At 41.3% G+C, this 221,165-nt stretch overlaps 5 protein-coding genes and 3 long non-coding RNA genes across 13 annotated transcripts; 2 read left to right on the top strand and 6 right to left on the bottom strand.

Moving 5' to 3' along the window:
- Positions 1–241: 241 nt before the first annotated feature.
- On the bottom strand, positions 242–18,623 carry TFB2M (transcription factor B2, mitochondrial). The gene is made up of 8 exons (XM_052806688.1): positions 18,284–18,623; positions 17,193–17,281; positions 16,124–16,277; positions 15,573–15,721; positions 13,884–13,973; positions 4,164–4,226; positions 2,696–2,847; positions 242–1,272 (listed from the first exon to the last, which is right to left on the bottom strand). Exons 1-8 carry the CDS (start codon positions 18,603–18,605, stop codon positions 1,086–1,088), a joined length of 1,206 nt encoding a protein of 401 aa, XP_052662648.1. The 5' UTR covers positions 18,606–18,623; the 3' UTR covers positions 242–1,085.
- Positions 18,624–18,669: 46 nt separating this feature from the next.
- On the top strand, positions 18,670–72,899 carry CNST (consortin, connexin sorting protein). Of its 6 annotated transcripts, none has more exons than XM_052806684.1 (13): positions 19,065–19,754; positions 20,753–20,849; positions 28,549–28,674; positions 33,105–33,543; positions 42,261–42,466; positions 47,021–47,051; positions 49,637–49,723; positions 50,200–50,314; positions 52,853–52,874; positions 53,056–53,152; positions 58,249–59,117; positions 66,734–66,869; positions 68,549–72,899. In XM_052806684.1, exons 4-13 carry the CDS (start codon positions 33,156–33,158, stop codon positions 68,752–68,754), a joined length of 2,157 nt encoding a protein of 718 aa, XP_052662644.1. In that variant the 5' UTR covers positions 19,065–19,754; positions 20,753–20,849; positions 28,549–28,674; positions 33,105–33,155; the 3' UTR covers positions 68,755–72,899. The 6 variants fall into 6 exon arrangements, with proteins under 6 accessions (XP_052662645.1, XP_052662642.1, XP_052662644.1 ...); XM_052806683.1 differs by lacking the exon at positions 28,549–28,674 and adding an exon at positions 22,225–22,317; XM_052806682.1 differs by lacking the exons at positions 19,065–19,754; positions 28,549–28,674 and adding an exon at positions 18,671–18,874.
- Positions 72,900–84,241: 11,342 nt separating this feature from the next.
- On the bottom strand, positions 84,242–100,303 carry LOC128150348 (uncharacterized). Its single transcript, XR_008238033.1, has 3 exons — positions 99,974–100,303; positions 99,746–99,878; positions 84,242–84,888 (listed from the first exon to the last, which is right to left on the bottom strand). It is a non-coding gene; the product is annotated as an uncharacterized LOC128150348 (long non-coding RNA).
- A 138-nt stretch (positions 100,304–100,441) lies between these two features.
- On the top strand, positions 100,442–110,407 carry SCCPDH (saccharopine dehydrogenase (putative)). Its single transcript, XM_052806457.1, has 12 exons — positions 100,442–100,712; positions 100,953–101,065; positions 102,048–102,128; positions 102,599–102,728; positions 104,271–104,320; positions 105,947–106,077; positions 106,618–106,735; positions 107,882–108,001; positions 108,098–108,154; positions 108,694–108,805; positions 109,657–109,738; positions 110,216–110,407. The coding sequence occupies exons 1-12, from the start codon at positions 100,505–100,507 to the stop codon at positions 110,319–110,321; spliced, it is 1,308 nt and encodes a 435-aa protein (XP_052662417.1). The 5' UTR covers positions 100,442–100,504; the 3' UTR covers positions 110,322–110,407.
- A 1,911-nt stretch (positions 110,408–112,318) lies between these two features.
- LOC128150339 (protein ELYS-like) lies at positions 112,319–151,678 on the bottom strand. Its single transcript, XM_052806456.1, has 33 exons — positions 151,592–151,678; positions 147,578–147,704; positions 146,081–146,334; positions 144,983–145,160; positions 144,007–144,214; positions 142,550–142,666; positions 141,526–141,610; positions 139,309–139,459; positions 136,647–136,779; positions 136,378–136,559; positions 135,856–135,917; positions 134,787–134,915; positions 133,772–133,862; positions 133,595–133,684; positions 133,292–133,432; positions 132,402–132,506; positions 131,562–131,655; positions 129,887–130,010; positions 129,718–129,774; positions 128,383–128,529; positions 127,460–127,647; positions 127,143–127,287; positions 126,917–127,048; positions 125,645–125,792; positions 125,406–125,556; positions 124,743–124,856; positions 124,117–124,312; positions 122,614–122,811; positions 120,908–121,322; positions 118,941–119,040; positions 117,927–118,033; positions 117,203–117,387; positions 112,319–114,540 (listed from the first exon to the last, which is right to left on the bottom strand). The coding sequence occupies exons 2-33, from the start codon at positions 147,696–147,698 to the stop codon at positions 112,771–112,773; spliced, it is 6,318 nt and encodes a 2,105-aa protein (XP_052662416.1). The 5' UTR covers positions 147,699–147,704; positions 151,592–151,678; the 3' UTR covers positions 112,319–112,770.
- A 2,333-nt stretch (positions 151,679–154,011) lies between these two features.
- Positions 154,012–158,304, bottom strand: LOC128150347 (uncharacterized). Its single transcript, XR_008238032.1, has 4 exons — positions 158,154–158,304; positions 157,008–157,078; positions 154,400–154,820; positions 154,012–154,252 (listed from the first exon to the last, which is right to left on the bottom strand). It is a non-coding gene; the product is annotated as an uncharacterized LOC128150347 (long non-coding RNA).
- Positions 158,305–165,212: 6,908 nt separating this feature from the next.
- LOC128150342 (protein ELYS-like) lies at positions 165,213–204,515 on the bottom strand. The gene is made up of 33 exons (XM_052806459.1): positions 204,427–204,515; positions 200,413–200,539; positions 198,916–199,169; positions 197,818–197,995; positions 196,842–197,049; positions 195,385–195,501; positions 194,361–194,445; positions 192,144–192,294; positions 189,481–189,613; positions 189,212–189,393; positions 188,690–188,751; positions 187,621–187,749; positions 186,606–186,696; positions 186,429–186,518; positions 186,126–186,266; positions 185,236–185,340; positions 184,396–184,489; positions 182,721–182,844; positions 182,552–182,608; positions 181,217–181,363; positions 180,294–180,481; positions 179,977–180,121; positions 179,751–179,882; positions 178,479–178,626; positions 178,240–178,390; positions 177,577–177,690; positions 176,951–177,146; positions 175,448–175,645; positions 173,742–174,156; positions 171,772–171,874; positions 170,758–170,864; positions 170,034–170,218; positions 165,213–167,371 (listed from the first exon to the last, which is right to left on the bottom strand). Exons 2-33 carry the CDS (start codon positions 200,531–200,533, stop codon positions 165,602–165,604), a joined length of 6,321 nt encoding a protein of 2,106 aa, XP_052662419.1. The 5' UTR covers positions 200,534–200,539; positions 204,427–204,515; the 3' UTR covers positions 165,213–165,601.
- Positions 204,516–206,720: 2,205 nt separating this feature from the next.
- LOC128150344 (uncharacterized) lies at positions 206,721–211,140 on the bottom strand. The gene is made up of 4 exons (XR_008238029.1): positions 210,990–211,140; positions 209,844–209,914; positions 207,235–207,655; positions 206,721–207,087 (listed from the first exon to the last, which is right to left on the bottom strand). It is a non-coding gene; the product is annotated as an uncharacterized LOC128150344 (long non-coding RNA).
- Between the last annotated feature and the right edge of the window lie 10,025 nt (positions 211,141–221,165).

Raw genomic sequence — 221,165 nt, 5'->3', positions numbered from 1 at the left:
CTGTGTTTGCATTGTTTCGGTCACTGCTGTTTTCCAAAGCCTGAAAATAGCTCAGCCTTTACCAAAAAGGTATTTTATTAACTCGAGCTCTGCTAAAAAACCATGGTTTTGGCCATAGCTCTTCCCAGAGGAGATAGCGTAGAACGTCAAATCAGTACAGCCTGCCAGCACTAGCAGACAACAAGAGAACAGTTACATGGTAAGACAGGAAGAGAAACTAGGAGCAGGTTGCATTATGGAGTACTATGGCTAAAAAAAAAATTTTAATAGTATATGGTTGTGAAGTAAGTTATTTTGTACATATAATACACATTAAACAATACATACTGATAAAGGTTGCAGGCAAGATTATTCCCCACACCCCCCCCAAATTGTTTATATAGCACTGAATGTTCTGGTGACTTTATTTTTAGACCTAAAATAAGATAAAGCCTATACGCTTATAGGTGTTCATGTATTATAAACTAGAACAGGCTGCCCAGTGTTCTTTTCAAATATTCAAAAGAAAGAATTTACAACTTTTTTCTCCAGAGATATAACAATCTTTAGTGAAAAAAAACCAACTCTCATTACCTTGTCTTCTATTAACCTACTGCTATTGATTTATTAATATTATGTTGACTTTAGAATGCAAGGTTTTTAGATCAGGAGAAAATATAACAGATTCAGTGGCTGTAAAGACCTATGTATTCTGGGAATCTGTGAAAGGGCATTCAAATCACTGAGCACTAAAATAAAACCACACCAATAACCATATTCGGTCTGTTATTTTTTTCAAATGTTGTAAATATACAGCAGTGTAACAAAAAGTGCCATTTAAGTGGTACATCCAAAAGCAGCAGGTCACTAATATGTTCCTGGAAAAGACGCAAGTTTGTCCATTCTAGATAAGACTGTGATCAATTAACTGTGAATCCGTTATTTTAATCCTGTGTAGAAGGGGTCTTGTTACTTGCTAAATTTATTTTCCTGTTTGGACAGGAAATCGTCTCGCTAGGAGTATCTCTGATTTTATTTAAATCATTTCTTATCAAAGTAATCTTCCAGAAGCAAAGGTGATCTTCCAAAAGACAGCAGCTTTAGATTTATAAGTTTATGTTCCTTATACTGTCCAAGACTTCATCATGGAACCAGGTTTCAGTAAACATATTAGAGTTTTGCAAGGCCTCGAAAAGACGCCTGTAGTCTTCTGGGTATAAGTTACGTGTTTCAGCATTGTCTGGAATTTCTAGCTCTCTCAGTAATTTGCCACCATTGTCCAAGCTCCATGAACTGAAACAAACACACACAAAAAAAAAAATCATGGGAGCATTTCTTTCCGTGAAAAATTAAAGAGCAAGAAACAGTATCTGAAGGTCCATTTCACTCTTTTTAGCTTCTAGAAGTTAACATCTTCCTACAACACAAGTTATTTTCAATCCATACTGCAAACAGGAAGAAACCTCTGCTAATAAGTCATATAAATACCAAATAAAGCCCCCAGCAGACATAGACAATACCAAACCACATAAGCCTCCTCACTAGAGGGTGGGTGCCCTCCCTCCTTCCTCTGCCCCAACTGCGTAAGTCAGTAACAGGCATTACAGCATACAAAGGGGTTATTCTTCAATGCCTGGGAAATTAAAGCCAAGGTCATCTTCAAGAGGATGATTCAGTATAGCATGAGTTAGTATGGCTTATACCTCCCAGGTATTTTCTTCTATATATAAACAGATGTATCCACTGTCTCCCCATCTACATCATTGCTATGAAAGCTAGACCTTTTAAAAATGTGCATGTACATTAACTATTTCCCAGACAACAGAAGGGTGTATAAATACACAGAAGATGCACATTAGAAGCCTTCAAGGTTAGCTCCACTTCCTGACTGAAGGATCGAGGGGAGATTAGGTACCACCGAGCTTTAAGAAAGAAAACCATTAAGGCTCTTTGCACTTGTCTTTGCTAAATGAGTTACTGGAAATTATTAGCTTTTTTTTCTTCTTCCTGGAAATTAAATTCTATAAACTACTACCAGCAAATGAGAAAGATACTAATTCTTTTCATTAAGAAGTTGAAGTCAATGCTTTCCAGACTGCAAACATTTCCCAAATGGAAATCTACTGATCATAAAGCAAAGTGAATAGCTCCAATGTAATACCAAAAAGAATAATTAAAGAGAGTTGCATAATTGGCAAATAAGTCTAAAGCCTAATTTTTTAATTAGATAACAGAAAGCCACTTGAGGACATCCCCACTCCACCTTTGATAATCTTCAGCTGTTTTCATTAGCATTACTTTGATGTCTGTTATAAACTGAAACTCTTTTTCAGCTTTTCATTTCTATACCTGCAAAACTCTTGGTGACTTTTTTATTATGTCTGTAAAGTGAATGAAAACTTCTTGTAGATACATGACCTCATCTCCATGGGAGGTACAGACAATTACTGCACATCTACATTCTAAATACTTGTCGACCTTCCTGTCAAACCTCAAGTTTTTATCATCTGTGAATACAGGCCAGGAACAGTCCCCAAAATGTTGTACTGTGGGTTGCAAAAATGAAATCATCTATTCTACATGTAGATTATTTATTTATTAAAAAAAAAAAAAGGCAGCTGTATTTCAGCTGCACATAAATACTGCTTTGAGAACATATTTTAATATTCTCCTATATTTCTCTGAAGTATAAAAACTATAATTCTTTCTTACTTACTTTAATCTATCAGTAAGTCTAGACCTAGGTCTAGCAAGACACTGTTTCACCATGAAAATAAAGGTAGATGAATTTGTGGGCTTCAAGCCTCCTGTAAATAGATTTTGCTGAGGAGTCAGTCGTACCAAACATAAATGGTCATTTGGCAGCCACTGCAAGAAAAACAAAACAAGTCACTGAGAAGTCATTTTTAAGACAGTGTCTGTCTTTAGCTAAGAGAAAGCATTTCATCTGTGCCACCAGTAACATTTCTTAAAGAGTTTTAGAAGTCTTAACAAGATGACTTCATTGGAAGCTGAGGCGTTAAAATTCTGTTCTATAATGAAGATGCTTTACCCCCCCCCCCCCCAAACAGGAAAGGAAATAGAAAACACAACAGACATACTATCACTTTGGGTTTATTTTTAGTTTTTAAGACTGAACTTTCTTAGCTGAAATAGACAATACAGGCTTGATGTGAGTTCTCAAGAGATTATATGGCCTACAGTATTCCTATACTATGCAAGGTATCAGATCAGATCATTTCAACTACCTGCCTTTTGTACAGAAAGATGGAATTCTTTGAGTGTAACACTAAGACAATACTGCAACTTGAGGATTTTATGAAATTGGGAGGGAGCGGAGTCTTTTAACTGAAATGAATGTGCTTCTGTATCGGCAGCAATGGATATATCATCCAATAGATCTCACATCTGTACTTCTCCTAAGGCTGTCACAATACATCTTACATAATCCACCTGATATGCCTCTCTACATGGCTTTACAGCAACACACCTAAGTGTGTAAGGCACACCCAGTCACTTACACTCACTTATAGTCATTTATATTGTGCAGTAACATTTCAAACAACACTCAATATACTACCGTAGCAGTTTCCTGAGGAAGGTAAAACCAAATATTAAGTAAACATGCTTTTATATTATTGGTATTAAATAGAAATATATTATACAAAGGAACATCATTACTTCTCTAAAAGAGAAAAGTAAAGAACTTTATACAAGGTATTTTTCCACTTCTCAAATTTAAGGTTTTGAGACTCACACTTTTCAGCAATTAACTAGCACATGGAATCTACACTGGACAAGTGAATGACCACTGTAATCAAAATGAGCAGTGTACTGATTGTACTATTAATTGTGGTAACACTTGTATTGTTCAAGCAGGTAGATGTGACCCTGTCAGTAACTTCTTTTGAAAAAGACTTTACCTGTTCACATCCCTTTATGCTGTTTATCCACTACATTTTTTCCATCATAGACAATAAAGATACTAGTTTATTTCAGTTTCTAAGCTAATAGCAATTCTTCACCCCACTTCTGATGCATCTACATGCTGCCTCTAAATTTTAATCAGAAGAACACTTCTTAAAAAATACATGTGTAAATGCTGTTATGAAGTTATTTTAACCTTTAATTAAAGTGGTTTAGCTGCATCTCCAAAAGGAGAAAAGTGCACACAATGATCTTACCGTGCTTTTTGGTACTGCCCGTCCCCCATTTTTCAAATTAGTTACAAATGATGACCAAGGTTCCTATGGGAGGGAGCAAATACATTACAGAATTAAAGTGATAGAATAGAACAGAATAAAATAGAACAGAACGGAACAGAACATTTCAGTTGGAAGGGACCTACAATGATCATCTAGTCCAACTGCTTGACCAATTCAGGGCTGACCAAAAATTAAAGCATGTTATCGAGGGCATTGTCCAGATGCCTCTTAAACACTGTCAGGCTTGGGGCACTGACCACCTCTCTAGGAAGCCTGTTCCAGTGTTTGACCACTGTCCTGGTTTCAGCTGGGATAGAGTTAACTGTCTTCCTAGTAGCTGGTACAGTGCTATGTTTTGAGTTCAGAGCGAAGAATGTTGATAACACTGATGTTTTCAGTTGTTGCTCAGTAGTGTTTAGACTAATGTCAAGGATTTTTCAGCTTCTCATGCCCAGCCAGTGAGAAAGCTGGAGGGGCACAAGAAGTTGGCACAGGACACAGCCAGGGCACCTGACCCAAACTGGCCAACGGGGTATTCCATACCATGTGACGTCCCATCCAGTACAGAAACGGGGAAGTGGGGGGGCAGGGATTCGCCGCTCGGGGGACTGGCTGGGTGTCGGTCGGCGGGTGGTGAGCAATTGCACTGCGTATCATTTGTACATTCCAATCCTTTCATTATTGCTGTTGTCATTTTATTAGTGTTATCATTATCATTATTAGTTTCTTCTTTTCTGTTCTATTAAACCGTTCTTATCTCAACCCACGGGTTTTGCTTCTTCTCCCGATTTTCTCCCCCATCCCACTGGGTGGGGGGGAGTGAGTGAGCGGCTGCGTGGTGTTTAGTTGCTGGCTGGGGTTAAACCACGACAGTCCTTTTTGGCGCCCAACGTGGGGCACGAAGGGTTGAGATAACGACAAACCTGACCAGAGCTTGTTAAAACAAATTTGTTATAAGCATTCATTATATCGGTCTAATAGTTGCTGGTCATTATGTTGATTTATGTGTTCTTAGAGTTGTTGCTCTGGTTTTTAAAGTTCTGTTATGTATCACCTCGCTTGCTGTATGTAGTCCCTCTTCTGCTGCTTATCATCCGTGGGAGGTGGATTAAGGTTTTCGCTTTGATGTATTGTATAACACTGGTTTATGGTATGATAAAGTCGTCGGCTGTGGGATTAATCCGGTACTTGCACCCAGCATTGTCACCTTTATACTGTGGAAGCCATCTGTGGGAAACTATTAATAATTATACCATTTACCTTTCCTCCTTGGAAAACCAGTCTATGGGTGGGATACCTTTCTTCCCCTCTCCTTTCTCCTTCAGTCCAGTTACAATGGTGTTTGAGAATTTTGAAAAATTTGAATACTCTTGGGATGTTGGGACCAGCACGGTCCTAGCCCTACTGCTAGGAATTAGCATGCTTCTGAATGTGGTTCAGCTCTCATTTAAGGTTAAACAACTATTTAAGAAAATCACCCAGAGATCTGCCCCAAGGCTGGATAATTATGAGTGGCAGGGTGTGTGGGGTAGTATGGGCAAGTACCTAGAAAAGTGGGCACCTCCAGTGTTTTGGAAATTCACCCCTGAACAAGTGCAGAATCCAGAAGAACTAGTAAAATATTTGGAAAAGGTATGCTGTCACCCCGGCAGCTCCAGAGAGATACAAATTACTGCAACGTGCTGGGGCCTGGCCCATGCCTATCGAGCCCTGTTCGACACCACTCAGTACCCTCAAGGGGAAGAGAAGGTCTCTGGACCTAACAACAAAACGATGAGCACTGTGGCTATCCAAACCTCAGCGACAGGCACTGCAGCCCCTCCAGCCTCGGCAATGAGCACGGCAGCTACCCAAACCTCGGCAACGGGCACTGAGGTCCCTCCAGCCCCAGCAACGAGCACAGCAGCTACCCAAACCTTGGCAACAGACACTGCGGTTATCCAAGACCCGGCGAGCGGTACTGCAACTGAACCAGTGGACCAACCTGCACCAGTATCAGTTGCCCCCGTACAGAAAAAGAAATATACAAAAAAATCAGTTCGCTTAGCGAAGGATGAAGGCGAACCAGGGTCATCACGGGAACAGGAGGAAGAGGCAGAACCAGAGGTAATAACCCGGTCCCTATCCTTGAGTGAGCTGCGGGATATGCGAAAAGATTTTGGCCGCCGTATAGGTGAGCATATTATCACCTGGCTCCTCCGATGCTGGGACAATGGGGCTAATAGCTTGGAATTAGAAGGTAGGGAAGCCAAGCAGCTGGGATCGCTTGCCAGGGAAGGTGGCATTGACAAGGCAATTGGAAAAGGGACACAAGCCATCAGCCTCTGGAGGCGACTCCTGTCAAGTGTGAAGGAAAGGTACCCCTTTAAGGAAGATGTTATATGTCAATCAAGCAAGTGGACAACCATGGAAAAAGGTATCCAATATCTGAGGGAATTAGCTGTGCTAGAGACAATTCATCATGATCCGGACAACCCACAATTACCCAAAGATCCAGACGAAGTCCAATGCACACGACCCATGTGGCGGAAGTTTGTACGGAGCGCACCATCGTCCTATGCCAACTCACTGGCAATAATGACCTGGAAAGACGAAGAGGCACCGACAGTGGATGAAGTGGCTCGCCAACTCCGTCAATACGAAGAGAATCTCTCCTCCTCCCTACAAGCCTGCATTTCGGCTGTGGAGAAGCTGTCCGAGGATTTCCAGCAATTCAAAGAGGAGATGTCCTGTTGCCCACCTGTAAGGACCAATGTCTCAGCTATTAGGAGTGAGCGCTCCTCTGCCCAAGAGAAAGAATATAGAAGGTACACACCGCGAGGTGCCCTGTGGTTTTACTTATGTGATCATGGAGAGGACATGAGGAAATGGGATGGAAAACCTACCTCGGTCCTAAATGCACGGGTACGTGAGCTGCGAGGAAAAAACACCACAAAAGGGGATTCTACCAGGAAAAATGCCGCTCCGGTTTCCAAACAGAGTAGAAGGGCTGATCTTATTTCTGATCCTCTTGAAGGGACTTCTGAGCCAATTTTACGAGAAGTGAATACTGGATACTCTGACCAGAATTAGAGGGGCCCTGCCTCCAGCCAGGTGGAGGAAAGGGATAACCGGGTCTATTGGACTGTGTGGATTCGATGGCCTGGCACGTTAGACCCACAGGAGTATAAGGCTCTAGTAGACACCGGCGCACAGTGTACTTTAATGCCATCAAGTTATGAAGGGGCAGAACCCATTTCTATTTCTGGTGTGACAGGGGGATCCCAAGAGTTAACTGTATTGGAAGCTGAAGTAAGCCTAACTGGGAATGAATGGCAGAAACACCCCATTGTGACTGGTCCAGAGGCTCCGTGCATCCTTGGCATAGACTATCTCAGGAGAGGGTATTTTAAGGACCCAAAGGGGTATCGATGGGCTTTTGGTATAGCTGCCTTGGAGACGGAGGGCACGGAACAGCTGTCTACCCTGCCTGGTCTCTCTCAAGACCCTTCGATTGTGGGGTTGCTGAGGGTTGAAGAACAACAAGTACCAATTGCTACCACGACGGTGCACCGGCGGCAATATCGCACCAACCGAGACTCTCTGATTCCCATCCACAAGTTGATTCGCCAACTGGAGAGCCAAGGAGTGATCAGCAAAACTCGCTCACCTTTTAATAGTCCCATATGGCCCGTGCGAAAGTCTAATGGGGAGTGGAGACTAACAGTTGACTATCGCGGCCTGAATGAAGTTACGCCACCGCTGAGTGCTGCCGTTCCAGATATGCTAGAACTTCAATACGAACTAGAGTCAAAGGCAGCCAAGTGGTATGCTACAATTGACATTGCTAATGCGTTTTTCTCAATCCCTCTGGCAGCAGAGTGTCGTCCACAATTTGCCTTTACTTGGAGGGGTGTCCAGTACACTTGGAATCGACTGCCCCAGGGGTGGAAACACAGCCCCACCATTTGCCATGGACTAATCCAGACTGCACTGGAAAAAGGTGAAGCTCCGGAACACCTGCAATACATTGATGACATCATCATATGGGGCAACACGGCAGAAGAAGTCTTTGAGAAAGGGAAGAAAATAATCCAAATCCTTCTGAAAGCCGGTTTTGCCATAAAAGAAGGTAAGGTCAAGGGACCTGCACGGGAGATCCAGTTTTTAGGAATAAAATGGCAAGATGGGCGTCGTCAGATCCCAATGGATGTGATTAACAAAATAGCAGCTATGTCTCCACCAACTAATAAAAAGGAAACACAGGCCTTCTTAGGTGTCGTGGGGTTTTGGAGAATGCATATTCCAAATTACAGTCTGATTGTAAGCCCTCTCTATCAAGTGACCCGAAAGAAGAATGATTTTCAATGGGGCCCTGAGCAACAACAAGCCTTTGAACAAATTAAACGGGAGATTGTTCACGCAGTAGCCCTTGGACCAGTCCGGACAGGACAAGATGTTAAAAATGTGCTCTATACTGCAGCTGGGGAGAATGGCCCTACCTGGAGCCTCTGGCAGAAAGCACCTGGGGAGACCCGAGGCCGACCCCTGGGGTTTTGGAGTCGGGGATACAGAGGATCCGAGGCTCGCTATACTCCAACTGAAAAGGAGATATTGGCAGCATATGAAGGAGTTCAAGCTGCCTCAGAAGTTGTTGGTACTGAAACACAGCTCCTCTTAGCACCCCGACTGCCAGTGCTGGGCTGGATGTTCAAAGGGAGGGTCTCCTCTACACATCACGCGACTGATGCCACGTGGAGTAAGTGGATTGCACTGATCACACAACGGGCTCGCATAGGAAACCCCAGTCGCCCAGGAATTGTGGAAGTGATCACGGACTGGCCAGAAGGCAAAGATTTTGGAATGTCGCCAGAGGAGGAGGTGGCACGTGCTGAAGAGGCCCCGCTGTATAATAAACTGCCAGAAAATGAGAGGCAATATGCCCTGTTCACTGACGGATCCTGTCGCATCGTGGGAAAGCATCGGAGGTGGAAAGCTGCCGTATGGAGTCCTACACGACAAGTTGCAGAAACTGCTGAAGGAGAAGGTGAATCGAGTCAGTTTGCAGAGGTGAAAGCCATCCAGCTAGCATTAGATATTGCTGAAAGAGAAAAGTGGCCAGTGCTCTATCTCTATACTGACTCATGGATGGTGGCAAATGCCCTGTGGGGCTGGCTACAGCAATGGAAGCAGAGCAACTGGCAGCGCAGAGGTAAACCCATCTGGGCTGCCGCACTGTGGCAAGATATTGCATCCCGGCTAGAGAATCTGGTTGTAAAAGTACGTCATGTAGATGCTCACATACCCAAGAGTCGGGCCACTGAAGAACATCAAAACAACCAACAGGTGGATCAGGCTGCCAAGATTGAAGTGGCTCAGGTGGACCTGGACTGGCAACATAAGGGTGAGCTATTTATGGCTCAGTGGGCCCATGATGCTTCAGGCCATCAGGGAAGAGATGCAACATATAGATGGGCTCGTGACCGAGGGGTGGACTTGACCATGGACACTATTGCACAGGTTATCCATGAATGTGAAACATGTGCTGCAATTAAGCAAGCCAAGCGGTTAAAGCCCCTGTGGTATGGAGGGCGATGGCTGAAATATAAATATGGAGAAGCCTGGCAGATTGACTATATCACACTCCCACAAACTCGCCAAGGCAAGCACTATGTGCTCACGATGGTGGAAGCAACCACTGGATGGCTGGAAACATATTCTGTGCCCCATGCCACCGCCCGGAACACTATCCTGGGCCTAGAAAAGCAAGTCTTGTGGCGACATGGCACCCCAGAACGAATTGAGTCAGACAACGGGACTCATTTCCGAAACAACCTCATAGACACCTGGGCCAAAGAGCATGGCATTGAGTGGGTGTATCATATCCCCTATCATGCACCAGCCTCTGGGAAAATTGAGCGATACAATGGACTGTTAAAGACTACATTGAGAGCAATGGGGGGTGGAACTTTCAAACATTGGGATACACATTTAGCAAAAGCCACCTGGTTAGTCAACACCAGAGGATCTGCCAATCGGGGTGGCCCTGCCCAGTCGGAATTTTTACATACTGTAGAAGGGGATAAAGTCCCTGTAGTGCACATAAAAAATATGTTAGGGAAGACAGTCTGGGTTACTCCTGCCTCAGGCAAAGGTAAACCCATTCGTGGGATTGCTTTTGCTCAAGGGCCTGGGTGCACTTGGTGGGTGATGCGAAAAGATGGGGAAGTCCGATGTGTGCCTCAAGGGGATTTAATTTTAGGTGAGAACAGCCAGAATTAAACTGTATATTAGTTGCTATATAACCCTGCTACTGTATATTATCCTTACTATAATTATGTGCTATATCCATAGTACTATAGTAAGAATCACTTAGATCAAGCAAGAAAAGAACTGTGATAAAACTGAGCAAAGCGCAGTAGTGATGGAACCAGAACTGACTCCAGCATGCAACAATCCAACGGTGCACACCATCCTCCTGCTGCGCCAAATGTCACCTGCTTGTCACACCGCACTGAAGCCCAATTCTGCTCTACCGACTGAGAGGACTTTGCACCATCCCTCCTGCCCAGAAAGACTGGTATGACAGATGGAGCCCAGAGTTGGAAACTAAATGAACTCAATGAACATTTTATGAACATGACCCATGAACTAAAGGAATGATATCTCTGTGTGTGTATACATATATATATATATCATTGCTCATATGTCTTAAAGGGATGGAAAAGTGATGATTGATCAGGATGTAACTAAAGGTATGGGAACTGTGCATGACGTCAATGGTATAGAATAAGGGGTGGATACTGTCCTGGTTTCAGCTGGGATAGAGTTAACTGTCTTCCTAGTAGCTGGTACAGTGCTATGTTTTGAGTTCAGAGCGAAGAATGTTGATAACACTGATGTTTTCAGTTGTTGCTCAGTAGTGTTTAGACTAATGTCAAGGATTTTTCAGCTTCTCATGCCCAGCCAGTGAGAAAGCTGGAGGGGCACAAGAAGTTGGCACAGGACACAGCCAGGGCACCTGACCCAAACTGGCCAACGGGGTATTCCATACCATGTGACGTCCCATCCAGTACAGAAACGGGGAAGTGGGGGGGCAGGGATTCGCCGCTCGGGGGACTGGCTGGGTGTCGGTCGGCGGGTGGTGAGCAATTGCACTGCGTATCATTTGTACATTCCAATCCTTTCATTATTGCTGTTGTCATTTTATTAGTGTTATCATTATCATTATTAGTTTCTTCTTTTCTGTTCTATTAAACCGTTCTTATCTCAACCCATGGGTTTTGCTTCTTCTCCCGATTTTCTCCCCCATCCCACTGGGTGGGGGGGAGTGAGTGAGCGGCTGCGTGGTGTTTAGTTGCTGGCTGGGGTTAAACCACGACAACCACCCTCTTGGTAAAGAAATGCTTCCTACTGTCCAGTTTAAGCCTCCCCTGGCGCAGCTTTGAACCGCTCCCACGCGTCCTATCACTGGATACCAGGGAGAAGACATCAGCACCTCCCTCTTCCCTTCCTCAGAAAGCTGTAGAGAGCAATGAGGTCGCACCTCAGCCTCCTTTTCTCCAAACGTGACAAGCCCAAAGTCCTCAGCTGCTCCTCATAAGACATTCCTTCCAGCCCTTTCACCAGCTTTGTTGCCCTCCTCTGGATGCATTCAAGGACCTTTACATCCTTCTTAAATTGTGGGGCCCAGAACTGCACACAGGATTCAAGGTGAGGCTGCACCAATGCTGATCACAGCAGGACGATTACCTCTTCTGACCAGCTGGTTATACTGTGTTTGATGCGCCCCCCCAGGATGTGGTTTGCTCCCTTGGCTGCCAGGGCACACTGCTGACTCCTATTGAGCCCACTGTCAACCAGCCCCCCATATCCCTTTCTGCAGGGCTGCTTGCCAGCCACTCCTCTCCCAATTTATACTTGTGCCCAGCATTACTCCATCCTAGGTGCAGAATCCAGCATTTAGACTTGTTAAATTTCATCCCATTAGTCATTGCCCAATGCTCCAATCTATCTAGATCCCTCTGCAAGGCATCTTGTTCCTCAAGAGAGTCAACAGCACCTCCCAGTTTGGTATTATCAGCAAACTTGCTAATGGTGCATTCAACTCCTGCATCCAGATGGTTGATAAATATATTGAACAGGAATGGCCCTAGAATTGAACCCTGAGGAACACCGTTGGTGACCGGTCACGAGCCAGGTGTAGCCCCATTCACCACAGCCCTTTGAGCCCTGCTGTTCAGCCAGTTCTCCACCCCGCACACCATGAACCCGCTCATCCTGCAGTTGGACAGCTTGTCCAGAAGGATGCTGTGAGGGACAGTATCAGAAGCCTTACTAAAATCCAGAAAAACTATATCCACCGCCTTCTCTTTATCCACTAGGCGGGTGACCTTATCATAGAAGGATATCAAATTAGTTAAGCAGGACTTTCCCTTTGTGAACCCATCTTGACTGTGTCTGATGATTGCATTAGCCTTTAAATGCCTTTCAGTAGTACCCAGTATAATCTTCTCCATAATTTTTCCAGGTACTGAGGTTAGACTAACAGGTCTGTAGTTCCCTGGGTCTTCCCTCACACCCTTCTTGTAGATTGGAATAACATTGGCTAGCTTCCAGTCAGCGGGGACCTCCCCAGACTCCCCAGACCTTTGGTAGGTGATTGAGGGGGGTCCTGCCATAACATCCACTAGCTCCTTCAGTACTCTGGGATGAATCCCATCAGGCCCCATGGACTTGTGAACATTCAGCCGATACAGCTTGTCCCTTACAATTTCAGTGTCCACAAATGGAAAGTCACTGTTCCCACACTCGTGTTCCTCTGACTCAGGGGACCGGGCAGCCCAAGGTCTATCAGTATTATTAAAGACTGAGGCAAAAAAGGCATTGAATGCCTCTGCTTTTTTTTCATCTCTGTTAGTCGGATGACCATCTTCAACAAGTATCATCTTATTCTTCAACTCCTTAATATTTACCTTAATATATACCTCATGGCATAAGGTATTTGGAAGAAAATAGATAGAGAAACTTTTAATTTTAGATTAGGGAAACATTTAAACTATGAAAGTAGGTTACTTGAAAGACAGAGCACAAAGATAAATCTAAAAAGCATAAAGTAAGTGAAAGTTCATGGCCACGTGCTCATGTGGAGGTGGGGGGGCAACATAAAACAACTTTCAAGAACTAAACCATAGCATGTTTGACAAGGTAGGATAGTTATTGACTAGCAGGAGAAGCAGGCCTGCTTGGAACGTAAAGGCACCAAGACTTGAAAAAAAAAAAAAAAATTTCTACTGAACACAGGTCAGGAAGTCAAAAGCATACAGGACTGCAAAATGCAGAGGACATAACAAAGAGCAGACTATGACAGATTGGAAGAGCAGCCTTCTAGCCTCACACAACCCTTAGCAAGATGGAAAAGACTTACCTGTTGCACAAACATCTCTTTTATATCTACCAGCTTCTGAGAATAAATGTTTTTGAGTACAGTGGCTTGTAATGAAAATACTGACATCATAGTTAATAACGATGCTGATTAAGTGAGTTTTACACAAAACATGAGTGCTTCAGGTTTTTACATCCAGAAGTTTTCAATAGGTCTCCAACTAATTCAAATGTCAAATTAGCTTTCAATTAGTTTACGATGGTGAAACACTATAAACCCTTTCTAAAAACATGTCCATAGCATTAGACTATGTCAGCTGGTACAAAAAAACTTACCATATGCAATAGCTGAATTTCACATCCTACTTGCCAAAGTATAGTAAGTGCTTGGTAAGCCCTCACTTCCCCAGGCTTTGCTGTTAATACCTAACAAAATGGCAAAGAAAGAGCATTTTTGTTGCAAAACTAAGATTGCTTCTTTATCTAAACAAAATCCTTATATATATAATGAGTGGTAAGAAATTCATAATTAAGTCTAAAATTCCAAGGTGAAGTTACACTAGGCCTCAAATACATACTTTGTGCTATTTTAGTACATCTTGTCAGAACACATAATTAGAAGACATTATGGCAGTCTAAGTATTTATTTGCAGCAGTTATTTGGATAACTGAACTGTGTAGGAATTTCCAGCTTATACTTTCTGGTCCTTTTTAAGGCAGGGAAGTTTCACACAGAAGAGAAACAGATCATATTTTGTATAAAAACCATAACATGGGCAGAGTTATCAGGTCATATTGATAAGATAATATTCCCAGTAAGACACACAGGCAGAGTAAGCAAAATATCAGGTGACCTCACTGAACATTAAACAGCTTGTGCAGTCATCATCCTGATCAATGTTACAGATCAGACAACTCTCGGGGCAAGAAAAAAAGAAAAACTTGTGTTTTTTCTCAAACAGGGCAAGAAGTAGTAAATAGTAGCAGGGAGATTTAACTTCTCATAACAGATTTAGAGAGCCTCGTCATATGATCAACCAAAAAAAAAAAAAAAACAAAACCCCCAAACCAAAAAGGAACCAACAGTGCCCACTAAAAGAAGGTTCCAATTGCTTTTACTTAGGTATACAACTCTCATTTAACAGGGTTCACAATAAAACCAGAAAACTTGGTGAAGAAAAACAGTGACTGCATTAAATGAATAGGCTGCCCACTATTTACTCAAAAATCTGGCCATTAAAAACATACCATTTAAGTGGATATTTCAGTGGGGGCCAACCTGTGATTTCACAGAAGAATATACTTACAACTTTTAATTTTTTTCAGTAGGGTGTTAGACACAACACAGGTTGTGTAAGCACACCTGGAAGTCTTTGCTTACTTCAAGTAATTAAAGGTTTGTGGCTCTGTATGAACCTCACAGTTTCGCAGAAAGAAAGGGTACCCTTGAACTATAAGTACAGTTCTAGAGGTTTGGGACAGCGTAAATTAGGAACGCATAACCCAGAAAGCTGCTCTGCACCTTAGTGTACAGAACCTTAATAAAAAGGTGTGTAAATCACTCATATTTTGCTTCAGTTTTTTTCAGTACTGCGTACAAAAGTGGATCAAGAGGACAATGCACCTGAGTATGGTATTTAGTAACTCTCAATCCTCTTCACAAGGCATTTTGAATTCAGTCTTCATTGACTACTACCTGCAGCTAGTAAACAATTTTGTTGCAAAAGCACATTACAGAATTTAAGCACCTCACAAGTTACAATGGAAAGCAGCTAGTCTGCTGCTGCATATCCTTCTCAAGGACCAGTCTTCACATTTGTAAGATTTATGGTTATGTGACAACAGAATGTTTCTCGACAGTGCTACTACTGCATAAAGAGAACAAGTAGGAAACAGGCAAGACTTAAAAATTCTGCCAGAAAAAAGAAATTCACTAGCAAAAACATTAACTATACAGTATAAATGTTTCTGTGTTCTGTGAACCACTACTTATTCTTTACTACCTGTAAAATCTCTTACACATACCTTGTACTCTTTTTCACTTATAAAGATGTTGAGTTCTACTCTTCCATATCTGTATATGGAACTGCATTCATACAGGGCAAAAAGAAGCCTCCAAAGTGTGTTCCTTTCCTTTTTTTGTGGTAAGATTCCAAAAATTTTCAGAGGTACATCTGTTTCAATAGTGTGTAAAAGTATCTTTAAAATTTTGCAGTATGTACTAGACAATCTCATTAATGCTAATGTCTAAACTACAAACAACTGAGAAAAGAAACTCTGTCAGCTCATGTTGTTCAATAATCTAATACAATTCAAGCTTTAGTCAAAGCTTAGCCCAGTTTGCATTAGACTAAACCTTTATTAAAGGCAAGCAAATACCTGATATTTCATACTTCCACAAGGGTTTTTTAAAGCTATCAAGAACCTAGATAAAGCTGAAATGTAGGAAATGGCATCCATTAATCCAGCATATATATTAAATAGAACATACACCTCAAGCAAATCCCAAAGATTTTGCCAAACTGCCTATGCACCCTTCAAATGTATTTGTAACATGTTTGATCATATACACATACCTGCCCTCCAAGGAACTGCTGCTACACCCATGGTTTCAAAAAGTTTGTCAGAACACACAGCAGGTGGTTTCACTGTTCCAGTCACCAAAGGATCCAATCTGAAGAAGTCACCATAAATTACCTTTAATTGTCCATCCAGGCTATTCTCTAGGGACTGAATAAAATTAGTTTCAGCTGAAGAAATCTGGATGCAGTAACCTGTCTTGCAAAACACCCAACCCAAACAAAAAAAACGTTCAAGCACTACCTAAAATTGTTACCCAGTTAACAAGAGTCAAATCTCAGAGCTGCTTCTTACAGCTGATAAAAAGAATAGCTTCCTTCATTGTGCAGGACATTTTGACATTTTTGTGCTGTTCAACTGGAGCTTTAAAACACATTCTTAAATTAGTAAAATGTTCTGCAATATTTTGCAAAAAAAGCTATACTCAACTAAGCAAACCACTGCATTTAATGATTTGCAACTGGAATTCTTCATATATGCAGACAGAATGCCTTTTATACACATTTTAAGTCAGGTGAGAGTCTTCGGTTCCAGACCTCTACTTTACAGCACTGTAACACAATCCTTCTAGTGCAACTTCTGCAGCTCTATGTCTGACCACCTTTGAATCCACGCAAAGCCAAGAAGGGGACAACATATGTAAGCGTCTTAATGTTACCAGTCAACTGCAGGACAACAGATTAAATAATACCATGAGATAATCAGAATAACCAAGACTATTTTTAAGATTTCTTAAAGCTACATACAGACATCTTGCTTAAACACACAAAACTACAATGACTCTGATTAGTATTAGCCTCAAATTTATGCATGAAACTATTCATAGGAAGACTATGAACTTGAATTCCTACATACACAAAATATCAAATCAATTGATTATAAAAGTGTGTTGCTGAACACGCAATGTAAAACCAAACAATACTATTATTAAGTGTTATTTCAGATGTTACAAGTAACGATCACTAGCTAATTCCTTTTTAATCCAATAGTTATTAAACAATTGTAAGTTAATTTCTTTTTTTCCCCTTTAAGTTTTAGAAATGTGCTACCAAATCAAAAGTGTACCTGTAAGTTTGGAAGAAAAGCTGAGTTGCTTTCCAGAGCTACCACTCTAACACCTGCATTGAGCAGAGTTCGGGTCAAGATTCCAGGACCTGAAGGGGGAAACGAAAAAAAAAAATTTAAAAAGCACTTTTTTCTAAGTGATTTCCTTTAGTGATTTTACCAACACAACACTTGGGACATACCACCTTCAACAGGAGATAACTTGTGTTTGTTTAAACACACTTCAAAACAAGAGTTAGAAAAAAGATTTACATGCAGCCTGCCTGAGATTGCTCAGTGAATTACACTAAGCACAGCATTACAGTCAGATAGGGAGGAACGTTAGATATAATGTTTCAAATACTTCTACTGCTATTTCCTCTGCCAGCTGAAATATACCTTGAAACCTTACCCATATGATCTCTACAGGTAAAATACCCTCTGCACAAATGTAAAAAAATATTAAGTAACTGCAGAGGGCTAGCTGCGTAATGACCCACAGTCTTAGGCGTGCATTTGCTGACAAGAGATAAAGTTCACCTACAAAACCAAGAATATTACCGGGACAGAAATTTACATCTTTACCACCTCTATAGCAAAGCTTTAACACCAGCGACTCAAGTCTCCAGGCTGAGCACTCACTCATTCCCCGCAAAGCTCTGTGTAAACGGACCCCCCTCGCCACCCGCCCCAGGCATACCACAGTGCCGCGGCACCCACACGGACTTGCCGGTCGCCAACGCCCGCCCAGGAGAACACTAGGGCGGCGGCCGGCGCAGCCCCCCAGCACGGATCCCGTCCCGGAGGGCCCGGGCAGCGCCGCCGCGGAACGGAGCCGCCACCCCCGCCCAAAATCCCGGGCGACGCAGGGCCCCGTTCCCCTCCCTCAGCACCACCACCTCTCCGCGGCCCCCGAAGAGCAGGGTCGGGGGCCCGATACCGCCGGTGGCGAGGGCGGCAACTGACGCTGACCCTACAAGGTCACTGGGGCGCGACGAGCAGCGCCGCGTCCCGGCGGCCCCGGGGACGGCTCAGCCCCAGAGAGGCCCACCGCCGGAGGGCAGCGGGAGGGCAGGTGGAGGAAGGACGGCCGGAGCCTCGGGGCAGCTTACCGGGCGCGCACTCGAGCAGGACGGGCCGGGGGCCGGGACTGGCTCCGCCCTGCAGGCAGCGCTGCACGGTGCGCGCTAACTGCGGGCAGGCGATGAAGCGGCGGAGCGGAGCGTTGATCCGCTGCAGCTGCTGCGCCTGCTGCACCAGCCGTTCCGCCTCCGCCGCCTCCGGCACCCGCAGGCCCGGGCTCGGCCACTGCCCTGCCGCCCGCCTCGCCGTCGCCCAGCACGGCCGCAGCCCGCACAGCAGCGGCCGCAGCCCCGCCGCCAGAGCCGCCGCCAGGAGACGGCGGCAGCCCGGCGGGGCCTGGCCTGCCAGCATCACCGCGCCGCCGCCGCCACCGACCCGCGCTAGACAGCACCGGGAGTGCGATCGCCGCGGCAACGGGAGCGTCACTTCCGCCTCTCCCCGGCCTCTCTAGCGCTCTTCCGCTCTATCGTCGGAGGTCTCTCGACCCGCCGTCTTCTCTATGGTGCCAGCCCTGCACCGCCGGGAGCCTGCGGCAACGGCGGCGCGGCAGGACCATCCCCCTCGCCTCCACGCCATGCCGGGTGGCGGGTCCCGGCCGCCTGAGCCGTAACGGAGCTAAGGTGAGCTGACGGGGGCTTATCCGCAGGAGGCGAAGGGGAGATGTTTCCCCCGGTGTCGCGCACCGCCGCCTTCCGCTCGTCCCGGCCGCGGCCGGGGGCTAAGGGGGGGGGGGGGGGTCAGGGCCGCCGGGCGGGCGGCGGGAGGGTGCCGTCCCCGCCGCCTCGCAAGCCGAGGCGGCGGGGACGGCACCCTCCCGCCGCTCGCCCGGCGGCGAAGCTCCGCCGTGAGGCGACCGAGCGAGCGCGCGCGGGCAGCTGTTAAACGGCCGCGGCGCGGGGAGGCCAGTACCGGGCAGGCAGGGCGGGCTGAGCTCTCTACCCGCCTCAGCCGGGATGGCAGGTGCCGGCGCTGCGGTTCCTTCACCCGGAGCGGTACCTCTGGGGCTAAACCGAAGGGATAAGTCGTGTGGCGGCGGTTGGTCGTTGAGGAGCGAGGGAGGCTTCGGCCGGCAAGAAATGTTTTGCCGGGCGCCGGTGGAGGGATGTCTGCTCGGTTTGTTGGTGGAAGTCCCAGGAGCTACGTATTTAGTTTGAGGTTTGCCTGGGTGTTTCTCCGGGAGTCTTTGATCTCCGCGTCTGCAGCTAAATAGTCACTTGGGGACTCGGTTCTTTGTGTCGCCCTGCTGCCTTCAGCAGGTGCAGGATCCTGCTCCGGCCCTTCTCCGACAGCGGTCCTTCTCGGCTTCTTTCTGCCCGATAGTGTCTTGCAGTTATGTTTTCGGTAAAACCAGTAATTCAATAGCAGCGACAATGTCCTTTCAACGATTTCCCTAATGCCTTAACGAGAAATAACTTTAGAGTCATCTTCAAAACGTATTCAAGTTCTGTGAAACTGAAGTTCATCCTTCAGGGATACTGTGCTAAAACCTGTCAATGGCAGGTGAGTGACCGTGCTGTGATAGAGTTCCGGCGAAGGGGAGAGAGAATCCTCCCAAACGTCTTTCCCTGCTCCCTGTCTAGTTTGTGCAGAAGGCAAGAGTGATCTGGCAATCATGGAGCAGACTGGTCTTCAAATTAACGGCTCAAAAGTAGACTTTCCATATGATTTTGTGCAAAATGCTTAATTTCTTATATCTCATTTCTCGGTTTGTAAAGTAAGAAATTAACACGTGCCTACTTACTAAACAAAGTCATTTTGTTCGACGTATCTTTATTAAACAGAACCTGGGACAGAAAACTGTGGCTTTGCTATTCTCTGGTGGATCTGCATGTGGCATGAGGAGGGGCTGGGCTGAATTTAGGAAAGATTGCAAATGCCTTGTTGAATGCAGCAGTTCTTCATATCTGCAATTTATTTTCAAATACTCTGCTCTTTTACACTGAGTGCTGTAATAGTCTTCCCTGTGCCTTAAGGGAAATGGGCAGACTGTTCAGCTGGATGATGGGATAGACCTCAACCCATTTTTAAACTGGACTTTATGTTTTTAATAGCTTTTTCCCTCTCACTAATTAGTCTGATAATTCAGAAATTCATAGGACTTTTAGAACATCAAGCAGAACTTGGTTTTCTTAAAGCAAGTGTTTAGTAATGTCCTAATTCAGCATTCCTTATCAAAGTTTATTGATAGCTATGGCCACGGAAAGGTTAGGTGTGTTGTATTCCATATATTTTTAAGGTTAATTAAAAAATTGGGGAATTTTTTGTTGTCAGTCAGAGTATTCAGGAGTGCTAGGGTCATCTTTGAATGGGCTGTTCAGAGTAATTGAGATTATTCAGAGAAGTGTTTGCTAAGTAAAGCCAAAATGCCCTGACATTCTTCATGCACTAGAAATGGTACACTTTTCTTCATATTTGTATTTACTTTAGCTTAGCACTTACCTGCATTGGACCATAGATACCTATAGGATAAATTTATGATTCTTTTTTTCTTTTCCTAGAACTGCCAGATATATACTGAATTTTGCATGCATAAAGGACTACCTCTTTCTGACCTGGTCATTATCCTTGAGAAACTGATGAAACCTTAGGAAAATGGTAAGTGGTGTACATTTTTTGTTTAGAAATTACAATGCAGAATGTAATGTTTAATACATTAAAGTGTATCTCAAGGACATTTGAACAGTTCTTTTTAAGTTAATGGCTGATTGTGTCATATATTTTCTAATTTAATCCAGGTAGTGCCACATGCAAATATTTGAATTTACAGTCTTACCTCATAAAGCCTTATGTCTTTGTAATTTAAGTGCATTGTTGGGTGCTCTGAAATTATTGTTTCCTCCTAATTATTGGTTAAATAATTGGCTAAATATATGGTTTTTTTAAATAAATCAGAGAAGGAATCAGAAGGGTTATCTGTTTGATTGGATTCCAGCCTATGCTTGAACCAAAAGAGCTCATTAGTTGTATGGGTCAAAAAGATCAGTGAAGAGATTTTTTTTTCTCAATGCTTCTATATGTCTTTTGCATTTACTTTTATTTGGTTCCATTTAAAGTGTAATTTTTAAGTTAATATTAAAGCATTAGCCTTTTAGTATTATTTTGCTATGTATTAACCACTTAGCCATAGTAAATATTGACAAGCATTTCTAAGTAAGGGGGAAAATTGCAGTAGTACATACATCCTAATGTCAGTTTTTCAAACTCTTATGCCCGTACTTCATTTTAAGTACAAATTCAGTAGAATTCCCATCTTGCACAAAAAAACCCAAGAGGTATGTGAATGGAAATTTGCAGGATCATAATTTTTATTGTCCTGTTAGTGATACTTATTGTTAGAGACTCCTATTTTGCTCAGAATACAGATTAAGTTTGTTAGCATATAATTGTTTCAGAAACTCTTTATGTTTCTGTTTTATTTGCCATAACCCATTTTATCATTAACTCATTGTAAAATTTAAGATTTACTATTAATATTGATTGTTCTTTTTTTTTAATTATGCATATATTGAAAGGCTTACCTGTTACCAAATACCACCTCTAATGTGAATTTTTTAAAAAGTTTTAAAAAGCTTTAAAAGCTTTTTAAAGCTTTTAAGCTTTAAAAAAAGCTTAAAAAAACCAGAACTGATATTCAGAAAAAGAGCTGAAATAATCACTTAAACATATTAGCTTCAGTAATGTGAAAATAAAATAATCTGCTACATGCTTGAATTGGCAGAAATGTCTCTGTGCCTTGCTGAGATGCAGGATGTCACAGAATTATTGTTTTCACTTATTTTATTCAGCATACTTCGGTAGTCTTGTTGTAATACTTTGGATGGTGACCAAGGAAAACAGTAGGAGGAGTGGTAAGAGATTTCTTCGAAAGTGCTGTAAGCGCTGTGCACTCAGGAAAATAGTCTCTAGGAAGAATTATTTTTTAAAAATCAGAAGGTAGCCTCATTCTTTTGTCCTATTTCCTTGTCATCAGTGTCCCCCACTCCAAGCCCATACCTGCACAAAGGAAACGTCTCAAGGACTGAAGTAGCATTTAATCCTATGCCACAATCTGGTTTGAGATCCAGTAAGTTTGCAACCTGTGGGTTGTATTGGACATCTTCCTTCAAAATGAAAATCAGTCTTTATAATGTCAGCAACGTTGTATTTAGAGCCACTATGCTTTATAAACCTTAACTTACTGCTTTTCTAGGTATAATCTATTGACAATGAAAAATGGTTGGACGCTTGGATTTGGTGGGGGGCTGGGTGGGGAGTGGAGGTTTTTTTGCTATTGGCCAAGCTATTAGCAGTAAGGGAAATAAGAATCCAAGGTTCCTTGGAAGCCTGCCTGCTCCATGTGACAGTGTAGCTTCCAGCCTAGCGCTGAAAACCTGATTAATAGGGAGTTACTGTCCATTAAAAGTGGGCTAGATCAATTGTGCAGATCACTGGAAAGTGAGTGCTCAGGTACCAATTAAGTGAAACTATCAAGTTAGTTCTCATTTGAGATTGTTTTTGAGCACTGGGTGTGTGGTCATGTATGTTAGTATAAGCTTATTTGGAAAAAAAAAATGTTAAACCACTCCTCCTTTGCTATTTTTTCTGTTGTAATAACATGCTGTTTAATAGGAAAGCACTTTCACACCAGGTGCAGATTGACTTTGCAGACTTACAAACACTGCAGCAAAGTTCACAGATGACAAAAGAGCCATTCAGCACAAAAATAAACATTTTTAAATGAGCTGATGCCTTGAATTCTGTCCCTACTGATGCTAGTAACAGTGTTCACGTCTTATTTTCCCTTATAATGAACACTAAGCAGCAATATTTTTGACATTTTCAGTGGAGAGGCAAAGGGTTCTGTAGTGTGAAGACTGTTGCATAAGCTGTGTATCGTAAGGCATTTTGGCAGGGGTACAAACTTTCTCACTGTGCTATATCTGTTCTGTGTATACAGAGAAACACAGTCCCTAGGGCTATCAATCTGGCATCTTTCATCAACACTAAATTTACTGCAAATACTTTTTGTGTGCATGCAAAAGGAGTGCTATTAAATCTTTGTGGACAGGAGTAAAAACATTCAAATAGGTGCATCTTCTGTTTACTTCTCAGAATTCCTCTTCATTGAATTCTGAGGAGCACATTCTACTGACTCTCAAATTCACTCATCCTGTGTTTGTGTGCATATCTTGTTATAAGTCTTTATTTTGAATGCTTTGGCAATGTTATCTTGCTCAAGAGCTTGTCATGCTAAAGATTTTTTTACTCTTTTTTTACTTATTTATCTACTTACTGTATAACTGTGATGTCTTTGAAAATGTGTTGCTGACTTAGAAGGAAAGTGTAGAGGAGAAATGATGTTAGCATCAAATATTTCTGTAGACAAATTTTGGTGTGTTGCACGCTTGCTTTTTAGGAACAGAATTGCTTAGGAGTGTGAAGGTTTTTCTACTGTTTTTTCCAATAAACTGCTCCATCTGTCCAAACTGAATTGCTAACGTGTAGCCTTATAATGTGAGCTTTAACACTGCTTTTCTCCGTCCATGGGATTAATTTAATTTTCTTATTTTGTTTGGAAAAATAATATTACCCTGCAGGACAAATTGAGATTAATTCAGAATATCTTTGGGATTTTAAAAAAAACAAACAACTAATCCTGGTGTTTGTTTTATCATTATAACATGAGCATGTTAGGAAGATTTTTAGGTTCAGTTGATGCATATGTCATTGAAATAATATGGAAGTTTGTAGTGTACACTTTGGAGGTTCTTTCTAATGGTTAAAACTTGGAATTTTGTGTGCTTTTAGCCTCAAAGCGAGGGCGTAATCTTACCACTTTAGACCAACATTTCAGCTGGACCTGCATCACAGTTCAGGTGTTGTTCATTCTGTTGTTACAGTGTTACAGTTGACTAATGGCAAAATAAACGAATTGGGGGCATCTGTTGTGAAACTTACAAGTTTCTAAGTTGTTTGGTAATATTTTGGCATCTTCCTTTATTCATGTCTTTATAAAATAAAGTGACATTCACAGTGCAGAGCTTATACATTTGATCCCAGGAAGAGTTTATGACAGCTGGCATATAAAATTACCCTTTATCCACTGTTGTTTGGTAGCTGCTTAGTTTCCTATGTGGATTTCTCTTTTTTTCTCATGGAAGACTATTAAAGTCTACTATTTTAGCACTGAAATATGACATCATTAGTACAAGGAGAAATAGTAATCATTCAGTGTCTCTATAGGCTGTAAATCTCCTCCTGTCTTGGTATAATTTAAACTATCTTAGTTTGGGTTTTAAATGAAATTAGTTTTTACCCTCTTACAGTACTGATGCTAGGTTTTATTAATGTTTGTGATATTTGGGACTTTCCAGTGGAAAAATGCTTTTTTTAATGGAAGCTACTACTTAAAGTGGTCTTGATAATAAGAGTTTTCTGAAAAACTGATCTAAAACAAATTAGATCTCTGTTTACAGGCTCAGGTATTACAAACACATGTTCAAATTCTGATAGAAAAACTGATAACTGTGTGCTTCAGAAAACCTCTCCAAGATATATTAATCAAAAGTATTCGTAAATTATTAGAGACAGCTCATATAGCTAGTATGTATTTACACAATTAGAGCTGAAATGAATTACCTTTATAACTTCCTGTTGGAAAGGGGAGAGTTGAAACGGCACTCAGGGCTAAATTCACCACTGGGTTTAAGTGGTCGCAGCTTCACTAACTTCAATCAAGTTACACCAGTGATTAATTTTGGGGAGATTGTGATTTGTTTAACATAGGCCTTCTGGTTTATACGCGACTGAGTTCTCACTCATGCATTTAAGGGCAAAAAACTTGATCAAATTTAAGTGTCTGTTTTGTACCTCTTTACAGTGGTTGTATGGTCCCCTTTACCACAATATCTATTTCACAATCTTTTTAATGCATCCATCTGTTACTTCCCTGTGAAATAAAGCAGTATTTTGCACTTAAGGAATGCATTAAAGATGATGTAACAGTTTGACTGACTTCATGGAGAAGGTTCAGAGCAAAGAAAGGATTTCATCTCAGTTGTTTGTATCTGACACTGAATAATGTAGAAACAAGACCATCCTTCCCTTCTGAAATACAGAACCAACTGATGCAACGTTTTGGTAGAGCTGCTGGATATTCTGATTCTCTAATGATGACAGTTACTGAAGCTCTAACAATTAGCTCTGTTCTTAATTAACGTTCCGGTTGGACCAACAGGTTTGATAACAAGAATTGTTTCATAAATTTTATGGACAGATTTCCATTCCATTTGTGATTGCTTCTGGCCTTGATATGATTTAGGACCTAAGTGAATATTTTCAGCATGCTGATTTTCTTTGTATTGATGAGGGCTATAAAACTTGCTCATCTCTCAGGTATAAATTATGGAATTCAATCTCACTATGAAAATCAACTGTCAGAAAGTCTTGAACACTCTTGTTTCTTCAGATGGGCAATTTTTAGATAATTGCCTCCTTCTTCTTGCATCTCCATTTCAAGGGACTGTTTTCTGTCATTTCTGCCTTTCCATATATGTTTAAAGTTGTTACCTGAGATCACAAGGGATTTTGGATCATTGTGCGCTTTTTAGCTACCTCTTATGAGGTGGTAGTATCTATCAGCTTTCTCAGGTCCTGGTAAAGTAAAGACTTGGATAAGAGTGAGCTGAGCTGATTATTTCTCATAAAAGTAGTCTGTACTCATTTGTAGGACTTCCCCCCCCCCCCCCCCCATAAGAAAAAAGTACACATCCTAGAAAAGATGCATAAATTTGTCTAGTAGGAAGTTTTGAATTTTTGTTATACTTTGTAATCAAATTCGTGCACATGTTCTGAAGTGTAATTACAACCTGGGAGTTGTTCAATTAGAAGGAAAATATAAAAATCAAAAAAGGCAAATTACTTCTCATAAGACTTAAAAGGAGATTCGTGCATCCCAAGGCAGGACCAGTTATTCATAGGTTATTCCTGACCAATGTTTGTCTAGACTGTTTATAAAAGTGCTGCAGTGATGAGAGTTCTCTATCCTCCTAAAACAGTCTATTCTACTGCCTTTCTACCCTTACCTGAGGGATGTTCTGGTGTTTTGCTGCAGACAAGAACAAAAAAAGAACACATCAAGTGGTGAGGTCCTCTTCTACTCTTATACCATTCAGTGAAATTTGTCCTAGTGAAGCTTGAAACCCAAAACTTTTCAGACACTTGGGGGACTGATCATTGTGTATTTTGAGTGTGAAAAAGAGCTTGTTTGTGTGAAATTTTCATCTGAACTCTGTCGTATGTTCTAATAAAAGATACTATTTGTTCCCAGACAAACCTCTTGCATTTGGCTGCTGACTGAAACATATTTTTATAGTAATGTTAAATGTGGAAGTAGATTATGCCTGGCAGTATGTTTATCATTGTTTATTAAAGCTGTGAATAAGCAGTATGACTAGGAAGCTTAGAAGTTGAAAATAGCATGTGAAATTTCCTCTCAAAACCTCACTATTCCTGCTGTTTATAGATGTAAAGATCATAATGTCTTTAAATGACACTGCCACTTGAGAAATGTCATTTCAATGTTAGAAAGTGCCAAACCACCAAACTGTTCATGCTCAGACATTTTTGTAAATTCAGTGAAACTAGATAAACCACTCCCATGTCTGAATACTTCCTGGAGAACAGCAGAATTAACACATTTGAAGAGATAGACCTCCTAATCCATGTATCTGACACAGAAGCAGAAAACACGTATAAAGATATTTTTACCCCTCGTTTCAAAGGTGAACATAGAGCAAACTGAACAGTCAGGAGGATGTTAATGAGATTCTCTCATAGTGAGGCTATCCAGTAATGGGATTGTACCTAAGACTATCTTGAGAAATGATGAACTACTAATGAGTCCATACTATAAGACAGCACAACAGCTGGTAATTTTTGGTAATTTTTTTCTGCAGAGGTGTCAGGTTGGATAATGGAAGTATACACATAAATATTTTTATTTCCCTTTCTTTAGAAACAGCAGCATTCCAACCATTAAGTGTTGCAAATAAAACACAATGCAGAGCAGAATTCTGCTAGCTGGAAGTGGTCTGGCTTTGTGAGACATTTATAGCTAAATGAATTGCCTGTCTTCTTTATCTGCTGTCTCTTTGCCTCCGCAGCAAATTGTGTGATGGTCAAGTACATCTTCAACAACTAGTACTTCTGTTTGTTTCTCTGTTGGCTGTGGTGAGGCAAGGGCACTCTGAAGCAATCTGGTGAAAATATTCCAGGTTTCTTTAGGTGTATCTTGGCTTCCACATCAGCAGAAGCAGCACACAGTTGTAGAGAAATCGCACTTTCTCAAAAGAATATATGGGCTTTTTATTTATTAGCTCCTGTAACAGCATAGTAGGTGTTGACGTTGTATGTAGTTTTTAGATAGTGCCATGTAGCTACTCTGTCATCTAGAGTTTTCCCTCCATCGCTGTATCTTCATTTTGGTAGTAAATGTAATTGTTCATAAAATGAGATCAACATTCTTCCTTTTATGTGGAAATCAATGTGCAATAATAAGAATTTGCAGTACATGTTTTTATTTTGTATGGTCATGATAGTTTTCACATTGGTTTGTGTTGATTTGTAGAAGACTATTTATCAATATGAAATGAGATACTAACACTTAAATGTGGTCTTGTAGTGTATCTTTACACCAGCTATCAGAAAGATCAACAGATTTATTCTTTTTAAGAAATATAGGGGTTAGGTTTAGCCACTTTTTAAATTTCAGTGTTTCTACAGTTTTCCTTTTTTGTTCTAGTGGTAGAAGCACCAACTCTGTAAAGATAATGGTTTAAAAAAATCCTATTTCCTCTTCACAGAAGCAGCATGATTTTATTTTTTTCTCTAGGACTTGTGAAGCTGCTTGTATTATTAAAAAAAAAAAAAAGAAAAAAAAAAGAAGACAAAAACCCTGCAACAACAAAGAAAATTAAATTCCCTTGAACCTAGGTACTATTTATTTTTTACCTGTCCTTAAACCTGAGACTTGCTTAATTTCTTCTTTAAATGGATGGGGATTCCACAACATCTCTAGACTGTTTGGTTGTTTATATGGCAACCTTTTCTAGGTTGAATAATTGTTACCACGTGTAGTGCTGTCCCTTCCTCTGTAATGCTCTTACCCCACTATGATCTAGGTTCTCTTACTTGTGTACATCTTGTTTAGTGTGTATTGTGCACAAAACAAAAATACACAGCTGTAATTGATTAGTGTCTGGTAGGACATAACTAATTCTCTCGTGCCTGTAACACTTTCTGTATTATATCTCAGGAGAAAAAAAACACTTGGACCCGTGGTCAGTTTTCTGTTTGGAATCTATGAGATACTTTTCCTCAGAACAGAATGACTGGTTAATCCATGTTTCATATAGATGTGCTTCATTTAATTTAAGATACGGTGTGTTCTGTTCGTCTTAGTGAATTTCACGTTATTCCTTTTGGAGCACTTATTGCTACAATTAATTTTTAATTAAATCCTCAGAAATACTTAGGACTGCTTCTAACTGCAGATTTTATATAGCTATTGTGTTTTATCATGAAAGTCAATAAAAAGATTGAGTTGAAGCAACACTGGGAACCAATCTGAAATGCCCATTGAATTTGAATACAGCAATACAGGTGATATAATGGGGAAGCTGACTTTCAAAGGATTAAAAGATTTAAATCTCTCTAATTAACATAGAATAATTAAATGGCATGAGAATGAGAGGGAAAATAGTGTCTTTGGCAGAGGAGCTATATGAAGACAGTCAAATGGAATAAAAAAATGATTTGCCATAAACTTTTTGAATTAGAACCTTTCTAGCCTTTTGCCAGCAGCTATAGGGTAATGATCTTGATCTGTTCTGTAAGATACTTCTGAGATCAGTAAATGAAATACTATGCTATATATTCAGTAAACATTCACAAAACCCACCAGCTTCACAGGATAGAAGAGCTGTGTTAGTATGAAGGTTGGGGGGAGGGAGAGAGTTGTTTGTGGGTTTGGTTTTTTTTTTTTTTTATTGCCGTCTTCAAATTTCAGCTGTGCCAGGTCAGGAGAGATCCCAGTTCTTCTCTTTTTTTCAGAATACAATCCAAACAGCTGTATTTAAGCTTGTGTTTCCTTAGTAAGTGTAGATGGAAGAAAGGCTCTGTACATACACAAAAATGAGCAATGAAAAAAGTTGTTGAAATTATATGAAGTACATGAAAGAGAACACTGAAGAGCATGGGCTTTTTGAATTTGAAATTGACCTAAAATATAAGTAAGTACCATGATTTTTCTGTAATGCGCATACTGTTTGTCCTAAAGCAAACAAACATACAACTAATTTCTTCAATACGGACTTTGGTTTTTAGCCACTTGGCAAGTATTTTCCATCATATTTTTGATTTGCGCTGTAATCACCATGATTATATATGCCAATTGCATGAATCCGTGTAGCAACTGGAACTGAAGCACTTTCATTCATCGCCACCTTTTAACAGAGGTCAGCACAGGTCTACTCAATATTGGCTTTTATATAAATTTTGAGCAACCAGTGAAGGGAGGAAAGATGTACCTAGGAAGAAACAAACATTTTTTTCTTAGCATGTTATTTGTGTGTACAATTCATTTCAATGGCAAAACAATAAATATAGTAACTGCATGTTAATGGTCTGTTAAATACAATCAAATCTCTAGTGATTTTAATTCCATTTTTGTTTATAAATAAGTGTTTCTACTTGTGTTTTTAGACAGAGCTAAAGTTCCTCCTCACAGGGTTTAGCTTCACTTTGGTACCTGCCTAGTGCCTTGGTAAGGTCAAAAGGAATAGCAGGTATCAACATTGAAAAAAACCAGGAAGGAAAAAAGTTTCATCCGGGGGGGGGGAATCCTTTTAAAAGATTAAGGCCATGACTGTTCTACATTCTTTGAACTAGCTCTTTCTGGATTTTCATTCTCTAAGGAGTCATAAGCACTGTAGAAAGGAATAGATTTTCAGGGCTACTTTTATTTGGAGAAGTATTGAGTTTCAAACTATAAACCAAGAAATGTTGGCCTGTGCTAGCTGCAGAAGCTCTCTAGCCCCTCAGCTAGAGAGGGACTATCATCTTAGCCACATGTTAAAAGGAAATGAGTTAATATTTTCTATCAAACTGTTAGCTTCCGCTATAGAAAATGTCACTTGTCAAAACCATCTTGTCCTCATTTTGCACAATCTAATAGGAAACACCTTGTTCAAATGCATTCACGTTTCTATTTCCCTGTGATAGCTGTTGAAAGGATAAACTTTTCTACTGATAGACACAAGAGAGTGGTGGTAGGACATCCTGATTTTTAATTATTGCTGTTAAAACTGATTCCTCATTGGCTTTGGGCAATTTATTTCAACCTCTTTTGTTTGATGTATCATTTAATCTATGAGCTGGGGAGGGCAGCAGTTGTTATTATTTTATATGCTAGGAAGAGTAAGAAGTGAACCCTTCAAGTTTAACATGGTGTTTGGGGTTGGGTTTTTTTTAATGCTTTAGAACAGTTATCATCAATAAATCAACATTACTGTAGTGTGGGTGTCTGTAAAGAATATCTTCTAGTTCTGATTCTTGCTGGTCTGATTAAAGTTCTGTCTTCCTTTTAACCTTTCGTTTTGTGTTTAATTCTCTTTGAGAGAAAACAGCTTGATTAAGGAGCATCCTTCTAATGAACAGTTGCATTCTCCAGATATGTATCTCCTATAGAGTTCCCTTCTTTGTCTTTCTGGTGCTCAATGAAAGCCAGTTCTCTTATTTGGTTGCCAAAGGAAAATACGACTTGCGTCTCTAGTGTACAATTCATTATTCTTCTAGAATAGAATAGAATATTTTAGTTGGAAGGGACCTACAACGATCATGTAGTCCAACTGCCTGACCAATTCAGGGCTGACCAAAAGTTAAAGCATGTTATCAAAGGCATTGTCCAAATGCCTCTTAAACAGTGACAGGCTTGGGGCACTGACCACCTCTCTAGGAAGCCTGTTCCAGTGTTTGACCACCCTCTTGGTAAAGAAATGCTTCCTAATGTCCAGTCTAAACCTCCCCTGGTGCAGCTTATATGTTATAGGTTAGGCAGTATTTTTTGTTAGACTGGTATGGCTGGAAATGGTTAACAAGTTCTTCAGGTTGGAAACAGAGATGGAGTTGTCCTAGTTGGTGCTGACTTTTGCTTTTGTGTTGCCCAGCTGGTGGTTGCTTGTCCCCCTCTGCATGCTTCCCTGGAACTCCTCACTGTCTATTTACCTAGACTGTACTTTGTATGCTTGTCTGTGAAGATGTTATTGGAGACAGTGTCAAAAGCCTTACCAAAGTCAAGGTAAACAGCATCTATTGTTCTCTCCTCTGCTGAGCCAGTCACCTCATTGTAGAAGCCTGTCAAGTTTGTTAAGCACTATTTACCCATCATAAATCCATGCTGACTACTCTTGATGACACTTCTTGTCCTTCATATGTTCGAAAATGGTTTCTAGGATTGCTTGCTATATCACCTCCCAGGGACTGAGGTGAGGCTGAGCAGCCTGTAGCTCCCCAAATCCTCCTCCTTGTCCTTCTCTAAGATAGGAGTAACATTTTCTTTTTTCCAGTCCTTTTAACAACTATAAAGGTTGTGGAGGAAAAAATCTGGGAAAATCTTTTTAGTAATCTTTAACAGAAATATGTTTCTGTGGATGAAGGAAAACCTACTTATTCTCTAAGGCATTTTTTCTATTTTTCTGTAATTTGAATTCTTTCAGCAAGTAAAATGAAACATTATCTTGCATAGTTAGCAAGTGTGTATTTCAGTTATTTCAGTTGTATATACCAGGACATAAGACTGAAGAAAGCCTGGTGAAGACAGGTTTCCTAAAATGCCTTCATTTAAAGGAAAGGATAGGAAGCTGCTGTAGGACGCTTGTCTAAGCTCTTCTATAATATAAGAGTTGCTGATTTTTGGCTTCACTATTTAAAATGTGAGCTAAATCTAATAAGGTGTACATAATGGACCTGTATTTCATCTATGTAGTTGCTAAGTTAAACCAGCAGTATTGCCATGCTTCTAAAAGCTAAAGAAAGGAACTGATACAATAACAGTCCTATATAAATGCTGTGTAACTCTGCTGCTAAGTTACCCTTTTTTTCCTGTGAATATGCATCTAATTGCAGTATTGATTAGAGTTGCATGTTCACAAAAAGGTAAAATTGACCCCTGCTGAGAGTAGGTGGGGTATTAGGGTTTTTTATTAACAAACCATCTGCTTCTGTGTTTACTGAAGACATGTTGAATGTTTTCTTGAAAATAAAGTGACAATCTGAGTCAATAAACAGGTTCTACTTGCATCTAATTCTTGTAACAGAGTTAATCTATCTGCCTATTTGATGTGATACCATCACTGACAGAATTAAAAGTTGTTCTGCTTTTATTCCTCACTGGTTTATTTTTGTCAGGCAAACTATGATCTTATGTGACAAGAATTTATGTGACATGGCTTTTGTTTTAGCCATGGATTTAAAGGGGGGTGGTGGGGGTGGCTTCTGTTTATCTTTTTTTCTCGTTACCTCAGCTAAACACTGTGAACACTGCTGTGAAGATCAGCTGTGCTATTGGTCAGTTAACTGGAACTGATTATAATTGGATAAAAGTACAAGTTTATAGATAGTTTTTTCTATGTAGATATGCTTTGCTTTAAGACTTACAATGGGGCAATGGATTACTGTTTGAAATAACTTCCCCATGCTTTTAAACCGTATCACTTGGCTAATGTGAGTCTTTATTGGCTGGCATTAAGTATGAGGTTATTTATCCATTATAATATATGTATTATAAATGCTTCTTCTGGTTTTATATTTTAGGTCTAAAAATATTTGGAGGGAGATTTAAGTGGTTCAACAAGTAGCGCTCTAATGGATGACAGAGAATTTCCACCAAATGATCTACAAATAGACTCAAAGGACAGTCTTTCTGCTGACTATAGGGTGGAAAGTTTGGCATGCAATTTGGTTTCTTCAGCTGATGAAAATGAAAATCAACTTGACAATGATGGGAATGAGGTTCTGACCAGTACTAGCATTGCTATGGGACGACAGGATAAAGGTGAGCAGGACAGCATCAATAACAATGAGAATATGGACGGTGGCAACTGTACCCCAAGCTGTAAGGAAAGTGAGACTGAGAGGAGATCTGTAAATGTCCATATGGACCCCCAGCTGGAAGAAAAGCCTATTGCTGAAAAACAGCCAGGTGGAGAAAGAAGTCCAAGAAGCAAAAGAAACTCCAGTAAAAAATCTAAAGGTACTTTATAAAAAAATAGTTTTGTTCTGTTTATTTAAAATAACAACGCTGTAGTTCTAGTCTGTGAACTAATGAGAAAGATATATTTTAGTTGTCATACTAATTATTTTTAAATTTACACTGAAGGTTTGGGGATGGTTTTTTTTCAGAACTGTTAATAATGCTAAATCAGATTCAACTCTAGATGTTTTCACCTTCTGTATTTAAACATTGGCTATGTAGCAAATGGAACATATCAAGGAAGCACGAATACAGGGAGGTGCAGAGTTTCAGTATGGAAATTGGGCCGACTTCCAAATCAGAATGGCCAGAAATTCAGGCAATATGGTTGTCACGGTTTAAGCCCAGCCAGCATCAAAGCACCATGAGGTCGCTTGCTCACTCCTCCTGCCTGGTGGGATGAGGGGGAGAAAATATAACAAAAAGCTCATGGGTTGAGACAGGGATCACTCGCCAATTATGGTCACGAGAAACCAAGATCAATTTAATTTGTTACGAATCAAATCAGAGTAGGATAATGCGAAGTAAAACGAAATCTTAAAACAACTTCCCCCCACCCCTGCCTTCTTCCGTAGCGCAACTCCACTCCCTATTTTCTCTACCTCCTCCCCATAGTGGTGCAGCAGGACGGGGAATGGGGGTTGGGGTCAGTTCATCACACGTTGTCTCTGCAGCTCCTTCCTCCTCAGGGGCAGGACTCCTCACTCTTCCCCTGCTCCAGCCTGGGGTCCCTCCCCCAGGAGACAGTCTGCCACAAAATTCTCCAACACAAGTCCTTCCCATGGGCTGCAGTTCTTCATGAACTGCTCCAGCGTGAGTCCTTTCCATGGGCTGCAGTCCTTCAGGCACAGACTGCTCCAGCGTTGGCTTTCCCATGGAGTCACGGCCATCTTTGGGGCCATCCCCCTGCTCTGGTGTGGGGTCCTCCATGGGCTGCAGGTGGGCATCTGCTCCCCTGCTCACCTCCATGGGCTGCAGGGGAATTACTTCCTCCGGCGCACCTCCTCCCCCTCCTTCTTCACTGACTTTGCTGTCTGCAGAGAGTTTTCTCTCGCACCCCTCTCCACTGCAGGTTTTCCCTTCTTAAATATGTTATCCCAGAGGCGCACTGTCGCAGATTGGGTCGGCCTTGGCCAGCGGCAGGTCCAACTTGGAGCCAGGCAGGCTTCTAGCAGCTTCTCACAGGAGCCACCCCTGTAACTCCTCCCCTGCTACCAAAACCCTGCCACACAAACCCAATACAATGGTTTTGTTCCTTTGAACATTGTGCTCTAGTTCAAGATTTTGGTGTCTTGATCCAGTGTCAAGATTTGAAATCTTGGTGTAAGTACCAAATAGCTTGATCTTGGCCTGTTGTCAAAATTTACATTTTTCAAAGCTTAATAGATAGTCCTAGGATGTGCATTTTGGCTAATGAGCTGTTCAAAAATGTGTTTCTACCAATTTTTGATGTTACTTCTCCTTTAGGTCTTTTGGATGTGAATTGGATAAGGAAAATGTAAATGTTTATTACATGTTCTTATTTAAGATGCTTCTTCCCTTTTTGAATGAGTAGGATTTGTCTGCATCAACACAATGTGTTATTATATTAGGCTTTTTTTGCCATAAATCATAAATGTCAGATGTGTTATGTGTCATAGTGCTGCAGATATATTAATTAAAATCAGTGTGTTTCATTGCATAGGTATCTTTGAAAGTTACTTGGAACAACCGAATCATGCCTGCTTTTTTTTTTTTCCCCATGCCTTTTTTTTTTTTCATCTGAAGACTGAGATGGTAAATTTGGCTACTTAAAGTAGATAATTTTAAAATACAATTTTCCTGCTAAATGGCAAGTCTTTTATGGCCTAATCTGAAAATTGATGATGATCTTAAAGGATAATAAAATAGGTAAAGAAGGGAAAGGAAGGAAGCCTTGCATTCCATATTTTGTATGTATAGGCAAAACCTAGAAGAGACAAATTATATTTTTTAGTAGAAGGATGCTGAAATCTGTCATTATAGGGAGAATGAGTTCTCATTAAATGATGCAGAAAGTCATTAAGTATATATTTCAACTATAGATTTAATGTTTAAAAATGGAAGACAATACTTAATTAAAACAAAAGATTAGCAGAAGTAATTGAGAACCAGTCATCTATATGACGGGAATAGCAAAAGTTGGTGAAATGTGATACAGACATGCGGACAGAGGTATCTGAAGCATGATGAGAGGAAGAAAAGGAGAAATTCACCCAAACACTGAAAGTTAAACTTTGCTTGTATTCTTTCTCTACGAGTTTGTATTCTTGTTGATAAATGCAATCAACTGATGCAGAAGTACCACAAAATGAGTTGTGCATGGTAGATAGCAGTTTTAAGGCAAAAAGCAGAAATCCGAAATATAGAAAATTTAATGGAAAAATCTAGAGATGTAAAATACCACAACAGAGAACGTCCTGCCTGCAAAACTCTTTAAGAGTTTTGTTGAATTCCTATGAACAAACATTTACTACTTCATTAATAAGAACCTTGACTGTTAACAGAAGGAAGATCAAAATATAAAATTACATTCTATCTCCCATTGATTATGGGCTAATTTACATTTAGCTTTTTAGATATTCTCACATGATGGTTCTCCTGTCTTCAAACAATGCAGTGACTTTGTCACAATTTCTTGATGTCACAAATGTCTTTGTTTTAGTGAGAAACTTCCATTTAATTTTTAAGACCAGCTATTTTATACAATTCCTGAGTACCCCTCTACATAAAAGAACCAAACTAGCTTTCCTGTCTTTATACCAACTCAGAGATAAAGGAGAGAATAATCAAACCAGGGTGGAAGATCCCTGAGTGGGTCATAACAGAGCGCTACACAAGCAAGCTGGAATCAAAACCAGAATACTTGCATGGCATGTATTATGGTGGGGGGGTTTTTGTATTTTTATTTTTAACTATTGAGAAATCATGGATGAGTTACTTTGACTCATAGCTAAAGAAGAGATTTATGAATCTTCTTCTCTTTCCCTATAAGCAAACTTGTTAGGGTCACTGTTAAATGTTGTCATTCTGGAAAAGATGACTTTTGACTTAAAAAGCCTGTTGTTCATATTCCTTCTCTTGCTAGTGACTAAAACAATGAACCTGGAATAGCAAAAACTACGTTTTACTTATTTTTATTTATTCGGGACTTGCTCAGCAGAAGATTGGTGATCATTAGAGAAGCCAATCTTCTGCTCGGGACATATGTTTTTACTTCAGAAGAAAGAGCAAGTGCTTGCACTTGCAATGTGTTTGAAACCCTCTAAATATTTGCTTAGAAAGCATAAACAGTTATAAGTATTTGATTATTGTGTTTCTGTGTATGCTTGGAATATGTTGGAGCTAGAATTACCCTAGCTCCTACAATCAGTAGACTGGAATGCAAGATTAAGAATCACTATATCTGGTTGAAGATTCACCTAGTTCAATGTCCCTCCCCTGACAGTGGCCAGCAGAGGGTGGGTAGGTAAAAGTATAAGGACAAGGCAAAGAGGTAGTGATTTGTTCCTGTGTTCTCCTTGCCATCAGTAATTATCCATTCAGGACTTCCCCAAGTGGGAATTGATAGACTGTAATAGCTTACAGTGAATTTGTCACCTGACTTGCAGTTGTTTTTTGAGTCCATTTCCTTGTCCTGGAGTAAGTAGTTCCAAGATTTCACCTATGCATTGTTTGAAGAAGCACCTCCTTTTAGCTGTCCTCGTGCTGCAGTAGATGTATTAGAGTGAATTGGCAGGTCTATAGCTTCCAGATCCCAAATTTCTCTCACATTCTTTTTGTATACTAATAATAGTTTTGAATAGACTGTGACTATATGAAGGAGGACACTTGTGATCAAAGAAGTGATGTAAATTTAAATTGACAAATTTAAACTTTGGTCATTATTCATACTTGGATTCCTTGTAATGAATTGTACTAACTTTAGTGCAGTAGAGATAGTGATTCATGAAGCGTCATCTGCTTCAATGTATTTTTGTAAATATGGACTTCAAATTATCCCTCTTCTCTGCAAATAATTTCATCTTTTTCCAAAAGATCAGTCCTGGCATAACTACTAACTTAATATTGTAAAATCACAGTGTCATTCCTTAATGTAGTATAGCACAGTAACTTGCACTTAATCATTTTTCCCCAAGTTAAATTCTGCAACATATGCTCTTCCTGTAAATTATTCAACTTATTTCTTGAAGCAGCTTGAAGGTGGGGGAAGAAAGTGGAGTGGTTGCGATGGATTTGGTGTTGCAGCAAATGAAATATATGAATATAAACTAGTCAAATTATATGAAAATTCAAGCAATGTTATTTTATTTAGGGTTCTGTGCCGCACTAAAGATTTTGAGCTTCCTTAGTTAGAGTTATGTCTTTACTGCCAACACTCCTGTCTTAAAGTCTCTTCTCTTAAAAATGAAATATTTTTTTAAATACTTGCTGGTGGTTTTTTGTTTGTTTTTTTTTTTTATAGTTCTTGAATGAATCAGTCTGAACCAGCTTTGTGGTATTGAGTACCAAAGAATGTTTAAAAGAGAGATTACCATGTTTTCTGTACTAGAAGCTTCTGTTACTGGTGACTTAAGCTAATGCTACTCAATGTGAAAATTAAAATTCAATTACAAAAACAGAGGACAATATCTACAGTTTTATTTTGATAGCAAATGCTTCATAGTTTCACCTCTGACTCGTTCTCAGGCAGGTGGCAAGAGCATCTTAATTTCATATACTTGCAGTACTGATAAAACAAAAAAAGGTGAGACGTATTGAAAAATGCATTTGTCATTTTTATTCACAAGGCCTGTCAAAATTGGATCTTTTTGCAAACATGGGGCTGCTTCTGTGAACTCTTAGGGAAATTTTGAGAAAGTTTGCTTCTCTCCATGTCTTAGGAGACATTGGCACACCCAACTGGGCATAGAAGATGTCATTTGAAACCTCTGTGAGTCTGGCAGAGCAGAAACTTGAATCCAGCTCTCTGCCACATTCCTAGTGAGTGCTCTGGCCATGGGAGGGTTGATACTTTGTGTGTTTTTTCACGTTTATTTTCTTAAAGGCTTTGGTATGGACCAAAGTTCTAGTAGTTTTTTTGGTTCTAGTATGGAACCAAATATCAATGTATGGAGTAAATATCAAGGCTTTGCAAAGTGAAAAAACCTTAATCCTTGCTTCTTAAGATATCAGAAATATATGTAAGATACCAATCTTTAGTAAAAAAAATAATCTGCTTTGGACAGTAAGATTGATTGATTCCAGGAAAAAGCAGTGTTGTGTGTTATCCGTTTTCAAGAACATGGAGAAAAAATAAATAAATAGCGATCTTAGATAACACTTTTATGACGAAATAGCATCACTAAGTGTTACTGCCTCAAGAAAAGTTCTTGGTTATGGTGCTACTAAGGCACAAATGCTGTCTTGTGTTTAAAACAGGACAAGGTAGAATTAACCTGAATGGTTGTAAGGCCTTGCTTCAGAATCAGGGGAGTAATTTGAGTGCAGAATTGGATTCCAAGTGAGTGACAGCTCAACTATATGTAGGAATAATATGCAGTTTATAAACTATGCGTTAGCACCAGTACCACTATAACATTAAAATAAAGGTTTTTCATTATAGTCGCTATTGAACATGTTTCAGTCAACGTTTATGTTTTGATATGACAGGTGATTATTACCTGCTTAATAAAGTGCAGTTTGAAGTGAGGTTTGTTTTTTTTTCTGAGACAAAAGGTTTGCCAGAACATGTGGACCCTCTTTTCTGGCTTCATGATCATGTGCTGAACAGAAAGCTGTATTTTTAAAGACAGCCTTAATTCCATCTCTAAAAGTACTTCCTGGTTTTTATCTTGCATCCAGTTATGTCTCTTGTTGCTTTTGGCCCACAGCAAGCTCAAATAAATACTGGAAAAGCAGAGACATGCATTAATATCGAAAAAGCAATGTTAAGTTACACCCATATTTTGCCTGGCAGTAAGCCCAGTGAAAATAGCCACCCACAGAGATTATTAGTACTCCTGACCTGGATAGTTTATTTAGTAAAAAGTTTAAAATAACCAGAAATAGAACAGTGGAACCTTCAGCGGACAAGCTAATACCTTTCTTAAGCCCTAAATCTTAAACCTGAATCATCACTACAGGGTTTCAGTTGCGATGAACATGAGGGGGTCTGAAATATGCTGAGTGCCCAAGCTGTAGAAACAGTGTGATAGTTACTTGAAACAGTGCTCCCACCTGTCCTGCTTTTAAATGATAACACGATTTTCAGAAAATGGGTGTAGCTGGGGAAGAATAACATACTCATCATAACTTGAGTTTGTAAAAGTTCATTGTGCACATTTCAGTGGCCAAATTCTCTATAAATTGTTTAAAAAAATTATGGGATTATTTTTTTGAAAGTCAGTCCTATGTAAATATATCAAATTCAGTGTTGTTTTATGAAAAAAAGAAAAAAATTGTTCATTACTTGGTGGAATAAACTATAGTTTTCTGGTTACTCCTAAGACTGTGTGATATAGGAAGCCATCATTTATTGCTTTTATTCTCTCATCTTTGTGAGCGTCGTGGTTTAAGCCGAGCCGGCAACAGAGCACCATGAGGCCGCTTGCTCACTCCTCCCACCTGGTGGGATGACGGGGAGAAAATATAACAAAAAGCTCATGGGTTGAGACAGGGATAGGGAGGGATCACTCGCCAATTATGGTCATGGGCAAAAAACAGACTCAGAGGGGAGGTGAGGGGAAGGAAACCAAGATCAATTTAATTTGTTACCAATCAAATCAGTGTAGGATACTGCGAAGTAAAACCAAATCTTAAAACACCTTCCCTGCACCGCTCCCTTCATCCTGGGCTCAACTCCACTCCCAATTTTCTCTACCTCCTCCCCCGCAGTGGCACAGGGAATGGGGGTTGGGGTCAGTTCATCACACGTTGTCTCTGCAGCTCCTTCCTCCTCAGGGGCAGGACTCCTCACTCTTCCCCTGCTCCAGCCTGGGGTCCCTCCCCCAGGAGACAGTCTGCCACAAAATTCTCCAACACAAGTCCTTCCCATGGGCTGCAGTTCTTCATGAACTGCTCCAGCGTGAGTCCTTTCCATGGGCTGCAGTCCTTCAGGCACAGACTGCTCCAGCGTTGGCTTTCCCATGGAGTCACGGCCATCTTTGGGGCCATCCCCCTGCTCTGGTGTGGGGTCCTCCATGGGCTGCAGGTGGGCATCTGCTCCCCTGCTCACCTCCATGGGCTGCAGGGGAATTACTTCCTCCGGCGTACCTCCTCCCCCTCTTTCTTCACTGACCTTGGTATCTGCATAGGTGTTTCTCTCACATTCCACTCCTTTCTCCACTAAGGTTTTCCTTTCTTAAATATCTTATCCCAGAGGCTCTACCACCATCATTGATTGGGTCGGCCTTGGCCAGCGGCAGGTCCAACTTGTAGCCAGGGAAGCTTCTAGCAACTTCTTACAGGAGCCACCCCTGTAGCCCCTCCCCTGCTACCAAAACCCTGCCACACAAACCCAATACAGTGAGAAACTGGTCCAGTCTGTATATGGATAGTTGATTTCTCCCACTGCTACTGCCTGCTCTACACTTCTTCCCTAATCTCATTTAACATTTCCTGATAACTATCATATTCATGACCAGCAATATACTACAAATACTGCATTTCTAACAATAAAATGTGGGATTTGCACCCAGAAAGTTTTTCTTGTAATCTTTTTATACTGTTATGCTTTACATTATCTTTCATATATGTTGCCAGTCCTCCACCTCCATGTCTGACTTTTTTGACTTCAGTAAAATTGGAGATGGGCAACAGTGGACTACCAGGGAATGTGCCAGGAGAACCTAGTTTTCTGCTTAGCAAGAAGTTCTGGAGCCTAAATTCAGTTTACACATCCTTGTGTCATTGTTACCAACGTAGATCACCACTACTGGCTCATTCCCTCAACTCTCAAATTATCCAACTGTCTAGGGGGGTCTTCCTTTTCACTCAGCAGGACAGTCCTCCTGGACATCTGTCCCCCACAATAGAATCCTCCACTGTCATCATCTGCTTCTTTCTGTCCTTTAAGCTCCTGTCATCGCTGCAAGGAGCCACTGTGTTATCATCTGAAGAACAGGTCGTATTGTCCATCCTTCCTTCCTTCCTTCCTTCCCCAGGACACCTCCCTGTACAAGGTCCTTGGCAGGACTGAAGAGAAAAACTGAGAACCTCATTCACACTTTCCTCATCTACCTTCTTTTTGCCCTTTCTGAGCAAAACTGTGTTGCAAACAACCTTGCTTTCTGTCTCTGTGTTACAATTCAGTCTTAACATAGAAGTTTGTCCACTTGGATCTAAGTATTGATTTTTTTTAGCTGAAGCTGTAACACCAGTCACAACACTTTTTATTTTAGATCATCCTGGTCTCTTATTAATAACTCTGTAGAACAGTTTAGACTAGGTGATTTTATTTTTTTCCCCCAAGTTAGTCAGGTCTCAGTTAGAAGTGTACAAAAATACCTGGTGTATGTTACTGTGTTTTTTCAGGTAGGTAAGCTGACACTAAGACAGACCTATCACAACTAATTTTGACAAGACCAGTATTTTATTGAGTTGCAGGGATATTATTTAAGATACTAGGTTTTTACTTGTAGCTTTTGTATTGAAATTTCCTAAAAAAGCAACTCGATGTATTTTTTGAATCCTAACCCAAGTACTTGTTCTCTTTAAAGGAGTTCCTACAGTGGGAGCCACAGCAATCAAGGAGGAAAATACTCTGATTACAGACACAGTTTCTGTGCATGCTGAAGGCGCTGTTGAAGCAAATGAAAAGTTTCACCAAAAAGAAGAAAAACAAATGTTGCAGTCTCTTTTCTCTTTGCTCCGTGAAGAGGTTGAGCAGATGGATTCAAAGATACTGCCCCTGTGTCTCCATCAGGTAATTCCTATGATTCTGGGGTGTTGCACACAATTCTGTTTTTATTTGAGACCTTTATTCATTAGGAAAAAATGCATTAATTCAACATATGCCAATATTTGTATCTGGGCAGGGTATTTTGATATATAACAGATGGTCAGGGCAAATATCTCCTCTAAGGTCTTCTAACATATGTTGAATTATAAACTGCCTTGAAAGTATATTCTGCAGTTAAAGGAAACTCTGAAGAATTGGTTTTCTAATTCCCCAAATGATGAAATTCTAGTCTGGCAGGAAGATTTAGGAAAATCACTCTTCAACATACCTTAGATATGGTTTGTAAGATACTGGTATAGCTATAAGACAGCTGATGTCTGCATAACATTTTAAATCTGGAATTATTTTTACTGTTGCAGACTTCTTTCTAGCATGAATTTCATGCATGAATGCTAAGATTCAAGGTTTCTTAGTGTATACTTTTTTATAGCACAGTTGCCACACCTGCAAGACCAGAGGAAATACTGTGTGATTTGAAAAGCAATCTTTTTTACTAACTGACCAGTATGTTTTTCTTTCTGGAGATTATGATGCAAGATGAATATGTTGATAGGACTTGACACAGTATTAATTTATAGTTTAGTTGTGTCAGACTAACGGTGGACTACAAGACTTTTTGTTGGCTGTAGTGTCTAATATGGGCTATATATATAGATACTATACGGTGTCTGATTTGACTTAGTTGTATTATCATTATTGTGGAAAATGGGATGATTGTGATATTTTAAACTTCTAAACTGTGATGACACTCCTGCATTCTTATTCTCTTTGATATAAATAAGTGATTATATTTGAGAAAGAGGTTTCTCTTTAGTATTGCAAATTATAGGTAATTTACATTTGACATAGAATTTTAATTTTTTTTTTTTAATCTGTGTTTGAGTGGATACTCGATATCGTTACTTAATTTATTTGAAACTTAGCATTAGGGTTAACTATTTGTACTTTTAGCCAAGCCAAATTTGGTGGTTGTTCATGAGTCAGTACAAAGGTCTGTTTTGGAAAACAACACGGTTAAGGCAAAAACTTCAAAACACTTTACAAATATTAAGGAGTGTCATCAAACATAATGGAGGTGAAATCTGTTTGCTGCTTTTTAGATGAGGAAGCCAAACCCTGAGGGTAACAACCTTTTGAAAGTCATACAGGAACTGTGACAGAACTGAGAACAGAGTGTGCATTTCCAGATTCAAACATGTAATCAAACACCATCTCTTTTTTCTTAAGAAATATCAAGCATTTTGAATGGAGTGTTGAAAGAAAGCTAGCAGAACTTACAAGGATCGTAACACACTTTTTAATCTGGGGAAAAAATAAAGGATTTTAAAGATAGCATTCATGTTTTCATGTAAAGTGGGTCTATTAAGAATATTTTTTTTCCTTTTCCAGCAAGTCAACCTGTCATCTTCAGTCTTTTTTTTCAGATTGCTAATACAGCCTGCCAGTAACTTTCTTTTATGCCAAGTCTAGCAAATACCCTTCTATCACATTCTCTTTTTATTCTGTATGACAAAATTCAATGTAAAATAAAGAGCTGTGTCAGATGTTCTGGAGTATTAACAATCTGCATTGTTAGTAGGAAGCCTGTATTAAATATTAAAGGCTGTAGGATATTAGGGGCTGTTCTAAGGTTTAACTTGTAATTAAAATAGGATGTAATTTTTTTCCTGTCTTGAATGGGATTCATGTAAATTGTTTAGCATTTGTTACAGAATCTAAGAAGTACTTATATATAAAACACAGATACAGAGCTTTAGCAGCTCCAGAAACCCTTAGGAGACTACTGTGGGTAGCAGACAAAATGTGCACATAAAGAGCCTTAGAAGTCACTTACCAATTCTCTTTTGGAGGTACTGGGCTCAGAGTGGCCTAGTGGCTAGTAACAAGTCTGGGAAATTGTAATCTAGACTCCTCTATCAAGTTGCTGTGTTTTTTGAGCAATCATGTTTAGACTTTTACAAAAGTGTCCACTTGTTAAACCCTTCAAATTAGGAGTGCCTAATTTGATACGCCCCAAAGATTTTTGAGATTGAATGTTTGTGTGCTCCCACAGAAGTCATTGAAGTATCAACTATGAGGTGCCCCAACGGAATGTTCAAGTACCAGGGTACCTGCAGTTACTGGACACATTTTGCAAGAGTGGCCCTTGTCACACCATGCATAGCAAATAGGAGGGCTGCCAACATTCGCTGTCCCTGAAGATTGATTAGTTACTGCTTGTAAAGGTCACTGATACTGTAGAGTTCTGAGGAACAAAATATTTTTATTTCTGAGGTTTATATTTTTTGTATTTTGTTGCATTTACAAACAAAGTCATCAGTATTCCTCAGCTTTCTAGGGTAGCCTGCCCTGTTTTCTAGCAAGCACAAATAAGTGGTTGTTGTTGCAAGTCTCAAAGATTATTTGTCTACAGGGAAGAATTGGAAGAAAAAAGTTTCAGTTACCACGTTAGCTTTCTATACAGTGTTAACACCTTTTCCTTGCCAGGTATCAGCTCTATCTTTTCTATAATACTCCCCACCACCAACTCAGAGTCAAAGTGAAATTCTGATTCTGATTCAAAACATGCTAATTTTCTGACTGTCTTTGGATACTTGCTTTGTCTGAGCTGGTTGCATGGACTTTAGTACAATGGTGTCTTTGCCCTTTTAGTCCAAGAAATAATCCTTTATGCCAGTTCTGGGGAAAAAAAACCAACAGAAAAAAACCCAAACAAACCAAAAAACTGATCCCTTTACTTGATTAACAGGAAAAATATTTTTTCTAACTGGCATCTCAACTTTTCTTCTGGAAGTTCTGCCACTTCCATGCTTGTGATTTTGGCTTTGAAATAGCTGGTTGAAAGTAAAAGATCACTAGGAGGAGGATAGTAAATCTATTTCAGTAGTCTGCAATTAAAATATGTAGCTTTGCTATAGCAATAACTTGGTATACTGGAACATAATTTTCTCTTATGTTTGCATGCTGGTATTCTTAGTTTATACACAGCTTCTCAGTATATAAACCCTTGGTGAGCATATATTTACTGTTCCTTTTTGCAGTGATCTGTTAAAGATAGGCATTATAAAATTACCCAGACAGGGTGAAGTTGTTTTTTAAGATGTCGCAGCTGGACATCTTGAATGCTTAGGCATAGAGATCCCTTGTTCAATTCCTAGCCATTGGCTAAGATAGCCGCTGTTACAGCAGCATTTAGTGTTAGCTTACACATTTTATTAAGCTAGAAGTGCTGTAGATTGACTTTGGTGTTCAAGTATTTTATACGTATTCTGTCTTATGTTTGATTTTTCTGGTCCTCCGTAACTGCTTGGGAACTATTTTTGTTCTCTATATTAAACCTCCTTAGCACTTTGAGCTCTAAATGCAACAGGGAAAGTTTGCTTATTTTTTGTGTTAGCTCCCTGGTATTTCTTTGTTTTGACTTGTCTGTATTAAATCAACATCCATCTAAGAGAACAACTTGAAGAATTGTCATGATTTTTAGGGGTTTTTTTTAAATGGTCATTTTTGGCAGAGGTGTAACAAATCCAATTTTAATTGTTCTGTTATAGAAATGTCAAGCTAAGGAGGAAGAACTGCAGATTTGTTCCATGTCATAACAACTACAGTGCAAATCAAAGAACTGCCGTCTGGCTTAAGTCCATGACTTGCTTTATTGTTGAAGAGCTTCAGATATCAAGGTGTTAGGCTTAGCGAACTGACACATGAGGTAGAAGGTCTTTAAATCTTTTTAACACAGCAGAGCAGCTTCAGGAAAGGAAGTGGCAGAAGGCTGCTGCAATGGCATTGTCTGGCTTCTGCGGGTGGACTAGGAGTAATACAGAAAAAAATGAAGAACTTGAGTCCTTATATGTTTATCTCATGAATTTCAAATATTCATATTGTAAATATTTCAAATTCTATGTATTTGAAATATGTGTTGTAATTATTGTAAATATTTATTGTTAATAGGATAAAAAGAGGAAGGTCGTTGGTGTGCCTCTGATGCTGTGATAGGTGATATTTTTAGTGTCTTTTATCCAAAGATTGTTCTTTTCTCATCAGTCAGGAAACCTCTATTTCTCCATTTTATCACATTGCACTGTAATGCTCAGGAGAGCTCAGCAATGATCTTAATTTGGTCAAACATAAGGAAACAATGCTCAGTAACAGAATTCAAACTCTTCAACTCATAGCAGTAACCACAGTACTTCTAGGTAATTTTAAAACTTTCTAATATGATCATTAAAAAGTTTCTGAAATAATTTTTTGTTGTTGTAACAAGATAAAACCCAACTAACATTTGGGCAAATCCGTTTGTGTGAGAGGACTTAATATTTCTTTGTTGTTTGATAGTCTTTTTAAACATCTTTCCTAGAATAAGAATACGTGTATTTAGTCTGAACATTCGTATTTTACCCAAACTAAATATGAATCTGCAAAACAGATGTTTAAATCTATGAAAAAAAGTTTGTATTATATCCTTACCACTCTCATGAAAATTACAGAATCCTAATTTTTCTTTTTTTACTTTTGCAGATAGCTGAGACCTATTTTCAAGAGGAGGAATGTATCCTTTTACTTGTAGAAATTGTTATGAGATATTAAAATAATCTGGCATGATAAAACATAAAAGACAAATGCTATACTGTTGACTCACAGGTTGTGGGTCAGGGTTAGAAAGAAGTGAACAGCCGTAATTTACCCATGAGTAAATATACAATATGTTAGCAAATCCTTCTTAATCAGACAGCTGGAATATGAGTTAAGCAATAAATCCACTTCCAAAAGCTGTACTGATACCATCATTAGTAGTTGTGCACAAACAAGGAAGTAAGAAAATGTTTTCAAAGAACTTCTGTTTTCATACGGCAAGTTCTGTTCTAAGTATTAGTAACTGGGAATATGTCCAATCTAGATAGGGTCTGTATTCCATTATATCAAATAGGGCACTATTATGGTGAAAACAAAATTATCACAACAGTTTGATTGGAATATGTACTGCAAGTGTCTAGGTTAGAATAAAAATACCAAACACACTGAGCTAAGGGAGATCAACAACCTGCAAACAATAACAACATGTTGTCTGGCAAATGCTAATTAGTCAAAATCATATCAAGGTAGTTTTAGATACTGTTGTAGGACAATATGGATATTGCTTCTGCCAACAGCTAGTTCAGTGGTCCAGTTTGTTTTGTTTTGTTCATAGATAATACAAATAAGTTCGTTCAAAAAGTTATAATAGTTGAACTGTTGTGAATTACTCTGATATATTTCAGTAATTGTGGGAGAGAATAATCATATTAAACCTTAAAGTGAAATTATATTTTTAGAAAAGGTGGACTGGGTTTTCCTCTATTTGCTTTTAAGGGAAAATGATGGGACTATGAAAAGAAGAGGCAAGAGCAGTAAGCCCTTAAAGTATATGTGATTCACTAAGATGCGTCATAAATGACAGAATCTGTGCATAAAGATTATTTCTTTATTATGTAATTTGTTACAAACAAAATACAGCAAATAGGCAATTGTAATGGTTAAATAACAAAGCATAAGAAACCTGGAAAGGTATCCTTGAAACCTAGCCAAATTATATTAGCCTCTAGTACAAAACCAGAGAAATAATTTGCAATATTATAAAAGCAATATATAAAATATCCATCACTGTCTTAGAAGGCTTTACTTCTGTCTTGGTCATCATATTTCAAAAGCATCCGTCAGAAAATCCAAAATACACAGCACAAAGGCATGGAAAAAATATGTACTAAATTATGGCTCTGCAGGGGGAAATACAGTAAATTTAAAATGTGTTCAGCAGTATGATAGAAAGACAGTTTCTCTGTCATAGAGAGAAAGTTTCTGTCAAGTTGCTTTAATTGAAGGGCACTGTATTTAGAGCTGATCAAAGGAGATATTTTTAATGCAATGTACACCTGATGCGTGGAATTCAACACCACTATATAATACATATTTATGAAGGATATCTCCTCTGTACTTGAAACCATCGGTTTCCTGAGGTTAATAAAGAACTTACTTGATCATGTTGCACTATTAATTATCCATGACAGGCATTTTAATTCATCCAGTGTAGAACTTCATATTAACAATAATTCAGGGTTTGTTGTTGTGATCCTCTAAGGCTATCTCTCTGATCTGTAATTCTGTTTATAATAACAGATTTCTTGAAGGCAGGGAATATTCTTCCCATTAATATTGTTGTTCATAAGCCATGCTATGTATATGTTGCATGAGGCTAACAAGAATAACAAGTACTGGTTATGTTTTTGTAATAATTACTCCAGTATTTTAATTAGCATGAATAATGGAAAATATTTTTTCTATATTATTAGGAACCTCATTCACTGTACTTCTATCCTCATTGTACTGTAGAATTAAATTTCAGGTAGCTGGCAAAACATGGCTTAAAACAGAACAACTAACAACTTGGGCTTGATAGAACTAGAATTATCCTGACTATTACAAAATATATAACTATCAGTATACCTTTGTGAATATATTGATAACCCTAAGGGAGAGAAAAGAGTTCTTCATATAGAAGAAAAGTAAGCAGAATCTTCAGAAAGAAGGAAAAGGTGAACTCAGCTGTCCCACAGTGTTGTATATAATGGTTAAAAAGGGGGAGGGTATTTCTTGAAAGTTTGAGCTGGGGAATGTTTTTTAAATACTGTCTCCTGCTAGTCAGCAGAAAGGAGCCATATTTTCAGTTAGTTATGGTTATTGGCATATAATTGTATTTCTTGAGAGATATATGCTGGTACTTGTATAATTGTTTTGCTTTTCATTTCCAGGTATTTCATTTTCTGATAAGAGTTGTCACCATAATAACATTTTGCTCGTTTCTTTTCTAGAAAAGCTTTTGTTGGACTTAAGGCACGTGGGAATAGGTAACTGCTGAAGAGAATACGATTTTCATTTTTTGGAACTTTTCTCAACTTAGTTTACTTCTTACTTGCTGTTTTCATGTCTGCTATTATTTTCTTCCTTGCACAGAAATCTGGATGCTAGCCATTACTCATTTTGATTCAATTATGTCCAATTTCAGGTACATAATGATTGCCCTTTCAAACATGGTGCCAAATATAAATAAATCGTAACATGTCCATAGATGTGTGCATTTTTCTTTAACCTTCCATTCAGATGAGAAGGCGATGAAGTTCATTCAGCTTGAACGACTGTATCATGAGCAGCTGCTTGCAAATCTTTCTTCCATACAGGAGCAGTGGGGTGAGTACAGGCTAAACTAATATGGTACGAGAAAGAGTTAATTTGTTTTGTATTTCTAAATAATAGAGTATACGTTTTGCCAGCTTAAAAATATTACATAGCAAAAGCAGCATTTATATCAGAATTTCTCTGAGCTTGTTACAAGAGAAGTATTCCTGCTTTAGATCTCTTCTCACACATTTCATGAAAAAGGTTCAAATAGTTTGTCATTCTTTATTCTATTAATTGAGACTTTGATTGATCCACAGTTGTTTTGAGCTTATTTTTGGTTTAGGGTTGGAGAATCTGATGTGATGAAGATAAAATGTGTTGTGAAAAAATACAATGCTTTTTTGCATAGTGTGAAACAAGATTGTAGAGCATACACAGAAGAGTTGCCAATATTTGTCCATTAATTAGTTTCACATATATGTTTTATGTTAAGCAAATACTATTTTTATAGTACTTTGGGTAAAAATTATCTTGATGTAATTTAGAAAGAAAATGGAAAACAGCAGTTCCTAGTGCAGTTACAACACTGAGGAATTCAGCTAAAGAACTGAGCGGTGAAGAGCTGGAAAAGCTTACTAGAGTTTGCTCTTCACATCAACAGTAAGTATAAGAAAATATTATTACTTTTCCAGTACTAATAGGTTAGTGCAGCTGTTGTCTACTTGCCAGTATAGGTGTTTTAAAATAGTCAGTGTCAAAATAAAAGTTGCATCCCATTGACTTCAGTGAATTTGGTTATAAAGTGGTGGTTCTTTTTGATACCTAACTAAAATGATTCCGTTACCATCAATTTTCACAATGTTTTAATATGGTCTGAGGCATGTATAGGGACTAGAGCTGAACTGTTTTCAGGGAATCATTAGTTTGCCAGAAGTGGAGTTTTGAGTTTTAGTATTTTCAGCCAAAGTAAAAACTGAGCAGTGTTAATTTAGGAAGAGAGAGACTGTAGAACTGATGATGGTGGTTGTGTCTAGTACCTGTTGTTTTAATCATTGTTTTTAAATGCAATTGCCCAGCATCTCAGACTCCAGCACTCACATCTACCCTGTAGGATTTTATTCCCAAATTTTCCACGTTTTAGGACAATTCCCTAATGCTTTAAGTCATTCTCGTTATCTTCTGTTGATTTCATCCAGGTTGCTTAAACATTATGAAGCAGTGATTCTGTAGTTCCCTAGTGTGGCAGTATTCTGAAAAGTTGTGAAATCTTGGTTCATACCTTCTTTGCCTGATTCATCAGCCTCCTGAATCAGTATATCATAGTATCACAAACTTTTGGATGGTGCCTAGGGTGCTCTTCTGGAGAGTAACACATAGAGGATTATACCCATCAGGAAGGAGGAGATCTGTTATTTCATGGGTGAATGTCCTACCTACTAGACATTGAGTTTAAAGGACAGATGGAAAAAATTATACCAGCTGCCACTGAAAAACGATCAGCCAACGATAATACAGAAACTAACCACATGCAAAGGCTGTGAAAAGAGCAGCTTGTGACAGGGGAGATGCTCTCAATCAGATGGGGAGAGAGAACTTTTTCAAATACATTTGCATTGGCTTAGTCAGTTTGGGAGTAACAAAAGACAAAATGCTTGTGTTCACAGAAAGTATGATTTAGCCTTCACGTTTTTTTCTTCTGGGTGACCGTACAGAAGTTTGAAAACACCCAGGCTGACTGCCAGAACCCGGGCAGGGATTGTTTATTTGTAGTATGAATGTGTTTGGGAGGGAGCCCCTGGAAGGTGTACTCCTGCATTTCCACAGGAGGAGGAGGCAGCTCTAGCACTGTAGCTGCATGTTTACACCCACAGCCTGCTGCTACTGAGAGATTGCACTCTGAGTGCCTGCAGGGTTCCTTGGGCTACATTTCCTTGCACATCACCTTGCAAGCCCACAGAAAGATTAAGAATCAAGTCTATTGCAATTTGTATGCTGCAACTAGCAGCACCTCCCTATTGTCACCTCGATTGTCACCTTGTTGAGAATAACTCTACTTTCTCTTTCTAATTCTTCCATGCAGCCTCACTTCATAATACAAAATTTCAGTTATATAACATCATTCCTGGTTCTGAGAAACTCTGCAATTTGATAAAAATTAAGGCTTGTGTTCATTTGCCATGATTAGTTCTCTGTAATACTATTACTCTTCCAAACTCTCTAGGCAAAAGCCTATTTGCTTTTATTTGTTTCATATATTTTTTTGTCCTAAGCTTTAATCTCAATTTATTTTATAATTAAAGTTATACTTTAATTTTTGATGAATAACATGCAGGTCTCGGCAAATGTGAGCTTTTTGCTTTTGTAATTGAAAGTAATGTAACTTTTTCTGATACTCAAGGTCTACAGCTACATACTGGACGTGTTCTTTAAAGATAGTTTTGAGTGCCCTTTATTTGAAGTTTGAATGCTAAAATTTAAAAGTCAATGCAAGTTTTAAAAGTTTGTTAAAGAGTGTGAACATCAGTACTTTTCCCTCTTGCCTCTCCTACTTTTATTTTCAGTAGCTTTAAACAAAATGCTCAACATTTTATCTTCATTGCTGTATGAAAGGTTGTGAGACAGATTGTGCATGATAAAACACATTGTGCATGAATCTCTACACAGTTTGCAAGGTCCATGCTGTTAGCAGTGCTGACTCACCTGTGAATCCCAGTGAAATCAGTGGGAGCTGCTGTATCTTACAGCACCCAGAAAACATGTCCCAGTGTAAACAGTTTGTGGAGAGAAATATGTTTTGTGGGTTTTTTTCCATTCCTCAATCTCTGTTACAGTGATCATTATTTTTAATAGTAGTAGACACTGAGTACTTACATGATTTTTTAAGTTGGTAAAGTTCCTTCTGAGCATAAAAGTTTTACAGGAATTTAGATCACTTGATACATTGCAGTAAACTTTCTTTTGACTGCTTTCGCAATTAGGTGGAGCAATGTTTGGGCTAATTGGTCTTCTGATGATATTCACATATGGTACAGATCTGTGCTTGAAGGTATGCTAGCATGCTGACACTGTTCCAATGTAAGAAGAGTTCTGTGCTAATATTAGAGCAGAGCAAAGGTTTATAAGATTTCAGTGACATTTGTTATGAAAAATATTGCTATGAAGTTGTTTAATTTATTCTTTTTTTCTTTATTGCTGCAGGCCACAGGCATCCAAAAACAAGGTAAGCAGCTGTTTAATTGAATTCTGCTTTGTCAAAGATTGCTAATAAATATATTTTTAATATTATTAGTTATAATATTTCCAGTTTAGTATAGAAACTGTTTGAAGTTTAGATGTCTCAAAAAGTCACAGTTGTCCTGTATAATTCCAAAAATTACAGGAAATACTATCATATTTTACAGCTAGTAGCTGCAGAAAGTACATGGGAAAGCAGTTGTTTGCATCAGTTAATGGAATCAAAAAATTTAAATGAAAGAGAAGCTGCTGCCTTTAAATCAGGTATGTGTGTGTGTATGTACATGTGCATATGTTTTAAATATTATGCTGTAATGACATATTCATATAAATACTATGAAGCTATTTAATTTGAAGCTACAGTATTTGTTGGATTCCCATGGATTCATCTATTTGTGCAAATTTTAATTTTTTTTCACAACTGCACAATGGACTTACTCTGCAGTTTTAATTAGTCATTGATATTCAGAATTGTAATTAAAGTCATTTTAGCTTCCATCAAAAAAATGTCCTTTAAATGAGCATACATTTCTAGCAGCCTACATAAGCTACAAAATTGTGTAAAACTAGAGATAAGGTACATAATTTGTATGTATAAAATATAAGGTAAACAATCTGATGACAAATACTCTGAGTTGTGGCAATTCAGTATAGTTAACAGTATTATTAACTGTTTTAAATTACATGCAATATACTGATTTTGAGACATATTTTTCTGTAACAGCACAGAAAATTAGGAAGCTTTTGGGGGATCTTGAAGAGAAAAACATACTTCAGTTAATTTTTTTCTGTACACACTTTTACATCAGCTTCATTTTCTTTCTCCTGCCTTTGGGCAGTGGCTGTTTCGTTTGAGTCATTTGTTAGAATCATTGGGTTCTTATGAAACATTTGCAAATTAATGAATTGTTAAAATGGAGACGGAGGGGGAAAGAGCATTGGTAGACTACCAGGCTGTGCTTTCTCTCTCCTCTCTATGAGCAAAATGTTTTCTTTTTTTGGCACATTCCAGTTGCCAAAATGGGCCTAAACTGAGTACCTTTCATCACAAACAGCTAGAATTTCTCACAAGATGAGGGTTGGCCTCAGGAGGTCCCTTTAAACCTAAGCTATGCTACAAGTGTGTGTCAGCCAGGATGTTCAGGAGAATCAGGAATTAATGAAGATACAGAGTCACAGTTCTCTACATGTGTGGATCCTCCTCATCTTCATCCTCTTTTACCATGATCCCTACACTGCCTTTTCTATGTCCTTGTTCTTATAACCTAACTAAACACAAAACACTTGAAAACACGAAACAAACACGTTCTACAGCTCAGCAAGCAGATCAAAAGAACCCAATGCTTTTTATTTTTGGATGGTTGGAAATTCCCATGGAAAAAAAATAGGCACTTACAATTTTTCTATTGTTTTTATTCCAAGTGGGAATAAAAGCTTTCTGGAGAGCAGAATTGCTGAACATTTGAAACTTCTGTATTAAGGAGCATTTTGTGTCAATGTTAAAATACTGTAGTACAACATCTAGACATATTAAACTTAATGTGGAAGTAATTAATGGTGTATATAGATTTTTTTCATGCCTTTCTCTTAATGTAACTCCTGTCAAAATGTCATCAAAATCATTGGGTTCCCATGAAATGTTTGTAAATTAATAAAGCTGTGTCATCCAATAGAAAGCGGTTCTGCTGAGAATTTTCCAGCAGTGCTAAATACTTTTTCAATATAAAGATATGAATATTTCAAGCCTAACTGAAGTTTAAATGCTTAAGATTTGAAAAAGATGCTTTTCACAAGATTAGCACATTCTTGAGGAAGCAACAACTTCTCACCCTAACAGATCTCTTTATCTGTTAAGGCAGTGCGTGGTCAATTAGCTACTGCTGCCCCTCACTGAGTCAATGCGTCAGCAGCATGGGGCTGAAAATTTTTGTTGCAGTTAGAAGGTTTTGGGTAGGGAAGGCGTTGGTATGAACTAATACAGAAATTGGACAAAGATGATCCATAACTCTGAATTTGTATACACTGCTCAGCTGTGGCTGAATGATCCAGCTCAGGACTAGAAACAATACAGCCATTTGGGGCTGGTTCTTAATTTTGCCTGAACCCCAGCAGAATCCTATACTATAATAACCATACAGTTCCTAATATTTAAACTAACCTGTTCAGCATTAGCCTAAAAGCATGGGCCTTCTCATTGAAAACTTAGAATGCTTGTCTTCTGCTTTTTGGGTTTTTTTCTCTACATCACAAAAAATGAGAAGTAAATGTATAAACTTTTTCTTCTTCTCTTAGAAATGTATCTGCCTATCTGCAGGGAGACCTACTTAACTCAGTTGCTGGTAGTAGAAGTCTGACTTAGAGTAAGACAGGAAAAGGAAATTCTCAAGTGGTTTGAAGACTGTCCTTCATATTAATTCATATGCCCAAAATAAGAATTTATCTAGCAATTATCAATGAGAAGTATTAGCTTATATGTAGAGATGTATATATTGCATTGTTGAGATTGTTGCACTGTACTACGGTAGCATCTCTGAAGTAAAATCACACTTCCTTACTAATCTAAAGCAAAAATTACTCCATTGACTTATTGCAGGCATTTGAGAACATAATTTGAGCCTCTGTAGGCAGCTGATCCTAAGAATTCACGATTCCTCTCTCCTGGGGATACAGTGACCAAGAAACAGCTTTATATGAAGTTGGCTAGTCAAGATTCCTGGGAGGGTCACTGAATTAGTTTTCTGCCCTTCTGAGCAAGGGTTGTGAATGGTCTGTTCTGTTGCATTTTCCTTTCTGGCAGATGTTCTCTTTGAGAGAGAACTGGGCCCTTAGAGCTATGTGTATATATTAAAAATGAGATTTGATACATCCTATATCCATTAATTTCTTCAGTTTCTGACTGAAAGCCTTAATAGCCTTAGTGTTAACTAAAGATAATCAAATTCATGTGTTTCATGAAACCTTTTCTAATGAAATGATGAATTTAATAAAACTCTTAGCATAAGTTTGCAGTGGTACATATAGACCTGTTTCCAGGGTGGGGAGAAACTGCTTATACCCTGTTTTCTTTTAGGTCATATGGGATTTGTTTTTTAAATGGGAAGAGGGACAAAGATGGAGAAGTGTGAATTCTCCACTGGTAGAATGCCATAAGTCAGTAGTCTCTCTGCTAGGCTGTCTTGGATCAACAGGATAAAAAAAGTGGTGGCTACAGGTTTCTGTGATGAACAAAGCAATTGTCAATTTTAAAGTAACCCTGTTTGGGGAAAAAAAACGTTTCTTAAATTACCATCAGTGCTTTCATTGCTAGAAAATTTTCAGTAGACACTTTGTCAATCTCTGGCAGTCAGATGAAAATTACTGCCACGTTGGTGGGTACGTCTTCATTTAAATTAGTAGGAAAAAGCATCTTTTCTAATTAAGTGTTCAAGTATTTGTCTTAACTTGCCTTGAGTCTATAGTGGGCATGGGTTGTCTAGAGCAGGTCTTTTGAAGTAGGTGTGAAGAAAATATTGAAAGCAGCTGAAAATTTATGCTGAATGTAACAATGATCATTACATCTCAGTCCCTGTACGTCTGTAGTTAGATAACAATGCTAGTATCATTTATTACTTTCTTAGGAACAGAGCCCTGAGCTCAAGGGCCACCTTTCATGGTAAAGAATTTGACTTAATTTCCTTTTCCATTAATCTTTGTTGCAGTCAGGGCTGCCAACAAAGATGCCTGTTGTAATGTGGATGTATCCACTAAGAAAAATTGACAGATGGTAACAAAATCTTGTACCAATAATCCAGGCTGTGTTTGAGCTCATGACCTATATGTGAAGGGCTCAGTATCCCATTACAAATCCCTTGAGCTATCTACTCATCTGTGTCTAATTTTCAAAAAGTCCCTGTCTCATACCCATTTCTTCTTTCAGTGTTTTAGAGAAGTTAGGTTCCCCGTACCCCTTCTATCTGTTAATGTTGCTCTGATTTTTTTTTCTGCATTTTGAGATGATTGGATATTCTCTTTTTCAATTTCAAGCCTCTTTTCTATGCTACCTTGTATTTCATTACCCTTTAAAATGGGGATAGTTTAGAATTTAATAAAATTGTTCAATACAATTAATTCATGCAAACACTTCTTTAATGACTAACGAATGTGACCCTGTTTCATGTAACAAGTTCAGGAAATTGCTCAGATTTTAAGTGAGGTTTTAACAGGTGAGGAAGGGTAAGATTGGCGTAGAGATCTTCAGTCATTCTTGTGAGAACATACACAGTTAATAAGGGCATTGTTTGATCTCGTTGTTAATCCATTCATAAGACCTTTCTGCTTTTTGCTATGACCAAAAAATGCAAATGAGTGTTTTCTAGATGTATTAATTTGTTGTTTGATGTTATTACTATTACTGTAACACTAGTCCTACTATAATACAGTCTTAACTTAGTTTTTATTAAAGTATGGAATAAAAGACAGTTTCTGTCATAGCTAGCTTACATTGGTATTCTAATTCTAATCACCCCTTTTCTCTCTTCATAAGCCTAAAAGGGGAGATTTGGCTTTGAGCTTCTCATAATGGCTAATGTCTAATAATTTTATTGACAACTTGGGCTAACCATCTACTCCATCAGCAGATCGTGCCGATAGTAGGTGAATTCACAACCTATGTAGAATTCCCCTTGTTTCTCTCTGAAATTTCAGATAAGAAAAATCAGTTTTCATTTGTATTATAAATGTGAATACAGAAATAAGCTGCATCCAATTGCATTTTTTAATATGTAAACTAACTTACCCAAAAAGCAAAATCTTTTTATGCAGTCCGTTATGTAAAATATTGTAATTGGATATTTAATTTAAAGTTAACCAAAGGAGCTAGTTACCCACTTAAAAGAATTTAATTGAAAATTTATTTAATTAGTATGATTTCAGCTTCTTTAAAGGAGATGCAGATGTCTCCTGGTGTGATAGATATACTAGCATCAAAATACAGTTTTCTGTAATTAAGTGCATTTGTCTGAACTCCAGGCCTCCAGGAGACGCACTCACATAAAATATGCTTTAGAAGAAAGGTGGCTGCTCAGAAAGATACTTATGTACATATTGTGCTTGAAGTATGGGAGTAACTCTTTTCAGGAGGGCACTAAATAGTGCTTTGCCTGCAAGAATGTGTGCAAATACTTTGCTGAATCAGGAGTCAGCTTTTCAGACTACTAACAAAACTTTTATTCTGACTGGAGCATAAAATACCTTCCCTTTATGGGAGTGCAATTTAAAGCATTAGGTTACAACGTTATCAAATCACAGTATACTCTTTCCTCCCTGGGCTGATGCTTTGAATCATTTAAAAACACTGGAACTGTTTTTCCTGTTGCACTTAGGTACTGAAACTTGTCCTGGCATTGGACCAAAGAAAGAAGATAAACAGCTGAGCACTAGCTCTCCAGGTGAAAACAAAACTGAGAGACAGACAGAGGCAGGAAGCCTTTGGGTAGCTGCAGGAAAGGACCACATGGAGGAGCAGCACTGCAGTGCTGAATCAACGTTGGAGCCACACACCCAGTCCACAGGGACAGTGGGCAGGCCTTCTTCAGGCTGTTTATCGTCTGGGGATGCTGGTAAAGATAACAGTTTGCAGCTGAGAGAAAGACAGCTCTCTAAGGATGCAGAAAAAATAGAAGGCACAGCTGGGGAGCTTGGAGTGAAACTCCCTTTTGAGCCAATGGTAGATGCTTTGGTTTTAACAGATGCTGATTATATGCCTACTGATTTTGTTCCTACTGATAAAGATGTGCAAGCTGATAGAAATCTGCTCAGATCAAAACATGCTGCTGGCTCTTCAGAAATTGCTAGTGGCCAGCTTGGAAATAGTGATTTAAAGCAGCAGCAGAAACAGCCTGATGATGAAAAATCTTTGTGGGACAGAACTGCATCAAATGTATGCTCTGAGTGTAACAAAGTGTCTGAGCATGAGAGTACTGCCCATTCACGAGTATGCAAGGAAATACAGAGAACAGCAGGACAGGAGAAAGTAAACAATGAAGAACAAGAAGATTTATTTCTCAGATTTTTAAACGGTAACATAATAGACACTGAAGAATCATTTGCAAACTTAGCAAACCAAGAGGACTTTGACGCTGTTCCAGATATTTCACCTGAACGAGCATCTTACAACTCACTGGAAGCTTTATCACTAGATGACAGCTTTTCTTCTCTTGATGAACTTGCAAGAAGGATAGAGATTGCTGAGGTAAATACTGTGAATCTTATAAAATATTCCAAGTTTATCTCAATTAAAATATTTTAGATACTTAACACATTTTGAAATTGGCAAAATTCCTTCATATATCACTCTTTTTAAGCTGAAAAGAAATCTATACTTCTTTAATTGTTCTGAGTCAATTCAGAAAAAAGTTTCTTTTTGCGTGTTTGCCTCCTTCTTGACCAGCAGTGCTCTGTGTTTCTAAAAATTAGATTGATTTTTACAAATGAGTGTGAACACCTTTTTTTTATATTCTGACAGAGGCTGTTAGGAGATGGCCTGACAATTCCTGTTAAATCACAATTTCACGTTAGAGATCTTCATAATGCCTATGATGTAACATGTGGTTCGTTTCTATTCATAGAATAAAACTTGCTTTTCTGAGCCTATTCTGTATAGGTGAGAACTACATACGTAATAAACTCTGATATGAATTTATGGGCTTCTAATCTTACCAAGTTTAGGTGGTTCTGTTGTTCAGCCAAAACTAAGAAAGAAATTCTAAGCCTGAGCCCACCTTTCTGAAGCACTGCTGATAGGCCACAAGAAGGATGAGTGCTTCATAAGCTAAATTGCTCTTCTGAAAATACAAATTTATTGTTTTGGGACTTTTTTGGAGAGTGCATGATGATATCTTCACTTTATTTGTCTTCTGGTTTTGGTGCATTTGCAACCATGGGACCTTAAAAGCTTTTTCTTTAAATGAAAAAATGAGATTATTGTGAAATGATGTGATTCCAGATGCTGGAGGGGGAAGACTTGTAAAAAGGTATCTTCTTAGTTCATGTCTATTTTTAATGCATTTAACAATACAACATCCCTTGGCAATAAAGTAACAGTACTTCTCTATAGATCAGAAGCTAATGCACAGAGACCAAGAACCCACAATCATTCAAGGACAGCAGCCAAGCGGGGAACTAAATACTGGGGATCCATGCTGATGTTATTACATGTTTCACAAAATCTCCAGAGCTGGAAACAGAGCATTCTGGTTTTTCTCCCCACCTAAAGAGCTTCTTATCTCCTTTCCAAGATCGTTCATCCTGACCTGTCCTTAAAATACATTGTCTTTCTCTGGGATGTCAGGAAGCATGCCACATACCAGGACTGAGGGCCATGTGCACAAAGCTGTACACAAACTCTTGACAACACGCAGATGTGGAAACCCACATACATGTTCATACATGCCATCAAACTTTTGCACTAAATCCATTGGCTTGTGTTCACTTAGAGGATGGTTTTGAAAAAGAGCATTTTGTTGACAGTCTGTGCTAAGCCCATATACATGTATAACAGAAGAGTAATTTAAATATCATCCCTTGGGATTAGATTTCTTTTGAGCCCACTGAAAGTTTAGCATTTTAAGCTGTAGGAGAGAACTGTTCTGTTTTACATATAAAAATCCTAAATTAATCCAATAGCAACTATTTTTAAATTGCTATGTTTGTGCCATTTGCATTTTAGAGGATGGGATAGGAAGCAGCATATTGATGCTGTTAGAAAAATTATGCTTGTATTGATTGGCCCAGTGACCAATGATGATGCTTTACAGGGAATTTAGTTTCATTTCTAGTTTGCTATCTCAATGCTAGGACTGCCAGTACTCTGATGGTAGAGTTGAGTCTCTGGAGAAGAAAAAGTACCTTCAGTCTTTCCGTAGTACTTTTTCTGGCCATATAAGGCATAATGTTGGCTGGCACTGGTGGGAGTCTTTTTGAATTGCTTTTAGCAAGAGACCTGAGTTGTGTGTGAGGCAGGGGGTTTAAATCAGGGAGAAGAGAAGAAGGATTAATCTCAATACTGATTAAAATTTGTAATATGCAGCATCTGGGGCTGTTTTGCAATACCTGAAATTTCTACGTGCAGCAGGGTGAGTTAAGGACAGCAGACCAGCTTGTAATGTTTTCTTATACACTTATATTTTGTTTTTCCAATTAATCTTACCACCTGTCATTACCCTAGTGGTTGCTTTTCAGAGGTGGTGAACACCTGCAGCTTCCCTGGAAGACACCAGGAATTGAGAGTTTAGCACCCCTGAGAAAGCAGCACTGTTAACTTGCTTTCACTGATTTTGTTTTAGTGCTAAAATAAGATTCCACTGATGTTTTGACAAACAGACTGATCTTTGCACTCAGCTGTGACATTTTTTCCTTTCTTGTCCTCCTGAAGCCTTTGAAGTTAAATTGTTCAGGCTGTAGCCATCTAATAAGATGACAATGTTTTCAGGTAGTAGTTGTGAAAGAAATACCTGGAAAATGCATTGGTAGCCACATGAATGAAATGAAATTAATTACATGAAAGGTACCAGTGTGACAGAAAAAAAAAAAATCAATTTGACTGTGATAAAACTTGTCATGGAGTATTTACAAAATTGCCACAAATAAGTTAGAATGGAAGGCAGAAGTAAAGGTTATTTTGAAATAACCTAGGTACAAAAATCATATGGTAGGACAAAATTTAATTAATATTCTTCAATGGAGGTGTAATATTAATTTATTGAAAATGGGGAAGGGTAAGGACTTATGTATTCACAGTTAGGAAGTTTTGTTTGGCCCCATATCGAGATCAAAGAATCATCTCTTGTAGTTTTCTAATTTAGATCCTTTATGTCACTTGCTTTTAGTCTACCATTTACAACTAATTGCAAGACTGAAAATCCACTAAATTCTGACTCTGGCTTTAAATAATTGCAAAACTGAAGTAGTACTTTACATATTGTACAGTCCCTTATACTAGGTACTTCTTCACTAGTACAAACCGTGCACAACAACATGCAAATGATGGAAAGTCACACACCAGCAGTCAAACAAATTGTAACCTCAATAATGTAAGTTGCATTTTGCCATATGAAATAGAAGTTTATAACATAAGCTTTTTATCTGAGTGACAGTTACAGAAACAAGTAAAATCTTAATGTTTTTCCTTATTCAAAAATTATTATTTGAAATTTCTTTCAGAAAGCAAAGATAGTGAGACTCTTTACCGCAGCATAAGATAGTAGCTTTTGGTTGGCACTGTTTGTACACCAAGACTTTTTTAAAAGTACTGAGTATGTCCTGACTAGCAGCTAATTTGATTGCAGTGATGAAGTCTCCACCTATCTGTACTAGGTCTGGAGACAATGCCTTGTTGAGATCCCCTGTTCTCTTGTGTGGCTTGGGTCCTGGAGTTTTGAGTTTGCAGGAATTAGGCTTCCGTATGAAATGCTTACATGGTATCTGAGCTATTTATTGCTGTATAAAGGAGCCCCAGTACATGCATGGCAAGCTTATCAGCAGAAAAATGACTAGAGTTTGATGCTGTGGTGGAATACTGAATCTGCTAAGTTAGCTCCTTTTCAAAGTCAAATTATTCATATATCTAATGTATTTTGTTAGTGAAGGGGTTTGTCTGCTGCTTGTAGCTTAACCCAGGGTAGTCTTGCTTTTTGTCAGTTTGTTGTACAGTTATGGATTACCGCTTTAAAAAAATCTGGTATTGCTAGAAATAAAACTGTAGGCCTTTGCCAAGTAACTGACTAAGGAATACAGCCCACAGAAGAATACACAAACAAAACTCCTCCTTGAGTAGTTCTCTGCATTCAGACCAAAATACTTCATACAATGAACTTTTCTTCCTAGATCCCAGTTTGCAGTGCCTTTGGTTTGAGGGTTTTTATTTACTTCTGTAGGCTATGAATGATTCCAGTAGTCAAGTTTAATCTGTTTTCTCGGAGAGCTTGAAGTACAGGACCTTATTTTCATAGTTTTGTCTAATATGTTTGTAAATACATATATACACACATCATATTTGGTGAAAATATGCATAATGTAAGAAGTTTTTTTAATATTTTATTAGCAAATGCTGTTTTAAACAGAGAAAAGACAGGTAGTTTAATTAGAGCTTATGTTTTCTTATTTTTTAGCCAGGATATTAAACTTTATCCAAAACAAAGTTTAAAACTTTTCTGTGAAACAGAATCACTTTGTATTAATAGTAGTAAAAAGAGAAAAGCTAAAATACTTAACAGAGTTTCAATTAACCGACAGTCATTGCTGCTTTCCTTTTTGACTGTTGGTCAAAATGCTGCCCCATACCTGTATGCCATTTTCAGTTCCAGTACAGTAATTACAAAAGCTCCAGTCAAAAGATTTTGTGAAGGCCAGCAGAGCTGAGCAAGTAAGCCTAGTTACATAGATGCTCCAAGAGCATCTTTTCTGAATTATCTAACTTAGAATTAAGAAAACATTCAATGTTTCAGTAGGGTCTTTATGCAGCTCTCTCATGTAATGCAGAGCTGTTTGCAGTGCAGCCTGGTGCAAGCCTACGTTTTTCCTCCTGTGGTTCAAGTCAAGCAGAGACTTGACTTGTGGTCAACTGTATTAACCACAGTTCCCTCGTTAACTTCCAATTTAAGTAATGTATTCTGCCTTTTTAAGTTCCTCCTGTCTCCTACGGACTGAGATGGAAAACTTCAAGTCTTGCATAGCAGCTAAGTCCCTCTCCTTGGATGTTTAATTAATGGGAGATGGATCTAATACAGTCAGTTTGTATATTGCTTTGGAATCTTTCTAAATGAAAGGTATGGAAGAAAAACACATTTACAGTTGTTTTAATTGAATGAGATTTTATTTGTAGCAAGACGGACCCTATTCTTACATGACAGTCTTTCTTACAGTAATGATGTTTTTATGACTGAAAATAAGAAAAACAAAATGTGGTGATGTTTGCATTAAATATTTTTGAGCTGCAGTTGAGAATATGGTAGAAAAGAAGGTGTAAATATTGCTTTATGCAGAATTCCATATGTTTGTATTTGTATTTGCATTTTAACAATAAGCTGTATCCTGATTAGGAGGCAGTTGTAGGTCCTTTGCAGAACAAACAAAAACCTTAATTACATGACTCATGAAATTCAAAGGCAGATGAAATATTCTAGGTATGAATTACATATTGTGTAAAGGGAACATTCTTAAAAATATGGTCTATGGCTTTTGTCAGGACAGGAGAGTAACAGTAGCCACACTGATTTTACTGCAAAATCAAAAGCTCTTGCTCCCCCTTTTTAAGCAAAAGAAGACTTTCAGAATAGAGAAACCTGTGCTGTGTCAATTAGTTCTTTATACATTTAGAAGTAAATCCTGAAACATAGCAATGTAGGCTGACAGGGAAAGTAAGTGAACCTCATTGTAGCAAGACGTCCTGTCACAAGCTTTTTATGTAACTGTAATCACTGAAACACACATTTCCACATAATCCTGTCAAAGATAGCCCTCTGGTTTTAAGCTTGGAGAAGACACAGCTTGTGACACAGTGATTCAAAAACTACCAAGAGCCAACAGACCAAATGAAGTGTCTCTGAAATGACTACTTGTGGAACAGACCGCCACATACTAATCTTGGGGCAGACAGGTACAAACGCCCCACCATCCCTGGGTGACGTTCCCGCCAAGTGCAGTCCGAGCCTCTTGGGTACACGTGTGCCAGGCGACAGCTAGCCTGCTGCATGGGTGGTGCGGGAGGAGCCATTGATCCTCTTTATGAAAGCAATGCCATATGCAGAAGCTTAAAATAATCTACTCTTTTAAAGGACATAATTTCATCTCTTCCCTCCCAAATAAATTTCAAATTAATGCATTCCGATATGGTCCCCTTCCTTGTCACGAGTGTCCAAGTCACAAGGAAGCACAAGTGTTCATTTTCTGGCTGGCCTGATAAATGTTCATGGCAGTTCTGCAAGGCTAATTACCAGTAGAAGCTTGACCCCAGTGCACTTGTCTGTTGTGATGGGACACTTGTGGGCTATTATTTCTGGTTCATTTTTTGCCAAATAGTGCTCCTCCCTATGTTGACTTAAACAATTTCTTTCCACCACCTCCACACTTTCACTACTTTGTAAGTACTTCATTGCATTGTTTCATTAAATAATCCATTCAAGCTCTTGAGCAGATAATCAAAAGGGAAAGTGAATATCAAAAGGGGAAGTGTGGCAGAGATCAATTTTATCCTCTCAGTTGTGATTTGGGGAAAAATTGTTAGACTGTAGGCATATACCCAGAGTGACCAACTCTGTGAGTTGTTCAGAGCAACATGATTTGTCCAGTTGAGGGCTATAAAATACTGCCAGACTAGAGACCTGCAAATGTAATTGCCACATTTACCATTTAAAATGTTGCAAATGCCAAATGCCATAGTTGGTACAGTGCCTGTTGGATTGTGCTCTGCGTTTCGCTGTGTTCAGTGCATGATCTCTCTGATTACAGCATGCATCGATGCATTATGTAAGCTTGTAGCATGAAGCAAGTTTAGGGGCATAAGTTATGAAGTGACTTGTTTTCTGTTTTTCTACAGTTCTTATAATTGCAGTGCAAATGAGTTTTTATGCATGGTCTTCTAACTTGATTAGGTTATGGGGAATGTTAAGCAGTCAGTTGTCTGCCACCACTGTGTTATCTGGAAAGTTGCTTTTCTTCCACTTTGAGTTTTTGTGAAAATTGTAGGCATTTGGGGTCATCTCCTACATAGATGAGGTGCAAACTCAGTTGCAAATGTGGTCTGTTTTCTTATCTGTAGCACAAATGTATACAGATTACTTTTCAATTTAGCGAATATTATTGCTGATCTACAGAATACATTTTTAAAAGTGCTACTCATTTATGAAGCGATGACTAAGACTTTTTTTTCAGGTAGAGATGATCTCAAGATAAAAAAGGACATGTCTAAATATGCTTCCTATTTTAATTTCTGTTTATTTCTAGCACACCGGGAACTACTTGCTTAGGAAAGCATTTTTTCTCCTGATATTTCTCCTGCTTTCATTTCTCTAATAACTACAAAATTACAGACTGCTCAGGCTGCTGTAACATCCTTGTATGGCTTAGCATACACTCTTGCAGCTAAGCCAAATGCTGTAGCAAAGGACAGAGAAGTTACAGTTTATTGATTTGTTGACTGTATCCCTGTTTGTGCAAGCTGTTTGGGTGACCAGCCTGTAGGGAAGGATTTTTGTACTGCCACTGTATCCAGAGAGCTTATTACAATGTGAAGCTGGAATCTATACAGAGCATTGAAGCTTTCTTTTTCCCTGGGTTACCTCTTTTTGGTTTTGTGGCCCTACTGTAGCTTGTCCACCCTGGGGAACCAATTGCAATGCTGGAAAATTGATCTCACAATAAGTATTTGATAGTCTCTGCAGGATTATATCTTTGGGTAGGCAGCAGTAGTGTGTCATTGACTTCTTATGGCCCTCCAATGATGGTGGTTTTGATGCGAACCCTCCTCACCACTGCCCCAACCCATGTGATTTAATAATGTGAGCTTACAAAGGAACTGTTGCAGTGAATTCAAAGTATGATCCAAAGGGTAAATGTATGTGTATTTAACTTTGATAGCAATTAATGGCAAGTAGTGTCAGCAGACAGCAGAATGATACTGCAGCTGTCCTGCATGTTAAGGAACTGATGTATTCAAGAAGGAGGGTTCACAAGTGCTGCAATGTTTAAGAAAAGTAGAGTGGAAACCATTTTTTAGCTGTTTAGCTCATTTCCTACTTAAAGTCATTGTTAAATAGATCCCATGCTTGGATTTCTCTCATCTCTTGTGCCACTCACTGTCTTTTCTGATAGATTGCCCCAGCAGAAGGATTGGTGTCTATACTAAAGAAGAGAGATGACAGGGAAGGAAAAACAATTGCTCAAGTCCAGCAAAGGCAAACAAAGAGAAGAGTGCGATTCCAAGAAATGGAAGACACATTGGATCAAGGTAATTTAAAGCTATTAATTCATGGGTTGCACTCTTGGGGTGCAAATGATATTGATATTTTTGTTCACAAGAGATAAGTGTCTTGGCTTTTTAAAACTTAACCAAGTAATAAGTGAAGGTGATTGACCAAAGATTATTCTATACCAGCTTTAAGTAACAAGGCTACAGAAGGATACAATCAGTACACTTCCGTTTTAAAGCTTGGTTGAGACTGAAGCCACAGGTTTTTTCCTCTAGCTGAATGATTTGCAAGTGACATCTAAAGGACATCCTTTCATTTACGTTTAGAACTTAGAGGTGGGAGGTGTAGGCTTTCTTCCTAAATCTAATCCATGTAGGTAAAGAGGGATGCAAAAGAACAAGTCTGTCGTGCTTTGTCCACAGATAGCTTTCCAACCCTTTCCAACCCTTTCCAACCCTTTCTATAGACCATGGGATTTGGGGTTATCAGATTCTAACCTTGCGCTACAATTAAACATTCATACGTATTTGCTAGCTGTCATTAAATTTGGCTAAAACCTTACTACCTTTTAGCCTCATAAGAAATACAATATATTATTTTGCTATGCTTTTCTCGGAGTTTAAGATCTCTATTATTCAAACTAAAGAAATGTTAAGAAAAATACTTTTGGTTGCTAATGATGATACTTTCTTTCTGTATCTGTTGTGTGTGCCAGCCACTAAATGGTACTAATGGAGGTCTTCAGCTTAAAAGTGTATTAAGTGTGTCTCATACGCTGAAAAGAAAATCCATTCACTGCCCCAAAGGGAGATTATGCCATCTTTTTCTTGAATTTATTTTAAAACAATTTATGTTTTGAATAAAATTTCAGTTGGAGATTCTTCTATAATTTTTTTTCCCAGGGATTTAGTGATTCAAAAGGAAAGTTGTTTATTACTATTATTTTAAATCTGATTTCAAACACACAAAAAAAGTGCTTGCATGTTTCCTCTTTTTTTTCTTCTTTTCCCCTGTTTCTTCTTCCTGATGTAGAGGGAAGGGAGTTCGGAAATTTTCTTAGAGCCTTTTCAATCTGACAGAAGATGCAGATGTTGTTCATGCATACAAGTTAGCAAGGACAAGTGAGGTTGTGAAGATGTAGCAGCACCTCTGCAACCTCTTTATTGCTCTTACTCCAGAATAAACCATCATGCAAAGAGTTACCACAGAATAACTGAAATGTAAAATAACCCTTCACATTAGCCTACCTTGAAGGTTTGGCTCTATCCTTACAGTCAAAATGTACGACTAAAAACAAACAGTTCATGGTAGCATAGTCAGTGTCAGTACAAATGAAGCAAGAATGTTTCCATCTGTTTTAGTTTCAAAGCTTCCATTTCATTTCAACTATCTCCATGAAGGAAGGCTTTGGTTGCAACATTCTCATAGTTAAGTGTATTCTGCTTCAGCATGGAAGGACTCTGCAAGTGTTATCAGCAAGAACAGCTACACAGGTCACAGAAATGAAGCTATGTAATTATTTAGGTTTCTGAAAAGACTGGGTGGAGAAACATACAGTTCCTTGTATGTATTATGGTCACTTTGATGCAGTGAGCATTACTAAGTGCGTTTACCTCCTGGCCCATTCATGGTAAAAACCTATCTCGGATTTTCTCACACGCGTTCATATTGCTTTGTGTATCATCCTTTTTCACCTTTTATGCTCTTACATTTACAGATGAAGTAGCTGGTGGCTCCTGTATTTTGCTGATCCTACTGTGTATAGCAACTGTTTTCCTTAGCATTGGAGGAACTGCATTGTACTGCACCTTTGGTGACATGGAATCCCCTGTGTGTATGGACTTTGCAGCCAACATGGATTTCTATTATACCCAGATACTGCGGCGTATGGAAGAACTTAAACACTGGATAGCCTTCTCATAGTTGAAATGAGCAGAGACAGCACATTGAGAGCTCGCCAGTGGTTACTGGAGAGGGTAGAAAAAAATTGTGATTTCAAGTTCTCTAACACCTGCCACCTGCAGATGATGTATATTTGATGATGTACTTACACTTTTACTTAGAAATCAAGAAAATTCTAGTTTAGCAATCAGGTGGCAAAATGTTCACATTACGCTGTAGCAGTGCGGTACAGGAGAATAAAAAGTTGTTCTCTTCACCCTTTTGAGAGTAGGCAAGTAGCTTTTCGACAACTTGAGCAAGTGAAGAAGAAAGAAGACAATTAACTGTCTTCTATATGCTCTCCCTTTGCCACACATTTTGTAAGCAATCTCCAGAAGCTTAGTAAAAGGACAGCTTTAATTTACAGCTGTTTGTGCAAAGGTGTTGCCTCCAGCTATCATGCAATAAGTTTGTGTTGTATGGAAACATTATTTTTCTTCTAAGTCTTAATATTTTTCTCCATTTTATTCTCCTGGTGAGCCATGTAATTATTTGGGTGGAGTGAGAAGAGTGCAGTGGCATTCATGGAGCCCTCATCTGGTGATTAACAGGCTGTCCCTGTATCTTATAGCTTACAGCAAACATCATGAGTCGGATAAATCTGCTGGCAGATTTCACTAAATTTTCTGGAACTTTACTCCCAGGATTGTGTGGGCTGTTTTAGAAATGGAAGGTTAAAAAAGAAATCATTGGTCTCACTAAACACAGAAACAAAAGTAAGATGTTTAGTAAATTATTCATGTTAAATAGTAAAGTGGCTTTGGCCAATTTTAAAGCACCTGGTAGCAGGTGCGGGGCTAACTGGGTTTTCTGTCCAGCTATGTCACTGACTTGCAGTAATCACTTTGTGCCTCAGTTTCTCCTCCATAAATGGGGAATAATGATCCTTGCCTTTGTGAATATTTATTGCAATTAGGGCTCATGTCTGATTCATCCCAGATGAGTGCACAGGATCACTGAACTGTGTGGCTGCAGCCTTTCTCAATGAGTGAATGCTTATGTAAAGTGGGACTGATCCAACAGAAGAGATTCAGAGGCTCACTGCAGATCCGCGGCATGTTAGTAGTCCAGGGCACTGGTTCCAGCAGATAAAGCACATTTGCATCTATTTGCCCTGCGGTTCCGAGACCTGTATTGTAAACTCTGTTCTTTTTCTATCAGCTATAGAAATTTAAATCAGTACAAAGTCATTTTAAATGGGTATTTCTATTACTTGGTGCTCAGCCCTCCCTGTGTGGTATGCAGGAAAAACACTGACATGACTGCGAAGGTGAAAATTAGATATGCAGGTCTTTGGCCCATACTCCGGTCAAAATGTGGCAACTGTGTTCTGTTCTGTTGCACAGATCATAATGGCCTAGCCCTGCTGAGGGTGTTAGTGTGAAACGATTCCTTTACACCTCAGGAAACAGCATTTTTGAGGGGTCCACTTCACTCCACTCCATGATTTCCTGCTTACTAATGTTACATGATGCAGTGTGTTCAGGTTTAGAATATTATTTTGTAAAATACTATGAAACGAAATCTTCAAGGTATTGCTCAGAATTATAACATTAAATGATCATGCTTTCTGGCATTTGCAAGCAAATTGTCCCTCTAGTGAGCTTGATTGTTCCTAATGCACTGTTATACTTAACGGGTTTTTAAAGTGAAAGTTAAAATCACGTTTTTTTTCTAGAATAAATTGCATGTATTATTTCTCTCTTTGTTTTCACTGCAGAGGCTTGGTTTATTTATACCTTAGGGAGCCTCATGAGCAGCTTTATATTAAACTAGCAAATTTAAAATGCCCAAATTAATGAAAACTTTTGCTTTCAGAATGAAACTTGAGAACAGTAGTTTGGTATATTTTTTGTTTGTTGTCCTCAGAGTATTATACTGCTGAGCTAACCTAAAGGAGAAAGGGAAAGACACTTTTGTATTTTAAAGTGTTACTGGCTGGTTCAGTTTATTATTTGAAGTCTGGGTTTGTTTATTTATTTCGTTTTTCTTTTAAAAAGAATCTTAATTTTCTTTTTTGGTAATTTACAGAGTAATTAAAAAGCATGCATTCAGTTAAAATATGTATGTATAGTGACTATGTAGTTAGAATATATTTTGGGTTTCTGTAACTTTACATTGAGTGTTTCAGGATATTAAGTTTATTCCTAGAGAGACAACTGTTGATTTCACCTTAAAAAAATCTTTTTAAGTTTTTGTGCACTTCATCACCAAAAAGATCAAGAGGTATATATAGAACTATTTATTCAAAAGTATATCAGATATGGAGATCAAAGATCCTTTACTTCTAGGTTCATTTAATTAAAACTATTTTAAAGTAATTATTTTATTTAAAACTGTAAAGCTATTTAAAGTCAAAGCAATTTTTAATAAGCAATTCAGTTTAAAATCAGTGGTCAAAATCCTGGTGTGTCTGCTTTGTGCTATATTCCCAGTGCAAAGGCTCACTAGTATCAGCAGAACTGCCTACAAGAAGATCATGAAGAGGTTGGGTACCACTTTACCAACACGTACCCGATGAAAAATGAGCGGCCAGGCGTTCCGTGTAATTCAGCTACCTGACACTTGTGTTGTAACTTGGAGCATCTCTCCAGCCTTCCCAGCCTATGCCAAGGTACCACACCTGCAAAGTCTCTCAGGACTTGAGGGAGCGGAAGGGGCACTTATGCACAGGCTGCCCAGCTCCTGATCTGAGCTGTTCACTCCTCAGTTCCAACCAAGTGGTTGAATCTGGATATAATTTCTGTTGGCATTCCTTTATAAAAAGCTGATGGTACTAATTCCTGCTTCGTGTGACAATTCTGTTAGTGCGAATAGTTTGCATGGTCTGTAGTACATTATCAAACTTGCAGCTACCAACGTAACAAAATTTGCTTTGCGTTGAACTCCAGAGAGTGTGCGGGTAGGCCTGATGTTGGCCTTCCTATATGCTCTGTTCTCTTTAGGTTGCTGGTGACATTGCTTCTACCTGGGTGACCTGAGGGGTTAGGTCTTACAGTCAGGTAAATCCAAGCTAAAAGAAATAGTTGATTTGAACAGTTATTCCTCTTGTCTGAGTATTTTGAGGTAAAATAATACTGAGCAACAGCTAAGATTGTTATAAGCAGGAAGAAAACAGAGGAAAAAGGCTTCCCCCCGCCCCGTGCATTTTAAAGCCCTCTGGGTATAAGTTTTTATTTATTCTGTTTCCTTCCCTGCCACTGTCTCTATGGCTGTTCTGCTTGGCAGTAGGGGAAACATACTACACCAGCATAAAACCATTTGTAGTTGGTTGGAAAATTCAGGGAATGGTTCAGTACTTGACAGTAGTTAAAAGTAATTTCTTAAAATATGACTGAATTTCAGGCTGATAGTGTACGTTCAAAGAAGTTGTGGCCACTGAATCACCTGCAGCACTCTACTAGAAACCCCCACCTTCCAGTTTATTTTTTGAGTGTAATTATTTTTGAAGACATTCTCGTGATAGAGCTAAACCAACAAGACTTTTGATGCAGAGTCAGCAAAGGCTGCCATAAAGAGCTTTCTGATGATGTAATTAACACCCTCACCCCAAATAGCATAGACTACACCAAGAAAAGCACTGTGCTGTAGCATGGCCACACTATACTACAGGTTGGTTTGTTTTCAAAGTGTGTCAGTCAGGAAGCACATATTCCACAGCCCAGATATGCCAGCAGAAGTTTGTAATCTAGACACAGCCCATGTTTTAAAATTTTTCCAATATCTTTGCTTTCATACTTGAAAAATGTGTAGCCCTGGTGACAAGCAGTAGGAAATAGTCTAATGAAAAGGGAAAGCCTTGTTTAGGGTTTTTTGGAGTAAAGGGCAAGCTTGAACTATCAAATAAGCAGAGTAGATTGGAAGTCCAGATTCTCATGTGACTGGGTACTATTCCACTCAATAACCTAAAGGGATGTTACCCTCCTAAGAAAACATGTTTGCCTAGTTTGTACTGTAATGTAAAACCAAGACCATCTGAAAGGACTAATAACTATTTGTAACAAATGTAACTTAAGCTTCCTTTAGCAAAAGGAATAAATAATTGTGTTTGAAACCGTTACCCAAGCTTGTAATTTAAATACTGTAGCAAAAAAAAAATAAAAACTGTCCCAAAGAAAATATATGAACCTTTTTGGGTACTGTGATTTCTAAATGTATAAAAAGCCTGAGAAGATTTTCTGTGAAATTCAAGTAAATGAGCAGTTCCTCCAACAAGAATTTCATGGTCAAACCCAAACCAGAATGGAAAATGAGGATAAAACGCATAAGGTTTGGTTTGGATTTTGGTGTAACATAGTTTTCCTGGGTGGGTTGGTTTGTCTTTGCTTTAATAGCTAAACAAAAACTCCGCTTCCTCACAGACCCTAGTTCCTGTAGACAGGTGGGTTTAAAGTACTAAAATGTTGCCTTACTGCATTGTTCTGAAAACAAATTGACAGGTGGTAAGTTTCAGAATTCCTACTAAATGGGTGGGTGACCTGGTTAGTAGTCACAGGCCAGTCTGCTCTTTGAGTTCAATTAAATAAATTAAAAAACCAAAACAATTCCAACTCAACCCAACCCAGCAGCCTCTGATTTGAACAGGAGCATGCCAACACTACATTTTGCAACATTCCCATCCGGCCCTTGGTCTTCCCCCAAAAGCCATGGAATGAGGCCAACCAGAATTTTAGACTGCTAAAAAAGTAGTGAAATCCTAAGAGAAAATCAGGTAGTTTTATACATTTTGGTTTGGTTTTGTTATCTTCGTGTTGTTTTCAGGTTGTTCTTCACAGTCAGAAAAAGTGAGAACTATAATGAAAAAGGAGAAAAAATGAAGAGATTTTCATATAACGTCATTGAAACTTGTGAGATAACATCTCACAGCACCAAACTTAGTGTCTGGTAACCTGGAGGTGTGGCCTAGGAGTGGTCTTTATGTGTAGAAGTAAATTGCTGTTGTAAACAGTTCTTCTGTGAAGACTGACATCTGGTGTCAGGAAGACAAGCAGCTGATCTTCCACTTCTGAGTCTTGATCTGACTCCTGACCAGAAGCATTGGTAATCTTGAGGAACCTGCATGGGCTTCCAGAACTGGTTAGTAATCTCTTTTGCCCAAAAGACAGGCTTTGCCTTAGGCTTTGGCTTTGTAGACACAGCTGTGCTGATTCAGTACTACTACAGACTGAGTTCACTGAATCTGTCGGTCATCACTTTCATTCCTTGGTTCTCCTCAACAACCTTCTCATGAACAGTCTTCTACCCCTGCCTTTATGAGGAGCTGCTGCAGTCTCTACCCATGTGTTCATCCCAATGAGTCCCCTTTTATTCCTTCTGTCTCCCTCCCCCTTTACCACTACTTTCCCAGTATGAAATAGCATGTGTTTTATCATTCATAGGGTCATAAGGTAATTGAGTTAGGAAGGGACCTCAGAAAGTCTCTAATCCAACCTTCTGCTCAAGGCAGGGTCAACTGAGATCAGACCCAATTGCTCAGGTCTTTATCCAGTCGGGTCTTGAAACTGTCCAAGAGTGGAGACTGCACAGCCTCCCTAGACACATTCTGCTGCTTGGCTGTCCTCAGGGTGAAAAAGTTCTTCTTTATACCCAGTCTGAACCCCTGTTTCAGTTTGTTGTCTCTCATCCTCCTGACACGCACTGCTGTGAAGAGCCTCTTAGTAACTTTCTCATGGTTACTGGAAGGCTGCTACTAGGTCCCCCAAAGCCATCTCTTCTCCAGGCTAAACACTGTGTTTTCTAGCAATGTCCTTCTGATCCTTCTTCTCACTTTCTTGTCCACAGCATCTTCCTTCCTGATAGGGATCCAAAATTGTCCTATTAGAATAGGGATCCTGTATGCTCCTCCCTTTCCTCTTCCACCTTACACTCTCAAATCCAATATCAAGATTTTAAAATCAGTAATGAGGCTACAGGCAAAACTGAAATAGCAATGACAACTACTATTACATTAAAAACTATCAATGACTCTCACTGATTCGTTAGTGTGTAGCAGTAATCTCAAAACTTACACTGATTCTTGTACTACTCTTAAACAGCTGGTGTTTGAAGGATCGCATGCTGAATTCCATGTGCCTTAATGAAATAATCTAAATATTTTTCTCCAAAGTAGCTACCCAAGGAAGCCTAAACTATTTAAATATAAAGTCCTTTCTTAAAAAATTAATTTTTTTGACATTGCTTCTTTGAGGCTCCTTTATATCGTTTGTTATTTGTATTACTTTGAAATAAATGTCATGGTAATTCTTCTTTGGCATACCATAAGCCTAGGGTTTACTGCATTCAGTAATGTCCAAAAATTGTGGTCATCTCTTGAAGAAAATGATGATGGGGAATAGATGCGTGCTGTTTTACAGAGTTGTTCTGTGACAGCTAAGACGTTACAGAAATTATATCAGTGAATTTAAACTAAAGGTCTGATTCTGCACTTGGGTTCATCCTGAGCTTGTTTTTAATGGCAAATGGGCTAAAATAAAAAATTTTGAGACAGCACTGAAGCACGCCCAAAATTTCAAAGGCAGGTCTAATACCAGACCAAAGTCCTCCATTAATCTAAAATTGAGCTGCCCTTTCTTGAAAACACGTTTGAATCCAGCTTCACATGACAATAGATCAGTCAGCTCTCTCCATCTGTTTTTTGCCAAGAAACTGTCTGGCAAAGTGTCATCTTTTAGCCAAGATGGGCCCCTGATTTAGGACTCATTTGTTAGGCTGTTGGGGAAAGTTTCCAGTAACACTTCTGTCAAATGACAGTTAATGATTGTGTCCCATTTCGTTGCCTGGCATTGAAAATGAGTTTAAGCCCCACTATTGTGCTTTCATAGACTGATCAACTTTAAAGCTGTTAACCAAAACCAACTTTCAGAGTGAGAGCTGTAGGGTTTTTTCCAGAAAGAGCCATGTGCTGAGTACTGCAATGAGAAAACTTCACTGGTTTTCATGGTTTTGCCAAAACATGACAAGATTCCACAATTGCTGTTTGCAATGCATGGAAGCAGTGCCAATGCAGCGTTCCCTATAGTGCACCCCTTCAGCTGGTGGGTATTCATTCTGTTCTCCTGAACCAGCTGCCTTGCACGAGAAGGTAATGGTTGCATCAGAAGTGGCAGTGAAAGCATATATGCACTAGAAGTTGAGCAACACGAGGATATTGTTACTTCCACATAAACCTTACAACTAAAAATGTACTTTTTTTTTTACTTTCATTTAGGAACCATTCACCAGTTTTTCCTTGACATCTTTTAATTAGAGAGCGACAGCATTACACCAATTCTCCCGCTTCTTCTCCAGGAACTGGAATTGATGCTTTTTGCCAGAGACAACATGAATCTTGCCACTCATATGTGATGCTGACAATCCTCATGTTTGTACAGCTTAATATTTCTGGCTTTTCTGCCAGAATTTCTAATGACATTGGTAGACAGTCTCTGAGGGTATGAGAGTAGCAACAATATTTTCACGCTACTTTTCCTGAGCTAGCTGAATTCAGTGCCCTATAGAAAGGACTCACAGAAAAGAAGAGAGCGGAAGGTTTGATACACTGAGGATCTACACAGTCAATTTCAGCAAGACAAAATGTCAGTATTTACCATCTTAGAAACTAGCAATTTTGCTCCAAAAAGGCCCACCATAATTAATAGACAAGAGTATATTTGAAAAGAGTTACAAAGAAAAAAAATTATATACTGACATTTCTCAGTGACTTTTCAAAGATCTGAGGCTTTATGTACAAGTTAGTAAATGAAATAAGGGGAAACAGCTTGTCGAGGTTGTGCAAAGGTAAAGACTGAGTATATTATGGGCAAAAGGGCTGCAGAAAGAATGTAATAAAGACCTTTGATCAAAGATGATCATTTTTATTGGTAAAGGATGAAAAATATTTCTGATAATGATATCTATCAGTGATGGTGATGTTGGTTTTTTTCCAATGAGATTTCATAGAAACAGAAAAAAAATTGCAGAATAGTTCAATGACATCAGGGAAGAGAGGGACTAATGGTTAAAATATTGCTGAATTCCTTGTAGGAGTCCTTAGGAGGAATTAGGAAGGAATCCCACTAAGACAACACAGAGTAGGGAAGATAAATGAGTATCCTGTTGTGCACATTGACTTCACATAGCTTTGAAGACTTTCTTTAAAGATATTTTTATATTCTCATAAATATTGTGGTGATCTTAAGGAAAAAAATAGATTCAAGGGATGGATTTCCTTTCTAGTATGCAGCACTAAGTCCAAATGCCATTTTAGCGTATTTTTTGTACTTGATATCATCATACCTATGGTAGCTGGTTGCTATTTACATGTATTAAAGTAAATTGTATCAACAGACCACATGGGAACACATAGCATAATGGCAACTCCTGTCATGAGCAAATGAGGCTCAAGCTGTCTGTAGTCACTTCGTGTTTCGCCATCTAACCCTTAATATTTGTCCTCTGTTAACTACCAGGAAAGTAACAATGCTCAGCAAGCAGGCCCTATTGAGAATCCTAATAAAAAAAAAATCAAGCCACAATCTTGCAGCTCTGCTGGGCTTCACACAATACCTATCGCTGTGCCAAGAGTGAGGAAACAAAGTGATTTGGAAAGAAGTAGTGGTCACCAGATTCTGTCTCCCAGCAGAAATGAAGTTCTTGTGAGGCACAGAAATGTTTTGACCATAAAGTGGATGTTGTCATCACTGTCTGCAAATATGAAAGATGAAAATAATTTCAAATGTTCTTGGCGTCCCTCAAAACGCCTTTAATAACCTTTTTTTCTTTTCAATTTTTGTATTATTGAAAGCTTTTCCTTAGTTGACGGCAAAGAGGAAAATTAAGCAAGGGTAAATCTTTTTTTTTTTTTTTTTTGGCATGTACTGTCTCTCATATTTTTCTATAAATAGGGCATTGCTTTTCTGAGCCAGTTCACTGCTGGGTAATAGCCCGTGGTTTACCTACAAAGGCAAAATAGATGGCCATTATCAATAAGTGACTCATGTATTATAAAACAGCCCCAATAAAAAGAACCATCTCTATTGACTCATGCGGTAGGATGATGAAACGGTATTTGCAGTGAACTGGCTGAATTTTGCAATGCGGAGCAAGCCTTGCACAGCCCACCCACACTGCCAGCTCAGTCTGGCACTTTGTTCGTCTTCGTACTGGGACCTTTCACAGCTACAATTTCCCAGTGCAGAGCAGCCAGGGAGGCAAGTATTCTTCCCTTTGCTCCTTTGACCACTGAGATGACCAGCAGCTGCAGGTCTCTCAAAACCAAGTAGAACAGCCATGAGTCGTCTATAAAGACCTCTGGAGTTTCAGTCCTGAAACTCCAGAACAGCCTGTCTTTTCATATACTCCCTCAGCTAGAGATGAGGTAGGTGGTAGGTGCCTGTAACAAGTCCATATCCATGCAAGCCTGGAGGAGATGCTCTTCGCCACAAGATTCCCTCTCTAGGAGAGCAGCAGCCATGACTGTGAGTCAAATGTTCTGCTAGCAGGAGATCAAGCAGTGTCGTTCAGGACCGAGCCTGAGATTGTATTACCTACAGTCCCGCATAGAAAAGACTGCACACTATGTCCTGTGGTCCTTTCAGAAGTATTTCAAAGTAATTGCTATCCTGAGCACTCCCAAAAATGTTTTAAGTATCTAAACCTCCTGATCTTCCTTAAGTAGAAATAATGTAGGATGAGGGACTGAAGGCTTTAGGATCCCACAACAAAGCCATCACGGAAACCATAAAAATACTTGCAGAAAGTTTTGAATGGAAGCAGTGCTGCTGAGGCTGCTTCAGGATTTCAAGATCATTCAACTATGAAGAAGGGTTGACTTCAAGTAGTTTCTTAAGAAAAAAAGTCTATGCTCTGTGGTACTTACCATCACAGAGCAGTTAGCATCACAATCATGAATTCAAATATGATTTAACAGGTTACACAAGGACAGAGACAGGGCAAGTTTAATTTTTTTCTGGCTATTGTTCTGAACTGCACTGTTAAATAGCATACCACTTGCTTTTCAGTTCTGTCCTTATATTCTTTTCTATTTTATTTTCCTCAAACCTTCATTCCTGCCTCTGAATGACACCCCTTTCAATGAATTGGTTCAGTATTTTTTTGATATGGCCAGAAAAAAAAATTGGCTGTGACTGAAAAAGGCTGTGCTGCAAACATGGTTTGAAGTAATTAGGAGAGAGAGTTGATCAAGTGATAAGAACACAAAACTGGAACTTGGGAGGGTTTGATTTAATTGCCTGCTCTCCCACAAATTTCCTACGTGGTCTTAAACACATCACTTAGTTCTCCTGTGCATCGGTACCCCACCTATGTAACGGGGACAATTCTCCTTTGATGCTCCCTGTAGCAATGTAGCAATATACATTCTAATGTTCCTTACAGTGACTGGGGTCATGGTAATCTCAGAAGTAAAACTTTTTAAGCAATACCAGCAATTTAGTAGTCACACTTTGTCTGAAATAGTTATCCTGCATTGTCACAAGTAATTGCAGTGAACCCTACATCTGAAAAAAGAAGGGAAGAAAACCCTTCTTGTTTTTCACTTTCTTTTTTGAGTTTTTTATGACTATGACAGCTGTTTCAGAGGGGCTGTAGGAAAGAAGCATTGAAAAATAGGAAAATACACTTTAGTATTCCTGCCAGGTTTTCTGCTGTGCCATCAGGTGAAGAAATTGCAGCTGGTTTTATTATTTGTGAGGATTTTCAGCATCATAATGAGTGTACTGTGAGATTTTACAGCTATTTTTACCTGTAGAACTATAAACTGCTTTTGCATCTTAGCATTTCCCTGTGGGACTGAGGGGTAAAACCAGTTGCTTGATGGATTTCGGTATCTGGTATCTGCAGTGTATAGGTTTGCTAGTCCTTCCCACTTTATACTATCTGCAATGGAGCAGAGCTTTTAATGGTCTTATTACCAGTGGTTACCTGGCAGGAACAGACTGTGGAAAATACGACCAGGTTGTTTTTTAAAGTGTTCATGCTAGAAGCTTTGAGAGAGAATCTGAAAGTCTGTCCCCCATACTATTAGCATTTATAGCAATTAAGCTTTTTGCTACTGTGTGACCCAGTGTAGTGACAGGATTAGTGGGGATTTCGTGATTTAGATATATTTAGTGATTTAGATTCTCAGGTTCACTGAGAATTTGCCCATCATAAGCTATTCAGTAGAAATCTTGAAAACAATGTGGGGAGGCTGACATAAAGGAAAAAATGAGCCAAATTAAGGTACGGCTTCTGGTCCAAACACAACGTAGAAATTCCCTAGTGCAGCCACCTCCAGAAGCACCCTTCTGTCATAGGTATTAGCTGTGGAAACTGCCCTTAACTGCTGAAAGATTTGGGCAACTTGCCTGCTGGTTCTGTGTTTTATCCCTTTTTATAAGTGACTTCCTTGTGGGGTTTTGTGCAGAAGGTAGAGGTTATAGTTTTTGCCCCTTTCCTTCCAAATATGTACCCAGGTGGTGGCAGGGAAGAGTGATGCCATCATAATCTCTTACTGAAACAGAAAAAGAATATGGTCACAGCAGGTAGCACCCATTTTTTGGTGGTATCATTACATTTCTGTGCACCCATTTTTTGGACCCATGCATGTCCTATTCTTTTCAGTTGATGCTGGGAGTCCTAAATAGAGAAGGCAGCATTTAATGCTGCCTATCCCTATGCCACATAGGGAAACCAGAAATGGACATTGGCTGAATAATCCTATCAGCCCCTATTAAAACTCATTGTTAGATCTTCATGAGCTGAGGTGCTTACCTCAGCACATGTCACTGAGGCACATGTCTCTTCAGCACATGTCATGATTTCCAAGGCACGTGTGAATAAATGGTAAAAAACCCCTTTAGTAGGAGGATGGGAAGGGTAGGTCATGTAATTAGGTGAAAACAGGTCGTATGACTGGGATTTTCCTTGTGATGAAATACTCGTTGCTGCCAATTTAGTCAAATTGGGGAGGGAGAGGAGGAAGGGTTGTAACCGTATTGTGCTTTCTTCAGGCTATTTCTTGTTTCTCATTGTCTCAACTTCAAATATCTCATTCTACAAAAAAGTCACAGACTCCTGCTGCAGCTGCTTCTGTTACTGTGAGCAGCACTGCTTTTTTAAAGTAAATTACTGATAGACTAGGCTTGAAATGTCACCAGGACTGCATATTATCATTAAGAGAAGTTATTTGCTTCCTTTTGAGTTTTCCTCCTTAGGAAGAAGAATTTTATTTAGGTGTACTGCAAATTTCCAGTGTAACTATATTTGAATTTCAAAATTGTCTTCAAACCAACAAATGACCCGTGCATGATATCTGTACTTGACCCAACCTGCACTAGTTTAATGTGCATTGTAGAGCAGCCTTCTCTCAAATTATGCAAACTTGTTGGCAGAGATCAAGTCTTCTACCTTTTTAAGGCAATACCTCAATATTTACAAGAAAGCCTTCAAACACGGTAGTTAAATTAGTGCTAATACATTACTTAAAGTGAATAGTTTTATAAGCAGAACCTGACGTGGAGGAGGCATTTTAACTAAGAACTGAATCCACTCTTTGAGTAAGGAAGGCAAAAAGAATACTGAATAGCTTCCCAGTGACTGCATGAACAGGACTCCTTGGAGACAACAGGATATGTTGATGTAATTAAAGACATCATAATACATAGGTACCAAAAGCCCAAATCACAATGTACAACCAGCCTTATTTCTGGGATTTGAGGCATTGACTTTACAATCTTAATAATAAACAGTGCTCTTCAGAGAAACACCAAGAGAGCTGCATTACTTTAAAATATGCAGCTCCATCAAAATCAGAACACTTTGAGTATTAGGCTATTTTCCTCCAAAACAAAATTATAGCAAAATGGGAAAAAGCCTTTTGATAGTCTTGCAACATCATCTCTAGCCAGAGTAAAGCCAGACTTTTATATTCTTACAACTGTTCTTGCACAGGAGTTCTTGTATGGATTTGTTATTGATCTTCTAATCTTGGAGGTATGCATTTTATTACTGTTATAATTAACATTTAAAGCACATGAGGTGTCATACTACTTGGCGGTGCACAGGTCCTGATATCATGAGACTTTTGTATATGCTTCACTTCTAGTATATCTCTACATCTCCATAAACCAGAGCCACTGAGTACACAGATAGACCTTGCTCTTCCACCTCCCGGGTACATCGTACTTACCTACAGGGAATACCAGCGTGAGAGCAGCCCTGCTCCCCAGGCGCTGCACTTCTGACCCATACTTTGACAGGACATGGCTGGGCAGTAAGGGTGCTTAATTTCCCTCCCACCATCGCAGTGCAGGCCTGTAGAGGAATTTCATTTCCAGTAGATTTGTCACCTACCTAAAAGTAGTAAAATGCTTTGAGACACTCTTGACTTAAAAAAAAAAAAGTGCTAAAAAAGAGAAAAAGATCTTACTGTTATGATTTGACACCAACATGAATTAATTTCAAGCTATCTATCTCATATTTTTTCAATAAAAGACATACTGAAAGAATTCCATAACTGGCTGCGCTAACTTTCCTGTTGTTTCTATATCTTAATATCCTGGTGTAAATTCCATCTCTTTGATTCTTATAACACTGCGGTTCAGAAACTGGAAAGCAGCTTGGCACTGCCTAATTCCTTTTCATGACACTGACATCCTGCTATTACTGGTTTTTCCCTTCCAGGTGGGTTAGCAAGAGAGGCTGGAAGTCTATTTTAATAGCAGTTCTTAATTTTCCTGCAGTTCATCTTTTTCATGCTGGCTGGGTAACTTAATTTGTTGTTGACCTAATTCCAGTTACAGAAGTGTAGACTATTCATTATCACAGAAGTTTCATCCTTTGGCCTTTAAAGTAATTAGACTTTTTAAAAATATATGCTATAGATTATTAATAAATGTTACAAAATTTTGCTTATTGAGTTCCTTGTTTTATATGAAAACATTTTTTTTGTACACAGCCTTCATGATGATTCTTTTTTAATTGTAAGGTATAATTATCACCAGGAAGGGTGACACTAAAATTTAGCCATGAACTATTATTTGATCAGCATGGCACATGATGTTGTTGTCACAGATACCGTGGCTTCACTGCATGACTGTTTCCCTCCAGCAATATTGAGGCAGAAGCATCCACTGTAATTAGAGGTTTGAAACCTATGTTGTGTAATTGGTTCTGCTACACTGCGCAGAATGAGTGTCCCTTTTAAAAAGTGGAAGACAGAAAAGCAGGTTAACTGAGTGATTCTTGCTAGCTCCCTGCCTGCCCTGCCATCCCCTCTAGGTGACTGATTCTTGCTTGCTCGCTCACACTTTGGCAGTCCTGGGAGGAGCAATCAGTTCTCTCAAAGCTTCTTGGCAATTTGTCCAAGTCCTAACAGGTTTTGGGGAGGAGCTGGATCCAACTGACCTTGGACAAGAGGTTGCAGCTCTGAGGGTGATGGCTATGACTTTTTTGGTTCCACCTATAATGGGAATTTGCCCTGGTTCCATCAATGCGTGACTAATTTCCTGGACAGCTGAGCCAGCATAAACCTGTGGTGTAGGTAAGGAAAACTAAACTGTTACTAGTTATAAATTCCGGTGGACTTAAGCTAAGTTCAGCTTTTTTTGACTACACTTGAGATTTGGATGCAGGTCCAAGGTATTGCTCATTGGCCAGAAGTTTGGTGGAATCTTGGACAAATTCCGAAAGTGCCTCTGGGAGGTTTCCAGGGTGGCAAGATCTGCAGAGCAGCATTCCTGGAGCTGCTCAGTGATTAATGATGAAGTCTGTAATAACATGTTCACTATAAATGTTTCTGCTGTTTCCCCTTCTAAGCATGTATTTAGAAACAAACAGGCCATGGAGACCTTTGTGCCATCCATACCCACCAGAGTCCTTTGGCATTCTGCTTGGCTGCCATAGGGAACTATGTGAGTGTGGGAGAGAGGCAGCTGTATTTAATAGTGAAGCTAGCTCAGCCTGGGAGAAAGCAAAAGGGCCTGGGGGAATGGGAGGGAATAAAACAGAAAACAACTGCAACTATGGCTTTTGGATTTGAATGAGAGAGGAACTCCTCGTAGGCCTTATTTGTAAGGGTCATTTAGGGATATCCTTTTTCCAGTCCAGAATCCTTATCTGCTGCTAAGCGATTACACAATATGTTAGTTGAGGTTTCAGACATTTTATGCAATCAGTTGCTTCTAGGAGACTGATAATCAGAGCTGAAGGCCTCCTGTGTGTGTTGTGTTTCCAACTCTTCATGTTTTATCCCAAGTCCCACAGTATTTTTCTAGTCTTGACTAATGGGTGTATATTCTTACTAGAGTCTGAATTTTTTAATATAAAAATTTCTGTCCCTTGTGGCTATGGAGAAACAAATATTTTAAGAAGCTTGAAGACTCAGAAACTACAAGTTAAATATAAAAAGCCTCATCTTCACTAGATTTGTTTGTTTGTTTTTACTACCTATTCATTGTATTTGAATATTTCAGGGTCAGTATTTATTGTCCATTACAGTGTACACAGATATTACTTGTTTATATCCATAAAATAGTGTTAAATCAATCACTTAACCAGCAAAAGAGATATTGCAAAGATTAAGAGGTTATTAAGTTGTCTTGCATCAAACCCTAACCCCAAAGTCCTTGGGAGATCCTCCAAGTGTTATCTGAGGAAGATAAATGCCATGCACACAGGAGGACTTTTTAGTTATTTGCAAGCAAAAAATTTGTGCTTCCAATTTTTGAAAGACACTTGTGCAGAATCAAAATGAATTCTTGGTAGTATGTTGCCACAGCAAACTGAGGAGATGTCCTCTCCCTCCTTATCAAGCAGTAAAGTGTGGGTAACTGTGTGAGGTGATATGGTCCATGTTCTCTCTGCAACTGGCGCACTTTCAGATGCACCAGAGAGAATGCGAAGAGGAAACAGAAGAGGACACAAGTTGAGGACAGAGACAGAGGAAGTGAGCTCTGGGCACAGCTCGATGGCTTCCAAGAACTGGAGGAAGACAGAGGGAAGAGCTTATTTAAGCAGGAGGCCAGATATAACAGTGCTTTCTCATTGTGTTTAGTCTACTTGTGTGTACTTCTTCAGTCTTACCTTTGGCAGAAGTTTTTATTTTCACTTTCATTCCTTCCCTCTTCTCTGCTGTCCCTTCAAGAGAGAGAAAATGGGGCATGTATGTGGGCTGATGGTTTGAGAGCTGAGAGTATTGAGAACTCCTACAAAAAGAAAGTTAACTGTAGTCTCTGAGAACGCTGATAAGGACTTAAACGCTAACACTTGGTTTTAAGCAGACACCTCAAAACCAAAAAAGCATCCAGATTTTTATTTCAAAACAAATGTTGACCTCTGTGCAGCAAGCACTTTCCAGACTGCTGCTTCAAAAATAGAACCTTTTACACACTTTGCCCTTCTTCGGATTTTTCCTGTTTGTTGTGGTTTAATCCCAGCCAGCAACTAAGCACCACGCAGCCACTCACTCACTTTCCCCCCACCCAGTGGGATGGGGGAGAGAATTGGGGAAAAAAAAGTAAAACTTCTGGGTTGAGATAAGAACAGTTTAATATAACATAAAGGAAGACAATAATAATGATAATAACAATAATAAAATGACAATAGTAATAAAAAAAGAATTGGAATATACAAAACAAGTGATGCACAATGCAATTGCTCACCACTTGCTGACTGATGCCCAGTTAGTTCCTGAGCAGTGGTTCACCCCCCCAGCCAACTCCCCCCAGTTTATATACTGGGCATGATGTCACATGGTATGGAATACCCCTTTGGCCAGTTTGGGTCAGCTCTCCTGGCTGTGTCCCCTCCCAACTTCTTGTGCCCCTCCAGCCTTCTTGCTGGCTGGGCATGAGAAGCTGAAAAATTCTTGACTTAGTCTAAACATTACTTAGCAACAACTGAAAACATCAGTGTGTTATCAACATTCTTCTCATACTGAACCCAAAACACAGCACTATACCAGCTACTAGAATGAAAATTAACTCTATCCCAGCTGAAACCAGGACACTATTCCCTCCCTACTTACAGAAAAGAAATAACAACAGCTCTGCAGACCTGACCCTAAAGACGGAAAGCTATCCTAAATAGGACAGAGGACATATGTGCAGTCCACACACCAACGTCAGCAGAATACATCCGCAGAACCCAGAGGCGGCACAAGCGAGTGGTGCCAGGAGCTGCCTCTGCAGCAGCTGGGCTCAGTGTGTGGGTGCCAGAGACCACGTCCCCCAGGACAATGACACAGGGGGGGCCATGCAAGCAAGAAGAGATGTCTTGTATTCAGTGATGCAGACCGATGGCTGCAGCTGAAACAAAATTGCCTGAAGTAATGATATTCTTTGTTTCTGTCTGTGTATGTTACAAACTGGTCACATACAAATACAGGAAAGGATTGAAGTGTTAATGAGAGGAAAGTAAGTCCACATCGCGTGGCTGTAGTAGCTGATAACAGCACAAGTCTGTTCCTCAGATCTAAGCGATGCTTGGTGATTTCTCTGCTCCAGCCGATTTCAGTGCACAACCATGTGATTGTCAATTTGCGTCATTAATGCTTGGGAGTTATTTGGTTATTTGTAATGTTCTCTGAACCGGACGTGCAGGTGTAGCACTTATTTTTAACTGGTAATTCTGATGAGCATCTCTGGCCTGTTTTCAGGTGACTTACATGCCTAAATCCTAATGAGTTATTTTTAAGCTAAAATGTCCTAGTTTCAGGTTCAGCTTCACCTGCTGGATCTTGTTATTTATTCCTACAAAGAAGATTGGTCATTTTTCATAAAAAGTCAAATTTCAGTGTGTTTTATAAAAAATTTAAAGGGCAAGAAGGACAATCAGAGCTCTTAATATTTACCATGGGTATGGAACCATTATAAGACATAAGAGAGTGATCATTAGAAATAACCTTTCTTCTGCAGGGGCAGGTATTGCTGTCAGGTATATAATGAAATGTAAGGGCACTCTGTCTCCAGGCCCGTTAAAGAGCCTTTGGTGGTGCTACATCAGCACTTACTTTGTTTTAGTGATGTGTCGGTTTTTAATGAGGCCCTGGCATGCTGCCATAACTTGGTTTTATGCCTCTCTTGTGTTTTCATAGCTGCAGGCCAGATGGTCTCAGCATTATATGCTTCCTCTGATATGGAATCTGACCACGGTGCTCCAAATTACTTGTAAGGTACCTTTCATTCCTCATGCCATATTTCTTGTTATGTAATCACAGTGCATTCAGCATTAGTCATTTCAGCTAAAACCAAACCTAGAAACTTTTGCATATTGTAGGCAGCATGTAGAGCTGGTGACTGAGCACAGATGTCAGTGGGGCTGTTACTCTCCTTGGAAGCCTCAATTACCACTGGATTTGTAGGACAGGGTAGAGCAACTGCTTTGAAAAATTCCATTCAAATGCTTAGTGGATGATCAAATTGTGAACTAGCCTGGGAAGAGGAAAGACAGTGCAGTGGTTTCTACTACCACAGCCTATGGGTGCTTCCTCTCCTTCTGACACCTTTTGTAAAAACAAGTGACCAAATCTCCTGTTGGTGAGCCTACGACGAGCCTGATGTGCTGGGCAAGGAAATGTTGCTGCTCGGTGATGTTAAATGCAAAGGTCCAGTTCTTCATTCTCTTCCTCATTTAGGTAAACTAACTTCCTCTACAGCTTTCACTCATCCTTGGCTGATGGGATAACAACTTTTCACCCTGCTCTGATTAACTTTATGGCTGCCATCATGACCACTCCTAAACCTGTACCTGGATTTCAGAACTCCAGAAATGAGTTCTCAGTGAGGCACGGCAGTGTGAGGACAGGAACCATGAGGGAACTACTCTGCTGTACCCAAAAGGGGGTAGGGCTGTAAAAGGTTTAGTGCCATTTGTCTAGGAGATGGTGGGGGGGGGGGTGGTGGCACAAGAATCTTGAAAAAGGATGAATATAGGAAGAGAAGTTAATTTGTGGTTGTGGCTGAACAATGCAATAAAATGCAGTCCCATGAGCACAGCAGAAATGATAACAAGCCAGAGAACAGCAGTAGCAGGAAACAGTAATGCTGATGGCCACAGCTTGCTGTAGCAGTAGTGACTAGACAAGAGGTTGCAACCAAGACAAGGAGTCCCATATGCTACAGAGACAGGTGAAGTAAACTCACAGCAAATCACCAGAAGAGCTGGAGGACACACTTAGGCTGACCACAAGATAGCTGAGTGTTGTTTTAATAAAAACAATATTCCTTTTTTCTTCCCACTGTGGGGAAAAACATAGGTACATGTGCGTGCCTGTATGAAGGAGCTAGGGCAACACTTCGTGGCCTCTGTAGCTTAAGCTCATTGCATACAGAATGTCCCTTCTGTTCCTCATTCCAGGAGGAAATCATTAAACTGGCAGGCAAGAAATGCCATCAGGATGAACATACATGTCTCAAGCTGCATGTTCCATGAGAATTTTTTTGTACATCTATTTTAGTTTTTAAAAACTTTGACTTTAAAAATTGAACAATTTTAGACATTTTTTAAGGTTTGCAAAGAAGATGTTATTGGGGGAGGACGCCAAATCCTGACACTTAAATGAATTATACAATCTCCTTTTTAGGCTTACAGTGGTGTCGTGGTCTAACCCCAGCTGACAACTAGGCACCAGAGCCTCTTGCTCATTCCCCCTGGGTGGGATGGGGGAGAAAATCAGAAGGGTAAAAGTGAGAAAACTTGTTGGCTAAGATAAAGACAGTTTAATAGGTAAGGCAAAAGCTGCACGCACAAGCAAAGCAGAACAAAGAATTCATTCACCACTTCCCATGGGCAGGCAGGTGTTCAGCCATCTCCAGGAAAGCAGGGCTCCATCACGCCTAACGGTAACTTGGGAAGACAAATACCACCACTCGGAGCATCACCCTCTTCTTTCTTCTTCCCTCAGCTTATATGCTGAGCATGACGTGCTATGGTCTGGAACATCCCTTGGGTCAGTTGGGGTCAGCTGTCCCAGCTGTGTCCCCTCCCATCTTCTTGTGCACCCCCAGCCGACTCGCTGGTGGGGTGGGGTGAGAAGCAGAAAAGGCCTTGGCTCTGTGTGAGCACTGCTCAGCAATAACAAAAACAGCCCTGTGTTACCAACACTGTTACCAGCACAAATCCAAAACATAGCCCCATGCTAGATACTGTGAAGAAAATTAACTCTATCTCAGCCAAAACCAGCACAAGTGGCCATGTTTTAGAGTTCATATGTCATGTAGAAAATTGAGCAGTCTGAATTTTTAAAAAAGTTACTGATTCACCCATCTGCTTATTCCATAGATCAAGTAAACTGATCTATATGCCAGCCTTATTTCTGACAGTTGTTTTGCATTGATGATGACAAAAGCTGTCTACCACACTCCCTTCTGTGTTTTGGAAAACATTTATGTTACCAGCAGTAGGAAGCTATACAAGCCTCCTGCCTTTTTTTTTTTTTCAAGTGCTTTGGAAACAGTCTAGTTTCAATTTTTCTCTAACACCATTAAAACTGCATTTGTTCTTTTTTACTTTTCTGGAAACTTCTGAAAAGAAGAACTTAGCTTTCAGAAGCAGAATTGATGTGAACGGTTACAGGACAGGTACAAAGATCCTTTGCCTGTTTATTTGTTTTAAAATTAATTTAGCTATTCAATCAACAGGTACATGGCAGCTGGTAGTGATCTTTGAGCGTGGAAAACTGACACAACTCACTAGAGGGAGCTCAGACACAGTTTCTGAGCCTAGCAAGGCACTACTATACTTCACCGTTATTTGCCTTGTGTTTTGTCGGTAAATCTCTCCCGTTGATTAACTTAAAGTTTCTGTGTGGACAACTACACAGCCTGCATTATGAAAAGTACACTGAGCTTTCATTTGCAGATAATTTGCAAATCAATAGTGAACTGGGGCAGGGAGGTCTCAAACTTTAACGTGTTTGTCAGCATTGGTAGATATTACCAGAACACTTTTTTCCAGACCATAAAAATGGGTCAGAAGAGGTTTGTTTCCCCTCCTGCCTGCCTCTCTACTCCCAGTGCATTCCTTCCCCTTCATTAGATCCTCTGATGCATGTACTGACATCCTTCTGCTGCACATCCCGCTCCTCCTACAAACTGGGGTATCTTACCTCAGATGCTCTACTTTCCCATCTGAGTAACACACCTCACTCATATCCCATCTACTGCATGTCCCCAACCTAAACCACTCACCTACCTAAAGCACATCAGGTTTCACCAATACCCTGTGCTTTATCTGACTCTTTTCCCTCATATTTCCTTGCTCCACCATCCTGAGCTGCAAGTGCAGGTTCAGGCAACCCCTGGGCTGCTGCTGGAGGTATTTTGAGAGGAGCAGTTGAAAGCACTATGTACAGCAGTGAGGTTCTGTTGACTAGCTGTAATTGCTGTTGTGAAAGTGTTTATCTAATGTTGAGGAAGTGACTAATGAGTAAAGGCCTTTATAAATGTACTATCCTTGTGATCAGGTAGTTATCTGACATCAGGCAGTTGTCCCCATATCATGCAGTCACTATTCACATGGAGGTATTTGTTCTTGTTCAGCCAAGAGTCAGCACACAGCAGACTTGGAATCCGCTACTACTGCCACATAAGCTGATCTTTCCTTTAAAAAACACTCATAGAAAAGTTTGTGTGCCACACCTTGGGAGCCTTTTTCCTGGCGAACACTAAAATACTAGTATGAGTTAGAAAAATCATCCAAACTACTTAGGACAGTCTTAGGCACTCTGCCAAAGAGGAGGTGCTATAGGAGGAGGTCAAAGAAGATCAGATCGGGGCCTTTTACCCTTATCATGCTGCACATGTTCAGTGACATAATGAAAATGGTTAATAAGGTCAATTCATTATTTCATATGAGTTGAGCAAGCTTTGGTAGGTGACAAATAAGATGGTGTTACTAAATTAAAGCCTTAAACAACTGATTCTCAGTCCAGGTTAGACACCTTGATGCTATCCCAGAAATTCAGAAAAGTGGGAGAGAATTGTCTCTGTGATGGTAAGTGAGGCTCTGTCCTGACACAAACTGATGCAGGGCTCTACACAGGCGTTGCAAAGAGTCACCTGGGGTGTTAGAGGCATGTCAAGAACACGGCAAAACGTGCTGCACTGCAGATATATTCCCCACGTGGTAGGACCATTTGGTTCTTTAGTATTTCTCAAAGTTCAGTTACTGGCCCTGCACACTGCTGAGCAGGCCAGCTCTATAAAATGAGGGGAATTTGCTGTCTCTGCATTACATTCTGTGTTTTTGTTCTTTCCATCATCACAGTAAATGCTGCATGTGCTGACTGCTCAGCTCTAAACTCAGTCCTGAGGCAAGACAGTGGACTGAAAGCTAAACTTCTGCTTTCTACAGAATGAAAAAAAGGATATAGTTGATCATTCCTGTGGCAATTCTCAGAAAACCTGCTTGATGAGACATATTTGTGAGCAGCAGATTTTGGAAAATGTGCCCCATTCCCACATCACAGACACTAGAGATCTCTTAGGATCTTTCCTATGAGGAATATGGAAGACATCTTGCCTTTGTCCATATTACAGACAGATCTAAATTCAATTGCAGCTGTCTTGTGAGAAGCTCAGTTAGGGGCTATTGAATAGTAGCTACATGGGAGACACAGAAGCAGCAGCTCTGAAGTGTTGCTTCTCACCCATATTTCATCTTAGAAATACCTCTGCAGGGTATGGTGGCTGAGAGCACAGGACATTTGGCATTCTGCTCTCACCCTCAAAACACTGCAACAATTCTCCTACACAAAACATCCACACAGAGCATGACCAGCTGCACAAAGCTAAATGGTGTGCTCGCTTCTCCCACTTTCTTTCACAGGAGCAAGAGGGAGAAACGCTCCACTGCTGCACCATTTCTTCTCCCCTTACCAGGAATTCCCTTCCCTTCAGTGTCTGACAGTTCATGAGGACGTAGCATTAGTGAGAGAGGGTGGCTTCAAGGGAAGTTATGATGACACAAAGGTGTTAAAATTGCTATAGGGTTAGATGGAATAGCTATGTGCTCTGCTTGCAGAATGAGAGAGAGACAGAGTTTTGCACTGAGCTGCTATAGTTTCTGGGATGAAGATCAGAGTTTTGTGAAGGCCCATCCTTCCTAACCCTTAATGTAAAGGAAAGAGGCGCAGTGGAGAGATGGCCTCACACAGGAGGTGTTCAAGATAGTACTGGGAAAAAGAAGTCTTCGGAGGGCAAAAGATGTAATATATTATCAATTCAAAGACAGCTACAAGGCTTTTGAGAACAGTAATAACTGTGTAGTTCAGCTGTGCTTTATAAATGTGACAAAAATGAGTGGTTATGGTTTTGCCAATGTGTTAAAAGTGGATAATCTGAGATTCCTTTGTGTGTAAACAGACAGTATACAACCTGAAAGAAGAAAAGTACTTGTGGATACTCTGCATGAACACTAACAGAACATTCAAATGCACTGAACAGAGGCACCTGGGTGTGGGGCCAGTCAAGGCTTGGCCCCCAAGAAGTTCTGTAGGCAACTGAAGTCGGTAGAGTACAGAGAATAACACTGAGGAACTGTAGGTTTTTGCCTGCAAGCAGTTTTAGCTAATTAGAGCATACAGATCTTTTCTCTTTATAATGACCCTGTTTAAATAAGACACAAGCAATATTTTAAGAAATATTAGACTCTGTTGTTACATTCACAACATAATTGAGGGAAAGGTGGCTAGAGAATTTTACAGTTCAGTCTAATACTGAAGACTGCAGACAGTAAAGAACAGGCTCTACCTAGCCATCTGCTTACTCTTGCTGCATTATATGGCTTCCTCACAGTTAGCATTCTGGTCCTTTGTCCCACCTACTTACATGCTCAGTTTCAGATGTCCTGTCCATTGGCACTCATCAAATCACTGGTCTCATTCTCCTATTGACACCTCCCTTGCTGTGAGGAATGGCTTGTGCTGGTCACTCTGTCAGCCACACCTGCTCAGGTGCGGACCTCTTTTTGTATTCCAAGTCTTTCACCCTCCATCCCTAGAAGTTACATCCTCAGATATTTGCAAAGCGTTATTGTGCCTCTGTAGCTATTTTTAGCTTAATAATATATAAGTTGAACTCTGAATTTTTCCTGGAAGGTGCCTCCATTCCTACTCCATTATTTCCTGGATTATTTTCTTAGAACTGCCTGCAATTTGTCAGTCTATTCATTGTAGTGAAGTGGCTGAACCAGAATGCAATGTTTTAAATGACACTTCCAAAAGGAGACAGATTTTTATTTCTTGCTATGCAATCTGATGCTTCCACATTGCTAATATCTTCCACATTTGCCATCCACTGGACAAAACACTTATCCCTGTTTCTTTTAGCATAACTGTATTCTAGATTTTAACTTCTCCAGTATGCATTAGTTTGCATTTTCTGAATCCTTTCACTTTTAATTTCTTAGCCGCCTTTAAATTATCTCTCTGCAACTATGGGAGAAAGTTTCACATCTTTAACTGTTGGCATCAAAATGACTACTGAGCTGTGAGGTAGGGCAGTGTTGACGCGGAAGTCACGGACACTGCACACAATCAATATGCTCAAGCAGATGCCACTTTATTGCCAAGATAGCTCGGTTTATATGTTCATTCTAGTTACTGTTCACGCATAAGCAAATTAGAGATTGGTTAGCATGAGCTGTCCACGCGCCTAGTTACACCTAATGATTGGTTATAACAACACTGTACAAGCGCATAAACATAAGGCATAATTGGTTGTATTAACTAAAACATGCGAAACTTGTCTCAGTCTAATTGGTCAAGATAAGCTGTGGAATTGAGGTTCTTTGTGCCAAGTTCCCTTTATCGTGGAATGCACACCTGTGTTCTTCTAATTGGCATCTTTCTTTTTTTGTCTTCTTGTTTATTCTGTTCAAGGCCTTCTAAAGGCATCTGGAATGCTCTTACTACCGTTAGCTACATATGTGTCCACAAGCAAAGCGTCCTTGAAGCCTGCTGCCTACAAAACATCCTTGGCTCACAAATTGATCAATTCTATCGAGTCTGGGTTGTTCACTATGTGCCCATTACTTTCCAAGTATCCCACAAATCCCTCTTTTTGTTTTTGAACAATCCAGACTTTAGCCATTGCATTCTGTACCATCCTTCCTAAACAACTGAGTATACAAGGGATAATTAATAACAAGACTACCAATACTAACAAAGCAATTCCCAACATTTTTAACAGATCTCTTATCCGTCCCACAATTCCCCAATGGGTAAACAGCCTGTCTAACCATCCCAAACCATCACTAACCTGCAGGTTTTGAACTTGGTCCTTCATTATTTGTATAGCTTTATGGATCGATTCAGAGTGATCAGATAAATTCATACAACACATTCCATCTAAATCTTCACAACCGCGACCATGTGCTAGCAATAGAAAATCAATAGCAGCTCAATTCTGCAATGTTGCATGCCGTCCTGCACCACAAACTCAGCCCAGCAATCGGTAGGTGCCAGCTTTACATCGGCGTCCCCATGGAGGCAACGATGGCCTTGCCGTACACCAGCCCAATGCTCTTCGGAAAATCCCAGTATTTATACATTTGCAGAAGAATGGATTTCAGCACATGTGGCCAGCGGGTGCCAAAATCCGCCTTGGTTGCAACATGGGGAGCCTATGACGCATGCGCTCGCTGGCCAGGTGCGCTGCACGAGTCATAGCCATCCTGTCTACTGGTTCATGGGTTTTGTGATGCGGTTGCAATGCACCGAGAATCTTGACCTGTTATGTTGGTCAAGGTGACCTGCAAGATCTATGAACACAATTAATTAAACACAGTAAAAGCAACATTATACCTAATAAAATATACAAGAATAAAAGAAACCCCGATTTTTAACAAAGATACAAACCAACTCCTAAGTCCCCATCCCGCAGCTAAATGCTGTAAGCCGAAATGACAGCTTTCTTAATTGTGTTAAAGCTCTTGCAGCTCCTTCTTGCCTCTGCAGTTCTGTTATCTTGTTTGTTAATTGCTCCACTGTCCAAGTTCCTCATGTCCATTGTTTTTCTGGTGGTTCAAAGTCCGTTTATACTGCAGCTGTCACGTACTCCGGCCCACTCATGCTAACTGCGGCCTACTTATGCTAACTCTAAATAATCAGGCTCAAAGAAATGTCTCCCATTTTCCATGAAAACTCCCACAGGGCAGAGCCCTGCAGTACCCAGCAAGAGCACTCTGGCATTTAACTCTTTATGTCTTAATTTACTGTGTGGCCACTTTTATTATACAGTGTTCTAATGCAACATTGATTATTATTTAGTGTCATCAGAAAACTGTGCTTTTCCCCTACAATTTCTTGTTTGGTCTCCATCTACTGAAAGAACTGTACATTTTTCAGTCTTTTCACACCTGTGCTTCAAGTTCAGTGTGAGAAGTGACAGCTGCAGTAAATATTGAACAAAGAGCCTGAACTCCAGGGGCAACCAACAGCTTTGACCTCTGCTGTACTTCCATGGGTCAACAGATCCTTCATTTCTTCTTTCAAGAGATAGTTTAGAATTGTATATGAATGGGAATGTGTATACAGCTTATTAAAAAAATAAAAGGGTTGGATCTCCAGGTGTCATAGGCTGCCATCTGTTGTTTTGTAATCCCCAGTTTAGAAATCAGCCAAATAGGTGGAAATAACTTTTTTTCATTTATTATTTGGCTGAATATATATATATACACACACAATATTGTATACACATATTTTAAGATGGTCCTGCACTTGGGTCGTAACAACCCCATGTGATGCTACAGGCTTGGGGAAGACTGTCAGGAAAGCTGCCTGGCAGAAAAGAACCTGGGGGTGTTGGTCGACGGCTGACTGAATATGAGCCAGCATTGTGCCCAGGTGGCCAAGAAGGCCAATAGCATCCTGGCTTGTATCAGAAATCGTGTGGCTGGCAGGACTAGGGAAGTGATCATCCTCTGTACTCGGCACTGGTGAGGCCGCACCTCGAGTCCTGTGTTCAGTTTTGGGCCCCTCAATACAGGAAAGACATTGAGGTGCTGGAGCGTGTCCAGAGAAGGGCACCAAAGCTGGTGAAGGGCCTGGAGCACAAGTCTTATGAGGAGCGGCTGAGGGATCTGGGGTTGTTTAGCCTGGAAAAAAGGAGGCTGAGGGGAGACCTTATTGCTCTCTACAACTACCTGAAAGGAGGTTGTAGTGAGGTGAGTATTGGTGTCTTCTCCCAAGTAACAAGCAATAGGACTGGCCTCAAGTTGCGCCGGGGAGGTTTAGATTGGATATTAGGAAAAGTTTCTTCACCGAAAGAGTTATGAAGCATGGGAACAGGCTGCCCAGGGAAGCAATTGAGTCACCACCCCTGGAGGTATTTAAAAGATGTGCCGACGTGGACATGGTTTAGTGGTGGACTTGGCAGTGTTAGGTTACAGTTGGACTTGATGATCTTAAGGGTCTTTTCCAACCTAAATGATTCTGTGATTCTATGATTTAATTTTTTTTTTTCAAAAAGGTTAGGTGATAATTTTAAAATAAAATAAAAATAAAATAAATAAAGCATTATGGAACTGCCACATGTAGCAACCAGCTCTATGTTGGATTCTCTGCAGTTTTTAATTTCAAGCTGCTCTTTTTAGTCCCAGTCGAAATGGTTTGGTTTATTACAAATTCTTAAGTTCTGTATGGGGTGGTTTTTTGGAGCGTATTTCCTCTTGATTATACAGGAATGTTCTGCACAAATTAAGGATAAGATACAGCATGGCACTAAGAACTGTGGGCTCTGTTCCAGAAACATTTGTTCTCACAGTTTTACAGTACTGAGTAACTGTAGCAGGTACATAGATGCCTGCCTTTTTTTTTTTTTTTTAAATCCCTTATATACTCACCCACATAATTCTTCATACCCTGCAGTGAATTATCCATGCATTGTTAATCGACATTCTTTCCCAACACCTCTGCCTACTCTTATGCTCTGTTTTTCTTCTGTTCTGTAGTAACTTTTGCAATGATGCAAGCCAGTGATCTTACTTCATCCTTTGGGGTACAAGATAATTGCTATGTTGTGTTTAAAAAAATTGCCTTCATACAGAATTGTGCAACTGACATCATATTGCACTCTTTCTGCTACCCTGTTATTATTGTAATTAAAAAGTAGTCATGGAAAAACATCTAATAAACAAAAGTACCCTAAAGTTATAAATGAGTATAAAAAAAATTACCACAAAGATTGGTGTCCACGAAATACGTAAATATTGATAAGGAGGATTTTATCAGAACACTTCCTGTACGACATGAAGGGATATACAAGTGCTCTTATAAATGCTTACACAGATTCCTCAGATCCTGCCAGAGGCACCAGGTGGAACAGGAGAAGCTAGCAAAGGGATGTATGCCCCTTTTTATTTGGGGAATTTGAAAAGATATGGCTTGCACATGTGTGTGCGCGCACATATGCTTGTGTGCTTCTCTGTCCCAAAGAAATTGGCAGGGACCTCTTGTAATTGAAGTTATTTTAGACTGAGGCAGTCTGGCTAAATGAGGCTTTAAATGAAGTACTGAAATCTTTAAGTGTCTGTGTGCAGATACACATGGAAAAAAATAAGCACCTTCAAATCTGAAAAACAAGATCTTAAAAGAAACAGTAATATCTTTTTGGGGGGAGCTTCTAAAGCTGATTCAGGTGGGAACCTCCCTTGCAGAACCGCACTTGGCAGCAGATCCGGCACTTCTTGTCTTCCTATTGGACAAGGAAAAACTAAATCATCCTACTGCTTTCCCACAGAATAATTTTTGCAATCCTGCGTTGGTGGCACTAACTAGGTAGGACAGGTTAACCTTTGTCTGTAGTCAAGACTACTGTAAGCCTTCCATTTAAAATCAGAGCCTTGGCAGTGCCTTGATGTTTGCTATTTTGAAACCTACCTGTCTACTTAGTTTCACAGGCAGCAATGTAAACTCGCTTAGAGACTTTGATTTTTGTTCTTTTTTAACCCAGTGAGCTGGAGGGAAACTGGAGATGTCTGCAAACAGAACTCTTCCCTTACCAACCACAGGTCTCTCTTGAGAAGAAATGAGTTGGAGCTACCATAATGGTATTTTACATAAGCAAAAACCCCAGGTTTGCCTCATGTTTTGATGCCCCTCTAGTTGGTTTTCAGGTGTCCCTCTGCAGCTCGGAAAGCCTGATTTCTTGCTTGTGTAAGCTGCAATTTACATGAATTATCTTGTTCCAGCAGGTGTGTTTTAAAGAAATATAGCTGACACTGAAAGAGTAGATGAAAACTTGAGAGTTGTGGATTGATAAACAGGGTAACTCTGCCCAATTTGGTGTAAAGTTTCAGTCACTGAGAGGAGGCAGGGTTTTCAGCACCGCATACAAGCTTGTGCTTGCCAAGCCACTGCCTAACACCACAATGCAGGTCTTATCAACTACATATGGCCTGAGGAAGCTTCTTATTCTTTACAAATGGTTGAGTCAGAGTCATAGGTTTATACATTGCCTTGTTTTCTGAGAGTGACAGGGGATTAGATGTGAAAAGGGGATAATATGGAAGAGGGAGAGAAGGCAAGAGAGGCAAGCTTCTGCAGCAAAGGGATGAAGCAAGCAGGCTGAGGATCCCAGCCAGCCCTGCAAGCTATGTCAGAATCCCTCTGCAATTTGCAGGCTCCTTACAGTCTCCTGTCACTGAACAATTTTAAATGTTAATGCAAAGACTGAAGAAATAACATTTTTGGTAACTTCAGATTGGGGAAAAAAATATCTATTGCTTATTGTTGCAATGTTTTTTCAAAGATTTTGCAAAGGAGAAAGGAGAGTGGAAGACCAAAGACAGTGGCCTCGAAAAAAACAAACTTTGCTTTGAGAATTGGTGGCAGAAGAGAAAAATTGAGCGTAAGAGAAAAGTAGCTCAGAGGAGCTCAACGGTATTATGAGCCCAGCTGGAAATTATCCCAGTGTGTAGGATGGACAGGAAGGTAGTAAGAGACCAGCCTGACTAAAGAGATGTTCAGTGACCTCAAACACAAGAAACTGGTTTTACAGGGTTGCTCTCTAAATCAGATCAACAAAATGATCTGGATTAAAAAAGAACACAAAACCAGTCTTTGTCCTTCCCTCCCCCACTCTTTGTTTTCTGTTAGACTGAGTTGTTTCACTGATACAGCTGATAGTGTAGGCCTACAAACAACTGCATCAGCACTACTCAAGGAGTTGATGCTGATGCTTAGAGGTGAGGATCTCCTGCTGCCTTGAAGAGGAGATGTTTAGAATGTATTCAGAAAGGACATTAATCTTCAGTACAAATCTGAGATGGGAAAAGACTGGCTAGGCAGCAGTGATTTGAAAAAGCCTCTGAGGTGGAACAGATCATGAGCTGCAGGGGCATCAACAATGTGACACTTGCAAAAAAAAACAGCAAATGTTTGGGGCATGTAGAAACAGGAGTAAATTCTGGCACATCGTGTAACCTTCTCAATTGATTTAGCACTGACAATGTGAATGTGGGGCCTAGTAGCGGACACTAGATTTCAAGACAAATGTAAACCAGCTGGAGAGAGTTCAAAGGAGAACGGGGAAAATGTATGCATGAAGTGGCCTGTGAGGAAAGATCAAAAGAATTAGTGCTTTTTAATCTAGGGAAGACTGAGGAGATGCATGGACGTTTCCAGCTTTGCAGCATTTTTTTTTTTATATACTCCTCAGGGGTTAAATCTTTTACCAATGATGTCCTCTAGAAACAGGAGAAATAGCATGGGGCTGAAACTACAGATGTGGAGATCTAGCTTCTTGTCTCCAGCTGTATGTACAACAAAGTGCAGGAGGAGATTGACTGGGGAACAGTGTAAAAGCGTCTGTCACTAGAGGTTTTAAAACAGGTTAGACAGGCATCTGTCAGGAATGGTTTAGATACGGCAGATGCTCCTGGGAGAGGGCCAGTGAGCAGGAGTCATGAGGTTGCTTCCCGTGTGACTTGCTGCGAGCCTCTGGAATCCAGGTGAGCAGCCTGGCCACGAAAAGCACCGAAAACATGACCATACCTCACCGTGCCGCGTGGTCACGAATGCTCCTTACCATCGGGGCTTTGCAGGATCATTGCTTCTCCCCACCACAATGGGAACTTCAAATTTTGGGCTGTTCTGCTTTTGTTGTTGAGTGAAACATAAATATTTCCTGTAGTTTGGGGGGAAACAGAGTATTTCATTTTACTTCTGGGTAATTAAGGTTTTCTTTTTGATTAGTAACAGTCCTCGGTTCATCTATATTACCTATGCTGAAATGCTTATGGCAGTAACGAGCTGTGCTCATCAGGAGAAAGACTGTCTGCTGTAGGACCAATAAGGATGGCCTCTCTCTACAAACCGTTGTTGCTTAAGCTGCTGGGCTCCAAACCCTCTCAGCCGTATCTTGGTATACTTTTACTTGTTCACGGTATGTCAAAAAATCCCCTGAGAGAGAGCACCTCTCCCTCCTTCCCAGCTGCTGCAACGAGACCAAAGGTTATCTCTCCCCCGGCGGGGGCCGAGGGCTGAGCCGCTGCTGTCACCGGCGGTACGCGGCAGCGGCCGAGTGCCTGCGTTGGGAGCGGGGGAGGGCTGTGCACCGCCGGGGCCCGGCAGGCCCAGAGCCCCGCCCGCTGCTCGGCACCGCAAGCCCCAACCGCCGCAAGGGCCGTAACGCCCGCCCCGCGGGCCGGCCTCGCGTCCCGCCCCCGCCGGCAACGGGCGGGGACCTGGGCGGGACGGCGTGATACCGGCCGCTGCCTGGCGCCCGCAGGCAGCGCGGCGGTTCCTCTCCCCATGGCGGCCGGCGGCGGCGGCGGGGCGCCCGAGCGGCCCTACGAGCTGGTGGTGTTCGGGGCCTCGGGCTTCACCGGCCAGTTCGTGGTGGAGGAGGTGGCGCGGGCGGCGGCCGGCGGGGAGCTGCGCGGCGCCCTGCGCTGGGCCGTGGCCGGGCGCAGCCGGGAGAGGCTGCAGGCGGTGCTCGAGCGGGCGGCCGAGAGGCTGGGTACGGGCCGCGGCGGGGGGGGGGTCGTGTTGGCGCAGCGCCGCCGCCCGACCCCCGTGCCCCGGCCCCCTCCGTTGGGAGCCGCCGGCGGGCGGGTGTGAAGGGAAGGGCTGAGGGGGCGACGCGGGGCGAGCCCCCCCGCCGTCGGCGTCGGGGCCCGCGCCGGGGAGGTGGCGGCTCGGCCCGGGGCGGGAAGCGAGGCGGCGGGCGGCGTCGGTGACGGCGGTCTCCGGTGCGCAGGGAAGGCGGCGCTCGGGGCGGAGGTCGGCGTGCTGCTGTGCGACGTGGGCGACGCGGCCTCGCTGGCCGCCGTGGCGAGGCAGACCCGGCTGGTGCTCAACTGCGTGGGCCCGGTGAGTGCGGGGACGCGGGCGGTGCTCCCGCGGCGTCCGCCGGGCGCGGCTGCCGGCAGAGCCCGGGCCGGCGTCTGCCCCTCGGCCGCCGCTCCCCGGCTGCGTGCGGCTGGGCGCCCCGCTGCTCGGGGCGGGGAGAGCTGCGACGGCGACCGGGAGACTCTGCGGCTGGGCTGCGGGATTTCGGGAGCCGTCCGGATGAAAGAGCGCTTTTTGAAACGGCCCCAGCAGTGCAGCCGTGTCCTGTGGTCGCCTAAAGATTCCCCAGCACAATTTCTGGTGGTGTAATTCGCGGGCAGTTCTCGCTGAAAGACAGCAGGGTTGGTTGGGGGTTTGGCGGCGGTGTTTTTTTTGTTTTTTTTTTTTGCTTGTTTTGTGGTTTGGGGGTTTTTTTTTTGGAGTCTTTCACAGGCAGCATAAGAAACTGCTTGTAATAGTGGGGAGGAGTTTTGGGTTGGGCCAAAATGGTTTCAGGGGTGCTAGTGTTGAAAATAAATAGAGCTGGAAAAGAAGCCCATAGAGATGCTGTTCTAAGTTCTTGGCCCCTTTAAAACTTTCAGTGGCGATATTTCCAGCGCGTTTGGAGGGTATCAAAGTACAAGAGCTAGAAGTTGGGTCATGATGACGTCTTTGAAATTAGGGGTACTTAAGTAGAGAATATGCTGATAATAGGAGCGCAAAAAGCATACATTGAGATTAGATACATTGAATTGGCCTTGGTGGTCTTACCTTTGGAGAGAAACAGGGTGCAGTAGTCTGTGCAGCAAACTGCATTGTCAGTGATGAAGTTTGTTATGCTGTTCCTTCTGCGGAGCCCCCAAAAAACCACAAGTACTATTACATTTTTGCCCCATGTAGCAAAACCAATACCCACCAAGTGCTTACTTCTATTGTCGATGGATCTGTTAGATGAAGCACGCTGGGTGAGTTGTGGTGGGTGGGTTTTATTTTTTGTTACGTGTGGTGGTCTTTCCTTCTATAGTATAGATTCTTTGGAGAGCCTGTGGTAGAAGCTTGTGTTGAAAATGGTGCAAGCTGCATTGACATCTGTGGAGAACCCCAGGTACGTGACCATAGAAAAATGCTACCTTCTATCAAAGATCTGTTAAAGGGGTATTTGTGTACTATTTTTGTGCTAATGTTGCTGAACGTGAAGACAAATTTTGCCTCCTGATCTGCTGGTTTAAGATGCATTAATCGTTTTAAAGTACGTTAATGTGTATTAGTTGGATAGTTTTCTTACTTAGAGACAAGAGCCTCTCAGGTTCTCTCTGGAAATCCAAAATGTTTGAGTTCTGCTTCGAGTCTGGGTTGTGATTCTACATAGGAATTTTGTGCAGGCCACCCGTCTTTGCACTGCTGTGATACTTTCATACCGTAGAACAGGAGTAGTACGTATCTGTCTTAAAGATGCTTGTAAGTGTTTTGAAGTATGTGGGGTGCTATGATAAGACAGTAAAGCGCTGATGGCTAATATTGGGTGTGGCCGAGTACAGAGTTCTGCTTAAAATACTTGTTCTGACTGTGTTTTAGTTTCTGGAAGGAATGTACCTGAAATACAACGAAAAAGCTGCGGAAAAGGGAGTGTATGTCATTGGAAGCTGTGGCTTTGACTCTATACCAGCTGATATGGGAGTACTGTACACCAGAGACAAGTTGAAAGGTGACTTATTTAAGTGTGACCTTATGCTGAAAAAGAAATGCAGATCATGCTTTCATCTGGCTTCCTAAATAAGCAATGCTTATCCTTCAGTCTCTCTTTTTGCCTGCCTTTACCAGCTGATCAGTTTCAACCAAACCTGGTAAATAAAAATTGAAAAGTAAATCATATTCCCATTAGCTTGGAGAAGATTGGTCAGTAGGTGAAGGAGGGATTCAAGGTAATGTTGCTCACTGAGAGAACAGAACCTTCAGCTGTCAGCAGCAGGCTGTTGAGCCAGGGTGTGGACATCCCTAGCCAAGGCTCAGCGCACTGCCCCTTGTGCAGTGTGGATCTCGTAGGGAAAAGACAGTGGGGACAGGAAGGCTGTGGGAGAGGGATTGGAAATTAGTGGGTAATCTGGTTTCCTAGGTTTTCTTTTTCTACTGGAAGCCCTGAGAAGCCATTGTCTGAGTGTAAGTAGACAGCCAGTGCTGTGCAATGCCTTTTTCTTTAAGAGCAGCTAGACAGTAACTGAAAGAGGATATATATATTTGAGAAAAGATGCGAGATGATTCCATTCTGTGCAAATAGTACTTGATCCTAATCTCAAATGAGGGTACTTTGTTCATCAGGTCTGACTTGCAATTGGAAGGGCTGATAAAAGTATCCGAATGTTTTGCTTTTATGTACCGTTAAAAGTGCTATAAAGTGGGATTGCTTTACGTTGGAGTTTATCATCAGCTTTCAGTTTAGTAAAACTCCATCTGGATCTGATTGAAGGGAGAGGAGAGGCACGGAAATGAGTATCTGGTTGTTCGTGGGGTTATAATTTGATGTCTGATACTTGTTTTGAATAAAGATGTCTTTTATATCTTCCTGTTTTGCCTTTATGGTATTACCAGCTGTCTATCCAGTTGCTTGCTATATTGAAATTTGCCCACACAAGTACAGTCTTAACGATCTCGGAAGGAACTGAGCAAAGCAAAACAAAGCAGAATTTGGAGGAGTTGTTCTGTTTTGCTATTCATCACAACTAAGCATGCTTTGCAAAAGACAAGCTATGCTAAAATTAAATGTTTTAGGATATCTTGTGTGTTTCAAGGTTTGGGGGGGGTTGGGGTTGGTGGGGTTTTTTTGTTTTGTTTGGGTTTGTTGTAGTTAAGGTCTACCAAAATCTATAAGTCCATCTCAGTTTTCACAGCCTACATCATCCTTAATTTTGAAACTTGGAGGAAAACTGAATATGGCTCTTAATATTCCTTTCCTTTTTTTTTGTGGATTATTTTTATTATGTCATTAACTAGATAAGACAAATGAAAAATGTAATGAGTAAAGCTAATATTGGTGACCCTTCTTGAAGTACTTTACATAAGAAGTTTGATACTTGCTAACTAAAACAGCTGTGGAACTTAATCGTAGTTTATTTTACTTTGAGGTAAAGATGTGACTCTGCCTTTTCAACTAACAGTGTCAGTGGCCTGCTATTTGAGTCTACCAGAGTGTGCTCTGGCTTTGTGAACTAATGACTGTATATGCCAAGTAATGTTTTCTCCTCCCTTAAAGGTACCTTAACTGCTGTTGAAAGTTTCCTGAAGGTGAAATCTGGGCCTGAGGTTAGTTGGTTTACGCCTTCTTGGAAACTGAGAGGTATTTGTGGTGACATCACTGTGGCCCATTAGAATAACTGTTGTTATATTAATTCAGACCAAGGAACAAGCTGGCAGTTCTTTGGTGATGACTCGAAGAACTTTAGGAGCTAATAGAAGTATGCCGAGCAAACACGCTTTTGTAAGGTTCATTTGCATAGGCTGTCTACCTAAAGTTTGTTGTGTTAAGCCATTTCAGGAAATAACTTAATTTTTGCAGAGATGTCGGAAGGATTCATACATAAGTAAACTATAACAGATACATAGTGTGTTGCCAGTAATCCTAGTGTTTGGCTGTTTGGTGGGTTTTTTTGTTTGTTTTGTTTGGGGGATATGTTTCAAGATACATGTATTAGCATTACATGCATTAAAGTATGTAATAATTGTAATAAGGTGTAATACATGTAATAATTGTAAGGTCATTACTGAAATAATGCAACGATGACCCAAACCAAGACAGTGTTGGTGCCCAGCAATTGAAGATACTGCTTCTCCTGTCCTGTCCTGAGCACCCATCTTGACAGATGGGGCCCAGGTCATAGCCTGTTCTTATGAGCATTGGGAGGAGTGGAGGAAGTGCATGGATTGGGAGAGTAATATCTGTCTGTTAAAGGACAGGGAATAGTAGTTAATGAGAGTGTATAAATCTATATGTTGGGTATAAAGGTGGTTTAAGTATGTAGGATAAGTTGTAAGTGTTGGTAAGAAGGGATTTAGTAATGAGAATTAAATACAATGGGGCAGTTATATATATATATATATAAAAATATATATAAAAATATAAAATCTTCTATGTGTTAACTTATGTGTGGGACCTGAGCATGACACAAATGGTATGGTGTAAGGGGTGGAGATTGCATTGGGTCTGGCTGAGATGGAGTTAATTTTCCCCATAGCAGCCCTCATAGTGCTGTGCTCTGTATTGGTGCTAGAAAGGTGCTGATAACACACCAGTGTTCTGGCTGCTGCTGAGCAGTGCCTGCACAGCATCAAGGCTGTCTCTCCAACATTGCCCCCCGCCCTCACCCAGTAGTCTGGGGGTGGGCAAGATTCTGGGAGGGGACACAGCCAGGATAGCTGACCCAAACTGACCAAAGGGATATTCCATACCATATGATGTCTGCTCAGTGATAAAAGCTAAGAGAAAGGAGGAGGGGTGGGGGGCATGTGTTAGTACAATGTTTGCCTTCTGGAGCAACTGCTCTGTGTACTGAAGCCCTGCTTCCCGGGAAGTGGCTGGACATTGCCTGCTGATGGGAAGTAGAGAATAAAGCTTTTGTTTTCCTTTGCTTCTGCATGCGGCCTTTGCTTTTGCTTTATTAAACTGCCTTTACCTTGACCTATGAGGGTTTTTTTCCATATTATTTTCTCCTCTCCCTGTCCTACTGAGGAGGGAAGTGATAGAGCGGCTTGGTAAGCACCTGGCATTCAGCCAAGGTCAATCCACCGCATTTCAATATACTTTTATGCGTGTAATCATAATACATCGATGTAATAATGTGTACTATATGTAATAATTCTAAGGTCATTATTAAAATAATACATGAAACCTTCAGATACTGAATTAACTACGGTTTCATGGTATGTTGCCAGGGCTCTTGTGCACATGATGGGACCTGGAAGTCAGCTGTTTATGGCCTTGCGGATCAAGACAACCTGAGGAAGCTTCGAAAAAAGATAGGATATGCCCCTGTTCCAGTAGTTGGTGCAAAACTTAAAAGCAGGTATAAGAAGCGTAAGATGTGAAACACGCTGTCTTCTAACAGCTCCAGTATTTATTATATAGGTTGTTAACATATTGCTAAATACTAAAAAGATGCATTTGGGACTTCAGTGTAATATGAATGGATAGATACTTGTCTAGTAGAATTGAAGATAAGTTCAGTTTTACTGATTTGTTCCTATTTTACTGAAAAAAAAGAACATGTCCCAGCATTTACTGGGTCTCAAAGTTAACTTGTTCTAAGAGACTTTTAGTGACATGGCAAACTTTTGTGTTTGATTTCAGAAGCGATTGGTGGAAGGAAAAAAGAAATGTGAGGAGAGTATTATTTTGATTATCAAATTCATCCTCGCTGTAGTGCATGGAAATTTGAGTTGAGCCAGGGATAAATTTGGAATGGTTTGCTTTCAGTGGAAAGAGATGACGTCATAAAAATGCTTGAGGAAAAAGCCAGTATTGGTAGGGCTGTTATGATCTGTTTCTTTCAGTATGCGTGAACATTTGAACATTTTTTTTCTGACTTTCTTTTTTCCATTGGCAGAGGACTTGTGTTTTACAATCAGGAATTCAAAGAGTACTCCATTCGATTCATGGGATCTGATGGTTCCGTTGTGAAACGGTCTCAGTGTTACTTGCACACAGAGTTGCAGGAAACACCTGTAAGTTACTGGTTTTGGTATACTATGTCTTTATTAGCATTTTCAGCGCATCTTTCCTTTATGTGATAACTGTTCGTAGTAGGGCTTCTGTAGTTAGGTAAATAGTAATGAACTGCGATGTGCTTTTGCTTCTGTAAAGAAGGAGGCTTGTGCTGTTGATCTCCTTTGCAAGCTGTTTGACCTGATGTGGTGCAGGTTCTTCTGGGTGCATGGGCCTGTTTCATACTACTTGATACTCTGCTTGATGAGCTTGCTTATTGCTGCTAGTATAATAGATACGAGAGTCTCCTGTAGGGTTCTTATGCTATCTGATTTCTGGGTCTGTATTTGTAGGGAATGGAAGCCTTGAGTCACAGAAATATTTGAAAGGTAGGCTTCATTATTTTGGGGAATGATGAATACGTTAAATTCTGTTCCTATGCAGAGGCTTTTCTTGTTTTAATCAGTGGAGCTTCTAAAAGCATTGTAATTGTAGTCTGTGCAACTATAGTCAGGTCAGTATAGTGCAGTAAACATTCTGATAAAGAATTCGTATGCTGCTCATTTGTATCTGGAGACTTCTTTGATGCTTGGGTCTCTGGTGTGCAGAGTAAAGGCAATGTGAAGTGGTGGTCGTGTTTAGTTTTTGTTTTCCATGGTTTCCTGAGAGGAGACCAGCACCAACAATGTATATAACAGCTGTGCAGAATCACAGGCATCAGTTAAGAGATGAAGGTGAGACAGTGCTCTGAAAATGTACTTGGAAACTACTCATGAGAAAGGCTTCCCATTGCTATTCCAAAATTCTAAAGTAAGGTGTCAGTTTGTCTTAAACTAAAGCAGTAAGAGGAGGAAAGGAAGATCTTGGGAAAGAAGCCTGGAATTCGATAGCAAAATACATCTTTCTTTAAAGTTTTTCACTCTTGTTTACCATGCTCGCTCCCTCGCCATTCTGTAGTTACACTGTCTTCTCATAATGAATTATAAAGTGAAGCATTATTCAAAGAGTTGTTTAGAACTAAGACAATTGTCTAAGGCCCTATTTAAACAGCTGTCTATTGTATCAAACAACTGCATCCTAATTTGGGGGTAGATTCATTTTTACAAATGAACTGATGCAAAAATTTTAATGTAAATTCTATCACTGGAAATATGTTTTTGCCTCAGGTGCAGTATGGCGCTTATGTGAACATAGGTGGTCTTGGCTCTGTTATCAAGCTGATGTTTGCTGGCATTTTATTTCTTCTTCTTGTGAAGTTTAGCTTTGGAAGAAAACTTCTGACAAAAGTAAGTGTTCAGAACACAAAAGAATTAAGTGTTCGGATATTTTTTTTCCCTCTAGTTTACTGTTGTTTGTTTGTTTTTTCCCCTGTTCTTATATAGTACCCGGAATTTTTCTCTGCTGGATTCTTCACAAAGAAAGGACCAACCCAGAAACAGGTAACTGACTGTTTTCCATCACAATTATTGAATAGATTTGTTATGATAATGGTGGAATAGTAATCTAGAGTCAACTGCTTAGTCTCAAAGAAATGATTTCTAAATGCACATTGTGTGTGCCTGTTCAGTTAGCTTTGAATATTTAAATAATCATGCCTTCTGCTATTAGACATCAAAGTATGTGCAACTCATACCAGGAGAAAACGGGTCGTGTTGCTGGGTCTGATGTATTTACATGGATGGCTCACAGCACTCAAATCTGTCAACGGTGATGACAGAGGGAGACTGAGTAGTACAAACCCAGGACTGAAAGCCCTGAGAGAATAAATGGACTTTAGGACAATAACAGTTCCAACAAAGTGGAAGTGATTACAAATTTAGATGAGATTGTACCTTTTAAGCAATAACTCACAATAACTCCTCTCATATTTAGATAGATCATAGTATTTGGCATAATAGATACCTGTATTTACTACTTGTGCTTGCCTGATATAAGTGAGTTACTGTTTTGGCGGCCACATTTGTCTTGTCCACTACAGATGGATGGAACCTCTTTTACAATGACTTTTTTTGGCGAGGGTTACAGTGAGGGGCAAGACCCCCAGTATGGCAAACCAAATGTAAAGATCTGCACTGAAGTGAAAGGACCAGGTATGTATGTCAGTAGCAGCTAACTGCTTTTGCCTTACATTCCCTACTCGAAAATAAGTTTGTGGTTCCACTGCTACTCACCCTTGAGGAGCACTTGCAGCATGGACAAAGTCAACAGCCTTTACAGAGTATTACCTTGGATAGTAGCATTCACTGTGACCTGTTTTTTGAAATAGACACTTCATTTGCTGCCTTGTCATTCGCTTTCCTTCTGACTTTCCCCGTTCCAGTTTTCATTTTTGCAGAGTAGAGCAGTTAAAGGGAGAGTGCTTTAAGGTTAGTTTTCAGTTGTTGCAGCCTGGACTTACTACTTGTTTATTTCCAGTCCCCTGTGAGTGAACTTAAGCAGATCTGGCATAGTATCATTTCTAGCTATAACATACTTGTGTTCAGGTCATTCCTTTGAGGGGAGATGACACCTGAAGTCAAGTTTGGAGACAGCAAGAATGTGTATTCAGAAAGGAGTTAATGAAGCATAGCTTCTTTAAATAACTGCTGAATGCAGCAGTCTCACAGCAAAAGTCTGAATTTAAGCACAGAATGGGGAAAGCTCTTGCTGTAATGGAGAGCCCTCTCTCACCTGTGAGGTGATCGCTCATGGTTGTTGTGTGGTTATAGGCCTGTAATTGAAGCAGTATTTGTCCAGATTAGATCTTAAGGACTTCACCAGCTACTTGGGATGATTACAAGGTAAAAAAGCTGTTCTTAAATGGGGAAGGCTGTTTCGTTGCCAAAGAGATTATTCTTCAGCACGCTGTGGGTAAGAGCGAGGTTACATTCTACATTTCAACACGCTGTACATCGTTTGTTTGGGGTTTTTTTTCTTTTGTTTTTTTTCTTTTTTTTGTCAGAGCCTGGCTATGTTGCTACACCAATTGCAATGGTTCAAGCAGCTGTATCTCTTCTGGAGGATGCAGCTTGTCTGCCTAAACGGTAAGTACTTTCCCATGCAGAACAGCTTGATCTCCCCTAAAGCTACTATATGTGTATGTTTCTCTTGGAAACTACAGATCTCATAACCCTGTGGATTTCTGTCTTGCCTCACCCAAATGGCTGTGCAAGGGAGATAACTTCACACACACTGATTCACAGCCATTTACTCTTCATCTGCCTTTCAATTTGAAAGGATGTAGTCATACGTCTTTAGAAATGCTTTTGCTGCATCTGTTGCATCAGTGTCTGGATTTTCAGTTAATGGAATGGTTTCTATTGAGTTTGCTGGCTGCAGAAACGAACCTATGAATATAACCAGCTTGCTAAATTCTGCACACGCTCTCCTGTGGGAGAGAGTGGCTTTTTCTTTCTCAGGCAGTGGAATACATCCTTGACTTCAAAAAAAGAAAAAAAAAAAAAAAGTGTCACTCACTCACTGTACCACTAATGTTTTTCTCTTTTGATTTTCATTAACAGGGGTGGTGTATATTCTCCAGGAGCTGCTTTCTCCAAAACAAAACTGATTGATCGCCTCAACAAACGTGGTGTTGAGTTCTCTGTTATTAGTAAGCCTGAACTCTGAAGTCAAAACATAACTGTATGAACTAATCCCTTTCCTGGGTCTAACTCCAATAAAACTCATTTGGCTGTAAAAGCCTAATCATAAAATCGTTTCACTGTGCTATTGTTTACAGCAGAAACAGAAGAAAAATGGAGTTAAAAGTTACAATACTATTTGCTATAGCAAGCAAGCCTATAAAGGGTATTGAGTTTTAATTCCCGAGCATATTAAATCAGTGACTTATTGGGTACTAGTTCTAGAATTTTCTTTGATCTCTTCTATCTAAGTTTTAAGTTACTACTTAATGGAACTACTATGGCATCTGCTTCACAATCAGCCACAGCCTTCTTGCTTGGCCCCAGTCTGCAACTATTAAAAGCAGGCAGGCCCTGGATAACAAGTGCCTTAGCAGATGAAACAACTAGTTACTCCTCATGCCTGTTTGGGATGGGTGCTATTGCTTTGTGGTGTTCTTGCTTTCAAAGCCTTAGTGCCCACAGTGAAATAAAACAGTAGTTGTTGTTTCTCAGAGCTTAAGGAACAGTTTTGTCTCTTTTTTTCCCCTGGGTTATTATAGAGACCAGGTGACTCTGTACTGTTGTCATAAGGTATGTTGACTTTCATTCTTACTAGCTTGCCTGTAGTGAGTTGCGCTAAAATAGAAGAGAAAGCACAAAGAGTAGGGTTTGTCAATGAGACCGTGATCAGCAGCATGGCAGTTCTTCTCCCCATGGTGGCCAGCGGTGGCAGGGCTGGGAGGCCTGAGTGGCCCTACAAGCTGGTGGTGTTTCAGGGCTTTTCTGGGTGGGGTGGGGTGTTTGGTGGTGGTGGTTGTTGGATTTTTTGTTGTTGTAGTTAAGGTCTACCAATACCTGTGAAGTCCATCTCGGTTTTCACAGTCTACATCATCCTTTATTTTGAAACTTGGAGGAAAACTGAATATGGCTCTTAATATTATTTTCCTTTTGGTTGATTATTTACATTATGTCATTAATTAGATAAGACAAATGAAAAATGTAATGAGTAAAGCTAATATTGGTGACCCTTATTGAAGTACTTTACATAAGAAATTTTCCTCCTAAAGTTCTGACAGTTACTCTTTTGAGATAGAAAAATCTCTTCATCTCCCACAGCTGCATCACATTCACCATCTATTACCAGGCAAATCTCATGCAACTGTTGCTCTGTAGTATCACAGCTGTATTGAAGATTGAGATCTTGATGAAGATTTTTGGCAAAGCCAAAAAGATCAGCACCAAGAAGATTGGTCAGTTATGTCCTTACATGAGAAGAGTTTGATGGCAGTGAATTGAAAGAGAGTTTAAGACAAGTAAAATTCCTACAGAAAGCCATCACTGAATTTGATGGAGACTGACATCGCTTAACTGGCATCACTTACGTTGTTATTCCCTTAAGTGGATTAAGAAACTGAAGCATCTACATTCTTGCTTGTAGGCATGCAAGTCAAACTCCACAGAGCTATTGAGCACTTAACTAATGAGATGGTTAAGCTACAAATTGCATCTCTAAGGATCTAAGTATATTGAGAAGTCCAATTTTAACTTACTTTGTTCCATGCAATAAACACGAGTGTATTTCAGAAAGCTATGGGACAATGTGCGTACTGCAGTTAACTTAGAACTAAACTTTCCCTCTTCAAGACTGTTCCCAACGTCCCGCTTCGAAAAGGATTCTACATATGCTTGTCCTGTTGGTGCTCAGAGAAATCGCACACCTACCTCCTCACCTTTCTCTCTCTGTGTATTGAAGTTGCAGTCGTAGTATCAAAATACAAGCAAACAGTCATTCACTAAGAATTCACGGTTTAGTCTGGATTTAAACCAAGTTCAACAGCAACGCACGCCACACCAATGACTGCTGTGGGATAAGCCTGCTCTTGGACCTTGCCAGGTCAGAGTCACAGCCAAGGAGTGAGTGACCTGAATGAACAGCCACATCAGTGACCGTAACTTGCGTTTTTCCCTCTACCTCACAGATTGGTCATCCGCACAGCACAGTGCATTGGAAAATACATTTTATTTTAGGAACAGCTTTAATTCAAAAGGAACCGCAATACATTTATCTCCAGGCATATCAAAGAGACTCATTATCTTGACTACTTTGGTGAAAAAAGCATTCCTGGAATGGAAACCTGGAAGTTTTGCATAGAAGACAAAAGTACAAACAGAATAGGAAACAAATGCTGTCTTATTACTTGAAATCCTATTATGTCTTCGTATTTTCAGATTGGCCTAGACTAATAGGTTACAAGCATTGCCTAACAACTCACAAGAAACTATGGACTGGTTTCTGCCTGCAGCTTGTTTTTTTCCCCACCAGAAATCAACACCTAAGCTATTTCTGATTAGTTACATGGGAACTGATGGAATTCCAGCAAATACATTTATTGCACTGACAACCCTGAGAGTAGTCTTCCATGAGAGGAAGTTCTGATGGGGGATTAAATTAGTTATCTGCGGCTTTGTTTACACACTGGGCATATTCTTCTGATACGATCCATTACAGATCTTAATATTCCAGCATGTCCTGATGGGTTTCTCTCTTCAAGCAGCAAAGGACTGCCACCAGGTCCTTGGGGGAAGGCCTCCTCCCCTGCGCTCTCCTCCAATACTAATCGTCTCTTTCTGCCCCAACGCCCTGTTCTTACTGTAGTCCTGGGTGTGCTTGATTCCTCGTTTGGCTGGGCAGCTCTTTGCTCAGGAGCATCCGTTTTTTCTAGTTTAGCATGTGGGACTCTTCTTATTCTTCTCTTAGGAGTACCAAGGATTCCCAATTTCCCACCTGCACGCACGTCTTCCTGAGCAGAGAGAGATTCTGTGTCTGCCAGGAGATTTTGTGCCCCCTTCCTGGCACTTCTTCTCGGAGTGACGGGAGGTTTGAATTCTGTTTGAGGAAGCAATGATTTAGACAGATCAAGGTCAGAATTTTCTGAAACTTCTGATGAACTCATCTTTCTTCTTCTGCCTCTTTTAGTTGGCACCGGTAAAAGGAGTTGGGCACTAGGCTGCACCTCTTGATCCTTGACAATATTTTCCATAAATTGTAAATTAACGCTTTTCAGTTTTCTTGCACTTCTGCTGGGACTGACTGACGTTTTTATCTTATGACCAGTGTCAATCTGGCCAGTTTCTTGACCTCCTGCTGAACTTTTCCCTCCTCTAGTCCTTTGGGAAGTAGCAGAAGCGATAATGCTACCTTCAGCAAGAGAAGTTTCCTCATCAGCCTCTTCCAAGAGTTCAGCTGCAGCTTCCTTCGCTCTCCTTAATCCTCTTCTTGGAGTAGCAGCTATGGACTGTGTACGGAGGGACAATGTTCGTCCCTCAGAAAGACTGCTTTCTACTTTTTCTGCAGTGCTTGGTTTAGGCTTCCTGCCTCTCCTAGGAGTAACAGGCATCACAAGCATTTGCTCCTCTTGAGCATTTTCTTCTGTTTGAAGACTAGAAGTCTCGGGTGCTTCTTTTGTTCGCCTGGTACTTCTCCTAGGAGACAGTGCAAACAGACCTGGTTTGCCTGTCTTCGGTAGCTGCTGAGTGCCTGCCGATGGAGTACTTAGACTTCTACTCAGTTGTCCCCTTGCACGTGTTCTAGGAGCGATGCCGTACTCTACTTGACGTACGCTGGTTTCGTCTTCCTCTCCTTCTGGCACGGTTCTTAAGGGAGCTTTTGCCTTCTGGAACCCAGTTACCTTTTTACCTATGGTTTCATGAATAGATTGTTCTACAACTTCAGATGTAAATTCTTTACTTCTTGTGTCTTTGATGACGTCCAGTAAGTTCTCAGCAATAGCTACCTTAATGGGTTCAGGCACATACGGGAGCGACTCTGCAATATTTTGAGATTCCTGATCACTAGTTACAGTGGACACCGAGTTGGTAACATGTTCTTGGTTTTCAGTATTTCCTAAGCTGCTGACAGGTTTTTCCTCTGTTGTTGTGCCAGCTGCTTTAGAAGCATCTACTAATGTAGGGTCTCCCATCTCTGCTTCACCTTCTTCTCCTTCCAAGACTAAAGTAAAATTACTCTGAGATAGAAAAAGCTCTCCATCTCCCTCAGCTGCATCACATTCACCATCTCTTTGATCAGGCAAATGACATGCAAACCGTTGCTCTGTAGTATCATAGCTGTACTGAAGATTGCCTGAGGGATGTAGTTCACTATATGGTGATGTTTCAGGTGCTTCTTCTGAGGTTTGTGCCTTAACCGCACCATCTTCAATAACCTAAAGATAAAAAAATGTCTCTTAATGCATTATCAGTTACCAAACAGACTAACTTCAGGCTGAGCTAGATGAAGCTGAGGACAGTGAAATGCTGCTTTTCCTTTCAGATCACCACCAAATGTAAAGTTAGAAACATACAATGTACTCTCTACTACAGGCAAAAGTTTATGCGTTTAAGGGACAGAGAACAGAGTATTCCGTGTGTGCAATCCCATGCTCCATTTCTGATACTTCTGTTCATGACTAACGATTTGCCACCACCCATGAACAAAGTGAGCAGTTTTACAATACAAGCTGTATACCCAGCTGGCAGTAATCATCACATTGCAGTACTTTCCGGACTGACTACAAAGCCACACAGAGTGACCGACTCTGCATCTAACGGGGTAAAGTACAACGATGTCCCCCAAGCTTAAAGTTTCGGTCATCATAGCTGTCACCGCAACACTTAGTCAAACTGGTCAGGTATCACATCCCACAACTCAACACCGCACTGTAAGGAATCACTTGGATTGCAGGAGTCGACACATAGATTCTAAATACCTCCATCTCTGCCTTTGTAGCCCCCTGTACTGAGCAATTATTCTCTCCTGCTAGAGCCACATGAGACACTCAAGCTTTTATGTTGAGAACAAAAGTAGTCTCTGTTATGTATTTCAAGTGACTCAGATGGCCAAGATAATTTAATCAACGCGTGAAGACCTTTGCCCAACCCTCTAACTTATAGTGCTAGCCAAAGAGGGCAGAAGGAAGAAGCCACTCAGCGCGAGTCTCCATAGAATCTGCTTATTTTCTTGCCTCCTGCCTTGTCAAAAGTTGCTAAAGCATCATCTTTTATCGTATCCTTAAACAGCTGTTTAACCCTAAACAAGACCTGAACGACATGCAGGAGACCTCGCATAGGACCCTGCTGGTTTCAACATCCCAAGGTTATGCAAATTTTCAAAGTCCTCAAACACTATTGTAATTAGCCTGGCAGAGAAGGGGAAGATGCGGGAAGATCTCTCCTCCCTAGGCTGGCTCCCCAAGGAGAAAAGGTAAAAGGTGTAATCAGTAACAGTCTCCAGGCGATGGCACCCGGAGTACGGAGATGCCCCCCATAGGCAGGCTCGCCGAGGGAAAAAGCTAAAAGCTGTAATTACTAGTAGTTTCCGATGGGTGGCTCCCGAAGTACGAAGGTGACGGCAATACCGAGTACAAATACCAGACTAGTTTCACGACCACCAGCAATTCTACCCTGTCATAAGCCGGCGTTACAAAGTACAACGACAGGGTCACTCCAGCCCGGTTCCCACCGGCCATTAACAGCACGGCAGGGAGCACAGACTGCAAGCGAGGTATTAGCGCAAATTTGAGAACGAGTGCGTGTAGTTGCGCAACATGCATATAGCAACATGCCACGCTTCAAAGCGAAATTCGAGAAATACTAGTCTGCATAAACTTTCCTTTTATGCTTACAAATCTACGACCAAGAAAGCAGTAAGTAGTTTGTCCTAAATTCAGTGAAGGTAGACAAGCCAAAAAGACATGTTTACGTATAACTCAGTAAGAACCAGTCATAACGAAAGCAGGAAAACCTTCGCTGTACTGCTACAGGAAGGACTGCAGCAGCTTTGTGACCGTCTCACATACCGGCTCCCTTCTTCCCATCACAGATTTTCCATTTACTCCCATAAGTAAGTGATTTATGTATTCCCAAGTCTATAATCATCTTCTCTAGAGCATTGTCCTAAACCCCAAAGCCGAGACGAGCTACGTAAGCGACTGCCTGTTCAACTTCATCTGAAATCTGGGACACCGAAAAGCATCTTCTGTTACTTAAGACCAATCTATTTGTGCTACGCCTACCTTTCAGTTTGTATTTCACTCTAACTATTACTAACTCCTGTGAGTATAACCCTACAGGAAATCGACAGCATACTCTATATGGTACTTAGAGGACATCCACAATGAACCCAAATCACTCATCGGCCCCAGCAGAAGTGAGAACAATGGGGAAAACCTGCGACAACTGAGGAATCTCTGGCTCTGATTTTCAGCCCTTGTGAACAACCTTTTAAAATTCATATTTTACAAAGTTTAGATGTTAAACCCCCCACATTTTCACACACACAAAAAGAGTTTTAGGTAGCTGGAAATATCTTGACACTGAAATTAACTCATTACTGGGAATTCTCTTTATGTTAATAAGGAACAAATAGCAAAGGATCTAAGCACCTAAATCATTCTGAAAATGAGTCCGGTTCCCACATCATTTTGTCATTTGGTAAACGGCCTCCAGTATTGAAAAGCTGCACTCCCCAACTTTTCTTATTGTCTTTAACATTAAAACTATTTCTTTTCTTAAGTCAAATAAGAAACATTTACAGTCTAGCAAACCAAATGAAGGCATGGTGATTTTTAACAAATATTTAGGCGGGTTTTGGCACTCCTGCAGCTCTCAAATGCCCAAGTCTTGACAGGTTCTATTCTGTGTTATAGGTACAGCAAATGCATAGGAGAAAAACCTATCTGCCCTTACCCAACGAGGTTTTAACTTGTGTTACCCAGCTAAAGAAACTGAGACGGTTTTGCGTGCCTTCTAATTGTCAGTTAGACAGGACTGTCCTCAATTTGCAAAGTGTTTTCTCTTTTGTAGAAAATGGGAAAATAGTTTACTTACATTAATTTCCTCAGTTTTAGGAAGATTGTTAGAAACAGTCACTTCTTCCTGTGGAAAAGGAACGTTTCCTTCATCTTCAGCTGCTTCTGGGTTACGTTCTTCAGGTAAATCCACACACTTCCCCTCAAGGCAATTTTCTGAATGAGTACTGACCACATCCTCGCTGTCAAGGATACGTATCACAGCTGGAAGAGATTTACATGATTTTAACTTAACTGCTCTATAAATGACACGCGTTTAAGCAACGGGAAGTGACAGAGGGAGCAGGAGCCAAGAACACAGTTCTCCATCCTGCCACATACATCGGGCTTTCCCCAAACGCTAGAAACCAGAACCATCTACCTGGTAGCTAGTTATTCTTCACAGCCTGAATACTGAGGGATGCATCATCTTTCAAAATAGTAACTCAAGCAGCAGATCCCATAGCACACAAATTAGTAGTGGTGTACAACACCGAAATAAATACTGATCTCTCCTTCCAATATTTTACATTCTACCAGTTTTCTCAGTACCTTTATCCAGAACAGGAACATTGGCTATGCATTTTCTACGAGGACTTTCTCTGAGGAGGGTATTCTTCTCTCTAGAGTTTAATGGAAGTTAGCAGTAACATGCTAGTACTACTTCAGTCTGAGACACCTGTAGCGCTATGGCAAACTGCACGTGTTACTTGAGGAGTTCAGCTACCTTAACTCACATAACATCTCCCACATACTGTACGTACATTCACCCTCTGCCTGCGGGGATTCAGAAAGCTGTGGGTTTGTTGCAACTGGTATGGCTTTTTCTTCTGATGAAGAGGACATTTTGGACTCCTGCTGGTTTGCTTCACTGCATGAACAGAAAGAGAGAAATCCATCATAAAGCTTCAAAACAAACCTTGAAGAGCTTTACAAATTACTTTCTCACTGTAAAGTCTTCAAGTTTCCAAACAGAAAAAAATTAAGAAAAATTAGAAATTCCTTTACCAACACATCTACATTCAATTCCCGACTCATTTTGTGCAACGAATCAAGTACTTAACATTCTTCCCAGCTATCTCACACTGGATAAGAACATAACAACAGAGTTGTATTAAAGAATAATATCTTACTTGTCTTCTGTAGAAAGACTCCAACTGCCATATTCGAGGTCTAGAACCAACTGAACAAAAGTTTGCGCCACTGTAAGTTACCACTTGAAATTAAGGGTTATTTCATTGCTAACATCTCTCACTAAGCAGTTGCAGCTTTTAAAGTACCTGGTGAGAAAACTGCTTCCCTTTCCAGAAACAAATAGATGCTAATTGACCACACATAGAAAATAGAAATTAAGTGTATAAAGTACTGCCAGAAAGTATTCAAGCCCCACAATAAACCCACTAAAGTTACAGGAATCTCAGCTGTAATTTTCACCTACATAACATTCAGACAAAAGGAGGGCTTCTCTTCACAGTATCTGCTTAGTAGCCCCCTCAAACTGTAAAAAGGTGCATATAGCCCGCTGAATGAAGTCCTTATCCCATTACTTTGGGGTCTGCAATGATTTGAGAAAAAAGGCTCAAACTGACAGCTCGTCAATTTGACTTCTATTCATGCCACATTAGTTCTGTTCACAGACAGAAAGGAACAGGAAACCTGTTATATTTAAGAACACAGGAGAGAACCAATACCAGCTCAAAATCATAGTTTTCAAACACAGGAAAGCCAGCAGTCACATGTTGTGTGAACCTAAAGGTGTATCTATTTCACAAACTTACCCTTCACTTGCAGTCCCAGAAGTAGCAGCCTCAGCAGCTTTAAACAATTTACCATCCTCAGGAAGGGTAAGACGTTCAGCATTTGATTCTTCCACAAATCCTACAAAAACAGACAGATGGGTGACTTCCCTGTTGCACTTAACATCATTTCTTTTAAAATGCTCATATGATTTTCAAGAGAGCCGTAACGCATTTCACCTAGGATGGTGATCTAACAAGATAACGCCACCAAGACTTCAAATGCACAGAAGGTCTGAATGCTTCTTTCCAGTAAAACAAGAAGTCTGATGCATAATTTCCATCAAGAAAACAACATGGCCATTGACATTCTGTTTACAAACTCAACTTGATATGTTACTGACCTAATACATAAAAACCTCGGGAAACATCCCTCCTTCTTAAAATTGGGTCGTAAGTTTTTCTTATTTCTCTTTGGATATTTAACTCATCCCAGCAATGCTTCCTTCCTTTCTTGACTTCATTTCCCCTCTTCTACAAGAACGCATCTAAGGTCGTCTCCTGTTCTTTTCTCTAGCAATTGACTGGTGGCGTTGAAACCCAACTGCTTGCTAGCCTGTTTTTCTCTCAACAGGCCAAATTTTAGAAACACCCTCCTCCTTTTCTTCTTTGTTTCTGCCGTCTGCTTCCTCCAGATCCAACAATTACCTTTGCAGACAGTACGCAGGACTGGGATAATTTTGCTAGCTCAGGCCAAACAAGAGCTATACTGGCTGCCCTCTAACGCTTCCAGAGTACTGAAATTGTACAGAACTGTTTGTACCATAGTCCGGCAATGACAAACTTTCTTCATAAGGTTATTCTTTAATGATTAGGACCTTATCATTATTTTTAAGGAAAAGCACCCTTGATTTCTTGTCCAAACACGGGACAGCTAAAATCAGACAGGCAAATGTTTTGACCTATCTTACTAGAAACACTCAGAGCTGGAGAACCCCTTTTACCCATGTACACGGAGTCCCTGTCTGGGCACTGCTCTTACTGAAAAAGAAAAGGAGCTGAGGAACTTCAGTAGCAGCAATCACTCTCCAGGATCCTCCGGGATCATCTCAGGCTTAGCACTGAATCAGGCTGCATATGATGCACCGATACTGGAGTACACACTCCCCGCTACAAACTGTTTCAAGACCTCGGACGCAGAACTCCGACACTTGCATACCTCTCCCAGGAATAGCAAACTTTTGTTATAAGCAGCTGAGCGGACTGAGCTCTGTTTGTCAAATCCTGACTGTAGCTGTCTTTACACACCTTCTCCCTGTTCCTGCACTACTGTCATTCCCAGCTCTTCATCACTGCTCACCAGCTAGTGAGCTACATCTCTTCTAATCTGCCAGCAGACCTGCTCATATGAACACATCCTCAGCAGCTGCACTGGCTTGAATGAGTTGAATTGAGCTGAATTGCCAAAGACCAGCTGAAATAGGTTTGGAAAAGGCTGCATAAGCTGTTGAGCCAGCAAAAGGAGCAAGCATAGCTGTAATGAGAAGCAGATACCCAAGCAGACTCACTTCCCGAAGAAAACTATTTAACTGAGCACTAACGAGGGGGGTAAAAAAACAAAAGAACAACAAAAAATTACCTATCTAGTCAAAGCACGCCATACGCTAAACGTGCTGTAAAAAAACCTGCAGCCTACAGAAGTACCCCTAAAACATAACCAGAAGCCTAAGTTTTCAACTTGTACCCCTCTCAAAACTCCCACAAGTCACTGCTGCCTCTCCGCTGCAGTTACACACAAGAAGTGCCAGCCAAAAGCAGTATACATCCATAATGTCCACGAGACCTAAAAAAGGACTCAAAACACAGTGGCAATTTTAAAAGCCTAGGACAAGGAAGTGCCTCGGACATTCGTGAATGCTCATCATTGACTGTTGCACCCATCAGTAATTTAGCCTTTTGAAGACATTTGAAAAATGCAGAAGCTTAGGTTATCATAGCAGGAAACGCACCAGCTGCTTTTCTTAGTTCTGATGAACCTGGTTGTTCCATCGGGAAGGGTTTCTCTTCAACTATTTCACTGTCTTCCTCCTTCTCCAGTTCTTCAAAATCGGCAGTTTCTTCAGTGGAAGAATTAGCTGGATTAGCAGCTATAAAGATGACATCATCTTCAAAATCGCCAGGTGATTTTGCATCATGATACTCCAAAGCAGTTTGGTCTGACCTGGCAGAGAAGTTACTGTTTTCTTTGCTGACATCCATTTTCTCCAAACCATCTCCAGACTCTTCCATTTCAGCACCATCATCCTCGGGATTGCTCAGAGGAAACAGAGTTGGTTTATCTCTACTTTCAGACCAAGCATCCTCCACCACTCCGTGATGATGCTCAGATGAAACTCCAGACGGTGCTTTATTATCTTCCGTTACCTTTATTTTTTAAAAAGAAAGTTCACAATCAAGATCACACATATGCTTTTTGTCAAAGCAAGACAAAAAAAAAAAAGGAACAAATATATACTGATATTTGTCAGTTTTACAAGTGTCACCTTAAGCAAGGCGCTACAAAATTAGTTCTCATTCTAGCACTGTCTTAGCTTTTAAAGCTCAGCGTAAAAACCAATCACACTGTTGACTGCTTATTGAGTTTCCACAACCTTGGAGAATTAAGATGAAGTGGGTCTTGTAAGTGCTTGCTTACCCTGTCATCTCAAGGCTGTTCATTGGGTTCACTACTGTGTTTTCAGGAAGAGGGAGCTTTGCATACCTAAAATCATAACTCCAAGATTTCTCTTTTTTTATGCTTGCCTCTTCAGCTTGTATGCACTACTAACATATTTTAGCATTCACTATGCCTGTGGCATGGAACAAGTGAATTAATCCGGCCACGCTGCACTATTACTAAGAACTTCCTACAGGAGAGAGAGCCTCTTCTTACAGTTGAGTAGCTCTTTATAACAGGCAATAACAGGTACAATAAAAACAGGTTATGACAATTCGTTAGTACAGGTATGGAAAGCTCCTACAGGTAGATACTAGCACATGCCCCCGTCCGTTTGGTACGTTACTTTGGCAACCGCATGACGAGCTGAATCAGGGAAGCCACCTGACAGAACAAAAGGAGGAGTAGAAGGGGGCAACTTCCAGGTGGACAGACTTCATTTGACAACTATACGAATGCTATCGCTGGTGCAAGGCAAGTAGCAAAACCGAGAACTTTAGGGCTAGAGAAGAGACAGCCATACAGCTCTCTTCATCGGGAGTCTATTTTTACCATAACTTAAGGAAACCCAGTCCTTGCAAAAAGAGAGACTGAAAGTAAATGCAGCTCATGACTTTTGTTGCTTTCAGAGGTGTTTCATTCACAAAGCTTAGCGAACCCAAACAACTGAATCTGTATTCCTTAACTTCCTGCCACACCACCATTTCAAAAGGTATAGCGGGAAGCTGCACACATGCAATTTGGAACAATCACAGCGCCTAGCGATGCTGGAGTAAAAACCACCAAGGTCACTGGTATTTGTTATGAATATGTTCCTGCAGGCAGGTGATGTTACAGAAGGTCCAACATAACCTTTTTTGACCAAATTCAAGTCTGCCGTTCTGATTTGGTATTCCAGTTCTCAATATAAGGAGTTTTGGAAAACTTTAAAAAAAATAAATCAAATCACAGTCTGTAAAGCCTTTAACTATAAAGATCACTAACTACAGGCCAGCTTACCCCAACAGTCCATTTTGCATTCGAGTTCTCTTCCCTGAAAGATATTCTAGGCTCCTTTGCTCGTAGAGGAGGAGTAACTGATCGTCCTGGAGATGCAGAGGGAGTTGCTAGGGGTGTAGCGCGAAGGCTGGATCTGAGAATAGACTGAGGAGTAAACGCAGGAAAACCAGAAGCAGCTGTGGCCAAAACTTTAGCTCTCTATGAAAAGAAATAAAAATATTTAATTTCAGACCTGTTAAATCTTCAAAACAGAAGACTTCACTTGTCAAAAGTATTAGTTCAAATTAAACTGAGTTTGTACCAGCAGAGAGGACAAAGTTTAGCCTCTGCACTGCTCTTTTTCCAAAGGGACAAAAAACTTAATGGTAAAAAACCCATGCGTTTCATGTTTCTTATGATTCTTTTGGCTTCTTTCTTTTTTTTTTTTTATTAATGCAACATAAAATGTTAGTGTTCAAATTAATTTCCTGAAGAAACAAGGATATGGCATCTTCTTGTCTGCAATGCTATCTCCCATCCCAGTAATTTTTGCCATATCTACACTGCTCTTCTAAAAGGCATACCACTTCAAATGCTACCCCAGATACAGCAACTGAAAACACTGCCATGAGAAATGGCAATCGGCAAAGCAACAGCGATACCTTCTTTCTTCTCTGATTAATCAATCCACGCACTGGACTGAATGAAGTGACACTGCTGTAAACATACCTACACATCTTCATCTAGAAGCGTTCAGGTCTTCTTACCTCAGCTCAGAAAAGACTTTACGGTATTGAACGGGTTTAAAAGGAAGATAATGAAACCAGCTTAATGATATGGACAATAGTTAGTAAGAAGAAAAAGGTTATAAATCAGAGAGATCACTACTATTTTGTTCAGGTAGGCAAAGGCAAAAAGATCAGCACCAAGAAGATTGGTCAGTTGTTATTTCCTTACATGAGGAGAGTTTGATGGCGGTGAATGGAAAGAGTTTAACGCAAACATCAATAAGTAAAATCCCTGCAAAAAGCCGTCACTGAATTTGATGGAGACTGACATCGCTTAACTGGCATCACTTACGTTGTTATTCCCTTAGGTGGATTAAGAAACTGAAGCATCTACATTCTTGCTTGTAGGCATGCAAGTCAAACTCCACAGAGCTATTGAGCACTTACTTAACTAATGAGGTGGTTAAGCTACAAATTGCATCTCTAAGGATCTAAGTATATTGAGAAGTCCAATTTTAACTTACTTTGTTCCATGCAATAAACACGAGTGTATTTCAGAAAGCTATGGGACAATGTGCGTACTGCAGTTAACTTAGAACTAAACTTTCCCTCTTCAAGACTGTTCCCAACGTCCTGCTTCCAAAAGGATTCTACATACAATAACCACACGTATGCTGAAAATATTCCACACTCTGAATCCAACAGGGTTTGTGTTAAATACTTTGGTGGTTTCATGTTAAACAACGTTAACAGGCTTTTGGTTTGGTTGGTTGATCCTGTTTTTTAAAACACAAACCTTAACCACAAGAGGCGTCGCCAGTAAATTCAGCTCTGATGCTCTCGAAAAATTCTTTTGTGAGATGGAACCAAGCATATTTGATTTCAATGGGCTGGATGCCATGAATGAAGTAGAAGCTCTGCATGGTGACTGCCAGCTACCACCCTGTGCCGCAGAACATGAAGGAACAGGATGAACCACCAAATCCAGCAATCTGTGAAGATACACAATTGAAAATATGAACATAAATAAATAAATGAAATAAAACCATGCTGCGCTCAAGACATCTGAGATGACACATAACAAAAACATTCAATGAACAAGAAATACAGGTGAACCCTCACTGCTGGGCTGATGTATCAGGCCCATGAACAAGTTACAGGCCTTCTCTTGTTTTTTCATTATTTCGTTACATTTCACACTTAATTTCCTAAATCCCTGCCATCTGAGGCAAGAGTAATGCAATTTTACGTTGCACAAGTGATGTAATTCTCATGTCAGAAGAAAATTCCTCTGCATTTCAATGCTGGCACCACTTCAAATTTGCACTTAGTTGTCTCCCGAACCTGACCTTTTCTTTAACAGGTACAAAACTAAATGCAAACAGAACACTTTGCAATCACTGAAAGTATATACACGCACACAGTATATGAGAATAGGTTCGTGAAAATTTTGTAATAGGTGTCCCAACAAATGCATCGGGCAACTCTGCATCAGGGAGAGGACGTGTTATGACTGGTGGTTCTGTAGCTCTAGGCCTAGAATTAAAAGGAAAATGTAACTGACTTTCACTCCCCTGAAGTCCAAACGTACCAGAATTCAAGTTTATTTGACCATACCATCATCTGACAACTGCTAGCTTCTTTTTTGCTCTTTATAATTCTGCCTGGTTTTGAGTAAAAATAAAAAAAACAGGCAGAAACGAAGCAGAAACTGGGCACAAAGTGGTAAAAGATTACTATTTGATCACACAATCAAGTCTACCAAAACCTGTACACCAATAGCTTGTTGGTAATCACGGTTTTCGTTTCAGCTACCTTAAATTCTGTAAACACATTTACTGTAATGGAACTAGATGTATTTGCATAAATGAGATTATCATAGCAGAAGAACTCTCTCTCCAAGTATTACTTACGGTGAATTGATTCTTAAATGTTATATCTTGTATGTGCAAAAAAGCCAAACGAAGCTTTATTCAGGTGCCCCTTCCCTCCAAAACACTAACATAATTCAAATGGATTTTTTTGTCTCTCTCTCTCTCTCCAAACACGCAGCTCAAGACTAAACGTTGTTAAAAGGCTGCTTACCTATCACGGCGTGAGCAACTGGTTTTCTGCTCATTGCCTACCCCTACTTCTCTAATTTTGGACAATACATTGCTGATGAACGTTGCTCTTGTATGCACATTTCCTGCATTTTCTTGTTTTGTTACTGTTGATAATGGCTTTGGTCTTGCGACTGTAAAGCAAGAGGGGAAAAAATATCAGCCTTGTGTGATCAAAGTCATGGTCAGTTGTCCATTGTATTTCCCTCCCCTAAAAATTACCTTCTCTTGAGACCGATGAAGGCAAGTGGTAAGGCTTGGCTCTCTCTACAGCCAGCTTCCTTTGAACTCTAGGAAGGATCTTGCCATATTGGTCTAATATAGAATTTCTGGCAACTGCTCTCTCTCTCAAGCGAGGCTCACGATCATTCTGATGAACAAAAAGCATAAAGCAAGAAGGTAACTGATTACCGGAAGTTCATTGCACACAACTATCTCTGCTATTTCTAATTAGCGAATACATTTCCTCCACAGATACTGTAAAATACAGCCACTGCACAGAAGAGCAGCAAGTTCTACTCCTCAGCACACACCAATTCCACCTGGTAATTTCAGCAAAGGGCAAGGCAGACTAGGATAATAACAGAACCTACAACTTCAAGTTGAAACAATTCTGGCACTCGGCAGAACCTTACTCCGATACGCTTGTTCTCACCTGCAGTCTTCAAATGGCTTACAAAATAGCAGGCTTTCCCTTGTTTTTCCTGAAACACCAATGGCCGAGATGACTGACTATACAGGGCAACTGCAAATTACAGTGGACACAATGATGTGAATATTAAAACAAGTAAGAAAAGGCTACCTACACACACCTTCTGGCCGAATGAAAGTTTTCAAATGCAGGACCTAAACCTTCCAAGACCACCTTCTAAGTGTGATTCACTGGAAAACTATGGTTCCGGAAAACAGAAAATGTATCACAGATTCATAACAGAAGTTTGCAAAACGCAAAATTTAATCTGGCTGTTTTGAGAAATAGAAGTTAGATAAGAATTTCTGTCATAAAAGGGGTAAAACAGAAGTTGTGGAATCGCAGAGCTCATGCTATAACTGGAGGAAATGAAAAGAAAACCAAACCAGCACACAGATTTTACCTGTGGATTGGCATCCAGACTGCTCTCAGCTAGAAAAATAAAGCTGTGTGCAAGATTCAAGAGGTGACATACAACATACTCTTCATGCCACAGAAAAGACTGACACAAACAGCGTTCAGCAATCTAAACCATTATTCCTTAGATGCAAACAAACTATTTTAAAGTGGAGTCAACAGTGGTCTGCAACACTTAATTTATAACTTCACGGAGTAGCTTTGGAGTAGTGGAATATTTTGTTCAACTTTTAGGTTCAGCTGTAACGGAAAGTGTAGAAACTTATTCCTAGTATTTCAAAGAATGGTATAAAAAACAAAGCATTGATTTTTATTTTATTTACTACCAAAAATGGTTAGTAACACCTAGCAGAAACCTGCACACTTGACACAACTTTTATGCTTACCATAAGATTAACGTTCATTGAATGATTCAACTGCAGCGCTGGGATATAGTTGGCATGCTGCAGATGGTGGACTAAAAGAAATTCAGGATTCTGAACAGCAGCATCGCTCTGTAAAAACTTCTCCAAACACTCCTATGACAAACAACACATTTCAAAAATCTGTTATGATTCTGCCTCTTCTCTTTTCAAAGAGACCATTAAGGTTTTTTTTCGTGTCCACACTTACTTGTTCAGTGCCTGTGAAAGGTAGCTTCAGTAAGTCTTCCATTAGTCCCATCTCCTGACAGATTTCATACATGTGTTTTAACAGCTCTTCGATGTTTAACTTCGTGGCATGTTGATGCAACAGACCCCAAGCCTCCACCACGCACCTGTAATTAAATTTTTTGAGACGTAAAGGAATATTAATAGTATAACCAAAAAGATGCCCCCAAACTACTGCATTCAGAGTTTAAAGGGAATTTAGGGGACGGTGATTCGTATTCTTTGTTCTCCACCTTTCACAATATTTGAATGCCAAAACGGTGGGATAGGTTTCTTTACCTATTGGACAACAACACAGTGAGGAAAAGCCGCACTTCACTGCTGCTTGACATTGATGGCTTCATCATCCGTATGTATCTGAGGGCTCGCCTATGCTCTCCTTGGCACATCAGGGATTGAATAATTCTCACGTGCTGCCATGACACTGTTTTGATTGTAGCTGGATGAAAGAGCAGGGCCAGTGAATTCTGTAGAGGTTAGAGGTCAGGTGTATTACGATATGCACATGCACGCACGCAACAAGAATATTCAAAAGTATCTTAAATAAGGGTGGACGTGTGTTAAATAAACTTAGATGACTAACTACTGTAAATAAAAATTCTCAAGTATTTGCAAAAAAAAGTTCAGTTAGCCGTACAGAACAAAGCGAGTGTTTTAAAAGGAGTAATTCACACTCTTCCAGAGTAACCAAATCTCTGTGTACAAACAGAACTTTTTAGAAATACATTACTAAATAATAAGCTATTCTCCCAGACAAACAGATATATTAACTTCGTGACAGGCAAAGAACAACCTTCAGCATCACAAAGAACATGAATTAGGTTGAACAGTCACTTCTGCAGTCTTCTGCCTCAAACCTTGCTGCTATGATCACAGTTTTAATATTTAAAGTACCTAAAACACTGTTTTTGAGAAAGCGCTCCATCGGTCTGCTGAAAACAACCTAAATGGATGGCTTTGAAAATTCAAGTATCAAGCATTATTAAAGTTGATTTCTTCTTCGTTTTAATCAATTTCCTGTCAAAGTGGCTAAAAGAAAATTTCAGATTATAACTTATTGCTGAAGATGTCATAGCAGTATGACAAAAGGGCTTCTAATGTTGTAGCACCTGTTATTAGCTAAGCACCGATTTTTTGAAATCATTTTACAGATTACAGCTTTGGACTGTAAGGGATGTCTAACTGAACTGTAACGTACTTACTTCGTAATCATTGTGATCTAGAAGCCAAAAACCTTGAATAAGCTTAACAAGTCCCCAAGGGATAGCAAAGGCAGTTGGGAAGGAGTCGATTGAAGTTTCTGTTTTATTCGGAAAGGAATGCATGATATCTAGCAGCAAGTAAATTGTCTGACATCAAGTATCTTGTTAAGGCTAATAAATTTGGAAGACCAAACATTTATCACATCATGTTTCGAAAAACACAGTGAAATCAGAATATACAAGTGGTAGGAAGCAGAAAATACTGCCATGTTAGTCTTGCCATTTTGAGCTATCTGAAGACGGTCAGGTCCTAACCCCCAAACTGCATTTTGAATATATAGCCAGAAAGAAACACTCTTTGATTTCTGTAAGGCATTCAGAAAGGTTAACTTTAGATACTTAAATACTTCCGTTGTTACAAACTCAGGCTCCCTCTTTAGTCACTGGAGCTACCAGTTGGACATTCAAAACACCTGAACATCCAAGGCTTAATTATTAAAGCAAACAAATTCTACCATTGGCTTTTTCCCTCATTTCCAGAGTATATAGAACAATGTAAATTAAGGTGTCCTTACAAGACAACGTAGCACTGAGCGATTGAAACTGGATTTAAAACAGTATGTGGATCACTCATCGGTAGTGTCATTTTCTGTTTCTGACATCCGTTTTTAGGGACATATTCTAATAAGACAGCTCTGGGGTACAACCGTTTTTAAACCCCTTGCTCTCTAGGCTCCCCTCTCGGGTTAGGCAGCAAACAACAACAAGTAATTCTGTATATTTCAGCAGCTTAAAAATTCAGTTTCTGCCCAATGACTTTTCTCTTCTCTCTCTTTCTTTTTCGGTGTGCCTGCACTTCTAACAGAACAAAAGCAAGCACTGCTATCTGGGCTGGAAGATGGATGAATTGGGCAAAAATCAGGTACCGGTTAGAAATCCTTCTGCTCTGAAGCAGCACGTATTTGTGCATCATCCTAGTAAGCAGCCATTTGCTACAGATACGAGTGCTTTAAAAAATTAAAAACTGTGCTAAGTTTTGAAAAAACCAAGGGAGATTTTTATCTTTAACATTTCTTATCAAACCTGTTTTTGCATGTCAGAAAAGAGACTTTGCAACAAAACATCAAAAAAAAAACCCCCACAACATAAGGAATCCACAGTACAAAGAAATAAAACAATGCTCCTGTCCATGACTTCATTCTAAACTAAATGTTTTCACTTGCACTGTCTTGGAAGCATAAATTCAAAAATGTTATTAAACGCGCAGGTGACAAACATTTAAGAACATTTATGTGCGTATACTGAAGGTGTAGTAAAAATAACGAGAAAGGATACAATTGCATGTTTGTAGCTTTCTTCAATGCTTTCTAGCAAATAGAGATCCAGCAGTGCCTGAAAATGAAAAATCAAAAGTTTTTTAAAAACTCCTGTCTTTCATGAATCATTGGCTTTTGGGTGGGGCTTTGGGGGGTTCGTTGCTGTTTTCAGTGAACATAACACTCACGTGTAAACTAGCAGGTGGGTATTTCCCAGTTCCTCCTTCATCTCTCCGCCACAACTTCTCAACTTGGTCTCCTAACTGGGAAACCATTCCATCAATCATCAAGCAGTCAGAATCCCATTTTCCTCTGGAACAAAAGGTAGCAAGGAATCGGAGAGTCAAACACTAATTCCAGCCTCTCAGTGTAACAGATCTCCTCCAGTCAAACCAAACAAAAAAAAGCTCCCATGAGGCAAAGAAAGTGACAAACACACAAAGGCATGATTATGACTTGAAACGCACATGAAAGAAATTTCCGAGTCAGATGAAAGATGTTTGTTAGATCATACTGAATTATTAAAGGAGTTCCAAATAGACATCCTGGAAAGCTCTCCTACTAAGGGACCTTTTCGTTTTCAGGTTTTCTCTTTTGTTGTCTTACTTGTAGTACAAAGGAAGTGTAAACAAAGTTTTTTATGTGCCAGAAATAACCACTCTCCTACTGTCTAACAGAGGAAACGTAACAGTATCAAAATACCAGGACTATTCTTCAACACAAGTCTCATGCCTCCTGTTGGAGTGTTCCAATACACAGCTGCGAGAAGACAACACCATGGAAAGTTCAGATTTTGTTCTCAGCATCTCACTTTTGTTACTGAAAAAAAGTTGTTTCCAGAAAGCTGAGCATACAGGTGAAGTTTAGTGTCATCTTAAGCAGCGTTTATGTTTCTATGCACATACCCATTACGTTTCTATGCACAGACCATTACAACCATGGATGGGTGAACCTTTAAAATTGCTTTCTTCACGAGTCCATCGCAGTCTTTGGCTGACTGTGACACTACCCTTTACTTTCCCCATAATAAGAAGCAGAAGGAGCACACTGGAGGTTGTATGCTTCTAAGGAACACCTGAGCCGGTATGTAAGTTACTTGAGAAGTAAGCTAAGTAAGAGGAACTTTAAAGTCAATAGCTACTACACCGCAGCTTGCACCTCAACTCATCTTGCAGCATCTTGTTCTTGTTCGCAGTGCCATAGCCTAAGCTTCTTTAGCTCTTTATTTAGTTTTCAGCACAATTTCCAAAGAAAAATCTATTGTCATCTAATCCAAGGCATATCACCTATATGCTAGTGAGCTAGTGCAGGAAAGAGAGTTCACGTTCAGCAAGTGACTTTTATCCAACAGCCAGTAGAGTGCTAGGTGTGCCAACTACATCGAACTCTGACTATCTCATTAAATCACACAAATGTACTTGTGATTTAGGCCAATACAGTTATTACCATCGCTCGCTGGTCAATAAACGAGATGAGGTTTGTTTTGTTTTTAAAACTTGCTTTCTTCTCTGTCCAAAACACCTGTTCTGTGAACGCCGTGCTTTGCTGAACGGGAGATCGCTGACCCTATCCTGAACACGTGACCTTTTTCAGTAGTACTAAATTATACAGATTGGCCGCTGGATTAAGTACGCTACCAAGAAACGATGATGCCAACAAATGGTACTAAGCAGAGGTATATACAAATATTGTAACACAGGAAAGTAACCTCCGTGTTCAAGAGAACGCATGCATCGCTGAAGTGAAGAGGATTGCCGGCAACTGCATTAAGCAAAGCAAACACCAACTGTTGATAGCAAAGCCACGTGCTGCCACTTCTGAATTCGCAGTGGAAGTGCTCTCGAGTTTTCCCGTAAGGCTTACCTTGATAAACGCTCAAGTTTCTGTCGATGACCAGTGTAGTAGCTCTGAATCAGAGGGTAATTGTAGAAAGGTCTACCCAAATGCATAGCATCATCTACAGGCAATAAAGTAAAAGCAAGTTAAAGAAGCAATATCACATTTTGAAACTAAAATGTTTGACTAAAAAGACAGAAGATCATACGAGCTAAGCATCAAGAAGCACAGGCAAGCCTCCAACTTTGAAAGAAGCCAATCCTCTTTCTGCCTTCGCTAAAGGAGCGGTAAGACCCAAGACTCAATTCCTTGTTGTCTCAAGTGCCATTTCAAGCTTACAATTGAGGTAGCATTCAGAACATGTACTGTAAGCGGAAGCTCACTACAAAAAGGACAATTCTCAAAGGGAATGGTTTCTTAAACATGTCATGTGAGCATCTGTGAGACAATGAAGGCTGACAATAGACTTTATAATCCACCCAAATAAAGAAGTATTTCCACGGTGTATTTTTTCCTCAAGCAATAAATAAAAAGTTCCAAACACGCAGGTAATGCCTTTGCTGTAAAAACAAGCATTCCAGTATTTGTTGTGTAATAGTAATTTGTTTAAAATCCCAAGTCTTTCAAGCTGTGGACACAAGCAACTCCTTCAAGTCAGAGGCTTATTGCTCTTTCTAAGGAACATCCAGGAAAGAAACTGCTTGCATTATTCCACACTATGTATTTGAAAAAACAGTAAAATCGCCGTTTCACCAACAAAACTTCAGCACTGACAAAACATTTACAAAAACATGGCTAAGCATGTGTTCATCGGAATCACTTACTGGATAGTCTCCCTGTTACAACTGTATTACAGTTTATGCTTACCTAAACCCTCTGGAAGGAGACTGGATTGACAGAACCAGATGATCACTTGTGCATACAAAGAAAGGAGGCCAGTGAGCACCTGCTTGTTTGTCAAGTCTGTAAAACCTGAAAAAAAGGCATAAGATGATTTTTGTTATCCAATTCCTTTCATTTTAACAAAACCCCCTTCATCATCCCAAATAGAAAGAGTAAAAGTAAAGCGGTAGAAATTGTGGTCTTTGCATTTCTCACTCTGTAGCACCTTCTTATCTGAAGAAAAAAACCCCACATTCACCGCCAAAACAAAAAGCAACCCCTACAAAGAACCAGATTCACTAAAGGTTAAAAGAAAAAAAAATAAAGCCGGAACTATTAAATACACTCACGAATAAGACATTTGTTTTTCACGTAGCGGGGATTTTTACCGTAGCAAAGGGATATTCTTCTTTTCCCCTCAATATGCCAAGGACAAGTGATAACATAAAAAGCTACAGAAACTCAAGTAACTTACTTTACAAGTTACTCATTTGTGCTTCCTTTATATTTTCTAGCAATTGGCAATACAATATTTGCATGCAATTATAAATTGCTAGCTAAGAATTAAAAGGAATAATTTGCAGCACTACCACATCCGGTTGCTGGAATCTCCACCCAGCTGCTTACACAGCTTCTTGCTGAATGTAGCCTCCCCTACCCACTTGCATGAACTCCACAACCAACTATTTCCCTGAAATCAACACATATTAAGTGGTGGTCCCAAGTCCTCAGATTTAAGCCCCTTCTCCCAGCTAAATTTGGCTGTCTTCCAATCATCAAAACCAACAGAAGCTCATCTTTCCACACTTACAACTCAAGCATAATTCCAAATCTTAGTAAAACATACCAAAGGTTTCATATATACGATTACAAACCTTTTTCAGTACGCTCTTGTGCTTCTGTTAGAAAACAGGTTAAGACCGTGCTAAGGTTGCTCAAAAGCAACTGGCAGTGCTGAAGAGACTGTAACGTCTGCGGGTCAACAAAGTTGCGAGAGCCATCAAACAGCGGAACACCTTTTCAAGAATAAATATTACATCATTAGCCTACAGAGCAATTTCAGAGTTTCAAAGTACGCTTGAAGAACCCCGTGCAGTACCATATACCGCCACATTCCTGAATAAGCTCAATTAGAAAGAACGATTTTATGTTTGCAGAATGACTACACTAGTACTCACATATTTGGTCAAACTCATCTTTTGTATAGATCACTTTGTTCCATGTCCACTCAAGAACAAACCGTAAATTAGCAGCAGAACTTGGCTGCGCTTTAAAAAAAAGAAAACAAAAAAGAAATGAATCGACAATTGCAAACTAGAAAATACATAACATAAGAACAACGTAAGAAGCATTACCTTCAGATGCCCAATGTTTAATGCATCCAGTCAGAAGTTCTAAAGAACCTGTCTGGACAGCAGCTGACAATACCGCTTCTAACTGCTCCTCCTAAATGTAACCGACAAAATGAACTGAGAATCTTACATGCTTTCAATATCTGAACCAGCAACAGCAAGTGTTTGTTTCTAACTGTACACTCATTCAGACATCACAAAGTCCACTAGTACACACGCAGCTAATTCCACATTCCTTTTCTTAATTCTAGCCACAGGCTGGACTGCTTGTTGGTCTGAGAAACACGTTAAACTTTTCCTCTAACTTTTCAACTTACTGAAGGCTGATTCTAACATTTATTTGCATGCCTCTGCAGTATAGTCTCAGTTTACCGAGTTCCAATTAACTATGTCCGGTAACATCCTCTGCTAATACCCGTCACGCATTTTGCACGTAGAAGTTTGCCATCAGGAATGCGTGAAGGGGACAGAGCAAATACAACGGTGCAACGCTTGCACGGAAACAGTGAAGCTAAGGTCAAGCAGCTTCCTAGACTCTGAAGACATGAAGCAGTTCAGACACCCAAAACTTCAAGTTATCATTTTCTAAAATGACAGAAAAAGAAGTGAAACGTTTAAATTCTAATAGGTTTAAATTTTAGGCTGTTTGAATACTGTATTATAATGCAGTGGTAATTCTTACCAGCAAGGTAAGGACAATGCACAGCTATGCACAGACATGCAGTATTAAGTAGTAGCTTATTTCATTTTGTCTTGTGATACTTCTTTCAGGTGAAAAGATCCTTCATAAAATTTTACTTTTTTCTTTTTGTTTTTTTGTTTGTTTTGTTGGTTTTTCTAAAACAACTCAGTAGTTTGGACCTAAGAATACTATAACTTATGCTAACTCAAGTCAACACCTGCATTTCAGTGCAACTTGCGAATAACAGGAAAATCAGATTATCATGTCTTGTAGCCTCTACAGCCCTGTCAGACAAGACGGATGTATTTCCCCCTTGATTCCCTGATATGCACTCACCTGACTCAAACTGGATGGCTGGACATCAACTAGTCTTGGAGACAGCAAGCCAGCTACAAGACACCTGTTGTAGCTATCATGAATGGCTTCACTTATAGAAGGACCAGATTTCTTTAAAAAATTCAAGGTCTGAAACATCAATCAAAAACTACAGATTAAGACAGTAGCATTATTCAGTCATTAAGGTTCTGGATAATCACTAAGAGAAATAATATAAATATTCACTTAAACTGTCAGAAAGCTTGCATCGGTAATATGCTTTAGGTTAACTACCTGAAAAAGCAGTACTACGTAGAGTTAAAGACGGCAGCCAAACTAACTACTATGGTTTATAAAAAATATCCTGTAAAACAACTAGAGCGTTGCGATGGCTAACCTTTTAGGTATTTTCTAGCTTCTCTGTCAATACACAGACCTTTTTTTTTCCCTGAACACTGACACAAAATACATTCTATATAAGCTAAAGCTAGCACACAACTTTAAATCACGCTTTGGAAGACCCTTTCTGTGCTTGTTTCTGCAGAAGTTGATTTATGTTGGAAATACTTAGTGAGCTGAAATTTAATTCAAAATTATTTGTCACAAGCTGTGCAGTGGCTTGGAAGTTTTAATTCGGCCAAGTGTGGGAGAAAAAAAAAAAAAACATTTCTTCTCAAACAGTTAAGTAATATTTCATTTTCTCCATTCCGCCCTCCTTTTTCAAGTTAATCAGGCATCAAAACCCTAACTCAGGACTATGGAGGCAGTTCCACTGATGGGTAATGCAGAAGTAACAGCTTTCCCCAACGTCCACAACATTTTTGTTCTTGCTCCTACAGCAACGTTGTATTCCGCTCTAGACATTCAATCCCTCAGCGTGTTTCAACAGGAGACAGTGGTAGTTTTACAGTCCCAAGAGTGGACCTAAAATGTTACCATTTGCATAAAACTGGCAGGACACAATTGCCGTCATGCGTGTGGATGGGCAAGATGGGCATAAAATGGTCTCCGACACTGAAAGCAGTACAATAGAAAACATAGGAAAGGTTCATCTCTTGCCATTCTCAATAAAGATACAGTAAAAGATCACCTCCTTCTGGAAGCCGGTGCAAGTCATATGAACAACTCCAGAGTTCAGCAAGCACGTACCATCTGCAGAGACAATGAACGTTTGACAACCTTCCATACTCTCGCACTTAGGTTATGACCAGTTTACGTTTTGTAAATAGCAGTATCTGGAAAGCTGTAACTGAGTACCCATTTTCTTCATCAGATCACTTCCAAACTTATTTTTTTGAAAATAATTACTGCGTGTAGAAATTTTATCTCTAGTGCTATCGAGGTGCTCTGCTCTGAGCTTCAGTTCAACGACCATCACCACTTCACAGGCTACATTACAAAAGCACCAAACCCCCCAAACTCAGCAGACTGTCAGATATGTCACAGTATTAAACACCTTGTTAGTGCAACGTAATCAAGGGTTGGGCTTGTGGGGGTTTGGGGCTTTTTGGTTTGGGATGGGTTTGAGTGACAAACAATGAACAGGAGAACCAATAAATGGCATTTGACCTCACTTTAAGCTTATCACTATCAAAAGCAGTGAAATACCCACCAAAATTGTAGGAGCTTGGGTTAAAAAACTGCTCAGGTGGTGGATAAGAAGGAGGAACTCCCCGACTTAGACTCCGCTCGTGTACCAGAATATCCAAAATGGGGTTTGGAGAAGTCATGCTTATTACAGTATCCAGTGACCACAACGCAAAATAGGGGCAATCCTGAAGGAATTCTTCTGGCCTGAAAGCAAGCAAGTGCATAAGCTAAACACCGACTTTCAAATGATTTATTTGTAGGGATATTGAAAACAACTTAATAAAAATATACCTTAGTGAATCTGGCATTTGAGCATGATACCAGCGATTAATGTCAAATACACCCAAATAAGCAGATGCTTTTCCCTGACCATATGTATTCACTTGCCAGCTGAAGATTGATACACTGGTGTCAGGCGATATTACTGTAAAAGACAAGACATTGTTTCTTGTTTGTAGAAAATAACGCTATAGCTGATATTTTTAAAACACCACTTCCTATTTTGGCTTAATTCTGTTATATCACTCATGAAGCACAACACTCGCTAAGAATAACAAAAAGAATTTACGGAATAGCAAACATCTCTGTGACAGGTTTCAGTCATACTGCCCCTTCTTCTTGTATCACTTAGCAGGCACTATTAATTTCCAGACTGCACTCAATTACAGGTTTTACGAATAGCTCTTTTCCAGCACATTCAGAATGAACGAACACAATTATCACACAAAATAAATACAAAAACCCCAAACCCAACAAACGAGAAATTGGAATAAAGATTTTAACATAAAACATTCACAATGTTATACTCCAGTTCTCTCAGTAAGTGGAATGGTTTGTCTTCTCTGGGGAGAATGCATTCTCTAGATGTAAGCAAAGGATGTGGTATATCATTTACCCTAATAGAGTAAGGAAGAAGACGACAGTTCGTTTGGCAAAATGTTTCTCTGTTCTCTGCTGAATTCATCATTACATTTAGGGATCCCCACACACTTTACTATGTTTCATTGTGAACATCTGTGCCGCTTCCGTTTTGTAGCTGCTGCAAGTGCCTTTGAAGATATCAATTATTTTCATAATTCAGAAGACGGCTTCATTGCTAGCCTCAACCCACATCCAACAGCAGCTCATGTGTGCCTAGAACTTAACTTGAACAGATTCTGAATAAAAGCTAATTAGAAACCATCAGAGAAATTACAGGTATTTCTCCATGCCTCATGCTTCATAAAAAGGAGACAGAAAGGGGGGTTGTTGTTCTTATTTTGGTTGGGGGGGGGGGGGGGGGGGGACACACGTCGGGTGTGGTGGAGCAGTGGTGTGTGTTTGTTTTTAACAAGCTTTTAGGAGGCACTCTCCTCAGAAACGCGACACAAGTGGAGAAAATCCAAAGGTGTTTTTGTTAGATTTTGACACACTGTTGATAGAGGATGGCATCACAAAAGAGATGCAAGTTGCCGCTTCAGGACTAAGTCAAAGATGATAAACAGAAGTAGCCTAGAAAGATCATGCAAGTGTCGTCTTTGTAAACATCATACATAAGTACAGGCCAGTAAGAAGAGAAGGAAGGCGAATAATGCAGTCAGAACAAAGGGCCATGAAAGTTATCACTGCAGCAGGCTCAAAAATATGGTCAGAGCATAACTGAATTTGTAAACCCAGAGATGGACATTTAATTATTGCAAGATAATGAAAGACATCGTAAAAGTTTTAACTGAGTATATGGACAAGGAAAGCTATTGCTTTAAGAACTTGCAGGTGTAGGAACCTATTAGATTTAGAGAGGAAGAAATGGACAGGCAGATCATAGAATCATAGAGTTGGTGAGGTTGGAAAAGACCTTTATGTTCATTGAGCCCAACCCTAAACAGAACTGCCAAGTCCACCACCAAACCATGTCCCTAAGCGCCACATCTCCCTGTCTTTTAAATACCTCCAGGGAAGGTGACTCAACCCCGGGCAGCCTGTTCCAATGCTTCGTAACACATTCAGTGAGGAAATTTTTCCTAATATCCAACCTGAACCTCCCCAGGCGCAACTTGAGGCCATTTCCTCTCCTCCTATCACTTGCTACCTGGGAGAAGAGACCAACACCCACCTCGCTACAACCTCCTTTCAGGTACTTGTAGGGAACGGTAAGGTCTCCCCTCAGCCTCCTTCTCTCCAGGCTAAACAACCCCAGTTCCCTCAGCTGCCCCCATAAGACTTGTTCTCCAGACCCTTCCCCAGCTCTGTTGCCCTTCTTTGAATGCGCTCAATGTCTTTCTTGTAGCGAGGGGCCCAAAGCCAGGCAGCTTTCCAGCCACTCCCTCCCAAGCCTGTAGTGTTGCATGGGGTTCTTGTGACCCAAGAGCAGGACCTGGCACTTAGCCTTGATGAACCTCATACAGTTGGCCTTGGCCCATTGAGCCAGCCCGTCCAGATCCTTCCATAGAGCCTCTGTAGACCCTCAAGCAGATCAACACTCCCACCCAACTTGGTGTCATCTGCAAACTTACTGAGGGTGCACTCAATCCCCTCGTCCAGATCATTGACAGAGATATTAAACAGAACTGGCCCCAATACCGAGCCCTGGGGAACACCACTTGTGACCGGCCACCAGCTGGATGCAGATGCAGACATAGGTTTGAACAGGGAAAGAAAAATTCACGTAACATTCCTAAGCAATGGGGAGCATCATCTTATTGTTCAAAGATGACAGCTGGAGGAATAAAACGACTGACAAGCATCATGCAGGTGACCCCACCATACATCGCTATAGCACGTCAGCAAGCATAAAATACAACTTATTTTTTCCTTTAAAGAAGTCCCATATAACTTAAGCACCCATTTTTTCTTTTTAAATAAGCCCAACCAGCTAGTCTATAAGACTCACAGACTGGGGTACAGAACAGCATTCATTGCTTAGATTCCAAAACTATTTATTTTAGAATAACCAAACAGGGACATTAGAACAAACCTTCATTAACACTATCCTCTCTGTCAACATGGTTGCGAAATTTTTCTACGGTCTGACAGCTCAGTAGTTTGGTATTGCTGGTCTGCCCTCTCAAGGGAAAGACTCCACCCGTAAGATCTAAACTGTACCTTTCATCACAGTATTCCAGACCCTGGGGGAAAAATAAAAGGAGAGAGAAAAGGTCATTTTGAGATAAAAACATACATTATAGCTAAATATGAAAGAATGTGTATATGTATAATATAATATGCATATTGTCCTGTATATTTCCCATGAGCTTATTTCTGATGGCAAAGAGAAACTACATCTGACATGCAAGAGAATGAAGTGTCAAATAGTAACGGGCTTTGCACATTTTCAAAATTTAGCATTTCCCTAGCTAAAATTTCCTCTGAAGTATGCACAGTTCATTCTACTTTATCAAGTAACTTTGGAAATAACAGACATGTGCAGAGTAGATACGAAAAATCTAAACCATCTCTTTGAAAAACTAGCATGAAGCCTAAGTAAAGAATCCCATTTTTATTACAGAAGGAATAATCACCAAACACAGTTTATAATAAAAGATGTCCTGAACAGGTCCACCATGCCAAAAGACCCTTTCGTCGGATAAAGTACTACAACTCCATCAACCTCTTAGAGATGAATTTTAACTGCTAGAGATTTCAACTTTTATTCACCTATGAAGAGCCAGCTCCCCCCAAAGTTAGGGCTGAGGGGAAGGGAAAAAGATATCAAACAATTCCTGCCTAAGACAACTTCTGAAGCAAAACAGTGCATTTTAAATTCTCCACTGGGGCAAGCAAATCTAAGAAGTTAAGGAACTCCACTGCATGGAAGATGTTAAGTAATGACTTTATTGACCCGTAAAATCTGAAGACAGTTTTCAAATGAGATGCACTCGTCAGACTCTGATGTGGAAGTGGAGGCTGTATACTCTATCCACCTGCAAGCAATATGTAGGACAAATGTAAAGGTGCGCTTCATGACCATGGCTGGATGCACTAGATTTCAAGCTTTCCTTCAAGCTTCTGTGAACTCTCTTCAACGAACAAGGGTCAACAGTAGATTCCTCCTCCTTTACTCAAATTTGGCCTGGCAATTGGGAACAACTCTTAAATTTTCTGCCACGGAAGACGGACAAGAAACTTGACTCGGCCAGGCACGCAGGCAGACAGTCATGTAGTACTGACCAATCTGTGACTACAGGGAAGTATTCCGACACTCCAAGTGTCCTCTGTAGGAGACAGATCCTGTACTAATGCTTCTTTGGGGGTTTTTGGGGGGAGGTGGGAGTTGTCTGGGGGGTTTTTTGGCAGTAGGTGTTAGCAAGTCTTGGTATGAAGCTACATGTGTAAGTGGCTCATGTGGAAGCTAGCTGAAGAACCTGTCTTTTCTCCCCAGGGGATCCAGCTGTTTAGTTCTCTCTTCAACTACCTTGTGAGATCGGTTCCTGTTTCAACCTTGCACAACGCTCATCACAGGAACGCAGGAACAGCAGGGGAGTAAAGTATCTCAAATCCAGAGACTGGCGCCTGACACCTCTTAGAAGCCTGTGAATGTATTACTGGTTGCACTGTCTGTAGAGGGTTAAAAGTCTTACACTAACGACAGCACAGCTTTCTCAGGTCGCAAACGCAAACCACATTATTGAATCACTTTGTGTGCTTTTTTTAAAACTGGAATTTTTAGTAGACCCATTTTTCAAAGCTGCTGAAACATTTCAACCCTCTGAGGTGAAATCTGACACTCATCACACCTTATTCAGGAAAATAAGATGACCAAGACAAAGCATTGCCAAATAGTAAAAGGTCCCCCATTTTAACATTAAAGCGTTGAGACAGAACAAAGTAGCCACGTGAGGGATGGATGTCAACGACTGGATTTTCTTCCAAAGCAGCACACAGTACAAGGTATTGTCTTTGCCACTGCTAAGACTGTAGCTACAAGTAACTTTTAAAAGAGGATAAAGCAAAGCAGAAGTTCAAAAGTGAAACTGGAGAACGATTAAAGCATCTTTCTCCTATCGACCTGCCAAAGTGCTTACAGCACTACAAGAGATGCAGCAGTATAAAACATGCCCAAGAAGACTCAGCAAAAGATTGGGTTTTCAGTCACCTCTGAATTCTGATGGTAAAAATCACCCCTGACAACTTAACTGGTACTCACATAGACAAAATCACTATTTTCATCTTTTCACATACACGCACGCCTTACCTCATACATGACTTGTCCTGAGGCCAAGCGTTTTCTGTCACCAAATGCTAACTGCAACAGATGTAAACTCACAACGTCACCTTCACTGAAAAAGGTAGGAATTATGACATTTGATTACAAAGCTGCTTTATAGGCCTTGTTATCATTTTATTAGATCTAGACTGATGTTTTCTTGCTGAAAAGAAAAACACCACTTCCCAAACCATCAGATAACCGGTCACGTGTAGCCGCTGTAACACAAAGGAGGACATTTGGACACTAACAGCTTCAGGGGCAAATGCTAACCATACAATTTGAAAGCTTTAATATGTTGTATGGACTACAAATTGTTGCTTTAAAGTCAAACTTAAAAAGACTGCCACTCTATGAACAGCTGAGCTGATTAAATAGCTTGCTGATGCTGAAAGAGGGAGATCTTTCTCCCCTTCCCTTCCCACCAAAGTTCCAGCCCCTCTCTTGCATACACACACTGCACCCTTCCACATACTGATTTGGGCCATTAGCCCAGCAGGAAACCATTGACTTTGCTGCTGAACAGTGATCGGTCTCTGCCAGGTGAGCTGACCTGGCTGACAAAGGCTCCAAAGACCGTGGAAGTTGGCACAAGGTAATCCGCAATACTGTCACCTCCCTCCTTTAGGGGCAGCCGGCTGTTATATTGGCACGTTTAGCGCTCGAGATCTGCAGCCGCAACTACTTTTAATGGTATTTTAATACCATGGTGCGAGTACCAAACAAACCGTGAAGCAGTCCTCAAGAAACAAAGGAAATCATTTAAGAATGCAAGCACGAAAACATAGCCACTGTTGCTTTGCCTTCTTTCAGAAGGTAGGCACTAGTAGGTCCCTCTTCACATCCGCTAAATCCTGTAAAAATTGCATTGTAAGCTTAACACCTTCCATACCTGAGAGAATCTCCTGCACAGCTACATAAACAAAACAAATATACATGTATCAACTGTATGTGAACAAAGATACAAAAAAATTTAAATGCATTCAGTGGCTTATAGTAACTTTTTATTCACCTTTCTTGTGTAGACTGAACAGCCCACAAGTAGCAACAATTGCGAGGATCATTCTCAGGCTCCTGAAAAGTAACAGCATAGACAGGAATCCTTCCTCCTTCAAGCTGAGAGTGGTGCCTACGTGTTTGGGGAAAAAAAAAAAAAGAAAGAAAAAATGAAAAAAAAAAAAAGGAAAAGGGGAAAAGAGAGGAAAAAAAAAACCAAAACGGTGAGCCTACGATGGGCCCTAACTGTTTGTAGAAGGGTAGAAGCATCTTCTGAGAAAAGAGCTTATCCTTCCATGCTTATCCTCAAAGTACAGAAGGTCATACTTCCATCTCAGACAAGTGAGTCAGGGAAGCGACTACTTTTTATGCAACAGTCAAGAGCTGACGAAATTACTGTCCATCAAATGCAATAACCTGGGTGTATATCCTCCTCTGCCTGGGGAGGAAGAACATAAATGATTACTTCAGCTGCCAGGCAAAAGATTGTTCCTCCTGTTCCAGCCGACTTCAATATTGAACTTAAAATGCAGCCTATCTTCTGAACAAATTTAAGACAGTGCCGAACACAAGTACTTTCTCATTTCTTTACTCCGATGCTATGTAAAGCATTTTTCCTCCAGACTTCTGAACCTTACGTGTACCTTCACAATCTATTCTTGCCACCCAATTAGTCCTCCACTGGCTATTTATGCATCCAACAGTTTCTGGAGAGTCACTGCAGGTTTGCTTAAGCCAATCCCTACCTGAATTTGGTCACATATTTCACGTGTGATTGCCCTTCGGCAGATATAAAATCGTCTCTTAATTTTTCTATTGCTTATAGATTTACATGCCCCTTATCCTCATCTCCAAGTGTTCCAAGCAAATTTTCATTCACACGCAACGTTGCCTCGGAGTGGGTCAGTCCCCTATTTTGGACAAGGCTGACATGTAGGAAAGAATATCTTTTCAGGCACAGATCAGCTACTGATTTTTCATGTCTCACTAGTTTCATCCTGGACACTTTAAAGAATATTATCACCAAAACCACATTATTAACATACTTCAGCTTCTCAATGTATGCTCTAATTGCAGTAACTGGTTCTGAAAAATCATTCCTAAAATCTGGTTCATCAAAATACACACATTTCCTGGCTTCCCTGAACGCTACTGATCGGACAAAGCATCTTATAAAAATCAGCTCTATCGCATCCTAAACTGCTTGACGTAACCCAAAGAAACATGCTTTCCACAATCCCTCGAGCCACAGGCACAAGAAGGAAAAGAATCCTACTCCACTGGGGAGAAGGAGGTCCACTTAATCCATGTATGACTTTTAATAATTATTTTGGAAGAGGATTTCTAAACATTCCAAGATTATACCCAAAATTTCAGTCCCTGAAAAGGTTCTCTTTAATGAACGGGCTTCCGTAAGCAAACAATTGAGACCCCTGCACCTCCAGGTGTGGCCAGGTGTAAAGGCCTACTTACTCCCTCTTCAAAGTTTTCATATTCCACAGTGACAGGTAGCCATCTGAAAAACCCACAACGAGCTGATTGCTTCTGCTTATGTAGCACAGGGTCGATATTGCTGTTCCTGAAGGATTTTGTAGTTGAAAGCAGAGATGTCTCCCTTCTCTGGTCACAGTTTCTCTTCTTTGTGGAACTTCAGCAGGAATTCTAGTGACAACTTCTAGATCTACACACACAAAACCACGCCATGAATTAATGTGTTAGGCCATTTAGGCTGCATTTTGAACACTGACGTGACAACACGTCTCATCCAATTCTACCTTCCCAGGCAAAATACCCATTTATGCAACGCCTTCTTTTGTATGTTTCCAAAGAACAGAAGAACTCTCTGATCGGACAGGTATTCTCACTCGTATTTTAAAACCAGGTAAAAGCGTAACCTTCGTAGACAAATTCTTCCTGAACTCTATAAATCACGCGTTTGGGCCTCATGATGAAGCTGTCTGGAGCGACACCAACTCCTGAAGCCACTCTTGTAATAGCCAAAACAGCGTATGCAATCCGAATATGCAAATTAGAGATTTCAGTCATCCAAATGCACGATTTTTGACAAGTCGGATTTATTTTAACAAGCAAGCCTAAAATTTGCCCCAAGTCAATTAACAGCAGCAGAAGAACATTCCCAAGAAATAGGGCGCCTCTGACACAACTTCCTCTCAGGCAGCTGCACTGACTCGCGTGGTAAAATTCCTACACCTCACTGGCAAGAATCATAGTGACATACGGATCTTGGTGGCAGGGGGGCATTTATAACTTTAGAAGGAGTATTAAGTCACTCCCATTTTTAATCAGGTCAGGAGTATACCACGTCAAACCACCATCTGTAATCAGCAGTCAGAAATGCCTGCACACTAGTCTCTTCCAAGTGGGATGCATATTGTTTATACACAAGTTTTCTTACTCTCAAATTCAAGTTTAAAAACTGCAAGCTTACCCAATGCTTGTATTTCATTCTGATTGCAAGAGAAATCCAAACAAAGGTCCACCAGAAGTAGATGACCAACATCTGTAGCCACTGCTGCCACTCCAAAGAGCCATCGCAGACTCTGATGTAGGTGCCGAGTGCTCACGCTGGCTCCTCCGTGATTCGTTATGGGTTCTATAGCAGTTACCTACAGGAAAACTGCAAGCTAGCATTTAAGCTGTTTGACAAGCTAAACAGAAATCATTCAAAAGTGAAGCCGGAATTAGCACATCAGAAACAACAAAGTAAATACAGGACCATAAGACTTAAAACCAAAGCATTGTTTCCAGTTATATCAAGAAAAAAACAATATAGTGAATCTTGATGTTCTATTAACTTGCACTGATTCTTGTTTACATTAAGATAATGAGACCAGGGGACATTACATCATTGGAGTTCCTGGGTTATAGAAGACAGAAAAAATTAGTAACATTCCACCAGTCTCTCCCATCTACACAAACACAATATTCAATAAGCAGAGATTCAAGGACTGCAGGTTGAAAGTCAATCTTTCAACAGTCTGCCAGGTAACTCCCTAACGGCTCTTTTTTCCTATCCTAAGTCAACATAAAAATCTGTTCTGCTCTAAAGCCACCTGCTTGCTAGTCTGAGATTCAGGGGAATGTGTCTAAGTCATTTACAGCACAACTATGGAAGTTTCAGATATTTTAAAGACGGTATTTCTAACATATATAGAAATCAAGCATTTAGGAAATGTACGTTACAGACACTGGGAACGGCGGGAGCTTTTTTTCTTTTTCACTCTGGCCAAAAAAAGATAGTTCTCAATGCCTTTTTGTGGCAGTGGAGAATTAGGTAACTATGTGCTCTACCATAAACCCAGAAAACTTGTTTTACGATCAGTAAGCTCAAAAGATAACGGTACCGTTAAGCCCAAGAGTTTGCACCAAGGCTCTCTTGACTGGATACTCTGAAGTGACAGGATGCACTAATGCAAGACAGAAAAAATACCGCCTACAAAGAGACGCTCCAAAGCTTCTCCTGAAACAGGATTATGCAGCACCTGACAACGCAAAAGCTTCTCTCCTCCGATTAAAGTGTACGTACCCTTCCTGGAAGAACAACTGCTTTAACCACTCTCGATATTCCAAGGTCGTACAGACAGAGAACACTTCCCTCTGCTTCTTCCAACCCAACCAGCAGTCCCGTTCTCTTCTGCCAGGAAAAGTCCTTTACCACAAGAATGGTGGGAGGCTGTTTATTTACTCCACGGAAACGGTAAGCAGAGCGCCGTTCTCCCGTCACAGAGTTCACTACCTCCAGTTGAGGACCACACGCCAACCATGCCAAACCATTTCTCCCTGTAAGAGAAAAGAAAGCTGACTAAAGCAAATTTCCAATACAAGATTGAAAACAACTGAAAAATCACAGCCACTGCCCCTTTCCTTCAATAAAAGTACCCAAAAGGGAAGACCGACTTACCTAGTTGTGGTCAATTATTTAAAATCACCCATGGAAATCCTCCATCACTACCTCTTAATATTAACAACCTTATTATTTTGCATTTCTACTTGTCATTCCCGCACTGAAGGATTTTGACTGTTTGGGATGAAGATGACAACATATTGATCTAGAGTCTTCATCCCATATTCGGCTTGTTTTGGCTAGAGATCGTCTAAATACATACGGGAATATGAGTCTTAAAGCATACTTCAAAGATAACAAATCTAAACCAATTCATTTCTAGTTTATTCATTTACTTGACACACGCCTACGTGGGGCAGGGATTTGGACGGCAGCAAGAAATTATCGTAAAATGGGCACCGCGTGAGTAAATCTAATCTTTTACACGGGCTGATGACAGAAAGAATTTAACACATTTTGTTTCACTGAACAAACTCGGAGGAAGTATTAACTCAATTACTGCACTTTCAGTCAGGTAGATGCATTCTACCTGGTCTAACAGAAGCCTAGACAACCAGATAGGCACCCAGCTAGCTCTACTTGCGGATCACCTAGAAAGTCAACTACCTAATCTGCTTAGCCACTTTCAGCAACTCTCCCTGGGTACTCATCTGCACCCTATTAAATACGTTGGAAATATGGCTGCAGCGCTTAACAGTGTTATCCTCTTCCTTTGCTGTTTGTGTTCAGACTAGGAAAAGAAAAAGCTGGGGGGGGGGGTGCCTCTGTAACGCTGTAGAAGAACTAGTTCGGCATGTGGTGCTATGATGGTCATAGAGCTTGAGCTGGTACAAATAAATAGGGCCCAAAACAACACTATTACTGTTTTGAAAACTGCCTTTTATTTAATTAAAAATTGAGTGACCACGACATTGAGGAAGGCCCGCTGACTCAGCATGCTTAAGTAAATTATTTTAATAGCACAAGATTGGTGAAGGTTGCTGTAATTTCAAAGTTTAACTATACTAAGGTTTTCATATTAGCATTTTTAATTGTTAAAACATCCTTCCTGTTCTCTCGAAACCTGATGCATCTTAACAGCACCAGCCTGACACAGTCGATACTGTGACCCTGTGCTTCGGGTAACCTCCAGGCAATAACAACTTCAGACCAAGACCAAATTTAAAGGAGAATGCTCACCTCCAGAAAACTTCCCGCTCAGCACAGAACCTAGGGTTATCTCATCTTGCCCAAGTGCCTGAGTAGTCACCTCTGGAAACTGCAGCAGACTGCTCGTTACCTGAGCCGATAGGTCTCGCATTCTTCACTGTAAATAAAGAAAAAAATGCAAAAATAGACTCATGTCAGCCATAACTGTTTTTGAGATTGACAGAAGTTTCATCAGTATGCCGCAAATAATCTCCTATACAGCTCCTGTAGCTCTTTTCCTTAAAAAAATGGCACTCGGGACAGTTTTTGATCTCACAGCAGAGCAAAAGGAGAATCCTTTTACTTTTCTAATGCCTATGAGATCACCAACAAAAAGTGACACAGGGGTATTGATAAGGTAAATAACAGGGAAAAAAACCAATACACCGAGTTCAAGTCTACTCAGACATGTAAGTCTGTAGTAAGATGCGATCCGAGAAAAAGCGTATTTCAATTAGCGCTGCAGTAAGAGGTATGAGTTTCCATTTGCCCTTGCTCTTGATTTTGTACTTCATTATTTATGGCCAATTGTCTTCTAGTAGATTTCAGGCATCATTTGTGTCTTGTTCACTTTTTGTGTGTTTATTTTGAACTTTAAGGAATACTAAGTTCTTAACTACCTTCACTCTCAAACTCTTCCAGAAAATGTACTGTTGATGTTTCCACATGACAAGCAATACAGACTTTCATACCTCATCAGTTGGAAAGTAGTTTTCCATACACTTATCACCTGAACATAACACAGCACCTTACAACACGGATTCTTTTCTACACTTAAATCCCCATATTCCTTATTCCAGTCCTTTCCTTCCTATTGCCAGTCCTTATCACATCTCTGTGGTATTTTACAAGAACTTTGAGGCCTTCCAGTTTCCACACCTCTATCGGTGCTCCACAGACAGTTCACATTTCACTATGTCAAGATAGATAGATTTTTGGGGAGGAAAACTTAAAAGCTCAAGTGACTTACAAGATTGAATAGGTGGCTAAGTAAGAGATATTCCACACACATGGAAATACAAACTACTTTAGCTCACTACGTTTTGCAAGTTCTATGGGTTATTGAAAAAGCCTCCGGAAGACAAGACAGGTTCGAGTATCTCTTCAAATAGCACTGCTTTCTCCACGGAGTCTCAGAAGGAAGATATTCTACGTAGCTCACTATTCCTGGGCGTTACACATGCTGACCAACTCGGGCATCAAACAGAACCCTTACCCTATGCCACAAACCAGTACAGCCAGCCACTTCAATGGGCACACAAAGCCTATTGCATTAACTGTAGCCCACATGTTCTCCTGCAAACAAAGTTTTATGGTTGCTTCTTCCAGCATGCACTAATAACCTATTTTCCTTATGGCATAGGAGGTTACAGCTAGTTCTGAAGACCAGACTCTGGGAGCGACACAAAGTTATTAAAGGGAAACATTTATAAATAATACCATTTATACAAGTTGTACTTCTGTGGAGAAAGGTTACGCTCTAAAGCCTGGGCGTTGGAAGCTACTATATTTCAGGTCACAAGCGCTCTATCTGAGAACATGTTCCAGTACCTTCTGCCAGCATGAAAACAACGAGTGTGTGAAACACAGGCAGTGTAAGCCAGGGTCCCGCACTAAGCGCAAGTCAACCTTTGGAAAAAAAGGTTGCCGATGGCAAAGCCAGTATTGCAGGACGCTGCTGCTGCAGCCAGCCAGCCTGACCACCCTGCCAGCATTCACAACTAGCACAGGTCAAGTCCCAAGTGGGACAACTCATTTGCAGTAGTTTTCTCGCGTTTGCTTTTTGGTACTTGTCATCCTTTCACAGTGACAGCGGGATGAACTTTTGCACTGCATCCAGGGGCTCCAGAGAGTAAAAAGCCCCACAATTTGACCAGCCTTCCAGCTCAGTTTAATTGTAATGATTTAATCAACATGTTTTATGACTAACCCATAATACCAAACACAAATACAGATCTATTGGGTTGGTCAATAGCATCCTTCAAAGGCCTTCAACGTCCAACTCTTTTGATAGGTGCCTTCAGCAATACCGTGATGCTGAATAAGAAAGGAGGAATGACCAGAGAAGATTATCACGAGAAGAAATTTCACAAGAGTCACCCTGCGTCACCCTGCCTTTGCCACTGCCTACCTGGACAGGCCAAGAGCACAGAACGTTACGTGGCCAAATTGCACATCAAATTTTAAGATACTCTACTGGGGAGAGTTGAGTTTAAAAACAAACCACTCACCACCCCAAACTCCCCACCAAATCAGAAAGAATTCTTCTCTGGTGGAAAGCTCACACCTTGACACAGTGTACTCCTGCCTACAGCACACATCAAATGTGCTTATCAGTCCCATACCACCGCTAAGAACCATCAAATACGTAACACTCCAACGCCCGGACCATTCATGGAACTTTAAATTTAATTCCGCTGCAGTTATTAACTGCGTATAAAAGCACGTGAAAACGCTAGACCATCAGCCATGCCCAGGTTTCCTCCAGCACGCCAATGGGCATTTGAAACATTTTGTTCCTAGACATCTGGCTTGGCAATATGGAACTAGGAAGATAAACTCCATAATAAAGCCTGAACCGTATATACAGTGACCTGGCTATTAAGATGTTTTACTTGCATCATTCTGCTAAGTTAAACCAAGGATTACTGGCAAATCCACACAGTGGGAAAATAGTTAGATAGAACTAGGTTAAAGGCATGAAGCCTCTCCTTTAAGAGAGATATCCAACACTAACTGCATTTCTGCTCTCTTTGAAAACAACAACTACGATCACATTCCTCCTTCTGTCTGGTAGAAAACAGATCAGTGTAAAACGCCACAGGCCTGCTCCATGTTCAGGAGGAAGCCAGAATCCAACCTCCCAGCTGTATCCTACACCAAAGTGGTCTGTGTACAAGTTGCCAAAATTACCATTCTTCTTCACCCTTGCTACTTATGACCTCTAAACCTCATGAACTGTTTCCAAAGAAAGGAACATGCCACAAGTCATAGACTGATGACAGATTTCTGGATTAAAAATCCCCAGGAAAAAAAAAAAAAAAATTGAGAAATTACATGTTCAAGCGGAATCACATACAGCCAAGTCAGAGTTCTGCGATGTCAGTTCTGACCGACGGTAGTACAGGAAAATCAAAGGCCAACAATGTTACAGGCTTACTGAAGAAAAAGCTAAAAATACGCTCAGTCGCAGCTGAAGATACGGTTTCACAAAACACGTTGCCTTCACTGCCGCCAGAAGAGAGGCCTTGCTGCCGCCTCCCATCTCTCCATCTGCTCCTTTGTTCTACTGCTGTATTCCTGTGGCCTACCTTGCACTGACTTGAGCACTTTTTAGAGCACTTTACGAGCCAGGTTAACTGCCTAAGCAGACGGGAAACGAACCCAGAAAAGTAGATAGTTTTCCACCAGCTTAGAGAGTTAAACTGGCTTGCAGAGAGAACTAGCAAGCATGAAAGCTGGCACAAGGAAGGAGGCAGGACAGTGCATTGGGAAGAAGGAGAGGGAATTCGTCCGTCTCGATTTTGTGGCAGTAAGCCGTTATGCTAGCTCATACACGTGTGAAACTACACACGCAGTTTGCAAGGAGAGCTAAAGAACCCTTTCCTTTTAGAAAGGACACCACCCGAGACACAGTCAGTCAACTTTTAACTCCCTCGTGCACGTAGAGACTCACTGTCTCACTGAGAAAGGCTGCAGCTGACAGGCGTCATTCTTTCATTCAGCCAGATGTGGAAGCTAAAGCGATTTCAGGGAAGTGCTACCTGGTGATCCGAGAACGGACAACAGTGTGCGACACGATTCAGGTCACATTTTCCAAGGAAACAGGACAAAGAGTGGGAAGAAGCCAAAGAAGAAGAAATGGAAGAAAAACTAAGTTCTTTTGAGAAAAACAGCATCCACTTTGTTGAATAACAGGTAAAGATGACAGTGACAGAATCTTCTGAATTACTATTAATGACTGGTTCAATGACATTTTCCCCAGAAAAGCAGGAGGCAACTCACAAGCGCTGGAGGAGCAGTAGATGGAAAGGACACTTTCTGCACCTTAGTAGTCGGGTTCAGTGAATTTGCACTTTGTCATATTTTACTCCTGCCGAAAGAGGATTTAGTGAGTGAGTTAGCAGGTGATTTTGTGAGTACCACCGGGTCATTTCTTTCCCACTTAGGCGGAAACACCCCCCCGCCCCGGTGCTTTAGGCAACAACCCTACATTTACTCCAAAGCCTAAGTTCTAGTCTAAAAAGCCACTAGCATAACAGAGACGGTCTGTATCGGAACTCCACAACCAGGCTTATTTCGCTCAAGTGCAGCCTACAGATTCTCTTGCAGAGTTTGTGCGGATGCTCCACAAGCCCAAATCTACAGCAGAAGGCGAGAAGAAGGAAGAATTTCAGCTCTCTATCCCAACAACCCCCAACAGCTAAGACCATAGATTTGACTTCCCTTCAAATGAAAACACAAACAAAACCAACACAGCTCAGAATTTGACACTGGGGCCAGTTTACCCAGCCACCTCCTACGGTTATTCTCTAACACGACCATACTTTCATTCAAGAGTCGCAGCCCCTGTCTAACGTGGCTAAGCTAGCAAAAGTTCCTAAAGTCCCTTCTGAACTTACGCTCTTTTTACATTGCTTGGCGTACCTGGACAGACAGACATAGGTGCTAAGTGTCTCAGTACAGAACACCCACGCAGCCTTCCTAAGAGAGGGAGACAGCAGCTGACATTTCCAGCATACCACACCGGTGTGCCATCGCACCGGTGCTTGCCCCTCCCAGCACAAATTCTAGAATCACAGAATCACAAGGAAGAGAACTTCCAGAAGTTCTCTTCTGGAAGAAGACGGCCTTCCAGAATCACTGGAGGTCATCTGGTCCAACCCCCTGCTCAGGCAGGGTCACCTAGAGCAGCCTGCCCAGCACCACGTCCAGACGGCTTCTGAGTATCCAGCTCTGAAACGTACTTGGACAAACAGCAACCTGACAAGCTGAACCGCAAAAACGTTGGCAACACGTGCAACAGGCCCAGGCTTTCGGTGACTCTCTCCTACCAATTTAAGTATTCTCTCCCCCACACAGGTGAAAAAATACCACACCAGCAAAGGCTTGTCACCATTACTTCTCTACAACTATATCCAACAGCTTGCTAGGGAGAAGACACAAAACTAATAGAAGCCCGATTAAGTTCATTTCACCTTCTTAAAAAAGCAAACCCCAGGCAAATCAATGCAGGAAAACGAGCTGATGCAGTAAGTGGATGAGGAGCTGTCCTCAGCAGAACAGGATACAGTCCTGTGTGCCCAAACACCTGTGACAGCTGCCAGCCAAGACTGATACCATCATCCAGACCGATGGGCCTAAGGCGGCACTTGAACTACCACGTTTAGCCGTACACCCTACACGGGGTTCAGCATTCCCGACAGAATTCAGCCCCTGAATTTCCCCTAGTTTTACCAAAGACGATCAGCAAGCAATTGCTAGAGCTGAAAGACTGACTCCACGCTTCCTTCTATTGGCAGATGCTCCAGACCTCGAGTCAGGAAGAAATCAAGCACTTTTGTTTAAGTCAGCAACTTTGCTGCGTGATGCATGCTTCATGCAAAAATCAAGAGACCCCCCACAAAACGCGCTGGATTCCTGTAAAGCTCTGCTCTCCCCATTAAACCCAGCCCTCTTCCCGTGATCAATCGCCGCTCTATGCAGAGAGCCAATTTCCCAGCTCCTCTGTTTGGCAGTTACCCATGTTGAAGCAACGAAATGGTTCGTGAAAAGCGACTGGGAGGGGAGCAGCGTATGGCCTTTCAATGAGGGTGTGCCTTGAACGACTTATTAATCAAGTCACCATCAGGCCCCTTCTTTCCCAGAGCAGCCCGTCATGCACTCCTTGGCTCTTACACACCACCACAGCCTCCTGCTGAAATGCTTCTGTCTGGCTAAATAAGTCATGTTAACATTGGTTGCTTTCAGAAATATGCCCAAAACTAAAGAGGGGGGAGGGGATGTTGGGGTTTGGGGGTTTGGGTTTTTTGTTGGGTTTTTTTGGTTTTTCAGAAAGTGCAAAGAACACATCTGCCCCAAGTTCTAGGGTGTTCATCTCATGACTGGTTTTAAAGTGAAAACCTCTGGTTCTCCCTGTCAAGGACTTTGAAATGACCCAAGCCTGAGCTGCTTTGACATGGCTCGGTACATTCACTGGCATCTTTTATTTCAGTCATGATTTCTCACAACTAAAAAATGAAACCTAGAAACTGTAAGGTACTTAGAAGTAGACAGAATATTCTGTTATCTGAACTCATGAGAGATTTGCTATTATATTGTGGACCCTTAACCCAGGGCTACGTTATTGCCAGTTTACCCAGGCTGAAAAGCCCCTGGAGGATCTCGTCGGGGCATTGCTGGCAGAGAAGTGTGTGAGCAACGAGTCTTAAAGATGACAAGAAGGGGAAAACATCAGAAGCAGAAGAGCAGAGGTTAAGGTATCTGGCTGCGATGCCCATTACTGGGAAACGCCTGAGCCGCTGCAGCGTGCTGGTGCTCCCACTTCTTCTGGGCTTCCTCCAGCCGGGACTCCCACGTCGCCTGCGTGCTCCAGATCCGCCGCTTGTTCTCAGCCAGCAAAAACCACACCTCTTGTGAACAGCAAGACAGCTTTAACCAGGGTACCTATGTGTAAAATATCAAACCCCGTGAGAGACGAGGGACCAGCAGCGAGGAAGCCACGCAGTGGGAGGCGGTTTGGCCTCTTGCAGAGCAAGCCCTTCCAACCCAAACCTCCTGGGGACCGTGTGGCACGTGGGGACAGAAACCCACCCCGCTGCTGAACAGCCGAGATGTTTGTTGCTGCTGTCAGCATCCTGAACTGGAAATGAAAGCTGCCATCTTCCTTGTCCTCTTCTAACCAGAAGGGGGGGATCAACAAAACACGGTGCCCAGAGCGTGCACAGGAGCCAGCCCCGGCGAATCCTCCTCAGCTCCATTCCCACCATACTTCTTCAGTGTTACAGATTACCAAAAATGCCTCCTGATAATGTTTTGGGAAGTCAAAATCTACTTGCTATTCATAGCTGTATTTATGCTGAAATACATACGTGTTCCATTGGCTATTGGTCGCCCTGTGCTCCCGAGCCCAGGCAGTCTGGACAACAGTTTGTTATTTTCAGCCTGCGGTTCTCTTAGAAGCTTCTCACTGGGACTTGCACTTACCACTGCTTTGTTCCTGACCCGTTTTGTCCTTTTAAATATGAAAATACATAAAAGACAAAAAAGAAGCTGTTACCCAGACAATCCCAGCAAACGACAACATTTCCAATCAAACGTGACTTTTTGTTTTGTTTTGTTTTATTCTTTTCCCTGTTCAGAAATATCCCATGTAGCTCTGGAACTTCACAAGCGAAAAAGTCTCACAGCCACTGTGACGGTCTGACAAATTCAATGTCTCAAACATTTGTTAAAGAACTTTGGTGGAGAAAACGGCCTCTGTAAAAATGCTGGAGTTTTGTGAACAGGATAATGTGGCCGGAGGAGAGGGCCCCCCGGAGGGTGGGACCGCGCTTCTCCAAAGCCGCAATTCCTTATCTTAAGTGACCAGGAGAAGGAGCACAGCATATGCGCCTGGAGGAGGAGGCCCCACGGAGGATGGGACTGTGCTTCTATCTTAAGCGGTCATGCCAGCAGAAAAAGAGAGGCAACTCTGCGATGACCCCCCCCCCGAAAGCTCTCCGACCGATTCCAGAGAACCCCGGGAACAGGACTGCGCATGTCGAGACCATCGACTAACACGCTATAAAAGAAGGGAGAACGGGTCCTCAGCGCGCGCCCTCCGGAACTGGATCTCTACGCTGGCTGGACCAACGCTGGACCCAGGACTGGTGAAACCCTTTCCTTCTCTCTTTCTTTCTTTCTCTCTTTCTCTCTCTCCCTCTTTTCCTTCTCTCTTTTTCACAGTCCCTACACCTCATCCTTTTAAACATAAACCGTTGACCAAGTCTGAGACTAGGAGTGGGTCTAGCCGCCCCTGGGCTCCTCTTTGAGAAGGAGTCCAGAAAGCAAGGGGGTCCGCTCTGAACCTCGTGACTCAATGGGAGGGCTCTCCTTCTGATACATTTCATGTTTCTTCTTCCATTTCTTTTTCTACACCTCCCCTCTTTTCTCAAACAGCGGCTTAATGACATGTTGCAAGGTTCATATTGATAAGTTCACGTGTACTTGGGCAAGGTTAGCTAGGTTGAATAAATGTTGACTGTTGTTTGAACTCCCCTGGTGTCGTTTCACCTTAATTCTGACAAAGGAAATCCACGAACCTGAGTCGCTCCAACTTTGGGACGCAACAGCCACTTTGCTCCTTCGGTGGAAACATCTGATGCCCTCTCTTGTACCGCTACCAGCAATCACAGCCTGGTTTCGTTTTGCCCCTGCCAGCCCACGAAAACCCTTCTCTTCTCCAGCTAACCCTAACTTGCAGCAATGTAGCCATAGCCGCTGTGCCTCTAGTATGTGGGGCAGTACGGGATGGGATACTTCAAAACCAGACCTCACCCACTGTAAGTGTGGGTACGGCAGGTAGGCAGGCAGGACACAACTCCAGCTGCCCCTGCACGGAGCTGGCTCAGGCATGGGGAGTTTGTTGGTCTGCGTTCATATCGGCACATGAAAGCAGTTCAGCTCTCTGCAGGACTGAACTGCTGCTGGAGACATTAAATATCCTGCTCCTGACACCTGCTAACAGCCAGGCTGCTGTGGCTACAAGGTCACTGAGTCATCATCCGCTTTGGGATAACGGACTGGGGTGTAAGTGCCTGACCTCTTTTTATGGGAGAGGGAATAAGAAGGCATTAGTGCTGGAGTCCCAGCAAAAGCCTGACTGAAAGAACTGCAAAGAGAGCGGTTTTCAGTCCTGAGGCCCAGGAAGCGCAGGAGGAGAGCAAAGGGGAGCAGAGAGGGAACCTTCTCCTCCAGAAGGAGCTGACAGACTGGGAAAGTGGCCAGGAAAGCAAGCTGCTCCTGGGCAGGAAGGAATAGCTCTGTGTGGCACTATCGCTGGGATCTGGGATTGGGAAGCAGAGACGACAAATGCCTGGCAGCAGGCATCACTTCTATGTTCTACGTTTCAACCATGGTTGGGCTGTGGGACCCCAAACTACAGCTTAGTTTTAGAGGCGCTGTGTTACTGGGAGAGAAAGGGGAGGAAAGAAGCTCAATTAAGTCACACGTATGAGGGAGACCTGGAATTCTCAGGAAATAGTGTTACCTCTGTCGTACAACTTAGTTGTAAAAACATATGCCGTTCGTTAATAAGGGTAAAGAATAAGCTCTTAATGTGCCACCCCTGCCTATGGACAGATTCACCCTTTCTTCCTTCTGAGCTGTCCTGACCGCAATGTGCACCAAGACCAGAAAGGGAAAACTTATGAAAGTGTACCTTTCAGCATATCACAAGGTTGACAAAGTTTCTTCGTAACAGATGTCTGCTGGACTCAACGGCCGCAATCTCTAAGCATCTGAAAAGTATTAACTGACATTAGATTTTGAAGGAGGGTTTTTAAAATAGTTTTAAACACTACCAAAAACCAGATAGGGATTAACGTGGAAAGATAGACCATTAAGTCCTCAAATATAAAAGGAGAACCCAGGTGTCTTAGCAATCTGGCCATAAATTAACTCTTTCTAACGCTTGTGCCAGAAGAGAAATGAGACAGAAAGAAAGAAAGAAAGATGAGAAGACAGAGGTGGCTTTTGCAAAAATTAATACTGAAGGCGCTCGAATCCTGCTAACTCTGCCTTAGTGCTAGCGCCAACGCAAAAAAAAAAAAAGGCGCAAAACCACTTTGATGGTATTTGTACAAGTAGCAATCGAAGAATCTGTCCTTCAATTTGTTCAAAACATCTTCGATGAATTATACAAGTTAGCATTTGAAGAAACCCAGGTAAGCTGTTTTGAGAGTATCAGCATTTACAGTCAACCTTTTCCCATGTGCACATTTCTGTTCATATTCTTCCATCTTTCATTTAATTGCACTTCCTTTAAAAAAACATACCTCTTCAAAGATGCTGGAGCATACAGTTAGTTCACCTGAGACAAGGAAGAACCTAGGGGAGTTTCATGTCATTTAGGAATGCAACCTCTGGTGCACAGCACAAATGATAATCTCAGAATTCAGGGAAAAAAGGACTTGTTTCATAATACTGCCTAGTTTTAGGTAATGAACACGGGTTTTATATAAAACAGGTGCTTCTGAGTTTTATAGCTACATTTACCTATATTTCGATAAATTTTTACAGATATGCAGAAAACTCTTTCAGAAGAAACAGAGGTTGTATCTCTAACGTAGACAGAGATATATATCTTGTGCCAGCCACATTTCTGTTCTGAAAACAGAAGTGCTCTCCATTTGAGTAACGCGTTTAGTAGTGGCTAGAAACTTTTGACCAGCAGAAGGGTTCTCACCTTTATGTTGCACAGGAAGCAAGCTTAACTTTTAAACTACACTCACTTTCACCAATGTCAGAGCCGCACAATTCTATTTCAATGGGCAAAGCGGGTTTATAAATTCAAGAATCAATTTACCATGATGGTCCTGCTGTTTCCCCCCTGAGGAGACTGCAGGAGTTTCGTCAGGACCAAGTCCCTGTATGGGATATGCACCACTCTCTTTCCTGTAGCAACCTCAGCCAGGGCACTAAGGGAAAATAAAGTGAAAAGTAGAAGCATGACTATGAAAAGCAAATTTGGGGGGCGGGGGGGGGGGGGGGGGGGGGGGGGGGGGAGACGCTACCAGATTAGAAACTTCTGTATATTCATGCTTAGGCACATGCTTCAGTATATTTGTGCTTATGGACATCTCAGGCTTTATTCATTTAAGTAACTTCATTAGCCAGACGGCAAGGAATCCTGAATGGAGGGAAAACTTTTTTTACCTGCAGAAATTTATTTTTTACTTCACAGGAAAGGATTTAAAAAAAAAAAAAAATAGAGGAAGAAAAATACCTGGTGACATTTCCTAACGTGGTTAGACTTAGATTTACCCGCCTGCCTTCCTTCAACCTGTCTCCTTCAGATCCTGAGGATTTTTGCCTTTCGCTTCCTGCCAAGTCCGCCAGATTTATAACTGGCTGTTTGGTGACTGCTTGATCGAGAAAAATCTGTTAAAATACGGTATCAACAGCAGGAAAAATTACCAAATCCATCGCTCAGACATTATGAAGTAAGATACAGAAAACGATACTCTGCAGAAACGCAGAGGAAATAGGTTGTGATAGTTACCGCTATTGGAACATCTGATATATGAAGAATTGCTTTTAATACGAGAACCACAAAGGTGTGCCTCAAAGCAAATGACCTACCGTCTCTCAGGATTAAGCAGCAGACAAAGCCGCTCATCCCCTGCACCCGCAGAAAGGGGGTATGGAAACACCGCTGGCTCCCAACCTCCCCCGGCTGCAAAGAAGATGTCTCCCTCCTATCCCCATCCCAGATGAGCCCAGGACTGGCCCTGCCTGCCAGGGCTGAGCAGCTTTCAGAGCTGCCTGCGCGAGCAGCCGTGGGGAGCTGAGCTCGCTTGTGCTCCAGAGATGCGTCATGCACGTCCGGGCCAGCCGGAGCCCCCTCCTCCTCAACCAGCCCCAGCCCGGGCTTGTCCTGCGTAAGCGGCTCTGCAGACCCCTCTCCAGCTCTGTCGACAGGGGACTTCAGCAAAAACTGTAGTTCTGGTGTCAGTCTCCCGAGGGGAAACGTTGGGGGAGCGATGATAGGAGCAAGGCCCATTGTCCGGAGCAGAGCCGCGAGCAGTCGCCTCCCCCGGCCCGGCTGCTCTGAGGTGGTTCAGCCGCCCGTCAGCAGCAGCACCACCACGGTCACCCAGCACCCCTCCGCCTGGCCGGGGGCACACACAGCGAGGACAGCAGGATTCGGGCCACGGTGACCCTCTGGGGTCACGTCTTTGCCACCGCCACGCTGCGGCCTTCCCTTACACGGGGCCGGGGAGGTGCCGCAGACTGCCCCGCGCTTGTGCCGCGCCCTGTGAGCTTGCTCGCTGTAGGGCTGCTTGTTATAGCGAGCCCAGGAGTTCTGCAGAGCGCTAACGGGCAAGCAGCAGCTGCCAGAGAGAAACAGTGACCGTAGGTTATTTCTGGACACCAGTGAGAGATTTTCAAAGACCGCCTGTAATATTTGGCACATAGAGGATCTTAAATACGGAGCCAACCTGCAAGCAGGCAGTGGTTTAGGACACCTCTGCCTTCGGCGATCCCCGCTCCGAGAGCAGCAGTGGCGGACAGCGTGCAAGCGCCAAAAAGGTGGGCTGGCAAGGCTGGCCCTGCAGCCCGGGGTGAGGCAACCCAACATGCTCTCATCTGCTCGCTGTCGTGGAGGTGCCAACAAACGATGGTGGGTCTAGGTAAAACAGAGCCACCCTGGATTTTGTGTCTGCATGAACTTCCACGAGTTCGTTTTACGGCGCATCTAAGAGGACTGAACTCATTCAGAGTGCTAAACAGCTATACTGAACGGTGGAAACAGTGCCTGCACACTACACCTGTTCGAACTGGATGGTGACGACCACGTGAGACCGACTGCTGGTGGCATTCATGGTAGTCGTAGCTGCTGTTCTCATCTTATTCCCGTGTTCCATTAACCTCTCCACCTGTGCGTAAATACCACAGGGCACCAGCTTCAAACCGTCCACTTAAAAACCTTGCTGCTGCTCTTCTCTAATCTTGAGCCCAACAGGCTTCCTGGTTTTAGAGAGCCAAAATGTGTTACCAGCACAAGAAAAAAAATTGTTACGCTTAGTAAGGATAGAACAAAAATTAAGATCGACTACGGCGGAGCACGGGGTAGTTGTTCGGGCTTTACCATGTTGAGAAATTCATTGCCGGAGAGTTCCTCTTGCCAGGTAAATTTAATCTACACTGAGAGCTCACATCTGTAGACTTAATACGTTTGCAACACTCAGGATAAAGGCATCATTTGCCTCTGCTTCTGTCATCGTCATTAGATAAGGAGTTTAAACAAGCTTATTCCATGAGCCGCTAAAATGAATGAAGTCTGTCTTCCCCTGTGCTCATTTTTTTCCTATTTTTTTCCTGCCCATTGCATCGAACCTGTCTGAAATTGGCCACATGGCTCCAAACCAATGAGGAGGAAGGTACAGGGGAAAGTAGTTCACAGGCAAGTGGCAAACTGCATAAACCTTAGAAGGAAAGCTAAACATTCAATGCTCTGACACATACACCATCTTCAAAATCCCCTCCCAGCTTAAGAGAAACAGATTACCCATTTCCAATTAGCAATGAGTCCTGTGTCTGCCAACGTAAGAGACTAACAAGAGGAGGAGCATCGGGGAAAGAGAGTAGATAAAAATGCTAACTTTCTTCTTAAGCCCTTTCTTCTTCACCAAGGAGCAAAATACAGAAAGGAGAAAGAAGAAAAGTACTGCAAGGGATGAAACACCTTGGCCAGTGGTACGGCAGAGCAGCCGGGCAGCAAAAAGCAGCAAAAAGGTGCTGCTAGGTCCAGGTAGCACCCACACACTTCAGCCCACGTGCCCAGAAAGGTCATGTTAACATAGCAGAACGGATGACTTTCTAATTGCAATAAGCAAAAAAAGAAAGAAATGTACACAGAAAACTAAGGTTTGTGAATACTGAAACAAAGCGAGTTCATCACCTGTTGGTTAGAAGTTCCCAGCATCCTGAAAGCAATCTGTAAAGACAAGAAGTAACTAGAAGGTAAAACGTATTTGGGAAAAAAAACCACAAACTTCAGAGAGTGTCATCCTGCTGTAAAAATAACACAGGCTACACAGATCAAAACTTCCCTTCATCCCAAACCATTACATAAGCTTAATTCATGCAGTTATTTATCAGATCCATACTGTTTCATCCCAACTCTCTTTCTTCTCCAGCATTTCTTCAACCTACTCTTACGTGCATAATCCTTATTGCCGTCTAGGTAGACTCCATCATAAGGTACATCTCAATAAAGCATTTTACTTAGAAATTAAGTTATGAAGCATCTAGACAGCTATGCAGAAAATTCAAGAAGTGCAAATGTTAATTTTTGATAGCTGGGCACGGTGGTTCAACCAGTACTTATTTTTGAGGCTGTTTTAAGAAAGAAAAAGCCAATGGTTCTGATTTCTGGATGAACAGCTGCAGCCATACGTATTACCTGCATAAGGGTATGTGTGACGTGAGAGCATCTGCTACATCACGGTGATCAGATCGCATGAGGATCCCCGTGCCAGCACCTGGTGGGACCATGGGTCATGCTCAAGCGTCAGCAACCGAAGTCAGGTCACGGGTGACAGAGGCCCCTGTGTCTGCGGTGTCAGCAAGTGGGGCGGTGAGGGTCTCAGTGCCAGCAGCTGGACGGGGGGCCACAGTCATGGGGCACAGGCGTCCGAGGTGCCAGCAAGGGGAGGGAGCAGGTGATTGTATTTTTCCCCTAGCCATAGGTGCACGTGTAAATTGCTAGCAGACTTTGGGGTGGGCTAGGCAGCGAGTGGGAGGAAAACCCCTCTCTGGAGAGACTCGGTGCCTCAGCCAGAGGTGAGCGAGGGAGCCCAGGGTGGGGGCACAGACGGCAGCTGGGCTTGAGGCTGTGCTGATCTTCTGGGGCTCTGGAAACGTGGGCGTGCGTGCGTGGGAACCTGCAGGGTGACAGCATGCCTCTGGTGTCACCCGTGAGCTTCAACGGCAACGAGCCGGGGAGGAGGCTTTCGGCGAGCCGCCATAGTGCTAGATGGCGGCTGGTAAAGGCACGGCCCATTCTCTGGCAGCCTGCGTAGCCGGCCGTGGTGTTGTCATGCGTGCGCGTGGTGCACGCTCAGCCTCGCTACTGGCCGAACCTGCAAACGGGAAAGCAGCAGCCACGTCCACGGGTCTGGCTCAGAGACACCCCCGGGCCTGGGGTGCACCAGGCCAGGCTCCTGCGGCCCGGAAGGAGGAAGCCCCGGGTGAGCAGATTTGTACCATCCCTTTCACCACTTGGCAGGCACTGGCATCAAACGTTAAGCTTCGCAGTAAGAAATCCACTAACTTCAAAAAGAAATCTGTTCTCTAATAGCAAGACTATAGTTAAGAATTAAAAGTAAAAAGAAAGATCCAGGACACAATTTTTTTCCTCTGTCCAAGAACTGGCTATAATAGGAGTAAATCCACATCAAACAGGGGTTTGCATTTCCACGTTGCTATGGCGAGCGAGATGGGAAGGAATGAGTTTTCACTGTCGTGTTTATCACAGGAGCACACAGTGGACGGCGTCAAAGGAAAACAGAAACATGTTCGCAAATGGCATCCCTGCATCGTTTCTGCTGGCACAGAGCTGGGGAGGCTGGTTAGGGAAAACAAAGTGCTCTTTCTTAAGAGAGGTAACCCAGGAGTAAATCACAAGCAGCCTTCAGCAATCAGGGTGGTACTTTTGCAGACAGAAGGCACTACGTCACAGGAGCAAAGCTTTCTGCTTACAGCAGTGCTAGAATCCACTGGACTACAAGCGCAGAAGGCTGCTGGTGGAGTGGGAGCATCCAGCAGCTACAAAAGCTGTGCCGCAAAGCTAAAAACATCGCTCGTACTGTGTAGCAGAGGTGTGGCAATACAAAGCTTCTGTACCCTATCAAGGCATACAGAAGAAAGCATTCGTTTTCTTTACTGAGGTGCTGGGAAGACCGTCTCATGAATACCCCGTGCAAGAGTGAAGTTAGGAAGCATAGCGGAGATTAAAGATCAGCTCACTTTACGGCGGGTAAAGGAAGATCGGTGTTTCAACAGTTGTTAAAAAAAGGTTTACTACAAACTGACCTTTGGGGTTCTCATGTTAGGGATCAATTAATTACACCTGTGACAAATCATCATTTTAGGGTTTATCTGTAAATCTAGCTGTACTACATCAACTTATTTTCAACCCTATTTCATAGGATCCACTGCAGCTTGTGCTGTAAGTCGCTCCATATACTCCTGGTTTCTATTTTTTGCTAATTTGACATTAACTGAGTCTTTTAAAGTACAACCTGGCAAGATCTGGGAAATAAATGACACTTGGTGCTAATCCCACCTGGTACTGCTTGTTCTTTTCCTGATTCTGGGTGGCTTTGAAGAGCTACCTCTCCGGACACACAACGGGCACAAGGCCGCTCTTTGCACCACAGCCGATCATCGAATAGCTCTTCCCTGAGCCCATCTGACCATACGCCAGCAGGGCAGCGTTATAACCTTGCCAGGCGTTCTCCAGCACTCCTCAACCACGATCACAAAAGACCCCTCTCTCTAAAAAAACCATCAAGTCCGTCCTCTTCATAGACGAGCAAGCAAATGCGTACACAAGCACTGCTGTCCGGTGGTGTTAAGGATGCACGACTAACCAAATCCAACAGGTGTTAAAACTCAGATTTATTCTTCAGCAAAAGTTAGTTAGAAGTCCAGTAACATTTTAGAAAACCACAGGCTTAATGATGTAAAGAGAATTAATACTACACGTCCGACTTAAGCATCCCCAAGATTTAAAGCGATGGCTCAAAACGCGCATACCACTCACCCAAAAGCTGAGGGCTCTCTCCCTCGAGGAGTCACCTCGGGCGGTGCCCCGACCCGAGGGGGAGTCTCCGACTGCAGACCCGCTGCTCCGAGGAGGACTGCCGTGTCCTCCGGCAGGACCCCGTTTATACCCCTGCTGAATCTGACCTGTGGTCATTTAATTCTATTGCCTAGGAGGGTCACCTTGGTGTACCTGGCACATCTCGATTGGCCAGTTCAAATTTCAACCTGTGGCCTCCAGGGTTTCCTTCCCCTTCTCCCTTCCTGGAGAAGCTTCATTTCTGGGTGGTGGGAGGGGGGGGGGGGGGGGGGTATGTACTGCCACAGGTGGGAGTGCCCCCACTAATAGTTTAAATGAGGAATCAAGATTCACAAACTTGAACATAATACTGAGTTTCAGGATGACAGAAATGTAGACAAAATCTAGATAATGTTTCAAACCAGTAAACTGATAAATGCCAGTCATTTGCATTACACTTACCTGAATGTTAATAATGGGAGATAAACAAACTGACCAGCCTACCACCGTGTATTAGCAAAAACTGCTTTTTGTTGGTTCTTTCAGTAAAACCTCACCTGGCCTGCGTTACCTCTTGGATCCTGCCGAGGTGAGCATACCATTCTCGCCCTCTAGGAAGCCACTCATTGTGGCCAAAAGGCCAGATCAAAAGTACAGGTTTTCCTGTGCCCTGGAGATTCCTAGGGGCATATATGCTTGTGCTGTTGGTGCTCAGAGAAATCACACACCTACCTCCTCACCTTTCTCTCTCTGTGTATTGAAGTTGCAGTCGTAGTATCAAAATACAAGCAAACAGTCATTCACTAAGAATTCACGGTTTAGTCTGGATTTAAACCAAGTTCAACAGCAACGCACGCCACACCAATGACTGCTGTGGGATAAGCCTGCTCTTGGACCTTGCCAGGTCAGAGTCACAGCCAAGGAGTGAGTGACCTGAATGAACAGCCACATCAGTGACCGTAACTTGCGTTTTTCCCTCTACCTCACAGATTGGTCATCCGCACAGCACAGTGCATTGGAAAATACATTTTATTTTAGGAACAGCTTTAATTCAAAAGGAACCGCAATACATTTATCCCCAGGCATATCAAAGAGACTCATTATCTTGACTACTTTGGTGAAAAAAGCATTCCTGGAATGGAAACCTGGAAGTTTTGCATAGAAGACAAAAGTACAAACAGAATAGGAAACAAATGCTGTCTTATTACTTGAAATCCTATTATGTCTTCGTATTTTCAGATTGGCCTAGACTAATAGGTTACAAGCATTGCCTAACAACTCACAAGAAACTATGGACTGGTTTCTGCCTGCAGCTTGTTTTTTTCCCCACCAGAAATCAACACCTAAGCTATTTCTGATTAGTTACATGGGAACTGATGGAATTCCAGCAAATACATTTATTGCACTGACAACCCTGAGAGTAGTCTTCCATGAGAGGAAGTTCTGATGGGGGATTAAATTAGTTATCTGCGGCTTTGTTTACACACTGGGCATATTCTTCTGATACGATCCATTACAGATCTTAATATTCCAGCATGTCCTGATGGGTTTCTCTCTTCAAGCAGCAAAGGACTGCCACCAGGTCCTTGGGGGAAGGCCTCCTCCCCTGCGCTCTCCTCCAATACTAATCGTCTCTTTCTGCCCCAACGCCCTGTTCTTACTGTAGTCCTGGGTGTGCTTGATTCCTCGTTTGGCTGGGCAGCTCTTTGCTCAGGAGCATCCGTTTTTTCTAGTTTAGCATGTGGGACTCTTCTTATTCTTCTCTTAGGAGTACCAAGGATTTCCACTTTCCCACCTGCACGCACGTCTTCCTGAGCAGAGAGAGATTCTGTGTCTGCCAGGAGATTTTGTGCCCGCTTCCTGGCCCTTCTTCTCGGAGTGACGGGAAGTTTGAATTCTGTTTGAGGAAGCAATGATTTAGACAGATCAAGGTCAGAATTTTCTGAAACTTCTGATGAACTCATCTTTCTTCTTCTGCCTCTTTTAGTTGGCACCGGTAAAAGGAGTTGGGCACTAGGCTGCACCTCTTGATCCTTGACAATATTTTCCATAAATTGTAAATTAACGCTTTTCAGTTTTCTTGCACTTCTGCTGGGACTGACTGACGTTTTTATCTTATGACCAGTGTCAATCTGGCCAGTTTCTTGACCTCCTGCTGAACTTTTCCCTCCTCTAGTCCTTTGGGAAGTAGCAGAAGCGATAATGCTACCTTCAGCAAGAGAAGTTTCCTCATCAGCCTCTTCCAAGAGTTCAGCTGCAGCTTCCTTCGCTCTCCTTAATCCTCTTCTTGGAGTAGCAGCTATGGACTGTGTACGGAGGGACAATGTTCGTCCCTCAGAAAGACTGCTTTCTACTTTTTCTGCAGTGCTTGGTTTAGGCTTCCTGCCTCTCCTAGGAGTAACAGGCATCACAAGCATTTGCTCCTCTTGAGCATTTTCTTCTGTTTGAAGACTAGAAGTCTCGGGTGCTTCTTTTGTTCGCCTGGTACTTCTCCTAGGAGACAGTGCAAACAGACCTGGTTTGCCTGTCTTCGGTAGCTGCTGAGTGCCTGCCGATGGAGTACTTAGACTTCTACTCAGTTGTCCCCTTGCACGTGTTCTAGGAGCGATGCCGTACTCTACTTGACGTACGCTGGTTTCGTCTTCCTCTCCTTCTGGCACGGTTCTTAAGGGAGCTTTTGCCTTCTGGAACCCAGTTACCTTTTTACCTATGGTTTCATGAATAGATTGTTCTACAACTTCAGATGTAAATTCTTTACTTCTTGTGTCTTTGATGACGTCCAGTAAGTTCTCAGCAATAGCTACCTTAATGGGTTCAGGCACATACGGGAGCGACTCTGCAATATTTTGAGATTCCTGATCACTAGTTACAGTGGACACCGAGTTGGTAACATGTTCTTGGTTTTCAGTATTTCCTAAGCTGCTGACAGGTTTTTCCTCTGTTGTTGTGCCAGCTGCTTTAGAAGCATCTACTAATGTAGGGTCTCCCATCTCTGCTTCACCTTCTTCTCCTTCCAAGACTAAAGTAAAATTACTCTGAGATAGAAAAAGCTCTCCATCTCCCTCAGCTGCATCACATTCACCATCTCTTTGATCAGGCAAATGACATGCAAACCGTTGCTCTGTAGTATCATAGCTGTACTGAAGATTGCCTGAGGGATGTAGTTCACTATATGGTGATGTTTCAGGTGCTTCTTCTGAGGTTTGTGCCTTAACCGCACCATCTTCAATAACCTAAAGATAAAAAAATGTCTCTTAATGCATTATCAGTTACCAAACAGACTAACTTCAGGCTGAGCTAGATGAAGCTGAGGACAGTGAAATGCTGCTTTTCCTTTCAGATCACCACCAAATGTAAAGTTAGAAACATACAATGTACTCTCTACTACAGGCAAAAGTTTATGCGTTTAAGGGACAGAGAACAGAGTATTCCGTGTGTGCAATCCCATGCTCCATTTCTGATACTTCTGTTCATGACTAACGATTTGCCACCACCCATGAACAAAGTGAGCAGTTTTACAATACAAGCTGTATACCCAGCTGGCAGTAATCATCACATTGCAGTACTTTCCGGACTGACTACAAAGCCACACAGAGTGACCGACTCTGCATCTAACGGGGTAAAGTACAACGATGTCCCCCAAGCTTAAAGTTTCGGTCATCATAGCTGTCACCGCAACACTTAGTCAAACTGGTCAGGTATCACATCCCACAACTCAACACCGCACTGTAAGGAATCACTTGGATTGCAGGAGTCGACACATAGATTCTAAATACCTCCATCTCTGCCTTTGTAGCCCCCTGTACTGAGCAATTATTCTCTCCTGCTAGAGCCACATGAGACACTCAAGCTTTTATGTTGAGAACAAAAGTAGTCTCTGTTATGTATTTCAAGTGACTCAGATGGCCAAGATAATTTAATCAACGCGTGAAGACCTTTGCCCAACCCTCTAACTTATAGTGCTAGCCAAAGAGGGCAGAAGGAAGAAGCCACTCAGCGCGAGTCTCCATAGAATCTGCTTATTTTCTTGCCTCCTGCCTTGTCAAAAGTTGCTAAAGCATCATCTTTTATCGTATCCTTAAACAGCTGTTTAACCCTAAACAAGACCTGAACGACATGCAGGAGACCTCGCATAGGACCCTGCTGGTTTCAACATCCCAAGGTTATGCAAATTTTCAAAGTCCTCAAACACTATTGTAATTAGCCTGGCAGAGAAGGGGAAGATGCGGGAAGATCTCTCCTCCCTAGGCTGGCTCCCCAAGGAGAAAAGGTAAAAGGTGTAATCAGTAACAGTCTCCAGGCGATGGCACCCGGAGTACGGAGATGCCCCCCATAGGCAGGCTCGCCGAGGGAAAAAGCTAAAAGCTGTAATTACTAGTAGTTTCCGATGGGTGGCTCCCGAAGTACGAAGGTGACGGCAATACCGAGTACAAATACCAGACTAGTTTCACGACCACCAGCAATTCTACCCTGTCATAAGCCGGCGTTACAAAGTACAACGATAGGGTCACTCCAGCCCGGTTCCCACCGGCCATTAACAGCACGGCAGGGAGCACAGACTGCAAGCGAGGTATTAGCACAAATTTGAGAACGAGTGCGTGTAGTTGCGCAACATGCATATAGCAACATGCCACGCTTCAAAGCGAAATTCGAGAAATACTAGTCTGCATAAACTTTCCTTTTATGCTTACAAATCTACGACCAAGAAAGCAGTAAGTAGTTTGTCCTAAATTCAGTGAAGGTAGACAAGCCAAAAAGACATGTTTACGTATAACTCAGTAAGAACCAGTCATAACGAAAGCAGGAAAACCTTCGCTGTACTGCTACAGGAAGGACTGCAGCAGCTTTGTGACCGTCTCACATACCGGCTCCCTTCTTCCCATCACAGATTTTCCATTTACTCCCATAAGTAAGTGATTTATGTATTCCCAAGTCTATAATCATCTTCTCTAGAGCATTGTCCTAAACCCCAAAGCCGAGACGAGCTACGTAAGCGACTGCCTGTTCAACTTCATCTGAAATCTGGGACACCGAAAAGCATCTTCTGTTACTTAAGACCAATCTATTTGTGCTACGCCTACCTTTCAGTTTGTATTTCACTCTAACTATTACTAACTCCTGTGAGTATAACCCTACAGGAAATCGACAGCATACTCTATATGGTACTTAGAGGACATCCACAATGAACCCAAATCACTCATCGGCCCCAGCAGAAGTGAGAACAATGGGGAAAACCTGCGACAACTGAGGAATCTCTGGCTCTGATTTTCAGCCCTTGTGAACAACCTTTTAAAATTCATATTTTACAAAGTTTAGATGTTAAACCCCCCACATTTTCACACACACAAAAAGAGTTTTAGGTAGCTGGAAATATCTTGACACTGAAATTAACTCATTACTGGGAATTCTCTTTATGTTAATAAGGAACAAATAGCAAAGGATCTAAGCACCTAAATCATTCTGAAAATGAGTCCGGTTCCCACATCATTTTGTCATTTGGTAAACGGCCTCCAGTATTGAAAAGCTGCACTCCCCAACTTTTCTTATTGTCTTTAACATTAAAACTATTTCTTTTCTTAAGTCAAATAAGAAACATTTACAGTCTAGCAAACCAAATGAAGGCATGGTGATTTTTAACAAATATTTAGGCGGGTTTTGGCACTCCTGCAGCTCTCAAATGCCCAAGTCTTGACAGGTTCTATTCTGTGTTATAGGTACAGCAAATGCATAGGAGAAAAACCTATCTGCCCTTACCCAACGAGGTTTTAACTTGTGTTACCCAGCTAAAGAAACTGAGACGGTTTTGCGTGCCTTCTAATTGTCAGTTAGACAGGACTGTCCTCAATTTGCAAAGTGTTTTCTCTTTTGTAGAAAATGGGAAAATAGTTTACTTACATTAATTTCCTCAGTTTTAGGAAGATTGTTAGAAACAGTCACTTCTTCCTGTGGAAAAGGAACGTTTCCTTCATCTTCAGCTGCTTCTGGGTTGCGTTCTTCAGGTAAATCCACACACTTCCCCTCAAGGCAATTTTCTGAATGAGTACTGACCACATCCTCGCTGTCAAGGATACGTATCACAGCTGGAAGAGATTTACATGATTTTAACTTAACTGCTCTATAAATGACACGCGTTTAAGCAACGGGAAGTGACAGAGGGAGCAGGAGCCAAGAACACAGTTCTCCATCCTGCCACATACATCGGGCTTTCCCCAAACGCTAGAAACCAGAACCATCTACCTGGTAGCTAGTTATTCTTCACAGCCTGAATACTGAGGGATGCATCATCTTTCAAAATAGTAACTCAAGCAGCAGATCCCATAGCACACAAATTAGTAGTGGTGTACAACACCGAAATAAATACTGATCTCTCCTTCCAATATTTTACATTCTACCAGTTTTCTCAGTACCTTTATCCAGAACAGGAACATTGGCTATGCATTTTCTACGAGGACTTTCTCTGAGGAGGGTATTCTTCTCTCTAGAGTTTAATGGAAGTTAGCAGTAACATGCTAGTACTACTTCAGTCTGAGACACCTGTAGCGCTATGGCAAACTGCACGTGTTACTTGAGGAGTTCAGCTACCTTAACTCACATAACATCTCCCACATACTGTACGTACATTCACCCTCTGCCTGCGGGGATTCAGAAAGCTGTGGGTTTGTTGCAACTGGTATGGCTTTTTCTTCTGATGAAGAGGACATTTTGGACTCCTGCTGGTTTGCTTCACTGCATGAACAGAAAGAGAGAAATCCATCATAAAGCTTCAAAACAAACCTTGAAGAGCTTTACAAATTACTTTCTCACTGTAAAGTCTTCAAGTTTCCAAACAGAAAAAAATTAAGAAAAATTAGAAATTCCTTTACCAACACATCTACATTCAATTCCCGACTCATTTTGTGCAACGAATCAAGTACTTAACATTCTTCCCAGCTATCTCACACTGGATAAGAACATAACAACAGAGTTGTATTAAAGAATAATATCTTACTTGTCTTCTGTAGAAAGACTCCAACTGCCATATTCGAGGTCTAGAACCAACTGAACAAAAGTTTGTGCCACTGTAAGTTACCACTTGAAATTAAGGGTTATTTCATTGCTAACATCTCTCACTAAGCAGTTGCAGCTTTTAAAGTACCTGGTGAGAAAACTGCTTCCCTTTCCAGAAACAAATAGATGCTAATTGACCACACATAGAAAATAGAAATTAAGTGTATAAAGTACTGCCAGAAAGTATTCAAGCCCCACAATAAACCCACTAAAGTTACAGGAATCTCAGCTGTAATTTTCACCTACATAACATTCAGACAAAAGGAGGGCTTCTCTTCACAGTATCTGCTTAGTAGCCCCCTCAAACTGTAAAAAGGTGCATATAGCCCGCTGAATGAAGTCCTTATCCCATTACTTTGGGGTCTGCAATGATTTGAGAAAAAAGGCTCAAACTGACAGCTCGTCAATTTGACTTCTATTCATGCCACATTAGTTCTGTTCACAGACAGAAAGGAACAGGAAACCTGTTATATTTAAGAACACAGGAGAGAACCAATACCAGCTCAAAATCATAGTTTTCAAACACAGGAAAGCCAGCAGTCACATGTTGTGTGAACCTAAAGGTGTATCTATTTCACAAACTTACCCTTCACTTGCAGTCCCAGAAGTAGCAGCCTCAGCAGCTTTAAACAACAATTTACCATCCTCAGGAAGGGTAAGACGTTCAGCATTTGATTCTTCCACAAATCCTACAAAAACAGACAGATGGGTGACTTCCCTGTTGCACTTAACATCATTTCTTTTAAAATGCTCATATGATTTTCAAGAGAGCCGTAACGCATTTCACCTAGGATGGTGATCTAACAAGATAACGCCACCAAGACTTCAAATGCACAGAAGGTCTGAATGCTTCTTTCCAGTAAAACAAGAAGTCTGATGCATAATTTCCATCAAGAAAACAACATGGCCATTGACATTCTGTTTACAAACTCAACTTGGTATATTACTGACCTAATACATAAAAACCTCGGGAAACATCCCTCCTTCTTAAAATTGGGTCGTAAGTTTTTCTTATTTCTCTTTGGATATTTAACTCATCCCAGCAATGCTTCCTTCCTTTCTTGACTTCATTTCCCCTCTTCTACAAGAACGCATCTAAGGTCGTCTCCTGTTCTTTTCTCTAGCAATTGACTGGTGGCGTTGAAACCCAACTGCTTGCTAGCCTGTTTTTCTCTCAACAGGCCAAATTTTAGAAACACCCTCCTCCTTTTCTTCTTTGTTTCTGCCGTCTGCTTCCTCCAGATCCAACAATTACCTTTGCAGACAGTACGCAGGACTGGGATAATTTTGCTAGCTCAGGCCAAACAAGAGCTATACTGGCTGCCCTCTAACGCTTCCAGAGTACTGAAATTGTACAGAACTGTTTGTACCATAGTCCGGCAATGACAAACTTTCTTCATAAGGTTATTCTTTAATGATTAGGACCTTATCATTATTTTTAAGGAAAAGCACCCTTGATTTCTTGTCCAAACACGGGACAGCTAAAATCAGACAGGCAAATGTTTTGACCTATCTTACTAGAAACACTCAGAGCTGGAGAACCCCTTTTACCCATGTACACGGAGTCCCTGTCTGGGCACTGCTCTTACTGAAAAAGAAAAGGAGCTGAGGAACTTCAGTAGCAGCAATCACTCTCCAGGATCCTCCGGGATCATCTCAGGCTTAGCACTGAATCAGGCTGCATATGATGCACCGATACTGGAGTACACACTCCCCGCTACAAACTGTTTCAAGACCTCGGACGCAGAACTCCGACACTTGCATACCTCTCCCAGGAATAGCAAACTTTTGTTATAAGCAGCTGAGCGGACTGAGCTCTGTTTGTCAAATCCTGACTGTAGCTGTCTTTACACACCTTCTCCCTGTTCCTGCACTACTGTCATTCCCAGCTCTTCATCACTGCTCACCAGCTAGTGAGCTACATCTCTTCTAATCTGCCAGCAGACCTGCTCATATGAACACATCCTCAGCAGCTGCACTGGCTTGAATGAGTTGAATTGAGCTGAATTGCCAAAGACCAGCTGAAATAGGTTTGGAAAAGGCTGCATAAGCTGTTGAGCCAGCAAAAGGAGCAAGCATAGCTGTAATGAGAAGCAGATACCCAAGCAGACTCACTTCCCGAAGAAAACTATTTAACTGAGCACTAACGAGGGGGGTAAAAAAACAAAAGAACAACAAAAAATTACCTATCTAGTCAAAGCACGCCATACGCTAAACGTGCTGTAAAAAAACCTGCAGCCTACAGAAGTACCCCTAAAACATAACCAGAAGCCTAAGTTTTCAACTTGTACCCCTCTCAAAACTCCCACAAGTCACTGCTGCCTCTCCGCTGCAGTTACACACAAGAAGTGCCAGCCAAAAGCAGTATACATCCATAATGTCCACGAGACCTAAAAAAGGACTCAAAACACAGTGGCAATTTTAAAAGCCTAGGACAAGGAAGTGCCTCGGACATTCGTGAATGCTCATCATTGACTGTTGCACCCATCAGTAATTTAGCCTTTTGAAGACATTTGAAAAATGCAGAAGCTTAGGTTATCATAGCAGGAAACGCACCAGCTGCTTTTCTTAGTTCTGATGAACCTGGTTGTTCCATCGGGAAGGGTTTCTCTTCAACTATTTCACTGTCTTCCTCCTTCTCCAGTTCTTCAAAATCGGCAGTTTCTTCAGTGGAAGAATTAGCTGGATTAGCAGCTATAAAGATGACATCATCTTCAAAATCGCCAGGTGATTTTGCATCATGATACTCCAAAGCAGTTTGGTCTGACCTGGCAGAGAAGTTACTGTTTTCTTTGCTGACATCCATTTTCTCCAAACCATCTCCAGACTCTTCCATTTCAGCACCATCATCCTCGGGATTGCTCAGAGGAAACAGAGTTGGTTTATCTCTACTTTCAGACCAAGCATCCTCCACCACTCCGTGATGATGCTCAGATGAAACTCCAGACGGTGCTTTATTATCTTCCGTTACCTTTATTTTTTAAAAAGAAAGTTCACAATCAAGATCACACATATGCTTTTTGTCAAAGCAAGACAAAAAAAAAAAAGGAACAAATATATACTGATATTTGTCAGTTTTACAAGTGTCACCTTAAGCAAGGCGCTACAAAATTAGTTCTCATTCTAGCACTGTCTTAGCTTTTAAAGCTCAGCGTAAAAACCAATCACACTGTTGACTGCTTATTGAGTTTCCACAACCTTGGAGAATTAAGATGAAGTGGGTCTTGTAAGTGCTTGCTTACCCTGTCATCTCAAGGCTGTTCATTGGGTTCACTACTGTGTTTTCAGGAAGAGGGAGCTTTGCATACCTAAAATCATAACTCCAAGATTTCTCTTTTTTTATGCTTGCCTCTTCAGCTTGTATGCACTACTAACATATTTTAGCATTCACTATGCCTGTGGCATGGAACAAGTGAATTAATCCGGCCACGCTGCACTATTACTAAGAACTTCCTACAGGAGAGAGAGCCTCTTCTTACAGTTGAGTAGCTCTTTATAACAGGCAATAACAGGTACAATAAAAACAGGTTATGACAATTCGTTAGTACAGGTATGGAAAGCTCCTACAGGTAGATACTAGCACATGCCCCCGTCCGTTTGGTACGTTACTTTGGCAACCGCATGACGAGCTGAATCAGGGAAGCCACCTGACAGAACAAAAGGAGGAGTAGAAGGGGGCAACTTCCAGGTGGACAGACTTCATTTGACAACTATACGAATGCTATCGCTGGTGCAAGGCAAGTAGCAAAACCGAGAACTTTAGGGCTAGAGAAGAGACAGCCATACAGCTCTCTTCATCGGGAGTCTATTTTTACCATAACTTAAGGAAACCCAGTCCTTGCAAAAAGAGAGACTGAAAGTAAATGCAGCTCATGACTTTTGTTGCTTTCAGAGGTGTTTCATTCACAAAGCTTAGCGAACCCAAACAACTGAATCTGTATTCCTTAACTTCCTGCCACACCACCATTTCAAAAGGTATAGCGGGAAGCTGCACACATGCAATTTGGAACAATCACAGCGCCTAGCGATGCTGGAGTAAAAACCACCAAGGTCACTGGTATTTGTTATGAATATGTTCCTGCAGGCAGGTGATGTTACAGAAGGTCCAACATAACCTTTTTTGACCAAATTCAAGTCTGCCGTTCTGATTTGGTATTCCAGTTCTCAATATAAGGAGTTTTGGAAAACTTTAAAAAAAATAAATCAAATCACAGTCTGTAAAGCCTTTAACTATAAAGATCACTAACTACAGGCCAGCTTACCCCAACAGTCCATTTTGCATTCGAGTTCTCTTCCCTGAAAGATATTCTAGGCTCCTTTGCTCGTAGAGGAGGAGTAACTGATCGTCCTGGAGATGCAGAGGGAGTTGCTAGGGGTGTAGCGCGAAGGCTGGATCTGAGAATAGACTGAGGAGTAAACGCAGGAAAACCAGAAGCAGCTGTGGCCAAAACTTTAGCTCTCTATGAAAAGAAATAAAAATATTTAATTTCAGACCTGTTAAATCTTCAAAACAGAAGACTTCACTTGTCAAAAGTATTAGTTCAAATTAAACTGAGTTTGTACCAGCAGAGAGGACAAAGTTTAGCCTCTGCACTGCTCTTTTTCCAAAGGGACAAAAAACTTAATGGTAAAAAACCCATGCGTTTCATGTTTCTTATGATTCTTTTGGCTTCTTTCTTTTTTTTTTTTTATTAATGCAACATAAAATGTTAGTGTTCAAATTAATTTCCTGAAGAAACAAGGATATGGCATCTTCTTGTCTGCAATGCTATCTCCCATCCCAGTAATTTTTGCCATATCTACACTGCTCTTCTAAAAGGCATACCACTTCAAATGCTACCCCAGATACAGCAACTGAAAACACTGCCATGAGAAATGGCAATCGGCAAAGCAACAGCGATACCTTCTTTCTTCTCTGATTAATCAATCCACGCACTGGACTGAATGAAGTGACACTGCTGTAAACATACCTACACATCTTCATCTAGAAGCGTTCAGGTCTTCTTACCTCAGCTCAGAAAAGACTTTACGGTATTGAACGGGTTTAAAAGGAAGATAATGAAACCAGCTTAATGATATGGACAATAGTTAGTAAGAAGAAAAAGGTTATAAATCAGAGAGATCACTACTATTTTGTTCAGGTAGGCAAAGGCAAAAAGATCAGCACCAAGAAGATTGGTCAGTTGTTATTTCCTTACATGAGGAGAGTTTGATGGCGGTGAATGGAAAGAGTTTAACGCAAACATCAATAAGTAAAATCCCTGCAAAAAGCCGTCACTGAATTTGATGGAGACTGACATCGCTTAACTGGCATCACTTACGTTGTTATTCCCTTAGGTGGATTAAGAAACTGAAGCATCTACATTCTTGCTTGTAGGCATGCAAGTCAAACTCCACAGAGCTATTGAGCACTTACTTAACTAATGAGGTGGTTAAGCTACAAATTGCATCTCTAAGGATCTAAGTATATTGAGAAGTCCAATTTTAACTTACTTTGTTCCATGCAATAAACACGAGTGTATTTCAGAAAGCTATGGGACAATGTGCGTACTGCAGTTAACTTAGAACTAAACTTTCCCTCTTCAAGACTGTTCCCAACGTCCTGCTTCCAAAAGGATTCTACATACAATAACCACACGTATGCTGAAAATATTCCACACTCTGAATCCAACAGGGTTTGTGTTAAATACTTTGGTGGTTTCATGTTAAACAACGTTAACAGGCTTTTGGTTTGGTTGGTTGATCCTGTTTTTTAAAACACAAACCTTAACCACAAGAGGCGTCGCCAGTAAATTCAGCTCTGATGCTCTCGAAAAATTCTTTTGTGAGATGGAACCAAGCATATTTGATTTCAATGGGCTGGATGCCATGAATGAAGTAGAAGCTCTGCATGGTGACTGCCAGCTACCACCCTGTGCCGCAGAACATGAAGGAACAGGATGAACCACCAAATCCAGCAATCTGTGAAGATACACAATTGAAAATATGAACATAAATAAATAAATGAAATAAAACCATGCTGCGCTCAAGACATCTGAGATGACACATAACAAAAACATTCAATGAACAAGAAATACAGGTGAACCCTCACTGCTGGGCTGATGTATCAGGCCCATGAACAAGTTACAGGCCTTCTCTTGTTTTTTCATTATTTCGTTACATTTCACACTTAATTTCCTAAATCCCTGCCATCTGAGGCAAGAGTAATGCAATTTTACGTTGCACAAGTGATGTAATTCTCATGTCAGAAGAAAATTCCTCTGCATTTCAATGCTGGCACCACTTCAAATTTGCACTTAGTTGTCTCCCGAACCTGACCTTTTCTTTAACAGGTACAAAACTAAATGCAAACAGAACACTTTGCAATCACTGAAAGTATATACACGCACACAGTATATGAGAATAGGTTCGTGAAAATTTTGTAATAGGTGTCCCAACAAATGCATCGGGCAACTCTGCATCCGGGAGAGGACGTGTTATGACTGGTGGTTCTGTAGCTCTAGGCCTAGAATTAAAAGGAAAATGTAACTGACTTTCACTCCCCTGAAGTCCAAACGTACCAGAATTCAAGTTTATTTGACCATACCATCATCTGACAACTGCTAGCTTCTTTTTTGCTCTTTATAATTCTGCCTGGTTTTGAGTAAAAATAAAAAAAACAGGCAGAAACGAAGCAGAAACTGGGCACAAAGTGGTAAAAGATTACTATTTGATCACACAATCAAGTCTACCAAAACCTGTACACCAATAGCTTGTTGGTAATCACGGTTTTCGTTTCAGCTACCTTAAATTCTGTATACACATTTACTGTAATGGAACTAGATGTATTTGCATAAATGAGATTATCATAGCAGAAGAACTCTCTCTCCAAGTATTACTTACGGTGAATTGATTCTTAAATGTTATATCTTGTATGTGCAAAAAAGCCAAACGAAGCTTTATTCAGGTGCCCCTTCCCTCCAAAACACTAACATAATTCAAATGGATTTTTTTGTCTCTCTCTCTCTCTCCAAACACGCAGCTCAAGACTAAACGTTGTTAAAAGGCTGCTTACCTATCACGGCGTGAGCAACTGGTTTTCTGCTCATTGCCTACCCCTACTTCTCTAATTTTGGACAATACATTGCTGATGAACGTTGCTCTTGTATGCACATTTCCTGCATTTTCTTGTTTTGTTACTGTTGATAATGGCTTTGGTCTTGCGACTGTAAAGCAAGAGGGGAAAAAATATCAGCCTTGTGTGATCAAAGTCATGGTCAGTTGTCCATTGTACTTCCCTCCCCTAAAAATTACCTTCTCTTGAGACCGATGAAGGCAAGTGGTAAGGCTTGGCTCTCTCTACAGCCAGCTTCCTTTGAACTCTAGGAAGGATCTTGCCATATTGGTCTAATATAGAATTTCTGGCAACTGCTCTCTCTCTCAAGCGAGGCTCACGATCATTCTGATGAACAAAAAGCATAAAGCAAGAAGGTAACTGATTACCGGAAGTTCATTGCACACAACTATCTCTGCTATTTCTAATTAGCGAATACATTTCCTCCACAGATACTGTAAAATACAGCCACTGCACAGAAGAGCAGCAAGTTCTACTCCTCAGCACACACCAATTCCACCTGGTAATTTCAGCAAAGGGCAAGGCAGACTAGGATAATAACAGAACCTACAACTTCAAGTTGAAACAATTCTGGCACTCGGCAGAACCTTACTCCGATACGCTTGTTCTCACCTGCAGTCTTCAAATGGCTTACAAAATAGCAGGCTTTCCCTTGTTTTTCCTGAAACACCAATGGCCGAGATGACTGACTATACAGGGCAACTGCAAATTACAGTGGACACAATGATGTGAATATTAAAACAAGTAAGAAAAGGCTACCTACACACACCTTCTGGCCGAATGAAAGTTTTCAAATGCAGGACCTAAACCTTCCAAGACCACCTTCTAAGTGTGATTCACTGGAAAACTATGGTTCCGGAAAACAGAAAATGTATCACAGATTCATAACAGAAGTTTGCAAAACGCAAAATTTAATCTGGCTGTTTTGAGAAATAGAAGTTAGATAAGAATTTCTGTCATAAAAGGGGTAAAACAGAAGTTGTGGAATCGCAGAGCTCATGCTATAACTGGAGGAAATGAAAAGAAAACCAAACCAGCACACAGATTTTACCTGTGGATTGGCATCCAGACTGCTCTCAGCTAGAAAAATAAAGCTGTGTGCAAGATTCAAGAGGTGACATACAACATACTCTTCATGCCACAGAAAAGACTGACACAAACAGCGTTCAGCAATCTAAACCATTATTCCTTAGATGCAAACAAACTATTTTAAAGTGGAGTCAACAGTGGTCTGCAACACTTAATTTATAACTTCACGGAGTAGCTTTGGAGTAGTGGAATATTTTGTTCAACTTTTAGGTTCAGCTGTAACGGAAAGTGTAGAAACTTATTCCTAGTATTTCAAAGAATGGTATAAAAAACAAAGCATTGATTTTTATTTTATTTACTACCAAAAATGGTTAGTAACACCTAGCAGAAACCTGCACACTTGACACAACTTTTATGCTTACCATAAGATTAACGTTCATTGAATGATTCAACTGCAGCGCTGGGATATAGTTGGCATGCTGCAGATGGTGGACTAAAAGAAATTCAGGATTCTGAACAGCAGCATCGCTCTGTAAAAACTTCTCCAAACACTCCTATGACAAACAACACATTTCAAAAATCTGTTATGATTCTGCCTCTTCTCTTTTCAAAGAGACCATTAAGGTTTTTTTTCGTGTCCACACTTACTTGTTCAGCGCCTGTGAAAGGTAGCTTCAGTAAGTCTTCCATTAGTCCCATCTCCTGACAGATTTCATACATGTGTTTTAACAGCTCTTCGATGTTTAACTTCGTGGCATGTTGATGCAACAGACCCCAAGCCTCCACCACGCACCTGTAATTAAATTTTTTGAGACGTAAAGGAATATTAATAGTATAACCAAAAAGATGCCCCCAAACTACTGCATTCAGAGTTTAAAGGGAATTTAGGGGACGGTGATTCGTATTCTTTGTTCTCCACCTTTCACAATATTTGAATGCCAAAACGGTGGGATAGGTTTCTTTACCTATTGGACAACAACACAGTGAGGAAAAGCCGCACTTCACTGCTGCTTGACATTGATGGCTTCATCATCCGTATGTATCTGAGGGCTCGCCTATGCTCTCCTTGGCACATCAGGGATTGAATAATTCTCACGTGCTGCCATGACACTGTTTTGATTGTAGCTGGATGAAAGAGCAGGGCCAGTGAATTCTGTAGAGGTTAGAGGTCAGGTGTATTACGATATGCACATGCACGCACGCAACAAGAATATTCAAAAGTATCTTAAATAAGGGTGGACGTGTGTTAAATAAACTTAGATGACTAACTACTGTAAATAAAAATTCTCAAGTATTTGCAAAAAAAAGTTCAGTTAGCCGTACAGAACAAAGCGAGTGTTTTAAAAGGAGTAATTCACACTCTTCCAGAGTAACCAAATCTCTGTGTACAAACAGAACTTTTTAGAAATACATTACTAAATAATAAGCTATTCTCCCAGACAAACAGATATATTAACTTCGTGACAGGCAAAGAACAACCTTCAGCATCACAAAGAACATGAATTAGGTTGAACAGTCACTTCTGCAGTCTTCTGCCTCAAACCTTGCTGCTATGATCACAGTTTTAATATTTAAAGTACCTAAAACACTGTTTTTGAGAAAGCGCTCCATCGGTCTGCTGAAAACAACCTAAATGGATGGCTTTGAAAATTCAAGTATCAAGCATTATTAAAGTTGATTTCTTCTTCGTTTTAATCAATTTCCTGTCAAAGTGGCTAAAAGAAAATTTCAGATTATAACTTATTGCTGAAGATGTCATAGCAGTATGACAAAAGGGCTTCTAATGTTGTAGCACCTGTTATTAGCTAAGCACCGATTTTTTGAAATCATTTTACAGATTACAGCTTTGGACTGTAAGGGATGTCTAACTGAACTGTAACGTACTTACTTCGTAATCATTGTGATCTAGAAGCCAAAAACCTTGAATAAGCTTAACAAGTCCCCAAGGGATAGCAAAGGCAGTTGGGAAGGAGTCGATTGAAGTTTCTGTTTTATTCGGAAAGGAATGCATGATATCTAGCAGCAAGTAAATTGTCTGACATCAAGTATCTTGTTAAGGCTAATAAATTTGGAAGACCAAACATTTATCACATCATGTTTCGAAAAACACAGTGAAATCAGAATATACAAGTGGTAGGAAGCAGAAAATACTGCCATGTTAGTCTTGCCATTTTGAGCTATCTGAAGACGGTCAGGTCCTAACCCCCAAACTGCATTTTGAATATATAGCCAGAAAGAAACACTCTTTGATTTCTGTAAGGCATTCAGAAAGGTTAACTTTAGATACTTAAATACTTCCGTTGTTACAAACTCAGGCTCCCTCTTTAGTCACTGGAGCTACCAGTTGGACATTCAAAACACCTGAACATCCAAGGCTTAATTATTAAAGCAAACAAATTCTACCATTGGCTTTTTCCCTCATTTCCAGAGTATATAGAACAATGTAAATTAAGGTGTCCTTACAAGACAACGTAGCACTGAGCGATTGAAACTGGATTTAAAACAGTATGTGGATCACTCATCGGTAGTGTCATTTTCTGTTTCTGACATCCGTTTTTAGGGACATATTCTAATAAGACAGCTCTGGGGTACAACCGTTTTTAAACCCCTTGCTCTCTAGGCTCCCCTCTCGGGTTAGGCAGCAAACAACAACAAGTAATTCTGTATATTTCAGCAGCTTAAAAATTCAGTTTCTGCCCAATGACTTTTCTCTTCTCTCTCTTTCTTTTTCGGTGTGCCTGCACTTCTAACAGAACAAAAGCAAGCACTGCTATCTGGGCTGGAAGATGGATGAATTGGGCAAAAATCAGGTACCGGTTAGAAATCCTTCTGCTCTGAAGCAGCACGTATTTGTGCATCATCCTAGTAAGCAGCCATTTGCTACAGATACGAGTGCTTTAAAAAATTAAAAACTGTGCTAAGTTTTGAAAAAACCAAGGGAGATTTTTATCTTTAACATTTCTTATCAAACCTGTTTTTGCATGTCAGAAAAGAGACTTTGCAACAAAACATCAAAAAAAAAACCCCCACAACATAAGGAATCCACAGTACAAAGAAATAAAACAATGCTCCTGTCCATGACTTCATTCTAAACTAAATGTTTTCACTTGCACTGTCTTGGAAGCATAAATTCAAAAATGTTATTAAACGCGCAGGTGACAAACATTTAAGAACATTTATGTGCGTATACTGAAGGTGTAGTAAAAATAACGAGAAAGGATACAATTGCATGTTTGTAGCTTTCTTCAATGCTTTCTAGCAAATAGAGATCCAGCAGTGCCTGAAAATGAAAAATCAAAAGTTTTTTAAAAACTCCTGTCTTTCATGAATCATTGGCTTTTGGGTGGGGCTTTGGGGGGTTCGTTGCTGTTTTCAGTGAACATAACACTCACGTGTAAACTAGCAGGTGGGTATTTCCCAGTTCCTCCTTCATCTCTCCGCCACAACTTCTCAACTTGGTCTCCTAACTGGGAAACCATTCCATCAATCATCAAGCAGTCAGAATCCCATTTTCCTCTGGAACAAAAGGTAGCAAGGAATCGGAGAGTCAAACACTAATTCCAGCCTCTCAGTGTAACAGATCTCCTCCAGTCAAACCAAACAAAAAAAAGCTCCCATGAGGCAAAGAAAGTGACAAACACACAAAGGCATGATTATGACTTGAAACGCACATGAAAGAAATTTCCGAGTCAGATGAAAGATGTTTGTTAGATCATACTGAATTATTAAAGGAGTTCCAAATAGACATCCTGGAAAGCTCTCCTACTAAGGGACCTTTTCGTTTTCAGGTTTTCTCTTTTGTTGTCTTACTTGTAGTACAAAGGAAGTGTAAACAAAGTTTTTTATGTGCCAGAAATAACCACTCTCCTACTGTCTAACAGAGGAAACGTAACAGTATCAAAATACCAGGACTATTCTTCAACACAAGTCTCATGCCTCCTGTTGGAGTGTTCCAATACACAGCTGCGAGAAGACAACACCATGGAAAGTTCAGATTTTGTTCTCAGCATCTCACTTTTGTTACTGAAAAAAAGTTGTTTCCAGAAAGCTGAGCATACAGGTGAAGTTTAGTGTCATCTTAAGCAGCGTTTATGTTTCTATGCACATACCCATTACGTTTCTATGCACAGACCATTACAACCATGGATGGGTGAACCTTTAAAATTGCTTTCTTCACGAGTCCATCGCAGTCTTTGGCTGACTGTGACACTACCCTTTACTTTCCCCATAATAAGAAGCAGAAGGAGCACACTGGAGGTTGTATGCTTCTAAGGAACACCTGAGCCGGTATGTAAGTTACTTGAGAAGTAAGCTAAGTAAGAGGAACTTTAAAGTCAATAGCTACTACACCGCAGCTTGCACCTCAACTCATCTTGCAGCATCTTGTTCTTGTTCGCAGTGCCATAGCCTAAGCTTCTTTAGCTCTTTATTTAGTTTTCAGCACAATTTCCAAAGAAAAATCTATTGTCATCTAATCCAAGGCATATCACCTATATGCTAGTGAGCTAGTGCAGGAAAGAGAGTTCACGTTCAGCAAGTGACTTTTATCCAACAGCCAGTAGAGTGCTAGGTGTGCCAACTACATCGAACTCTGACTATCTCATTAAATCACACAAATGTACTTGTGATTTAGGCCAATACAGTTATTACCATCGCTCGCTGGTCAATAAACGAGATGAGGTTTGTTTTGTTTTTAAAACTTGCTTTCTTCTCTGTCCAAAACACCTGTTCTGTGAACGCCGTGCTTTGCTGAACGGGAGATCGCTGACCCTATCCTGAACACGTGACCTTTTTCAGTAGTACTAAATTATACAGATTGGCCGCTGGATTAAGTACGCTACCAAGAAACGATGATGCCAACAAATGGTACTAAGCAGAGGTATATACAAATATTGTAACACAGGAAAGTAACCTCCGTGTTCAAGAGAACGCATGCATCGCTGAAGTGAAGAGGATTGCCGGCAACTGCATTAAGCAAAGCAAACACCAACTGTTGATAGCAAAGCCACGTGCTGCCACTTCTGAATTCGCAGTGGAAGTGCTCTCGAGTTTTCCCGTAAGGCTTACCTTGATAAACGCTCAAGTTTCTGTCGATGACCAGTGTAGTAGCTCTGAATCAGAGGGTAATTGTAGAAAGGTCTACCCAAATGCATAGCATCATCTACAGGCAATAAAGTAAAAGCAAGTTAAAGAAGCAATATCACATTTTGAAACTAAAATGTTTGACTAAAAAGACAGAAGATCATACGAGCTAAGCATCAAGAAGCACAGGCAAGCCTCCAACTTTGAAAGAAGCCAATCCTCTTTCTGCCTTCGCTAAAGGAGCGGTAAGACCCAAGACTCAATTCCTTGTTGTCTCAAGTGCCATTTCAAGCTTACAATTGAGGTAGCATTCAGAACATGTACTGTAAGCGGAAGCTCACTACAAAAAGGACAATTCTCAAAGGGAATGGTTTCTTAAACATGTCATGTGAGCATCTGTGAGACAATGAAGGCTGACAATAGACTTTATAATCCACCCAAATAAAGAAGTATTTCCACGGTGTATTTTTTCCTCAAGCAATAAATAAAAAGTTCCAAACACGCAGGTAATGCCTTTGCTGTAAAAACAAGCATTCCAGTATTTGTTGTGTAATAGTAATTTGTTTAAAATCCCAAGTCTTTCAAGCTGTGGACACAAGCAACTCCTTCAAGTCAGAGGCTTATTGCTCTTTCTAAGGAACATCCAGGAAAGAAACTGCTTGCATTATTCCACACTATGTATTTGAAAAAACAGTAAAATCGCCGTTTCACCAACAAAACTTCAGCACTGACAAAACATTTACAAAAACATGGCTAAGCATGTGTTCATCGGAATCACTTACTGGATAGTCTCCCTGTTACAACTGTATTACAGTTTATGCTTACCTAAACCCTCTGGAAGGAGACTGGATTGACAGAACCAGATGATCACTTGTGCATACAAAGAAAGGAGGCCAGTGAGCACCTGCTTGTTTGTCAAGTCTGTAAAACCTGAAAAAAAGGCATAAGATGATTTTTGTTATCCAATTCCTTTCATTTTAACAAAACCCCCTTCATCATCCCAAATAGAAAGAGTAAAAGTAAAGCGGTAGAAATTGTGGTCTTTGCATTTCTCACTCTGTAGCACCTTCTTATCTGAAGAAAAAAACCCCACATTCACCGCCAAAACAAAAAGCAACCCCTACAAAGAACCAGATTCACTAAAGGTTAAAAGAAAAAAAAATAAAGCCGGAACTATTAAATACACTCACGAATAAGACATTTGTTTTTCACGTAGCGGGGATTTTTACCGTAGCAAAGGGATATTCTTCTTTTCCCCTCAATATGCCAAGGACAAGTGATAACATAAAAAGCTACAGAAACTCAAGTAACTTACTTTACAAGTTACTCATTTGTGCTTCCTTTATATTTTCTAGCAATTGGCAATACAATATTTGCATGCAATTATAAATTGCTAGCTAAGAATTAAAAGGAATAATTTGCAGCACTACCACATCCGGTTGCTGGAATCTCCACCCAGCTGCTTACACAGCTTCTTGCTGAATGTAGCCTCCCCTACCCACTTGCATGAACTCCACAACCAACTATTTCCCTGAAATCAACACATATTAAGTGGTGGTCCCAACTCCTCAGATTTAAGCCCCTTCTCCCAGCTAAATTTGGCTGTCTTCCAATCATCAAAACCAACAGAAGCTCATCTTTCCACACTTACAACTCAAGCATAATTCCAAATCTTAGTAAAACATACCAAAGGTTTCATATATACGATTACAAACCTTTTTCAGTACGCTCTTGTGCTTCTGTTAGAAAACAGGTTAAGACCGTGCTAAGGTTGCTCAAAAGCAACTGGCAGTGCTGAAGAGACTGTAACGTCTGCGGGTCAACAAAGTTGCGAGAGCCATCAAACAGCGGAACACCTTTTCAAGAATAAATATTACATCATTAGCCTACAGAGCAATTTCAGAGTTTCAAAGTACGCTTGAAGAACCCCGTGCAGTACCATATACCGCCACATTCCTGAATAAGCTCAATTAGAAAGAACGATTTTATGTTTGCAGAATGACTACACTAGTACTCACATATTTGGTCAAACTCATCTTTTGTATAGATCACTTTGTTCCATGTCCACTCAAGAACAAACCGTAAATTAGCAGCAGAACTTGGCTGCGCTTTAAAAAAAAGAAAACAAAAAAGAAATGAATCGACAATTGCAAACTAGAAAATACATAACATAAGAACAACGTAAGAAGCATTACCTTCAGATGCCCAATGTTTAATGCATCCAGTCAGAAGTTCTAAAGAACCTGTCTGGACAGCAGCTGACAATACCGCTTCTAACTGCTCCTCCTAAATGTAACCGACAAAATGAACTGAGAATCTTACATGCTTTCAATATCTGAACCAGCAACAGCAAGTGTTTGTTTCTAACTGTACACTCATTCAGACATCACAAAGTCCACTAGTACACACGCAGCTAATTCCACATTCCTTTTCTTAATTCTAGCCACAGGCTGGACTGCTTGTTGGTCTGAGAAACACGTTAAACTTTTCCTCTAACTTTTCAACTTACTGAAGGCTGATTCTAACATTTATTTGCATGCCTCTGCAGTATAGTCTCAGTTTACCGAGTTCCAATTAACTATGTCCGGTAACATCCTCTGCTAATACCCGTCACGCATTTTGCACGTAGAAGTTTGCCATCAGGAATGCGTGAAGGGGACAGAGCAAATACAACGGTGCAACGCTTGCACGGAAACAGTGAAGCTAAGGTCAAGCAGCTTCCTAGACTCTGAAGACATGAAGCAGTTCAGACACCCAAAACTTCAAGTTATCATTTTCTAAAATGACAGAAAAAGAAGTGAAACGTTTAAATTCTAATAGGTTTAAATTTTAGGCTGTTTGAATACTGTATTATAATGCAGTGGTAATTCTTACCAGCAAGGTAAGGACAATGCACAGCTATGCACAGACATGCAGTATTAAGTAGTAGCTTATTTCATTTTGTCTTGTGATACTTCTTTCAGGTGAAAAGATCCTTCATAAAATTTTACTTTTTTCTTTTTGTTTTTTTGTTTGTTTTGTTGGTTTTTCTAAAACAACTCAGTAGTTTGGACCTAAGAATACTATAACTTATGCTAACTCAAGTCAACACCTGCATTTCAGTGCAACTTGCGAATAACAGGAAAATCAGATTATCATGTCTTGTAGCCTCTACAGCCCTGTCAGACAAGACGGATGTATTTCCCCCTTGATTCCCTGATATGCACTCACCTGACTCAAACTGGATGGCTGGACATCAACTAGTCTTGGAGACAGCAAGCCAGCTACAAGACACCTGTTGTAGCTATCATGAATGGCTTCACTTATAGAAGGACCAGATTTCTTTAAAAAATTCAAGGTCTGAAACATCAATCAAAAACTACAGATTAAGACAGTAGCATTATTCAGTCATTAAGGTTCTGGATAATCACTAAGAGAAATAATATAAATATTCACTTAAACTGTCAGAAAGCTTGCATCGGTAATATGCTTTAGGTTAACTACCTGAAAAAGCAGTACTACGTAGAGTTAAAGACGGCAGCCAAACTAACTACTATGGTTTATAAAAAATATCCTGTAAAACAACTAGAGCGTTGCGATGGCTAACCTTTTAGGTATTTTCTAGCTTCTCTGTCAATACACAGACCTTTTTTTTTCCCTGAACACTGACACAAAATACATTCTATATAAGCTAAAGCTAGCACACAACTTTAAATCACGCTTTGGAAGACCCTTTCTGTGCTTGTTTCTGCAGAAGTTGATTTATGTTGGAAATACTTAGTGAGCTGAAATTTAATTCAAAATTATTTGTCACAAGCTGTGCAGTGGCTTGGAAGTTTTAATTCGGCCAAGTGTGGGAGAAAAAAAAAAAAAACATTTCTTCTCAAACAGTTAAGTAATATTTCATTTTCTCCATTCCGCCCTCCTTTTTCAAGTTAATCAGGCATCAAAACCCTAACTCAGGACTATGGAGGCAGTTCCACTGATGGGTAATGCAGAAGTAACAGCTTTCCCCAACGTCCACAACATTTTTGTTCTTGCTCCTACAGCAACGTTGTATTCCGCTCTAGACATTCAATCCCTCAGCGTGTTTCAACAGGAGACAGTGGTAGTTTTACAGTCCCAAGAGTGGACCTAAAATGTTACCATTTGCATAAAACTGGCAGGACACAATTGCCGTCATGCGTGTGGATGGGCAAGATGGGCATAAAATGGTCTCCGACACTGAAAGCAGTACAATAGAAAACATAGGAAAGGTTCATCTCTTGCCATTCTCAATAAAGATACAGTAAAAGATCACCTCCTTCTGGAAGCCGGTGCAAGTCATATGAACAACTCCAGAGTTCAGCAAGCACGTACCATCTGCAGAGACAATGAACGTTTGACAACCTTCCATACTCTCGCACTTAGGTTATGACCAGTTTACGTTTTGTAAATAGCAGTATCTGGAAAGCTGTAACTGAGTACCCATTTTCTTCATCAGATCACTTCCAAACTTATTTTTTTGAAAATAATTACTGCGTGTAGAAATTTTATCTCTAGTGCTATCGAGGTGCTCTGCTCTGAGCTTCAGTTCAACGACCATCACCACTTCACAGGCTACATTACAAAAGCACCAAACCCCCCAAACTCAGCAGACTGTCAGATATGTCACAGTATTAAACACCTTGTTAGTGCAACGTAATCAAGGGTTGGGCTTGTGGGGGTTTGGGGCTTTTTGGTTTGGGATGGGTTTGAGTGACAAACAATGAACAGGAGAACCAATAAATGGCATTTGACCTCACTTTAAGCTTATCACTATCAAAAGCAGTGAAATACCCACCAAAATTGTAGGAGCTTGGGTTAAAAAACTGCTCAGGTGGTGGATAAGAAGGAGGAACTCCCCGACTTAGACTCCGCTCGTGTACCAGAATATCCAAAATGGGGTTTGGAGAAGTCATGCTTATTACAGTATCCAGTGACCACAACGCAAAATAGGGGCAATCCTGAAGGAATTCTTCTGGCCTGAAAGCAAGCAAGTGCATAAGCTAAACACCGACTTTCAAATGATTTATTTGTAGGGATATTGAAAACAACTTAATAAAAATATACCTTAGTGAATCTGGCATTTGAGCATGATACCAGCGATTAATGTCAAATACACCCAAATAAGCAGATGCTTTTCCCTGACCATATGTATTCACTTGCCAGCTGAAGATTGATACACTGGTGTCAGGCGATATTACTGTAAAAGACAAGACATTGTTTCTTGTTTGTAGAAAATAACGCTATAGCTGATATTTTTAAAACACCACTTCCTATTTTGGCTTAATTCTGTTATATCACTCATGAAGCACAACACTCGCTAAGAATAACAAAAAGAATTTACGGAATAGCAAACATCTCTGTGACAGGTTTCAGTCATACTGCCCCTTCTTCTTGTATCACTTAGCAGGCACTATTAATTTCCAGACTGCACTCAATTACAGGTTTTACGAATAGCTCTTTTCCAGCACATTCAGAATGAACGAACACAATTATCACACAAAATAAATACAAAAACCCCAAACCCAACAAACGAGAAATTGGAATAAAGATTTTAACATAAAACATTCACAATGTTATACTCCAGTTCTCTCAGTAAGTGGAATGGTTTGTCTTCTCTGGGGAGAATGCATTCTCTAGATGTAAGCAAAGGATGTGGTATATCATTTACCCTAATAGAGTAAGGAAGAAGACGACAGTTCGTTTGGCAAAATGTTTCTCTGTTCTCTGCTGAATTCATCATTACATTTAGGGATCCCCACACACTTTACTATGTTTCATTGTGAACATCTGTGCCGCTTCCGTTTTGTAGCTGCTGCAAGTGCCTTTGAAGATATCAATTATTTTCATAATTCAGAAGACGGCTTCATTGCTAGCCTCAACCCACATCCAACAGCAGCTCATGTGTGCCTAGAACTTAACTTGAACAGATTCTGAATAAAAGCTAATTAGAAACCATCAGAGAAATTACAGGTATTTCTCCATGCCTCATGCTTCATAAAAAGGAGACAGAAAGGGGGGTTGTTGTTCTTATTTTGGTTGGGGGGGGGGGGGGGGGGGACACACACGTCGGGTGTGGTGGAGCAGTGGTGTGTGTTTGTTTTTAACAAGCTTTTAGGAGGCACTCTCCTCAGAAACGCGACACAAGTGGAGAAAATCCAAAGGTGTTTTTGTTAGATTTTGACACACTGTTGATAGAGGATGGCATCACAAAAGAGATGCAAGTTGCCGCTTCAGGACTAAGTCAAAGATGATAAACAGAAGTAGCCTAGAAAGATCATGCAAGTGTCGTCTTTGTAAACATCATACATAAGTACAGGCCAGTAAGAAGAGAAGGAAGGCGAATAATGCAGTCAGAACAAAGGGCCATGAAAGTTATCACTGCAGCAGGCTCAAAAATATGGTCAGAGCATAACTGAATTTGTAAACCCAGAGATGGACATTTAATTATTGCAAGATAATGAAAGACATCGTAAAAGTTTTAACTGAGTATATGGACAAGGAAAGCTATTGCTTTAAGAACTTGCAGGTGTAGGAACCTATTAGATTTAGAGAGGAAGAAATGGACAGGCAGATCATAGAATCATAGAGTTGGTGAGGTTGGAAAAGACCTTTATGTTCATTGAGCCCAACCCTAAACAGAACTGCCAAGTCCACCACCAAACCATGTCCCTAAGCGCCACATCTCCCTGTCTTTTAAATACCTCCAGGGAAGGTGACTCAACCCCGGGCAGCCTGTTCCAATGCTTCGTAACACATTCAGTGAGGAAATTTTTCCTAATATCCAACCTGAACCTCCCCAGGCGCAACTTGAGGCCATTTCCTCTCCTCCTATCACTTGCTACCTGGGAGAAGAGACCAACACCCACCTCGCTACAACCTCCTTTCAGGTACTTGTAGGGAACGGTAAGGTCTCCCCTCAGCCTCCTTCTCTCCAGGCTAAACAACCCCAGTTCCCTCAGCTGCCCCCATAAGACTTGTTCTCCAGACCCTTCCCCAGCTCTGTTGCCCTTCTTTGAATGCGCTCAATGTCTTTCTTGTAGCGAGGGGCCCAAAGCCAGGCAGCTTTCCAGCCACTCCCTCCCAAGCCTGTAGTGTTGCATGGGGTTCTTGTGACCCAAGAGCAGGACCTGGCACTTAGCCTTGATGAACCTCATACAGTTGGCCTTGGCCCATTGAGCCAGCCCGTCCAGATCCTTCCATAGAGCCTCTGTAGACCCTCAAGCAGATCAACACTCCCACCCAACTTGGTGTCATCTGCAAACTTACTGAGGGTGCACTCAATCCCCTCGTCCAGATCATTGACAGAGATATTAAACAGAACTGGCCCCAATACCGAGCCCTGGGGAACACCACTTGTGACCGGCCACCAGCTGGATGCAGATGCAGACATAGGTTTGAACAGGGAAAGAAAAATTCACGTAACATTCCTAAGCAATGGGGAGCATCATCTTATTGTTCAAAGATGACAGCTGGAGGAATAAAACGACTGACAAGCATCATGCAGGTGACCCCACCATACATCGCTATAGCACGTCAGCAAGCATAAAATACAACTTATTTTTTCCTTTAAAGAAGTCCCATATAACTTAAGCACCCATTTTTTCTTTTTAAATAAGCCCAACCAGCTAGTCTATAAGACTCACAGACTGGGGTACAGAACAGCATTCATTGCTTAGATTCCAAAACTATTTATTTTAGAATAACCAAACAGGGACATTAGAACAAACCTTCATTAACACTATCCTCTCTGTCAACATGGTTGCGAAATTTTTCTACGGTCTGACAGCTCAGTAGTTTGGTATTGCTGGTCTGCCCTCTCAAGGGAAAGACTCCACCCGTAAGATCTAAACTGTACCTTTCATCACAGTATTCCAGACCCTGGGGGAAAAATAAAAGGAGAGAGAAAAGGTCATTTTGAGATAAAAACATACATTATAGCTAAATATGAAAGAATGTGTATATGTATAATATAATATGCATATTGTCCTGTATATTTCCCATGAGCTTATTTCTGATGGCAAAGAGAAACTACATCTGACATGCAAGAGAATGAAGTGTCAAATAGTAACGGGCTTTGCACATTTTCAAAATTTAGCATTTCCCTAGCTAAAATTTCCTCTGAAGTATGCACAGTTCATTCTACTTTATCAAGTAACTTTGGAAATAACAGACATGTGCAGAGTAGATACGAAAAATCTAAACCATCTCTTTGAAAAACTAGCATGAAGCCTAAGTAAAGAATCCCATTTTTATTACAGAAGGAATAATCACCAAACACAGTTTATAATAAAAGATGTCCTGAACAGGTCCACCATGCCAAAAGACCCTTTCGTCGGATAAAGTACTACAACTCCATCAACCTCTTAGAGATGAATTTTAACTGCTAGAGATTTCAACTTTTATTCACCTATGAAGAGCCAGCTCCCCCCAAAGTTAGGGCTGAGGGGAAGGGAAAAAGATATCAAACAATTCCTGCCTAAGACAACTTCTGAAGCAAAACAGTGCATTTTAAATTCTCCACTGGGGCAAGCAAATCTAAGAAGTTAAGGAACTCCACTGCATGGAAGATGTTAAGTAATGACTTTATTGACCCGTAAAATCTGAAGACAGTTTTCAAATGAGATGCACTCGTCAGACTCTGATGTGGAAGTGGAGGCTGTATACTCTATCCACCTGCAAGCAATATGTAGGACAAATGTAAAGGTGCGCTTCATGACCATGGCTGGATGCACTAGATTTCAAGCTTTCCTTCAAGCTTCTGTGAACTCTCTTCAACGAACAAGGGTCAACAGTAGATTCCTCCTCCTTTACTCAAATTTGGCCTGGCAATTGGGAACAACTCTTAAATTTTCTGCCACGGAAGACGGACAAGAAACTTGACTCGGCCAGGCACGCAGGCAGACAGTCATGTAGTACTGACCAATCTGTGACTACAGGGAAGTATTCCGACACTCCAAGTGTCCTCTGTAGGAGACAGATCCTGTACTAATGCTTCTTTGGGGGTTTTTGGGGGGAGGTGGGAGTTGTCTGGGGGGTTTTTTGGCAGTAGGTGTTAGCAAGTCTTGGTATGAAGCTACATGTGTAAGTGGCTCATGTGGAAGCTAGCTGAAGAACCTGTCTTTTCTCCCCAGGGGATCCAGCTGTTTAGTTCTCTCTTCAACTACCTTGTGAGATCGGTTCCTGTTTCAACCTTGCACAACGCTCATCACAGGAACGCAGGAACAGCAGGGGAGTAAAGTATCTCAAATCCAGAGACTGGCGCCTGACACCTCTTAGAAGCCTGTGAATGTATTACTGGTTGCACTGTCTGTAGAGGGTTAAAAGTCTTACACTAACGACAGCACAGCTTTCTCAGGTCGCAAACGCAAACCACATTATTGAATCACTTTGTGTGCTTTTTTTAAAACTGGAATTTTTAGTAGACCCATTTTTCAAAGCTGCTGAAACATTTCAACCCTCTGAGGTGAAATCTGACACTCATCACACCTTATTCAGGAAAATAAGATGACCAAGACAAAGCATTGCCAAATAGTAAAAGGTCCCCCATTTTAACATTAAAGCGTTGAGACAGAACAAAGTAGCCACGTGAGGGATGGATGTCAACGACTGGATTTTCTTCCAAAGCAGCACACAGTACAAGGTATTGTCTTTGCCACTGCTAAGACTGTAGCTACAAGTAACTTTTAAAAGAGGATAAAGCAAAGCAGAAGTTCAAAAGTGAAACTGGAGAACGATTAAAGCATCTTTCTCCTATCGACCTGCCAAAGTGCTTACAGCACTACAAGAGATGCAGCAGTATAAAACATGCCCAAGAAGACTCAGCAAAAGATTGGGTTTTCAGTCACCTCTGAATTCTGATGGTAAAAATCACCCCTGACAACTTAACTGGTACTCACATAGACAAAATCACTATTTTCATCTTTTCACATACACGCACGCCTTACCTCATACATGACTTGTCCTGAGGCCAAGCGTTTTCTGTCACCAAATGCTAACTGCAACAGATGTAAACTCACAACGTCACCTTCACTGAAAAAGGTAGGAATTATGACATTTGATTACAAAGCTGCTTTATAGGCCTTGTTATCATTTTATTAGATCTAGACTGATGTTTTCTTGCTGAAAAGAAAAACACCACTTCCCAAACCATCAGATAACCGGTCACGTGTAGCCGCTGTAACACAAAGGAGGACATTTGGACACTAACAGCTTCAGGGGCAAATGCTAACCATACAATTTGAAAGCTTTAATATGTTGTATGGACTACAAATTGTTGCTTTAAAGTCAAACTTAAAAAGACTGCCACTCTATGAACAGCTGAGCTGATTAAATAGCTTGCTGATGCTGAAAGAGGGAGATCTTTCTCCCCTTCCCTTCCCACCAAAGTTCCAGCCCCTCTCTTGCATACACACACTGCACCCTTCCACATACTGATTTGGGCCATTAGCCCAGCAGGAAACCATTGACTTTGCTGCTGAACAGTGATCGGTCTCTGCCAGGTGAGCTGACCTGGCTGACAAAGGCTCCAAAGACCGTGGAAGTTGGCACAAGGTAATCCGCAATACTGTCACCTCCCTCCTTTAGGGGCAGCCGGCTGTTATATTGGCACGTTTAGCGCTCGAGATCTGCAGCCGCAACTACTTTTAATGGTATTTTAATACCATGGTGCGAGTACCAAACAAACCGTGAAGCAGTCCTCAAGAAACAAAGGAAATCATTTAAGAATGCAAGCACGAAAACATAGCCACTGTTGCTTTGCCTTCTTTCAGAAGGTAGGCACTAGTAGGTCCCTCTTCACATCCGCTAAATCCTGTAAAAATTGCATTGTAAGCTTAACACCTTCCATACCTGAGAGAATCTCCTGCACAGCTACATAAACAAAACAAATATACATGTATCAACTGTATGTGAACAAAGATACAAAAAAATTTAAATGCATTCAGTGGCTTATAGTAACTTTTTATTCACCTTTCTTGTGTAGACTGAACAGCCCACAAGTAGCAACAATTGCGAGGATCATTCTCAGGCTCCTGAAAAGTAACAGCATAGACAGGAATCCTTCCTCCTTCAAGCTGAGAGTGGTGCCTACGTGTTTGGGGAAAAAAAAAAAAAGAAAGAAAAAATGAAAAAAAAAAAAAGGAAAAGGGGAAAAGAGAGGAAAAAAAAAACCAAAACGGTGAGCCTACGATGGGCCCTAACTGTTTGTAGAAGGGTAGAAGCATCTTCTGAGAAAAGAGCTTATCCTTCCATGCTTATCCTCAAAGTACAGAAGGTCATACTTCCATCTCAGACAAGTGAGTCAGGGAAGCGACTACTTTTTATGCAACAGTCAAGAGCTGACGAAATTACTGTCCATCAAATGCAATAACCTGGGTGTATATCCTCCTCTGCCTGGGGAGGAAGAACATAAATGATTACTTCAGCTGCCAGGCAAAAGATTGTTCCTCCTGTTCCAGCCGACTTCAATATTGAACTTAAAATGCAGCCTATCTTCTGAACAAATTTAAGACAGTGCCGAACACAAGTACTTTCTCATTTCTTTACTCCGATGCTATGTAAAGCATTTTTCCTCCAGACTTCTGAACCTTACGTGTACCTTCACAATCTATTCTTGCCACCCAATTAGTCCTCCACTGGCTATTTATGCATCCAACAGTTTCTGGAGAGTCACTGCAGGTTTGCTTAAGCCAATCCCTACCTGAATTTGGTCACATATTTCACGTGTGATTGCCCTTCGGCAGATATAAAATCGTCTCTTAATTTTTCTATTGCTTATAGATTTACATGCCCCTTATCCTCATCTCCAAGTGTTCCAAGCAAATTTTCATTCACACGCAACGTTGCCTCGGAGTGGGTCAGTCCCCTATTTTGGACAAGGCTGACATGTAGGAAAGAATATCTTTTCAGGCACAGATCAGCTACTGATTTTTCATGTCTCACTAGTTTCATCCTGGACACTTTAAAGAATATTATCACCAAAACCACATTATTAACATACTTCAGCTTCTCAATGTATGCTCTAATTGCAGTAACTGGTTCTGAAAAATCATTCCTAAAATCTGGTTCATCAAAATACACACATTTCCTGGCTTCCCTGAACGCTACTGATCGGACAAAGCATCTTATAAAAATCAGCTCTATCGCATCCTAAACTGCTTGACGTAACCCAAAGAAACATGCTTTCCACAATCCCTCGAGCCACAGGCACAAGAAGGAAAAGAATCCTAGTCCACTGGGGAGAAGGAGGTCCACTTAATCCATGTATGACTTTTAATAATTATTTTGGAAGAGGATTTCTAAACATTCCAAGATTATACCCAAAATTTCAGTCCCTGAAAAGGTTCTCTTTAATGAACGGGCTTCCGTAAGCAAACAATTGAGACCCCTGCACCTCCAGGTGTGGCCAGGTGTAAAGGCCTACTTACTCCCTCTTCAAAGTTTTCATATTCCACAGTGACAGGTAGCCATCTGAAAAACCCACAACGAGCTGATTGCTTCTGCTTATGTAGCACAGGGTCGATATTGCTGTTCCTGAAGGATTTTGTAGTTGAAAGCAGAGATGTCTCCCTTCTCTGGTCACAGTTTCTCTTCTTTGTGGAACTTCAGCAGGAATTCTAGTGACAACTTCTAGATCTACACACACAAAACCACGCCATGAATTAATGTGTTAGGCCATTTAGGCTGCATTTTGAACACTGACGTGACAACACGTCTCATCCAATTCTACCTTCCCAGGCAAAATACCCATTTATGCAACGCCTTCTTTTGTATGTTTCCAAAGAACAGAAGAACTCTCTGATCGGACAGGTATTCTCACTCGTATTTTAAAACCAGGTAAAAGCGTAACCTTCGTAGACAAATTCTTCCTGAACTCTATAAATCACGCGTTTGGGCCTCATGATGAAGCTGTCTGGAGCGACACCAACTCCTGAAGCCACTCTTGTAATAGCCAAAACAGCGTATGCAATCCGAATATGCAAATTAGAGATTTCAGTCATCCAAATGCACGATTTTTGACAAGTCGGATTTATTTTAACAAGCAAGCCTAAAATTTGCCCCAAGTCAATTAACAGCAGCAGAAGAACATTCCCAAGAAATAGGGCGCCTCTGACACAACTTCCTCTCAGGCAGCTGCACTGACTCGCGTGGTAAAATTCCTACACCTCACTGGCAAGAATCATAGTGACATACGGATCTTGGTGGCAGGGGGGCATTTATAACTTTAGAAGGAGTATTAAGTCACTCCCATTTTTAATCAGGTCAGGAGTATACCACGTCAAACCACCATCTGTAATCAGCAGTCAGAAATGCCTGCACACTAGTCTCTTCCAAGTGGGATGCATATTGTTTATACACAAGTTTTCTTACTCTCAAATTCAAGTTTAAAAACTGCAAGCTTACCCAATGCTTGTATTTCATTCTGATTGCAAGAGAAATCCAAACAAAGGTCCACCAGAAGTAGATGACCAACATCTGTAGCCACTGCTGCCACTCCAAAGAGCCATCGCAGACTCTGATGTAGGTGCCGAGTGCTCACGCTGGCTCCTCCGTGATTCGTTATGGGTTCTATAGCAGTTACCTACAGGAAAACTGCAAGCTAGCATTTAAGCTGTTTGACAAGCTAAACAGAAATCATTCAAAAGTGAAGCCGGAATTAGCACATCAGAAACAACAAAGTAAATACAGGACCATAAGACTTAAAACCAAAGCATTGTTTCCAGTTATATCAAGAAAAAAACAATATAGTGAATCTTGATGTTCTATTAACTTGCACTGATTCTTGTTTACATTAAGATAATGAGACCAGGGGACATTACATCATTGGAGTTCCTGGGTTATAGAAGACAGAAAAAATTAGTAACATTCCACCAGTCTCTCCCATCTACACAAACACAATATTCAATAAGCAGAGATTCAAGGACTGCAGGTTGAAAGTCAATCTTTCAACAGTCTGCCAGGTAACTCCCTAACGGCTCTTTTTTCCTATCCTAAGTCAACATAAAAATCTGTTCTGCTCTAAAGCCACCTGCTTGCTAGTCTGAGATTCAGGGGAATGTGTCTAAGTCATTTACAGCACAACTATGGAAGTTTCAGATATTTTAAAGACGGTATTTCTAACATATATAGAAATCAAGCATTTAGGAAATGTACGTTACAGACACTGGGAACGGCGGGAGCTTTTTTTCTTTTTCACTCTGGCCAAAAAAAGATAGTTCTCAATGCCTTTTTGTGGCAGTGGAGAATTAGGTAACTATGTGCTCTACCATAAACCCAGAAAACTTGTTTTACGATCAGTAAGCTCAAAAGATAACGGTACCGTTAAGCCCAAGAGTTTGCACCAAGGCTCTCTTGACTGGATACTCTGAAGTGACAGGATGCACTAATGCAAGACAGAAAAAATACCGCCTACAAAGAGACGCTCCAAAGCTTCTCCTGAAACAGGATTATGCAGCACCTGACAACGCAAAAGCTTCTCTCCTCCGATTAAAGTGTACGTACCCTTCCTGGAAGAACAACTGCTTTAACCACTCTCGATATTCCAAGGTCGTACAGACAGAGAACACTTCCCTCTGCTTCTTCCAACCCAACCAGCAGTCCCGTTCTCTTCTGCCAGGAAAAGTCCTTTACCACAAGAATGGTGGGAGGCTGTTTATTTACTCCACGGAAACGGTAAGCAGAGCGCCGTTCTCCCGTCACAGAGTTCACTACCTCCAGTTGAGGACCACACGCCAACCATGCCAAACCATTTCTCCCTGTAAGAGAAAAGAAAGCTGACTAAAGCAAATTTCCAATACAAGATTGAAAACAACTGAAAAATCACAGCCACTGCCCCTTTCCTTCAATAAAAGTACCCAAAAGGGAAGACCGACTTACCTAGTTGTGGTCAATTATTTAAAATCACCCATGGAAATCCTCCATCACTACCTCTTAATATTAACAACCTTATTATTTTGCATTTCTACTTGTCATTCCCGCACTGAAGGATTTTGACTGTTTGGGATGAAGATGACAACATATTGATCTAGAGTCTTCATCCCATATTCGGCTTGTTTTGGCTAGAGATCGTCTAAATACATACGGGAATACGAGTCTTAAAGCATACTTCAAAGATAACAAATCTAAACCAATTCATTTCTAGTTTATTCATTTACTTGACACACGCCTACGTGGGGCAGGGATTTGGACGGCAGCAAGAAATTATCGTAAAATGGGCACCGCGTGAGTAAATCTAATCTTTTACACGGGCTGATGACAGAAAGAATTTAACACATTTTGTTTCACTGAACAAACTCGGAGGAAGTATTAACTCAATTACTGCACTTTCAGTCAGGTAGATGCATTCTACCTGGTCTAACAGAAGCCTAGACAACCAGATAGGCACCCAGCTAGCTCTACTTGCGGATCACCTAGAAAGTCAACTACCTAATCTGCTTAGCCACTTTCAGCAACTCTCCCTGGGTACTCATCTGCACCCTATTAAATATGTTGGAAATATGGCTGCAGCGCTTAACAGTGTTATCCTCTTCCTTTGCTGTTTGTGTTCAGACTAGGAAAAGAAAAAGCTGGGGGGGGGGGTGCCTCTGTAACGCTGTAGAAGAACTAGTTCGGCATGTGGTGCTATGATGGTCATAGAGCTTGAGCTGGTACAAATAAATAGGGCCCAAAACAACACTATTACTGTTTTGAAAACTGCCTTTTATTTAATTAAAAATTGAGTGACCACGACATTGAGGAAGGCCCGCTGACTCAGCATGCTTAAGTAAATTATTTTAATAGCACAAGATTGGTGAAGGTTGCTGTAATTTCAAAGTTTAACTATACTAAGGTTTTCATATTAGCATTTTTAATTGTTAAAACATCCTTCCTGTTCTCTCGAAACCTGATGCATCTTAACAGCACCAGCCTGACACAGTCGATACTGTGACCCTGTGCTTCGGGTAACCTCCAGGCAATAACAACTTCAGACCAAGACCAAATTTAAAGGAGAATGCTCACCTCCAGAAAACTTCCCGCTCAGCACAGAACCTAGGGTTATCTCATCTTGCCCAAGTGCCTGAGTAGTCACCTCTGGAAACTGCAGCAGACTGCTCGTTACCTGAGCCGATAGGTCTCGCATTCTTCACTGTAAATAAAGAAAAAAATGCAAAAATAGACTCATGTCAGCCATAACTGTTTTTGAGATTGACAGAAGTTTCATCAGTATGCCGCAAATAATCTCCTATACAGCTCCTGTAGCTCTTTTCCTTAAAAAAATGGCACTCGGGACAGTTTTTGATCTCACAGCAGAGCAAAAGGAGAATCCTTTTACTTTTCTAATGCCTATGAGATCACCAACAAAAAGTGACACAGGGGTATTGATAAGGTAAATAACAGGGAAAAAAACCAATACACCGAGTTCAAGTCTACTCAGACATGTAAGTCTGTAGTAAGATGCGATCCGAGAAAAAGCGTATTTCAATTAGCGCTGCAGTAAGAGGTATGAGTTTCCATTTGCCCTTGCTCTTGATTTTGTACTTCATTATTTATGGCCAATTGTCTTCTAGTAGATTTCAGGCATCATTTGTGTCTTGTTCACTTTTTGTGTGTTTATTTTGAACTTTAAGGAATACTAAGTTCTTAACTACCTTCACTCTCAAACTCTTCCAGAAAATGTACTGTTGATGTTTCCACATGACAAGCAATACAGACTTTCATACCTCATCAGTTGGAAAGTAGTTTTCCATACACTTATCACCTGAACATAACACAGCACCTTACAACACGGATTCTTTTCTACACTTAAATCCCCATATTCCTTATTCCAGTCCTTTCCTTCCTATTGCCAGTCCTTATCACATCTCTGTGGTATTTTACAAGAACTTTGAGGCCTTCCAGTTTCCACACCTCTATCGGTGCTCCACAGACAGTTCACATTTCACTATGTCAAGATAGATAGATTTTTGGGGAGGAAAACTTAAAAGCTCAAGTGACTTACAAGATTGAATAGGTGGCTAAGTAAGAGATATTCCACACACATGGAAATACAAACTACTTTAGCTCACTACGTTTTGCAAGTTCTATGGGTTATTGAAAAAGCCTCCGGAAGACAAGACAGGTTCGAGTATCTCTTCAAATAGCACTGCTTTCTCCACGGAGTCTCAGAAGGAAGATATTCTACGTAGCTCACTATTCCTGGGCGTTACACATGCTGACCAACTCGGGCATCAAACAGAACCCTTACCCTATGCCACAAACCAGTACAGCCAGCCACTTCAATGGGCACACAAAGCCTATTGCATTAACTGTAGCCCACATGTTCTCCTGCAAACAAAGTTTTATGGTTGCTTCTTCCAGCATGCACTAATAACCTATTTTCCTTATGGCATAGGAGGTTACAGCTAGTTCTGAAGACCAGACTCTGGGAGCGACACAAAGTTATTAAAGGGAAACATTTATAAATAATACCATTTATACAAGTTGTACTTCTGTGGAGAAAGGTTACGCTCTAAAGCCTGGGCGTTGGAAGCTACTATATTTCAGGTCACAAGCGCTCTATCTGAGAACATGTTCCAGTACCTTCTGCCAGCATGAAAACAACGAGTGTGTGAAACACAGGCAGTGTAAGCCAGGGTCCCGCACTAAGCGCAAGTCAACCTTTGGAAAAAAAGGTTGCCGATGGCAAAGCCAGTATTGCAGGACGCTGCTGCTGCAGCCAGCCAGCCTGACCACCCTGCCAGCATTCACAACTAGCACAGGTCAAGTCCCAAGTGGGACAACTCATTTGCAGTAGTTTTCTCGCGTTTGCTTTTTGGTACTTGTCATCCTTTCACAGTGACAGCGGGATGAACTTTTGCACTGCATCCAGGGGCTCCAGAGAGTAAAAAGCCCCACAATTTGACCAGCCTTCCAGCTCAGTTTAATTGTAATGATTTAATCAACATGTTTTATGACTAACCCATAATACCAAACACAAATACAGATCTATTGGGTTGGTCAATAGCATCCTTCAAAGGCCTTCAACGTCCAACTCTTTTGATAGGTGCCTTCAGCAATACCGTGATGCTGAATAAGAAAGGAGGAATGACCAGAGAAGATTATCACGAGAAGAAATTTCACAAGAGTCACCCTGCGTCACCCTGCCTTTGCCACTGCCTACCTGGACAGGCCAAGAGCACAGAACGTTACGTGGCCAAATTGCACATCAAATTTTAAGATACTCTACTGGGGAGAGTTGAGTTTAAAAACAAACCACTCACCACCCCAAACTCCCCACCAAATCAGAAAGAATTCTTCTCTGGTGGAAAGCTCACACCTTGACACAGTGTACTCCTGCCTACAGCACACATCAAATGTGCTTATCAGTCCCATACCACCGCTAAGAACCATCAAATACGTAACACTCCAACGCCCGGACCATTCATGGAACTTTAAATTTAATTCCGCTGCAGTTATTAACTGCGTATAAAAGCACGTGAAAACGCTAGACCATCAGCCATGCCCAGGTTTCCTCCAGCACGCCAATGGGCATTTGAAACATTTTGTTCCTAGACATCTGGCTTGGCAATATGGAACTAGGAAGATAAACTCCATAATAAAGCCTGAACCGTATATACAGTGACCTGGCTATTAAGATGTTTTACTTGCATCATTCTGCTAAGTTAAACCAAGGATTACTGGCAAATCCACACAGTGGGAAAATAGTTAGATAGAACTAGGTTAAAGGCATGAAGCCTCTCCTTTAAGAGAGATATCCAACACTAACTGCATTTCTGCTCTCTTTGAAAACAACAACTACGATCACATTCCTCCTTCTGTCTGGTAGAAAACAGATCAGTGTAAAACGCCACAGGCCTGCTCCATGTTCAGGAGGAAGCCAGAATCCAACCTCCCAGCTGTATCCTACACCAAAGTGGTCTGTGTACAAGTTGCCAAAATTACCATTCTTCTTCACCCTTGCTACTTATGACCTCTAAACCTCATGAACTGTTTCCAAAGAAAGGAACATGCCACAAGTCATAGACTGATGACAGATTTCTGGATTAAAAATCCCCAGGAAAAAAAAAAAAAAAATTGAGAAATTACATGTTCAAGCGGAATCACATACAGCCAAGTCAGAGTTCTGCGATGTCAGTTCTGACCGACGGTAGTACAGGAAAATCAAAGGCCAACAATGTTACAGGCTTACTGAAGAAAAAGCTAAAAATACGCTCAGTCGCAGCTGAAGATACGGTTTCACAAAACACGTTGCCTTCACTGCCGCCAGAAGAGAGGCCTTGCTGCCGCCTCCCATCTCTCCATCTGCTCCTTTGTTCTACTGCTGTATTCCTGTGGCCTACCTTGCACTGACTTGAGCACTTTTTAGAGCACTTTACGAGCCAGGTTAACTGCCTAAGCAGACGGGAAACGAACCCAGAAAAGTAGATAGTTTTCCACCAGCTTAGAGAGTTAAACTGGCTTGCAGAGAGAACTAGCAAGCATGAAAGCTGGCACAAGGAAGGAGGCAGGACAGTGCATTGGGAAGAAGGAGAGGGAATTCGTCCGTCTCGATTTTGTGGCAGTAAGCCGTTATGCTAGCTCATACACGTGTGAAACTACACACGCAGTTTGCAAGGAGAGCTAAAGAACCCTTTCCTTTTAGAAAGGACACCACCCGAGACACAGTCAGTCAACTTTTAACTCCCTCGTGCACGTAGAGACTCACTGTCTCACTGAGAAAGGCTGCAGCTGACAGGCGTCATTCTTTCATTCAGCCAGATGTGGAAGCTAAAGCGATTTCAGGGAAGTGCTACCTGGTGATCCGAGAACGGACAACAGTGTGCGACACGATTCAGGTCACATTTTCCAAGGAAACAGGACAAAGAGTGGGAAGAAGCCAAAGAAGAAGAAATGGAAGAAAAACTAAGTTCTTTTGAGAAAAACAGCATCCACTTTGTTGAATAACAGGTAAAGATGACAGTGACAGAATCTTCTGAATTACTATTAATGACTGGTTCAATGACATTTTCCCCAGAAAAGCAGGAGGCAACTCACAAGCGCTGGAGGAGCAGTAGATGGAAAGGACACTTTCTGCACCTTAGTAGTCGGGTTCAGTGAATTTGCACTTTGTCATATTTTACTCCTGCCGAAAGAGGATTTAGTGAGTGAGTTAGCAGGTGATTTTGTGAGTACCACCGGGTCATTTCTTTCCCACTTAGGCGGAAACACCCCCCCGCCCCGGTGCTTTAGGCAACAACCCTACATTTACTCCAAAGCCTAAGTTCTAGTCTAAAAAGCCACTAGCATAACAGAGACGGTCTGTATCGGAACTCCACAACCAGGCTTATTTCGCTCAAGTGCAGCCTACAGATTCTCTTGCAGAGTTTGTGCGGATGCTCCACAAGCCCAAATCTACAGCAGAAGGCGAGAAGAAGGAAGAATTTCAGCTCTCTATCCCAACAACCCCCAACAGCTAAGACCATAGATTTGACTTCCCTTCAAATGAAAACACAAACAAAACCAACACAGCTCAGAATTTGACACTGGGGCCAGTTTACCCAGCCACCTCCTACGGTTATTCTCTAACACGACCATACTTTCATTCAAGAGTCGCAGCCCCTGTCTAACGTGGCTAAGCTAGCAAAAGTTCCTAAAGTCCCTTCTGAACTTACGCTCTTTTTACATTGCTTGGCGTACCTGGACAGACAGACATAGGTGCTAAGTGTCTCAGTACAGAACACCCACGCAGCCTTCCTAAGAGAGGGAGACAGCAGCTGACATTTCCAGCATACCACACCGGTGTGCCATCGCACCGGTGCTTGCCCCTCCCAGCACAAATTCTAGAATCACAGAATCACAAGGAAGAGAACTTCCAGAAGTTCTCTTCTGGAAGAAGACGGCCTTCCAGAATCACTGGAGGTCATCTGGTCCAACCCCCTGCTCAGGCAGGGTCACCTAGAGCAGCCTGCCCAGCACCACGTCCAGACGGCTTCTGAGTATCCAGCTCTGAAACGTACTTGGACAAACAGCAACCTGACAAGCTGAACCGCAAAAACGTTGGCAACACGTGCAACAGGCCCAGGCTTTCGGTGACTCTCTCCTACCAATTTAAGTATTCTCTCCCCCACACAGGTGAAAAAATACCACACCAGCAAAGGCTTGTCACCATTACTTCTCTACAACTATATCCAACAGCTTGCTAGGGAGAAGACACAAAACTAATAGAAGCCCGATTAAGTTCATTTCACCTTCTTAAAAAAGCAAACCCCAGGCAAATCAATGCAGGAAAACGAGCTGATGCAGTAAGTGGATGAGGAGCTGTCCTCAGCAGAACAGGATACAGTCCTGTGTGCCCAAACACCTGTGACAGCTGCCAGCCAAGACTGATACCATCATCCAGACCGATGGGCCTAAGGCGGCACTTGAACTACCACGTTTAGCCGTACACCCTACACGGGGTTCAGCATTCCCGACAGAATTCAGCCCCTGAATTTCCCCTAGTTTTACCAAAGACGATCAGCAAGCAATTGCTAGAGCTGAAAGACTGACTCCACGCTTCCTTCTATTGGCAGATGCTCCAGACCTCGAGTCAGGAAGAAATCAAGCACTTTTGTTTAAGTCAGCAACTTTGCTGCGTGATGCATGCTTCATGCAAAAATCAAGAGACCCCCCACAAAACGCGCTGGATTCCTGTAAAGCTCTGCTCTCCCCATTAAACCCAGCCCTCTTCCCGTGATCAATCGCCGCTCTATGCAGAGAGCCAATTTCCCAGCTCCTCTGTTTGGCAGTTACCCATGTTGAAGCAACGAAATGGTTCGTGAAAAGCGACTGGGAGGGGAGCAGCGTATGGCCTTTCAATGAGGGTGTGCCTTGAACGACTTATTAATCAAGTCACCATCAGGCCCCTTCTTTCCCAGAGCAGCCCGTCATGCACTCCTTGGCTCTTACACACCACCACAGCCTCCTGCTGAAATGCTTCTGTCTGGCTAAATAAGTCATGTTAACATTGGTTGCTTTCAGAAATATGCCCAAAACTAAAGAGGGGGGAGGGGATGTTGGGGTTTGGGGGTTTGGGTTTTTTGTTGGGTTTTTTTGGTTTTTCAGAAAGTGCAAAGAACACATCTGCCCCAAGTTCTAGGGTGTTCATCTCATGACTGGTTTTAAAGTGAAAACCTCTGGTTCTCCCTGTCAAGGACTTTGAAATGACCCAAGCCTGAGCTGCTTTGACATGGCTCGGTACATTCACTGGCATCTTTTATTTCAGTCATGATTTCTCACAACTAAAAAATGAAACCTAGAAACTGTAAGGTACTTAGAAGTAGACAGAATATTCTGTTATCTGAACTCATGAGAGATTTGCTATTATATTGTGGACCCTTAACCCAGGGCTACGTTATTGCCAGTTTACCCAGGCTGAAAAGCCCCTGGAGGGTCTCGTCGGGGCATTGCTGGCAGAGAAGTGTGTGAGCAACGAGTCTTAAAGATGACAAGAAGGGGAAAACATCAGAAGCAGAAGAGCAGAGGTTAAGGTATCTGGCTGCGATGCCCATTACTGGGAAACGCCTGAGCCGCTGCAGCGTGCTGGTGCTCCCACTTCTTCTGGGCTTCCTCCAGCCGGGACTCCCACGTCGCCTGCGTGCTCCAGATCCGCCGCTTGTTCTCAGCCAGCAAAAACCACACCTCTTGTGAACAGCAAGACAGCTTTAACCAGGGTACCTATGTGTAAAATATCAAACCCCGTGAGAGACGAGGGACCAGCAGCGAGGAAGCCACGCAGTGGGAGGCGGTTTGGCCTCTTGCAGAGCAAGCCCTTCCAACCCAAACCTCCTGGGGACCGTGTGGCACGTGGGGACAGAAACCCACCCCGCTGCTGAACAGCCGAGATGTTTGTTGCTGCTGTCAGCATCCTGAACTGGAAATGAAAGCTGCCATCTTCCTTGTCCTCTTCTAACCAGAAGGGGGGGATCAACAAAACACGGTGCCCAGAGCGTGCACAGGAGCCAGCCCCGGCGAATCCTCCTCAGCTCCATTCCCACCATACTTCTTCAGTGTTACAGATTACCAAAAATGCCTCCTGATAATGTTTTGGGAAGTCAAAATCTACTTGCTATTCATAGCTGTATTTATGCTGAAATACATACGTGTTCCATTGGCTATTGGTCGCCCTGTGCTCCCGAGCCCAGGCAGTCTGGACAACAGTTTGTTATTTTCAGCCTGCGGTTCTCTTAGAAGCTTCTCACTGGGACTTGCACTTACCACTGCTTTGTTCCTGACCCGTTTTGTCCTTTTAAATATGAAAATACATAAAAGACAAAAAAGAAGCTGTTACCCAGACAATCCCAGCAAACGACAACATTTCCAATCAAACGTGACTTTTTGTTTTGTTTTGTTTTATTCTTTTCCCTGTTCAGAAATATCCCATGTAGCTCTGGAACTTCACAAGCGAAAAAGTCTCACAGCCACTGTGACGGTCTGACAAATTCAATGTCTCAAACATTTGTTAAAGAACTTTGGTGGAGAAAACGGCCTCTGTAAAAATGCTGGAGTTTTGTGAACAGGATAATGTGGCCGGAGGAGAGGGCCCCCCGGAGGGTGGGACCGCGCTTCTCCAAAGCCGCAATTCCTTATCTTAAGTGACCAGGAGAAGGAGCACAGCATATGCGCCTGGAGGAGGAGGCCCCACGGAGGATGGGACTGTGCTTCTATCTTAAGCGGTCATGCCAGCAGAAAAAGAGAGGCAACTCTGCGATGACCCCCCCCCCCGAAAGCTCTCCGACCGATTCCAGAGAACCCCGGGAACAGGACTGCGCATGTCGAGACCATCGACTAACACGCTATAAAAGAAGGGAGAACGGGTCCTCAGCGCGCGCCCTCCGGAACTGGATCTCTACGCTGGCTGGACCAACGCTGGACCCAGGACTGGTGAAACCCTTTCCTTCTCTCTTTCTTTCTTTCTCTCTTTCTCTCTCTCCCTCTTTTCCTTCTCTCTTTTTCACAGTCCCTACACCTCATCCTTTTAAACATAAACCGTTGACCAAGTCTGAGACTAGGAGTGGGTCTAGCCGCCCCTGGGCTCCTCTTTGAGAAGGAGTCCAGAAAGCAAGGGGGTCCGCTCTGAACCTCGTGACTCAATGGGAGGGCTCTCCTTCTGATACATTTCATGTTTCTTCTTCCATTTCTTTTTCTACACCTCCCCTCTTTTCTCAAACAGCGGCTTAATGACATGTTGCAAGGTTCATATTGATAAGTTCACGTGTACTTGGGCAAGGTTAGCTAGGTTGAATAAATGTTGACTGTTGTTTGAACTCCCCTGGTGTCGTTTCACCTTAATTCTGACAAAGGAAATCCACGAACCTGAGTCGCTCCAACTTTGGGACGCGACAGCCACTTTGCTCCTTCGGTGGAAACATCTGATGCCCTCTCTTGTACCGCTACCAGCAATCACAGCCTGGTTTCGTTTTGCCCCTGCCAGCCCACGAAAACCCTTCTCTTCTCCAGCTAACCCTAACTTGCAGCAATGTAGCCATAGCCGCTGTGCCTCTAGTATGTGGGGCAGTACGGGATGGGATACTTCAAAACCAGACCTCACCCACTGTAAGTGTGGGTACGGCAGGTAGGCAGGCAGGACACAACTCCAGCTGCCCCTGCACGGAGCTGGCTCAGGCATGGGGAGTTTGTTGGTCTGCGTTCATATCGGCACATGAAAGCAGTTCAGCTCTCTGCAGGACTGAACTGCTGCTGGAGACATTAAATATCCTGCTCCTGACACCTGCTAACAGCCAGGCTGCTGTGGCTACAAGGTCACTGAGTCATCATCCGCTTTGGGATAACGGACTGGGGTGTAAGTGCCTGACCTCTTTTTATGGGAGAGGGAATAAGAAGGCATTAGTGCTGGAGTCCCAGCAAAAGCCTGACTGAAAGAACTGCAAAGAGAGCGGTTTTCAGTCCTGAGGCCCAGGAAGCGCAGGAGGAGAGCAAAGGGGAGCAGAGAGGGAACCTTCTCCTCCAGAAGGAGCTGACAGACTGGGAAAGTGGCCAGGAAAGCAAGCTGCTCCTGGGCAGGAAGGAATAGCTCTGTGTGGCACTATCGCTGGGATCTGGGATTGGGAAGCAGAGACGACAAATGCCTGGCAGCAGGCATCACTTCTATGTTCTACGTTTCAACCATGGTTGGGCTGTGGGACCCCAAACTACAGCTTAGTTTTAGAGGCGCTGTGTTACTGGGAGAGAAAGGGGAGGAAAGAAGCTCAATTAAGTCACACGTATGAGGGAGACCTGGAATTCTCAGGAAATAGTGTTACCTCTGTCGTACAACTTAGTTGTAAAAACATATGCCGTTCGTTAATAAGGGTAAAGAATAAGCTCTTAATGTGCCACCCCTGCCTATGGACAGATTCACCCTTTCTTCCTTCTGAGCTGTCCTGACCGCAATGTGCACCAAGACCAGAAAGGGAAAACTTATGAAAGTGTACCTTTCAGCATATCACAAGGTTGACAAAGTTTCTTCGTAACAGATGTCTGCTGGACTCAACGGCCGCAATCTCTAAGCATCTGAAAAGTATTAACTGACATTAGATTTTGAAGGAGGGTTTTTAAAATAGTTTTAAACACTACCAAAAACCAGATAGGGATTAACGTGGAAAGATAGACCATTAAGTCCTCAAATATAAAAGGAGAACCCAGGTGTCTTAGCAATCTGGCCATAAATTAACTCTTTCTAACGCTTGTGCCAGAAGAGAAATGAGACAGAAAGAAAGAAAGAAAGATGAGAAGACAGAGGTGGCTTTTGCAAAAATTAATACTGAAGGCGCTCGAATCCTGCTAACTCTGCCTTAGTGCTAGCGCCAACGCAAAAAAAAAAAAAGGCGCAAAACCACTTTGATGGTATTTGTACAAGTAGCAATCGAAGAATCTGTCCTTCAATTTGTTCAAAACATCTTCGATGAATTATACAAGTTAGCATTTGAAGAAACCCAGGTAAGCTGTTTTGAGAGTATCAGCATTTACAGTCAACCTTTTCCCATGTGCACATTTCTGTTCATATTCTTCCATCTTTCATTTAATTGCACTTCCTTTAAAAAAACATACCTCTTCAAAGATGCTGGAGCATACAGTTAGTTCACCTGAGACAAGGAAGAACCTAGGGGAGTTTCATGTCATTTAGGAATGCAACCTCTGGTGCACAGCACAAATGATAATCTCAGAATTCAGGGAAAAAAGGACTTGTTTCATAATACTGCCTAGTTTTAGGTAATGAACACGGGTTTTATATAAAACAGGTGCTTCTGAGTTTTATAGCTACATTTACCTATATTTCGATAAATTTTTACAGATATGCAGAAAACTCTTTCAGAAGAAACAGAGGTTGTATCTCTAACGTAGACAGAGATATATATCTTGTGCCAGCCACATTTCTGTTCTGAAAACAGAAGTGCTCTCCATTTGAGTAACGCGTTTAGTAGTGGCTAGAAACTTTTGACCAGCAGAAGGGTTCTCACCTTTATGTTGCACAGGAAGCAAGCTTAACTTTTAAACTACACTCACTTTCACCAATGTCAGAGCCGCACAATTCTATTTCAATGGGCAAAGCGGGTTTATAAATTCAAGAATCAATTTACCATGATGGTCCTGCTGTTTCCCCCCTGAGGAGACTGCAGGAGTTTCGTCAGGACCAAGTCCCTGTATGGGATATGCACCACTCTCTTTCCTGTAGCAACCTCAGCCAGGGCACTAAGGGAAAATAAAGTGAAAAGTAGAAGCATGACTATGAAAAGCAAATTTGGGGGGCGGGGGGGGGGGGGGGGGGGGGGGGGGGGGAGACGCTACCAGATTAGAAACTTCTGTATATTCATGCTTAGGCACATGCTTCAGTATATTTGTGCTTATGGACATCTCAGGCTTTATTCATTTAAGTAACTTCATTAGCCAGACGGCAAGGAATCCTGAATGGAGGGAAAACTTTTTTTACCTGCAGAAATTTATTTTTTACTTCACAGGAAAGGATTTAAAAAAAAAAAAAAATAGAGGAAGAAAAATACCTGGTGACATTTCCTAACGTGGTTAGACTTAGATTTACCCGCCTGCCTTCCTTCAACCTGTCTCCTTCAGATCCTGAGGATTTTTGCCTTTCGCTTCCTGCCAAGTCCGCCAGATTTATAACTGGCTGTTTGGTGACTGCTTGATCGAGAAAAATCTGTTAAAATACGGTATCAACAGCAGGAAAAATTACCAAATCCATCGCTCAGACATTATGAAGTAAGATACAGAAAACGATACTCTGCAGAAACGCAGAGGAAATAGGTTGTGATAGTTACCGCTATTGGAACATCTGATATATGAAGAATTGCTTTTAATACGAGAACCACAAAGGTGTGCCTCAAAGCAAATGACCTACCGTCTCTCAGGATTAAGCAGCAGACAAAGCCGCTCATCCCCTGCACCCGCAGAAAGGGGGTATGGAAACACCGCTGGCTCCCAACCTCCCCCGGCTGCAAAGAAGATGTCTCCCTCCTATCCCCATCCCAGATGAGCCCAGGACTGGCCCTGCCTGCCAGGGCTGAGCAGCTTTCAGAGCTGCCTGCGCGAGCAGCCGTGGGGAGCTGAGCTCGCTTGTGCTCCAGAGATGCGTCATGCACGTCCGGGCCAGCCGGAGCCCCCTCCTCCTCAACCAGCCCCAGCCCGGGCTTGTCCTGCGTAAGCGGCTCTGCAGACCCCTCTCCAGCTCTGTCGACAGGGGACTTCAGCAAAAACTGTAGTTCTGGTGTCAGTCTCCCGAGGGGAAACGTTGGGGGAGCGATGATAGGAGCAAGGCCCATTGTCCGGAGCAGAGCCGCGAGCAGTCGCCTCCCCCGGCCCGGCTGCTCTGAGGTGGTTCAGCCGCCCGTCAGCAGCAGCACCACCACGGTCACCCAGCACCCCTCCGCCTGGCCGGGGGCACACACAGCGAGGACAGCAGGATTCGGGCCACGGTGACCCTCTGGGGTCACGTCTTTGCCACCGCCACGCTGCGGCCTTCCCTTACACGGGGCCGGGGAGGTGCCGCAGACTGCCCCGCGCTTGTGCCGCGCCCTGTGAGCTTGCTCGCTGTAGGGCTGCTTGTTATAGCGAGCCCAGGAGTTCTGCAGAGCGCTAACGGGCAAGCAGCAGCTGCCAGAGAGAAACAGTGACCGTAGGTTATTTCTGGACACCAGTGAGAGATTTTCAAAGACCGCCTGTAATATTTGGCACATAGAGGATCTTAAATACGGAGCCAACCTGCAAGCAGGCAGTGGTTTAGGACACCTCTGCCTTCGGCGATCCCCGCTCCGAGAGCAGCAGTGGCGGACAGCGTGCAAGCGCCAAAAAGGTGGGCTGGCAAGGCTGGCCCTGCAGCCCGGGGTGAGGCAACCCAACATGCTCTCATCTGCTCGCTGTCGTGGAGGTGCCAACAAACGATGGTGGGTCTAGGTAAAACAGAGCCACCCTGGATTTTGTGTCTGCATGAACTTCCACGAGTTCGTTTTACGGCGCATCTAAGAGGACTGAACTCATTCAGAGTGCTAAACAGCTATACTGAACGGTGGAAACAGTGCCTGCACACTACACCTGTTCGAACTGGATGGTGACGACCACGTGAGACCGACTGCTGGTGGCATTCATGGTAGTCGTAGCTGCTGTTCTCATCTTATTCCCGTGTTCCATTAACCTCTCCACCTGTGCGTAAATACCACAGGGCACCAGCTTCAAACCGTCCACTTAAAAACCTTGCTGCTGCTCTTCTCTAATCTTGAGCCCAACAGGCTTCCTGGTTTTAGAGAGCCAAAATGTGTTACCAGCACAAGAAAAAAAATTGTTACGCTTAGTAAGGATAGAACAAAAATTAAGATCGACTACGGCGGAGCACGGGGTAGTTGTTCGGGCTTTACCATGTTGAGAAATTCATTGCCGGAGAGTTCCTCTTGCCAGGTAAATTTAATCTACACTGAGAGCTCACATCTGTAGACTTAATACGTTTGCAACACTCAGGATAAAGGCATCATTTGCCTCTGCTTCTGTCATCGTCATTAGATAAGGAGTTTAAACAAGCTTATTCCATGAGCCGCTAAAATGAATGAAGTCTGTCTTCCCCTGTGCTCATTTTTTTCCTATTTTTTTCCTGCCCATTGCATCGAACCTGTCTGAAATTGGCCACATGGCTCCAAACCAATGAGGAGGAAGGTACAGGGGAAAGTAGTTCACAGGCAAGTGGCAAACTGCATAAACCTTAGAAGGAAAGCTAAACATTCAATGCTCTGACACATACACCATCTTCAAAATCCCCTCCCAGCTTAAGAGAAACAGATTACCCATTTCCAATTAGCAATGAGTCCTGTGTCTGCCAACGTAAGAGACTAACAAGAGGAGGAGCATCGGGGAAAGAGAGTAGATAAAAATGCTAACTTTCTTCTTAAGCCCTTTCTTCTTCACCAAGGAGCAAAATACAGAAAGGAGAAAGAAGAAAAGTACTGCAAGGGATGAAACACCTTGGCCAGTGGTACGGCAGAGCAGCCGGGCAGCAAAAAGCAGCAAAAAGGTGCTGCTAGGTCCAGGTAGCACCCACACACTTCAGCCCACGTGCCCAGAAAGGTCATGTTAACATAGCAGAACGGATGACTTTCTAATTGCAATAAGCAAAAAAAGAAAGAAATGTACACAGAAAACTAAGGTTTGTGAATACTGAAACAAAGCGAGTTCATCACCTGTTGGTTAGAAGTTCCCAGCATCCTGAAAGCAATCTGTAAAGACAAGAAGTAACTAGAAGGTAAAACGTATTTGGGAAAAAAAACCACAAACTTCAGAGAGTGTCATCCTGCTGTAAAAATAACACAGGCTACACAGATCAAAACTTCCCTTCATCCCAAACCATTACATAAGCTTAATTCATGCAGTTATTTATCAGATCCATACTGTTTCATCCCAACTCTCTTTCTTCTCCAGCATTTCTTCAACCTACTCTTACGTGCATAATCCTTATTGCCGTCTAGGTAGACTCCATCATAAGGTACATCTCAATAAAGCATTTTACTTAGAAATTAAGTTATGAAGCATCTAGACAGCTATGCAGAAAATTCAAGAAGTGCAAATGTTAATTTTTGATAGCTGGGCACGGTGGTTCAACCAGTACTTATTTTTGAGGCTGTTTTAAGAAAGAAAAAGCCAATGGTTCTGATTTCTGGATGAACAGCTGCAGCCATACGTATTACCTGCATAAGGGTATGTGTGACGTGAGAGCATCTGCTACATCACGGTGATCAGATCGCATGAGGATCCCCGTGCCAGCACCTGGTGGGACCATGGGTCATGCTCAAGCGTCAGCAACCGAAGTCAGGTCACGGGTGACAGAGGCCCCTGTGTCTGCGGTGTCAGCAAGTGGGGCGGTGAGGGTCTCAGTGCCAGCAGCTGGACGGGGGGCCACAGTCATGGGGCACAGGCGTCCGAGGTGCCAGCAAGGGGAGGGAGCAGGTGATTGTATTTTCCCCTAGCCATAGGTGCACGTGTAAATTGCTAGCAGACTTTGGGGTGGGCTAGGCAGCGAGTGGGAGGAAAACCCCTCTCTGGAGAGACTCGGTGCCTCAGCCAGAGGTGAGCGAGGGAGCCCAGGGTGGGGGCACAGACGGCAGCTGGGCTTGAGGCTGTGCTGATCTTCTGGGGCTCTGGAAACGTGGGCGTGCGTGCGTGGGAACCTGCAGGGTGACAGCATGCCTCTGGTGTCACCCGTGAGCTTCAACGGCAACGAGCCGGGGAGGAGGCTTTCGGCGAGCCGCCATAGTGCTAGATGGCGGCTGGTAAAGGCACGGCCCATTCTCTGGCAGCCTGCGTAGCCGGCCGTGGTGTTGTCATGCGTGCGCGTGGTGCACGCTCAGCCTCGCTACTGGCCGAACCTGCAAACGGGAAAGCAGCAGCCACGTCCACGGGTCTGGCTCAGAGACACCCCCGGGCCTGGGGTGCACCAGGCCAGGCTCCTGCGGCCCGGAAGGAGGAAGCCCCGGGTGAGCAGATTTGTACCATCCCTTTCACCACTTGGCAGGCACTGGCATCAAACGTTAAGCTTCGCAGTAAGAAATCCACTAACTTCAAAAAGAAATCTGTTCTCTAATAGCAAGACTATAGTTAAGAATTAAAAGTAAAAAGAAAGATCCAGGACACAATTTTTTTCCTCTGTCCAAGAACTGGCTATAATAGGAGTAAATCCACATCAAACAGGGGTTTGCATTTCCACGTTGCTATGGCGAGCGAGATGGGAAGGAATGAGTTTTCACTGTCGTGTTTATCACAGGAGCACACAGTGGACGGCGTCAAAGGAAAACAGAAACATGTTCGCAAATGGCATCCCTGCATCGTTTCTGCTGGCACAGAGCTGGGGAGGCTGGTTAGGGAAAACAAAGTGCTCTTTCTTAAGAGAGGTAACCCAGGAGTAAATCACAAGCAGCCTTCAGCAATCAGGGTGGTACTTTTGCAGACAGAAGGCACTACGTCACAGGAGCAAAGCTTTCTGCTTACAGCAGTGCTAGAATCCACTGGACTACAAGCGCAGAAGGCTGCTGGTGGAGTGGGAGCATCCAGCAGCTACAAAAGCTGTGCCGCAAAGCTAAAAACATCGCTCGTACTGTGTAGCAGAGGTGTGGCAATACAAAGCTTCTGTACCCTATCAAGGCATACAGAAGAAAGCATTCGTTTTCTTTACTGAGGTGCTGGGAAGACCGTCTCATGAATACCCCGTGCAAGAGTGAAGTTAGGAAGCATAGCGGAGATTAAAGATCAGCTCACTTTACGGCGGGTAAAGGAAGATCGGTGTTTCAACAGTTGTTAAAAAAAGGTTTACTACAAACTGACCTTTGGGGTTCTCATGTTAGGGATCAATTAATTACACCTGTGACAAATCATCATTTTAGGGTTTATCTGTAAATCTAGCTGTACTACATCAACTTATTTTCAACCCTATTTCATAGGATCCACTGCAGCTTGTGCTGTAAGTCGCTCCATATACTCCTGGTTTCTATTTTTTGCTAATTTGACATTAACTGAGTCTTTTAAAGTACAACCTGGCAAGATCTGGGAAATAAATGACACTTGGTGCTAATCCCACCTGGTACTGCTTGTTCTTTTCCTGATTCTGGGTGGCTTTGAAGAGCTACCTCTCCGGACACACAACGGGCACAAGGCCGCTCTTTGCACCACAGCCGATCATCGAATAGCTCTTCCCTGAGCCCATCTGACCATACGCCAGCAGGGCAGCGTTATAACCTTGCCAGGCGTTCTCCAGCACTCCTCAACCACGATCACAAAAGACCCCTCTCTCTAAAAAAACCATCAAGTCCGTCCTCTTCATAGACGAGCAAGCAAATGCGTACACAAGCACTGCTGTCCGGTGGTGTTAAGGATGCACGACTAACCAAATCCAACAGGTGTTAAAACTCAGATTTATTCTTCAGCAAAAGTTAGTTAGAAGTCCAGTAACATTTTAGAAAACCACAGGCTTAATGATGTAAAGAGAATTAATACTACACGTCCGACTTAAGCATCCCCAAGATTTAAAGCGATGGCTCAAAACGCGCATACCACTCACCCAAAAGCTGAGGGCTCTCTCCCTCGAGGAGTCACCTCGGGCGGTGCCCCGACCCGAGGGGGAGTCTCCGACTGCAGACCCGCTGCTCCGAGGAGGACTGCCGTGTCCTCCGGCAGGACCCCGTTTATACCCCTGCTGAATCTGACCTGTGGTCATTTAGTTCTATTGCCTAGGAGGGTCACCTTGGTGTACCTGGCACATCTCGATTGGCCAGTTCAAATTTCAACCTGTGGCCTCCAGGGTTTCCTTCCCCTTCTCCCTTCCTGGAGAAGCTTCATTTCTGGGTGGTGGGAGGGGGGGGGGGGGGGGTATGTACTGCCACAGGTGGGAGTGCCCCCACTAATAGTTTAAATGAGGAATCAAGATTCACAAACTTGAACATAATACTGAGTTTCAGGATGACAGAAATGTAGACAAAATCTAGATAATGTTTCAAACCAGTAAACTGATAAATGCCAGTCATTTGCATTACACTTACCTGAATGTTAATAATGGGAGATAAACAAACTGACCAGCCTACCACCGTGTATTAGCAAAAACTGCTTTTTGTTGGTTCTTTCAGTAAAACCTCACCTGGCCTGCGTTACCTCTTGGATCCTGCCGAGGTGAGCATACCATTCTCGCCCTCTAGGAAGCCACTCATTGTGGCCAAAAGGCCAGATCAAAAGTACAGGTTTTCCTGTGCCCTGGAGATTCCTAGGGGCATATATGCTTGTGCTGTTGGTGCTCAGAGAAATCACACACCTACCTCCTCACCTTTCTCTCTCTGTGTATTGAAGTTGCAGTCGTAGTATCAAAATACAAGCAAACAGTCATTCACTAAGAATTCACGGTTTAGTCTGGATTTAAACCAAGTTCAACAGCAACGCACGCCACACCAATGACTGCTGTGGGATAAGCCTGCTCTTGGACCTTGCCAGGTCAGAGTCACAGCCAAGGAGTGAGTGACCTGAATGAACAGCCACATCAGTGACCGTAACTTGCGTTTTTCCCTCTACCTCACAGATTGGTCATCCGCACAGCACAGTACATTGGAAAATACATTTTATTTTAGGAACAGCTTTAATTCAAAAGGAACCGCAATACATTTATCCCCAGGCATATCAAAGAGACTCATTATCTTGACTACTTTGGTGAAAAAAGCATTCCTGGAATGGAAACCTGGAAGTTTTGCATAGAAGACAAAAGTACAAACAGAATAGGAAACAAATGCTGTCTTATTACTTGAAATCCTATTATGTCTTCGTATTTTCAGATTGGCCTAGACTAATAGGTTACAAGCATTGCCTAACAACTCACAAGAAACTATGGACTGGTTTCTGCCTGCAGCTTGTTTTTTTCCCCACCAGAAATCAACACCTAAGCTATTTCTGATTAGTTACATGGGAACCGATGAAATTCCAGCAAATACGTTTATTGTGCTGACAACCCTGAGAGTAGTCTTCCATGAGAGGAAGTTCTGATGGGGGATTAAATTAGTTATCTGCGGCTTTAATTGAACACTGGGCATATACAAACATTAAGGCAAATAAACTAAGTCAACATGAATCAGTTAATGCTTTAAGCACCAAGTGTCTATCGAAAGTAAAATAGATTTGCTTTCATTTTCCTTCATGTTATAACCTGGAATGAATACTTTCATCAGCCCTGCCTTCTAAACATTTGAAGAAAAAAAAAGTCTTATTTGTGATAACTCTGCGTTAACTCAGGGAACCATTTCTACCAAAACATTTCTTTTCTTGACAAATTCCCTTCTAAAGCAGCCCTTAATCTTACTAATATTCATTCTCCCTTCACTAACACCTCCTACTATGTGTTTCCTGGAAACAAATCTGCCATTACACTTATGTCTATTCTTTCTGAAAGGCGAGAAAGTCTGCTGTCCCAAGGCAGTCAACCTTCCAGCGGAATTTTCTCTGGGGTTACAACCCCAAAGGTACAGATGCACATTTTAGCTTCAGCTTTTAGCCATCTGACATTAGATCAAAGCAGATGCATCAAAACACTCTTGAGAAATTCTAGTTTTAATTTAGGGGGAGAAAAACACACACCTCTCAAGCAATTAACTTTCTTACAGAAAAACTTCAGAATTGCTCTATTTAGTGATGAACTGTACTGAGTAGCTCCTGGGCAATTCTCATCTTGCTCACAAGGGAATTGCTGCTCTGTGCCCCTATAGCCTTCTGCATGCACCCACTACAGTGATGCATCACACCTCTTTCTTTCACAGGCCCCTCATGCCCTTCTCTGACACCATGTGCAAACACCTGCAATTCTCTGTTAAGACTCCTAGCCTGCTCCACCCCTCACCTCCATGCTATTTTAATCTTTTAAAAGGCAGTCTCCTTCCCAATTCATCCTGTTAAGAAGTAACTGCCCATGCACTGGCTCTTCCTCACCCTTGTTGAAATGATCTTTTCCACTCTATCCTTCACATACTTATAGCAAGCCTACACAAAAAACACCCAAGTAAAGTCTATTTTCTCCACTTCATTATAAACCCATCCTGGAGTTGCCATCTTGACGCTGTTAGCCAGTTTCTCTTCCTTTTCTCAGGCTCTAAATAAAAATTCCCAGTACCTTATTTTGCCTTCCTTTCTTTCTATGTCCTTCAATTCTCTGAAATCCCATTTCTTATTACACATTATGCTTATGCTCCTATTCTTTTTAAACTGCCCCCTGGGGAAACTGGTTAGCACCCAAGAACCGTGCATTGAATCTAAGTAACTGAAAAAAACAGGAGGAAAACATTTTTACACATAATTGGATTAAAACTCCCTTAAAGTAAAAAATTACTAGATGATTACAAACCTTTAGGAAGTTATTAAATCTCATGCCAATTTTCTTGTTATTACTATTGCTTTCTTTTTTCCTCCAAAGCACTGCCAAATGAGAATAATTCAGCTGAGCTGGTTATAAAATAAAGAGGCTAAAAATTACTACAAATTATTACTAAAATTAGTTAATATCATGTTTTCATTTGTTCTAATTGATTGTCACATTAAAAAATATACTGCAAGTCTAAATGACAGAAACATGTTAAAACCCTATTAAGCAACCTTCACTAGTATTTCATCAGTCAATTCTATTTGATCAGGAATCAGAGCATTTTATAAATACTCTTGTGCACTACACAAAACATATATTCAGATTTGACATCCATTTTCTATTCCAGTTTTGAAAGTTTGATCTTTTATTCAATTTTCTGAGCTATTCACTGCATTTCTGTACAATGTGAATTTAAAAAATATTGCTAGAACTCCCCCCCCCCACCTCTTTAACCATATTTATATTGTAGTTCAAATACAAAATATTCAGAGTAAATGATTACTAACCTGACTGAAAGGTCTCACTGAAACTGCCACTTTCACACTGTCAGCATTTGGCATTTTTTTTAAGCTTTCATTCAGACATGAATACTCTTGAGGAGAAAAATAACAAAGTGCATGCAACTGCTTCTCTAGAATGACCTGTTTTGAGTTAGAAAAATCATGGCCCCAGAAGAAATTCTTTTATAAGTTTAGTCTGTTACTAATACATTCAGCCATGATGCACAAGGTATCAGTTAAGCAATAAATTATTTCTTAGAGTAACTGTAGTAGTTTTTACTAATTGAAAAGTTTAATGTCAGGTTCAACCATTCTGTAATCTTAAAAGTTGCAACCATATATAAATTAACATACAGAAAAATAATCCATTGTCTAAAAGACTGCACATCAAAATAGTACTTCCATGTCTGCTTTTAAAAGAATAGGGTTTTTTAATTTATTTTTACAAATTGAAGCTTTATAGGGATATTTACTCCATAACCCAAGATTATTAATGTAATAATTTTTAAAAAAATATGGTTCGTATGTAAGATTTCTGTACATTTTGGTACCTTTTTCAGACTATCATGTTAGCTTTACCATCAGGTTTTCAGTGCTGTGATATGCAGGGTTCAAATACTGAAAAATATGCTTACAGACAATAATTATTTCAATTATAGTAGCATTCCTATTAACCTTATGAAAATAGTTTTGGCTCAAATTTCAAACTATGTGGGTAATATCCCTTTAAATTTGATATGCTATTGTAAGCATCACACCCTCTATAGAGTTAATTTTTTGCTGACAACAAACTGTAAAAAATAGTGAAGCATCTGAGGTGCGATCTAGTTTTATGAACTAAACAGCAGCTTTCCCAAAGTTTAAGACAAATACAAAAAATA

This window comes from Harpia harpyja, chromosome 13 (genome assembly GCF_026419915.1).
Source record: "Harpia harpyja isolate bHarHar1 chromosome 13, bHarHar1 primary haplotype, whole genome shotgun sequence".
NCBI classification, from domain to species: Eukaryota; Metazoa; Chordata; class Aves; order Accipitriformes; family Accipitridae; genus Harpia; species Harpia harpyja.
This window is presented reverse-complemented; position numbering and strand designations above follow the sequence as displayed.

Excerpts from the sequence above, each read along its gene's own strand:
- TFB2M (XM_052806688.1), bottom strand. The coding sequence starts at position 18,605 with ATGCTGGCAGGCCAGGCCCCGCCGGGCTGCCGCCGTCTCCTGGCGGCG. Across the intron at positions 16,278-17,192 it reads CTTTTCTTCCAAACTTACAG|TCCCTAGAGAATAGCCTGGA; the intron begins GTACACTTTTGA and ends AATTTTATTCAG. Across the intron at positions 15,722-16,123 it reads AGCAGTTCCTTGGAGGGCAG|ATGTACCTCTGAAAATTTTT; the intron begins GTATGTGTATAT and ends CTATTGAAACAG.
- CNST (XM_052806685.1), top strand. The coding sequence starts at position 33,156 with ATGGATGACAGAGAATTTCCACCAAATGATCTACAAATAGACTCAAAG. Across the intron at positions 52,875-53,055 it reads CACAGGCATCCAAAAACAAG|CTAGTAGCTGCAGAAAGTAC; the intron begins GTAAGCAGCTGT and ends CATATTTTACAG. Across the intron at positions 59,118-66,733 it reads GAAGGATAGAGATTGCTGAG|ATTGCCCCAGCAGAAGGATT; the intron begins GTAAATACTGTG and ends CTTTTCTGATAG.
- SCCPDH (XM_052806457.1), top strand. The coding sequence starts at position 100,505 with ATGGCGGCCGGCGGCGGCGGCGGGGCGCCCGAGCGGCCCTACGAGCTG. Across the intron at positions 100,713-100,952 it reads GCGGGCGGCCGAGAGGCTGG|GGAAGGCGGCGCTCGGGGCG; the intron begins GTACGGGCCGCG and ends TCCGGTGCGCAG. Across the intron at positions 108,002-108,097 it reads GAAGAAAACTTCTGACAAAA|TACCCGGAATTTTTCTCTGC; the intron begins GTAAGTGTTCAG and ends GTTCTTATATAG.
- LOC128150339 (XM_052806456.1), bottom strand. The coding sequence starts at position 147,698 with ATGCGAGACCTATCGGCTCAGGTAACGAGCAGTCTGCTGCAGTTTCCA. Across the intron at positions 128,530-129,717 it reads AAAGCTACAAACATGCAATT|ACAATTTACTTGCTGCTAGA; the intron begins GTATCCTTTCTC and ends ACTTGATGTCAG. Across the intron at positions 127,049-127,142 it reads CTTTCACAGGCACTGAACAA|GAGTGTTTGGAGAAGTTTTT; the intron begins GTAAGTGTGGAC and ends TGTTTGTCATAG.
- LOC128150342 (XM_052806459.1), bottom strand. The coding sequence starts at position 200,533 with ATGCGAGACCTATCGGCTCAGGTAACGAGCAGTCTGCTGCAGTTTCCA. Across the intron at positions 186,519-186,605 it reads TAAACATTGGGCATCTGAAG|CGCAGCCAAGTTCTGCTGCT; the intron begins GTAATGCTTCTT and ends TTTTTTTTAAAG. Across the intron at positions 180,122-180,293 it reads ACTGTGTTGTTGTCCAATAG|GTGCGTGGTGGAGGCTTGGG; the intron begins GTAAAGAAACCT and ends ATTTAATTACAG.